Source organism: Chlorocebus sabaeus, chromosome 11, assembly GCF_047675955.1.
Source record: "Chlorocebus sabaeus isolate Y175 chromosome 11, mChlSab1.0.hap1, whole genome shotgun sequence".
Taxonomy (NCBI): Eukaryota; Metazoa; Chordata; class Mammalia; order Primates; family Cercopithecidae; genus Chlorocebus; species Chlorocebus sabaeus.
The window spans coordinates 97,597,933-97,815,202 of NC_132914.1; the positions used below are offsets into that span (position 1 = coordinate 97,597,933).

The 217,270-nt window shown below is 39.8% G+C and overlaps 3 protein-coding genes and 1 non-coding gene across 7 annotated transcripts; 3 read left to right on the forward strand and 1 right to left on the reverse strand.

The window, feature by feature from the left end:
* Nucleotides 1-5,857: 5,857 nt before the first annotated feature.
* On the reverse strand, nucleotides 5,858-18,485 carry DEPDC4 (DEP domain containing 4). The gene is given in 11 exon segments (XM_037986134.2): nucleotides 5,858-6,083; nucleotides 6,174-6,211; nucleotides 6,214-6,315; nucleotides 7,276-7,425; nucleotides 7,428-7,495; nucleotides 10,146-10,326; nucleotides 12,953-12,991; nucleotides 13,484-13,629; nucleotides 14,751-14,858; nucleotides 14,860-15,163; nucleotides 18,329-18,485. Coding segments are annotated over 11 exon segments (1,503 nt in total). The 3' UTR covers nucleotides 5,858-5,873.
* Nucleotides 18,486-18,566: 81 nt separating this feature from the next.
* SCYL2 (SCY1 like pseudokinase 2) lies at nucleotides 18,567-91,770 on the forward strand. Of its 4 annotated transcripts, none has more exons than XM_037996656.2 (18): nucleotides 18,567-19,209; nucleotides 34,240-34,444; nucleotides 43,807-43,964; nucleotides 48,098-48,242; nucleotides 61,332-61,481; nucleotides 62,737-62,958; nucleotides 63,716-63,832; nucleotides 64,802-64,927; nucleotides 65,873-66,049; nucleotides 68,111-68,233; nucleotides 73,473-73,586; nucleotides 76,565-76,697; nucleotides 79,148-79,266; nucleotides 84,093-84,193; nucleotides 85,649-85,715; nucleotides 85,833-85,928; nucleotides 87,410-87,529; nucleotides 88,537-91,770. In XM_037996656.2, exons 2-18 carry the CDS (start codon nucleotides 34,268-34,270, stop codon nucleotides 89,179-89,181), a joined length of 2,790 nt encoding a protein of 929 aa, XP_037852584.2. In that variant the 5' UTR covers nucleotides 18,567-19,209; nucleotides 34,240-34,267; the 3' UTR covers nucleotides 89,182-91,770. The 4 variants fall into 4 exon arrangements, with proteins under 4 accessions (XP_037852584.2, XP_008002559.2, XP_072877130.1 ...); XM_008004368.3 differs by having other exon boundaries at nucleotides 18,567-18,813; XM_073021029.1 differs by lacking the exon at nucleotides 18,567-19,209 and adding an exon at nucleotides 19,229-19,820.
* Nucleotides 91,771-109,439: 17,669 nt separating this feature from the next.
* On the forward strand, nucleotides 109,440-175,591 carry SLC17A8 (solute carrier family 17 member 8). Its single transcript, XM_008004371.3, has 12 exons — nucleotides 109,440-110,050; nucleotides 133,770-134,022; nucleotides 144,204-144,322; nucleotides 146,577-146,691; nucleotides 149,475-149,562; nucleotides 154,958-155,044; nucleotides 155,527-155,666; nucleotides 155,785-155,934; nucleotides 157,218-157,350; nucleotides 165,926-166,036; nucleotides 171,260-171,387; nucleotides 173,352-175,591. The coding sequence occupies exons 1-12, from the start codon at nucleotides 109,950-109,952 to the stop codon at nucleotides 173,694-173,696; spliced, it is 1,770 nt and encodes a 589-aa protein (XP_008002562.3). The 5' UTR covers nucleotides 109,440-109,949; the 3' UTR covers nucleotides 173,697-175,591.
* Nucleotides 155,332-155,437, forward strand: LOC119624084 (small nucleolar RNA U13). Its single transcript, XR_005240172.2, has one exon. It is a non-coding gene; the product is annotated as a small nucleolar RNA U13 (small nucleolar RNA).
* Nucleotides 175,592-217,270: the final 41,679 nt, after the last annotated feature.

Below are 217,270 nucleotides of genomic sequence, written 5' to 3' on the forward strand. Positions count from 1 at the left end.
TATAATCCCCCCGTAGTGTATTCGTTTTTGTTTCTGTTTTTGTTTTTGAGACAGAGTCTTGCTCTGTCGCCTAGGCTGGAGTGCAGTGGCATGATCTTGGCTCACTGCAACCTCCGCCTCCCGGGTTCAAGTGATTCTTCTGCCTCAGCCTCCCAAGAAGTATGGATTACAGGTATGCACCACCACACCTGGCTACTTTTTGTATTTTTAGTAGAGACGGGGTTTTACCATGTTGGCCAGACTGGTCTCGAAGTCCTAACCTCAGGTGATCTGCCCGCCTCAGTCTCGCAAAGTGCTGGGATTACAGGTGGGCGCTGCTGCGCTCAGCCTAGCATATATTGTTGAATAGAAATAAAGAGTAAAATGTTGACAATTCTTCTATTTTCCTCAAAAGTCAAAAGTAATGAAAAGTTGAATGTGAAAAGATAATGCAGTAATGGCAGCCAATTGTTTGTTTTGAAATTAGCCAGAGAAGATTAAATTAATCCAAAAGATTCTAAGTACTAGTTTCAGAATACTTCATTAGTATCGATGTTTACTTACATCAAATAGGATGCATGTGGCAACATACTTGTTGCCATATACTCTGTATTCAAAGAAGGGAATGAGATAAAATGGCATCTATTAGCTAAGAAATTCCAAGTAATTCAAGCAAGTACACTTATACCCTCCTCTGTAAATGTTCTTTCCAACAATTAATAATGCCTTTGAATCATTTTTTCCCCCGCCACAACCCTTGAAACATTTTTTAAAGAAAAAAAGTCACCTATCTTTCTAGTTCACCAAGTTACATAACCTCTCTAAGCTTCAGTTACCTCCCCTATAAAATCAAATAATAGTAATAATATTAATGTCTACATAGTAGATTATTGTGAAGATTAAGTAATTGCATAAGTCTATGTTAATCTTCAACACAGTTTCTGACACATAGTAGGGCTCAGTATATGTGTCAGCTAATGTCATATTAATTCAGATATATTAATCATAATTACAACCAGCATTATATATTAATAAACATTTAATATCCCATTAATAGCATAAATATTAAATATTTAACTGCACAATGAAATAGCTATTATCATTCCCATTTGGTAGTTGAGGAAACTGAGGCAAAAAGGTGCCCAGACAATTTGGTGTGGGCACTCACAGATATATCTATTAAGCTATTTTGTTTCCTGCATGATAATCTTTTTTTTTTTTTTTTTTTTTTTTTTGAGACGGAGTCTCGCTCTGTCCCCCAGGCTGGAGTGCAGTGGCTGGATCTCAGCTCACTGCAAGCTCCGCCTCCCGGGTTTGTGCCATTCTCCTGCCTCAGCCTCCCGAGTAGCTGGGACTACAGGCGCCCGCCACCTCGCCCAGCTAATTTTTTGTATTTTTTAGTAGAGACGGGGTTTCACTGTGTTAGCCAGGATGGTCTCAATCTCCTGACCTCGTGATCTGCCCGTCTCGGCCTCCCAAAGTGCTGGGATTATAGGCTTGAGCCATCGCGCCTGGCCGCATGACAATCTTAATAAACTTGGATTAAAAATATGTTATAGTTTTAAACAGTTATAAGTTAAAGAATCAGACCAATTAGGGCCAGGCGCGGTGGCTCACGCCCATAATCCCAGCACTTTGGGAGGCCGAGGCAGGTGGATCACAAAGTCAGCAGTTCAAGAGCAGCCTGACCAACATGGTGAAACCCCATCTCTACTAAAAATACAAAAAAAGTAGCTGGGCGTGGTGGCAGGAGCCTGTAATCCCAGCTACTTGGGAGGCTGAGGCAGGAGAATCGCTTGAAACCGGAATGCGGAGGTTGCAGTGAGCCGAGATTGCGCCACTGCACTCCAGCCTGGGCAACCAGAGCAAAACTCCGTCTCAAAAAAAAATAATAATAATAAGACCAACAGCCTAAAGACACTGAATGAAATCATGGACTCTATTCAACTGGGAGTCAGGCTACTCCTCTATAAAATTTGATCCTTCTCCTAGAAAAGAAGGGAGCAAGGGAGAGAGGATGAAAAACAAGAAAAAGAATCTGAGAGAGTCAGAAAAAGACACAACAGAGAGCACAGGAGCAAAGAAGCAGGCACGTGGGTGATAATTGAAGGGGAGGTGAGAACTTGGAGCAGCTGTGAGAGACAGAAAGTTCTTGCCTTCTTAGTAGAAAAGGTAAATAAAGGGCTTCAAAAAAGGACTAGAGAAGAACTTGCCCAGGAGATACTAAAAAATAACCTTACTATAACCACTTTTTACAACATTTTACATACATTTATTACATACTCATCTTTGATGCCTTCCCAACTCATTTGGCCACAACAGTCACTTAACGATAAAGGAGGAACAAGCTGGAATCCATACCTGATATGGCATGTGCATCTTCTCCATGTAGAAGCTTCTTAAGTTTCTTACTAACCAGATCCAATAAAAGTAACTGGTGTCTACACAAAACAGGTATTTTCAAATATTTAATATAATTTTTTCTAGCCAGCATTTCAACATAGAAAGAAAAACATCTCCATATTTTTGACCAATGAGTAGAGGGAGAGGATCGTAGATGAGTGGAAAGGGTGGGTGGTAGAAGGCCTCTGAATTATAAATTCTTGAAATTTTTTTAGCACTCTTAAAATCTTATTTTCTGCTTTCATGTATGTATTATATTTAAAATTAGGTTACGCCGGGCGCGGTGGCTCAAGCCTGTAATCCCAGCACTTTGGGAGGCCGAGACGGGCGGATCACGAGGTCAGGAGATCGACACCATCCTGGCTAACACAGTGAAACCCCGTCTCCACTAAAAAATACAAAAAATTAGCCGGGCAAGGTGGCGGGCGCCTGTAGTCCCAGCTACTCGGGAGGCTGAGGCAGGAGAATGGCACAAACCCGGGAGGCGGAGCTTGCAGTGAGCTGAGATCCGGCCACTGCACTCCAGCCTGGGCGACAGCGTGAGACTCCGTCTCAAAAAAAAATAATAATAATAAAAATAAAATAAAATAAAATTAGGTTAACCCATCATTAGTGAAATGTTCTTCTATAACAATAAAAATTATTTGTACTTTAATTACAGCATTTATTTAAATAACATTACACAGTACATATGTAAATAGTAGCTCTAAAATACATTAAAATTTTTATCTTAAAATAGGCAAATAGGCCAGCCATGGTGGCTCACACCTGTAATCCCAGTACTTTGGGAGGCTGAAGTGGGAGGATCACTTGAGTCCAGAAGTTCAAGACTCGTCTGGGCAACACAGCGAGATCCTGTCTCTAATAACAACAAAAAAAATCCCCAAACAAAATAGGTATCTATTTCTTTTCTAATTTGGTTATAGCAAAGGTAATCCCAGACTACTACACATATCTGGAGAAATAATCCATTGACTAATACTGTTACAGAGGGCATGCCCTAGCCCTACAATCCCAAAGCTCAGGTCTAGATAGCTCCTTCATCCTGGCTCACAGGCTACCTTTTCATTAGCTTCCACTCGTCCTGTCACTTTCCAGCCATGAAGCTGTCCCCATTAATTCATTCTGTCATTCAATAAAAATTGAGTGAGTGATTGTTATGTACCAGGTACTGTTACAGGTGATGAATGAATAGATCAAGTTCCCGAATTTATGGGAAGTTACATTCTCATAGGAAAGACAATTTAACAACAACAACAACAACAAAATAGGCAAATACATAATACATATAATTTCAGGTAGTGGTAAGTGCCACTATGAAAACAAAGTAGAGAAAGAGGCTAGAGTGAAAGCAGCGGTCAAAGGTAAACAGAACAGGGAAAGCTCTGTAACAGGAACAAGCGTGGCACGTTCCAGAGCCCCTATCATAAATATCCCCACCTCAGCCTCCCTGAAATACATCAGCCTCTAATCTCTAGAAACCAACCATCAGGGCCCTTCTCCCCACTTCCTGATTCTCATACCCCCACTTCCTCCAGCCCATGTCAAGTTGCTTTTCTCCATTTGTGGCCTGGTACAAAACTTGAACCAGTATGTTTCTGTTTTTTTAGATGGAGTCTCGTGCTGTCGCTCAGGCTGGAGTGTAGCGGCACGATCTTGGCTCTCTGCAGCCTCCGCCTCCCGGGTTCAAGCGATTCTCCTGCCTCTGCCTCCCAAGTAGCTGGGATTACAGGTGCCTGCTGCTACGCCTGGCTAATTTTTTTGTATTTTTAGTAGAGACTGGGTTTCACCATGTTGGCCAGGCTGGTCTCGAACTCCTGACTTCCAGTGATCTACCCACCTTGGCCTCCCAAAATGCTGGGATTACAGGCATGAGCCACTGCACCTGACCTGAACTAGTATGTTTCCTTATGACACTGCTAGTTTGAACATAAAGGGGGAGGTAGAAAGATGAAAAAAATCCTTCCTAATATCTGTACCACATGTAGGAAAGAGGCAGATTCATTTATGCAGAGGAGGGGGTAGAGTGAGAAAGAAGAAAGCAGAGAGAGGCTGAGTAGTACAGAAGAGGAGAGAGGAGAGGAAGTGTTCTTTCTAAATTGCTAGTTGAAATCTGGGACCCATTTTGGCAGGTAAACTACATATGAGAAAAACTACATATGAGAATTTTACTTTAGTGACTGTAGTATTAAACATTTACATAACCTGGGCCCTTACTACCATCTGTTATTTATTTATTTGGATGAAAAACTAGGTGTAGAGTACCTAACAATTGACTTACAAATGACCTTTAAAAATATGTTTCATTCAAAATTCAGGGGAATGAAACATTTTTAAATGTTTAATGTTAATGGAGACTGCCTCTATTGTATATACTTAGTGCCACCTTTTTCTTGTAAATAAGGGGAAAAAAAGTTCAGTTAAGGTCACAGAACTGTTACAAAATTCGGATCAGTATGTTGCATTATGACATGAGACAAAAAATTTTTTAAAAATAAAATGGGGTCTTGCAATGTTGCCCAGGCTAGTTGAAAACTCCTGGGCTCAAGTCATCCCACCCCAGCCTCCAGAGTAGCTGGGGTTAAAGGCATGTATCACTGTGCCCAGTTAAACACATTTTTAAGCAAGGAAACAGAAGAAAGAGAATTCTTTATAGAGGCTTTGGAGAAATAACACCATTAAAGGTATTCATACTATTATCTGGTACTAAAATATAATAGTGAGGCTACAAAAAATATCTTTCAAAAATGCTTCAAAATATATTAAGACCATGTTTTACTAATGCTGCTGCTACTCCTAAGTGTTTTGTTTTGTTTTGAGACAGAGTCTCACTCTGTCACCCACGCTGGAGTGCAATGGCGTGATTACGGATCACTGCAGCGTCAACCTCACGGGCTCAACTGACCCTCCACCTCAGCCTCCCTAGTAGCTGGGACCACAGGTGTGTGCCACCACGACTTGCTTTTTTTTTTTTTTTTTTTTTTTTGAGACAGAGTCTTGTTCTGTTGCCCAGGCTGGAGTGCAGTGACGCAGTCTTGGCTTACTGCAACCTCTGCCTCCCAGGTTCAAGCGATTCTCCTGCTTCAGTCTCCTGAGTAGCTGGGATTACAAGCATGGGCCACCACACCTGGCTAATTTTTGTATTTTTAATAGAGATGGGGTTCTGCCACGTTGCCCAGGGTGGTCTCGAACTCCTGACCTCAGGTGATCCACCCACCTGGGCCTCCCAAAATGCTGGGATTACAGGCATGAGCCACTGTGCTCGGTCTGTTATTTTTCTGTATAGATGGGGTTTTGCTATGTTGCCCAGGCTGGTCTCGAACTCCTAGGCTCTAGTGATCCACCTGCCTTGGCCTCCCAAAGTGCTGAGATTACAAGTAAGAGCCACTGTGCCCAGCCAACAAAATGGTTTTAAGTCTCCTTCCTTCTCTTTTATGGGTGTGGGGAGTCAGCATTTCTTTAAACTTTGCACATTATAGGTACTTAGTAAATTATTTACTAAGTGAATGATTTTCTTTTTTGCTTGACACAAGTAGCTTAGTAATAAAAGTGCCCAGGCAAAATGCCAGAGATACCTTGAAGAGCTCAGAGTGGTACTCCAGTAGAAACCAGACCAGTTGTTCTGCCCACACTTTTAATAATGATTTGGTCTGCAAAACTGATTTGGCAAGAGTTTTCAGGACCACTGTTTTATTATCATACTGTAAACAGAAACATTAACATTAGCATAAATGGTTTTTAAAGGAAAAAAATAGCAAAAAAATGGTAAAACTTATTGCAAAATTTTTCACCTGTTTTTGCAACTTGTAGGCATTGGGCTCTGACGCCACGCCATGAAAGTAAGTAACCATCGTAATTCTTCTCTAATGTTCGGCAACAGCAATCTTAGATATAGTTGTATTGCTTCAAGTGCTTCTGCCCTTTTCTCATTTTCTGTTATATGGGTTACAAAGAAAACAAAGCATAAGATGAAAAATGGAGAGTATAGTATGTATTTATTTAGTAGTCAATTAAAATGCTACAATGTTGTATTGGTTTGCAGGTTCTTTTCTACAATTAAAACTTTTTATTACGGAATATTTCAAACACAGGAAATTATCTATATAATTCTATGTAATATGCGATGTAGCTATATCCAGCATTATCGAACATTATTTTGTTTTTAACATGAAATTTTATGGCCACTTACATAGCTAAAAAATGACATGTCATTCACTTTTTATTTTGCTGAAAGTTTATCAAATTAATAACTCAGAAGTTAGTATTTCTAGGTACCTCAGTTCTTAAATCCTTATACTATATCATATGCTTTTTTCTTTCTTTTTTTTTTTTTTTTTTTTGAGACGGAGTCTCGCTCTGTCACCCAGGCTGGAGTGCAGTGGCACGATCTCGGCTCACGACAAGCTTTGCCTCCCGGGTTCATGCCATTCTCCTGCCTTAGCCTCCAGAGTAGCTGCGACTACAGGCACCCGCCACTACACCTGGCTAATTTTTGGTATTTTTAGTAGAGACGGGGTTTCACCATGTTGGCCAGGCTGATCTCGAACTCCTGACCTCAGGTGACTCACCCTGCCTCGGCCTCCCAAAATGCTGAGATTACAGGTGTGAGTCACCACGCCCGGCTATATCATGTTTCTTAGAATGTCCCTGCGATGCTCTGTGATGTATTCCTTAGATTTATGCACTATACTATATTAGTTACATTTGATAATAGAATTTACAAGGTAGGCAATAGTAGTGAAGTAAAACAAGACTTCCTGAAGTACCTTGACATCAGAGAAGAAAAATATTAAAATGTAATACTCATAGAGTATACACAATTTTCTATTTCAACTTGTATATTTTAAAATATTTTATTACACTAAAAATTAAAGTATAAACATCCTGTCTTACCTAAAAGTTCAATAATTCCTGAATGAATATCAAAATACTCATCAGTTAATAGGCAATCTCTCTCTTGAGCATAGTATTTTGCTATGACATCAAAGAGTATCTTCTGACTGTTCAATCTTGTCTCTTCATTTCTGTTTTGCAGTAACTGCTAACTATAACTACTAACTGGTCAGGGAAATACTCCAAGCATTCAATTGCTGCATTAAGCTAGTTATTGATCCTAGAGGGAAAATGCAAACCAAAATAAAGCAACGGTTAACATTTCCATTTAACTAGAGCACTATTTGATAAAACATGATAAAAACTAGCTTATTAAAGCTAGATAAATCTAAAGAAATTATTTTTTGGGAGAAGCATTTCAATACATTTCGCTGGATGAGTGAAGGACTGTATGAGAGGGAATGGCTGTATTCCTTACTGAATACCACCACACCTTTACGGACCTTTATTTTCAAGAAGTTAAAATAATTTTTAATGAACGCTTTATTATTATTTCTAATTTTGTTAGCAGTTACCCTCCCTTTTCCTGCTCCGATGAGATGCATATGGTTCTATTATTATTTGAAAATAAGATACCAAATATTTCCCCAACCTAGATGTACTGTTTACCCCACCATACATTGTTTCCACAGTAAGATAAGAAATTTAGGGTCCTGTCACCCCTGCCCTCCAGTGACTCCTTTAGAAGGCCTTTATTTCTCCCTTTTCCATATCTGCTGCCCTCCCAATCCCCAGGTTTTGTCAAGATAGGTTAGTATTTATTGTAATTTCCCTTAAGGGTATGTCCCTTTTTTTTGACTTTTTTTTTTTTTTTTTTTTTTTTTTTTGGTGCAGGGTCTTACTCTGTTGCCAAGGCTGGAGTACAGTGGCATGATCTCGGCTCACTGCAACCTCTACCTCCTGGGCTCAAGCAATCCTCTCACTTCAGCCTCCCGAGTAGCTGGGACTATAGGCGTGCACCATCACGCCCGACTAATTTTTGTATTTTTTATAGAGATGGGGTTTTGCTGTGGTTGCTCAGGCTGGTCTCAAACTTCTGGACTCAAGTGATCCATCTGCCTTGGGCTTCCAAAGTGCTAGGATTATAGGTGTGGTCAATTGTGCCTGGCCGGAATTCTTTATAATCCTCAAATATCTTTCTTTCCTTCCTCCCTCCCTCCCTCTCTCCTTTTGTTCCTTTCTTTCTCCCTCCCTCCTTCCCTCTCTTTCTTCTTTTTTAAATATGACACAGGGTCCCGCCATGTCACCCAGCTAGAGTGCAGTGACATAGTCATAGCTCGCTCTAACTTCCAACTCCTGGGCTCATGTGATCCTTTCACCTCAGCTTCTTGGGCAGCTGAGACTACAGACATGTGCTGTCATGCCTAGCTAATTAAAATTTTTTTTTTTTTTTTTTTTTTTTTTTTTTTTTTTTTTTAGAGAGACAGGGTCTCGCTATGTTGTCTTCCTTGAATTCCTGGCTTCAAGCAATCTTCTCACCTTAGCCTCCCAAGTTGCTGGGATTACAGGCCCTTTGGCCCTTCTTTCCTTCTTTCTCTTTTTTTTCTCCTGACAGATGAATAGTACATCTTGCCTAATATGTGTGATTGTCTTCTAGATCCTAGTATTGCAGATGAAAAGACTAATGAAAGTTTGATTGCTTTTCTCTTACAGATAACCTGCCCCTTCTGCCTGGAAGCTTTTTAAGGCAGACTGGCTCCTGTGGGTTCCCTGAAGAGGCACCTGCAGAAATCCTGTTTCTTTTCTGGTGTCCCTATACTACCCCTGACTCAAGGGCAGGAAGACTCAGCCCTTTGTTTGGGTCTTTCTTTTTTTTTTTTTTTTTTTTTTTTGAGACGGAGTCTCGCTCTGTCGCCCGGGCTGGAGTGCAGTGGCCCCATCTCAGCTCACTGCAAGCTCCGCCTCCCGGGTTTACGCCATTCTCCTGCCTCAGCCTCCCGAGTAGCTAGGACTACAGGCGCCCGCCACCTCGCCCAGCTAGTTTTTTGTATTTTTTTTTTAGTAGAGACGGGGTTTCACTGTGTTAGCAAGGATGGTCTCGATCTCCTGACCTCGTGATCTGCCCGTCTCGGCCTCCCAAAGTGCTGGGATTACAGGTTTGAGCCACCGCGCCCGGCCGTTTGGGTCTTTCTTGGCCTATTGCGAATAGGAGAAATCTGCCATGTACAAACAGGACCACAGTTGACTAAGAGGGTCCAGAGGTCTCTGATCACTAATCTCTTCACAAGATACGACGTTTTCTGGTCCTCAGCTTTGGTGTCTAATCTTCTTTTCTTGTTTGGCTCACATAGGAGGAAGCACTATATCAGTTCTCCCTGCTGGAATCCCAATAGTACTCAAGGTCTAATGCCTATAGTTTCCATCAGCTGCTTTATTCAGAAGTGAGAAATAGCTTGGAGTTGGGAGTAAACGGGAAAGGAGGCTCATTCAGGGTTCCTTTAATCTCTTATCTACAAATTAGGCTGATGTTATGATAGGGCTTATCTCATCAGATTATAATTTTTTCTCTCATGTATGTCTCCCCTTCTAGACTATGGATTCTTCTAGGGCAGGGATAAATAAGCTGGTAGAAACTGGGATGGCTATATTATTTAGGATAATAAAATGGAAATGACAGAATTTTGGATGGTGCAGAGAGAAGACGACTGACATATAAATGAATTCATATGAACCAAACCACTCTGATTTCCAGTGATCTTGTAGGTCATGACCGATGGCTTTGTTAGATCAAATGGGGATTCATAATGATAATTTATAAAAGAGAGATGGTATCAGCTTATAACATGAATATTTTCTCACATTTTAAAATAGCAAGGGCAAATATGTGAAAAAAAACTGTTTATAAATTATTTGACAATAAAAACGGTCACTTATTCAGTAGACATAAACTTGGAATAAGTTCTCTGTCTAGGCATGTATTAGCGGTAACAAGATCTTCCTCTTTGTTTAATAGAAGATTTTGTGTTTTAACTGGAGGCTCCAAAATATTGTCCAAGAATGGAAGGTGAATCGATCAAAGAAGACGTAATAATGTTTGTTCTTTCCAAACATCTTGTATAACTTGAAAGGGAAAGTAATGCAATGATCAAGATTGGCAAATAAAACATACACATTCAACCAATATTATAAAATAATTCTATTTCTAAATAATACAAAAGCAAAACTAGTTCAGTAGTAATATAATGGGTTAATTTAATGATTAGATAATTTACACTTGTTATATTACAATTTTTCAAGATTGATCTTAAACATCAGAGTTATGAGACATATTAATTTTTTGTTATGCTGATCATAAAGACATATTCCAAATATAAAAAACTACTAGTCATGCTTATAACTTATATTATACATCTGAAAGAATATAAGATTACTATTTATCTTTCTATTTATAGTAACACAGATAATTGTAGTTCGTTGTTTTTAAACTAAAATACAGTATTAGGCCAATTTTATCTTAGATTTCCAGTCATTCCTATTAAGTTCCTGTTAAGTTTTTCATCACCCTAACCATCATCATAATTAATACTTTGTTTTTCCTTTATTTTTATTTTATTTTTATTTATTTACTTATTTTTTGAGACAGAGTGTCACTCTGCCCAGGTTGGAATGCAGTGGTGCAGTCTCGGCTCACTGCAACCTCTACCTCCCCTGCCGAAGCGATTCTCCTGCCTCAGCCTCCAGAGTAGCTGGGACTACAGGTGTGCACCACCACACCAGACTAATTTTTGTATTTTTAGTAGAGATGGGGTTTCACCATGTTGGCCAGGCTGGTCTCAAACTTCTGACCTCAAGTGATCCACCTGCCTTGGCCTCCCAAAGCGCTGGGATTACAGGTGTGAGCCACCGCACCCGGCCTGTTTTTATTTATTTATTTATTTTTGAGATGGAGTTTTGCTCTTATTGCTCAGGCTGGAGTGCAATGGCACACCACAGCCTCCGCCTCCTGGGTTCAGGTGATTTCTCCTGCCTCAGCCTACTGAGGAGCTGGGATTACAGGCATGCACCACCACGCATGGCTAATTTTATGTTTTTAGTAAAGACAGGGTTTCTCCATGTTGGTCAGGCTGGTCTTAAACTCCCGACCTCAGGTGATCTGCCTGCCTTGGCCTCCCAAAGTGCTGAGATTACAGGCGTGAGCCACTGTGCCCGACCTATCTTTTATTTTTTAAGGCTAGTCAAGTGAAGCAGTGGAAGTGGAGAAGGAACAAAGAAATCTGTAACTGGTTGTAATCAATTAGTTGTAAATACCATTGCACTTGGACCAGCCTGGTTTTCCTTTAATCTAACAAAATTACAAAAGCAATGTTATAGTAAGTTTCCTGCAGAGCTCCCAGGCCAGTGGCCTGTGGACTAAATTTGGCCCACAGCCACGATTTGCTTGGTTATAAAGTACTTTGAAGAAAATTAATGTATAAAAATGGGAGATTTCATGTGAAATTCTAAAATGTATAGATAGATAGATAGATAGATAGATAGATAGATAGATAGATAGATAGGGTCTTGCTCTGTCATCCAGGCTGGAGTGCCATAATATGATCATAGCTCACTGCAGTCTCAAACTCCTGTTCTAAGTGCCAGGGATATAAAGGTAAACAAAACAAGCAACCATAAAACAAAAATAGGATGCCACAAGAAAGGAAATTCTGAGAAGTTAAAAGTGCTTTCAGGAAAAAGTAAAAAAAGAAGAAAAAAATGAAAAGTGCTTTTAGGTATCAGTAAGAAAACTGGAGGATACATTTGAAGATACTTCCTAGTAGGTAAAACAAAAAAATCCCCAAAATATGAACAATAAGAGAGAAAAATATATACAAATTACTGCCTGGGCGAAAGAGTGAAACTGTGTCTCAATGGCCAGCCGAGGTGGCTCACGCCTGTAATACCAGCACTTTGGGAGGCTGAGGCAGGTGGATCACTTGAGGTCAGGAGTTCAAGACCAGCCTGGCCAACATGGTGAAACCCCGTGTCTACTAAAAATACAAAAATTAGCCGGGTGTGGTGGTGGGCACCTATAGTCCCAGCTACTCTGGAGGTTGAGGCAGGAGAATCACTTGGAGGTTGGAGTGAGCCAAGATCACACCACTGCACTCCAGCCTGGGCAATGTTGAGCGAGACTCCGTCTCAAAAAAAAAAAAAAAAAAAGAGAGAGAGAGTTATCTTTTAGTTCCTCTTCTTAATTCCACACCCTTTCTTTGGGCACCCTGTATTTCCTTTATCATGCCAATGTTAACTATTGTTGATAAATCATACTCCTCTAGCATGCAAGTCATGACTAGTCTTGCTTCTGGTCATGGTTTGACCAAATGGAGTAAAGGGCCATTAATGAATTTTGTATATATCTCTCCTAACTGCCCTGGCTACGGTGCTCTTTTTTCTGCCATTAGTGGCATTTTAAGGAGAGAAACACTAGTAGATGAAGTAAATAGTAAAGGGGAGGGGTGCAATAGGTAGTCTAGCTAGTTTGTTCTGAGAAAGGGAAAGAGTAGGAAGATGTTTGGGAGGAATTTATACAATGGACAAAGGATACACTCATAAGAAGATGGTCTTGCAGTACAAATACTAAGGACTGTGGTGAGTCCGTATGTTTTCTCTCATAGTACAGACTATAGCACCTCCAGTTAATCTGGTCATGGTCATTGTAAAAAATGAATTAAGTGTTACTATATGTATATTGCCTCACCTGTCTTACCTGATGTAATTGCTCTGTAGAAGAAAACTCCTACAGGGAAGAGGAGGGAGTCAACACACTAATACACTACTTAAATCACATTTAAAACGTCAGTTCTTGGAAACAGTAAAAGTATTAGCGATCGCCTAAGGTTAGAGAGAAGGGAGGAATGAGTAGATGAAGCACAGAGAATTTTTAGGGCAGTGACACTATTCTGTATGATACTATAATGACAGATATATGTCATCAAAAATTTATACAAACCCATAGAATGTACAATACCAAGACTGAGCCTTAATGTAAACTATGGGCTTTGGGTGATAATGATGTATCAATGTAGATTCATTGATTATAACGAAAGCACCACTTCGGTGCAGGATGTTGATAATGGGGAAGGTTGTGTGTGAGTGGAAGCAAGGGGTATGTGGGAACTGTACTTTCTGCTCTATTTTGCTGTGACCTTGAAACTGCTCATAAGAACCTGTTAAAAAGAAGTTAGTTCTTCCTTACCAAGTTCTGAAAACAATAATGAAAACAAATTACCTTCTTTTGAAAGCCGGAGAAAAGGTTTCTGAACTGTGATATTTGGACATAAAGCTGGATTCCCATTTATTGTATGAATAAGTTCCTCAATTCTTTCCTCACCAATCTCTTGTGCTAGAGGATTTGAAATCATTTCATATTCTGGTCTGTTAAAAAATAATATGTGGCTCTTTTCATTATACACAGAACCAAAATTTCAAATATACATTTAAATTAATGTATTAAAATTTATTCATACATTCTCTATTTCCAAAAAGGATTTCAGGCAGCTTATAATAAAATATGAAAATAATTCATTTAATAGACTATCACCAAAAGAGGACAAATTAGAATTCTAAATCAAGAAGAAAAGCATATATGCTAATTCTAAGGTTAACATAGTTGTTATGATGGAAGAGAAAGTTTTTGATCTGAGTTTCCAGAAAACCTTGGCTTTTAATACATTGGCTAAGTCATTTTTCAAAATTAGAAAGCATATCCATTCCTTAGAAGACATAGTTTTTCCTGGTATAAATTCTGAAAAATGTATGTGATAATGTCTTCAAACAACTAAGCAAAACAGAAAACAAAAATGTATTTGCTCTAAGGAAAACAAAATGTTGTAAAGGAAAAGAAATAACATATATTTTTGGTTACAGCAACAGATGCTGCTATATTGGGAACAGTAAAAACTACCAAGATATAATTTACATACTATACAATTCACTTTTTTTTTGAGACAGATTCTCACTGTGTTGCCCTGGCTGGAGTACAGTGGCACAATCTTGGCTAACTGCAACCTCCACCTCCCTAGCTCAAGCGATTCTTGTGCCTCACTCAGCCACTTGAATAGCTAGCATTACAGGCACCTGCCACCACACCCCGCTAATTTTTGCATTTTTAGTAGAAATTTTCTACTTTGCATTTTTAGTAGAAATTTTTAGTAGAAATTTTCTACTAAAAATGCAAAAATTGGCCAGGCTGGTTTCGAACTCCTGTCCATCTCGCCTCAGCGTGGGCCACCCTGCCTGGCCAAAAGTCACCCTTTTAAAGTGTATAACTCAATGTTTTCCAGTACATTCACAAAGTTGTGCAGCCATCACTATTATCTAATTCTAGTCTATTGCATCATTCCAGTTTTAGAGGAGATGCGTAAGTGTATTAATTTTTACATGAATTTTTTTTTAATTGGCTTCTGAAAAAAAGTACACATTCGAGTTTAGCGCAATAAGGATAGTTCTTCTAGGGTCTAAATAAAATATATTACAGTATCTTAGGTAACACTAACTTCAAGGTTTCTTTTGGTTTTATTTCATCATTGAACTCATTCTCAGCATCCTTTTGTCTTTTGCAACAATTGCAAGATGATTTATTGCCTAGAAACGTGTAGAGACTTGTTGGAATCTTCAAATTCCAATTCCTTTTCTTTTTTGAAAAGCTTCTTCATTCCTACTGGTTCAAATACTTTGTGATTCATTAGAACTTGGCAAAGACGAACTCCTTTAAGACGAGAGATGTCATTGCTACTTAGGCATGTATTTTGCATATGACGACTTAAGACCACATTGACAGCAGCAGAACCAGTAAAACAGTCTTCGTATGTTCGTAAACGATGCCTCCTTCTTTTTATTTTCACTTGGGCCTGAAGAGAGTGAATAATACCATCCCATAGCTGAGTAGCTTGAAAAGGACCAGAGCGTCCTGAAAAAAATTAAATATACATTTCTAACAAATCTAGATTATACAAAAATATGCAAACTTTTCAGTTTTGACAACCTTATGCCTGTTGAAGGCATATCTGCTGCTAACATCCTTCTTATGTGTCATTTCACATCTTACATAAACTATAGTATATTTACTCAGTTGCACCATGTGGGTCTGCCAATAAAAACAGAGCAAACCTAGGAACTTGCTTTACTGATGTGAAATATATTATTACCTGAATTTATATACCCTTATTACATGGCTAACTACTAGCTATACTTAATCTTCAAGAATGTTATTTTAGGGCACATTTAAAAGTAATGCAAATACATTTGAGTATTGATTATTACAGAGTTGTGGCTTCACCAAACTCTGCCTTTTCTTTTTGCCCTTTTGAACAATGGTAAGCTCTTCATTAGGGAGATCAAGGCAATGAACTAAATAATCAATTTTTTTTAATTGTTTAAAGCAGCTGTTTAAAAAGTTTGCTGAGGCCAGGCACAGTGGCTCATACCTGTAATCCCAGCACTTTGGGAAGCCAAGGCAGGCAGATCACCTGAGGTCAGGAGTTCGAGACCAGCCTGGCCAACATGGTGAGACTCCGCCTCTCCTAAAAATACAAAAATTAGCTGAGTGTGGTGGCGTGCGCCTGTAATCCCACTTACTCGGCAGGCTGAGGCAGGAGAATCTCTTGAACCCAGGAGGTGGAGGTTGCGGTGAGCTGAAATTGTGCCACTGCACTCCAGCCTTGGTGACAGAGCAAGACTCTGTCTCCAAAAAAAAAAAAAGTTTGCTGAAAAACGAAACAGAGGGTCACATACCCACTTGAGTTGAATACTTGAATATAACCCGATTATCTAAATTATGAAATGAAACTACCAAACATTGCAGAGATACTGGGCTCTAGAAAGTGCTTCCACTGTTGCTCCCAATTAAGGGGTTTAGATAAAGATGTGCCTTATCTTACATGAACATATTGGGCAATGAAAAAAAAACAGTCCTTATCACATGCTGACCTTAGTCTCCAAATAAAAGAAATCCCACTTCTCTGGGCAAAAATAAAAAAAAAAATTGCTCAGAAATAATGAAAACCTAAAAACAATAAAAATGTCCATTACTGGCCAGGTTCAGTGGTGGCTCATGCCTGTAATCCCACCACTTTGGGAGGCTGAAGCAGAAGGATCGCATGAGCTCAGGATTTCAAGACCAGCTTGGGCAACACAGGGAGATGCTATAAAAAATACAAAAAATTGGTGGGGCATGGTGGCATGCTCCTATAGTCCCAGCTGCTCAGGAGGCTGAGGTGGGAGGATCACTTGAGCCGGGGAGGTCAAGGCTGCAGTGAGCTGTGACCTCCACACTGCACTCCAGTCTGGGCAACAGAAATTTGTTTCTAATTTCTCAATTAGAAACAAAAACAGTTGGCCAGGCTCAGTGGCTCACGCCTGTAATTCCAGCACTTTGGGAGGCTGAGACAGGTGGAGGTCAGGAGTTCAAGACTATGCTGGCCATCATGGTGAAATCCTATCTCTACTAAAAATACAACACAAAAAAATTTAGCTGGGCATGGTGTCGTGCGCCTGTAATCCCAGCTACCTGGGAAGCTGAGGCAGGAGAATTGCTTGAACCCAGGAGGTGGAGGTTGCAGTGAGCCGAGATCACATCATTGCACTTCAGCCTGGGCAACGGAAAAAAAAAAAACAACAACAGTCTATTACCTGAAAAAAATAGTTAAATTATGATATACCCTTACTATAGAATAGTAGCCAGCCATTAGAAAGAATGAAGTAGAGTTATGTTTATAGTGTGCAAGGATCTCATTAGAAGGGAAAAACAAAAACCCAAAACAAAATTTTTTTTAAAATGAGCTGAGCAGAACAACTTGTATATTATCATCCTACTTAGGTAAAAATGAATTCCCAACCTACATAAAAATGTATGTAAATAAATAGAAAGAACCGGAAGAATAAACTTCAAACGAGTAACCTTGGGGAAGAAGGATTGTAATGGTGGCTGATCAAAGAGGATGTTCATTTTTTAATATATGTTTTTCATTTGAGCCCAGTCAAGTTAACATCATTTTTTATTCTATGTTTCTGACTTGTTATAATGGGCACATATAAATTCATTTTTTAATTAACTGGAGACAGTAAAAACTACTGAGATATAGTTCACATGCCATAAAATTCACCCTTTTAAAGTGTACAATTCAGTGTTTTCTAGTACATTTACAAAGTTGTACAGCCATCACTATTGTCTAATTTCAGACCACTGTATCATTCCACAAAGAAACCTATAGTTCGTAGTCATTCTTCATTCTTCCCCACCCCAGTAAAATTTTAATTAAAACATTTAAAGAATGATAAGGGAGTAACTTAGAACATCTAGAATGTTTTTCTAGATTTGCAGGGGGAAGTGGGTAGAATCCAAGAATTTAAGCTCTCTTCTCCGACTACGTATAACCGCAAAAGGTATGCCCAACTACACGTATGTTTACGATAAAATGACAAAAATCCACTACCCTCAAATTCCTTCTGTAACAGAAGTCACCCGTCTAATCACTCCAGAAATCTTATCCCCAGACATTGTGGGCAGAGCGGAGACTGAGGAGGGGAGGCCAGAAAGTGATGGGCGGAGTTGGGCAGGAGGGTACTCGAAGGGGTTGGCGGAAGACAGAGCGGTGGAGCCTAGCTGTTTTCCATGGACAATCTACCTCTCTAACCTTCATTAAACAAGTAGACTAGATTAAAGAAATCACTCCTCTAGCTCAAGGAACTTGCCCTCTAGTACTTTAACTCCTTGTTGCTCTAAGTGTAGCCTAGGGACCAGCAGCATTGGTGCCATCTGGACATGTATTAGAAACGCAGATTATCAGACCCTACTCCTCAATCAGAATCTGCATTTTCACAAGATCCTAGGGATTCGTATGTATATTAAAGTTTGGGAAAAAATGCTTTCCTGCATGCTCCAAGGGCACTTCACCAGAGTAACCCCTAAAAAGCCTCAGTCCTGGGTCCCCCAGTCCAGTGCCTGGGAGACCACGAAGGGGGCGGGCTAGGAAATGGGCGGGGCCCTGGACCGGGAGCAGAGTCCCAGCCGCCCGCTCCCCTCAGCTCCCCACTCCACCTTCACTACACCTTTGGCTAGGACATACAGGGCTGCATGTCCTCCTTTTCCGGCAGAAGCCACCTCTACGGTTCCTGGAACTTGGCCCGTTCAGCCCTGGGCCCGGAAGCTCGTTCTGACTGCCAAGTCTACGGAACCGCGGAGTCAAAAGAACCGCCATAAGCTCGCGTGCTGGTTTCTCCTCCGGCACCATAGCCCCGCCCCCAACTGACACCAGGGGGCGGAGAGAAGTCCTGGCCCCGCCTCTTCCGAACCAGCAGGAAGTGACGTCATGCCCCCGGCCAGCAGGTCTTTTAGTCTTTTCCCCCCTCCCTTACTCTTCGTCCCCAGTCCCTCCCCTCCTCACCCCCTTCCCTCCTCCAGCTCCGACGTTTGCGGCCGCGGGGGCGGCGGAGGATATGGAGTAAAGCCGGAGTCAGCGGCCAGGCACCAAGGCAAAGCAGGAATAGCCAGGCGGCGTTTGTTAGGGGGGCGGGGGGAAAGAGCCCCAGCACCGCCCCTCCTGGAAGGAGAAGGAAGAGGTAAGTGACCGGCCGCCGGCACCGAGCAACCTCCCTCACCGGCCGCGCTCTCGCCTGGGCTCCCGGGGCCGGCGAGGAGGGAATGGAGGACTCGCGCCCGGGGTAGGCCTCCCAGGGCCGCCTGGGCTGGTGAATGTTGCCTGGTGACGGGCCTGCCTGCGGCCGGCCGGGCGATCGGCGGTCGGCGCCCGCGCAAAGCAGGGCTGGGCGAGCAGCGAGCTCCGGGGAGCTGATCCGAGAGGGCCGAGTCCTCGGAAGAGGCCTTGAGGCGACGGGAGACCGGGGATCGGAGTCAGCTGCCGGAGGGAGAGCCCCCCATGCCGGCTGGGGAGCTCGGGTTTCGGTGGTGGAGAACGTGGTACCTTTCGGGGACATCGGACACTACTCTAGGACCGAGTGAGAGAGCTCCCCTCAGTTCTGAGATCTGGAATCCGGTAGCTTGGGTCACCAGCCGGGGCCCTGCCGCCCGCAGTCCTTCTCTGACAGTAGCTTTAGTTCTGGAATGGAAGGTTATTGTGTGTGAGGTGGGTGGGGCAGGTGTTTTGTTAAGACAAAAAACCCCACCGGTTACTCCTGCAGTCTTGTTTTTCTAAGCGGAAGAGAACGGATGGAGGAAGGTTTAGACCGATAAAGCTTGCAAAAACTTCTTGGACTCTGACTGAGCACATACCTGTGATCCGTAATTAAGGAGACCATATTATCAAATCCACCCTCTAAAGCACTCGAGGAGGCTCCAGACAAGCCGCTTAAAAGCGCTGTATGCCTGTAGTGACTTCATTGGAAGGTGTCAACTGTTTTTTAGTACGTCAAACTCAGGAATTACTTGTGATGACACTTTTTAAAAACATTGGATTCTATGAGTGAGTTTTCTAAGTAGCATGTCTCCGTTCTGAAAAATAAATAGTTTAGCAAAAATGCTCCAAATCAGCCTGTCACTGTAAAACCCCATCATGTTCTGGTGATGGCTTGAAAGTCAGATGCTTGAAGATTCCTTTTGGACTTTGCAGGTTTGTTGTTGTTGTTTGGTTTGCTGTCTTATTCTTTAGCACAAATATTTTTAAAATATTTAAAAATGAAATCAGCTGAGTATATAAATTACTTATTGAGGTAACATTAAACTGTAATCTTAAAGAATGCTTTTGGGGGATTGTGTAAAGGAAGGGAACCTAATGGAAGGTGAGGGCCTTCATTCTTTTTAGGTTTACATTACTCACATGCAGAAACCTATTTGGTCTCTAAGATTCATAAATACCCAATAAAATATATACAGGCACATTGTACTTCTGTACTATGGAATACTTCCTGTACAGATCAACCCTGTTACTGGGAATAACTACTCATACTCACATGTTTGAAATTCATGATATACCTCCCTTCCTTCACCCCAAGAAGAAAAATAGCTCCTCTTACTGTGCTTAACTCCGTGGGTAGCATCACTATCCATTCTTTTCTATAGAAGTTGAAGTTTGACAATTCCTCTCTCATGCCTCATACTCAGTCTCTCATGAAGTCCTGTTGATTTTGCCTCTTGAATATCTCTTGACTCTTGTCTACTCTTCGTCTGTAACAGTAGTCCTCCTGTTCCAAGCCACCGCCATCTCTCATCTTGACCACTTCCATAGCTTCCTGATTATGGTCTGCTTGCATCTACTGTGGTCTCCTGTAGTTTTCCACACCAGACTTAGTGACTTTTTCAAAATGTAGACCTAATAACATTGTCTTTGTGTTTAAAATATTTCAGTGGCTTCTCACTATTTTTAAGTAAATCGAACACATTAACATGCCTTACAAGCCCTGCATAGTCGGTCCCCTTTCCAATCTCATCTCCACTGTATTTTCCGACATTCCCTGTCTCCCCTAGTCACTCTGTCTTTTCTGTTCTCCTGCTTCAAGTATGTGGCTTTGGTTATGCTACTTCCTCTGCTTGGAAATGCCCTTCCTTTCTTTTTTTAGCCAATTATGCCTATTCATCATTCAGCTCACTTCAGGGAAGACTTTCCTGATTAGAATAGATTCTCCTGATTATATGTTCTTACCACACCATTGAAGAGTTGCCATGTTTATTAATACTTAATAAATTAATTAGACCTTCCTCATCTCCTGATGTGTAAGTGCTGAATGTTTGTTAAATGAATTCATTTTATGCTTACTGAATGTGCCAGTAATTGTACTAAACATTTACCTCATCATCACCGTTAATCCTTATAACAATCACTTGCGGTATAGCTAGCTTTTCCCCTTTTTATAGATTAGAAATAGTGTTAGGGTGGGTAGTTAGTTAGTCATGGCTCTAGTAAATATTAGAATTGGCATTTGAACTCAGATTTCCTTACCACTGAAGAGTGTGTACTTAACCATTTAACTTAATTTTAGCACTTTGCTGTTCATCAGAATCACTTGGGGAGCTTTCTCAGGATACAGATACACTTCATCTTTATAGGTTCCGATTCCAAAGGTTTGAGATACTAACTACATAGGCATCTATATGGTTTAAGAAGTTATCCAGGTTATTTAGATGTTCATCAGAATTTGAAAACCACTATCTTAGACAGTACTTGTGTTTTATGAGTTTATTTGTATACATCGTATTTGAGATTTTATACTTTTTTTTTTTTTTTTTTTTTTTGAGACAGAGTCTTGCTCTGTCCCCCAGGCTGGAGTGCAGTGGCATGATCTCGGCTCACTGCAACCTCTGCCTCCTGGGTTCACGCCATTCTCCTGCCTCAGCCTCCCAAGTAGCTGGGACTACAGGCGCCCGCCACCATGCCTGGCTAATTTTTTTGTATTTTTAGTAGAGACTGAGTTTCACCGTGTTAGCCAGGATGGTCTTGATCTCCTGACCTCGTGATCCACCCGCCTCGGCCTCCCAAAGTGCTGGGATTACAGGCGTGAGCCACCGCGCCTGGCCGAGATTTTATGCTTTCTTAAATTAAGGAAGAACTGTAGACTTTAAGGAAATAATCATTTAGTCTAATTTCCTACCCAGTTATTCCTTTTCCCTCTTCTCTAGCTGGAAGGCCTGCATAGAGATAAACTGTCATCCCTCTGCTACTGCTTTAAAAAAAATTACAATAATTTCAAGAATCTGATTAACTTTTTGTTGTAAAAACTATAGTTCACTAATTACATGGACTGGAAATAGCTTCAAAAAACTTGGATGTAATTTTTCCTCAGATCTTACTTATTGTTTAAATTACTAATTTGATATTTAAGCATATGTTGCCTAAAATTTCATGTTGCTTTTTTTTTTTTTTTTTTTTTTACATAGAGACAGGGTTTCACTATGTTTGAGACCAGGCTGGTCTCAAACTCCTGAGCTCAAGTGATCCTCCTGCCTTGGCCTCCCAAAGTGCTAGGATTACAGGCGTGAGCCATTGTACTTGGCCTCATGTTGCTTTTTAAATCTTATTGTACAGTGGTCTTAAAATTTGTGACCAACGACAGAAATTGAATGTTTTACTTCTTGTTTCTCCCACTGCTTTCACCCATGGTGAAAAGCATAGTGCTTTTCACCTAGTAGGTACCTAATAATTCGTGTACTAACTTGGCTGTACATTGCTGAGTCTCTTCAGTTTTTTATGTTCGTTTTGAAAATCAGGCTTGTCTTCTGTAATCTGTTCTGGCTCAACTGTGTCTGATAATTAGATACTTTTTATAATTGTAAAGAGAATGATTGTACTCAGCTGCTTTAATCTTTGTTCCGAATAAGATTAAACATGATTTTTGTGTAGAACAAAGAAAAGCATTATCCATTTTTTGAAAACTTTCCTTTTAAAAACTTCTAGTAATCTCTGAGTGCTCCCACAAACAGAAACGTATATTTCAAGAATACATCTTAAGGCCAACTCTGGCCTTAAGGTTAGCCCTGCTCCTTTCAGAGCAGCTAAAAAAAAAAAAGAGAGAGAATGTATCTTAAGATCATCTTTCTTTAGATACAAGCAGGTAAGTACTGCATATGGGAGTATAAGCACACATTTTTTCCCCCAGATTTTGTGAAGCATTTAACCGTATTTCATGTCTTCTGAATGTAATTTTTATTTAGAATTACAAAAATTCATTGAATAACTATAAATGATTATATAAATGGTATTCTCTTATTTTCAGGCATTTACATACAAATCTCAGACCTTTGTGCCCCTTTAAGGGATAAAGCGAACTATTTTGAGTTTCTTTGTTTTATATTGCTGTTCTTTGTAGTCAGTGTCTATTATTCTGTGCTTTTTGAAAGTCTAGTCTCTGCTAGGTGCCATGAGTCTGAAAGTTATTAAATGTAACTTCATTGCCAGATGTAATTACAATAAGCTTTTTATTTGCATTGCAGTGACTTCAACAAAAATGGAAGCTCATTCTGCTTTTTAATATTTTATTCTCGGGATTGTAAGCTTGGGAAGCTGGGGACAAAATTAAAAATATATTCCTGGGGAAGTATAGGACTGTATGTATTCATGTTATTTGAAAATTCAGGAAGTCTTTCTTAAGCATAAATATAATTTTACCTGTTACAGTTCTTGCTGTATCTAGAATTCATGAGCAGGCAGGACTGAAAGAATTGCCAGTTCCTTTCAGCCACCTGCTGTCAAATGCTGTAATACTCATCCGAATTTCTGCCAGGTGCACGCAAAATCTAGTATTACAACAGATTCACATTCTGGTTCTACTGAAAGCCAGGTGATGGCTGAGCTAGATGGTAGAGAGATACAATCTTGGAATCATACTGAAGCTACCCCAAATCCTATTTTGGCTGAGATTTAGGAAGGGAAGATGATTGAATTTCTAGTGAATTATAATAAATGGTATGCAATGAGAAATGCCTTACATGAATAAGAATTTCCATCATTTATAATTTCGTCATTGGAAAATATAGGCTTTTTTCTTCATTAATCAAAGGAAAAATGAAAAGCTATAATTTTAAGAAAAGATATTTGGACTCTAAGTTTCTTACATGTCAAATGGCTATGCTAATAATTCAAAATCTCAAATTTAAGTTCAGGTCTTATTTTACAGGCTCCTTGGAGATTACTCAGTCCTTGACCTTCTGTAATTTTCATGGTATTCTTCTTGGGTCTCCTTGGGTGATATTTTTCAAGGCCATAGTCTACCATACTGGCTCATGGTGCACCAATTTTTATGTTCAGTCTGGATGGTTTTTTCTAAGTTTTTGGACTGCATGTCTAAAAACCTACTAGATACCTCCATCTGAGTGTCATTCAGGCACTCAAATTCTACATGTCCAAAGTTGAGTTCTTCCCCCATAAAACAACTGACTTCTATATGTCCTGTCTTGGTAAATGGCTTCACCTTCCAGCAAGACTCTGAAATTGGAGGTGGGGTAGACTTCTTAGTTTTGTCCTTTTCTTCCCTTGGTTTTAAATTGTTTCTTAATTTTTCCTCTCTTCTTCTTTCTCACTGCTATTTTTGTAATTCAGCAAACCTTCTCCCTTTAAAAATTTGTTTAAAATGTGAAATATAACACATAAAAGTATATAATGTAGTTGAACATGTAAATACAAAATAAATATCTGCATAACTAGCACCTTTGAAATACCTCCTTTACCCACCATCTCTTCTCTATCTTCCTTGTCCATATTTCCTTGCTTTGTATATATTCTGAATTATGAATATCCCTGAATTGCATATTGAAGTTCTCTTCAGTCTTGCCATATTCTCAGCCTCCACTTTTAGTATATCTTCCACTCTGCTTGATAGAGTGATTGATCATCTTACTCATGCCTGAAACCCTTCTGTGGCTTCCATAGCTTGATTTCTTACTACTCAATGTCCTTGGTGATCTGGCTTTTTAGTCTCCTTTGCCATACTTTCTCCTTTTTCTTCAGCTTTTAACTGAACTTGGTTTTTACTTTGTGATTTTGCTCCTACAGTTCTCCTATTCTCTATCCAGTTTACTCCTCTAGCATGACTGTTTTTGGGAAACATTCTATTCCTCTTCTTTTTGTTCCTATAACACTGTGCATGTATATTCTGTAGCATTTTATCACCTGTAGGCTAATGCTGTGGTGGTTTTGTCTGTCTTCCCCTTTGATGTAAGATGTTTCATAGCTTTTCATTTACTTCCTTCCCAGTTTCTCACATGGTATCAGATACATAGTGGATACTCAGTAAATATTAAACCACCAAATGAATTTCCATGCCTATTCTCTGCCATATGTACACCAGTGTTGACTCTGGATGACGGATAGCATCTCAAAATTGAATATCAATTCTGAAAATACGCTTTGTTTTCATATGGAACTCTGTAGTTTTCAGACCACACCATAGTCTTCCTCCCTTACGAATCTTGGCACATGGTATTATAATCCCTTCCGGAATACTTCTTCCGCCTTTTCTTACCTGAAAAATACTTTATAGTTTTGAGCCCATCTTAATATTTCCATAGCATGTACATTCTTACCACAGGTTATTTGCTGTAACTTTTTGCAGGACTGAGTCTGCTGTTGGATAGAGTCCCTAAAAAGCAGAACCTCTGTATTCTCAGTGTATAACAAGGTGCAAGGCATTTAATATGTAGCTTATCAGGCAGCCTTAGAGGAATGGGTATGTATGGTTTTAAATAGAATTTTGTATCCTTTCACCTTCCCATCAAAATCAACAGCAGATGTTCCTAGAGAACAACTTGGCATAGCCAGTAAATGTTTTCATGATGACAGTAGCTACATTTTCTAGCTGCTTACAAAAATGCAGCATTAAATTAGAAAGGGAAAGTGAGTCTCCATTTCCATTTATAGACAGTTCAAATCTTTAATAGAAGAAAGTGGGTTATACTTACGTAAGTAAAATTTTGTTAATAGAGAAAACGGGATACAAACTACCTGAGATCAGTGGTCTTCAAATATTTTTGCTTGTGTAAATAACGTGTGCTCCTTTTGCACATTTTTTAAGTTGATCATATCTGGAGTTTTTTGTTAAGAGTTTAAATAGTTGCACAATATCTAATTTCTAAATTGTTGTATATTGTGATAGTGCTTTACTTCATCAAAACCTTGGATTTTATCAATTGAAATGTGTTCTTATATCTCTGTGACAACCATCTTCTTAATTGTAATTCTGTGATAGATAGCATGTATTCTTGTTGTTATTAACATCTGTCCTGAAAGAAGCAAGGTATAGCCTCCTTCAGTATTTCTTATCAAACTTCCTTGTGCTTTACTCTTAAGTGGCTTTCTCTTAGAATTAAATCTACAAGTTGCATCCCCCTCCTCCCACAACATTTTTTACAGCTAGGAAAATGGCCTACAGTAACACTGGGATGGCTGAGAGAAATACTTTGTTTTAGTCAAGTGGGAAAAAATTGTGAAGAAAGAAGTGGTTAAGGAAAACCTTCAGGACATAGACTTGGTCTCAGGCAAATCAATTTTAGGAAAGAGTACACATGGAAGTTGACAATTTGGAGAGTGATAGGACTTTAAAACTTTGTTTGTGCCATAGACCCTTTTGACAATTTAGTAAAGCCTGTGAATCCCTTCTCACAGTAATATTCTAGAATCAATTTGTCACTTTCTACAGAAAGTCTGCTGGGATTCTGGTTGAATTGCGTTGAGTTTGTAGATTATTGAGGATAATTGACACATTAACCATATTGAATCTTCCAATTCATGATCATAGTATATCATTCCATTTATTTAGGTTTTCTTCGGTTTGTGTTAGCAGTTTTTTGTTTTCATTGTATAGATCTTGCATAGCTTGTTAAATTTATTCATAGATATTTCATACCCTTGAAACAGTATTTTTAATTTTTAAATTTTCTAATAGAAATACCTAGAAATGCAATTTTTTTTTCTAGACAGGGTCTCACCCTGTCACCCAGGCTGGAGTGCATTAGTGTGATCACGCCTCCTTCCGCCTCAGCCAACTGAGTAGCTAGGACTGCAGACATGTGCCACTGCTCCTCACTAATTTTTAAAAACATTTTGGGGTCTTGATATGTTTCCCAGGCTGATCTCGAACTCCTGTACTCAAGCAGTCCTTCCACCTCAGCCTCCCAAAGTTCTGGGATTACAGGCATGAATTACTATGCCCAGCCTAGAAATACAATCTTTTCAAATATGTTGTTCTTGTATTCTACTATCTTGCCAAACTCATGTATTTGTTCTGGTAGCTTTTTTGTAGATTCATTCCTTCTGATGTTCTGTGTATGCAGTTGTGTCATTTGGGAATAAATTGTTTTCTTTCTTCACAGTCTGAATGCCTTTTATTTCATTTTCTTGCTTTATTGCCTTGGCTAGGACCTCTATTGGAATGTTGAATAGAAGTGGTGAAAGTGGGTATACCTACCTTGTTCTGAAACTTAGGGAGAAAAGTGGTCAGTATTTATCTTTAAATATAATATTAGCTGTAAATATTCAAAGATGCTGTTTATCAGGTTGAGGAAGTTCCTTTCTGTTCTTAGTTTCCTGAGAGTTTTTATTATGAATTGGTATTGAATTTTGTCAATTTTTTTCTCTGCTTCTTCTGAGATTATCTTGCTTTTTTTCATTATTCAGTTAATGTGAATTACACGGATTCATTTTTAAATGTTGAATTAACATTGCATTCCTGAAGTGAACCCCATTTGGTTGTGGGGTTGGATGTGATGTTCTAATATCTTAAGGATTTTTACATATTAACGAGGAACATTGGTTTGCAGTTTTATTGCCATGGCATTATTTGGTGTTGATGTCAAGGTAATACTGACTCTATAACATGAAATGGAAAGTATCCTCTCCTCTTCTGTTTTCTGGGAGAGTTTGTGTGGACTTGGTATGATTTTTTCCTTAAACGTTTGATGATATATGCTATTCATGTAGAAGCTTTAAGATTAGAATCTGTGGAATTTCTGTTGTTGGTCATTTGTGTCTTTTAAATTTTTATTTTCTTTTTTTATTTTTATTTTTGAAACAGGATCCCACTCTTTGTCACCCAGGCCAGAGGGGAGTGGCACAATCATGGCTCACTGCAGCCTTGACCTCCCAGGCTTAAGCAATACTTCCACCTCAGCCTCCCAAGTAGGTGGGTGGTAGCACACACCACCATGCCCTGCAAATTTTATTTTTCTTTTTTTGTAGAAACAGGGTTTCCTTATGTTGCTTAGGCTGGTCTTGAACTCCTGGGCTCAAGTGATCCTCCTGCTTTAGCCTCCCAGAGTGTTGGGATTACAAGCATGAGCCACTACACCTTGCTACAATTTTCTTGATGAATGCAGCTAAAGTTTTACTGATTTCATTGATCTTTTCAAAACTTTTTTTTTTACTTCATTGGATTTTTTTCCCTCTTTTTCATTTCTCTATTAAATAAAGTATTAAATTACATTAAATTCAAATTACATTAAACTCTTTCATTGATTCCTCCTCTTCTGTCTACTTATTTTAATTTTCTCTTTTACTAACTTCCTAAGGTGGAAGCTTAGAACATTATTTCAGACTTTTAAACCCCCTAATATAAACATTTACAACTATAGATTTCTTTGTAAGTACTGCTTTAGTTACGACTCACAAATTTTCATTTTCATTCACTTCAAAATATTTTTTAAATTTCTTTGTGATTTCTTTTTTAGCCCTTAGATTATTTAAAAGTGTTGATTGGCCAGGTGCGGTGGCTCACACCTGTAATCCCAGTACTTTGGGAGGCCGAGGCAGGCGGATCACAAGGTCAGGAGATCGAGACCATCCTGGCTAACACAGTGAAACCCCATCTGTACTAAAGAATACAAAAAATTAGCCGGGCGTAGTGGCGGGCGCCTATAGTCCCAGCTACTTGGGAGGCTGAGGCAGGAGAATGGCGTGAACCCAGGAGGCGGAGGTTGTAGTGAGCCGAGGTTGTGCCACTGCACTCCGGCCTGGGCAACAGAGCAAGACTCCGTCTCAAAAAAAAAAAGTGTTGATTAATTTCCATATATTTGCAGTTTTTCTATGTATTTTAATCTATTATTGATTTCTAGTTTAATTTTATTGTAGTCAAAGAAAATAGTTTGTATTATTTCAGTAGTTATAAATATTCCGAGACTTGTTTCATAGCCCAACATATATGCATTTTAGTGAATGTTATATGTCTACATGAAAACAATTTGTCATTTGTAGAGTGACTGTTTTAGTTCAGGTTGTTTGGTAGTGCTGTTGAAGTCTCTGTCCTTACTGATTTTCTCCCTGCTTGCTCTGTGTTACTAAGTGAGAACTCGTGAAGTCTCCAACTATAATTATGAATTTGTCTATTTCTTCTGTCCGTTCTGCCACTTTCTGCTGCATTTATTTTGAAGTTCTCTTATTGGGTGTGTACATATTTAGTATTGTTATGTCTTTTTGGTGAATTGACAACTTTGTCATTTCAAAATGACCTCTTTGTCTTCAAGCTTATTCTGTTATTAATATAGCCACTCCAACTTGGTATATTTTCACATTCTTTCACCTGTGTTTTTATACTTTTAAAGTGGGTTTTTGTAAGCAGCATCTAGATAGGTCTTGCTTTTTTATCCAATTTGACAATCTCTGCCTTGTAATTGAAATTTTAAATTGTTTACACTTAATGTAATTTATTGATATGGTTGGATTTAAGTCAACCATCTTGCTATTTATTTTGTATTTGCTGCATTTGTTTTTTGTTCCTTCCTCTTTTCTGCTTTTTATATTTATTCAGTTTAGGGTTTATTTTTATCTTTACAATTTAGTTATATCACTTTATTATTTTGTAGTTATTTTTATTTTGTTATTATTCGAGGGTTTACAGTATATATTATTTAACTTACCACAACCTGACTTCAAATGATACTGTACTGCCTCACATATAATGTAAGGATCTTTAAAAAATATACTTACATTTCCCCCTCCTGTTCTTTCTTGTGCCAGTTCTTCTACATATGCTATAAGCACAATACATTTTTATTATTTTTGTTTTAAATGATCAGCTATCTTTTAAAGATATTATGACATGAAAAGTATTTTTTATATACCTACATCATTTTTATTTTTATTGTTCTGCTTTAAAAACTTTCTTTTTTTTTTTTTTTTTTCTTTTTCCTTCCTTTTCTTAGAGAGGGTCTTTTTCTGTCACCCAGGCTGGAGTACAGTGGCACAATCACAGCTCACTGCAGCCTCCACCTCCTGGTCTCAATTGATTCTTCTGCCTCAGCCTCTTGAGTAGATGAGACTACAGTCCGGTGACACCATACCTGGGTAACTTTTCTATTTTTTGTAGAGATGGGGTCTTACTATGTTGCCTAGGCTCGTCTCGAACTGCTGGGCTCAAGTGATCCTCCCAGCTCTACTAGTTTTTATAGTGATTATCTGTTGTTTTTCTGAAAATGTCTTTATTTCACATTGAGTTTTGAAAGTTTTTTCCCCAACCTATAGAATTCTAGGTTGACAGTTTCCTTTACCAGTTTTAAAGACCTCATTCAGTTGTTCTCTGGCGTGTGTTGTTTCTGCCAAATCTGGGGAAATTCTTTTTTTTTTTTGAGACAGAGTCTTGCTCCCTCGCCAAGCTGGAGTGCCGTGGTGCGATCTAGGCTTACTGCAGCCTTCACCTCCCGGGTTCAAGCGATTCTTCTGCCTCAGCTTCCTGAGTAGCTGGGACTATAGGCATGCACCACCTTGCCCTGCTAATTTTTGTATTTTTAGTAGAGATGGGGTTTCACCATGTTTGCCAGGATGGTCTCCATCTCTTGACCTCGTGATCTGCCTGCCTCAGCCTCCCAAAGTGCTGGGATTACAGGCATGAGCCACTGCACCTGGCCAGTGTGGGGAAATTCTTATCTTTGTTCTTATGTGTAATTTACTTGTTTTCTGCGGCTGCTTTTAAGATTTTTCTTTTAATCACTGACTTTCAGCGATTTGGTATATCTATGTATGGGTTTCTTTGTGTTTATCCTGCATGTGGTTTATTTAATTTCTTGGAGCTTTGTATAGCAGCAGTCCCCAACCTTTTTGGCACCAGGAACCAGTTTCCTGGAAGACAGTTTTTCCATGGATGGGGTGTGGGGGACTTGGTTTCAGGGTAAAACTCTTCTACTTCAGATCATCAGGCATTAGTTAGATTCTCATAAGGAGCGCACAACCTAAATCCCTCACATGTGCAGTTTGCAGTAGGGTTCACGCTTCTATGAGAATCCATTGCTGCCACCTGTCTGACAGGAGGCAGAGGTTAGGCAGTAATGCTTGCTCGCCTACCGCTCACCTGCTTTGCAGCCCGGTTCCTAATAGGCCATGGACTGGTACTAATCTGCGGCCTGGGGGTTGGGGTCTACTGTTGTGTAAGTCACATGGTCTTACTTCTTGGCATGTCAAATAGTTATTGATTGCCTGCCGAACATTGTGAATGTTACATTGTTTAGTATCTGAATTTTTTGTGCATGTTATGTGTCTTCTTTTCATGACTATTGGGTTTTGTTCCGGTAGGCAGTTTAGTAATTTATTATTACCTCGGTTATTTGAGAATTGATTTTAGAGCAGATTTAGATTAGCTTTTACTCTAAGGGTGGTTTACCCCACTATTAAGGCATGGTTCTTACAAGGTTTCTGCTAAATGTCTTAGTGGTCAGTGAAGACTCACTACTCCAGCTGATGAAATACCGAATGATTTGCAGCCTTGTGTGAACCTCGAAACTATTCAACTCATAGCTCTCTAGTTTGGTTCTTGCCAGACCTGGTGGAGTGTCACATTATGCATAAGCATGTGTGGGACCAGGGAACAGAGCGTGAAGGGGACCTCTATGCATTTTCTTTAGTTTCATTCACTTTGAAATTGTGTCTCAGAACTTTCATCTACCTCCGCATTCTTGAATGCCAGTTTGTCCCTCCAGCTTCTCAATTCAGCTAGATAGCTACCTGGAATTCTGCTTTATGCTCTGTAGTGTGCAATGTGCCTCTGGGGCAATCCTGGTTCTCTTGTTAGTTCTCTTTCTTACTGGGATCAAAGGTTCTTGCTGCCTGTTCAATGTCTGAAAAAATGTGTTTCATATATTTTGTTCAGTTTTCTAGTTGTTAAAAGCAAGAGGGCAGATTCACTCTTTGTTCCTCCCTTATGGCCAGAAGTTAGAGTAACTTATTCATTTATTTACTTACAGTAATATTTTTAAATGTATGAAATAAAAAGTGTAGAATAAAAACATTATTTTGAAATAATTGTAATAACATTTCCATAACTACAAAATGGTTTTATATATGTTTAATGCATTCAATAACAAAGCCTAGTATGGGGTCCTAATAATACCTCTAATTATCTTTGAAGTCTTTACCTGACTCCAGATTAGGAACTGCTACCTTAAAACTGTCTATGCCCATGTATTCCCTGAAAAGTCTTCAGGTAACCCTAGAGATACAGACATTATAGTTTGAAGAAAGCTTTCTTTAGCTTTCTTCAAGTAAAGATGTCAACAGACATCATCACAATTAGAGTCTATTTTAATTTACCAAAGGAGAAAAGTTAAGCCTGGCAATTACTAATTATTAACATAGGTTGAATATCCCTAATCCAAAAATCTGAAGTGCTCCAAAATCTGAAACTTTTTGAGCAGTGACATGGAGCTTAAAGGAAATGCTCATTGGAGCATTTCGGATTTTAGATTTTTGAATTAGGGTTGCTCAATCAGTAAGTATGTAATGCAAGCATTCCAACATCTGAAAAAAATTTAAAAATCCAAAATGCTTCTGGTCCCAAGCATTTAGGATAAATATTCAGCCTGTAACAACTGCTGATCATTATGCTTATTAAAAATTACCAAATAAATAAGTATTCATTAATGACACATCATGCATAACAAAGCTATGTAAAATTTTAAAAATAATCTTCAGACTTTATGCTTATGCTTGTTATGCATGTATTTTATTGCCCCTTTACCATCAGTGCTTTTTTTTTTTGGAGATAGAGTCTGGCTGTCACCCAGGCGGGAGTGCAATGGTGCTATCCTAGCTCACTGCAGCTCCCCATCCCGGGCTCAAACAATCCTTCCACCTCAGCCTTCCAAGTAGCTGGGAGTACCGGCACATGCCGCCATTCCTGGCTAATTTTCGTATTTTTTGTAGAGACAGGGTTTCTCCAGGCTTCCCAGGCTGGTCTCAAACTCGTGAGCTCAAGTGATCCACCTCCATCAGCCTCCCAAAGTGCTGGAATTACAAGCATGAGCCACTGTGCCTGGCCAATGTTTCTTTTTTAGGAGATTTTCTTAAGTGATTTGATAGTTGAATGTAATTATTATTTAATTATGAGTAAAACTTTTTATAAAATACCATCTTGGGCTAGACGTGGTGGCTTATTTATTCCTGTAATCTCAGCACTTTGGGAGACCAAGATGGGAGGATTACATGAGGCTAGGAGTTTGAGACCAGCCTGGGCAACATAGCAAGACCCTGTCTCTACAGAAAAATAATAATAAAGAAAATACAAATTTATTGCTTAGTAAAACGTTAGCATGTTTTAAGTTTTATATTGTTGTTTTTAATGTGAAGTGATCGACACCTGTGAAAACGGGTGGAAAAAGAAAAAATAAGAGTAAATTTTTAAATGTGAAGTGAGAGTCAGACCTTCTATATTTGTTGTTGTTGTTGTTGTTGTTGTTTTTGAGACAGAGTCTCGTGCTGTCACCCAGCCTGGAGTGCAGTAATGCGATCTCAACTCTTGACTCACTGCAACTTCCGTCTCCCGGGTTCAAGCAATTCTTGTACCTCAGACTCCCGAGTAACTGGGATTATAGGCGCGCGCCACCATGCCTGGCTAATTTTTGTATTTTTTGTAGAGATGGTTTTTCGCCATGTTGGCCCGACTGGTCTTGAACTCCTGGCCTCAAATGATCCTCCTGCTTTGGCCTCTCAAACCCCACAAACCCCACTTTAAGTCTTTTTTTTTTTTTTTTTTTTGAGATGCAGTCTCTCTCTGTCACCAAGGCTGGAGTGATCCCGGCTCACTGCAACCTCCACCTCCTGGGTTCAAGTGATTCTTCGGCCTCAGCCTCCCAAGTAGCTAGGACTACAGCCACCCACCACCATGCCTGGCTAATTTTTGTATTTTTAGTAGAGATGGCGTTTCACCATGTTGGCCAGCTGGTCTCAAACTTCTGGCCTCAGGTGATCCGCATGCCTTGGCCTCCCGAAGTGCTGGTATTACAGGCATGAGCCACCATGCCCATCCCCCACTATAAGTCTTACAGGGTCCGTGTTATACAGTTGAGCAATATTCATTCTCTTTCTTAATGTCATTGTCAAGTGTGAATATATCTTTTCCTGGTCAGTGAGAACTGAGGTTGAAACAAACAGTTTGATTTCTGGACTTACATTTGTACTAAAGTATATTGGGTTCTCTGAGGACAAAACCAACATACAACTTTTATCTATATAGGATTATTCTGTTCACTGTTTGGGAGATCTTATGCTTTTCAAATTAAACTATGAATAAATGCTTATACAAATAAGAAATGATCAGTTCTCCACTATCCTTCTGTTTTTCTAGGTGACTGTAACTACCCAATATTGCAGCCATGGAGTCCATGCTTAATAAATTGAAGAGTACTGTTACAAAAGTAACAGCTGATGTCACTAGTGCTGTAATGGGAAATCCTGTCACTAGAGAATTTGATGTTGGTCGACATATTGCCAGTGGTGGCAATGGGCTAGCTTGGAAGATTTTTAATGGCACAAAAAAGTCAACAAAGCAGGTAAGTTTTAATTCAGCATCCAGTTGGAAAAAACACACATGCTAAGAACCATAAAATGCATGTATGCATTTTTATGTTAAGAAATGCCAAAAGTTCTTTAATAGGTTCTTAAATGAGTTTTTTAGTTCTCATTTTATCTTACGCTGTCATACAAAAAACAAATGCTTTTAAATATGCTCTGAATCCTCCTGGTTACAGATACACAGTTTGACATACCATATCATCTTGAAATCTAATTTTGCTTACTTCATAAACATGTCAGTTGAGCAAACTAGTATATTAAATTGTAATATTTAGCAAAGTATATGTTTTAGGATAGAAATTGCCATGTTTGTTAAATTTTCTTTTCATGTTTGTCAGTATGTTACTGGCAAAATACCCAGTTAAATTTTTCAATGTTAAGTGTGTCTTAGTGCAGTCTTAGTGCTGGGATTACAGCGTGAGCCATTGTGCCAGGCCAAAATCACTGTTTTCAAAAGTACTTTTACTTCCCTACAAGTGAAATATATGGGTTGTAAAATGTAAAGGATTTCTTGTATATACCTCCCAATAACTACCACAGTCATACAATTGTGGGTATGCATTATTTGCTACTTTTCCGAAGTTAGCTTATTTTCCAGCTAAGTACATTGAAGACCGAATTGGCTTTGGTTATCCTTTTATGAAATAGGAATCTTAGTCCTGTGATAATTTGCTGGTATGTCATTTGTATCCAACCTGTTAAATCTTGTTTTTATTGCCATTTGGAAGTCTTTATGGAAATTCAGAGTTGATCTGCATCTGAAATGCTGATCGATTTGTTGCTTTTGAACATTGCTTTTTCTTCAATTCACCATAAGCTCATCCAAAAAAGTAAATGGTTTCTTGAGTATTGACTACCTAAAAACTATTAATGAGGTCATGAGTTGTGTAAATGAACAACCTCCTCTGATTCCAGCACACATTGCTTTTACAATCAGTTATATAAGGGGAAAAACAAAATAACATTTACAAAATTAGACATTTTTATTAAGGATGTGATAATATATAATAGCATCTCTGTGCCTAACCAGAAAGGTTCTAGGTAGTTGTGGTAATATCAGTATTTCATATGCTGAAATCTGATGATGTTGGAGCTTCTAGAACATGAGAACCAGGCACAAATGATAGAACCCCATTCTCAACTGCTGACTGTCAGCACTGGATTTTCTTAGGAAACTTTACTGCATTCCACTTTTTTTCTATATTTATTGCTTTGGAATGAAAGGTGGTACACCAGTGAGCTCAGTGGATATAGGTTCAAATTTTCTTTTTTTGCCTCCATGAACTTGCAGGGGTCAGAACTAAGTATCCTGTGTTTACTACTGGTTAATTTTTTAAAGAATAGCTAAGTCCTTAACCACCTTGACATTGAAGCATCATTTAAATTTCCCCTTTAATTGAAAAGTTTTAATTCTTTCTCATTTGTCTCATTTTTACTCAGTGAATCATACCAAATATACAGTCTAGAGCTGTGCTACCCAATATGGTAGCCAAAGTTAAATTAATTTAAATTCCTTAGTTGTACTAGTCACATTTCAAATGTTCCATGGCCGCATGTGGCTCATCTAGGACCACTGTACTGGACAATGTAGATATAGAACTTTCTATCTTTACAGAAAATCTGTTGATAGGACAGTACTGATCTAGATAACCTGGAAGAAAAATAATGAAAAAAGAGAACTGTTCTTGATATCTTTTTTCTCCGTAAAGAGGCATTAAGACTCAGGGCGTCCTTTCTACCCTCTCAGTCTTTCTTGTGCCATATTGCAGTTGTGTTATATGGCAGCATATATGATCTGAAATTTGACATTGAGTTTGAGGTAAACAATGGGTTAGGAGTTTGGGACGGGGGATTTTCACACATAGTTTTAATATTTGAAGATGGCCAGGTGCGGTGGCTCATGCCTGTAATTCCATCACTTTGGGAGGCTGAGGTGGGCAGATCACTTGAGGTCGGGAGTTTTAGACCAGTCTGGGCAACGTGGTGAAACTGCATCTCTACTAAAAATACAAAAATTAGCTGGGTGTGGTGGCACATGCCTATAGTACCAGCTACTCGAGACGTTAAGGCAGGAGAATCTCTTGAACCTGGGAGGTGGAGGTTGCGGTGAGCTGAGATGGCGCCACTGCACTCCAGCCTAGGTGACAGAGCAAGACTCCGTCTCAAAAAAAAGAAAGAATAAGACATTAAGATTTTTCAGTTATTATTTGGATAAATTTACCAAATTATAAGGTTCATAAACATATTGAAATTGATAGCTCTTTACTGATAGCTTATTGGCTTTTTAAGCTACTATTTAAGTTTTATACTAATGGTATATGCTCTTAGTGAACTTGTAGAGCTGTTTAGTTTTTTTTCTTTTCTTTTTTTTTTTTTTTGAGACAGCATCTCGCTCTTTCGCCCAGGCTGGAGTGCAATGGTGCGATCTGGGCTCCCTGCAACCTCTGCCTCCCGGATTGAAGCAATTCTCCCACCTCAGTCTCCTGAGTAGCTAGGACTACAGGCACGCGCCACCATGGCTGGCTAATTTTTGTATTTTTGGTAGAGACGGGGTTTCACCACCTTGGCCAGACTGGTCTAAAACTCCCGATCTCAAGTGATCCACCCGTCTCAGCCTCGCAAAGTGCTGGGATTCAGGCATGAGCCACCACGCCGGCCTAGTTTCTTTTTTGAGTGTTCATTTAGAAGCGGCTCTTAGTTTCTCGTTATTATTTTTTTCTGGAATCTCAGCTGGGATGCTAAAGACATCTCCAGGTGATATTTAGAGAATAAAAATTGTGGTATTGGCCGGGCACTTTGGGAGGCCAACGTAGAAGGACCCCTTCAGCTCAGGAGTTTGAGACCAACATGCGCAATGTAGGGAGACTCTGTCTAAAAAAAATTGTGTAGTCTGCTTAATTTTTAAAATATAAACTTATTTTTAGTAACTTATGTTCAGCATATTATAGAATATTGCACAAATCCTGAGTGTACAGCTTATGTTCACAGTGAGTACACCCATGTAACCAGCATCCAGACCAATTAAAAAAAACTACTAATACTGGTGTCCTTTCCTAGTCATTATTCCTAACCACTACCCTGTCCTTTAACACTAGAATAATTCTGCCTGTTTTTGAACTTTATTTAAATAGAATTGTATATACTCTTGTATTTGACTCCTTTTCCTTAATAGTATATGGATAAGCTAATCTGTGTTGTTGAACAATGCAGTTTTTCTTTTCATTGATAGAGTACAGCTGTAGACATTCTTGTTTGTGCCATTGACACATATGAGGCATTACCTAGGTATGGAATTGCTAGGTTGTAGTATATGTGTTCATTGCCAAATAGTTTTTCCAGTGTGATGCCAGTGTACTAGAAACTTCCACCAGCAGTTACAGTTTCTTCACATCCCTGCCAATGTTGTTATATAGTCTTTTTAATTTTAGACATTCTGGGTGGAGGGTTTATTTAATTTTTGAAAATTCAGTGAAATATTCCCTGCTTCCCTCTCTTCTGAACTTTAAGAATGTCTGATAGGTAATTCAGACATAGAATTTATACCATTATATTTCTGTTATAGCTTTCTAACTGACTTAGTCTTTTTACACAATTTCATGTTTTCAGGCTTAAAATGGTCATTTGAATATAGTTATTATTTTCAAACATTTTGTTATGTTCTTTGTTATAAGTATTTGTTTGAGAGATATTTCTGAGGCAAATGCCCTTGGTTGGATTTCGTTGACTTTGCTAATTTTTAAGTTATACTTTATTTAAACTAGTCATTAAAGATGGACATTTTTATTTTGGCCAAGCTATATATATAATGAGAAATGTTTACCATATATATACGTACATATGTGTATGTCCTTTAAAAATTGGAATACTGTGTTATCTGTTAGGTAGGAATATTATGACTATCAAGGCTGCTAATTTGTTTAAATGATTTCTAATAAAACACCACATACGTCTAATTTCCATCTCAGCTATGTCCCTGATTTTTACCTCCTTTCAAGTAGAAGAATAATTCTACATTTTGAAATTTCTTTCAACTGTCAAATATCAAGCTAAGGGATTTATTTTGGAAGAAGATGTTTAAAAAAATGTGTATGTATGTGTATATGTTTATACATGTAATTTTGCCTGGTCTTGGGATATTTAAGCATTTATTTAGTAAACATTTCTGTTGATCTTGACATAAGATTCTGTGTTGTCAAGGAATTACCCTTCAAAATTGATTAGTTTAACATTTGTGAGTAGTCTTCTAGTATTCTACATTTATTATGACCTTTTATATTTGCTTTTGCAGTAGACCTTTTTTCTTGGGGAAAAAAAAAGAAAGGTAGCTTTGTGTTAGTTTGCTTTAAAAGTTGTATTTGTTGACCTGATATTTTTGCCCTACTTCAGGGGCTTCATAACACCTCCCTGAAATGACTGTTTCTATGAGGATAGTGAAGATTGATTGATTTCTAATAATTATTATATAATAAATACTTAATTGTTGTTCATATCTTACCCACTCTACCAAACGTCAGGTTGGCCATAATCCCTTCCTTACTATAAAATGTACAGCACATAATCCTTCCTTACTACAAAATATACATTGTGTTATCCAGATGCCAGTATTCATGGATGAGGCTTGCTAATATTATATATACAAAAGCATAATTATAATAAATAATTAAATTAGAATAATTAATAGTTTTAAAATAAAGGAAACTTTTGTGCAAAGCCAAATATGCTAGTCATGTCACCTAGACAAAATATGATCATAAACTAGGAATTTTAAGGGGTATGTTTTTACCTTTCATTCTTCTCAACAACTTATTTTTAACTTAATGTAAATAAAAGTTTATATTTTGGTTTATTGTTTTGAAGAAAGAACATCCCAAAATCAGATGAAAAATGGAGTGTGTGATGCTTGATAGTCACCACCAGCCAGTCATGAGGGTCCATAAAATAGAGATCTCAGGGAACCTCTGTGTTCCAGAAACCACCTCTGGTGCCTCTGAGGGTTAGATTAGTGGAGGTCGTGATCACTGTTGGAAAATTATGTAATTTAAATTTTATTACTTAAAACTATCTTGTTATCAACAGAGCTCAACTTTGTAGTAAGCAAACTAGCTTCTTTTTTTTTTTTTTTTTTTTTTTTCCCCCAGAGATGGCAGTTTTAATATGTTGCTCAGGCTGGAGTGCAGTGGCTATTCACAGGCACAACCATAGCTTACTACAGCCTTGACCTCCTGGGCTCAAGCGATCCTCCCACCTCAGCCTCCCAAGTAGCTGGGATTACAGGCATGTGCCACCGTGCGTGACTCACAAGTAGCTCTTAAAAATTATAAATTAGGTCTGTATCAAATGGGACGTATACTGTATTGTGACAGATACTACAGTTTTTTAGAATATTTTCATAGCCTTTTTTGTTTAAAGTTAGGCTATTGAGAAAAAATACCTTTTAGTGAGTGTCTTTCTTTGCCAATGTTTTTAAAGAATAAGCAATGAATAAATAAAGAATAGTATGCCATATATTGCTTATATTTTGCTCTAATAATTTTTGTATTAAAAAACTCTCAAAATTTAACTACAGTTAACAGTTGTTGAATCTTAAGCAGAAGACATACTGGATGATTGTGCTATTTGATCTTTTCTGTATATTTGAAATTTTTGTTAATAAAAAGTTAAATATTTTAATTAAAAATGATAAAAAGCTTTAATTGCTTATCTTTATTTACTATCAGTAGGCAATAGATATCTGAGTATCTTCTAGGCATAATTGCTGGGTTCTGTGGTAGATGCAGAGACACATAAGACATTGTTTCTTTCTTCAAGAAGATTATAATACATATAAGGTGATTGAACTTTTGCATAAGTGATATGTGTTAGCAGAGTGGGTAGTATAGAAAAATAGTAAAAGAAAAATGTAAGTTAGAAATTAGATTATGGTATATTCTGATGAGAGGCTTTGTACAGTGTAATAGTTTTCTTTTAGGAAGTCAGTATGAGGCCTGAGGATTAACAACACAACCTTGTTAACATTGGTTAATTTTAATCAACTGATTGAAACAAAGAGAAAATATTTTTAAGATAGTTGATAACCTATTCTGATTTATTTAGGAATCTATCGTCTTTGACCTAAAACAACGGACTGAGAGAATTCTGTGATTTTTTTTTTTTTCTTTTCTTTTTTTCTTTTAAGAGATGAGGCCTTACCGTGTTGCCCAGGTTGGTCTTGAGTCCCTGGCGTCAAACCATTCTCCTGCCTCATTTTCACAGTGTTGGGATTACAAGCATGAACCACCATGCCCAGCCAGTGTTTTCTTTTTCTTCATGAACTGTAGTGTTCCTCTTTACATGTGGTGAAACTGCAAGAGCTATTTCATGTGGTCCTTTTTTTATATATATATTTAGAACATCTTGAGCTGAGCATGGTGGCTCATACCTGTAATCTCAACACTTTGGGAGGTTGAGTTGGGAGGCTTGCTTGAGTTCAGGAGTTTGAGACCAGCCTGGGCAACATGGTGAGACCTTGTCTCTACAAAAAAATTAAAAAATTTGTCAGGCATAGTGGCACACGGCTGTGGTCCCAGCTACTCGGGAGACTGAGGTGAGGGGATCACTTGAGACCAGGAGGTGGAGGCTACAGTACGCCATGATTGTGCCACTGCACTCCAGCCTGGGTGATAGAGTGAGACCCTGTCTCAAAAAAAAGAAAAAACAAAAAAACAAAAAAAAAACTTGAAAAATAAAACATTTACTTATTTTTATTTATTTATTTTTTTTGAGATGGAATCTCGCTCTGCTGCCCAGGCTCCAAAGTGCTGGGATTACAGGCATGAGCTACCGCACCGGCCACAAAACATTTAAATTGGATGTATTTATAAAATGTGTTATAGCAGAAGACTTACTAAAATAAGATTGTGCACATGAATGGCAAGATGGGAACTTGAAGTTTTAGGTCATTTGTTTTTAGTTCAAATTAGTATTATGTAAAACTCTTACCTCCTGGTTGTCCTGTGCCTCATAATGATCAGGAGTTGAGATGAGGTGTTTATATGAGTGCTATTTAAAGCTGTTACTCAGCGTAAATGACTGATTTCTTTCTTGAAGACATGCATCGTGTTTTACTTTGGTGTTCCGTATTTTCCCTGTGTTATTTCTGGGGCGACAGAATGATGTCTTGGCTAAAAATATAGTCCTGTGGACTGTGTTTGAAACTTGACTTTTTTTATCTTAGAAAACATTTTTCTTCTCCACAACATCCTCATTTGTAAAGTTAATATATTTTTCTCATAGGGTTTCTGTGAGGAATAGAATAATTCCTGAAAAGTACTTAGCACAGTGCTTGGCACATATAAATATGCAAATGGTATCTATTGTTATTTCTATTGTATAAATAGTTGACTTGGGAACCTCTTTATTTGTAAGATTTTCTAGTAGACTAATGCCTGAAACTTTAGCTGTAGAGTGTATTATATTTTCATGTTTTATCTCATTCCGTTTTTGACTCTGGTCTGAAAATAACAATGACCAAGGTTTGAGTTCAGGGTCAACATAATAAATGGCAGGAGTTAAATTCCATTTTGGGTTTGTGTGACTCTGGAAACTGGGCTCTTGATCACTGTTATATTCTTACATGCTGCATGTTTATTTCTGTGTGACATGGGAATGGTACTGGGTTTATATCACATCATTTTGTTTAGCTTAATATATTGATATTCCTTATCAAGTTGACAGGATGTTGAATCTCTATCTTTCAAAGTTGATTCTTGACCATTGGTCTTGAATGTGTGTATCATTGATCATATGTATGTGTCACTGATCAGGTGGGTGTCAGCAGAAAACTCATCAGTAATAGAAAAGTGACAAAATACAGGTCTTGATGTTAGTGGTGTAACGACATTAGCTGACATTAATTGAATATGTCAAGTATTACAGTAAGTTCTTTTTATGTTACTGTGTGACTTATTCTTCAGTGTTCCTTTGAGGTATTCATACTATTCTTTATTCTTTTTTTTTTTTTTTTTTTTTTCTGTTGAGAAAACTTGCCCAAAGGCAGCTGGTCAGTTGAAGGGAAATTGACTCAAAGTCTCCTCTGATCTAGTGCCAACGTCTGGAGTGCTGTATAAATACATTCTCTGTTGTTTTATTGTAGTAAATGCTGCCTTATTCACAAATGCTTGGGGGAATGTTGTGTTTTAATTGAGTTACAGTGCTAAATAATTCCTTTTTGTTGCCACTTTTCAGAGACTTACTCCTCTAGTATCCTTAACATATTTATATACATAAGGAACCCTCATTTTACAAGTTATGTTTGAGAAATTTATCAGATTGGATTTTTTGCGGTGAATCTCTATGAGATGATTGAGTTGCCAGGCTAACTTGTGTAAATAATAATGCTAATGTAGCAAAAATGCAGAACAGAAGAAAATAATTAGAAGAGAAAAAAATGAGAATAGAAAAATAATGTCTTGGATATTGATAGTTGAGTAGCAGTAGGTTTAATTTGAGGCTTTCAAAGACATAGAAATTCTGAAAGAGTTTCTAAATCAAGGAATTTTGGAAGGCTAGCATTCTTTGCTAATTTTGCTTCCAGTTTATTTTGCATTATTACCGAGAACACACATCAGTGATTTAACACATCACCTATCAGTAGAGTTTTTTTTTTGTTGATTTGTTAAGAGGAGGTAACTAGATGAGAACTGTTTTTCCTTGGGTATCTGAGGGATAGTGAAAGGAAGAAGATGATAAGGAGGATGTGTGCTTTTAATAGTATAAAATAAGCTGTGAATGATTTCAAAGAGAGGTGGTGGGAGAGCAAGTCCCTGTACTAGTAACCATTTACATTTACTGCCCCTAACAAGATGGGGGATAGGAAGGTATGAGATAGAATATAGATTATTCATATCTAAAAGATACTGCAAATTTGTTTTTCTTACAAACAAATGCTCCCTGACATACAACCTTTCTTTCAAAAAGCATTTCAAGATTTCATAGTATACTTCAGGATTATCATTGTAAGTTACATTTTAAATTTTTAAACATTTTCTTTGAATTCTGTGTCCATAAGAGTTTACTACACAGGAAACAACAGACTGTACACAGTTAATGTGTATCTGTGATAGCAGAATTCAAAGGTAAGGTTTTTTTCCTGTGTTCTTTAGATGAGGACTCCAGGTTTTACACCTTTCAAAGTGTTTAGATTTACTATCATAAGGAAACCAACTCTTTGATATCAGAAAAGTATTACAATGATGCTAAAATTTTTATGGCGTAGTTATTTCTATTTGTAGATTGTGACATTCATATAATTTTATTACTTTTCTATATTTCTTGACTAAAATTACCCAATTCTTTTATTTAGGAAGTGGCAGTTTTTGTCTTTGATAAAAAACTGATTGACAAGTATCAAAAATTTGAAAAGGATCAAATCATTGATTCTCTAAAACGAGGAGTCCAACAGTTAACTCGGCTTCGACACCCTCGACTTCTTACTGTCCAGCATCCTTTAGAGGAATCCAGGTAAATTTTTATAAAAACTTACATAGTAGACTTCCTGAACAAATAGTTAAAAATAATTTTATATTTGAAATCTGTCCGTTTCAAGTATTGTCAGTGAAAAATTCTTATACTGTCAGTGTTGAGTTCTTATACATTTGTTTTCTCCCTAAAATTTATTTGCACTGTCTATGTATATGTCTCTCTTTGAAATATTAATACTTTCTTTACTTTTGCCATGATTCTGTACTTCAGTGCCTACCCTGTGCTCTTCACTACAGTAGTCAAAATAGAAGATGCAAGGGTATGGAATACAGTTCTTGCCTGAAAGTAGCTGTCCTTGCTAATTTGCTAGAATTTCTTGTCTCCTTTTCATTGGTACAGTATTTGGAAGCCAATTTTGTGTGTGTGCCAACTACTGTTTCAGACATTTAACCTTCTACTATGCCCAGCGTGTCAGTCCATAGCTCTCAGTTACTTTACCATCTATTTTTCTCAAGGGTGCATTTGGGAAGTGTTACTGAGAATGACAAGAAAATGAAATTTATGTAATCTTAACTGGACCCTCAAGCTTGTGGCACTTTTAATACTCCTTTAGATAACCTTTTCGACATTACTTATAACCCCAAATTTATGCCTTTCTTCCTTCTTCCTCAGCAGACTGTATTCCCCTCTCTTAATTCAGAAAATCTTAATCAGATCGTTTGGTATTTGTGTCCTGTGGCCCTGTTGGCCCTTAGGATTTTTAAGTAGAGGGGAAAAATGGGAAGATGGAGGACACAGAGCTGGCAGGGTTCCAGGCTGTGTGGAATGAAGGTCCCATCTCCCTTCAATTGTACAGTTTTGCTTTTATCTTTTATTATATTTTGAGTTTCTGCAACTTGGAATCTTCAGTAACCCACCCTTCAAAGGCACAAGATCTTTTTTTTAAACATAAAAGGAAAAATACAAATATTTACTATGTGAAAAACTATGCTAAATGCTTTACATTGTTTAATTTATCTAATTCTCACAATTAACACAGAACAGAGGATCAAAGAAACAATGGTTTTAAGTACCAGAGCTAGGATTCATTTTGTCATTTTGATTCCTGAGTCCATGTTTTTATTTTTTACTGCACCCTGCTGTATCTACTCAAAAATATGCTTATGTGTCAGTTGATTGATGGAGACAGAGTCTCACTCTGTTGCCCAAGCTGGATTACAGTAGTGCCATCATATCTCACTGTAGCCTCGAACTCCTGGGCTCAAGTGATCCTCCTGCCTCAGCCTCCCAAGTAGACTACTACAAGTGTGTGCTACCATGCCCATCTAATTTTTTGATTTTTAATTTAAAACTTTTTCGTTTTGTAGAGATGAGGTCTTACTATATTACCCAGGCTTATCTTGAACTCTTGGCCTCAAGTGATCCTCCCTGCGATTACAGGTGTGAGTGACTGTGCCTGGCCTCTTTTTCTTTTTTAATTTTTGGGATGAGGTTTCACTATTGTTGCCCAGGCTTGTCTTGAACTCCCGAGCTTAAGTGATCCTCCTGCCTCAGCCTCTTAAGTAGCTGGGACTACAGATGCATGCCACTGTACCTGGCTTGCTCATATGTCTCCTGCCATAAAAATATTTTTCATTGCCTTTCTTTTCATTGATAAACCCAGAACACTATAGTTTCTGTCTCTTTAATACTGTTGTGAATCCTGTATCCCAACATAGACTGTATCCCAGCGTAGAAATCTATGTAATCTTAACTGGACCCTCAAGCTTGTGGCACTTTTAACACTCCTTTAGATAACCTTTTCCACATTACTTATAACCCCAAATGTATGCCTTTCTTCCTTCTTCCTCAGCAGACTGTATTCCCCTCTCTTAATTCAGAAAATCTTAATCAGATCGTTTGGTATTTGTGTCCTGTGGCCTTGTTGGCCCTTAGGAATTTTAAGTATAGGGGAAAAATGGGAAGGTGGAGGACACAGAGCTTATCCCACACATATCCTACACTTTCCTGACTCTGTATTTCTTGGTGCTATTTCCTCTGGAGTGTTTTCTATCAGTATCTCTAATGTCACCTATGAGAATCCTACCTATCCTTGTTATTTTATGTTGTATTTACATGCCTTATATCTTGTAATTACGTTTCAAGTCTCTTGAGGGGAGAAGGACTATGAGTTATACTTTTCTGTGTCCCTGCAGCTTTTTGTATAGCGATTTAAATATTATAGAATTAGGAATTTATTGGCAATCATGAAGAGAGACAATTCAAAGATTACTTTAAGATATCCTAATTGTTAGGTTGTAAAAATTGTAGTAGTATTGATAGAAATAGGGACACTTTAGGGAAGAAAAAGAAAACTTCCAGTTTTTAGTGAATTAATAATACTGAGATGACACTGGAATTACCCAAAGGAAATGCACTACAGAAAGAGTAATTCACATGACAGTCCAGAGTTGGTGATGTATATGGGCATATACATCAGGCAGTAATTAAACCTGCAGGCAGGTTTTAATTACTTACAGGCAGTAATTAAAACCTAAAACAAAGTGAGTTTTTCAAGAGTATGAGTAAAAGGAGCAGAGTACTGAGGAAAGAACCTTGAAATGTAGGGAAAACGAGAGCCAAAGAAAAAATTAGGAGAAATATTGTCGTATGGCAGGAGAATTGGCAGCATGTCATGGAAGCAAAAGGAAGGAAAAAAACCCACTAACACTGGAGAACACAGAATAAAAAAGAAAATAAGAACAGAGAAGAATTCGTTACATTTGACCAGTGAGAGGTTGTTAGTCACATTCAGTAATTTTAGTAGAATGACAGTTTGGAAGCTAAAAAAGTAGATTCAAAGGGACTTAGCAGAGAAGACACTCTGTGAGTCTGTAAGACAGTTTTTTTTTTTTTTTTGACCTTACAGTTCAACAAAAGCATGCCTTATGGTCCATTGTGTTAATGAGCTAAGTGTTGGGAGTACAGAACAAGGCAGCTTCCTTGATGATGGCTGAGCAGGTAGCAGGACAGTGTGACCCTTTCTCTCCTTCAACCTAAGCTCTGTTTTTATTTCTTATATATTAAGCTTCTGCATATGCTCTCATTTGAAAAACAGATTTAAGGCAGGAGAAAAGTTATTCAGGTACTGGAACAGATGAGACATCTGTTAAAGGACATAGCTGCCATTTAACAGTTACTACGCAGGCCCAGAAGCTTGTTATATAGCCACGTTACTGAACTACTCTGTAGTTCTTCATTGCCAGAGCCGAAAGCCCAAGGCCTAAAATGTTAGGACTTGAGTGGCAAATGCTTGGTAATTATAATACCTGTGGTAAGCTTATTGAGCTTACATGCTTTATGTATTTTACATGATTTTCTCATTTGATCTTTATATTAACCCTTTAAGGCGGATCTATTATCACCATTTTACAAATGGGAAGTGAGACTCAGAACAATAGTGTCCATTGTTACCAAAATAGCACATAAGGATGCTGGGACTTTTTGAAGTCAGGTATCTGTCCTCAAAGCCTGAGCTCTTGATCATTACTCTGTAAGGCCATTGAATGTTAATATCTAACATTTTCTGAGTTTATAAATATTCTTGTACATGAAAGACTAGTAATTTTAAAAATTTAATAACTGATACCTTTCAAAATGACATATAAAATAGATAAAAGCAAAACTGCTTTGTGAAGTGGGAACTGGGCTGCTGGAGCTAGCTATGCCTTGTCTCTCTTCCTGACTACTCCTATTCCAGGGTCATCTGTGGGAAATCCGGAAGTTCCTTTGAGCGTATTCTGAAAATTAACAGCTTTATAAATAAAGATAATACCATAGGTATAATGTAACGGTATTTTGAATTAGTTTATTGGTTTTCTGTGAAGAATATCAATCATTTGAACAAGACTGTTGAAGCAGTGTTTTATTTTCTCACTTTTTAAGTTTTAAAAAATATCACAATTATCACAACACTTAGTTTAAAAGACCAAGTGATTTATCTAGTATAATTTGTATGCAGAGGCTCCTAACTTTGTTGGTTTAAGTGGATTATGTCTATGCTGAAATTACCAAATGTAAAATAGTCTACTTTCTTATTGATAGTTTAATAGAAGTACTAGTATTTTATGTATATTTGATTTTGATAATGTGTAATAATATGATAGTAAAAAACTTTTTCTTTTTTAAAACAGGGATTGCTTGGCATTTTGTACAGAACCAGTTTTTGCCAGTTTAGCCAATGTTCTTGGTAACTGGGAAAATCTACCTTCCCCTGTATCTCCAGACATTAAGGATTATAAACTTTATGATGTAGAAACCAAATATGGTTTGCTTCAGGTATGTGTTTTTATTTAACATGTAAAAAAGAGTGTTTCCTTTAAAATTGGTTTTAGCATTTCAAACTTATTAGCCATGTAAAACTACTTTATGTAAACTTTTGGTTCTTGTTAGTAATTTAATCATTATTCATATGTTCTGGAAATTTTTTCTGCAGTTTGTTGTTAGGCTTAAATGATATTTTAAGCATATCAAACTGATAACATTGGTAACCTTTGGGGGGGTCACTTATTGGCTGGTGGATGGAGTCAATTCCTTTTGATTCTTTCGAATTTTAAACTGAACAAATTTTATAAAGCATTCAATTGAAATAAAAAAGTCTTTGATAAAAATAAAAATTTTATCTTTAAGGAATTTACTTAGTAGATATCATGAGGTATTGTTAGCCTTTTCTTTCTTTTCTTTTTTTTTTTTGAGATGGAGTTTCATTCTTGTTGCCCAGGCTAGAGTGCAATGGCGCGATCTCAGCTCACTGCACCCTCTGCCTCCCAGGTTCAAGCGATTCTCCTGCCTCAGCCTCCTGAGTAGCTGGGATTACAGGCATGCGCCACCACGCATGGCTAATTTTTGTATTATTGGTAGAGACGGGGTTTTACCATGTTGGCCAGGCTAGTCTCGAACTCCTGACCTTGTGATCCACCCACCTTGGCCTCCCAAAGAGCTGGGATTACAGGCATGAGCCTCTGCGCCTGGCTAGCCTTTTCATATATGCTCATTTTTTCAGATTTTCCTTTCCCTGCTTACCAAAGTAGTATCTTCAAAGCTGACTTTGGCAGCTTATGCCTGTGGGAAGCACTCTGGGAAGCTGAGGAGGGAGGATCACTTGAGCTCAGGAGTTTGAGACAACCCTGGGCAAGACAACATATAGCAAGACCTTGTTTCTACAAAAAAATTTTTAAATATTAGCTGGGCATGGTGGCGTGCACCTGTAGTCCCAGCTACTCAGGAGGCTGAGGCAGGAGGATCGCTTGAGCTTGGGAGGTTGAGGATGCAGTGAGCTATGATAGTCCTACTGCACTCCAGCCTGGGTGACAGAGTGAGAACCTATCTTAAAATAAAATAAAATAAAATAATATCTTCAGTGCCATAGAATAAATTTATATAGTAGATTCTAAGTTCCTTTTGGGCAGACATTATTTTTATTACGTTTGAACAGCTTTATTAAGATATAATTGGCATACAGTAAACTACACATATTCAAAATATATGGTTTTATAAGTTCGACATATACTTACCTGTGGATCCATCACCACAATCAAGATATTGCATCTATTCGTAACTCCCAAGAGCTTCCTCATATCCCTTGTAATCCCTCCTTCCTGTTCCTTGCAGTTTTTCTGTGCCTTATCTCAGAAAGTTTCCTGCTTTCTATCGCTATGGATAGATTTGCATTTTCTAGAATTTTATAAGTGGAATCATATGGTACCTGTTCTTTTTCGGTCTGGCTTCTTTTCTTGTTTTTTGAGATGGAGTCTCACTCTCTTACCCAGGCTGGAGTGCAGTAGCGCGATCTTGGCTCACTGCAGCCTCCACCTCCTGGGTTCACACCATTCTCCTGCCTTAGTCTCCCGAGTAGCTGGGACTACAGGTGCCTGCCACCACGCCTGGCTAATTTTTTGTATTGTTGGTAGAGATGGGGTTTCACTGTGTTAACCAGGATGGTCTCAATCTCCTGATCTCGTGATCCGCCCGCCTCGGCCTCCCAAAGTGCTGGGATTACAGGCGTGAGCCACCGTGCCCGGGCTGGTCTCGCTTCTTTTAACCAGCGTAATATTTGAGATTCACGTGTTGTGTGTATCAATAGTTGACTTTTTTTCTTTTTTTAATGCCGAGTTGTTAATTTTATGAATCAATTTGCCTGTTAATAATATTTAGGTTGTTTCTAGTTTTTGACTACTGTGCATAAAGCTGCTATGAACATTCATGTACAAGTTTTTGTATGAACATACACATTCATTTCTCTTGATTAACCAAGTACTTGGGAGAGAAATGGTTAGATCGAATGGTATGTGTATGATTCACTTTTTAAGAAAATGATACTGTTTTCCATAGTGGTGGTGCCATTTTACATTTCTGTCAGCAGCATATAAGAATTCCATTTTTTTTCACATCTTTGCCAAAATCTGCTATGTTTGGTCTCTTTGGTATCAGTCATTCTAACAGGTGTGCAGTAGTATCTCATAGTGCTTTTAATTTGTATTTCTTTGATCAATAATGATAGCGAGCATCTTTTCATATGCTTCTTTGCCATCTGGATGTCTTTTTAGGTGAAATACCTCTTCAGATATTTTGCCCATTTTTTTGAGTGGATTGTTTTCTTATTATTGACTTATGTGTGGACACAGTACATAATTTACATAATTTACAAAGGTTTTCTCCCAGTTTGTGGCTTATCTTGTTATTCTCTTCACTGTATATTTTAAATAATTGTGGCAAAATACCATCTTAACTTTTTTAAAATTATTTTTAATTTTTGTGGGTACATAGTAGGTATGTATACTTATACATGAGATACTTTGATACAGGCATGCAATGTGTAATTGCATCATGGGAAATGGGCATCCATCTCCTCAAGCATTTATCCTTTGTATTACAATCCATTATACTCTTTTAGCTATTTTTAAATGTACAATTAAATTATTATTGACTTTAGTCACCCTGTTGTGCTAGCAAATTCTAGGTCTTATTCATTTTTTCTAACTATTGTTTTTGTACCCATTAACCATCCCTACTTTCCCCCACCTCCTGCAACTGCCCTTCCTAGCCTCTGGTAACCATCTTTCTACTCTCCGTCTCCATGAGTTCAATTGTTTTGATTTTTACCTTCCACAAATAAGGGAGAACATTGGAAGTTTGTCTTTTTGTTCCTGAGTTATTTTGCTTAACATAAAGACCCCCGGTTCCCTCTGTGTTTTGTTGCAAGTGACAGGATCTCATCCTTTTTTATGACCAAATAGTACTCCATTGTGTATATGTACCATATATTCTGTATCTGTTCATCTATTGATGGACATTTAGTTTGCCTCTAAATCTTGATTATTGTGAATAATGCTGCAACAAACATGGGAGTGCAGATATCTCTTTGCTATACTGATTTCCTTTCTATTTTTGAGTATGTACCTAGGAGTGGGATTGCTAGATTATATGGTAGCTCAAATTTTGGTTTTTTGAGGAACCTCCAAATTGTTCTTCATAGTTCTTGTACTAATTTACATCCCCCCACAACAGTGTACGAGGGTTCTATTTTCTCCATATCCTCTCCAGCATTTGTTATTGCCTGTCTTTTGTATGAAGGCATTTTAACTAGAGTGAGATAATATCTTGTTGTAGTTTTCATTTTTGTTTCTCTGATGATCATTGATGTCGGGTACCTTTTCTTATGCCTGTTTGCTATTTGTATGTCTTCTTTTGAGAAATGTCTATTCAAATCTTTTGTCCATTTTTGATCAGATTATTAGGTTTTTTTTTTTTTTATTGAGTTTTTTGAGTTCCTTATATATTCTGGTTGTTAATCCCTTGTCAGATGGGTAGTTTGCAAACATTTTCTCCCACTCCATGGATTGTCTCTTCACTTTATTGTTTATTTCATTTGATGTACACAAGCTTTTTAACTTGATGTGATCCCATTTGTCCGTTTTTACTTTGGTTACCTGTGCTCGTAGGGCATTACTCAAGAGTTCTTTGAGTTTTCTGTAGCCATTGGTTGAAATGTTCTGTAACTGTCTATTAGGTCCATTTAGTCTATGGTACAGATTAAGTCTGATGTTTCTTTGTTGATTTTCTGTCTGGAAGATTTGTCCAGAATTGCTGTCAAGAGCCTAGACCTGGATTTGGGCACCTCAAGAACCCACTTGGTGCTCTTCCCTGCTGTGGCCAAGCTGGTACCTAAGGTGCAAGACAAAGTTCCCTTTGCTTTTCCTCTGGTTTCTCAAATAAAAGGAGTCTTTCACCATAGCCACCACAGCTGGGAATGTGCTGGGTCACCGCCCTGAAACCAGCACAGCCCAAGACCCATGGCGTAGTACGTGGGTATCACTATTGGTTATTCAGGGCCCGGTGGCTCTTTAGTTAGCAGATGATGAATCCCGCCAGGACTGGGTCCTTCCCTTCAAGGCAGTGGGTCCCCTTTAGCCTAGGTGTGTCTAGAAATGTCATCCATGAGCTGGGATCTAGATTGGGCCCTTAAGACTGCCTGGTGCTGTATTCTACTGTGGCTGAGCAGTTACCTAAATGCAAGACGAAGTCCTTTTTACACTTCACTCTCCTCTCTTCAGACAGAAGGAAGGAGACCCTTTTGTTGCTGCCAACTGCATTGCCTGGGGTTGGGGGAGGGATGGTGCAAGCACCCCCTTATCTGTCCCAGCTGTTGTCTCCCTAGATCTCCCTAGGACACTTGCCATCCTAGTCAGTTTACTCTAAGCCTAGCCCAGGACTAAGAGTTGCATAGAAATTGCAGTCCTTTACCATTTGGTATGTTTTTGCAGTGGCTGGTACTGGTTTTTCCTTTCCATATTTAGTGCTTTCTTCAGGAGCTCTTGTAAGGCAGGCCTTGTGGTGACAAAATCTCGCATCATTTGCTCGTCTGTGTAGGATTTTATTTCTCCTTCACTTATGAAGGTTAGTTTGGCTGGACATGAAATTCTGGGTTGAAAATTCTTTTCTTTAAGAGTGTTGACTATTAGCCCCCACTCTCTTCTGGCTTGTAGGGTTTCTGCAGAGACATCTGCTGTTAATCTGATGGGCTTCTCTTTATGGGTAACCCGACCTTTCTCTCTGGCTGCCCTTAACATTTTGTCCTTCATTTCAACCTTGATGAATCTGATGATTATGTGTTTTGAGGTTGCTCTTCTCAAGGAGTATCTTTGCGGTGTTCTCTGTATTTTCTGAATTTGAATGTTGGCCTGTCTTGCTAGGTTGGGGAAGTTCTCCTGGATAATATCCTGAAGAGGATTTTCTAACTTGGTTCCATTCTCCCCTTCACTTTCAGGTACACCAGTCAAACGGAGTTTTGGTCTTTTCACATAGTCGCATATTTCTTGGAGGCTTTGTTCATTCCTTTTCATTCTTTTTTCTCTAATCTTGTTTTGATACTTTATTTCATTAAGTTGATCTTCAGTCTCTGATATTCTTTCTTCTGCTTGATTGATTCGGCTATTAATAATTGTGTATGCTTCACAAAGTTCTCATGCTGTGTTTTTCAGCTCCATCAGGTCATTTATGTTATTCTCTAAACTGGTTATTCTAGTTAGCAATTCCTCTTTTTTCAAGGTTCTTAGCCTCCTTGCTTTGGGTTAGAACATGCTTCTTTAGCTCGGAGGAGTTTGTTATAACCCACCTTCTGAAGCCTACTTCTGTCAATTCATCAAACTAATTCTCTGTCCAGTTTTGTTCCCTTGCTGGTGAGGAGTTATGATCCTTTGGAGGAGAAGAGGCGTTCTGGTTTTTGGAATTTTCAGCCTTTTTGTGCTATTTTCTCCTCATCTTCGTGGATTTGTGTACCTTTGGTCTTTGATGTTGGTGACCTTCCAATGGGATTTTTGTGTAGACGTCCTTTTTGTTGATGTTGATGCTTTCTGTCGATTCCTTTCTGTTCGTTAATTTTCCTTCTAACAGTCAGGCCCCTCTGCTGCATGTCTGTTAGAGTTTGCTGGAGGTCCACTCCAGACCCTGTTTGCCCTGTTTGCGGAGGCGGCAGAACAGCCAAAGATTGCTGCCTATTCCATCCTCTGGAAGCTTCATCCCAGAGAGGCACCCACCAGATGCCAGCCGGAGCTGTCCTGTATGAGGTGTCTGTCGACCCCTGCTGGGAGGTGTCTCCCAGTCAGGAGGCACCGGGGTCAGGGACACACTTGATGAGGCAGTCTGTCCTTTAGCAGAGCTTGAGCACTGTGCTGGGAGATCCGCTGCTCTCTTCAGAGCCAGTAGGCAGAAATGTTTAAGTCTTCTGAAGCTGTGCCACAACTGCCTCTCCCTCCAATGCTCTGTCTCAGGGAAATGGGAGTTTTATCTATAAGCCCCTGATTGGGGCTGCTGCCTTTCTTTCAGTGATGCCCTGCCCAGAGAGGAGGAATGTAGAGAGACAGTCTGGTTATAGTGGCTTTGCAGCTACAGTGGGCTCTGCCCAGTGCGAACTTCTAGGTGACTTCGTTTACACTGTGAGGGAAAAACCGCCTACTCAAGCTTCAGTAATGGCAGACACCTCTCCCCCACCAAGCTTGAGTGTCCCAGGTCGATTTCAGACTGCTGTGCTGGCAGCAAGAATTTCAAGCCATTGGATCTTAGCTGGCTGGGCTCCTTAGGCATGGGATCTGATGATGAAGACCACTTGGCCCCCTGGCTTCAGCCTCCTTTCCAGGGGAGTGAACAGTTCTGTCTCGCTGGAGTTCCAGGCACCACTGGGGTTTGAAAAACAAACACCTGCAGCCAGCTTGGTGTCTGCCCAAACGGCACTCAGTTTTGTGCTTCAAACCCAGGGCCCTGGTGGTTTAGGCACCCAAGGGAATCTCCTCATCTGTAGGTTGTGAAGACCATGGGAAAAGCATAGTATTTGGGCCAGAATGCACCATCCCTAATGGGACACACAGTCCTTCAAGGCTTCCCCTGGCTACAGGAGGGAGTTTCCCAACCCCTTGAGCTTCCCAGGTGAGGCCAAGCAGACTCTGCTTCAGCTTACCCTCTGTGGTCTGCACCCACTGTCTACGGGCAAAATAACCAGCTAGCATCATAATGACAGGATCAAATTCACATATAGCAATATTAACCTTAAATGTAAACGGGCTAAATGCCCCAATTACACAGACTGGCAAATTGGATAAAGAGTCAAGACCCATCAGTGTGCTGTATTCAGGAGACTCATCTCACATGCAAAGACACACATAGGCTCAAAATAAAAGGATGGAGGAATATTTACGAAGCAAATGGAAAACAAACGAACAAACAAAGCAGGGGTTGCAGTCCTAGTCTCTGATATAACAGCCTTTAACCAACAAAGATCAAAAAAGACAAAGAAGGGCACTACATAATGGTACAGGGATCAGTGCAACAAGAGGAGCTAACTATCCTAAATATATATGCACCCAATACAGGAGCACCCAGATTTGTAAAACAAGTTCTTAGAGACCTACAAAAAGACTTAGACTCCCACACAATAACAGTGGGAGACTTTACACCCCACTGTCAGTATTAGACAGATCAATGAGACAGAAAATTAACAAAGATATTCAGGACTTGGAACTCATCTCTGGACCAAGTGACCCAAATAGACATCTACAGAACTCTCCCCCCAGATCAACAGAACATACATTCTTCTCAGCACCAAATCACACTTATTCTAAAATTGACCACATAATTGGAAGTAAAACACTCCTCAGCAAATGCAAAAGAACAGAAATCATAACAAACAGTCTCTCAGACCATAGTGCAATCAAATTAGAACTCAGGATTAAGAAACTCACTTAAAACCACACAACTATATGGAAACTGAAGAACCTGCTCCTGAATGACTACTGGGTAAATAATGAAATTAAGGCAGAAATCAATAAGGTATTTGAAACCAATGAGAACAAAGACACAACATACCAGAATCTCTGGGACACAGCTAAAGCAGTGTGTAGAGGGAAATTTATAGCACTAAATGTCCACAGGAGAAAGCAGGAAAGATCTAAAATCAACACTCTAACGTCACAATTAAAAGAAAAGCAAGAGCAAACAAATTCGAAAGCTAGCAGAAGACAAGAAATAACTAAGATTAGAGCAGAACTAAAGGAGATAGAGACATGACAAACCCTTAAAAAAAATCAGGGAATCCAGGTTTTTAAAAAGATTAACAAAATACATAGACTGCTAGCCAGACTAATAAAGAAGAAAGGAGAGAAGAATCAGATAGATGCAATAAAAAGTGATAAAGGGGATATCACCACCGATCCCACAGAAATACAAACTACCATCAGAGAATACTATAAGCCCCTCTATGCAAATAAACTAGAAAGTCTAGAAGAAATGGATAAATTCCTGGACACATACACCCTCCCAAGACTAAACCAGGAAGAAGTCGAGTCCCTGAATAGACCAATAACAAATTCTGAAATTGATGCAGTAATTAATAGCCTGCCAACCAAAAAAAGCCCAGGACCAGACGGGTTCACAGCCAAATTCTACCAGAGGTATAAGAAGCTGGTACCATTCCTTCTGAAACTATTTAAAACAATAGAAAAAGAGGGAATCCTCCCTAACTCATTTTATGAGGCCACCATCATCCTGATACCAAAACCTGGCAGATATGCAACAAAAAAAGAAAATTTCAGGCTGATATCCCTGATGAACATCGATGCAAAAATCCTCAATAAATACTGGCAAACCGAATCCAGCAGCACATCAAAAAGCTTATCCACCATGATCAAGTTGTCTTCATACCTGGGATGCAAGGCTGATTCAATATTGCAAATCATTAAACATAATCCATCACATAAACAGAACCAGTGACAAAAACCATATGATTATGTCAATAGATGCAGAAAAGGCCTTTGATAAAATTCAACAGCCCTTCATGCTAAAAACTCAATAAACTAGGTATTGACGGAACGTATCTCAAAGTAACAAGAGCCATTTATGACAAACTCACAGCCAGTATCATACTGAATGGGTAAAAGCTGGAAGCATTCCCTTTGAAACCCGGCACAAATGCCCTCTCTCAGCACTCCTATTCAACATTGTATTGGAAGTTCTGGCCAGGGCAATCAGGCAAGAGAATGAAATAAAAGGTATTCAGATAGGAAGAGAGGAAGTCAAATTGTCTCTGTTTACAGATGACATGATTGTGTATTTAGAAAACCCCATCGTCTCAGCCCCAAATCTCCTTAGCTGATAAGCAACTTCAGCAAAGTCTCAGGATACGAAATCAATAAAAAATAACAAGCATTGCTATGCAACAATAACGAACAAACAGAGAGCCAAAGAAGTGAACTCCCATTCACAATTGATACAAAGATAATGAAATACCTAGGAATACAACTTACAAGGAATGTGAAGGACCTCTTCAAGGAGAGCTACAAACCACTGCTGAAGGAAATAAGAGAGGACACAAACAAATGGAAAAACATTCCATGCTCATGGATAGGAAGAATTAATATCGTGAAAATGGCCATACTGCCTAAAGTAATTTATAGATTGAATGCTGTCCCCATCAAACTAGCATTGACTTTCTTCACAGAATTAGAAAAAAGTACTTTAAATTTCGTATGGAACCAAAAAAAAGCCTATATAACCAAGGCAAACCTAAGCAAAAAGAACAAAGCTGGAAGCATCGTGCTGCCTGACTTCAACCTATACTATAAGGCTGCAGTAACCAAAACAGCATGGTACTGGTACCAAAACAGATATATAGACCAAAGAAACAGAACAGAGGCCTCAGAAACAATGCCACACATCTACAACCATCTGATCTTTGACAAACCTGACGAAAACAAGCAATGGGGAAAGGATTTCCTATTTGATGAATGATGTTGGGAAAACTGGCTAGCCATATGCAGAAAACCGAAACTGGACCCTTATACAAAAACTAACTCAAGGTGGATTAAAGACTTAAACATAAGACCTAAAACCATAAAACCCTAGGAATAAAGCTAGGCAATACCATTCAGGACTTAGGCATGGGCAAAGACTTCATGACTAAAACACCAAAAGCAATGGCAACAAAAGCCAAAATTGACAAACAGAATCTAATTAAACTAAAGAGCTTCTGCACAGCAAAAGAAACTATCATCAGAGTGAACAGGCAACCTACAGAATGGGAGAAAAATTTTGCAATCTATCCATCTGACAAAGGGCTGATATCCAGAATCTGTAAGGAACTTAAACAAATTTATAAGAAAAAACAACCCCATCAAAAAGTAGGCGAAGGATATGAACAGACACTTCTGAAAAGGACATTTATGCAGCCAACAAACATGAAAAAAAGCTCATCATCACTGGTCATTAGAGAAATGCAAATCAAAACCAGTAAGATACCATCTCATGCCAGTTAGAATGGCGATCATTAAAAAGTCAGGAAACAACAGATGCTGGAGAGGATGTGGAGAAATAGGAATGCTTTTACACTGCTGGTGGGAGTGTAAATTAGTTGAACCATTGTTGAAGACAGTATGGCAATTCTTCAAGGATCTAGAACCAAAAATACCATTTGACCCAGCAATCCCATTACTGGGTGTATACCCAAAGGATTATAAATGATTCTACTATAAAGACACATGCACATATATGTTTATTGCAGCACTATTCACAATAGGAAAGACTTGGAACCAGTCCAAATGCCCATCAGTGATAGACTGGATAAAGAAAATGTGGCACATATACACCATGGAATACTATGCAGCCATGATAAAGGATGAGTTCACGTCCTTTGCAGGGACATGGATGAAGCTGGAAACTATCATTCTCAGCAAACTAACACAGAAACAGAAAACCAAACACCACATGTTCTCACTCGTAAGTGGGAGTTGAACAATGAGAACACATGGACACAGGGAAGGGAGCATCACACACCGGGGCCTGTCGAGGTGGGAAGCTAGGGAAGGGATAGCATTAGGAGAAATACCTAATGTAGGTGACGGGTTGATGGGTGCAGCAAACCACTATGGCACATGTATACCTATGTAAAAAAACTGCATGTTCTGCACATGTATCACAGAACTTAAAGTGTAATAATTAAACAAAAAAGAAAAGAAATTGCAGTCCTTGTGTAGTCCTAGACTGCCTTTCAAGTTTATCTAGGTCCCCAGAACACTTTGGTTCATGGTGGAGAGGCCTGTCAAGAAACTCAAGTTCTGACCTCTGTGATGGGTGATTCCCGTCTGACTAGGTCTGGTTCAAGTGCTCCCTTAGAGCATGTATGCTAATTGAGCCCAGCCTGGCTTTGCTTTCTGCGGTTACAGGTTAGCACTGATATCAGTATAAAGTCGCCTAGTCACTACACTCTCCTCCAAGTGCACAGATTATACAGCCCCCATAAGGGACTGGGGAGAGATGGTGTTGGCAATTGAGGACTGACTGTGTAACCAGCCATGAAAGAGTACTTTTTCAGTTCCTCTTTCAGTGATACAGAGTTAAAACCAGGTACTGTGAGTGCTCACCTGATGTTTGGTTATTTTGATTTTTTATTTTATTTATTTAATTTTTGGTGCATAGCTAGTTTTTAAAATTTGGTGTTCCTGCGCAGGGAGGATATACAGTATAGGATTCTATTTAGCCATCTTATTCTTCCTTCTTCCATCTTAACCATTTTTAAGTGTACATTTGAGTCCATTCATTAAGTACATTCACATTGTCATGGAACCATCACCACCATACATCTCCACAGTTGTTTTCATCTTAGAAATCTGAAACCGTGCCCCTGAAACAATAGCTCCTTATTCCTCCAACTGCCCCTCCCTTCTTTCCCCTGGCAACCACAATTATAGTTTCTGTCTCTATGAATTTGACTACTCTAGGTACTTCATGTAAGTGAAATCATACTACCGTATCATACTACTGTGTCATACTATTGTTTGTCATTTTGTGACTGGTCTGTGTTAGCATAATGTTCTCAAAGTTCATCCATGTTGTAGCATTTATTAGAATTTCCTTCCTTTTAAAGGCTAAATAATATTCCATTGTATGTATATGCATAGCAAATCTAGTGTCCATTGATAAATGATAGTTGCTTATACATGCTATAAGCAGCTTATGTGCCCAGTCATCTATCAATGGACACTTGAATTGCTTCCACATTTTGGCTATTGTGAATAATGCTGCTATGAAAATGGGTATACAAACATCTGTGTAAGACCCTGCTTTCAATTCTTTGGAATATCTACCCAGAAATGGAATTGCTGGATCATACACTGATTCTATTTTTAGTTTGGGGGGGAACAATTATACTGTTTTACATAGCACCTATATTCCCACCAACAGTGCATAAAGATTCTAATTTCTCCTTATCCTCACCAGCAGTTATTATTTTTTTCTCCATATTTTAATTATCCCATGGTATGTAAAGATGTGGATTTTTTTTTCTTTTTTTTTCTTTTTTTGGAAATGGAGTCTCGCTCTGTTGCCCAGGCTGGAGTTCAGTGGCGCGATCTCAGCTCACTACAACCGCCACCTCCCAGGTTCAAGTGATTCTTCTGCCTCAGCCTACCGAGTAGTTGGGTCTAGAGGCACGCGCCACCACACCTGGCTAATTTTTGTATTTTTGGTAGAGATGGGGTTTCACCATGTTGGCTAGGCTGATCTCGAACTCCGACCTCCTGTGATCCACCTGCCTCGACCTCCCAAAGGGTTGGAATTACAGGCGTGAGCCACTGTGCCCAGCCTGAATTTTCTCTTTTTTAAAATAGTAGCCATCCTCATGGGTGTGAGGTGAGAGCTCATTGTGGTTTTGATTTGCATTTCCCTAATGATTAGTGACTTTGAGCATCTTTTCATGTGTTTATTGGCCTTTTGTGTCTTCTTTGGAATGTATGTTCAAGTCCTGGAAATCAGTGTTCATTGGTTTGGCAAAAGCTACTCCTTGGAAACAGAAATCTAACCTTTAGTTTTGGTTGACACATTTGGTGGTGATGTCAGGGACAAATATAAAAATTACCACATATTAATCCAATGTGAGAATAAGTGAACTTCAGTTGAATATTTGAAAACTGAGTACAATACTATTCAGGAAAACTGAATTTTAATCTGAAGTGTAAGTATATAAAAATCTTAATATTCATCATCTGCAGCTCAAAAATCAAAGATTCCCTCACTTTTCAAACTCAGGAACTGAATAAATTTGGACATCAAAGGATTCTTTATCTTTTCTTCTGCTTACATGCATATAAGAAGGAACTTAATAGGTGTACTCTGGTTTTATAACTAGATTTTTCTCACTAATCCTCAGATTGTCCTGGCAATTGACTACATCTATGTATACTTTGGTATTTATGATGAAATTTGATTTTTAGCTGACATGCATAACTTTGATGGTGAGGAGTAGCAGTAATTATGATTTTTATGAGACATTTTACTGTAATTGAAAGGAGTTTTATTTAGTGTAAAATGTGTTTTTTCCATTTACAGGTTTCTGAAGGATTGTCATTCTTGCATAGCAGTGTGAAAATGGTACATGGAAATATTACTCCTGAAAATATAATTTTGAATAAAAGTGGAGCCTGGAAAATAATGGGTTTTGATTTTTGTGTATCATCAACCAATCCTTCTGAACAAGAGGTAATGAAAGTTTTAGTCTTCTAATTTTTGAGGCCAGGGAAATTTTGATTGTATCTGGAATGGACTGGAAATAGGCTATGTGGTACAGTGGTATGTTTAGATGTACAGCTTTATAGAAAATTTCTGGTGTTCATTGCACTTAAGAGTATTCTTCGGCACAATACTACCACAGTAGTTAATGTTACTTGAGAAAAGGATGCAAGAGTTAAATAAATTTAAGAACTATTTGGTTAAATAGGGTTTTTTTTTTTTTTTCCCCTCAGAATGTCAAATACAATAACACATGTGACTCTCTAGCAGTGTTTCCCGTTTATTGGGTCATGGAATATTCTTTATATTCTTTAGGGAGCATAATCATAGCAATAGCAATAGCTAACATTCTTATTGAAGCACTTTTCCACACACTTTTTCTGTACTTATTTAATCCTTACAACTCAATGGGGGGGTATAGGAATAATACAAATAAGTTAAGTAGGCTCAGAGAATAAAAGAACCTGCCTAAATTTAGGTAGATGTAAGTGATAGAGCCAGAATTTGAACACAGCCATTCCGCTTCCAAAGCACCTTTTCTTAATGATTAGGATACGTGCCTATTCATACTTAGAGAAACACTGCATTAAATCAGTTCTGCTTTGTGTTGATTGGGTCTGCATGGCATAGAAGATCCTTGGTGATGTGGCACCTTATGATCCTTGGTGATAGGTTTTTATTATATGTAGTTGTTAGAGGGCCTGTGATTTGACCTAAGATTTGTAAGTTGAGCAGCCATTTTTAAGGTAATCAGAACTAACTAGTATTGGTTGAATATATAGCATGAGTGGGTCAGACACTATGCTAGGTCAAACTTCTACACATTTGTTTAATCCTTACTACAATCTTTTGAACTTTTTGACTAAATCACATAGCTAATTAGTGAAAGAACAAATTTCAAACAACGGTCTCTATCTGAGCTCATACAACTTTTGAAGCCTGTGTATCATAAAACATGAGCCAGACCTTCACATGTTCATATTACATATTACAGTGATAATTTGTCTTCTGGAAGAGACTCCAGTAATCTCAGTTGTAACCATTCTTGTTTCTCAGTTTGTTGCATAAACTTTTTTACATTTGGGGATTTGGGAATTTTGGGATTGAAGATGTGATGGCATTTTTACTTGCATAACCGAGTAGAAATTTAAAGATAGATTGCTACTGCTTGATAGTTGTTTGGTTGAATTTGAAGTAACCCATGTAATTCCTTTTCTTCCTATAGCCTAAATTTCCTTGTAAAGAATGGGACCCAAATTTACCTTCATTGTGTCTTCCAAATCCTGAATATTTGGCTCCTGAATACATACTTTCTGTGAGCTGTGAGACAGCCAGTGATATGTATTCTTTAGGAACTGTTATGTATGCTGTATTTAATAAAGGGAAACCTATATTTGAAGTCAACAAGCAAGATATTTACAAGAGTTTCAGTAGACGGTTGGATCAGGTATTTGCCTATAAATAATTTGCTTGCATTAAAAAATTTATTAAATGTGTCTTTGATTTTTTTCCAAAATGTTTTCAGGAAATTATCTAAATGACATGAGTATCTCATTTTGTTTGTGTAAGATCAGTTTAATAATTTAATATATTTTTATTTTAACAAATTTGTAAGTAACGCAGACTAGGCCAGGTGCGCTTGTTCACGCCTGTAATCCCAGCACTTGGGGAGACCCAAGGTGGGTGGATCACTTGAGTCCGGGAGTTCGAGACCAGCCATAACATGGCTAAACCCCTTCTCTACCAAAAAAACCCAAAAAATTAGCCGGGCTTGGTGGCACATGCCTGTTGTCCCAGCTGCTTGGAAGGCCGAGATGGGAGGATCAGTTGAGCCTGGGAGTTTGAGGCTGCAGTGAGCTGTGATTGTGCCATTGTATGCCAGCCTGGGGTGACATAGTGAGACCCTGTCTCAAAAAATTTTTTGTTTCAAATAAATAAAGAGGACTAGTTGAAGTTTGTTACTAGAACTTTAATCATGGCATTTAAGTAAACATAAATACTGGAACATTTTACTATAGGAATAGAAACAATTTTGGGTATTAAAGATAAGGATTTTGTTTTATAACAATAGAATTCACTATTTGTTTAAACTGTAGTCAGTATATTTGTAGTAAAATATTGAGTAAATTTTTAAATGTTTTCTTAAATGTATATGTCATTTAAAATATTTTATACTCATTTAATGTTATCACTCTTTTGAATAGTTGAGTCGTTTAGGATCTAGTTCACTTACAAATATACCTGAGGAAGTTCGTGAACATGTAAAGCTACTGTTAAATGTAACTCCAACTGTAAGACCAGATGCAGATCAAATGACAAAGGTGAGTACATGTGAATTTCTGCCTAAGACGAAGGGACAAAAAATGAGTTGAAGTAGATTAAGTTTTTGGATTTTCTTTAATTTTTTTTTCCCCCAGAGATCCCTGTTCTGCGATTAAGTTCTTCTAAAGCAACAGTCAGATACAGCCCCAAGTAACCTCTGTATCTTTGAATGTATTAAATATTCAGGTTTGCTTTGAATGTATTAAATATTCAGGTTCAGCTAAGTATGTACACAATTGCTCTGATAGAAAATTAAGATTTCAAATAAGCAGAGTGCTAACAGTCACAATTAAGTAAACAGATATTCTAGACTCCTGGACAATTCGTATTCCTTTATTTCACTCATATAACCATGGATTTTTTTTTTTTTTTTTTAAGACGAAGTTTCACTCTGTCATCCAGGCTGGAGTATAGTGGCACGATCTCGGCTCACTGCAACTTCCACCTCCCAGGTTCAAGTGATTCTCATGCCTCAGCCTCCCAAGTAGTTGAGATTACAGGCACCCACCACCACACCTGGCTAATTTTTGTATTTTTTATAGAGACGGAGTTTCACCATGTTGGCCAGGCTGGTGTCAAACTCCTGACCTCAGGTGATCCACCGCCTCGGCCTCCCAGAGTGCTGGGATTATAGGCGTGAGCCACCGTGCCCAGGCCAACCATGGATTTTAACTAATAACTGGTATTTTTATGCCTTCAAGTTATTTTATTTAATCTTTCAATATTTTAGACTTAGTAAAAAAAGTTTTTACCCAGCCATTTCGCAGGTACAGATTCCAAAGATTTGAATTTTAAAAATAATTTATTTTCCTATTCAGAGTTTTATAATTAGAATATCTAAGGTGATCCTCAGCATTTTGCTAAATGTTTCTGAGTATTTTTTAAACCGTATTGTGACAGTTTCAGATGAGAGAAGTACTTTCAACTTAACATTTATCAAAATACTTTATTTCCTTTTTTTTTTTTAGATTCCCTTCTTTGATGATGTTGGTGCAGTAACACTGCAATATTTTGATACCTTATTCCAAAGAGATAATCTTCAGAAATCACAGTTTTTCAAAGGACTGCCAAAGGTTCTACCAAAACTGCCCAAGGTTTGTTGTTGATAGTTTCTTATTAATAACCAGGATTTTAGAAGTTTAATGTTTATTTTGACTTACTACCATAACTCTTCCAAGGAAATAGTGTAACTTTGCCTGAGGTACCTAAGTGACTATAAAACACTGCCGACTGAAGCCAAAAGTTCAATGGACCTTTTTTTGCATGGTCCAAAAATAAATAGAATAAAAAATTAAGAAGGATACTAACTAGGCAGAGACAGCAGTTGGATATTAAAGGTCAGAAGAAGAGTCCACAAGCTATCATGTGGAGTTCACTGTCTCACCAGCAATTAAAGGGGTACCTCTGTTGATGTAAGCCTTTCCAATTCCTTTACTCCTTTTCTGACTTATTAAATGATGAGTGTAATACAGTTTTTAAAATGTTGGTGAATGCTGAAGAGGAATACTGGTTGGAATACTAATAATTCCTGGTTGTAAAAACATTTCCAGTGTTTAATCTATCAGATATTCGTTGGTTACCTACTGTTTGTCTGACCCTTTACTTACATGCTATGGAGAGTAAAGATGAGGCATAAAATATTGTCCCTGCTTTCAGGCCCTTATAGTAAGTGTAGCTAGGGTTAACATGTGAAACAGTTAACAGTACATGATAGTGTTTATGTTGTGTGATATGAATCATAAGTAATGAAGGAATTAAGAGAGAAACAAACATAGCCATGAAGACTAATTAGGGAAGGTTTCCTACAGGTAGGGTGACTGTGTGTCCCCTTTTACTCATGACCTTTCCAGTATATGCTATTTATCCTTGCATAATTAGCAATAACATCCCATTGTACTCTCAAAATATACCAGTTTCCATCATAAATTGTACGGTCACCTTACCTAAAGAGATTAGAGGTTTCAGACTGTAGTGCTAATTAATACTAAAAACCTGAAATAAATTTTATTTTTTTATAAAAAAACATTTTTGCCTTTCAGCGTGTCATTGTGCAGAGAATTTTGCCTTTTTTGACTTCAGAATTTGTAAACCCTGACATGGTACCTTTTGTTTTGCCCAATGTTCTACTGATTGCTGAGGAATGCACCAAAGAAGAATATGTCAAATTAATTCTACCTGAACTTGGCCCTGTGTTTAAGCAGCAGGAGCCAATCCAGGTATGTTCTAGATATTTTTGTGTATTTATCTACTGTTATTTATGATGGTGACTATCACTGAAAACAAAAGGAATGAATATATGACTTAAAAATAACTGAGGTAAGTGTACGAGACTTTCTTTTCCATTAGTGAGAAAGCCACTTTACATGTTCGAGGCAAACTATTTTTAAAATTATGATTGAGCTTTGCAGTTAAACGTCTATAGCTCTCCGTAAGTTACCATCTTAGAAAATAAACTGCAATGAAATTTTGCATGTGTTACACTGTTCTTTGTGTACTCTATATATACTTTGTAGAAAGTTACAGATTTAGGAAAATAAATACTTATTTTTCTCTTGCACTTTGAAGTATTAGAAGTATTTTTGATTATTTTGTTATTTAAGTCTTTAATATTTAGGTGCTTTTTGCCAGTTGTTTCTCTCCATTTTATTGCTAATAACTACTTCCAGTAGAATAGGAAAATGCTTACAGCACCATGGAAATAATGTATATGTGTATTGTAAGTGAAAAAAGTAATCAGTCTCTCATGTACATGATGTATATTTGCTACATTCAAGGTAATGTTGGATTTAAGAGCAGTAGGGTCACATACCTGGGTTGAACTGTGGCTTCTTTATCTCCTTACTTGAAGTATGACTTCCGTCATTACCATCTTAAAGCTTCTATTTCCTCATTTCTGCAGTGAAAAGGATTGCTGAGATTAAATGAAATTTTCTGGCACATAGCAGATATTGTTACATGTTTGTACCACTGTATAATAATAGCTTATTAGTTATATATCAAGTATCTCATTTAATGGTTTTATGATTCTTTGTAGTCCTTCCCTTGAAAGGAGGGGAACAGAAGCAAGTATGTGGTGGTAAGGCGAGAGTTTCTGTGGATTAGGGAAAGAACAAGTGAGGGAGCGGTAGCCTTTGAAGCAGGATTCCCCTAAATGTTCAAGGTGTCATGAGGGAATGTTGGTGGAGCCACTGTTCCCTAAGCTATGCATCAGTCAAGATAGTACCCTCAGGAACCTATAATCTGAATTCTTATTTGTCTCCATTCCTTTTTCTCTTAGTTGTCCAGTTAAAAATACCTTTTGGGCCAGGTGCTGTGTCCCACGCCTGTAATCCCAGTTCTTTGGCATGCCAAAGCAGGCAGATTGCTTGAGCTCAGGGGTTCAAGACCAGTCTGGGCAACATGGTGAAACCCTGTCTCTACAAACAAATACAGAAATAAGCCGGGTGCCTGCCTGTGGTCCCAGCTACTCAGGAGGCTGAGGTGGGAGGATCACCTGAGCCCTGAGAGGTCAAGGCTGTGGTAAGCTATGATCGCGCCACTGCACTCCAGCCTGGGTGACAGAGTGAGTGAGACCCTGTCTCAAAAAATAAAAAAACATTTTTTTCTTCTGAATATTCTTCCCTGAGTCTTGGCAAAACTAATTTCTGCATAAATAGAAGGGGCAGTATGTTCCTTATAATTTTGGTATGTGGAAGAATGACCAGGGACAACTTAAAAACATTTTTTTCTAAAATTTTTTTGTAAGAGATAGGGTCTTGCTATGTTGCCTTGGCTGGACTCAACTTCTGGGCTCAATCAATTCCCCTGTCTCAACCTCCCAAATAGCTGGGACTGCAGGTATGTGCCACTGTACCTGGTATCTGGAATTTTTTCTTACACTCCTTCTCAGTTCTGTACTTTCTCTTTTTCTCTTGAGCTTCATAGAAGCCAAGTGATGGAATTTACTTCTTTGGGATATCTCACTTTACTGGCTTTTTTCACCCTGTAGCTTTCCAGATAGTTGGTACATGTGGGCAAGTGATGGATTACTGTAGACATGTGAGAGGAGATTAGTCTTTATTTAATTAACATTTAAACTCAGAGCAGATGTTAAATATTGTGCCTCCAGAAATGTAAGAGACTTGATTTGTATGTTTTTGTCTTCCACGCCTTCAGGCTAGCAACATGGTGAGTGTCAAAATATATGAGTTATTCTTTTGAAGAAGCTTTACATTTGGCATATATTGAATCTCTTAAAGATTCCAGGTTTTAATACGTTGTTTCCATTTTCCAAACAGATTTTGTTAATTTTCCTACAAAAAATGGATTTGCTACTAACCAAAACCCCTCCTGATGAGATAAAGAACAGTGTTCTACCTATGGTTTACAGAGCACTAGAAGCTCCTTCCATTCAGATCCAGGTACAGTATTTGATTTGTTTTTCTTTAATGATGATTTTGCTTCTTAAAGCAGAAAAAGAGGCATAAAGTACATTTTGGATTTAAATCATAAAATATGTAACTCAATAGTAAATATATTTATCTTTTGAATCACATTATTGATATACTGTAACTAAAATATATTCACTCCTAACTAATTTAAAGAATCAGTGTATTGTAAGTGAAAAAAGTAATCAGTCTGTCTATGTAATACCTATATTATGAGGTCGATTTGTTGCTTTTATTTATCAGAAATGTACTATTATGGAAGAAGATGTGATATATTGTAGTTTGTATTATTGTATACCTTCTTCTTTCTGCTTCTTTGTAAACTGATAATTATGAACAAAAATTCCAAAGATACATGTACCTTTTTCTTTTCTTTTTTTTTTTTTTTTTTTTTTGAGGCAGAGTCTTGCTCTGTCACCCAGGCTGGAGTGCAGTGGCGCAATCTCGGCTCACTGCATCCTCCACCTCCTGGGTCCAAGCGATTGTCCTGCCTCAGCCTCCCTAGTAGCTGGAACTACAGACACCTGTCACCACACCTGGCTAATTTTTGTATTTTTAGTAGAGACGGGGTTTCGCCATTTTGGCCAGGCTGGTCTCGAACTCCTGACTTCAGGCGATCCTCCTGCCTCAGCCTCCCAAAGTACTGGGATTATAAGCCTGAGCCACCATGCCTGGCCACATGTGCCTTTTTCTCATGAAAACATTGAGTAGGTATTTTCCCATACTCATAATTTTCCTTCATGCTTGGTAACTTAGTTTTCTATGTAGAGATGCTGTTTCTTCTGCAGTGAAGTTAATTTGTACAGCAGGTAGATGGAAAAGCAAACAGTAATTTAGTGTGACCGTTCTTAATGCATGTATAGTCATACTTTTGTTCCACAAAGGCAATCTTAAAACACCATATACTTTGCCAAACTGTTAGTTTTGCAGTCTTTGCGATTAAAATTTTGGTTCTATGAATTCTTTGTCTGAAAGAAATTCCAGATCACTATTAAAAGTGTAATTTAGTTTTTTCACTTTGAAAATACATACTTATGTTAAGAACATCTCACTGCACGATGGTTTCATAGTAAAAGCTTATAGTCTCTGCTAGCATAGACATTTTAATAAAATAGGATTTTTTTAAAAGTTATTTACTCTAAAGCTTTTTTTTCTTAATATGAACCTAATACTGCATATTTAAGGTCACTTTTTGGACTTAATTCAGTCTTTCTCTGCTAAGTTATTTCGTTTGTTCAAGGCTGTAAGGTTGATGTTAACATTTTTTTCCTTATAATTAGATTTGCCTTCTTAAAGGTGAGGGTATGTATGCTGCCTTTGTCCAAATGACATGGATGAGTGGGGAAGGTGTGTCTACCCCTGTTTCTTAGTTCTTTCTAAGGAAATTGTGAATTATAGCCTCACAAAACCTTACCACAGGCTCTTTGCAGCCAAGCTTGTTTTGTATTTAGTGATATTAAAGAAGAGGGAGGGGAAGATTAAGTGATATGAAATTCATTTTTCATTATAGTTAGTTTGGCCAGTAAGTGTCAGCAAGTATTTTATTGAAGTAGTATATAATTCGGATTGACTTTTGTAACTTTGCTAAGTTTTGGAAACCAGCATTTCTTTCTTTTTTTGTTTTTCAGGCTGGAGTGCAGTGGCGCAATCTTGGCTCACTGCAACCTCCGCCTCCTGGGTTCAAGCAATTCTCGTGCTTCAGCTTCCCAGGTACCTGGGATTGCATGCATGGGTGACCATGCCTGGCTAATTTTTTTTGTATTTTTAGTAGAGACAGGGTTCACCATGTTGGCCAGGTTGGGGAAACCAGCATTTCTGGTACCATTCAGTGTAAGTCTTTAGTCACGAAATTAGCACTGCTTAGTTGATAAAGCATATCTAAACAATTAGGAGAGTCCTAGAGAAAGCAAGAAATAAGAAATCTTTTCCTCAAGGTTCTTACAAATAGTAGGCTAGAAAGTAACATCTGCAATTCATTTTTAAATGGAAGTCTTTAAAGTTAAGTTTGATTAGAAATATTTAAGAGGCTAGAGATGGTTCTGAAAACATTTGTACAGGCAGAAGATGGTTTGCAAAAGGTAGAGTTCTTAAAAAGAGGCATTATAAACGTATATCAGACACAATTTTTGAAAATTGATTTACCTTTTAAATGGATATTGAAGTTATCTTCATCACCTCCACCCACCCATTATAAAGTGTAAAATAAGCAGAAGTTTCTGAGAATTTGCTAATTAGACTCCTTTGAGGTTTGATTTTGTGTTTTTCAATGTCCTGTTATTAAATTCCTCATCCTGGGCTGGGTGCCGTGGCTCATGCCTGTAATCCCAGTGCTTTAGGAGGCCAAGGCAGGGGGATCACCTGAGGTCAGGAGTTCGAGGCCAGCCTGGCCAACATGGCAAAACCCCGTCTCTACTAAAAAAAAATACAAAAACTAGCTGGGTGTGGTGGCAGGCACCTATAATCCCAGCTACTTAGGAGGTTGAGGCAGGGAGAATTGCTTAAATGTGAGAGGCAGAGGTTGCAGTGAGCTGAGATCGTGCCACTGCACTCCAGCCTGGGCGACAGAGTGAGACTCCATCTCATAAATAAATAAATAAAAGTTCCTCATCCTGTCTCCTCTTTGGGAGAGAGCTCTCTCCTACATTAGCTAAGTGATTTAGACAGAATTTAAGATTTGCCTCTTTGTAACGTCCTGCTCTGAGTTTGATTGGATAGCATGGCACTTTCCAGTCGCTTTTTAATAATACAGGTGTTAGGGGGTCCTTTCCTATAAGTCTGCCTGTCTCTGTCTCTCTGTCTTAAAGTCTGATCTTCTATAAGGAAGCTCCTTATGGGAATATAGGAACGTAGTGTCCCACTGACTCCTTACCCTTGCCTATTCTTTTCTCCCAAATGTGGTCCTTAATTAATTAATTAATTAATTTATTTTTGAGACAGGCTTTCACTGTGTTGCCCAGGCTTGAGTGCTGTGGCCCAGACTTGAGTGCAGTGGCACAATCTTAGCTCACTGTGGCCTTGACCTCCCATGCTGTCTCAGGCTCAAGTGATCCTCCCTCAGCCTCCCTAGTAGCAGGGACCACAGGAACACACACCACCATGCCTGGCTCTTTTTTAAATGTTATCAGTCACTTAATTATTAATAGTTCTGAGTGGATGCAAACAATTAACTCTCTTACATTTGCCTTTTGGAAGCCTAAGAATAAGTTAAAGCAAATAAAATATATCCAGTGTTCTAATAACAGATTCTTAGTAGTTAATTTATTTCTACCATCTAACTATAAATGGATGTCTTGAAGTTTGCCTGGTATTTTCAGTAGTATCCTTCCTAATTCACATTTGTGCTTCCATTTTCCTCAGTGATCCCTTCTCCTATGCTTTGCTACAAGGATCATCTCTCATAACGTGCCTGAGATGTGTGCACTTCAGCCAGTTAGTTCTCAAGCCATTTCTTCTTCTTTTCATTTTCTCATTTGGTTCGCTAGCCCCCAATCTTCCCTCCGTTTTCCTGTTACTCCCAGAATTACCAGTTATCATTTCTACTATGGTACCACATTAGTTAACAAGAATCTTTAAATCTTTTTTTCCCCATTTCTGAGTTATGCTTGCTTTAAGTTTCAGAATTTGGAAGTACTTACAAGTACAAAAAAAAATATTAAAATTCACTTTCACAGATGACTATGGTTAACATTTTCAGATATATCTTTCTAGTCTTTTTTCCTAAGCCTGTAGATAGACACAGGTGCCTACACATTTTAGAACTTGGGATTAGGTACAGTAGCTCACACCTGTAATTTCGGCACTTTGGAAGACTGAAGTGGGAGGATCCCTTGAAGCCAGGAGTTTGAGACCTGCCTGGGCAACATAGTGAGACCCTGTCTGTACCAAAAATAAAAGATGATAAAATTAACCAGGCATGGCGGTGCGTGCCTGTAGTGCCAGCTACTTGGGAGGCTGAGTTGGGGAGGAGGATCACTTGAGCCCAGGAGGCTACAGTGAGCTATGAATTTGCCTCTGCACTCCACCCTAGGTGACAGAGCAAGACTCCCCCCCTCAAAAAAAAAAAAAAAACAAGAAATTTTTTTTTAAATTGGGATTATATAATACTCTGTCCTCAATTTTCTTCTCAAAATTATTAAACACTCTTAAGGCCAGACTCTGGTTCATGCCTGTAATCTTAGCACTTTGGGAGGCCAAGATGAGAGGATCGCTTGAGCTCAGGAATTCGAGACCAGCCTGGGAAACAGGCTTTGTGAGACCTTGTCTTTACAAAGAATTGAAAAATTATCTGGACGTGGACCAAGGCAGGTGGATCACCTGAGGTCAGGAGTTCAAGACCAGCCTGGCCAAATGGTGAAACCCCATCTCTACTAAAAATACAAAATGTTAGCTGGGTGTGGTGGCATGTGCCTGTAATCCCAGCTACTCGAAAGGCTGAGGCAGGAGAATCGCTTGAACCCAGGAGGCGGAGAATTCAGTGAGCCAAGGTTATGTCACTACACTCTAGCCTGGGCAACAAGAGCAAAACTCTGTCTCAAAAAAAAATAATTATTATAATAATAATAATAATTAGCTGAGCGTGGTGGCATGTACTTGCAGTCCCAGCTACTCAGGAGACTGAGGCCAGAGGATCGCACAATCCTGGGAGGCTGATGCTGCAGTGAGCTATGATTGTGTCACTGCACTCCAGCCTAGGTGACAGAGCAAGGTCCTGTCTCAAGAAAAAAAAAAATTTAAACACTCTTTTCAATGTATTTTTTAAAAAAGTGTTTGTATTTTACCATATGGATATATGTAACAGCTAAGAGAATTACTTGAGAGGAGTATTTTTACATGATTTCATACTTGATTTTCTCTTGTTATGAAAGATAGCAAAACTTATGTGTTCTTGTTATTTAAACATAAATGAGGACTTGTGTTATCAAAGAAAGAGATTAAGAATGAGATCAGGGAGTTTGGGTATTATGCACTAGTTATTATGACCTAGTATGACTTTGAGTAATGCCTTCTGAGCTTTTTTTCTCAGCTGTAAAACTGAAAAGTGATTATAACTATACATCCATTTTTCAAAGAGTTATTGAAAGGACCAAATAATACATATGAAAATTTATTTCAAACTATATGACAGTTTAGCCATGCAAATGCAAAACTTTATAATATCTGAGAGAAAAGATGAGTCTTTCCCTAATATTGATTCAGTTTATTTTCTTGATAGGAACTCTGTCTAAACATCATTCCAACCTTTGCAAATCTTATAGACTACCCATCCATGAAAAATGCTTTGATACCAAGAATTAAAAATGCCTGTCTACAAACGTCTTCCCTTGCTGTAAGTAATTGCATATTGATTTTTGTTTTTTTTTTTTCACTTGTTAGTGCTTTAAATCATTTTCTTATTGCTTAATAACCCTTTTATAGAATTCTGATGTATTTCATCTTGGCTGTAGATAACCTGTATATAGTACTATAAAAATGAGCTGTTTTCTTTGATACATAATTTATAATATTGCATTCCTAACCTTACTTGCTGTCTCTTTACTTTGCGTGCTTCAGTAAAAAAGTTGGGTGATTATTTTTTTCTTAATCCTTTTCTGCTTTAACTCAATTTATTTTGTTGTTAGTTTAAAAATATGAGAGTTTAACTTGGTATCTAAGCCTAAAAACTTGTTGAATAGTTTCCTTTTATAAATAGCCTTTATTTTTAGTTATTGGTCTCTAAATTTCTTATTTCTCACTGACTTGCTTACTTTTTAAAAAAGTAGAGTACAATAAAGCAATAAGTTAATATGAATACAAGTAAGAGAAACAGTTGTACTAAAAAATGTAGACCAAGGGAATAGTTGCCTTCTTTGAATACAAAATTTTAACATTCAGTTACTTGTTAGTCAAGGAAGGTAGAAGTGATAACGAAGTTTTCATTATCTCATATTGAAAGCAATAAATGTCCCCAACCTTTTCTCTAACACTAAATATAATAGTTTATCACATGGATATTTCTTTATAGAAGTAATTTTGAATGCTGTCTTCAAAATAGCAGCTTTAAAGAGGGAGAAATGTTCTCTTTTGCCTAACCAGTTCTTTATATTGATTTTTGATAATGGGCATATTATTAAATTTGCATTTTGTAAAGCTAGTTCTCTGGAGATCCCATCTTTATCTGATGGAATGTGAATTTAAATAAAAATAAACAGCTTAATAAAATTATAGGCAAAAGCAATTTGAATGATATGATTTTATCTTATAGCCATTGAATCTATTTTAGTTCATGTTTCTTGGTCGAAAGGCTTTGAAATGGAAAATGTAACATCAAAGTAGAAAAACAAATCATTACTGAAACAAACAAGCGTGAAATGAAATAAAGTCAAGAAGCTTTAGTTCTCATTCTCACTTTGTTACTAACAACCCCTGTGACCTTGAAAAGTCACTGTGCCCCTCTGAGTCTTTTCAAAACATCATTAAAAATAGCTGTTTTTGTTGAAATTCTCAATTTTATGATTGAATTTTCAAAATAGATGGTAGTAATATAAAGCTTAACATTTAGTTTTCAAAATGCCCTTTAGAAGATGTTATAATCATGCTATATGCCTTATTTTATGGCAGCATAAATTTATTTTAACATACATTTTCTCAAAGTACATGTTGTAGGCCGGACATGGTGGCTCATGCCTTTAATCCCAACGCTTTGGGAGGCTGAGGCGGGTGAATCCCGAGCTCAGGAGTTCAAGACCAGCCTGAGCAACACAGCGAGACCTCATCTCTACTAAAAATAAAAAAATTTAGCTGGGTATGGTGGCATGGCGGGAGGATCACTTGAGACCAAGAGGTTGAGGCTGCAGTGAGCTGTGATTGTGCACCTAGCCTTCCAGTCTAGGTGTCAGAGCAAGCACCCCTACCCCCCAAAAAACAACAACAAAAAAATCCAAAACCAAAGCAAAACAAGAGTACCTGTTCTAGTTCAGTTCTGAGCATATGCAGGGGTATGTGGAAATGGGAAGCATGGATACTTAAATGATGTGAATTGCTGCCCAGTGATATTTATGTTTCTTTTAAAGATGCCAACTGGTCCTTAAGGCATGTTGTTTACAAGAAGTTGTAATGAATGTAATTATATTTAGAACAGTAACTAGGAGTGGATTTATATTTTATATGTCACCTTTTAAGTGGATTTTGGATAGCACTTTTAGTGCTTCTGCCTACCTTCAGAGTGGCAAATAGGAATTCCTAAATTGTATTCATAGTCCTATATCTCTAAAAGTTTAAAATTCTAATTAGGAAATTCCTGAATCATGAGTTAGAATTGTATCTTAACACTCTTCCCTGAAAATAAAATTTTTAAAAATTCTACAGAGTTAGGTAAAATGCTCCAAGAGCTATATTTATTCATTACTTACACGACTAATATTTTATATATCATAAAAGTAAATAAGTATTTTCAGTTTTGCTTAATATATATATATCTCAGTAGAATGCAGCTGTTCCTTTTATAAAACTGATTATAAGTAGAGCATTCAGATACCTTTTTGAATTTATAATATCTCTTGTGTTTGAATTTCAGAAAACAATTGTATGCTATTTTTTAGAAATGGAAAATTTTCCCCATTTTTCCTGTAGAACTATGGTGCTTTTTTAGCTAACAAAATTATTTTCTGCCTTTCTTGTTTAACTTTTTTTTGAAAACTGGAGTTTTATTAATACTGTGGTCCTGACTTAAAGATATTCTATCTTAAGAAATTCCAAATAGAAGTAGGGTATGATGTATTTATCAAATAGTCAAGTGAATATGGAATTTTGATAAAAGCTTCTAAATAAGAGGTCTTAATAACTGTGTATTTATAAATAGAAAACAAATATATGGATACCTTCACATGTTAAAATATTTAGTTTAAGAATGAACGAACCTAACTTAGAGTAAAATACTGGAATGTGGGTGAACTTGATCACTTGGTGCAAAGAATGTAGTCCTTTTTATTATTCAAATGTCCCCAAAGGAGTGTTCTTATGATAGTAACACATATGTAGTAAAAGTTTCTCAAATCCTAATCACTTTAAAATGTTACAAAATTGTAGTCATTCCTTGTCTTTATCTCACTGGTGACCTGGTAAAGCAGTCATAAATTCTTTTTGAGACAAACCAGGAAAATTAGTAAATAAGTGAATTTCCTATGTTCATAAAGAATGAGAGCCTCTAAATCTACTTTTATTCTTGAGACTTTAACATATTTATATGAAGATTAAGTTTGCACTTAAATATTTTGTTCTAGATTTTGAAAACTTTAAATGACTAATGCAATTTACCTTTTTTAATAGGTTCGTGTAAATTCATTAGTGTGCTTAGGAAAGATTTTGGAATACTTGGATAAGTGGTTTGTACTTGATGATATCCTACCCTTCTTACAACAAATTCCATCCAAGGAACCTGCGGTCCTCATGGGAATTTTAGGTAGCTGAAAATTTAATGTCATTTGATGCTGTTTTATCATGCAAATAAATTTTCCAATCTATAAAACCATTATACTCTCCTTTCGTGTATACAGCATTTCATAATTGAAGAATGATGAGATAAATATCATAATACAACTTTTCTCTTTAAGTTTAGCAAAAGCAGTAGAATCTTGATATTTATAAAGAAATAAGATGTTTAAGAATTCTAGCTTTACAAATATCGTGATAGTGTGTAGTTTTCCCCGTAAAGTGGTGCAAAGTGAGAGAGGCAAACAAAGCTACTAGAAATGCTGATACTGGTTTTAGTAGTAATACCTGAGGTTTATTTGATACTCAGTTTATAAGAGGCAAAGTATTTTCTCTGCATTACCTTATTTTGTTCTTCCCCAAATTCAATGAAATAGGCACTATTGTTTCTATTTTACAAGGAAACTGAGGCTCAGAGGTGTGAAATAAGTGATTCAAGATCATGCAAGTGATAAGTGGTAGGAGCTGGTTTACTAATATATTTTGTGGCTGACATGCTGATGAAGTATGTTAACCTTATAGGACATTCTGTACTATCAGCATAATTACAAATTACTAAGAAACTCTGAAATCATTTATATATAGTTAAAGTTATGAAAGTCCAATCTGGAAATGCCAGGGGTCTGCTGCACTATAACAGGCATAGGTAAAAAGTCACTAAAACATTAACAAGTTCATTTTTATTTAATTAAAGGTTGTTAATTTTTTTTTTTTATTTTTATTTTTTGAGATGGAGTCTCGCTCTATCGCCCAGGCTGGAGTGCATTGGTGCCATCTCGGCTCACTGCAACCTCCACCTCCTGAGTTCAAGCAATTCTCTGCCTCAGCCTCCTGAGTAGCTGCGATTACAGACACCTGCCACCACACCTGGCTAATTTTTTTGTATTTTTTGTAAAGACAGGGTTTCGTCATCTTGGCCAGGCTGGTCTTGAACTGCTGACCTTGTGATCTGCCTGCCTCGACCTCCCAAAGTGTTGGGATTACAGGCATGAGCCACCATGCCCGGCCTGGTTCTTTGTTAATATTTAAGAAAAACTATATTATTCATCCATGTATTCTTAACACCTAATGTAGTGCTTGGCCTGTAGAAACTGCTCAGTATTTGTGGGAATGGTTAGGAAGTATTTATTGTGGACCTCTGTAGACATAGAAGGTACTCTAGGGATATTGCATGAATCTTTTGTGCAGAAAGAAGTTTGTCTTCTTGGCTGGGTGCAGTGGCTGACACCTGTATTCCCAGCACTTTGGGAGACTGAGGTGGGCAGATCACTTGAGCCCAAGAGTTCAAGACCAGCCTGAGCAACATGGCAAAACCACGTTTCTACTGGAAATACAATAATTAGCTGGGTGTGGTAGCATGTGCCTGTAGTCCCATCTACTTGGGAGGCTGAGGTGGGAGAATCACATGAGCCAGGGAGGTTGAGGCTGCAGGGACCCATTATCGTGTCCCTGCATTCCAGCATGAGCAACAGGGCAAGACCCTGTCTCAAAAAAAAAAAAAAAAAAAAAATGTCTTTTTGAGCATGAGTTTGGCATAGTAGAAATTCAAGCCCTGGCTCTAATCCTGGCTCTGTCAGTTCCTGAGGTGACTTTGAAAAGTTTATCCAATGAGGATGAGACTAACGTCATTTTAGGATTCTTGTGAGACTTCACTGAAACAAAGGGAAAGTAACAAACACAGTGCTCAGCAAATATGCATTTAGTCAGTGCCCAATAAAGTTACCCTTTGGATATGTAAGTCATGTGCACATTAACAGAATAATGGCGGATGGTATTTCACAAAGCTTTGGATTATGTACAAAACACTTAGAACTCAAAGGCATTCAGAGAATGAGGAGGAAGTGTACTCAGTTTACCAAATGAAGACTTTGTGGATAGATGTAACAAGTGGAGTATTGAAGATTGAGTAAATAGGTGAGACAATAGGGAAGGATTTTGTGGAGTTGAATTCAGTCATTAAATTTCAGACATGTTGAGTTTGATTTGCTAAAGAAGTGGATAAAGGTGTAGGACTTATATTTTGACTGTACCTATACTTACACCCTTTAAAATAGATACCTTGAGTATGATTTCTGAAGTATATATTTAGATGTTTCAGAATAAAAGGCCATTCTGTAACTTTACTGCTGCACAATAAGAATTGAACGTGGTTCTGATAAGCTTCTAATGTTATGCTGTCATTAAATGTGCTCCTAAACCAGAAGAACACAGGGTAAATATGTCGTGGTATTTAAATCTGGCCTGATGATAAAGGCTGAAATCATTCTGATTCATATGTAAGAACATCATTATTCTAGGCATTGATTGGGAAAAATTTGTACTACACAGATTATCAAGGGATTTTATATACATATATTATTTTCATGATTTCTATGAATTGATGGTGTTAACTTAGGAATTTGTCACATTCTTTTCTATCAGGTATTTACAAATGTACTTTTACTCATAAGAAGTTGGGAATCACCAAAGAGCAGCTGGCTGGAAAAGTATTGCCTCATCTTATTCCCCTGAGTATTGAAAACAATCTTAATCTTAATCAGGTAGGAGTATTTTTGTGCTTTATTCATTTTATTGAGCTTACTGTTTTCTTGGCATTAGATATATAAATATATTATAAAGATTGGTTAAAAAAAAAAAAAAAGAAAAGAAAAGGTAGGGGTAAAATATGCCACAGAACTAAATGAAGAAAGTTTGTGGGGTGACTTCATTGGTAAGTAGTAAATGAGCAGGATGTTGAAAAATATGTAGGATTTGGGACTACTTTAAATCTAGGGCTGGGAAATTGACATGAATGAAGAACAAAGTTATAGAATGTGTTTGGGGAGTATATTCATTATTGATTGATTGCTACAGAACAAACACCACAAACTTAGGAGTTTAAAGCAACACACATTTATTATCTCACAGCTTCTGTGGGTCAGGCCAGGACATGGCATAGTTGGATTCCCTGCTCAGGGTTTCTCACAGTGCTGTCTATAGTCAAGAACTTGGGGCTCATTCAAGGCCCAGCTACAGAGTGATCTGCTTCTCAGTGCACTTACATGGTTTTTGGCAAGCTTCGGTTCCTCTTGGGCTGTTGTGCTTAGGGCCTCCATTCTTAGCTATTAGCTGGATGCCACTGTCAGTTCCTAGCCACGTGGGCCTTTCCAACATGGCAACTTGTTTCATCAAAGCCTGCAAGAGAGAGTCTGCTAGCAAGACTGAAACTACAGTCTCTTGTAATCAAGGAAGTGATTTCCCATCACCTGTGCCATAGTCTGTTGCTTTAGAAGCAAGTCACAGGTTCAGCCCACACTCAAAGATAGGGGATTCCACAAGGGCATGAATGACAGGAGGAAGAGATAATTGGGGACCATTTTAAGAGTCTATATACCACTTGGAAGGAATAATTCAATTTGATTGGGAGATATATATAATACAGTAGGAGAATAATGGGAGAAAGGTACATTGAGACTAGAATAGGTAGACTTAAAATGTCTGTCTCGTTTAGGTATTTGAACTTTCAAGGTGTGGTAAATGTTTGAGCTAAGGAATAATGTGTCCAAAGAATACTGTGGAATTGTCTCTCTGCATACCTCTATCGCTGTTTGTCACAGCTGTGTTCTTATGTGACTGATTCTTCCTAAAGATTAGAAATTCCTCAAAGGTTATTAGAGCTTATTCTTCATTATAGCCCCAGCACTTAGTGCAATGACAGAACCAAAAATATTTATTGAATTGAGAGAAAATTGAGGTATAGAGTAGATGGGTCATTTTTATTCACAGCAGAACTAGTATTTAATGAAATATAATGGAAAAGCCTGAGTTGGGTTACTGTTTAACTGAGAGCATCAGAGATGGATAGGCAGGGAGGATTTAGAACCGAAAGTGAATTACAGCAATGAGGGAAGCAGAAAGCTGGAAGTTGAGAGCTTTTGGCATTGGGGAGAGTGCTGAGCGAGCAGAGTTTTGGGAGGCAGAGAAATTTATAAAACTAATCAGAACAAACATTTCATTTGAAGTAATAGGGTAAGTCTCTGTAAATTAGTTCCTTGGTTTTATTGTATTTATTTATTTTTTTTTTTGAGATAGAGTCTCGTCCTGTCACTCAGGCTGGAGTGCAGTGGTGCAGTCTCACCTCACTGCAACCTCCGCCTCCTGGGTTCAAGCAATTCTCATGCCTTACCCTCCCTAATAGCTGGGATTACAGGCGTGAGGCACCATGCCTGGCTAATTTTTGTGTTTTTAGCAGAGATGGGGTTTCACCGTGTTAGCCAGGCTGGTCTCAAACTCCGAATCTCAAGTGATCTGCCTGCCTTGGCCTCCCAAAGTGCTAGGATTACAGGCGTGAGCCACCACGCTCGTCCCCTAGATTTTAATTTTTGGTTTGGTAATTTCTTCGTATCTTGGATAGCAGAGTTGAGGTTAGGGTGGGCAAAGAAGGGAGATGGTGAATATTGGGGAGGAATAGGATAATATGCCTAAAACAGTCTTCAACTTTTTGTCATTTCTGTTCTTAGTTCTCATATTTCTGATTTAGTGTGTTTTTAAATATTCCCAAATGCTTATTTTAGGATATGTAGGCTCACTCCTGTCATCCCAACACTTTGGGAGGGGAGGGTTAGGTGGATCACTTGAGCTTAGGAGTTTGAGACCAGCCTGGGCAACATGGTGAAACCCCATCTCTACAAAAATACAAAAATGAGCCAGGTGTAGTGGTGTGCGCCTGTAGTCCCAGCTACTAGAGGGAGCTGAGAGAGGAGGATTGCTTGAGCCTGGGAGGCGGAGGTTGCAGTGATTTGAGATTGCACCACTGCACTCCAGCCTGGATGACAAAGCAAGACCCTGTCTCTAATTCCATTTGAAATGTTGTGTTGACTTACTTCAGCTTAGTGTTTGTTTTTGTTTTGTTTGGGGGGTGGCTGTTTTCATCAACAAATACATTGATTCATATCTTCTTGTATTTTACAGTAGTTTAGCATGGATGTGGTCTGCCTTCCCATTTGTTTCATGTCAGGGTTTCTAATTTAAGACTGCCTTCTTAGTTCCTTTCTGATTTAAGATGATTTAAGTATATTATACATGAAGTGACAAAGTAAGTAACTTAGGAAAATACATTTTCAACATTTGAATAAAAAACAGCAAATGCCCTGCAGCAGTCCACTGAATAATCAATAACTTGTGTTTGAGGGGGGTTCCTAAGACCACTCCCAGAATGGATGATTCAGTAGAAGGACTCACAGGACTCAGCATAGAGTTATGCTCAGGCTGTGCTCTATTATGGTGAAAAAATATAAAGCAAAATCAGGCAAGGAAAAAGGTTCATAGGACAAAGTCTAGGGAAACCAGGCACAAGCTTCTAGAGTCTTTTCCCAGTGAAATCACGTAGGATTCCCCTTGTAATGACTTGTGATAATCTGTGTGAAATGTTGCCAACCAGGGAAACTCATTAGAGATTCAGTGTCCAGAGTTTTCAATGAGGGCTGATGAAGTAACACCCTCTGCCTGGCATGTACTCAAATTCCAAACTCCCAGAAGGAAAACAAGTGTTCAGCATAGAACATATTCTTTGTACAAACAGTTTAGGCAAGTAAGCCACTGTTACCGTTAATAATAGAACCTTTCTGAAATCTGAGTTCCCAGACACCAGCTAAAGGCCAATTTTGGAAGCAGGATTTTTCAAGGATAGCAGTTTATGCCTACAATGTTAACTCTTTCCTGCACAAACTACATTTAACAATATGGATGAATCTCACAAACATGTTGAGTGAATGAAGCCAGGCATAGACGAGGATCTGCTGAATGATCCATTTATGTAAAGTACAACAGTCTAAGCTATGCTGCTAGAAGTCAGAATAAAGTTTACTCAAAGGGTGTGAGGGTGAAAAATGACTGGAAGCGGATATAAGGAAGCCTCTGGGATGTTGACAACGATTTTGCTTTGTTTTTGTTTTTGTTTTTTGAGACGGGGTCTCAGTCTGTCTCCCAGGCTGGAGTGCAGTGGTACAATCTCAGCTCACTGCATCCTTGACCTCCTGGGCTCAAGTGATCCTCCCACCTCAGTCTCCCAAATAGCTAGGACTACAGGCATGTACCACCACTCTTGGCTAATTGTTGTATTTTTTGTAGAGACGTGGTCTTTCCATGTTGCCCAGGCTGGTCTCAAACTCCTGGGCTCAAGTGATCTTCCTGCCTTGGCTTCCCAAAGTGCTGGGACTACAAGTGTGAGCCATGTGCCTGGACCAATGTTGTTTCTTTATCTGGCTACTAGTTACATTGGATGTGTTCAGTTTGTGTGAATTGTGATTTTTTTTTTTGTCTGGGCACTTTAACATGTATACTTTTCTGTTAGTATATTATACTTCAATAAAAAGTTTTAGAAACCCTAATCAGTGGAAAGTCAGTCATAGTAAACTGCTTTGGAAACATGCCTTTTGACTTTCTCATAAGATGAAGAAGCTGCTGCCGATACAGCATGGTGAAAGGCAGTGTAATGTAGTAGAAAAGGGTGCAGACTTTGGAACCAGGCTTAGGATGAATTCTAACTCTGCCATATGAGCTCTCTAGCATCTCTGAGTTGCTTTACCTCTCATTGAGCCTGAGTTTCCTCATTTGTAGATTAGAAATATTAGTGAACCTACTTTGAAGAGTTGTGAGGATTAATAAAATAGTGTATGTATAAACACTCAACACAAAGATGTAATTATAAGATTTGGGGAAAGGAGGAGAGCCATTTCTAGATTCTTCCTGTAACATATGGTGTTATTCAAATAAGTTGTTTATGATGATCCTGAAGTACCATAGGGATGAATGATCAGCAGTTGACCAAAGTTAGCCAAAGCTTAAACTATATTAAGACATAGTGCTAGGTATGCTTTATGAAATTTAATTATTTGAAAGTTGGATTATGTACATTTAATATTTCGACTATCAGAAAACAAGGTTTATTTTAGCCAGATATGTCATTGCAATCTGAATAAGCAGGAATTTTCTATGCATATTAAATGGATTATTTCTAGTTCGGCACAAATTCAGATGTTTAATTTTGAAGATCAATATATAACTGCCACGGGTGAATTTATACAAGGCCCCTGAATAATAGCAATTAAACAACTCAGGATATAAAACTCATTATTGAGACATGTTTTCTGGAACTTAAAAGCCTCATCAACTATCATATCATCACTATACAAAGATATTATAAAAGCTTGCTATGATATCCCAAATTTAAATGCATCATTCTTAGTGAATATCAGTGCTGTGACTGGATCCTATTCTACTGGTAAAAATAGAGAATATTATGATTAACTTAATGAAATTATCTTAATTGATTACATTTGCTGCTAACTTGAAACACTGTAACCATATCAATTTCTCATTATACCAGTTCAATTCTTTCATTTCCGTCATAAAAGAGATGCTTAATAGATTGGAGTCTGAACATAAGACTAAACTGGAGCAACTTCATATAATGCAAGAACAGCAGAAGTAAGTAGGTTGCACATGAATTATATGTGGTCCAGGAGTGAGATTATAGTTGTCTTATGATTGATTTTCTGGAATATGGAATAGAAAAATTGTTGGATTTAAATTTGAACATATGTAAAACATTTCAAAATTTACCATCGTATTAATAAGTTGAACTGAATTAACATACAATGTGGTTGAAAAATCTAGTGTCACTTCTGAGTACAGAAGTTTAATATGATATAATTTTAGCATTTTGTCTACATAAAGAAAATTCTGTTTCTGAGAAATCCCTTGTCAGCAATAGCCACTAGCATTGTAAACTCAGGTTGATGAAAACTAAAAGCACCACTTATGAAAATTTGTTAAATTTATGAACTTCTAGTGTTTTGATTTTTTTTCATTCTCTTTTCTCTAGCCCCAGAAACATTTATAGGACATTCGTTTCATATTTAACATCACAACATTCACCTCTTTTTATTTTTAGGGAGGATTTAAAAAATTATTTGCAGAAAACTAGTATTCAAATAAGAAGGCAAAGATGGAAATCGTTGACTGTTGAATCCAGTTTATTAAAATCAAAGCCCCACTGTATTCTTTGCTCCAGAGTAAAACACATGAATTTAGGATACCTATTAAAGTTTAATCCTGAACCAAAAAACATCTAAAAATCAGTAAAATTAATACAAATCATGTACAGGGTCCCCAAGTAGAAACTCTTTAGCTTCTGCCCACAAGATGAAGACTTAAAGTAAATACACATGGTATAGAAGTAGGTGAAATAGCCCTTTGTATGCTTGAAGTATTCTATAGTGTATATGTATGTGGTCTTTGATGGATTGACTATGTTAACATAAAAATCTGGAGAAATAATTTTTAAAATGCATTATAGGTAGAGATCAATTTTTAATACCAAGTATTTATATTTGAGTTGGGAAATGAACCCTTCCTTTTTCTTCCTTCTATCTAAATCTTACCTGTTTCTTAGGACATAGATCTGGCTCACATAACAGTGATTATAGCATTCATTGTTAGTGTGATTATAGCATTTCTCAGGACATAGATCTGGCTCACATAGCAGTGATTATAGCATTCATTGTTAGTGATTATATCATTCATGTTAGTACAGACTCAGAACTTAATCACATTAAATTCCCCATATCATATCTTGTCTTGCAGTGAGATGTTAAGCTCTTTGATAAGAGCCATGCTTGAGTGGTTTTATGACACCTTGAATAAATTCTCCAGTAAATCCCAAATGTTGAGTTTAAGAAATGGACTTACATACAAATGTTATTTTGGGGGCAAGCAAACATTAACAGTAGAAAATAATGGAAAAGATGACTCCTCTTAAAGAATGAAACCACAGTTTAATTGGGGTCTAATAAATTCCGTGTGGATAAATAATTTTTAGCATGAGTATTTAAAAATATACATTTCTTTTTATTGTTTTGTTATAATTCAACTCTCCTACAGATCTTTGGACATAGGAAATCAAATAAATGTTTCTGAGGAGGCAAAAGTTACAAATACTGGGAATCAGGTAAGAAGATACTTAATTTTTGTAGAAAGTGCTTCATTTGGAGGGCTTTTAATCTTTAAGCAACAAAATCACATTTTTATTGAACTTATTTAAATTACTGACATTTTTCTATTTCAGCAAATTGACAAGGTTTTTAACAACATTGGAGCAGACCTTCTGACTGGCAGTGAGTCCGAAAATAAAGAGGACGGGTTACAGAATAAACATAAAAGAGTGAGTTTCCTTATTGTTCTTTCAGCCCTCTTATTTATACTACAGGACTTCCTGTAAACCACAGATTTTTGTTGGGAAATGCTGTTCAGCAGCTTAACAAGAAACATTTGTAATTATCTTTCTGAAATTTCTTTATCAGTTAAACATGACCCTAACCCATTTTGAAAATAAATGTACTTAAGATTTTTAGCTTCCATTATTACTTGACTTGCTACAAGGTAATATTTATAGACTCCTTGTCTCCTTTGTCCTTTCTCTTGTACTTTGGCAGTCACACTCCTTGGTGAATCTCACCGTCTGTCTTCTCTGCTTCTCCTCCTGTGTTGATGGCTTCTACTATAGATTTGTGCTGCCCAGCTACCTTAGGCTATCTCTGATTGTTGCTCGTCAGTATTTTAATTTCTGTCCCACTCACTACATTCCCAACAGTTTGAGTTCCAAACTCTTTCCATTCTTTTTGAGCCTAGCAACCTCATCTTCTGTCATTTCATGGTGTCAAATTTTACAGTCCATCAGATTTTCACTTTGACACTTTCACAGAGTACTGGTCAGCTATTTGGTAGCATGGCCATCAATTTGAGTTTGTCTTGTGTTTTCTCATAATTGGATTAAAGTTGGACATTTTTGACAGGCATACTACAGAAGTGATGATGTACCCTTCTTGGTTTATTCCAGCAGGGGTACATGATGTATACATTACTTATTAATGGCAGACCAACAATATTTTAAAGAGGATTTTCAAAATAGATCTTATTCCATCTCATAAGTAGATAAAAAATCTGAGCACATTTTTTTCTTCTCTATTTCTTGCTAAAATTTTGCTCCCCCTCTGATTTTGAATATTAAACTATAATAGGATACTTTCTTCTTGGTTAGCATCCAATAAAAAAAACTGTAAGTCAGTTTGTGACTTCTGCTGAGGGCATTCTTCTATTCATTCATAAATGTGAATACCTGTATGTGTAAAGCCAAAGGACTACTGGACATAGTAGTTTACAAAATTATAAGAGAACATTGTGAGCTTTTAGTTTAGCAAAGTTGATAAAAGACAAGACATCGAATTTGCTGTAGACATCAGCAGTGAAAGAACCGCGTGTTGTTTCATTCTTTCTTTGCTTTTTATGAGTTCCTAAAATATTCTTGGGGTGAGATAGATTAGAGTTTAAAAAGATTTCCCAATTCTTGAGAATGAAATCACTAAATCATATTGTCATTGTCTGGAAAAGGATGATTCTAGTGAATGGTTTAAAAATAATTATTATTTTCATACTGGAAGTATTTTTGCACAGATCCTGTGAGTTTTTATTTAAAGTTAGATTGTATAGTGATTTGAAATACGACTTACTGTGACAATCACCAAGACAAGAGTAGTTTGCTTTTCAGTGAAGTAGTAAGATGTCCTTTACCTGAAGAGGTAACTTTTGTTTTACAAATGGACTTAAGAAATTGCCAGTTGATTTTTTGCTTTATTTTCTTTTAAGGCATCACTTACACTTGAAGAAAAACAAAAATTAGCAAAAGAACAAGAGCAGGCACAGAAGTTGAAAAGCCAGCAGCCTCTTAAACCCCAAGTGCACACACCTGTTGCTACTGTTAAACAGGTCAGAGTTCATTTCTTTTGCATAATTTCAAGAATACTACTGTTAAGGAGTAAGGTGGTATAGAACTTAGTCTACTAGTATTTGTATAAAAATGTATCTCAAATAATACCTTAATGTGTGGTTTCTAAGAAGTATGGGCATAAACGATTCTCCAACTCTGCTATAACCTGCCTAATGTACCGTGTTTTGTGACAATGCTTGTTACCAACAAAGAAGAAGCTAGAGGAATAGGATTAGGACTCATAGTGCTCACTCAACTCTGTTCACCCTGAAGTGATCAGAATATTATATTCATGCTCTTAACGTATTTTTGAGCTAAAGTTATTTTCTATGTTTGTCTTTTCAATTGTAGTTAGATGTGTAACTTGGTTTAAGATGTACCTACATGACCTGGCTAATATTTGTTTTCTCCTGTGTTCCAGGCAGTGTTCCAGGTATTGGTGCTATGGCAGTGAATAAGGGCCCTTCTTGTAGAGAGTTTACACTGTTACTGGTTTCAGAGATAGCTTTATCTTAAAAGCTTTCTTTAAATTATTTTTTTGTTACCTCTTAATCACTAACATTTTGTCTGAGAAAAACATCTTTGCAGGCCAAGAGGCAAAATTGAGAATATTTTGTAGGTACTTTTTTTAAGAATAGTGGAAACAAATTCCTATGAAATTTTGATGAAATTCAAACTATACAAATAATAGTAAAAAATTACCATGTTTTTTGTAATATAGAATAAGAAGAATGTGATTCTGTTTTTGATGAGATAACGTTTTGCTTAATTGGAGTTTAAAGTTAGTATTCCCCATCATCAAATCGATTGCAAATATTCCTCTGTAAAAACCATACAAAAACAGGTGGCAGGCCGTATTTGACCTGCAGGATATAGTTTGCTAATTTGGTATAGACCGTTGAGCTTAATTCTAACTTGTCCTTTATGATTTAATCTGTCAAATGTTTACTAATTATAAAGTATTTTATATTTCTTAGAGATAAAGTAATTCTCTCATATTTTTCAGACTAAGGACTTGACAGACACATTGATGGATAATATGTCATCTTTGACCAGCCTTTCTGTTAGTACCCCTAAATCTTCTGCGTCAAGTACTTTCACTTCCATTCCTTCCATGGGCATTGGCATGATGTTTTCTACACCAACTGATAATACAAAGAGAAATTTGACAAATGGCCTAAATGCCAATATGGGCTTTCAGACTTCAGGATTCAACATGCCCGTTAATACAAACCAGAACTTCTACAGTAGTCCAAGCACAGTTGGAGTGACCAAGATGACTCTGGGAACACCTCCCACTTTGCCAAACTTCAATGCTTTGAGTGTTCCTCCTGCTGGTGCGAAGCAGAGCCAACAAAGACCCACAGATATGTCTGCCCTTAATAATCTCTTTGGCCCTCAGAAACCCAAAGTTAGCATGAACCAATTATCACAACAGAAACCAAATCAGTGGCTTAATCAGTTTGTACCTCCTCAAGGTTCTGCAGCTATGGGCAGTTCAGTAATGGGAACACAGATGAACGTGATAGGACAATCTGCCTTTGGTATGCAGGGTAATCCTTTCTTTAATCCACAGAACTTTGCACAGCCACCAACTACTATGACCAGTAGTAGTTCAGCTAGTAATGATTTAAAAGATCTTTTTGGGTGAGGTGTCTTACTTCTATTTTGAAGGATCATTTCAGTTTCAATCATGGGTGAGCTGATTTACATCTTTATATAGTTGGCTTGGAGGAAGTACTTCTATGGGAAAGTGAACATTTCTGTGACAGGAAACATCTATGTCCATGCCAGCATAGTAGTTGTATGGACTTCTAACCAGTTGAGTTTTTTTAAAGCATTGAGAATTTTTTTCCTCTTACCAACTCCTCTTCAGGTTTTTAAAGACCCAGCCCTTCCCAATCTCAAAGAGAAAAAGGACAACTGAGTTATCTTGAATAGCAGAACTTTTTAATCAAATGTTTATTTTGGCTTGTGGATCTTGTTGTTATTTTAAAAATTGAGTTGATGGTCATTGCAAGCTCATCTATTAAGTACTACATGGTACACAGTCTACCTTTACAAGTCATTAGTCTTCATTTTAATATGTAAAAATCTTGATCCTGTATTGATTTGTTTGCATTTAAGATGACAGTGAGAAAATGATAAGCATAAAGGGAAGTATCAGGTTATTTGCTTTTTTCCAAACTTACTTTTCAGATGAACTAATGTTTAGTACAGAGACCGAGCAAATACTACAAAATTTAACTTAACCTTCATTTCATTGGTTTAAATGTGTTATTAACCTTCTTAAGTGCAAACTAATCATTGTAAATTATATTTTAGCATGGTCTGCCTCAAATAGTAATGTATTTTTCTGCATTCACTTGGATATATTTAGAATCACTTTTTTCCTCTTGTATCATAGAAGAGGTATGTGCTGATTTGTTTGGATATTTGACAAAGCACTCTGATGTGACTTCCCTGACTACTACCTTCATATTTAATTTCAAATTCAAACTTCTGAGGTTGCAGCATATATGAACTGTGTTTTCAAAAGAAGATTTGTAAGAATTAAACTATATTTAATGAGTAAACTTTTGAGATTTCTGCTGTATTGTTTCAAATGTAATAAACTTTACTTCTCTAAAAATTGAGCAGTTGAATCTTCTGACCACCAACAGATTAATATTCAGCTTGCCATGATAGTCTGACCTCATTAATTACTGCTACTGAAGTTTAATTTTTTTCTAGGAATTTTAGGAACCTTTTGTTTAAACATTTTAACTTCTATTAGACATTTTTAGGAAGGAAAGAATCAAATCTCTTAACAGGAAATGCGCTTTATTTTTCAAAACCTTTCTCTGATATTTTTCTTTAATTTGCTGATTATTCAACCGCAGAGCCTTTTGCTATAAATGTCAGTTGTATTTTAAAAAATAATATCCCACTCTTATAACTTTAAAACCATCTTTCAAAGAACTATATATGTATTATAGTTGCTGCCATAGAGTTGATGGTTTTTAATTATCTGGAACCAGCAATCATTTAAAATAAATCATATTAAATTTAGTATGCTGGTACTAAGTTTATTCATTTTATATGGATATTCATTGAAAATATATACACATACTATATATATGTAATACACAGCACTTGATTACAAAATGTAATTTGATTACATTATTGCTGGCAGCATTCAGTTAAGAGGGTACTTTAAAAAATAGAAGTCAGCATTCACATCTGATTTCTGTATGGGCTGTATTTGGTTAACTTGATTTTAGAAAAAGAACTAATAGAATTGCTAAAGAAATTTATCCAAGAAATGAAAAACAGTAGGAAGATCAAATGTTTTTGTCAAATATATTCACAGCTTGACCAGATTAGCTGTCTTGTTTGTAATGCAATATTAATATATCTTTTGGGAAAAAGCTTATATATGGAATAAAATAAGTATTGGAGAATTTTTCTTTGTAACAATTTAGTAGTCACTGTTTATTGAGAAATTGTTTTTTATTTTGTAAAAAACATGGTGTTAGCATTGAACTCTTAAACAGAAAGAAAGCTTAATATAACAGCTTATGGAACTTGAACTACTAAATATGAAAATAGGTTATTTGAAAAAAATACAGTATGTAAAATTTGCTCATTCGTTGAGGTAATGGTGCTATGTTTTTACAGAATTGTTCCTACACCTTTTTTCTACTTTCTCAAAGGTGTTTTATTTCAACCATTTCCATCAATTGAACTGTTACCATTGCCTTTTTCTGTTGAGAAATTGCCTCTGAAAAATAGTGCTATTTTTAAGCTTAAGTGTTCTTAAGTGAATGAAATTTTCAAAGTACTAGATCACCTTAAAATTATTTCACATACTGAAAACAGTTAAGTCCCTTATGCTTAGAGCAGAAAATGTTTAGGTTAAAGAGCATCTGTCAACAGAATCTACAAAAAAGATTCCCTTGCGTTTGAATTGGTTCTCTATTCTCCTATTTCTAAAATGTGTGATATATATAGAGGATGTATAAAAGGAAATGGAAATAGACTACGTACTTGTCTGGTTTTTGTTTGTTTTTGTTTTGGAATGCTTGTAAGCCTCCTTTACACTGAATAAGGAAGTAGTTTGTTTTTTTTTTTTTTTTTAACCTGTAAAATACCTCACATGGTTGTTTTTACACATGAAAGAAAAAGGTATATGCGAACATACCTGGTATCAATAGGAGTATGCACCAAATAAATTTTAGCTTTGATAAAACTTTCCATATTAAGTTGTGATTTCATACTTTGTGATTACTGGTCTTAAAATAATTTTGGAACAAATGAATCTATAAGAATTCAAACTATATAGGATTTTAAGTATCTACATCATTTAATATGATTTATTTTAAACCGTAACTGTGACACTCAATAAGAAAGACATTTTACCCTGCAACTTCTATATAAAATATATACCTGAAACAAAAGTTTCAGAAAATGTCTTTAATAGGTGTAGTGTACTCTTTTTATTCTATTAATTTTTTTAAAAGTTGATTACAATTGCTAAAGGATTTCATGACTTAGCGTGAATATAACTAAAGTAGGCTGGGCACGGTGGCTCACGCCTGTTATCCCAGCACTTTGGGAGGCTGAGGCGGGTGGATCACAAGGTCAAGAGATAGAGAGCATCCTGGCCAACATGGTGAAACTTCGTCTCTACTAAAAATACAAAAATTAGCCGGGCGTGGTGGCATGCGCCTGCAATCTCAGCTACTCAGGAGGCTGAGGCAGGAGAATCGCTTGAACCCAGGAGGCAGAGGTTGCAGTGAGCCGAGATCACACCACTGCACTACAGCCTGGGCAACAGAGCAAGAGTCCGTTTCAAAAAAAAAAAAAAAAAGTAATTCAGCCCTCTCTCTCCCAGCAGAGGTAGAAACAGAGGGCCTGAGGCTTGCATGGCTTAACGTGAAAAAATCAGAACCCGTAATAGAAGCTAGATTTTTTCCTAATCTGCTGTCTACCACTTTGCATCTGTTATTGTATGAATTCCTGTGGAAGTGCTTTTGTTAAGACGGACATATGTAGCAAGTAGGTGTTCAGTACTTATTGGGTATCGTAAATATGTTTATATTGAGAAAAAATGGTTATAAAGAGGGGAGAGTTGAGATGACAGAAATGTACATAGTCAAAATGAGCCTCTGGGCTGCTGGTTTGAAATATGAGTGAGGAGAGTTGGGAGACCTGGGTTAGCAGTGTTTGTAGTACCCAGACATATAGCGGAATTAAAGCTTTTAGACTTGAGAAGGGAGTGTAGTTGAAAAAGCCATTTCACCAAGATGGAACTTGTTGAAGGTTAGAAACTTTTTCTATCCAAAGAAGCAAAGTTGCTCCAGCCACTCAGGATATAACTACCGGGGGTAAAAACCACATATGTAACTTAAAATTTTCTAGTAATCCCATTAAAAATAGGTGAAATTGATTTTTTTTTTTTTCCTTTGAGACGAGTCTCCTGTCGCCCAGGCTGAAGTGCAGTGCTGTGGTCTCGGTTCACTGCAGCAATCTCAGCTCACTGCAGCCTCTACCTCCCAGGTTCAAGAGATTCTTCTGCTTCCGCCTCCTAACTGGGACTATAGGCACCCGCCACCACTCCCAGCTAACTTTGGTATTTTTAGTGCAGACGGGGTTTCACCATGTTGGCCAGGCTGGTCTCGAACTCATGACCTCAAATGCTCTGCCCACCTCAGTCTCCCAAAGTTTGTGCTGAGATTACAGGCATGAGCCACAGCGCCTGGCCCTGAAATTGATTTTTTAATATTTTAATATTGGCAGGTATGGTGGTTCATGCCTGTAATCCCAGCACCTTGGGAGGCCAAGGTGCGTGGATAGCTTGAGTTCAGGAGTTCAAGACCAGCCTGGGCAACATGGTAAAACCCCATCTCTACAAAAAGTACACAAAAATTAGCTGAGTATGGTGGCTTATGCCAGTAGTTCCAGCCACTTGGGAGGCTGAGGTGGGAAGGTCACTTGAGTCCAGGAGCCAGAGGTTGCAGTGAGCTGATAACACATCACTGCATTCCAGCCTGGGTGACAGAGTGAGACCCTGTCTCAGAAAACAAACAAACAAAAAAAACTATTTCTACATGGAATTGATATAAAAAACTCATATTTTACATCTTTTTTGGTACTTAGTCTTTGAGATGCAGTGTGTATTTTACACTTAGCACATTTAACTTCAGACTAGTCATATTTCAGGTACTTGGGAGCCATGTGGCTAGTAGCTGTTGTATTAGATAATATGGATATAGGCTGGGTGCAGTGGCTCACACCTGTAATCCCAGCACTTTGGGAGGCCGAGGCGGGTGGATCGCCTGAGGTCAGTAATTCGAGACCAGCCTGGCCAACATGGGGAAACTCTGTCTCTACTAAAAATACCAAAAATTAGTCAGGTGTGGGGCGCCTATAATCCCAGCTACTTGGGAGGCTGGGGCGGGAGAATCATTTGAACCCAGGAGGTGGAGGTTGCAGTGAGACGAGATTGCACCACTGCACTCCAGCCTGAGTGACAGAGTGAGACTCTGTCAAATAAATAAATAAATAAATAAGATAATGTAGATGTATATGGAAGCTCAATGACCAAAGAAGTGAATGATGGCTATTATCAAGCTATGGTCTCAGTTCCAAACCCATCCTTTGTCTTGCCTTGTACTGTCTTTTTCCTTTGCCAGCTGGGAAGATGAGGGCCCACGAGTGGAACTGCAAAGCAAGAGCTGTAAGAAGATACTTTACTTACGGTTGTGAGTCTCCCATTTTTATACACCATAGAAGCCCAGCAGTCCCAACAGAGGAGCTCCAGCTGCACCTCAGGTTACCTTCTCCCAACCCTGAGCCACTGTGGAGCAGCTCCCATGGGCTGCTTCCGTGCCAGCTCTGCCACTCCATCAAGCAACTGTCTCTCTGTGGCCCATTCCCTGGGACAATTTTCTTCACCATGGCAGGCTGAATGTTCCTGTAGAAACCACAGCCTCTCCAGGGAAGTCTGATCTCAGCTTGGGAGTGAGGCAGGGGAAGAGAGCCTCTCCTGGTCTTTAGTTCATTTTTTTCACTTTTCTTCACCCTAGGGACAGTATTTACCTTTTACCTGCTACTTCTGTGCACTTTAGAGTCCTCTTTTGCCCCTACAAATAATTAACCAGCTTCTACTAGTTAGCAAATATTATATTAAAACTTCCCTGTTCAAGTAGCTGGTGTGGGGTTTCTGTTTCCTTACTTTACCCTCACTGATACAGCCTGAATCCAATAATAAGTCATTTTAAAATGGGGCCATATATATACTGCTATCAAAAGCCATATGGAATTGTGTATACCTATCTTGTATGAAAACTTCATGAACATTCTTTTGAAAGTGCCCACAGTAGAAATGCAGTTTGGCTACTTTAATTATACCTACTGGATGCAGTTCCAATTTTGTCTTTTTTGCTCCTATGTTTTCGATATATTCCTTTGTGTGGGTGACCTTGGTTGCTAGTAAAGGCAGTGTTTGACTTTTATATAAAGGTAAATGAGATAGAGACTTTAATGTCTATAGTTTGAGTGTAGGAATAAACATAGGTTTGCCCCAAGTCTATGTCCCTAAGCCTACCCATCTTTTTGAACACAATGATCAGAAAAAACTCAAATATGAGGCATATCCATGGAAACACGAGAAGCATATGGTGTATGAAGTTTGGAGCCAGATAAAGGTGCTTTTTTTTTTTTTTTAAATTTCAGGCTAAAATTGTAGTATTCACACTTCATAGATGTGGGGCAGGGTACTTTACACATTTGTGTGTTGTAACAGATCCTGGTTTTTTTTGTTTTGTTTTTTTGTTTTTTTTTGTTCTAAGACAGGGTCTGGCTCTGTCACCCAGGCTGAAGTGCAGTGGCATGATCTTGGCTCACTGCAACCTCCACCTCCCAGGCTCAAGCAATCCTTCCACCCCAAGTCTCCTGAGTAGCTGGGGCTACAGGCATGCACCACCACACCCGGCTAATTTCTGTTTTTTGTTTGTTTGTTTGTTTGTTTTGGTGGAGACAAGGTTTCACCATGTTACCCAGGCTGGTCTTGAGCTCCTGAGCTCAAGCGATCCACCCACTTTGACCTCACAAAGTGCTGGGATTATAGGAGTGAGATGCCGCGCCTGGCCCCAAAATTGTTTTTCAGAAAATCTTGTCTCTAACAATTGGCACTCTTAAGATCATTTCTGTAAAGAGATGGAAAGGCTTTTCACTTAGGTGGGTGTCCTCATTAGACTGCTCATGTTTCATAAGAGGTTGTCACGTCTGTCTCCAGCTACAGTGATTATGTGAATCCGCCCTTAAACAGCAATAGTACCTGTGCTCCAGCCACTTGCCAGAGAGCAACCTTTAACTCTCTATTGCCCAATTGGCAAAATCTTGTTTTTGAAAGATGTTTATGGAGGAAGCCAAAAATTGAGTAATCCATTCATTTCTCTAAAAATTCTGAATTAAACCCACTGTTGAGACCTTTGTGCCTGGGTTGCCGTGTTTTGGCCATGCATCAGGTTTCTTTTATCACTGGTAGCTTTTGACTATGCTTTAAACTGTATTTATGCCAGGGATGACATTGGTTCACTCCCACATAAATAGCTTCTTTGAGAACCCACTGGAGAGATTTCAGATTTCAGTTCAGGAGTAAATGTGCTTCTAAGCAAATGGTTTGCCCTTACTTTTTTTTTTTGAGACTGAGTCTCACTCTGTTGTCCAGGCTGAAGTGCAGTGGCACGATCTCGGCTCATTGCAAGCACCGCCTCCCGGGATCAAGCGATTCTTCTACCTCAGCCTCCGGAGTAACTGGGTTTACAGGTACCAGCCACCATGCCTGGCTGATTTTTATTTATTTTTATTTTACTTTTTATTTTAAGTAGAGACAGGGTTTCACCATGTTGGCCAAGCTGGCCTCAAACTCCTGACCTCAGGTGATCCACTCGCCTCGGCCTCCCAAAGTGCTGGGTGGCATGAGCCACCACGCCTGGCCTGCTCCTACCTTTTAAAGTCTGAATAAAGTAGCAGATTAGGTAATGACAGCTGAGATTCAGCCAAATTTGCCGTTTACCTGTAGCAAATGTATAGGACAATAATAGTATGCAATATTTAATGCTTACCTTCTGGCTTTATCTGATTTTTTAAAAATCCTTATTTCTCCTTTGCTCTGATTTCCTTCTAAAAAATCTTTTTTATCTATGTTCATGGAAATTCTCTTTTGGAATCAGATAGAGTATAAACAGTTACATGGACTGAATGAGAGTAAATCTTGTCTCTTTCACTTAACTGACCAGAATAAGTTTTCTCAACCATGAAATAAGATCACACCTTACAGGCTTATTAGGATTAGATGAGGTAAAAGTGTGCAAAGCATCTAGCACAGCTCCTGGCACATAGTAGGTGCTCAACAGATTTTTCCACTCACTTTGTGATGGATATAGATCTCTAAAGTAAACTCTACTTTAATGAAAAACAAATACTTCACCTGGCTGGGCGCTATGGCTTATGCCTGTAATCCCAGCAGTTTAGGAGGCCAAGGTGGACGGATCACTGAAGGTCAGGAGATTGATACCAGCCTGGCCAACATGGTGAAACCCCATCTCTACTAAAAATACAAAAATTAGCTGGGCGTGGTGGTGCACTTCTGTAACCCCAGCTGCTTGGGAGGCTGAGGCATGAGAATCGCTTGAACACGAGAGGCGGAGGTTGCAGTGAGCTGAGATCGCACCACTGCACTCCCTCCAGCCTGGGCAACACAATGAGACTGTCGCAAAAAAAAAACAAAAATCTTCACCTGGCACCATTTGAATGCACTTATGTTTCAATAAATATATAAATAAAACTAAGCCATAAAATACTATAGTCTTGGCACTGTGAGATTCTTGGGACACAAATAGGAATGGAGATATAGGCCTTGCCCTCAGGGGGTTTGCACTGTAGTTATAAAGGTAGTCGAGTAAGCAGACAGTTGCAGAACAGTGTGATACATACTGTGAGCAAAATCCATGTAGGAGGGACACGCAATCTAGATAGTCAGGAAGGCTTAAAGGAGACAGAGCCTGAGCTCAGCCGCACAGAGCTTCTGTAATGTTTTTTTTAACTGTTTTTTGTTTGTTTGTTTGTTTGTTTTTTGATGCTACCAAATGATTACTTAGGTCACATTTTCCCAAATTAAGTTTGAACTGCTGGGGAGTGGATTAGAGCAGATAACTCCCAAAGTCCTTTTGAATTCTTAGATGTTATGAAAACTTCTCAAATTAAGGGAAATCTGGTCAATTTTTGATGACCAAGAAAAGCAAAATTAGTGCTAGCTGCCTAAATTAGAACATGTGGAGAAACACCAAAAAGAGAAAAATGTTAGCTGCTTAAAACATTTTCTATTAGAGCCAGAGATGACAGCAAGACAAGGAGCAGAATAAGTGAGCTGTAATGTTATTTTTAGCTGGTTTATATTTTATTGAATATTTCATAAATTTAAGAATCCACACTTGGGGCTTAATGTATATAGAATAAATCTTTTAAAACCGTGGCTGGATTTTGGGGTTGTGGGGGAAATGTCTGCCATAAATATATTTAGTCTGTAAACTACCAGAAGATGTCACTATCTTCCAAGTAATCATCCATTACAGTAGCCCTTTTACAGGTGCTTTTTTTGAACATGAATAGGCTAGGGAAGGTATTGGTAAGAATATACTGCCTTTTGCTGTAGCATCTACAAAAGTATGGGATCATGAGAAATACTTGTGAACGGTGTGTGGGTTTGTTCTGCCTTGACCCTTAACCCCACCCCAAGATATCATCCTTTTTCACTGCTCTATATGTTAAAATTATCTGGACACTCAGGGTTCTATCTGCACCTTCAAGAAAAATGAGGGTGATAAAAAAAAATCCTTCCAAATATTTTCTCTGGTTTTGATCTTTCAACATTTCAGTTTGCATTTTTACAATACACTGTATTTAACAGATTATCAGATTTTCTAGGATATTTTGGTCTTGGACACAACCTAAATATCCCTGAGTATTTTTTTCAAGTCACCATGTATAGTGCATATAGCAAATCTAGTGTTTCCACACTGCAGTAATACCAAATGAAAGAAATCCATCTTTCCTCATTTCCTCACAAGGGGGGATTTTGGAGCAAACAGGTAGTATAACACATGTTTAAAAAAATAAGCCTGTAATTCCAGCACTTTGGGAGGCTGAGGCAGGCAGATCACTTAAGGTTAGGAGTTTGAGACCAGCCTGGCCAACATGCTGAAACCTCATCTCCACTAAAAATAAAAAAATTAGCTGGGCCTGGTGGCACACACCTGTAATCCCAGCTACCTGGGAAGCTGGGACAGGAGAATTGCTTGAACCCAGGAGGTAGAGATTGCAGTGAACTGAGATCACGCTCACTCCAGCCTGGGTGACAAAGCAAGACTGTTTTAAATAACAATGATAATAATAGTTTTATTGTCTTTACAGCCAGAAAACAGACTAAAAAATCGATAATTGAGTGTCTTATGTGGGGATACCCCAACATTAGATACCTAACCTTGGGGAGAGATTCCCTCCAAGATGAAATGAGAAATAATTTGTTATAGGTAACCAATGGCAGCAAGCAAATGAGCACATGAGTATGACTTCTTGTCGCATCTCTGCCTGATACCTCAAAGCATTACTGACCTTCTCCATGCCCTGGGCTTCAACAATAAAGTGGAGTAGACGGCTCAACATAGTTCTTTCTATATGTAGTGATAAGACTCAAAGGAGCAGTGAAAATGAAGTTGAAAGTTCTTCATAAATATAAGGAATTCATGTGCAAAGCAAATTCTTGACGTTTATCATGCGTGAAATACTTAATGAATGATTCCATGCTGTGTAAAAACACTCTAAAGTTCTGTATTTTGGTTATCTGACCATTTCTTTTCAAATTTCGTTTAATATTTAGACAGTTACAGTGACAGATTAAAAATGAAAATTGATATGCTTCCAGGATCTCCATATATGCATCTTTATATTTGCAAACTATTATAGAGATGTCTTTTATATATAGTGTAAAAATCCTGTAATTTAGGAAATTAGAGTCAAATTAATTGAACTCCAAATTGACTGAGTGGCTGACTTACAGTGAGCTGAAATTAATGGGACTAACAGTGTTTTATTATGGACTGGAAGCAGCATATAAGAATAAAGTGACATTTATAATCAAGTGGGATTAAATCTCAGCTCCACCAATAACTATGTAATTTTGGACAAGTTATTGAGTGAGCCTCAGTTTACTCACATGTAAAATGGGGATAATATCAATTGGGCCATTCTACTTTGTCATATACACTTTTTTATTCTACTCCGTGAGAATAAAATGTGATAATGAAACTCAAGTCAGAAAGACGATACGGAAGCGTTTACAATAGAATGGGATAAAGGTTCCCATTAGCCTTCCCTTAGAAGGGGAGTCTTACCCAGAATGGGGTGGGTGGTGGCAGTCTTAATCCAGAGGCCAGTATATCAGTGTTTGATGTTAATTTCTCTTCACTCTGCTGTCAATTTGCCCTAATTTCCAGTGGAACATTTTAAAGAAAGATAGAAAATATGTAACCCTAGAAACCAGCACCCTATTTCATTATTTTGGAGATGAGGTCTTGCTATGTTGCCCAGACTGTGCTTGAACTCCTGGGCTCAAGTGATCTTCCCCGCTCAGCCTCCTGAGTAGTAGCTGGGACTACAGGTACACACCAGTGTGTCCCATTCATACTTTATTCTAAAAATGTCCATGGTAGCTAGGACAAGTGTACCTATAGTTAGGTGCTCAGTAATGTTTCTAAAAGCACAAAGATTCTGAGTATATCTTTCCTCAGTTACACTAAAGACACTCTGCTACTCAGAGTAAGATTATATGATCATGATGTACCATGTACCATGGTGGTACAAGTTCAGGAAATGATCTTTAGGACCTAGTCCCAGCTCTCTGAATTCTGCTGGCCAGGTTACCTTGGGCAAAATTTGCATCTTTATTGCTTATCTGCTTATTTGTTTCATAAGGTTATAGTGAGAATCAAATGAGATATTTGAAAATGCTTTGTATATAAGCTTGACTATCAGTAGAAGAATTAATGTTGGCCGGGCGCGGTGGTTCAATCCTGTAATCCCAGCACTTTGGGAGGCCGAGACGGGCGGATCACGAGGCCAGGAGATCGAAATCATCCTGGCTAACACGGTGAAACCCCGTCTCTACTAAAAAATACAAAAAACTAGCCAGGCGAGGTGGTGGGCGCCTGTAGTCACAGCTACTAGGGAGGCTGAGGCAGGAGAATGGCGTAAACCCGGGAGGTGGAGCTTGCAGTGAGCTGAGATCTGGCCACTGCATTCTAGCCTGGGTGACAGAGCAAGACTCTGTCTCAAAAAAAAAAAGAGAAAAAAAAAGAATTAATGTCAAACATGGGAGTTCAATAAAAGAAATTGAGTTTATATATATATTGGTTAACACTAATGATAGTCAACAATATACAAATTTTAAAGGATTGAGAGAAGTCCTGCATAAAAGAAATTTTTATGTTTGTCTCAGGATGTTATGGGGGTGAGAAGAAGGAGTATGGAGTTGGGATAAGGAATAGGGTTGGCTGGAGAAGCTGCCACAGAATTTAGGAGAGAAGGAACCCCAAGATGACCAGTTCTCCTCATTACTTTTGTTTCCTTATGAAATCTCTTACGGAAAGGGTGAATCATTTGGTCACTACCTCTGATCCTTGTTGAAATGTTCCATCTAACACTTTGGTTGAATTTGATGAAATACTTTTCTCGAGTAACTATTTGTGTTGTTTGGGATTTGCTGGTTTCCTTTTTTTTTTTTTTTTTTTTGGGTCTAGGTGGCAGATTAGAGCAACCTGGCTCACGACCAGCCTGTGCACTCTCCTTGTCTTGCTGTTGCAGACTGGAGCCCTGCATGTCACCAAACTGGGTAGTCAGGCTCACCAATCTGGTGTTAGGTAAAGAAACACTTGGTATTACAGGTTTGGGTTTTAAATAATTGCAATAGTCAAGACTATTTGTAAAGAGCAGAAACTATCTTGAGCAATTTGTTATAAGAATGTGAGTATTTTGTGAAACCCAAGGGTAAAAGGACAAGTGAGTCTAGGCAGATGAGGCCTGGAAGGCCATGAGAAACATCCTCACCCCATACCCTCGCCCTGTTATAGTTTCATTGTTTTATTTCTCACTCTTTTCCAGGACCAGTGTTCTCTGCATCTCTACACCACAAAGTTAATGTAACCACCTTACAGTTATAATTTCAGAGTCCTGCAAGATTAACTAGCAGTCTTGTAATTCCAAATTTAAGTTACTAGGAAGGTCAGGTGTGGTGGCTCACACCTGCAATCCTAACACTTCAGGAGGCTGAGCTGGGCAGATCACTTGAGGTCAGGAGCTCAAGACCAGCCTGGCCAACATGGCGAAATCCTGTGTCTACTGAAAAAAAAAAAAAATTAGCTGGGCGTGGGGGCACACACCTGTAATCCTAGCTAGCCAGGAGGCTGAGATGAGATGAGAGAATTGCTTGAACTCAGGAGGCAGAGGTTGCAGTGAGCCGAGATTGTGCCACTGTACTTCAGCCTTTGGTGACAGAGCGAGACTCTGTCTCAAATAAATAGATAAATAAATAAATAAATAAAATAATGCAAGTGCCTACCCTGGTCCATTCAACAGTGCTCAGGGGGATGAGAAACATTATAGTTAGCTACAGAACTTTTGGAGACCTGTCACTATGAGAGGGAGGGGGCAGGGGAGACTGGAAGTTCCCTGAGAATGAAGAATTGCTATGATCTGGGAAAGCACCCCTAAAGATGCCTTAGTTACTATTATTTTCCCTAAGGGAAGAGGCATTTTTAGTACAGGATGATGGGAAGTCATTAAATATATATCAATGGCTGGGTTTTATTTTTCTACTGTATCTACAGTCTATGTATCCCCAGCACAGACCCAGGCTTTTGTTTCACACCCCCACAGAGAATTTCAAACTGCATGTAATTTCCTATCTTTGCTATATTTGATATTTTGAGATGGGGAGCACATGGTGTTTTTTTCTTTTTTAAAAGTTTTGTCTTTATTAAGATCCTTATTTGTTGAATTATTGTCATTGCTTTTTTCCTTTAATTTTTTTAACTTTTAATTTCAGGGGTACACGGGCAGGTGTGTTACTGTGCCATGGGGGTTGGTTGTACAGATTATTTCATCACCCAGGCATTAAGTCTAGTATCCATTAGTTATTTTTCCTGATCCTCTCCCTCCTCCTACCCTCCAGCCTCTTATAGGCCCCAGTGTGTGTTGTTCTTCTCTTTGTCTCCGTGTGTTCTCATGGTTTAGCTCCCACTTGTGAGTGAGAACATGCAGTATTTGGTTTTCTGTTCCTGTGTTAGTTTGCTAAAGATAATGGCCTCCTTCTCCATCCAGTCCCTGCAAAGAACATGATGTTTTTCTTTTTATGGCTGCATAGTATTCCATAATATATATGTACCACATTTTCTTTATCCAGTCTATCATTGATGGGCATGCGGGTTGATTCCATGTCTTTGCTGTTGTGACCAGGGAAGCACATGTTTCAGTGCTCTTCTGCAACAACTGAATTGCATAGTGTTCAAGATCATCATTCCAGTCGTGTTTTCTACCGCATGGGCATTCCTACCTGACTCTGTAACACTATGCAGGGTTCCCCAAATGCCATGCTGTCTCATGCATGTCTTTGTTCCCCCATTTTTTCCTTTTGTTTGCCTCAGTCTTTCTCCTTCCTGAAGGTTTATAGTATCCTCCCCTCATCTAGGAAGCCCTCTCCCACGCCCATCTGCAGGCTCAGGTAGGTGTCCTTGTTTGTGCTCCCCCAGCCCTCTCTTGTGGGACTCACTGCACTGTAATGGACTCATTCATTTTCTGGTTGATTTCTTTCTTCAAGGGGAATATCACAGTTCAACCTATATCACCAGTGCCTAAGAAGGGCCTGCTACCAGGTAGGTCCTCAAGAAAAGGAAACAATGAATAAATGAATGAGATGAGGCTCATTTCTGTATAGTCTTGGTTTATATTTTCCAGTCCCTATTATCAACAGTTCTACTGTAGAAGGTAAGAGCACAACTCTGATGTCAGACTTTCTGGGTCCATATCCTCTCTCTGCTCAGTTTCCTAGCTGTGTGAACTTGAACAAGTTTACTTCACCTCTTTCAGTCTCCTCATCTGTGGATGGTATAATGACACTTCCTACCTCAGGGTCATTGTGGGGAATTAAATGAATTAGTGCATGTTAAGTGCTTAAAGTCGGGCATCTAGAAAATTCTCTATAAATCTTAGTTATTATTATTATCAAACATCTAAATCACCACAAGAAACTGCAGATTAGGTATGCTTCCTGAGCAATACATTCTGCAGGAATGGTTAGTGCTCTCAGAAGTCATTGACCTTCAGGAGAGATGGATGTGGTCTTTGCCTAGTATTGCTTCCATTATGTGCTCTAAAAGATAAGGAACATAAGGGTATGTTGGGCTGGAGGAATGGGTTAGAAGCTCCACCAGCGGATGCTTTCGGTAAGAGAGTGTGTCTATCATGGTTTATTGTTACTGTATTTGCTTTTAATGAATGAGTGAGCTTTTTGAGGACAGGCAAATACTTGGTGGAATGATTAGACATGAGGATTCCTGGGGCCTTCCTATTCTCAGTCTTGAGGGGTTATGATGGGAAAGTTGGTGACCAGAAACTATGTTTTTAAAAGCCAGGGCTAGACAGAATTTTGTTGTTGAAACTGAAGTGTTTAGGAACAAGCTGAGGGCCGGGCATGGTGGCTCACGCCTGTAATCCCAGCACTTTGGGAGGACAAGGCAGGAAGATCGCTTAGGCCCAGGAGTTCAAGACTAGCATAGGCAACATAGTGAGACCCTGTCTCTACAAAAAAAAAAAAAAAAAAAAAAAAAAATTTAATTAGCTGGGTGTGGTGGTCCACACCTGTAGTCCCAGCTACTTATGAGGCTGAGGTGGGAGCATCGCTTGAGCCTGGGAGGTTGAGGCTGCAGTGAGCCATGATCGAGTCACTCACTGCTCTCCAGCCAGGGCAACAGAGTGAGACCCCATCTCTAAAAAGAAATAACATAATCCTGAGGCAGGAACAAGGTGTTCCTAAAATTTATAGGAAATGCAAAAGATCTAGAATAGCCAAAACAATTTTTAAAAAAGAGCAAAAGTGGAAAACTTTCATTTTTCAATTTAAAAACTTACTATAAAGCTACAGTCAAGGCAATGTGGTACTGGCATAAAAATACACACAATGGACTGGGTACAGTGGCTCACTGTTGTAATCTTAGCACTTTGGGAGGCCAAGGCAGGTGGATCGCTTGAGGCCAGGAGTTCATTTAAGACCAGCCTGGCAATATCTCTACAGAAAATACAAAAATTGGTCAGGCATAGTGGTGCATACTTGTAGTCCCAGCTACTTGGAGGCTGAGGTGGGAAGATGGTCTGAGCCTGGGAGGTGGAGGTTGCAGTGAATTGAGATAGCACTACTGTGCTCCAGCCTGGGAGACAGAGTCAGATCTTGTCTGAAAAAAAAAAAAAAAAAGAATAGATGTATAGATCAATAGAACAGAACCGATAGTCTGGAAATAAATCCTTATATTCAGTAGATTTTTGACAAAGTTGCCAAGGTAATTTATTAAAGAAAGGATAATACTTTTAACAAATAATGCTGGGACAAGTGAATATCTGCATGATGAAGTTAGACATTTATTTCACATTATATATAAAAACAAACTATTTTTTATTTTTGTATTTTTTTGAGACAAGGTCTTGTTCTGTTGCCGAGGCTGGAGTATAGTGGTACAGTCACAGTTCACTGCAGCCTCGACCTCCTGGGCTCAAGGGATCCTCCTGCCTCAGCCTCCTGAGAAGCTAGGACTACAGGCTCATGCCACTACACCTGGCTAATAATTTGTATTTTTTGTAGAGACAGGGTCTCACTATGTTGCCCAGGCTGGTCTCAAACTCCTGGGCTCAAGTGATCCTCCCACCTGAGCCTCCCAAAGTGCTGGGATTACAAGTGTGAGCCACTGCGCCCAGCCTAAAAATAAACAAAAAATAGATCATAGACTTAAGTGTAAGAGCTAAAACAATAAAACTTATAGAAGAAAACATTGGAAAACATCTTTGAGACTTCAGGTTATGCAAATATTTCTTAGATAGAACAACAAAGGCACAGTCTATAAAAGAAGAAAAAATGAATACTTTGGACCTAATCAAAATTCAAAATTTTTGCAGTCCAAAATGAAGAACAAATAAAATGAAAAGACAAACAGGAGACTGGGAGAGAATATTTCTAAAACATGTATCTAATAAAGAAGTTGTATCCAGAATATATACTCATATACCTCAGTAATAAACAGATAAAAACCCACTTACAAAAATGGGCAAAAGGTTGGGTGTGGTGGTGCCTCACGCCTATAATCCGAACACTTTGGGAGGCCGAGATGGGCAGATCACCTGAGGTCAGGAGTTTGAGACCAGCCTGGCCAACATGGTGAAACCCTGTCTCTACTAAAAATACAAAATTAGCTGGGCATGGTGGCACACACCTGTAATCTCAGCTATTTGGGAGGCTGAGGCAGGAGAATCACTTGAACCTGGGAGGCGGAGGTTGCAGTGAGCTGAGATGGCGCCATTGCACTCCAGACTGGGTGAAAAGAGTGCAACTCTGTCTCAAAAAAAAGAAAAAAAGGCAACAAGAGTGAATAAAAATTTTACCAAAAAGAATATGAATGACTACAAAGCACATGGAAAGATGGTCACTAGTCACCATGGAAACACAAATTAAAACCACAACAAGATACCATGTTACACCTTTTAGAATGGTTACACCAAAAAGACAGAAAGCAAATATGGCAAGGATGTGGAGAAATGAGAACCCGCCTGCTTGCTCCGGGGAATGTAAATTATCCACTTTGGAAAATAATTTGGTCATTTCCTAAAAAGTTAAACCTACACTTACTTTATCATCCAGCAATTCTACTCCTAGGTATTTATCCAAGAGAAATGAAAACATATATTCACACAGACTTATATGCAAATATTCATAAGTCTTATTCATCATATCCAGAAATTGGATATTATGAATACTCAATATTTAAGACATGTAAATACTTAGTGGAATGATTAGACTGTGAATTCCTGGGGCCTCATGTTCTCAGTCTTGAGGGGTTATGATGGGAAGGTTGGTGACCAGAAATTTTCCTTTTAGAAGCAACTGTCTTTTTATAAACCATTCTAAATGTCCATCAACAGGTCAATGGAGATACAAAAAATGTGTTATATCCTTACAATGAAGCATTACTCAACAAAAAAGAGAAAAGGAACAAACTATTGATACATGCTGTGACATGAACAGACCTCAGAATCATTATAGTGAGTGGAAGAAACCAGACACAAGCAACCATAAACTGTATGATTCTATTTACATGAAATGTCAGAAAAGGCAAATCTATAGAGATAGAAGGTAGATTAGTGGTTGCAGGATATGGGATGGGAGATGAGGATTAACAGTGAAAATGAAGGATCTAATTGGGGTGGAAATACTCTAAAACTGCTTTCTGGTGATGGTTACACAACTCAGTAAATTTATAACAATCTGAATTGTCCACTTGAAATGGGTGAATTATTTGAAATGCAAAATATGTCTCAGTAAAGTGTGTGGGGGGAGAAGGAGGGAGGGAGGGAGGTGGAGACAGACGGGGGGAGAGAGAGAGAGAGAGAAAGAGAAGGAAAGAGAAAGAAGGAAGGAAGGAAAGAAAGAAGAGAGAAAAGGAAAGAAGAAAGGAAAGAAAGAAAAGAAAGAAAGAAAGAAAGAAGGAAAGAAAGAAAGAAAAAGGAAAGAAAGAAAAAAAGAAGGAAGGAAGGAAGAAAAAGAAAGGGAGGAAGGAAGGAAGGAAGGAAAGAAGGAAGGAAGGAAAGAAGGAAGGAAGGAAGGAAAGAAAGAAAAGAAGGAAGGAAGGAAGGAAGGAAAGAAAGAAAAGAAAAGGTTGGAGCCAGGCTGTTTGGATCTGAAACCTGGCTCTGCTACTTACTAGCTGTATGATCTCAAGTAAGTTTAACCTCTTTTTATCTCAGTTTCTTGCCAATAAAATTGGGGAAAATAAGAAGTTATTTAGCACAAAGCCGTGCTGGGAAGATTGTGGTGATACTTCAAGAGTGCTGGGCTGGGCGCAGTGGCTCACACCTGTAATCCCAGCACTTTGGGAGGCTGAGGCAGGCGGATCACAAGGTCAAGAGATCGAGACCATCCTGGCTAACACGGTGAAACCCCATCTCTACTAAAAATACAAAAAATTCGCCGGGCATGGTGGCGGGCGCCTGTAGTCCCAGCTACTCGGGATGCTGAGGCAGGAGAATGGTGTGAACCGGGGAGACAGAGCTTGCAGTTAATCGAGATCGCGCCACTGCACTCCAGCCTGGGCGACAGAGTGAGACTCGGTCTCAAAAAAAAAAAGTGCTTAACACAGAGCCAGGACCCTAGAAAGAGCTCAAAAGATATTAGCAATATTTAGCCTACCAAGGATTCAGCACGGACTTAGTTGAACTTAAGTCAAATCTTGGAGAATTTGGACAGTGGCTTGCAGAGGATATTGACTGGTCTTGTGAAAATGACTCCTGGGGAGCCTGAGAACCTACAGCCTATGATTTGTCAGTCGCATGTAGACTGGGGGATTGGAACACAGGAGCCTCAAAGATGAAGAGTTTTTTTCCACCACAGTAGCAGTTACAGAGGCGTCATCCTGCTGCCCATAAATGTGGCCACAACGTGCAACGTTTCAGCCGCAGTTCAACAAGTATTTAGGTAACACCCACTCCCTGCCAGGTCCTGCTGGGGCAGAGGACAGGTGATTTGGAGGCACACAGGAGGGACATCTCACCTTGCCTATGCAGTTTTCTAGAGGATTGATACATTAGCATGACCTGAGAACCCCTAGAAGTTACCCAGATGAAGGGTTGCAGAGAGTTACCCAGGCAGAGGGCATAGCTTGAATAAAGCCCAGAGGCGATAGGGAGCTTGCTGAGTTCAGTGAAATGAGGATGTGGAAAGCAGAGTGACAAGAAGAAAAACTTGGGGTCCCAGGGAAAGGTCTTGGGTGCCATGATAAAGAATTTTATTGTAAATAGTGCTGCAATAAACATACGTGTAGATGTCTTTATAGTAGAATGATTAGAATACATGGACACAGGGAGGGGAACATCACACACCGGAGCCAGACGAAGGTTGGGGGGCAAGGAGAGGGAGAGCATTAGGACAAATACCTAATGCAACTGGGGCTTAAAACCTAGATGATGGGTTTATAGGTGCAGCAAACCACCATGGCACATGTATGCCTATGTAACAAACCTGCACATGACATTCTGCCCATGTGTCCCTGAACTTAAGGTAAAAAAAAAAAAAAAAAAAAAAAAAGGCCATCTAGAGGGAGAAAAGGGGAAAAAACAAAAATAATTTTATTTATCCTGAGGAGTCAGTGGAGAGTTCTAAGCAGGTTCTTGATATCTTTCGGCTCAGAAATCTTCAAGTAGATGGTTCCAAATGGCATCTACTATCATACTTTAAGAGAGCCTGCTCTGTTGATTAGGAGCAAATAAATGTCCTCCTGGATGTATGTGGCCTGGGTTTTGCATTTGGGCTACTCAAATGCAAGTTGCTCCTGGGACCACATCCATGCTAGTGGCTGGCTGAAAAATGGCTTCATGGCTCTCATGAGGGGAATAAAAGACATGGAGTGGTGGCTGTGAGCCTGTCTGCAGGGCCAGACCTCAGAAAAGCAGAGGGTTGTAAATGTTTCATAAACTTCTCTCTGGGTGCTTGCTCTGGCTGAGAGCCCATTCATAAGCCGAGGCGGCTGAGGGGCAGGTATTGTGCCGGTTACTATAGCATCACCTTGGAAAGGCTCACTTGGTGAGAGCCGCAGGCGAGCTGGGGTGGGGCAGGAGGGGGACGCGGCTGGCTGCAGGGGCTGGAGCTAGGCCACGGATGCTGCTGCTGGTCTCAGGACTTCTGGTGGTCTGGAGTTCATGTTAGCGTCCCCAGCTGCAGCCCAGGGACAGAGAGAGGCTGCGCTCAGTCTGAGAGTGGCTGCCTGAGACAGCGGCCACAGGCTGCTGCAGAGCGTGTAGCTTTTGCAAGGGGCTGAATTCCCAGCCAGACATCCCTTGGCCTCTTTTTTGGAGGGGTGGGGAGCAGAGACAGGAGGGAGTTGTCTTGTCTTGGAAGACCCGGGCTGGGTTTCATCTCCTTTTTGATTTTGAGTAATTCCCTCCATGAGAACTGACTTCCAGGTGTTCACCAAGGGAAACAAGGTGGTCCTCACACTGGAAATGAGAAAGGATGACAGTTTCTGAGACTGACTGTTAACGGCTCAGAGGTACCCTTCATTCAAAATGCCTTTTAAAGCATTTGATACCTTCAAAGAAAAAATTCTGAAACCTGGGAAGGAGGGAGTGAAGAACGCCGTGGGAGATTCTTTGGGAATTTTACAAAGGTAAAGTTTGAATGTGAACTTTAGTTCCTTTCTGAGTAGCTTCGTATTGCCAATATGTGAGAGATTTGGTATCACGTTTTTAAAACCACACTTTAATGTGGAGAGGATGGGTCAGATTAGATCCTTCTGGAGCCCCTTCTAGCTCCAGTAGTCTATGCCTGAAGGAAAAACAGATGCATTAAAAGTATTGGGTTGTATTAGAAAAATATCAAGACAAGTATTCTGTTTATATAGCTGGATTAGCACTTTCTGGAGATGATGATATTGCATATGGTATGTTTGGCATTGAATTAGAAAATATTTAGGGAGATAATATTTTATGTTAATTCATTAGTAATGACAAATATAGTTATGCCTTGAACTGAAATAATTTTTATGAGTTTTTCACTGAATCTTTCCACTATAAATGAAAATTAAATATTTGTAATTTTTAGCTTATTTAATAAAATATGTAAAGTGGTTCCTGATTGTATAGTTTGCAAAGAGAAGGATAGTTACACATTAGTCTGAAGGAGGTAACTTAAAAAATTTCTTTAAAGCAGAAAATCTCACATAATTGCAGTGGGAAAATGTTAAGTACTATCATTGAATTGAATGAGATTTTAGTCCAAACCAAAAAGTAAATATTTTTTAAAGTAAAATATATTAGTGGAAGGAGAGTTTGCCATAAATGAATGAATTAATGTGACATTTTAATTTATGAATTTGTATAGACATAGTAAATGCCTTCTCAAATTATATAAATGATTTCATAAGTGGTCCTTATGTGCAAGGTAAAATGACTGCTTTATCTCTCTGATATAAATAAATGTGAAAAATACCTTTGATAAGCTTTTCATTTGCTTGGATGATTATTTCTAATCCTGGTGAGTGAAAATGTCATCTGGTGTGTCCTTTAACTTTTCTGTTATCTCTTAAATTTAAAAACTTTTTCATTTAAAGGACTATTTCCAGGCAATCTGAGATTTATCCCATTTCTTGTGTTTTAAGACACATATGCTCTTATCAGTGTTAAATTTTCCATTGTATCACTGCTAATAAGCTTTCCTAATAAAAAAAAGGGTTGGACACCTTATTATTTTAGTAATTAAAGACAAAAAGGCTTCAATGAGACCTACACTGAATTAGCATGTCTAGATGAAAACCTAGCTCAATGACAGCAGCAGAAACCAGCCAAATATAGAAAAAATTACAATAACATTTTTTTCAGAGTGTTTTATCCTTCTGTTGAGCACTCCCCAGGTAACATCTTATTGTGATGGCGTTCATTTGATTAGAAATGCAAAAATAATTTTTGCATAATAAACACAATAGCTTAATTGGCTTATTCAAGTGATGACAAAGGAATCTGGCAAAGCCAAGAATGAAAACCATAGGCCAGGCGCAGTGGCTCACGCCTGTAATCCCAGCACTTTGGGAGGCGGAGGTGGGAGGATTGCTTGAGGCCAGAAGTTCGAGACTAGCTTGGGGAACATAGAGAGACCATGCCTCTAGCTTGGGGAACATAGAGAGACCATGCCTCTACAGAAATATAAAAAATTAGCCAGCATGATGGCGCATGCCTGTCATCTTAGCTTCCCAAAAAGTGGGAGTATTGCTTGAGCCCAGACATTTAAGGTTGCAGTGAGCCAAGATCGTGCCTCTGTACTCCAGCCAGGGTGGCAGACACAAAACAAAACAAAACAAAAAAACAAAATAAAATTAAAAAACCCATGATGTTGGGCCATACTCACCATTATAAACAGCAAACTCTGCCTTAGTTTATAAAATACTTGATATAAAATAATACTTAGGAATTTTCTTTTCAAACTTAAGTTTAATCGATTTTTTTGAAATTTAATTGCTTTTTTCAATAGGAATTATTGATCTAAGAGCCGGTTTTGCTATGTTGGATTGGAGGAGCCACATGGAGATCTTTTTATTTACCAAATTGGTTTGCTTAGGGATATAACAAAATTGGTGATTTTCCAAATTGTGTGACCTCAACCAGAAATTGGGCTATGTGTCTAGGACTGTTTGAACAGTTTCCTCAGAACAATAGAAAAACAGCTAGCACAGTGCTAGGGACAGAGAATGCACTAAACAAATACTAGATATTGTCATAGTTGTCCTAATTGTAGAATGGCTTTAGAAAAAATAAAGCCAAGGTCAAATGCCTGTTTTCAGTGATCTATAGAGAGATTATTGGCAGAAGAAGTGAAAACAGACATTGCTTGAGCGGTGATTCGAGTTGATCCTCAGTTCTAGTGAGGCATTATCAAGACCAGCTCTGCCGCATGTTTGGCATTAACCGCAGGTGTATAAGGTAATTGTATGTAAATGACCCTGCCCAGAGCCTGGCATATACTGGGCATTTCCCTCTCATTTCATTGCTTTTCACATAAAACCAGTTGACAGAATCCGATGTAAAAAAATCACAAAGAACTGTTTTCTGTTTTGTAGGAGAATTTGGAAGCTAGAAGCCCCTACATTCTAACTTACAAGGCAATGTAAATCACGGCTGTCTAATAATGTTTGAGGCTGAGGTCATCATCTAAATGGAATTCTTGAGATGCTTTTTAATCACAGTATTCCTCACGGTCAGGGGAGTGGCAATTGCACAGGGAAGCATTTGAGAGTTCGCACACAGGGTTGATTACAGTCAGGCATGATTAACCTTCCTGGAAAACAGTCATTGATAAGAAGCAGCTGAGCAATTAATCAGCTAAAGGTAAAATAATATATTAGAAGTGTATGAAGAAAGAAGATGCACTCATTTATAGTTTAGTATTGAATTATATAGATGACATAGAAAGCATTGAACTTGGAAATTAATGTCTAGAAATTGACATGCAGATTTGTTCAATTTAAATTATAATTTATGTATCCTTTAATTGTTCATGTCTAAAAAACATAATAGTGACAAACAAAACAGTATCTTTCAGATGAGTAAACTCATTTAACTCTATTAAAAACCCCATAGAGAGGGGATTACTATAATTACAACTTTTTTTTTAAGATAGGGTCTCGCTCTGTTGCCTAGGCTGGAGTACAATGATGTGATCATAGCTCACTGCAGCCTCAAACTCCTGGCCTCAAGCCATCCTGCCTCCTTGGCCTCCCAAAGTGCTAGGATTACAGGCATGAGCCACAGCATCTAGCAACAATTTTACAGATGAGAAAACTGAGGCACAGAGAGGTTAAGTAGCTTGTCCAAGGTCACACAGCTTGTAAATGTCAGAGCTGGGTTTCAAACCAGATATTCTGTGCCCATCATTCTTAATCACTACATTATGTTACCTTTCTAATCAAGTGTCTTTCCTCTTCCTACTGACTGTCTTGATATTGGGCCGCTTATTTAGGGAGGTATACTTGGACTGCAATGTAGCCAGCAACTTCTGGACCTGCTGGCAAGTATGGGCTATTCTCCTAACTGGTTGTACCTTTATTGAAGGCTTTCTCCAAGGGAGGCTTAAGGAGAGTCTGGTCTCTTTACAAGTATGTCTCTCTTCCCTTTAAATGAAACTAGTCCCTGCATTGTGTCTGTCCTTAGCATTCAGGAGTGTGCCAGATATGCACTTCCTGCTCCATCAACAAAGGCGAGTGTGTTAAAGCTTGCTCTGAGATCAGGCGATCCTGGGTTCCAATTGGTGCAACATCCCTTACTTCCCTGCCTGCATGACCTCTGGTAACTTGGCTGCAATGGGGTGACTCTAGGAAACCAAGTCAGATTACATCTCACCCCTGCTCAAAGCTACCTCACTCAGAGTTAAAGCCAGTGTCCTTTCAATGGCCTTCAAGGTCCTCTGTGATCTAGGACTTTTGGACGGCTCTCTGAGTTCATCTGTGACATTTACCTACCTCACTCTACTCTGGATTCACGGGCCTCCTGGCTCTTATTAGAACTCCCCAGATCCACTCCTGTCCCAGCTTTCGCCCTATCTGTTTCTTTTGCTTAAATGCTTTCCTCCCAGATAGCCTAATGGCTCATTCCCTCACTTTCTTCAAGTCTCTGCTCAAAGATCCCCACTTTCCTGGCCATTCTATTGAAACATGAAGCTCACCTGCCCTCCTCCTCCTGCCCTCTTCTCCGTCCCTCTTTCCTGCTTTACTTCACCTCTGTCTTAGGTAGGTTCCCTAAAAAGCATAGCCTGAGACAGGGATTTGGGTGAGCCTATAATGTGAATTAATGAGCTTTTCCTGAAAAAACTGGGAGGGAGTAAAACAACAAAGGAAAGGAGAGGCTGGATGAGGTGGCTCATGCCTATAATCCTAGCATTTTGGGAGTCCAAGGCGGGTAGATTGCCTGAGTTCAGGAGTTTGAGACCAGCCTGGGCAATACGGTGAAGCCCCGTCTCTACTAAAAGACAAAAAATTAGCCAGGTATGGTGGCATAGGCCTATAGTCCTAGCTACTCAGGAGGCTGAGGCAGGAGAATTGCTCGAATCCGGGAGGCAGAGGTTGCAGTGAGCCGAGATCACACCACTGCACTGCAGCCTGGATGACAACGGGAGACTCCGTCTTCAAAAAACAAAAAAAAAAAAAAAAAAGAAAGGAGAAAGAGCCAAGCAAGGATGCACACTCACAATGCCCGGGGGCCAGATCCACAGGGGAAGGCTCTGGAGCATAAGCCATGTGCTGGTCCTTCCTTTGGGGCAAGTGGGGCAGCCTTTTATATCTCTGCCTCAGTCAGTCATCAGCTCTGGGTTGATGGGGGTGGGTGAGGGGTTTCTTTGGAGGCCACTGAGCAGTGGGAAGTTTTCCAGGGTTCCTCATGCCAAGACTAGAAGCCCCGGCAAGGAGTCACCATGGTTGCAAGGGTCATGGGGTCCTGATCCTCAGGAGGAACCAGAACTGTCACCTCATCGTGGGAGCAGGAAGAAATGTGTTTGGCACCTGGGTGGCCCACTCGGACATCTCCTGATACTGCCTGGGCTAGTTTTATTATTTTTTTAATTTTAATTTTTAAAATAATAGAGATGGGGGTCTCACCATGTTGATTAGGCTGGTCTTAAACTCCTGGGCTCAGGAGATCTTCCTGCCTTGGCCTCCCAAAGTGCTAGAATTACAGACACGAGCCACCGCACCCCACCTAGTTTTAACTGTAAATGGGAAAATACAGCAACCGTGACCTGCTAGCAGCTCTGGAAGTAGAATTGTGCTTGCCCATCAAGGGGATCTGAGGAGTGCGCGATGGTGTCTATGACAGCCCACCCACTGCACCGCTCAGATCAACTTGCTTCTCACATGAAGTTCATGCCATCCAGGTACAGCTTCTCCAAGACTCTATGGTTGTAATTCCCGAGGAGCCTTCCAAAGAAGAGTTATTAAGACAGAGTCCAGGTCCCACTGTGATGACTGGTCCCTCCTCTCTACCGCTTTTGATTCCCCTCACTTCTGTTGTTTTGCGTGATGGGTTGCCCCAGCTCTTCATCCCTGAGAAGTCTAAATCCTTGGTTAACATAAACTCACCAGGTCATGGTTACTGTATTTGCCCACTGAGAGTTAAAAACTAGCCAAGGGAGTATCAGAGGATGTCTCAGTGGATCATGTGGGTGCCAGACATATTTCTTCCTGCTCCCATGATGAAGTGACAGTTCTGGTTCCTCCTGAAGATCAGGATCCATGACCCTTACCACTGTAGTGACTTCTTGCCATGTCTTCCGGTCTTGGCACAAGGACCCCAAAGTGGCTGAGCAGCTGTCATAACCATATGTTGACTGAGATTTCCATTGTGTTCCTAAATGGAAGAATTCTTCCTTGTGAATCAGGATTTCTAGACTCTCAGAGCCTAAGTTGAAGAGATGAGACATTCCTCAGGTGGGTTACTGGGAATGATGGCGAGTGGGGCCACTCCTTCTCTCATGCCTTGTTTCTTTGACCTGTGTGTTCTGCCCATTGGGCACACAGCACCATATCATAACTGTTGGGTTTTTTGTTTGTTTGTTTGAGATGGAGTCCCACTCTGTCACCCAGACTGGATGCAGCAGCCTGATCTCGGCTCACTGCAACCTCTGCCTACTGGGTTCAAACAATTCTCCTGCCTCAGCCTCCCGAGTAGCTGGGATTACAGGCACCCACCACTGTGCCCAGCTAATTTTGTATTTTTAGTAGAGATGGGGTTTCAGCATGTTGGTCAGGCTGGTCTCAAACACCTGACCTCAAGTGATCCACCTGCCTCAGCCTCCCAAAATGCTGGGATTACAGGTGCATAACTGTTGGTTCATGGAATATACTGCATCCTGGAGTATAGCACCTTACCCTCCCAGGGCTTCATCTCCAAGCTGATGTCGCAGCTGCATCTTTGAGAAGCTTCTTCAGAGGCCGGGTGCTGTGGCTCACACCGGTAATCCCAGCACTTTGGGAGGCCAACGCAGGTGGATCATTTGAGGTCAGGAGTTGTAGACCAGCCTGTCTAACATGGTGAAACATGTATGTGTGTGTATGTGTGTGTGTGTGTGTATATGTGTGTGTGTGTGTGTGTGTGTATGTGATGGAGTCTCGCTCTGTTGCCCAGGCTGGAGTGCAGTGGCTTGATCTCTGCTCACTGCAAGCTCCGTCTCCCATTCACACCATTCTCCTGCCTCAACCTGCTGAGTAGCTGGGACTACAGGCACCCATCACCACCCCCTGGCTAATTTTTTGTATTTTTAGTAGAGACAGGGTTTCACCGCGTTAGCCAGGATGGTCTCCATCTCCTGACCTCATGATCTGCCCTCCTCGGCCTCCGAAAGTGCTGGGATTACAGGCGTGAGCCACCGCGCCCGGCCAAAACATGTATTTTCTACTAAAAATACAAAAATGAGCCAGCGTGGTGGTGGGTACCTGCAATCCCAGCTACTCAGGAGGCTGAGGCAGGAGAATTGCTTGCTTGAACCTGGGAGGCAGAGGTTGCAGCGAGCTGAGATAGAGCCACTGCACTCCAGCCTGGGTGACAGAGCAACACTCCATCTCAAAAAAAAAAAAAAAAAAAAAAAAAAAAAAAAAGCAAAAAAAGCTGCTTCAGCTCAGCTCTGGCAGGCTGTCAGCTTCTGGATGGTGTGGTATATGGCCAGGCTTAGGGATCCCATTGTCATGCGCCCACTGCTATGCCATCTTCGCCATAAATTGGGTGTCTTGGTCTGAGAAGATGTGATGTGAGATCCCATGTTGAGAAATCAGACACTGAATCCTCAGATAGTGATGCTGGCTGAGACTTGTAGTCTGAATAGGCAAACTCATACATGGAGTATTTTAACCCCAGTCAGGATGAATTGCTACACTTTCCAGGATGGAAGGGGTCTGTTATAAACAACTTGTGACCAAGAAACTTGTTTGTCCCCTCAGGAATTGTGCCATCTCAGGGGCTCAGCATTGGTCTTGCTGCTGACAGCAGCAGGAGCTAGCTCAGTCCTGGTGAGTGGAAGCCCCGACACAGCCTCCATCCCTACTGCCATGGTTACTCAGTTCACAAGTGCACTGCTCTAGCACTGGGTGGCTGAGGATGGAAGCTGGCTGACATCAACTGGCCAAGTCAGCCTGCCTATCGTCTGTTTTGTGCCTCTTCCAAGGGGCATGTGATAATGTGCAATCAGGAGAGCTCATACTAGGCATCCACTCTTATAGACTGATCCACATCCCTTCCCCAGATCTTCTTCCCAGTCCTCCAATATTGCTTTTTCTGGCCCCTGACCTCCAGTGAATTCATTCACCACTGTCTGTGAGTCCGTGCATATCCCTACCTTTGAATGTTGCTCTTTATATACAAAATATGTGGCCAGGAGACTGCTCAAAACTCTGCCTGTTGGGAGGCTTTCCCCCTCACTGTCCTTCAGGGCCATCCCTGGGTGGGCTGGCGTATGCAGCAGTCCATTTGCAACACACTGTAACACACCAAATTGACCAGCTCTGGACCAAACTCAGTTTTTTTCCTCCTGTAATTTGTTCATGGGTGTGAGCTCATGGAGAGGCATTGGTACAGCAGATATGGGTCATGTGGAAACCTGGCCCCTCTCACATGGGCTTACTTGTGCCCTGTGGCCCTGCTGGTGTTAGATTCCAGATGGATCACTTCCATCTCATGATGAACAGTTGGACGTCGCAGGTCTGATAGTACCTAGCTCATGATAGGTCGTTTTGGCTGCATGGCCTCTTCATGCTGCATGGCCTCTTCATATTCCATGGTCAGATGCTGTATCTCCACCAGGACTCAGTAACATGCCATGACTTGTTTTTTGTCTGTTGTATATTTCTCTACTATAGATGATATGGCCTTGTCCCAAAATCCTAAGGCTTTGTGCTGTATTTCTCCTATTGAGTTTTGACAGAAACCTCATATAGTGTCTTTTCCTATTCAGATGACTTTAGTGCCAAGGGTATGCTGGAGAATACAGCCCTAGTGGCAAGATCACTCTTATTGCAGCCTGGACTTGCTACAGAACATTTTCTTGTTTTTGGATTTCATTAAAAACCAGCAGTTTTTTATGTCATGGAATAAGTGGGTTAGAACAATATTCCCAAGTGTTGAATACACTGCCTCAAAAACCCAAAGAGGTCTGCCAACTATTGTGCTTCTTCCTTAGTGGCAGGAAGTTCAAAGCACAATAACTTTGCCTTCACTTTGAAGGGAATATTCTGGAATGTCTCGAACACTAGACCCCTGTGAACTTCGCCCATGTGATGGACCTGTGATCTTTGTAGCAATTTTTTCCCACCCTTTGAAGCACACATGTCATACTGAGGCATCCAGAGTACTTGTCAGTTCTTGCTCCTGAGGTCTAAACAACATAATGTCGTCTATTGGTCATAATAGATCAATGTGATGTTCTGCAGCTGGTCCAGAAGGTCTCTCTGACTATATTATGAGAGAGAACAATCCACGGATATATACGGTGGTTCATCTCATGTCATTGTGAACTTCTTAGCCTCCTTTCTAATGGATATGGAAAGAATGCACCAGATCAAGACAGGCAAGCTATGTACGAGTTAAGAGTGTGGTAGTTCCCTGTCATCCACCATGATCCCTTCTTTTTTTTTTTTTTTTTTTTTTTTTTTTCAGGGGCCTAGGCTGGTGAATTACATTGGGATCTAATGGGGGCTACCACCTCTGCATCCTTTAAATCTCTGAAGGTGCAATAATCTCTGTCATTCTGCATAATATAATACTGTTTTTGATTTATCTTCTTACCCAGGGATGACAGTTTTAAGGATTTCCATTTGACTTTTTTTTCTATTACAATAGCTTTTATTCTACAAGTCGAGGAACCACTGAAAGGGTTTTCCAAATGCTAGGTGTCTGTCTTCCAATTATACATGTGGGAATCATACATGGGGAAATGACCACTGGGTGGGTCCAGGGACATGAACTCACTATGAGACGAACCTGTGCCAGGACTCCACTTATTACTTGACCCTCATAAGCCTCACTCTAACGGAGGCAGGATAGTGCTATAAATCCCTGAGTATCAACATCAGCTTGCCGCTTTACCCAAAAGTCTGCAAAAGATCGAGGTATTTCTCTTTCTTCAGTGTATGTTTACCCAAATTAATGGTGGTAGACTCCTTCGGGGAAGGACTGTGGGCATCACAACTGCATTTTCTTCTACGGTGTTGCAGGTTCCTTAGTCATGGAACCTTCAGTCTTCTTCAGTCTTCAGCAAGAGAGTGTGACTTTCCACTGGGGTGGCCAGCCTCAGCCTACTGCTCATTCATCAGCTCTTGATCTTTTCTGGTTTTATGTATATGAAACAATACCCTTTTTGGCTGCCCATTTTTTTTGCTCCTTAGAGCACCATGTTCTGTGAGTCATCCCTGAGATTCCTATGAGCTGGTTCCCTAACTGTCATTCTGAATTTCCTGCCCTTGCCTATGATGGTTAAGTGCTGCCAATCATCCCAATTGCCACTGGTTCTGGAGCAGCACCTCCTACGGTAAGCCTCAGCCAGCAGAGGGCAGCAGCTTCTGAGCATCTCAGTGTGCTGGTGGCCCCATCACCACTGCATTCCTTATTGTCTTAGGAGCAGGAGTATTCCTCAGGCCTCCCGAGGAATATAGTTCGTTTGTGGGTTTTCTGGTCTTACATAGAAAATCCATTCCTGCATAGTCATTTATTTGAGCCTTTCGATCTTTCTTTATAATCTGCTATAACAGTTCCCAACATTTCTCATTAAAAAAAAAATAAGTTAAAGAGAGACCTTTTAATTGATCAAGAGTGTGCTCAACATTAAAGATAGAACAGTTACAGAATTCTTATATTCCAAATAACAGAGATCAAAACTTTACTTAAAGGAATAGAAGATAGCCAGTTTAATTATCAGCAATTCGTCACTATGATTGGTTCAAATTCAGCAATTTTTCTACCAGGCATTAAAAAATGAAATAGGCTTGTAAATTAGGTTTATATAACAATGAAGGAAAAGAGAGGATATAGACCTGGACTAACCCAAGTCAGGACACTCTTGTGGCCTTGGGCGTTCTCTCCTGGAATGGATAATTTTTTATTCTTTTATTTATTTATTTATTTGAGACAGGGTCTCACTCTGTCACCTAGGCTGGAGTGCAGTGGCACAATCATACCTCACTGCAGCCTCAACCTCCCAGGCTCAAGCAATCCTCCCACCTCAGCCTCCTGAGTAGCTGAGACTACAGTTGCGAGCCACCATACTTGGCTAATTTTAAAAATATTTTGTAGAGATGAAGGTCTCGCTATGTTGCCTAGAATAGTCTTGAACTCCTGGGCTCAAGCCATCCTCCCAACCTCAGCCTGCCAAATTGCTGGGATTACAGGCGTGAACCACTGTGCCCAGCTTTCAATTTTTTTTTTTTTTTAAAGTCATGGTGGTCATATCCTATATCTCTGTGTACTGTGTAATAATGACTAGAAATTAGTACAGAATTACATTTTAAAATCACCAGGCTCCTCTGGACATCTCTATTTTGTTTAAGTTTCCAAGAACTGTATTAGCAGTTTATCAGGACCATTTCTCTTAAGGCCTTTGAAGGGATGTTAGACCCTGTGTCATGGAACCATGCCCCCTTTATTAGTTTCCTAGGGCTGCTGTAACAAAGTACCACAAACCGGGTGGCTTAAAACAACAGAAACTTATTCTCTCACAATTCTGGAGTCCAGAAGTCCAAACACAAGGTGTTGGTAGGGTCAAGTTCCCCCTGAAGGCTCTGAAGGAGGCCTCATGCTTGCCTCTTTCTGGCTGCTGGTAGCTGCTGGGAATCCCAGGCATGTCTTGGCTTGTGGATGCATCACTCCAATTCCTGCATTTGTTGTCACATGGCCTTCTCCCCTGGTGTCGGGGTCTATGTGTTCAAATTCCCCTCTTCTTATAAGGACACCAGTCATGAAATTAATCTAGGATGACATCATGTTAACTTGATTACATCTGTGAAGACCCCATTTCCAAATAAGGAATTGGGGGTTAGAACATCAACATATCTTTTTTGGAGGACACAATTCAATCACCTACCATATTGACAAACTCTCCCTTATCCAACTTTACTACCCTACTCCCTCGAAATCTAGAACATTCAGGATCCATTCGCGGGCATACTTACCTGCCTCTTGATGTAAATGTTCATCAGATTCTACGACTCCTGCTCCCGGTATCTTTTCTTAGCTCAAAAGTATATTTTCTCATCTAAAGTTTATATTCTCTCTTTTTCCAACTTCTCCCAAATACTTTTACAACAATCAGATTTTCTAAGTGCTTCTTAAAGGTTGGTAGGGTCTATAGATTCAATACCTACAGAGTAAAGCAACCATATTATATATCTTGACATAGACATACTACATATTAACACATAGAAATAGTCTCCACTTCTGCAAGGAAATACGTTGTATCATTCAAAGTTCTTAGTTGCAATCGACAGAATCCACTCTAGCTAAAGGGGAATGAAATTTAGTAAAGAATGTTAGGAATTAGGCCAGGTGGAGTGACTCACCCCTGTAATTCCAGCACTTTGGGAGGCCAAGGCGGGTGGCGGATCACCTGAGGTCAGGAGTTTGAGACCAGCCTGGCCAACATGGTGAAATCCCATCTCTATTAAAAATACAAAAATTAGCTGGGCATGGTGGTGCGTGCCTGTAATCCCAGCTACTCAGGAGCTGAGGCAGGAGACTTGTTTGAACCCAGGAGGCAGAGGTTGCAGTGAACCGAAATCACACCATTGCACTCCAGCCTAGGCGACAGAGCAAGACCCCATCTCGAAAACATAAATAAACAAAAAATAAAAGAATGTTAGGAATTGTTCAGACTTCCTGGAAGGATCAGGTCTGGATGCTCTATCTCTAGGAAAAAAGCGGCAGAGAACACATACCACTAGACTGTTCTGGATAAAACACAGCTGCTACCACTGGCTGCCTCTAAGTGCTGATTATATTCATGACTTGTTCCAGAAATTCTGCCACAGCAGTCACAGAGGAGCCAGTTGCCTCTGTTGCATTCGAAACCATCTGCACTACCATTCCCCTGCATGCTGTATCCTCTTCTTGTTCTGTCCCGTATCTAAATCTTATTCAAGTGCTTCAAATTTAACAGAGTTCACCTCTCATGACTTCATTGTAGCTGCAAGAGAGTCTAGGAAAAGTAGGTTTTTTGGTTTTGTTTTGTTTTTGATTTTTTTTTTTTTTTTTTTTTGCTGCTCCAGCAAGATTCAAAATATCAAGAAGTCATTAAGATATTCGACAGTGGTAAATGATGGTTGTCTGCTCCATATGTGTGCTACTAGTCTAATTTTTATTTTTCAACTTTTGATACAGACATGAGTACAAAACATATTTTTCTTATGTCTTGATTTTAACTACTAGAAAAGTAACAGTGCAAGTATAATGTTAAGTGGCAACTGAGCTCACTGTGGAAGTGACAATAGGGAGTGGTGGGAACTGTGGTAAATTGAGAGCCAATTGTAACCATGACAGAGTGAGAGCTTGATAATTTCAGGTCTTCAGATTTTTCAGAATAAACAAGAAATCTAAGGTTTTATATGTTTGCTTGTTTCTGCTTTTTTGAGCTATCTTCTGATATTTATTTATTTATTTATTTATTTAATACAATTTTAAAAAGTAGAGATGGGGGTCTCACTGTGTTGCCCAGGCTGGCCTCAAACTCCTACCCTCAAGCAATCCTCTCACCTTGGTCTCCCAAAGTTCCAGGATTACAGGTGTGAGCCACTGAGCTGGGCCTTGGTTTTTAAACTCTGTCAATTAATCTAAATTCTTTTTTTTTTTTTTTTTTTTGAGATGGAGTTTTGCTCTTGTCACCCAGGCTGGAGTGCAAAGGCATGATCTCAGCTCACTACAACCTCTGCCTCCTGGGTTCAGGTGATTCTCCTGCCTCAGCCCCCTGAGTAGCTGGGATTCTAGGTGTGCACCACCATGTCTAGCTAATTTTGTATTTATAGTAGAGATGGAGTTTTGCCATGTTGGCCAGGCTGATCTTGAACTTCTGACCTCAGGTGATCTGCACGCCTTGGCCTGCCAAAGTGCTGGGGTTACAGGCATGAGCCACCGTGCCCGGCCAATTAATCTAAATTCTAAGGAGAAAAAAAAAAAAAAAAAAAAAAGCAAAAACCCATACACACATTACACCAGATAAACAAAACATGGTTATGGGTCACATATGGCCATTGGGCTGTCAGCTTGTCATCTGTGACGTAGGCTTTTTAAAGCCATAGAGACTATCTTTTTTTCCTCTTGTTCATCTAATGATCCCTGCTGAGGTAAGAAGCAGTGACTCTCTGCTTAAATGGGGGGATAGGAAAGGGTCAGATTACCAGGAGAAAACAAAAACAGCCTAGGTTAATACCTCAAAATCTATGAAGCTGGGCTGAGTGCTAGGGATTTTTGGTTGTTGACTTTCTGAACTTACAATCTACCAGAAGAGGCAAATACCAATTTTAAAAATGAGAGACAGATACTGTGAGAGCATTGACTGGGCTGGAGTTGACCAGGTGCACTTTATTGAGCTCCTTTTGAATGTGATGTGCTGAAATCCATGCTGATAAGATCCTATTTCAAATCTCAAACTAGCTCTGGGGATCGTATTTTAAATCCTCCTTCCCTTCTTTAAAATTTACCATTTATTGATTATTTGTCAAGTGCTAGGGATTAGGCTAAGTGTTTTGTAACTCAGTCTTATTTAACGTTCACGGTAGTCCTATCTTCCTCTCATAAATGAGGGAACTGAGGTTGAGGGAAGTTAGGTAATTTGCTCAAGGTCACGTACCTAATAAATACCACAGTCAGCATTGAACCCAGGACTGTCTGTCTCCAGGGCAAGTTCTCTTAATCCCACTGCAATACTGCTTCTCCAGAACCTTTAAAAAAAAGTCTGTGTAGGTAAAGCACTCGCTATTTGTCAGGCGCTTTCTGATTAGTTCCTGTGGCACACTGGTAGCAATAGGCTGGATAGCAAATCTCAGTTGTGTTCTCCCTTCACCAACCGCAGCTGGATGATCCTTGGGCAATTTGTTGTGTTTTGTTTTGTTTTTAAGATAGAGTTCTCATTCTGTCACCCAGGCTGGAGTGCAGTTCACTACAACCTCCACCTCCCAGGTTCAGGTGATTCTCCTGCTTCAGCCTCCTGAGTAGCTGGGATTACAGGCACTTGCCAGCACATCCAGCTAACTTTTTTGTATTTTTAGTAGAGATGGGTTTTCAGTACGTTGGCCAGGCTGGCCTTGAACGCTGACCTCAGGTGATCCACCTGCCTTGGCCTCCCAAAGTGTTGGGATTACAGGCGTGAGCCACTGCGTCCAGCTAGGCAAGGTTTTAAAAATTCTGAGTCTCAGTCTTCTGAGCTGTAAGATGGAGGTAAGTCCTATTTGTCAAGACTATTTTGAGGATTAAGGGAGATAATACATATTTTATAGAAACCTCGCGGAGTGTCTAGAGTGTAGCAAGTAGTCAATGTCCTTCAGTTAATTTTCTTTTTCTAGTAGAAGAGCAACTCAAGGATTATGTAAAAGACAACATAAGCTAAATGGGACTTTTTCGGAGGGCAAATTTGAATGCTATATTTGTTTGCTAGGGCTGCCACAACCAAATACTACAGACTGGGTGGCTTAACCAATAGAAATTTATTTTCTCTCTGTTCTGGAAGCTAGAAGTCCAAGATCAAGGTTTGATTTCTCCTGAGGCCTTTGTCCTTGACTTGCAGATATTGCTTTCTTGCTGTGTCCTCAGATGGCCTTCCTCTATGCATATGCATCCCTGGTGTCTCTGTGTGTCCAAGTCTCTTTTTATTTATGTATTTTTTTGAAACAGGGTCTCCCTCTGTCACCCAGCCTGGAGTGCATAGTTCACTGCAATGTCCAACTCCTGGGCTTAAGTGATCCTCTCCCCTCAGCCTCCCAAGTAACTGGGACCACAGGCATCCATGCCACCATACCTGACTCAAATGTCCTCTTCTTATAAGGACATCATTCATATTAGATTAGGGCCCGCCCTAAGGGCCTCATTTAACCATAATTACTTCCTTAAGCACCTTGTCCTAAATATAGCCACCTTTGGTGGTACTGGGGGTTAAGAGTTCAACACATGAATTTTGGGGCACACATTTCAGTTCATACCAAATACGGTGAGCAAGCAAATTGATTTAAAAATATTGTTATATATATATTTAGCTTTAGACAGGGTCTGTCTATATTGCCCATGCTGGTCTCGAACTCCTGGGCTCAAGGGATCCTCCTGCCTCAGCTTCCCAAACTGCTAGGATTGCAGGCGTGAGCCACCACGCCCAGCCAGTAAATGGATTTTTAAAATTATCTGCAAGTTCTCTCACTTTGTGCTCCAAGTGTTGATCTTATTACCTATGAAACAAAACAAAACAAAACCTTTTCCGCAATTAGTGGGAACATTTGAATTGCAAAGAAATAGTTCTTTAAGTGCCTAAGGGTTAGTTAGCATATCTTAGGCAATTAGACTCCTGGGGCTTGGATGTTTGCTGGACAACTGTGTCTGAGAACAGAGAGCAGGCACCTCCCTAGTGTGCAAAGGGCCAGCAGTCCGCAGACCGCAGTTGTCTATATTTGGAGAAACAAGAATGAGAATGTCACTCTAGAAAGAATGAAGATTCTCTGATCTAAAAGATCAACTGCAGTCAAGCAGGGAAGGAAAACTGAATGGGATAAATAGCTGTTAGGGATAATTAAAGTCCTCCAACTCCTAAGAAATGAGTTCGTTTTTCTTCTCTTATTCTTAAATAACTTTCTCCTCTCCTCCCCTTTTTATAAAGCTTTTTTTTTTTTTTTTTTTTTTTTTTTTTTCTGGACAGGGATGAATAGATCCTTAACCCTGTCTATAAGTGCTTCAAGCCAGGAATGATGTCTGGAATTGATCCACCAATTCCATTCAGTTGGACAAGGATTCATTGTTTCCAGGCACGATGCTGAACATGGAGAATAAAGATGAGTTGGAAATGGTCCTGGGATCAGGGAGACCTTCATTCATATATGGACATGACACAAATCAGTGACTTTTTTTCCCCCCGCCGAGACAGAGTCTCGCTCTGTCACCCAGGCTGGAGTGCAATGATGCCATCTCGGCTCACTGCAACCTCCGCCTCCCAGGTTCAAGAGATTCTCCTGCCTCAGCCTCCCGAGTAGCTGGGATTACAGGTGCCTGCCACTGTGCCCAGCTGATTTTTGTATTTTTAGTAGAGACAGGGTTTCATTTACCATGTTGGTGAAGCCTGTCTCAAACCCCTAACTTCAGGTGATCCACCCGCCTCAGCCTCCCAAAGTGCTGGGATTACAGGCATGAGCCACCGTGCCTAGCTCAAATCAGTGGCTATATACTTAGCACCTATGCTGCTGAATGAAAATGACTCTAACTCCATGTGAGAAGTGCTCTAACAGAGGAATGTGTAAAATGCTAAGGAGACACCAGGGATGGCAGAGACCCTAACGTTCAGGCAATGTCTATTCATTTATTGGCGGTAATGTGTTAGTCTTTGTAGGGTAGGCTCATGTATCTCTGTGAGATAAATGTTTATTGTACAAAAGAGGATATGTGAGATTCAGAGAGGCCAGGTTATTTGCCCCCAAGTCACACAGCTCGAGTATCAGTGGCAGAGTTGGAAATCAAATCCAGATTATCTGACTGCCCAGAGCCTGGTGTGTTCCATGATACAGGGTGAAGGTGAGGGGGTGCTTAGTATTCCTCTGTGAGCTAGGCTATACAAGAAATGGCCTGCTATTTGAATGCTTTTAAAACAAATCAAATCTGGCCGGGCACAGTGGCTCACACCTATTAATCCCAGCACTCTAGGAGAGTGAGGTGGGTGGATTACTTGAAGCCAGAAGTTCGAGACCAGCCTGGCCAATATGCTGAAACCCTGTCTCTACTAAAAATACAAAAATTAGCCGGGCGTGGTGGCCTATGTCTGTAATCCCAGCTACTCAGGAGGCTGAGGCACGAGAATGGCTTGAACCTGGGAGGTGGAGGTTGCAGTGAGCCAAGATTGCGCCACTGCACTCCTACCTAGGTGACAGAGCAAGACTCTGTCTCAAAAAAATAAATAAAATGAAACAAATGAAATCTGACTCTGAGCCCCCTGCCTGGGGGAAGTTAGATTTCTGTTCATTTTGGTGCTCCCCCTTTGCCACAGCAAGGTTGTGCAAAGGACTCACAAACAACTCAGGAGGTCCTGCTAGTTGGTGATCCTCATTTGCTCCTGAGCCCATGATCCCTTGAAGTGGTGGCTCAGCTGCCACTTTGGGCAAAGGAAAGTGAGATCCTCTGCTCAGACCCCTCCCCACAGCTCCCGATATCTCGTCTCCAACTGGAGAGCTGCTGTAAGGGACTGGCTTCAGATCAGCCAGCTATAGGTCCTGCTTCCTGGGGAGCCCACAGCTGCTTCTTTCAGGGCCTACCCTTTGATCATTACTTTCCCCTTCTTTCTCTCCATCTCCCATACTGTATGTCTTCCCTCCAGAAAGTCTCAGGATATCTAAGATGGCACTGTGCACACAGAGCATGCTTGTGTTGGTTCAAGTCTTCCGAGAAAGCAGATACCAAGACAGGATTTGGCACATATGAGACATGGTCTCGCTCTGTCTCCCAGGCTGGAGTGCAGTGGCACAATCACAGCTCACAGCAGCCTCAAACTCTTGAACTCAAGTGATCTTCCTGCCTCAGCCTCCCAAAGTATTTGGGTTACATGCATGAGTCACTACACCTGGCCAAGAGATTTATTGAGGGAAAATGGGGAAGGAGCTGGAGGAGGCTGGGAGAGTGTTCAAACTGCTACCTGTGTAGGAGAGAAGGAAAGAAGAAAAGTTAGGTGAGAAGACTTTCAGACTATACTACAATACTGGGAAGTTTTGGCATGGCCAGTGGGGAGCCCTGGAGCCAGTCACTGTCAGGGGAGTCCTGCCTTTGGCAGGAAAGAACGGCCTCACATCCCTGAGGTGCTCAGTTCTTGGCAGAATAGCAGCCTGTGAGAAAGAAGCGCTGTCCCCACGCCAAATGGGTGGTTGATTCAGAGCACAGCAGCTGGGGCTGTCTGCAATTAAGCACTGCAAAACCCCACAGCGCTTTCGGTTTTCATTAGCCTTCATCTAAAGCATCTGCATGCATATAGAGAGCGCTAAGCTTATGACAGGTGACACTTTATTAATAGCAATAGTGATAGTACTTACCACCTATTAATATAAAGCACTTTTTACATACCAGGCACTGCCATGAATCATTTACATGCATCAATCATTGAACAACCCTATGAGATACCCATTACGATTAGCCTAGTTTACAGATAGGGATTCTTACAGGCTGAATTGTGTCTTCATATGAATCTGCCCAAATTCATTACGGTGAAATTCTAACCCTCAGTACCTCAGAATATGACTACATTTGGAGATAGGGTCTTTAAAAAGGTAATTAAGGTTAAATGAGGTCCTTAGGGTAGGCCCTAATAGAATATGACTGATGTCCTTATAGGAAGAAAAAATTGGGACACACAGATCCATGGAAGGAAGACTATGTGAAGGCACAGGGATAAGAGCCATCTGCAAGCCAAAAAGAAAGGCCTCAGAAGAAACCAAGGCCTGCTGAAACCTGGATCTCAGATTTCTGGCTCTAGAAATGTAGGAAAATACGTTTCTGTTGTTTAAGGCACCTAGTTTGTGGTACGTTGTTACAACATCCCTGGAAGACTAGTAGCAGGTCAAGTAACTTAGCCAAAGTCACAGAGCTAGCACGTGGGAGACAGCACTGGGCGTCTCTCAGTCCGGAGCCCATTCTCTTACTGTGCTCGTGCTCTTCTGAATCATGGTGGCTGGGCAAGGACTACAAAGTAACAGGTGCAGATGACAAAGTGACTCAGGAAGATCATTGAGAAGGAACACGGCCTGGTGTGCTGGGAACACACAGGAAAGGGGCCCAAGGGACCTAGACAGGAAAGGAGAAGGGTTTCATATCTTGCCTCTACCCACTAAGGGCTGTGTGACCTTGGCCGGTTTGTTCTTGCCTTCTGAACTACGGTTGTATTTTGTGTCAAATGGGAGTATTAGATTTCCCATGTCTCACTGAGCTGAATTAATGATCAAATAAGAGAATTACATGAAGGCATCTGTAGAGGAGGGCAGAGGGAAAGAAATGAATTTGCCTCATACAAGTATTGCTGTGGTTGTTACATATTATCCTCGTTTTAGCTGCTAGGAATATACTATTATAGTAATGTGTCAACATTAGAGCATCAGTTTTCTCCTCCTCCTCCTCCTCCTCCTCCTCCTCCTCCTCCTCCTCCTCCTCCTCCTCCTCCTCCTCCTCCTCCTCCTCCTCCTCCTCCTCCTCCTCCTCCTCCTCCTCCTCCTTCTTCTTCTTCTTCTTCTTCTTCTTCTTCTTCTTCTTCTTCTTCTTCTTCTTCTTCTTCTTCTTCTTTTTTATTTTTGAGATGGAGTCTCACTCTGCTGCCCAGGCTGGAGTGCAGTGGTGTGATCTCAGCTCACAGTAACCTCTGCCTCCTGGGTTCAAGTGATTCTCATGCCTCAGCCTCCAGAGTAGCTGGGACTACAGGTGCACACCACCATTGGGCCTGGCTAATTTTTGCATTTTTAGTAGAGACGGGGTTTTGCCATGTTGGTCAGGCTGGTCTCAAACTCCTGACCTCAGGTGATCTGCCCACCTCAGCCTCTCAAAGTGCTGGAATTACAGGCGTGAGCCACCAAGCCAAGCCTAGAGCATCAGTTTTCCATCCTATTTAAGTTATACATATTTGGTTGCCAGAAATTCATGGAGACTACTAGGGCGGCCCATTATAAAGTCCTATCATCTAACTGCCTCTCAGAGCTAATGGCATCAATGCTTAGTCTAGCACCTCACTGATTAAGTGATGGTGAGAATTAATGTAATAAAAATAGCTGGCATATGTCACTTTTTAATATGTGGAAAGTTCTGTTCTAAATTACCTAAGTTTAATAACTCATTTATGACAATCCTAAGAACAACGCTATGAAGAAGAAACTATTATAATTCCTAGCTTACAGATGAAGAAACTGAAGTCCAGGGAGGTTAAGTAATTAGGCTGAAGTCACACAGCTGAGTAGGTGGGAGACTTAACATTTAAAGTAAAGTACATGAGCTCCTCAGTTGGACATAAACTGGAGAAGTGAGGCATCCAAGATGGCGTCAAGATTTTTTTTTTTTTTTTTTTGAGATGGAGTCTCACTGTCACGAAGACTGGAGTGTAATGGTGCAATGTCAGCTCACTGCAACCTCTGCCTCCCAGGTACAAGTGATTCTCCTGCCTCAGTCTCCTGAGTAGCTGGGACTACAGGTGCATGCCACCACACCTGGCTAATTTTTATGTTTTTAGTAGAGACAGGGTGTGCCATGTTGGCCAGGCTGCTCTCGAACTCCTGACCTCAGCTGATCCACCTCCCTCGGCCTCTCAAAGTGCTGGGATTACAGGCATGAGTCACCGCACCCAGCCTGATGGCTTCAAGATTTTTGCTGGAGCAACCAAAGTTGCAAAATTGTCATTACTTATGATGAGAATGACTTCAGGAATTATATATTTTTTTTAGGGGAAGTCAGTTTGGACATGTCAAGTTTAAGCTGCCTTTTAGGTGTCCAAGAAGAGGTCAGATAAGGCTAGTTATAAAGATTGGGAGCTGTTAGCATATACATGGTATCCAAAGCCCAGAGCCAGCTTAGATGACCTAGAGGGCATAGATAGAAAGCAAGAGACCGAGAACGGAGTCCTAGGCATTCTAGTGTATATAGGTGGAGGAAAGAAGGAATCAGCTATAAGAGACAAAAGAGAAGAATTAGGAGGATGACCAAGTGTTTTCCTGGAAGAACATAAAATGGCCAAGGCAGAGAAAGTGGTCAATTGTGTCAAATGCTGCTGCTAGGCTGATTAAATCAGATGAAGACTAAAAATGACCTTTGGACTGAACCATGAGGAGGGCATCGAAAACCTTAAGAAGAGCAGTTTTGCAGGCTCAGGTTGGGAATACCTGGCTGGAGTGGGTCCAGGAGAGAACAAGAGGAGAGGAATTGAAGTCATTTCTTTTTTAAAAAGGAAAATGAAAAATAGGATAACTGAAAGAGAAAATGTATTTTATTTTAGATTGTCATATGGGAGGAATAAAAGTTTATTTATAGGCAACAGGAATGATCTATTATACTAGGGAAAAGAACATAATGGATGAAGTGTGGGGGTGGGGATTTCTGGAGCAATATTCGTGAGGGGATAAAAGGGGACGAGATCTAGTGTCCAGGGAGAGGGGCTGGCCTTAGCTAGAAGCATGGACAACTGCGGATGAACACATAGACCCCATCAGTATAAATGCAGGCTGGTAGGTAGATACATCGGTAGGGAAATGATTAGAGTTCTTTTCCAATTGCTTTAATGTTCTGGCACATTTACTAAGCTTCTACTCTGGGCTCACAGGTTGAAACTGAAAGCTCCTTCCCGTGTTTTACCATCGCTTTTCACTTTGATTTCAACAAAACCCACATCATCCAGTAATTATAGATGCTTGTGTATGTGTCTTCCTTCCCCACCAGCCTAAGAGCCGGAAGAAGGCAGAGAACATGTCATATTCTCTATTGCTCCCCAACACTTAGCACAGTACCTCAGACACAGTAGGCACTTAATATATAGCTGATGAACTGAATTGAATCCAGTATATTTCTCTATACTTATGCTGGAAATTTGGTTTTCCTTGAGTCATAAGAACTTGCCAAGGTGCCGGGGCGGTGACTCACACCTGTAATCCCAGCACTTTGGGAGGCCAAGGCAGGCAGATCATGAGGTCAGGAGATCAGAACTATCCTGGCCAACATGTTGAAACCCCGTCTCTACTAAAAATAAAAAAATTAGCTGGGTGTGGTGGCGCGTGGCTGTAATCCGAGCTATTCGGGAAGCTGAGGCAGGAGAGTCACTTGAGCCAGGGAGTTGGAGATTGCAGTGAGCTGAGAATCACGTCACTACACTCCAGCCTGGTGACAGACCGAGACTCCATCTCAAAAAAAAAAAAAAAAAAAAAAAAGAGCCTGCCAAGGTTGTCTTTCATATGAACGGGTGGGCAAATGACTTGTGTTTCATCCAAACTATTGGGTTAACCATTATATTAGCTATTTGTCACTGAATTTAATATTTATGAAAACTTGCAAGTTTTGATTATCTTTAAAAACACTTGGACCTTAAGTGGGCCATGACAGCATCCTCAGAAAGATGACAATAAGTAAGAGGATACAACTTCCTTTATAATTGACAGATAGGGTTCAGTTTGCCCAATTACTGTTTTTAAAAGAAGAGATAAATTCACTATAACGAATGTGCCATAATTGGAATCTATGAGGTCAGTGAAAAATTCTACATTTGAATAAAAGGTGCTAGAGGACCACCTCCTTAGAGGAACCATCTAAGGAGAAAACCATATACAACCAAATGGGTGTACATTGTGATAGAAAATGTCCCTCTTCACCTCCACTTAATATTTTATTAAGACTTAGAAAAATTAGGCCAGGCACAGTGGCTCACACCTATAATCCCAGCACTTCGGGAGGCCGAGGCGGGCGGATCATCTGAGGTCAGGAGTTTGAGACCAGCCTGACCAACATGGAGAAACCTCATCTCTACTAACAATACAAAAATTAGCCTGGCGTGGTGGTGCAGACCTGTAATCCCAGCTACTTGGGAGGCTGATGTGAAAGAATCGCTTGAACCCAGGAGGCAGAGATTGCGGTGAGCCGAGATCATGCCATTGCACTCCAGCCCGGGCAACAAAAGCAAAACTCTGTCTCAAAAAAAAAAAAAAAAAAAAACAAAGGACTTAGAAAGATTAAGGTCAACTATAACAGCTGGGTCGAGCAATGTGAACAAAGTCTGTCAATGCTCTTTCAGCAGGAAACTCAGTATAGCATAGTGTTTTAGACACAGGCTCTGGACTTCGGCTTCTATCCTATCTCAAGTGACTTAGTTTCCTCATCTATAAAATGGCATGATGACACTATCTACCTCATGGGGTTGTTATAAGATTTAAATGATTGATTGAATGCTTATAAAAGTCCCACACAATACCCAGAACATCAGTAGTTTTAGCCACTATAACTTACTTTAATAGTAATAATATTTAATAATAAGACTTACTTTAATAATAATAATACACCCATAGTATTCTACTATGGGTCTTCCTTTTTGTTTTTCATCTGCTGATACCTTTTTTCTTTTTGCTTAGTATCCTTTCTTTTTCCTTTAATCCTGGCTTTTATTTTCTGCCTATCCTTCTTCCCATGTAGAAAAATCGATGGGAGCACTGAGGAAGAAGATAACATTGAGCTGAATGAAGAAGGAAGGCCAGTGCAGATGTCCAGGCCAAGCCCCCCACTCTGCGACTGCCGCTGCTGTGGCCTCCCCAAGCGTTACATCATTGCTATCATGAGTGGGCTGGGATTCTGCATTTCTTTTGGGATCCGATGCAATCTTGGAGTTGCCATTGTGGAAATGGTCAACAACAGCACTATATATGTCGATGGAAAACCGGAAATTCAGGTTGGTATCAATCCATGGTGGAAGCCTTTTCTTTTTGAGACAGGGTCTCACTCGGTCTCCCAGGCTAGAGTACGTGGTGCAATCTTGGCTCACTGCAGTCCCGACCTGCCAGGCTGCAATGACCCTCCCATCTCAGCATCCTCCCATTTCAGCATCTCAAATAAGTAGCTCCTCCCATCTCAGCATTTCAGCATCTCAGATCAGTAGCTGAGACTACAATCATGAGGAAACTTTTTTTGACTGCAGCTGTGTCAATACTTTGCTCCTTGAGAGAAAGCCCTGCAATTCCTTCAGTGATATGACAAAAATGGAGAGTGGCTACTTGTGCTGAGCACTGTGCAAAGTGATGGGGATAGAAAGGTGAACGACCTAGACTGGGCCCTGTCCTCATGGAGACTAGTAAGTGATGACAGTTTTGGGGGTTAGGTGCCATGTTGGAGGTACACAGGATGCTCAGGCTTATAGGAGAGGGCCCAGCCCAGACTTCACTATTGTGAACAAATTCCCAAAGTGATGGCTGGACCAGGCAAAGAGGGTGTGGTGGGGTGGGAAAAAGAATGTTTGAAGAAAAAGGTATTGTGAACAACTGTAAGAAAGAGACAGAGACCGAGAGAGAGAGAGAGAGAGAGTTAGAGAGTGTGTGTGTGTGTGTGTGAGAGAGAGAGAGAGAGAGAGAGAATGCACACATACTATGTAGGTATATTTTAGGAACTGAAACAGGAGCTCATCATCTTTTCTGTGTCATGGACTCCTGGTGACGACTGATGAATATTTGCCAAAGTAATGTTTTAAGTTCTTAAAATAAAACACAAAGGATGACAAAAGAAGCCAATTATATTAAAATATAAATACCAAAACATTTAAAAATCACATTTGTGACATAGAAACATATGGGCTTCTTTAGTAGTACATCGGTGACTAAATCTGGCATTGGGTCTAACATTTACTGTGATTTTAAGTTGGAATGTAAGCTACTGTTGGAAATAGTGGCCATGACTGTAATACGATTTGAACATATTTATGATTTACACGTGGGACAGAGTCATAGGTACTCGTCATACGACTGTGGCTTGTTGCCTACATTCATAATGGCAGAAAATGCTAAATTTTGGTTAAGAGTGAAAATAAAGATGCATGTTTTCTTCCCATCCAACTTCTCAGATCCGTAGGATTCCATCTACAGACTCCAGGTTGAGAACTCCCAGTGATTGGGTAGAGCACCTTGAGGTGGAGGCAACAAAGTATATAGGGGGCTAATCATCCGCAGCCTGGTGGGCGTGTAGCAAGGGGCTGCAAACATGGAGTGATCACATCTGTGCTCCAGACTGGTCACTGCCCCATCACAGGGGGCCAGATTGAGGCGAGATAGGAATGGAGGCCACAGGGCCAGTTCAGAGGCCATCATAGTTACAAGCAAGGATACTTTGAAGTGACTTAAATAGTATTGTTTTAGGAATCACTGGAAACATAAAATCTGGTTTGCTGCTTAACTGATAGACCTAGAGAAGTACTGAGGTTATGGGGGAAAAGAAACAAAAATGTCTGCCCAGTAGACACCCCATAAATGCATGTTTCATCGTACTAAACTCACACACCGCAGTGACTCATGCAGAAATCCGTTCATTTGCAGAGAGGCATTTAACAGTTCTCTGGTCCCTCCCTCTGTTTGAAGACACATTTAGATCACAGTTTTTTGAACTAGTGTCTGGGAAATCACTGCGCTGCAGGCTGTACTGTGAAGAAGGCAGCGTGAGACCTAGAGCCCATACTGTGCTGTGTCCTATGAGACTTTCCAAGAGGGAGACGTGGTGGGCAGTAGTTCCTGGACTGACTTGATCATAGAATGCTCTCTTTCGTGCCACATCTATTAGCATCATCTGGAACAGTCTCCTGCCAGGCACTGGTTTGAGAAAATTTGATTTCAATCTGTCAAAAAGAAGTCTTCAGTTGGTCTGCAAGCTATTTGTTTTTGCTTTTTTCAAACCAAGAGATTATTCTGCCAGAGGAAAACAGCACCATGGAGATCCTCCTAACTAGTCTCTATTTGATGCCACAGCCAAATCTGTCCTAAAAGGATATCCTGTCTTTTGTAGGGGTGTGGGGGATAGAGGTAGAAGGGCATATCATGCATTTTTAAAATAACGAATGATGTATATTAGCGAGGTTTCAGATGTGTATCACGTGCATTCTTTCAGCCTTTTGTGAGCAAGGCCAGCTAATTAAAACTTGTCTGCTGAGGCCCAGATCAAAATGAGATGCTGTTTTGCATTTGTTTGTTGCCTGAAAAGATAGACCTCGGTCAATAGAGTCTGCTCTGAGGCATATGGAAAAGACATTTTGATAAACCCGAGGAACAATGCTAATGTGCGCTCTCTAGTTTCTCTGACTGTGCCCTCTGGAGTCTGAAGAAACTGATTAAAATCTGAAATATGGTTTAAATTTTTTTTTCCTCTGGACTTAGGAGTAGGGATTTAGTATCAGAAACTCTAGCACAACTCTAATTTGTAGCAGATTATTTCTCTCTTGTCCGCTTAGAACAAAGCTTAGATACTAACTGAGCATGTTTAGCCAAATGACAAATACTTCACTAATTGTATTAAGAAAAGCTCTGAAAAGCTGGTATGTTTGTTTGGTTTTTCTGTTTTAAGGGGAAGAACTAGATATTTGGCACTGAGATATCTTTAAATCTTTATTTCAAAAGAAGGAGAGAAATAAGCAGGATGAATAGGTAGATATTTAAAATATGTGGCATATGTTCTACAAGTGGTATGAAGAGTGATTTTAACTAATGCGTGATCAATCTTTTTTTTTTTTTTTTTGAAATGGGATCTCTGTTGCCCAGGCTTCAGTGAAGTGGTGTGATCATAGTTCACTGCAGCCTTGACCTCCTGGGCTTAAGTGATCCTCCCACTTCAGTTTCCGAGTAGCTGGGTCCACAGGCTAACGCCACCATTCCTAGCTAATTTTTTAAAAAAAAAATGTTTTTTAGAGATGGGATCATGCCATGTTGCCCAGGCTGATCTCAAACTCCTGGCCTCAAGGGATCCTCCTGTCTTGGCCTCCCAAAGTGCTGGGATTACAAGCATGCAGCACTGTGCCTGGCCCATATTTTACATTTAATAGTTTTGAGTTAAAACATGTGAACTCTTAGAAAAGTGTTTGACATATAGTAAGAAAAAAAAATGACCGAAGTTTGAGAAACTTGTGATTTTATTTTCTCATTACTCTCAGGAAAAGTCCAAAGTTCTTCCTATGGATCATGGGCCCTTTAGGATTCAGAGGATGGGCTTTGGAACTGGCCAGACCTGGTTTTAATGAGCTCTGGGACCTTGAATAAGTTGCCCTTGTGTCCTGGTCAGGGATTGCTAGTTGCAAAGAAGAGAAGTGCAGTGAAACTGGCTCAAGTTAAAAGAGCATTATTGGGGCCCGGCACGGTGGCTCGCACCTGTAATCCCAGCAATTTGGGAGGCCAAGGTGGGTGGATCACCTGAGGTCAGGAGTTCTAGACTAGCCTGGCCAACATGGTGAAACCCCGTATCTACTAAAAGATACAAAAAGAAATTAGCCAGACATAGTGACACACACCTGTAGTCCCAGCTACTTGGGAGGCTGAGGCAGGAGAATCCTGGGAGCTGGAGGTTGTAGTGAGCCGAGATAAGTGAGACTCCGTCTAAACAAACAAAAAATGATAGCAGGGATTATTGTAGGTCTGTAAGGGGATCTCATGAAAGCCAAGGGCAGAAAGTAGGTCTGTGGTATATGTTTGTGCAATCTGCACCCCAGGACACAGAAGCCAGCCTGAGGTGGGACTGAAACCCAGGCTGTCCTCTGCCCTGAGGAGGGAAGGGAGTCTTTATGTAATTCTTTCTGAGGCCCCAGGACAGGCCCTGCCAGAACTGCTGAAAGGAGCTTTCCCTCATAGGAACTAGAGAAGCCTTTGCTAAGGTCTCCGAATTGCTTGCCCCACAGAGTCTTTCATCTGCTTTTCTTGGAGTCAGCTCTGTTTTCCCCAGTCCTTCATGGACTGCTTTCTTTCCTCTTCCCTGGCTTCTCACCGCCTTCCACAGTGGAAGTGCCTTGAGCCTTTGTCTTGCCAGGAAGCTGATTTACTTGGCCCTGACTCTGTGACTCTATGGGGCTTAGTTGGGTTCAAGAGTGCTCTATTGTCTAACTAGAATCTCTGGGGGTTTGGGTTGCTCTGTGTGTGTGTGTGTGTGTGTGTGTGTGTGTGTGTGTGTGTGTGAGAGAGAGAGAGAGAGAGAGAGAGAGAGAGACAGAGACAGACAGAGACAGAGACAGAGAGATGGGGAGAGGCTGACTGGCCTAGCCTATAGCTTGGTTGTCTTGAACTTTTTTTTTTTTTTTTTGAGACAAAATCTTCGTCTGTTGCACAGGCTGTAGTGCAGTGGCGCAATCTCTGTTGCACAGGCTGTAGTGCAGTGGTGCAATCTTGGCTTGCTGCAACCTCCACCTCCCCAGTTAAGGCGATTCTACTCCTTAGGCTATCAAGTAGGTGGGATTAGAGGTGCATGCCACCATGCCTGGCTAATTTTTGTATTTTAAAAATAGAGATGAGGTTTCACCATGTTGGCCAGGCTGGTCTTGAACTCCTGACCTCAAGTGATCTGTCCACCCCAGCCTCCCAAAGTGCTAGGATTACAGGCGTGAACCACCACACCTGACTGGCTTGGCTCTCTCTACTCAGGTGTCCAGTCAGCTGTGGTGGTCAGTGGGAGAGAATCCCATGTTGCTGGGGAAGGTGGAATCCTCTCAGAAGTGTGAGCAGACAGGAACTGACATTTCTAGAAGTTCTTTGCTAACCCTCATTGCCCTTATTGTGAAATGGGAATAAAAGGACTACTCTGAAGATCAAATAAGCTAACCTATATTAAATGCCTATATTAGTTCCCTGAGGCTGCCATAACATATTACCAAAAATTTGATGGCTTAAAACAATAGAAATTTATTCTCTCAGAGCTGTGGAGACAAGAAGTCTAAATCAAGGTGTTGGCAGCACCTCACACCCTCTGAAGACTTTAGCAGAGAATCTTTCCTTGACTCTTCCAACCTCTAGTGGATGCAGCAGATCCTCGGTCTGGGACAATGTCACTCTCATTTCTGCCTCCATCTTCATGTGGACATCTCTCTGCGTGTCTCCTCTTTTGTCTCAAATCTCCATCTGTCTTTCTCCTATAAGGACACTTGTCATTGGATTTAGGGCACAGTTGGATAGTCCAGATATCTCATTTTAAGATTCTTGACATTTTCACATCAGCAAAGACCTGTTTTCAGATAAGGTAGCATTTATAGGTCCCAGGGATTTGATGTGGATATCTTTTGGGGGCCATTTTTTTGGCCTTTCACAATATCTGACACAGTGTTTGGTTTACTATAGTAATGGTCCATATACAGGGCCATTATTTTTTAAATTATAAATTAAATTAAATTATTTAATTATATAATTTATAATTTAAAAAATTTATTGTGATAAGAATGCTTAACATGGAGCTACTGTTTTAATAAAGTTTTTAGTGTACAATACATTATGGTTGACTGTAAGTACCATGTTGAATAGATATCTCTAGAGCTTGTTCATTTTGCTTGACTGAAACTTCTTGCCCATTGATTAGTAACTCCTCATTTCTCCCTCCCCCAGCCCCTGGCAACCATCATTCTACTCTTTGAGTCTATGAATTTGACTATTTTGGATACGTCGTGTAAGTGGAATCATGCAGTATTTGTCTTTCTGTGAGTGGCTCATTTCACTGAGCATAATGTCCTCCAGGTTCATGCAAGTTGTTATATCTTGCAGAATTTTATTCTTTGCAAAAGATGAATAGTATTCCATTGTTTGTTTTGTTTTGTTTTGTTTTTGACATGGAGTCTCTGTCATCCAGGTTGGAGTGCAGTGGCACAATCTTGGCTCACTGCAACTTCTGCCTCCCAGGTTCAAGTGATTCTCCTACCTCTGCCTCCTGAGTAGTTGGGATTACAGGCACGCACCACCATGCCGGGCCCATTTTTATATTTTTAGTAAAGACGGGGATTCACCATATTGGCCAGGCTGGTCTCGAACTCCTGACCTCAAGTGATCTACTTGCCTTGGCCTCCCAAAGTTACAGGCATGAGCCACTGCGCCCGGCCACATTTTCTTTATTCATCTGTCAGTGGGCATTCAGGTTTTTTCCATGTCTTGGCTATTGTGAATAATGCTTTAGTGAACATGGGGGTACTAATATCTCTTTGAGATCATGATTTCAACTCTTTTGGATAAATACCCAGAAGTGGGGTTGCTAAATCATACAATAGTTCTGTTTTTAAATTTTGGAGGAACTTCTGTACTGTTTTCCACAGTGGCTGCAGTCATTCCTACCAGCAGTGCAAAAGGGCTTTATTTTCTCTTCATTCTCACCAACACTTCTTGTCTTGTTTTGTTTTTGATAATGGTCATCCTAACAGGTATAAAGCGATGTCTTATTGTGGTTTTGATTTGCATTTCCCTGATGGTTAGTGACATTGACCACCTCTTCATGTATCTATTGGCCATTTATTGGTCTTCCTTGGAGCAATGTCTATTCAAGTCTTTAGTCCACTATTACGATTTTAATGGGACTCGAATGACAATAAAAGTCAGTTCTCAGTAGCCTAGGGGCTCTTCTTCGTGTATTATTTTTCAGAGATTGACAGACGCACTATTTCTCCAGAGAGAAAGGCATGAGAAAGGGATGTTGTGATTGACAATTAGCAACTGGTTGAAGTGGGAGTTAAAAGGGTCTAGTTCCCCCTCTGTCTTGGATCCTCGGATAATTCTGTGGATCTTGGCAAAGAAGTCTGGTCTCTCTTTAGTCAGAAAATAAGTCTCTCCAAGCAATAGAAAGAATATCGTGTTTTGGGGTTAGGCAGATGAGAGGTTTTGCATCCCCTTTTCCTTGCAAATAGTTGTATGACCTTGGACAAGTAAATTAATCTCTCTAAGCCTTAATTTCCTCATTTGCAATTACCTCTAGGTGTTTTACAGATTAAAGGAGGAAATCTGTAGAAAGCGCCTCAGTGAAATCATATTCCACCTCTGCTCAAATTTTCCAATGGTTTTCATCTCTCTTTGTCTAAAAGCCAGAGTTCCTATGATGTCTTAAAGAACCCTTCATCATCATAACCTCTCTTGCACTAACACCTGTTCTCTTCCTCCTCGTTCATTACCCTCCAGCCGTACTGACATACTGCTTTTCCTCTAACACACAAGACACAACCCTACCTCGGGTCCCTTGCACTTGCTGTCTCTCTGCCTGGAAAGCTCACATCTCAGATGACCATATGATTTGCTCCCTTCCTTTCTTTAGGTCTTTACTTAAAACTCATCTTCTCAGTGAAGCCTTTCCTGGCCATTCTGTCTAAAATTTACCCCACCTCACTGCCATCCAATACTTCCTATTCCCTTCCCTGCTTTACTTTTTCATCTTATCGCTGATTACTATCTAACTCTGCCTGTAATTGTTTATTGCCGGCTATCTCCACTGGCATCTTCAAAAAGGCAGGAGTCACTACGGCTGTTCACTGCTGTACCCCAGTGCGTAGAACTATGTGTGTTACATGATAAACACAAAATACAAATTTGGTGAGCTGATTTGAATTAATGATAATTAGCTAGTTCCTTTTTACCATTGAGCTTCAACTTTCTAATTCGTAAAATGAGAGAGTATAGGCCAAAGTGACTTGGACTGTGAGCTCCTAGAAGGCAAAGACAATGCTGATTTGAGTCTGTATTTACACTGTCCAGCACCTAACGTTGCATTCAGGAGGCACAGGATGAACGTTGAACAGATGGGCAGATAAATATGTAACAACTTGTGACAGGAAAATAAGCTGTGATGAAAATTTATAAAACATAGTATGATGATAATTAGGAACCCTCTTACTCCATATTTGCATTTTGATATCAAAAAGCTTTACAAAGCCATTCATTTATTCATTCATTTGGCGAATACACACTTGGACCTTCTATGTTCCCAGGCATTTGATTTAGGTACTGAGACTATAAGTCAAATAGGACATGGCTGCTATCTTAGAGTTTCTTGGTGCCCCGTGTGGGAAATTCACATGTGGATGTCCATTCACTGAAGACAAGCCCAGGAAAAAGGGACCATTTCAATTTTGGGGATTCAGGAAGCTTCCTCCGAGGAAGGACCATTTACAATGAGTCTAAAAAGAATGTTACTTTACCTGGGAAAGAACATGAGGAAAGGGATTCCAGTCCTAGAGAATCACATTTTCATTTTCAATGGCCTAAGAGTTGTGGAAGGTTGTGTTGTTGCCATTGCCATCAGCATTGTAACAGTAATAACTGTTAACATTTATTGAGTCTACACTGTGTGCCGGTCACTATCCTAATCTGCTACATGCAAAATCTCTAAGCCGAGAGATAACCCACTGGAAATATTCACGCCATTTATCCCCACACATCCTATGGGCAGGTAGAATGGGCTTTATTGTCCTCATTAAGAAATGAGAGACTTAAGACTCTAATTCTCTTTGTGCTGTCACTAAACTGGCATCTGAATAATGTAGCAAATAACTTAGTAGCCCCCACAAAACCCCATTTTTTGCTTTCTTCACAAACTATTTTATTTTCTCCTTAGCATTCATTGCTATTTTGTGTTTTCTCTGTGTATGTGTGTGTATATGTATATACATACATATACATATATACATATATCTGTATATGTATATGTATGTGTATATATATGTATATGTATGTATATATAGTGTATATATACACATATATACACACATTATGTATATTATATATACACACACGTTAGATATATGTATTTTTAGAGACAGGGTCTTGCTCTGTCAATCACACTGGAGTACAATTGTGTGTTTATAGCTTACCTTAACCTTGACCAACTCCTGGGTTCCAGGGATCCTCCTACCTCAGCCTCCTGAGTAGTTAGGACTACAGGCACGCACTACCATACCTGGCTAGATTTGTGTGTGTATATATATATATTTATTTATTTTTTGAGATGGAGTCTCTCTGTCTCACCCAGGCTGGAGTGTAGTGGTGTGATCTTGGCTCACTATAACTTCCGCCTCTTGGGTTCAAGCGATTCTCCTGCCTCAGCCTCCCAAGTAGCTGGGATTACAGGCACCTGCCACCACACCCAGTTGATTTTTGTATTTTCAGTAGAGATGGGATTTCACCATGTTGGCTAGGCTGGTCTCGAACTCCTGACCTCAGGTGATCTGCTCGCCTCTATCTCCCAGAGTTCGGGATTACAAGTGTGAGCCATTGCACCTGGCCTAGCTGGCTAGATTTTTAATTTTTTGTAGAGATGGCGTCTCGCTGCATTGCCCAGGCTGGTCTTGAGCTCCTGACCTCAAGTAATCCTCCTGCCTAGGCCTTCCAAAGCATTGGGATTACAGGTGTGAGTCACCATGACCATTACTATAAATACATATATGTTTAAATTTGTACATATTCTCTTATCAGAAGGTGAAATTATGAGGGAAGGGACTTTGTTGTTTTTGTTTGTTTGTTTGTTTGTTTTTGAGATGGAGTCTCGCTCTGTCGCCCAAGCTGGAGTGCAGTGGTGCGATCTCGGCTCACTGCAAGTTCCGTCTCCCATATTCACACCATTCATCCTTAGCCTCCTGAGTAGCTGGGACTACAGGCACCCGCCACCATGCCCGGCTAATTTCTTTCTTTCTTTTTTTTTTGTATTTTTAGTAGAGATGGGGTTTCACCATGTTAGCCAGGATGGTCTCGATCTCCTGACCTCATGATCCGCCTGCCTCAGCCTCCCAAAGTGCTGGGATTACAGGCATGAGCCACCACACCCAGCCGGTTTTGTTTTTTAAGACAGGGTTTCACTCTGTTGCCCAGTCTGGAGTGCATTGGCACTATCTTGGCTCACTGCAGCCTCGACCTCCTGGGCTCAAGCCATCCTCCCACCTCAGCCTCCTAAATAACTGGGACTACAGGCACGCATCACTATGCCTGGCCTAGAACTTTTGCTTGCTGCTATACCCCAAGTATGTAAGATGCCCTCCATAAACATGTGTTGAATAAATGAAAAAAGAAAGACCTCATGAGGTTATTATTGTGTAGGCTCATTGGTGAAAAATGGTTGTCAGCCTTTTTCTAAGAAACACAACTATATCTGATTTCTCATTTCCAGACGGCACAGTTTAACTGGGATCCAGAAACAGTGGGCCTTATCCATGGATCTTTTTTCTGGGGCTATATTATGACACAAATTCCAGGTGGTTTCATTTCAAACAAGTTTGCTGCTAACAGGTAAGATAAATTGATATAACATGATACAAACCAATGAAATGTGGCTTTGTACCTATGAATTCTGCATAGCTAGCTCTCAATTTGGGGGTGCAGAATGAAAAATAGGAGCCATCTGGATAGATGTAACTCACAGATACTGATCCCAAATGACCCTTCTCTTAATTTATTTTTATTTTTGAGACGGTGTCTCACTCTGTCACCCAGGCTGGAGTGCAGTGGTGTGATCTTGGCTCACTGCAACCTCTGCCCCACCCCCTCCCCCACCCCACTCGGCATTCAAGCAATTCTGGTTCTTTAGCCTCCTGAACAGTTGGGATTACAAGTGTGCACCACTGCACCCATCTAATTTTTGTATTTTTGGTAGAGACGAGGTTTCACCGTGTTGGCCAGGCTGGTCTCAAACTCCTGACCTCAAGTGATCCACCCGCCTTAGCCTCCCAAAGTACTGGGATTACAGGCGTGAGCCACCAGCACCCAGTCAAGAGTCTCTTTTTATTTCATTTTTCATCCAATTAAATTTACCTTGCAATTCTTCAAGTGATTATGTGGTAAAAAGAGCAATCAACTCTGAGTCAGGAGAGGTTTCTGGCCCTTAACTGGATCACTGGGTGACCTCTATTGAGTCACTTTCCTTCCCTCACTGGGCCTCAGTTTCTTCATCTGTGAAATGAAACATTGGACTAAATTGTATTTCAGTTCTCCTTGACCAGTGACATTCTGTAATCTTATGTTAATATCACCCAGAAAAGGTTTTCTCAGATGAGTGGTGGGGGCTTGCCTCTAGACTGCAAGATGGGTCTCTGATGTTCTTGAGACTCTGTAGTGGGTGTTTGAGCAATTAAAAGTATCCAAGAACAGAGTGAGCTGTCTCAAGAAGCAGTGAGTTCTCTGTCACTGGAGGTATTCAAGCAGAGGAGGATGGCCACTTGGGGGAGATGTTGTAGAGTGTATCATGTATTAGAAAAGGAGTGAACTAAATCTCTCCAGGTCCCTTCCAATTTTATTTCCCATATGACTTTCCATAAATGGATTTCATGAAGTGCATTACATTTTTTAAAAATGTTTTTTTCAAATTCTAAAGCACAACTCATTAGATAGTTGTGAAAACAATATGATGATTTACCAACGAGCATTTTTTAAAAAGAAAGAGAGAAATAGAAGAAAAGATAATCAAATAGAATAAAACAGAATAGAAAATATCTGAATACATTGCACAAAAGGGTAAATATTGGTTTTTGAAACTTGTTTCAGTTACATTTGTATGTATGAGTGTGAACTGGGTTGCAATATAAAATATATTTTGTTTACGGGTTAAGGTAAAAAAATTGGAAGCCACTACCATAAGATCTCAATATGAATAAGCATGTATTTATTTAGGTTCTTGTCTAATTTATGTCTTTTATTTATTGCTACTTACCTATTGTATTCTTTTTAAAAAGTGATAAAATATTGGTTGCTATGGTTTCCTGGGTTACTGCTTACACCTCTGCTTTGAAAAAAAATCACACATAATCTAATTTCCCAGCACATAAAAAATGTGGAAACATCATTAACATATGTGAGAGGGGAAGAAAATGCTGCTTGCTCTCTTTTCCCAGGGTACACTGGGCTGGTCAGGGAATGGGAGCTAAGACAGGTACACAACCTGTTTTGTGCTTCTGGTCCCAGGACATACAATGCTTCTTGGATAGACAGTGTTTCCTTCTGGTAAACTGAGAGCAGCTCTGGGAAGCAGGAAACAACCTCAAACATACAGTAACAGTCAGAAAAGGTCGGTCAGGGGGAACCAGGCAGGATGGTAGGTCTCTAGCAAGCTTACCTGAACCTGGCCAATCTCCAACTTTTCAGGACGTCATCCAGGCAGGACATCCCTGTACTGCCAAAAATTTGTTCATAGTTGGTCCAGGGGCCAGAGCTTGGGAATCAAAGAAGCCCAAGAATCTAGCTTGGGGCACACTAGACCCTAACACATCTATTTCCCCAAATTACAGGTGCCAGCCACCACACCCGGCTAATTTTTTGTGTTTTTAGTAGAGATGGGGTTTCCCCATGTTGGCCAGGCTGGTCTCAAACTCCTGACCTCAGGTGATCCACCCACCTCAGCCTCCCAAAGTGCCGGGATTACAGGCATGATCTTTCCACAGGGATTTCCACAGGGATCTTTCATGAACTGTTAGGTTTGTTTCTGGTGCTTAGCTGAAGTACCACATCCATCAGCCGGCCTGCCGAATAACACGGTGCTTTGGTCCCTCAGGGTCTTTGGAGCTGCCATCTTCTTAACATCGACTCTGAACATGTTCATTCCCTCTGCAGCCAGAGTGCATTACGGATGCGTCATGTGTGTCAGAATTCTGCAAGGTCTAGTGGAGGTAGGAGATACTTTCCTTACAGTTTTTGATGTTGCTAGAGACAGCCTAGTCCTTTAGAAAATTCAGCTTCTGAAGAAAACTCCCTTTACTCAGTGTTTTTCTATATTTTCTTCCTTTTCCTACTATTTCCATTCTCTGGTAATGGCTAAAATTTCAAGAATTGTAATTCAAATGACTTGCATGGTTTTACATTTAGGAATAATAAAGGACCCTTCCATAATGATCTTAGGGATAATCTAACCCGACCCTCTTCATTTTAATGGATAGTGAAACTGAAGCCCAAACCTACAGTTCACATAGCAAAGGCTCATTCCACTAAAGCAATTTAAGTGGATTCATTAATAAATCTGTACATTTTCAAGGGTGTAGTCTGATGCAGAGATTTAATTCAATGAGGGAGGCACCATGATATGGAGCCAGAAGGTAAATATTTTGAACTTTGCAGGCCATACGGTGTCTGTTGCACCTACTCAACACTGTTGCTGTAGTGCAAAAGCAGGCAGAAACAAGCTAGAAACAAATGGGCATGGTTATGTTCCAATAAGCATTTTACAAACTGAAATTTGAATTTCATATGATTGTTGTGTGCCATTAAATATTATTCTTCTTTTGATTTTTTTCTCACCATTTAAAAATGTAAAAAATATTCTTAGCTTGTGGGCTACACAAAAACAGATGGTGAACCAATTGGCCCATAGTTTGCCAACCCCCGATATACAACAGTGTTTCCCAAACACAGTCATTCACCTCTGACCTTCATCACTTTGTTATGCCCATGTACAGCTTGTACTATTATTTGCCTATTGTTTTCCCCTAGATCGACTCATTTAAAACAAAAAACAAAAAACCAAAGATACCTATTATTCTAAGCAACAACATCTTTGAAATCATGGGTTTGATGTGCTAGTTACATCTTTTCCTTTTTTTTTTTCCTTTGAGATAGAGTCCCGCTCTGTCATCCAGGCTGGAGTGCAGTGGCGTGACGTTGGCTCACTGCAACATCCGCCTCCCGGATTCAAGCGATTCTCCTACCTCAGTCTCTCGAGTAGCTGGGACTACAGGTGCCAGCCACCACACCAACCAATTTTTTTGTATTTTTAGTAGAGATGGGGTTTCACCATGTCGGCCAGGCTGGTCTCGAACTCCTGACCTCAGGTGGTCTACCCACCTCTGCCTCCCAAAGTGCTGGGATTATAGGCGTGAGCCACCACACCCAGCCACTAGTTACATCTTTTTCAAAGCATATATATACACACACATATATATAGTATAATTATATAAAAATTTAATTATATATAGATTAATTGTAATATACATACTAGCATATATGTGTTATAATTAAGAATGTAAGTTGTTTTATCATTTCAAATCCAACTCTAGTCCCACTAGAGGGACATATATTACACTTTGGGATGTACCCGTGTGGTGGAAAGAACGCGATATTAGCGTCCATGAAGACTAAATTTTAGTCACTTAATAGCCCTGAGCCTCAGGTTCTGTATCTTGAAATGAGAGGATGGACCAGCTGACTGTGGAAGGCTCTTCCTACACTGATAGTCTATGATAATATGAAATATAAATATAAAGACCTTTCCCCCATCTTCTACCATGCTTACATGTGAACTGTATTTGAATTTCAGCATCTGTACTGTAGTCAAAAATAGCTGAATCATGCTGTTTAGTGTCTGTCTTAGTCCATTTGGGCTTCTATGGGATACCGTAAACTAGGTAGGTTATAAACAAAATAATTTTCTTTTATTTTTATTTTTTAGTTATTTTTTTGAGACAGAGTCTCACTGTGTCACCAAGGCTGGAATGCAGTGGTGCAATCTCAGCTCACTGCAACCTCTGCCTCCCAGGTTCAAGCGATTCTTCTGCTTCAGCCTCCTGCATAGCTGGGATTACGGGCACATGCCACTATACCCGGCTAATTTTTGTATTTTTGGTAGAGACAGGATTTCGCCATGTTGGCCAGGCTGGTCTCGAACCCCTGACCTCAAGTGATCCACCCACCTCAGCCTCCCAAACTGCTGGGATTACAAGCATAAGCCACTGTGCCTGTGCCTGGCTTTTTTTATTTTTATTTTTTTATTTTTATTTTTTTGACAGTCTCACTCTGTTGCCCAGGCTGAAGTGCAATGCTGCAATCTCAGCTCGCTGCAACCTCTGCCTCCTGGGTTCAAGCGATTCTTGTGCCTCAGCCTCCCAAGGAGTTGCAACAAGCATGCACCATTATGCCCAACTAGTTTTTGTATTTTTAGTAAAGATGGAGTTTCATCATGTTGGCTATGCTGGTCTTGAACTCCTGGCCTCAAGTGATCCACCCAGCTCGGCCTCTCAAAGTGCTGGGATTATAGGCATGAGCCACTGCTCCTGGCCTAGAAATGTATTTCTTACAGTTCTGGAGGCTGGGGAGTCAAAGATCAAGGTGCTGGCAGATCAGTGACTTGGGAAGGCCAGTTTCCTGGTTCATAAACAACTACCTTCTCTTTGTCTACTCAAGGCAGAAGCAATGAGGGAGCTCTCTGGAGTTTCTTTTATAAGGCACTAATCTCATTCATTTTTTACCTAGTCACTTCCCAAAGGTCCATCTCCAAATACCATCACATTGGGAATTAGGTTTTAACACAGGAATTTGGTGGGGACACAAATATTCAACCTACAACAGTGTCTATAAATTGGGCTTTTAGATTGTAGCCTGTGTGAAGAAGCAGCATCCATATTTTAAACACAAGCAGAAACTAGAGTCAAATCAACTAATCTATTTTCAACTCTTCTGCCAGGGTGTGACCTACCCAGCCTGCCATGGGATGTGGAGTAAGTGGGCACCACCTTTGGAGAGAAGCCGACTAGCCACAACCTCTTTTTGTGGTGGGTATATTAGAATAATAACAAAGTTTATTTACGAATGCATTTTTTCGGTTCATGCGGTGGCTCACACCTGTAATCTCAGCACTTTAGGGAGGCCGAGGCAGGAAGATCACTGGAGCCCAGGAGTTCGAGACCAGCCTGGGCAATATAGTGAGACTTTGTCTTTAAAAAAAAAAAAAAAATTAGCCGAGCGTGGGAGTGTGTACCTGGGATCCTAGCTACTAGGGAGGCTGAGGCAGGAGGACTGCTTGAGCCTGGGAGGTTGAGGCTGTAGTAAGCTATGATGGCCACAGCACTCCAGCCTGAGTGACAGAGTGAGACCTTGTCTCTAAAAAGAAAAAAGAAATGGAATGCTTTTTTGACTTCAAGTAACTGAAAACCCTACTAAGGGCCTTAAAATGAGTCTATTTATTTTACATAACAGTATTCTAAAGGTGAGTGGTTGTTAGTGTTGGTTCTGCCGTTCAAAAATCCATCCAGGGCCTAGGCATGTTCTGACTTTCTACTCTGCTATCCTCAGAGATAGCTTTTTATTTACTCCTGTGCTTATTCCATCTGTCCCTTTCATCAGGAAAACAAAAGCTTTCCCAAAGCCCCTTACCAACCTTCCACTTTAATTTATTTGGCCCTAACTGTGTCATATGCTTTACTAACTGCAGAGGAGTCTAGGCAAGCAGATACCTAGCTTCACCAGCCTCTTCAGGAGTGAAGGGGAAGGGAGAAAGGGTTGGAAGTGGTTGTTGGATTAGCCAGCAAATGACATTTGCTAAGGACAAAAGTGGAAAGATGGGATCATCAAGCATCCCACGCCTCTTCTTTTTATATGAAACTAAAGTTCAGTGACTTGCCCAAGATCATGGAGCTAGTACGACACCTGACTTTTGATCTGGAGCTTTCCTTATTTCACACTCCTACCACGCACACATTGTCATATAGACATTTAAATTAATTTTTGTCATCATATCTCAGATAATAAGAAGTAGAGACCATCCATCTCATCTGAAAGTAAATGAGTAGTCCCCAGCTAGTATGTGACTTCAATTCCTGCTTCTCCAAACTTCACCTTGCTGAGGTTGCCCATCTCCAAGCTACCCCAGTGGGACTGGCCTCTCTAGGTGTGGCTGGGTCCCTAGGTACCAATCAACAACAGAACAACAACAGCACATGCTGCTGCCATCAACACAGTGGTAAATGTGTTGAGGGAAGGGGCCCATGAAGGTAAAAGTACCTTAGACCAGCCAGGCAAGGTGTCTCGCACCTGCAATCCCAGCACTTTGGGAGGCTGAGGTGGCAGATTGCTTGAGCCTAGGAGTTTGAGACCAACCTGGACAACATGATGAAACCCCATCTCTACCAAAAATACAAAAAATTAACTGGGTGCAGTGGCCCATGCCTGTGGTCCCAGCTACTCAGGAGGCCAAGGCTTGAGTCCGGAAGCGGAGGTTGCAGTGAGCCGAGATCACACCATTGTACTCCAGCCTAGGTGACAGAGTAAGACCCTGTCTCAAAAAAACAAAACAAAACAAACAAACAAACAAAAAACAAAACAAAAAAACCCCACAACAACAAAAACCTTAGACCACGGAAGTCACCATGTAGCCTAAGCAGTGTGAATTACAGCTTAGGTCTGTCTGCTTTTGAAGCTAGCACACCTTTCCTAAGATGATATTCTTTGCTAAAGGGAGAAATATCGCTTTCTATTTATTTCTGCATATGTTTTAATTTTCCTCTTCCTGCTGGCCTTTTACCTCCTTGAAATAATAATAAAGTAATCTTGAAAATGTGGTGTGAGGTATTCACCGATATGCCTACTTTGTGCCTAGTTGGGAATTGCATGCTCAGCCTTGATGTCTTTACATCTTTAGTGTCTCTTGTCCTTAGAAACCATCTTCATCTGCTCATTTGCAGTTTAAGAGCATCTCCATCCCACTACTGTGCTTACACCAACTCTAGAAGAGGATAAGACTCCACCCTAGCTGGCCTTGTGACTTGTTAGATCCTTGACCTTACTTTCTTTGGATGGCTTATTTGTAAGACCTTTCGTTTTGATTTGCCAGCAAAATGAGAATGACTAGCAGCCACTCCCCATTCTTAGTGTGTTTTTATAGCCCTAATAGGGTTGATTTAAGAAATGGTTTGACTCTCAAGGAAAGTTACCTGATCAAGGACACAAGCTTCATTACATGTCCCAGCTAAGGTGTGGCCTTGGTTTCAAAGAACAACCTAAGGAAAATGTTAAAGAAGGAAACCCAGTCTTGGAGCGAATCAATTCTTAATCTCAAAAGATATTGGAGTTAGAAGGGATTCTAGAAAACATCCACTGATATGGTTTGGCTGTGTCCCCACCCAGATCTCGTCTTGTAGCTCCCATAATTCCCATGTGTTATGAGAGGAACCTGGTGGGAGGTGATTGAATCATGGTGGTAGGCCTTTTCCGTGCTTTTCTTGTGATAGTCAGTGGGTCTCATGAGATCTGATGGTTTTAAAAACGGAAGTTTCTCTGCACAAGCTCTCTCACTGCCTGTCGCCATCCACGTAAGATGTGACTTGCTCTTCTTTGCCTTCTGCCATGATTGTGAGGCCTCCCCCACCATGTGGAACTGTAAGTCCAGTTAAACCTCTTTCTTTTGTAAATTGCTCAGACTTGGGTTTGTCTTTATCAGCTGCATGAAATCAGACTAATACACCCAGTTACAACCCATTGTTTTATAGTGGAGCAAACTAAGGCTGAGCGAGGGAAAAAAGATTTAAATTCTTGCAGCTAGTGAGGGCAGAACCGGGACCTCTTTCTCACCCCCAGTTCCGTTCTTCCCTTCTCCACATATCATTCAACAATCATCTGAGGCCCAGGGGACTGAGCTGCAGTCTGCTCCCCAGGGTAGTCTGGGAGCAGCAAGGGGCAGCTGCACTAAGGGCTGAGTGCCCTGTTGTCTGCTCAAGGGGCTGTGTCTAATAGGAACTGACATTGGAGGGTGTCTAAAAGGATGAGGAAGATTTTTTTCTGATAGAAAAGAAGGGTAGTTTAGGTCACATTGTGTATTAGTCTGTTTTCACACAGCTATAAAGAACCACCTGAGACTGGGTAATTTATAAAAGAAAGGTTTAATCAACTCATGGTTCTGCGTGGCTGGGGAGGCGTCAGGAAACTTACAATCATGGCAGGAGGCAAAAGGGGAGGCAAGGCACGTCTTACATGGTGGCAGGAGAGAAAGAGAGAGAAGGGGAAGTGCCACACTTTTAAACCATCAGATCTCATAAGATCTCACTCACTGTCATAAGAACAGCATGGGGGAAATCTGTCCCCATGACCCAGTCACCTCCCACCAGGTTCTTCCCTCAACACATGGGGATTACAATTTGAGATGTGATTTGGGTAGGGACACAGAGCCAGGCCATATCACATTGTAAAGTTTCCCCAATGAAAGAACGCTTCTTACTATGTAAGGGGAATTATCAGGTGATTTTGAGTGAAGGAGGCATAACTGAAAGATTAAATAAGAGTAAGGGCTTTGGGGTTCCACAGACCTGGGCCCCTATCCAGTGACTTGTCATCTCCTCTACCTGTGTGACCTCAGGCAATCCACCTCCCCTCCCCCAGCCTTTCTCCTTATAAAATGGAGGTCATCTTGGTACCTACCTTGTCAAGTTGAAGGAGAGTTAAACAAAGTCATAGGTACAGAATACTTAGCATGATACTAGGCGCCCAGAAAGCACTCAGTGCATCTTAGTTGGTAGGGGTTATTCTCTACCTGCTCCTGCCACAGGTATTCTTTTGCATTACCTAAACCAGACTCACCCACCCCACCTCCCAGGGTATTTGGCCTGGGGACAAAGGCCACCCTATCTCCATGCACAGCAGAGTCAAACCTGCAGCCCATTCTCAACACATGCCTGGAGTGCTCACCTTATTGGTTTGAGGAACCCTGAGATTGTTTGTTTTTTGAGTGTGTTGTCATTCTGTACATGATAATAGCGGTAATAGCTGGCATTTGTGTAACCCTTTATAGCTTACAAAGCATCTTCACATACATAGTTTATTTGAACCTTAAAACAGCCCCTTGAGATGGATATTTCATTCCCATCTTACCTCTGAGAAAAATGAGTCTCTTGACTTCCTCAGGTGTCAAGATGTTCAGATTCCAAATCTCAGACTGGGCCTTTCACTGAGGGTCAGGCCCACCTTGGAAAGATCGGATTTAATCTACTTCTCTGGAAGATCCCCAACCTCCCATTTCCTAAAGATCTTCCTTAGCATTGAATTCTGGGATACAGAATTTCCTTTCACCACTCACTTCTTCTGAAGCAAGAGTTTTTTCATTTACAGCCCAGGGGGAGTTTCAGAGAGTAACTTTTCCTTTCAGCTAATAACTCCCAATAATGGGAGGTCACAGGGCTCAAGTTTCCCTACCAGATGTCCAGAGGATAGCAGAGGTCAGGTCACTGCCTCTAGTCACAATTTTCTTGTCTAGACAAGATAAACATTCACACACAGGTAAGCATTTGCAAGCTTAAGTTTTACAAAGTAATAAATACATGTAAAAATGTACTCATTCAGGAGCTGAATGGAGACAACAGCCCTCTTGCCATCTGGAATTTAATTGTTCACCCCTCACCTTTTTTTTTTTTCTTGAGACACTGTCTTGCTCTGTCACCCAGGCTGGAGTGCAGTGGTGAGATCTTGGCTCACTGCAACCTCCGCCTCCCGGGTTCAAGTGATTCCCGTGCCTCAGCCTTCCAAGTAGCTGGGATTACAGGCATGTGCCACCATGCCAGGCTAATTTTTTGTATTTTTAGTAGAGATGGGGTTTTGCTATGTTGACCAGGCTGGTCTTGAACTCCTGGCCTCAAGTGATCTGCCCGCCTCAGCCTCCCAAAGTGTTAGGATTACAGGCATGAGCCACCGTGCCTGGCAACCCTCTCCTTTTTGTTTTTTTAATCAAGACTTTAAAAATCATGATCTTTTAAATAATTTAATGTCCGTCATTTAAAGATCTGGATGAGAATCCTCCCAGTCTTCCTAAGCAAATTTTGTATGTTCCTTTGCTTGTTCTTTTTAGCATCCAATATTGTGCCTGGTTGAATTTTCAAAATTTCTCTTAGATTTTTTTCATCTTCTGATTCCATTCTCTCATGTAATTCCAAACTGTGGTGCTGGATCAACCTTTGTCTAAATCCTGTGTGGTCCCTGGATGGAGTTAAAGGGCATGTTGGTGACCTTCCTCTCTTGGAAGCCCCATTCTAAGGCACACTGGGAGTTTGCCTGTCTCTCTGCGCGGAGACAGTCTGACTCCTGCTCAGTTGGATTCATTCCTGACTTTACCACATGAATTCTAAATGAGCTGAAAAGGCTTGTGTGATGATTGGTCAGATTGCCTCAATCTTTTCTTTGTTCCAGGTTCCTATGCAGGGGCAGTGGTTGCCATGCCCCTGGCTGGGGTGTTGGTGCAGTACATTGGATGGTCCTCTGTCTTTTATATTTATGGTGAGTGATTTGACTTCACAAGTTCACATGTGACTCATAAAGATGATATTTTACTGCATATGGGTTTGGCTCAGAGTTCATTACATCAAAATAGAGATTACTAAAACAAGTTTATTGTATAAATGGAATACTTTATCTATGATTCGATTAATGTTTAAAGTTGACCTAAAAAAATAAGCAGAACATTGTCTTTCTTTAAATACCAGTTAACAACAAGTTGTTGTTGTTAACAACAACAAAATACTTTCCCCTAGCTGAACATACTGCCATTTGGAAATATTGTAAAGATCCTTTTGTAGTTCATAAACGTGATAGTTGAGTGTTCACATGCATGTGTGAGATGTTTGAGTCCCTCAAACCTTGTTACAACATTGGCACATTACCCATTTTACATGCAAAAAATATATATGGTAAAAATTGAAAAATTTAGAAATGGAAGAAAATGAGACCATATAACCCAGCCTTTTCTTTTTTAACTGCAGGTATGTTTGGGATTATTTGGTACATGTTTTGGCTGTTGCAGGCCTATGAGTGCCCAGCAGCTCATCCAACAATATCCAATGAGGAGAAGACCTACATAGAGACAAGCATAGGAGAGGGGGCCAGCGTGGTTAGTCTCAGTGTAAGTATAAAAAGTCAGATGAAGACTTACCTCTTTTCATGAGTGATTGTGTTGCCTATTTACAGAAAAAATGTCAATATCTTTACTAAAAAATCTCACGGTATTTTTTACTCCCTAGAAATTTAGTACCCCATGGAAAAGATTTTTCACATCTTTGCCGGTTTATGCAATCATTGTGGCAAATTTTTGCAGAAGCTGGACCTTTTATTTGCTCCTTATAAGTCAGCCTGCTTATTTTGAAGAGGTCTTTGGATTTGCAATAAGTAAGGTAAACATACAGATGCTCCAAATATTCTTGAACTTTAAATCTTTTGATTCTACAGAGAATAACTTTGTATGATAAAATAATTAAATTGCTGATCATAATTCATAACAGTTCTGTGACACCTAATAGCCCGGCTGTCAGACAAGTTATACATTCTATGCATAGTATGCATAGCTGTTTAATTTCTTCTTAGCAAGGATCAGAGTCGTATTAAGCTGCTTTAAAGATTTACGTTTTACCCAATCTTAAAGTGTTTTTGAAGCTAGCTCAAGGATGGCATATTAGGTGAGGATAAAAAGTTTTGAGGGTGTGGGTTTCTTTTTTTTCCTATAAACTACTCAGTGAGTAACAGTAAGAACCTTAACACTCATTTTGCAGAACACCCCGTCTCCATAATGGTGGCTATAGCAGTAACAATCATTGCTTGCAATGGGTTAGAAAGAACCTCTTTCTGCCAGGCATGGTGGCTCACGCCTGTAATCCCAGCATTTTAGGAGGCCAAGGCAGGAGGATCACCTGAGGTCAGGACCAGCCTGACCAACATGGCGAAACCCTGCCTCTACTAAAAATACAAAAATTAGCTGGGCGTGGTGACACATGCCTGTGATCCTAGTTACTCGAGAGGCTGAGACAGGAGAATCACTTGAACCCAGGAGGCGGAGGTTGCAGTGAGGCGAGATTGCACCACTGCACTCCAGCCTGGGCAACAGAGCAAGACTCTGTCTAAAAAGAAAAAAGAAAAAGAAAAAAAAAGAAAGGACCTCTTTCAGTGCTCCCAGACATTATCATCAAGCCAATTGTGTTTTAGGGAGGAAGGGTGTGGATAGTGAATCATAAACTGTCATCATAAGATAATTAAACCTCTTTCTACAAGGGAAAGAACAGCAGCCGCGCAGGCACAAATGTCTGCCTAGCTACAGATACTGTCAGAAGTGACCATGGAAGAGCTGGCATAGTCGTGAAATGGTGGCTGTCATCAGTCATCAGTGCTCACTGGGTGCCAAGTTCTTTATCTCCCATGTGCCATGTCCTCTGTGATGAAGAAAAGTCATCTCTGCCTTCAAGGAGCTTCCAATCTGGTAGAGGACACAGATAGGTCTAAAATTATTCACTCATTCATCATTTATTTATTATGAAATTCAGGCCTTCCCAGATCCCACATAATTAGATGCTTAAATTTGGTGGTGGTAGGTAGGGGGGCTGTGGAGTGGAGGTGGGCAAGGGAATTAGGGAGGCCCCTCTCTCAGAAGTAATGACAAATTGCTTATTGTTTCTTTCCCTTCCAGGTGGGTCTCTTGTCAGCAGTCCCACACATGGTTATGACAATCGTTGTACCTATTGGAGGACAATTGGCTGATTATTTAAGAAGCAGACAAATTTTGACCACAACTGCTGTCAGAAAAATCATGAACTGTGGAGGTACTGTGGATTTCATAGATGGCTTAGGCAGCTTTTGTAGAATTAGGGTAAGCGGAACTGCAGAGCACATATTAAGAAGTGACTTTTAGGCCAGGCACGGTGGCTCACGCCTGTAATCCCAGCACTATGGGAGGCCGAGGTGGGTGGAGCACGAGGTCAGGAGATCGAGACCATCTTGGCTAACACAGTGAAACCCCGTCTCTACTAAAAATATAAAAAATTAGCCGGGCTTGGTGGTGGGCGCCTGTAGTCCCAGCTACTTGGGAGGCTGAGGCAGGAGAATGGCGTGAACCCAGGCGGCGAAGCTTGCAGTGAACCGACATAGTGCCACTGCACCCCAGCCTGGGCGATAGTGAGACTTCGTCTCAAAAAAAAAAAAAAAGTGACATTTAATCATTGGAGTGGATCTTAAAGACCTCTAAGTCTGTCCCTCAGCAGATACTTGAGTGTTGTACATCACAGTCCTGTCAAGAGGTCATCCAGCCGGGACTCTTCCATACATCCTTCCACATTTATTGTTTGCTTATGTAGTTTATTCCCTTCTCTCCTTACCTTTCTACCTATCCATATGTTTTGGTAAGAAACAGAAGAAAAGTAATCTTTCCTCCTAACCTATGCTTGTGCATGGAGTATACACACACACACACCCCATTCTCTTTCCTGGTTTATTTAGCTTCTGCTTTATGTTTTAATTTTGTAAAGACAAAGTGAATATTAGGTGATTTCCCAAAAGAGGTAGGCGAAAGTAATTGTGAACCCCTACAATGTTCATAAGTGCTTTTCAAAAAACTCATCTTTTTTGTTTAGCTTTTAAAATGAACATTTATTGAATGCTTTCTGTGCCAGACATTAAGCTAAATCTTCTACATACATTATTTTAAAAATCTTTATAACCACCATGTGGAGCAGGTACTATTACTATATGCAATTTGCAATGAGGAAACAGAAGTAAAATAAAGGGACTTGCTCAAGTAGCAGATCCCTGAAAGGTATCAGGTCTGCTGGAGCCCACCGCCAAAGCTTAGTTTGCTGCTACCTCTTTGGGGAGGACTAGAATCAGGATGAGCGAGCAGGAGGTAGAGGATAGCGCACCTATGGGCAAGAGCTCACAACTGTGATATTAAGTTGAAAGGGACGGATTGCGCATGCTCTGACAGATTAGCTAGGTCTGGAACGTTTAAAAGTGAAGACTACCGAGGCACACAGCAGCAGGCATGATCTGATCCCAGAGCATTTCGGGAAGAAAGCCTAAGAGTCTGTTGGCACCTATTCTCCCAGTTGCTTGACTGCTGGTCCCAGGCAGGGATGTGTGGGCCTGACCTTAGCTTGAACTTTCCTGTAGGGGACTGAGGGTTAGTGGATGTAGGCTTGCTGTCTGGTAGGCAGGAGGTGAAGCTCTGGGATATTGTATTCAAGTCCTCTCCAAGAGAGCTGTAGCAGCCAGAATAATGTCCATGTCCTGATCTTCAGAAGCTGTGAATATGTTTCCTCACATGTCAAAAGGGACTTTGCAGGTGGGATTAAATTGAGTTTCTTGAGATGGGAGTTTATCCTGCATTATCTAGGTGGGCCCAATCTAATCACAATCATCCTTATGAAAGGAGGAAGGAGGGTCAGAGTCAGAAAAGAAGATGTGATGGTGGAGGCAGGAGTCAGAGTGATGCAGCCACAAGCCAAGGAATGCAAGCAGACCCTAGAAGCTGGAGAAGACAAGAAGAGATTCTGCCATAGCACCTCTAGAAGGAATGCAACTTCGTAGGCTGCTGCCTTGACTTTAGTCCTGTACCATTTTGGATTCTCGGCCTCCAGAACTGTACAATAGTGCAGAGAATATTTTAGAGGTGACATCTAATCATTGGAATAGATCTTAAAGACCCCTAAGTCTATCCCTCAGTTAATACTTGATATTTGTATTGTTTTGAGCCACTGAGTTTGTGGTAATTTATTCCAGCAGCAAATGAAAACTAATACAGTGGTAGGCCGGGTGCAGTGGCTCACGCCTGCAATCCTAGCACTTTGGGAGGTCGGGGCAGGCAGATCACTTGAGCTCAGGAGTTCGAAATCAGTCAGGACAATATAGTGAGAACTTGTCTCTATTAAAAAATCAAAAATTAAAAAAATGAAAACTAAATACAGTAGCCAAAGCCTCACCCTTCTAATAATAAAATTCTGCTCCAGCTGGACAGCCCTCACCCAAGCCCTGAACATATCTTTCTGTCTCTGACTTTGCCCACTCCTTTTCTCTTTCCCTGTGAGTTCTCACCTTCATCTCTTACCCCAGTCCTCTCTATACATCCAGCTCAGTTCTCCTCTTGTGTTTCCTTAAAGTCATGCCATTCTCCAGTGATCCCTCTGAATATGTCCACATGGCTATATTGGCAACTCATCATGTGGTGCCTTCTTACAGCTCTCTCAGGAAAAGATTTTAGGCAGAGAGAATAGTATGTGCAATGACCCTGGGGCAGGCAGGAATGTGGCCTGTGTGAGAATAGAAGGAAGGGGAGTCGGAATGGTTGAGTGACAGGAGATGGGATTGGGATGTTTTTCTAGGGTGAGATCATGTCAGGCCTTGTCGGCGAATGCAGAGCTTGGGTTTTATTTGAAGTACATTGAGATACAGATGATTTAAAACACAGAATGGATATGGTCTGATTTTTTTTTTTCTTTTTTCTTTTCTTTTCTTTTTTTTTTGAGACAGAGTCTCGCTCTGTTGCCCACGCTGGAGTGCAGTGGCGCAATCTCAGCTCACTGCAACCTCCGCCTCTTGGGTTCAAGTGATTCTCCTGCCTCAGCTTCCTGAGTAGCTGGGATTACAGGCATGGGCCTGGCTAATCTTTCGTATTTTTGTAGAGACACGGTTTCACTATGTTGGCCAGGCTGGTCTTGAACTCCTGACCTCAAGTAATCCGCCCGCCTCGGCCTCCCAAAGTGCTGGGATTACAGGCGTGAGCCACCTTGCCCGGCCTCATTTATTTATTTTTAATCTGGGGAATTATGCAGGTAGAAGAATAAAAGAAGGGAGACCAGGTAGGAGGCAATTTCAGTTGTCCTGTCTAGAGAAGGTGGTGGCTTGGACAAATGAGGTGACAATGGAGATGGAGAGAGAGGGGTTGATTTCTAAATTCTCGGGGCCAACATTTCTCATCTTTAAAATCTACATAATAATATTTACTTCAGAGGATAGTTATGATAATTAAATGATACAATGTATAAATACAATGTATAAATACACTTAGTGTGGTGTTCAACCTATAAAAAATTCTCAACAAATGTTAATGCTGCTTTTCTTCTCCTGTGTTCAAGACGCAAAAAACACAGAAATGTTTCAAAGAGTTCTTTAACAAATATCTGCGATTCAGTTGTATTTCCCTTGGCCAAAAACATGTACTTCTAAACCAACAACTTTAAAGAAGCTTCTGGATTTAAACACTATTTGCACAACCTCTTCTAAACTCAGATGCATTGGAGATTCTTGAGCATATTTTGTGGGAATGTCTTATTCCTATTTAATTCTGCCCCAATACCTCTGCTGTTTCTCCTTAATTGGTGGTGATGATGTTATGTTGTGGTGATGAGAACTCTCAAAGATGTTTAATTGCTAACAAAGTGCCTGTTGAGAGGAAATACTTTTTTTCTGAAGAAACTAGAAGGCATATGTGGAATCTTTCTGCCTCATCTCCCATCTTTAAAAAATACTTCTTCACATGGCTTTTCATGTTGTTTTATATTTTGACATAGTAGGACAAGTGAGTTATATATAGAACAGAAAATTTTTAAAAAGACCATAATGGTCCCACTTTTTTCTGCTGAAATACAGAGATGCTAGAGCAGAGATAACTACATGAAAATAAAGTTTTGTGCCATCAGTGAAGAATGCAGGTTGGTTTGGAAATGATGAAGCACTGGTATGATCTTCCAGAGAATTTTGGTCGGCTTTTTGGTTTCCTAATAAGCGATATAGAAGGCATTTCTCATCTGAAAAGGATCACACATATCTTGGAGCCTGTCATCTTTTCTTTCTATAGATTTTAATGTGCCATAAATCATTTAAAGCAAAACAGATCACCTTAAGACATGATGTTCAATTCATTCTGAATCAGGGTCCACGTCTATGATACTTAAAGACAGATGCCAAATTCTTGTCCTGCCCCCTCTATAGAACATGTAAAGTGTAACTGAGGTCAAAAATTCTATTGTGGCTGAATCAGTTGCATGTGTGAACTTCAGATTTTTTAATATGAAATAAAATATTTCTTAGGCCTTTAAGTCCTAGTTTTGTTTTTCTTGGTAACTCTAAATAGGTTCAGTTTTAAGGAGTTCCTCATTACCCCTAAAGTTCAAATTTTATCCTTAAGCTCCTGAAATATGCAGCCTTGTCTCTAGTATTTTAACTGTCCGTAGAAACCATTTAGGCTTTTAAATACTTTTTTTCTGTTGGCAATCTGCTATTTGGCAAAAAAATTTTTTTCTTACAGATGAACTGATGTATCATTTGTAAGTTTTATTCTTTACATAATATCATCATTCTGATTCTTTGGGGAAATTAACTTTCTGCACGCTTCTGTTGAGAGTGTTAAAATGAAAGAAGTTTCAGCCAGATGTCTTATTATTTAGGATAGGCCACTTCTAAGACACATATAGTTAGTATATGAAACACTAGCAATTTTTCCCTATGTGTAATCTTAAATGTTGAAACAAAATTAAGAAAAAGTAGCAATGATATAAAGCCTATAGTTTTAAAAGTAAGACTTCCCTAATTACATTTCATCCTCTTTAGAAGTCATTTAAAACAATTATTAGTTCTTGCCCTTCTTTATAGTAGTGTTGAGGAAATGGTTCAAAAAGGTAAATATTAATAACCATCATTTACGGTAAGTACTTTAGCTTGTAAATCTTATTTTCTTGATTCTGGGTCCCATTTCCTTTCCTTTGCATTAATTCATTAAACATTATGTATGTATGTATGTATGTATGTATGTATGTATGTATGTATGTATTTAGAGACAGAGTCTCACTCTGTTGCCCAGGCTGGAGTGCAGTGGTGCAATCTCGGCTCACTGCAACCTCCACTTCCCAGGTTCAAGTGATTCTCCTGCCTCAGCCTCCCGAGTAGCTGGGATTACAGGCACATGCAACCGTGCCTGGCTAACTTTCATATTTTTGTAGAGAAGGGGTTTTGCCATGTTGCCCAGGCTGGTCTTGAACTCCTGACCTCAGGTGATCCACCTGGCTCGGCCTCCCAAAGAGCTGGAATTATAGGTGTGCACCACCATGTCTGGCCAAACATTATTTATTGAGTGCATACTACATGCTAGCCATACTCTGTGTTAAATATACAGTTTTGTGGGAGAGGCAGAAACACAAATGAAAAGTTACAAAGCAATATTGAAAAGTTCTGTAAAATGATGAGAAGGTGATGTCAGCTTCATTGGTTGAGGGCAGGGAGAGGGTTGTTAGGGAAGCTTTCTAGAGGAGGCACTATTTAATCTGGGCTTTAAAAATAGTAAGATTTATTCAGAAAAAGAGAAAGTGATGAGAGAAGAGTATTCCAGGCGAAGAAACAATGTGTGAAAATATGTATGGGCAAGAGACAGTATTGTGTGGTTAGAAAACAGCTAATAGAGGCGTATGTCTATAGAACAGAGGGCTGTCTACAGAAAGAGGGCAGTAAGCAAAGAGATGAGGGCTGGAAAAGATGAAACTGGAACGGCAGGAGGGATTCATTATAGAACACAATACTCATGATGTGGAGCCCATGACAAATACATTAAGCACAGGAACGAATAATGAGGTGTGTGGCTTAGAAAGACAGTGGTATTGAGAATGCATCAGAAGAGGACGAGCTGGGAAGACTACCAAAGTGGCTTATTATGGCTGAGCAAGGTGGCTCAAGCCTGTAATCCCAGCACTTTGGGAGGCCAAGGCAGGTGGATCGCTTGAGGTCAGGAGTTTGAGACCAGCCTGGCCAACAAGGGGAAACCCAGCCTCTACTAAAAATATAAAAATTAGACTGGCATGGTGGCTCACGCCTGTAATCCCAGCACTTTGGGAGGCTGAGGCGGGTGGATCACGAGGTCAGGAGACTGAGACCATCCTGGCTAACATGGTGAAACTGCATCTCTACTAAAAATACAAAAAATTAGCTGGGTGTGGTGGTGGGTGCCTGCAGTCCCAGCTACTCAGGAGGCTGAGGCGGGAGAATGGTGTGAACCTGGGAGGCAAAGCTTGCAGTGAGCAGAGATCGCGCCACTGTACTCCAGCCTGGGCAACAGAGCGAGACTGCGTCTCAAAAAAAAAAAAAAACAAAAAAATTAGCTGGGCATGGTGGTGGGTTATAATCCCAGCTACTGGTGAGGCTGAGTCAGGAGAACCACTTGAACCGGGAGGCAGAGGTTGCAATGAGCTGAGATTGCACCACTGCACTCCAGTCTGGGCAACAGAGCACGACTCCATCTCAAACAAAAGGAGAAAAAAAGGTGGCTTATTGCAGTTGTCCTGGTAAGAGGTCACAGGTGCTGGAACTAAAGCAGTGACAGGGGAGGAGAAAGTGGCAGTTGCACTGAACAGATATTTCTGAGGCCAAACCTGCAGATTTGTATGTGAAAGCTGAGGCAGGAGGAGAAGTCCAAGGCAGTTCTGAAGTTTCTGCATCGGACTTCTGGCTACCATCTGTTGAACTGTGCCCATGTGCCACACTCAGTACCTCATATACCAATTTCATTCGTTCTTCCAATACCTCACAAGGCTGTGGTATTATCTCCATTTTTTGGATGAGGAATCTAAGAGGTGTAGTAACTTGTTCAAGGTCACACAATTAGTGATTTTGAAGTGGAAAGTGAACCCATACCAGTTTGACTCTAAAGACTGGGTTCTAAACACAGAATATAGAAGATTAATTTAGAGAAGGAGAAGAAAGCACGTGGTGGTGACGGTTTGCATTGTTTGTTTAGGAGTAAAAAAATAGGGGAAGAGGCCGGGGCGGTGGCTCACACCTGTAATCCCAGCACTTTGGGAGGCTGAAGTAGGTGGACCACCTGAGGTCAGGAGTGGCCAGCCTGGCCAACATGGCGAAACCAGCCTGACCAACATGGAAACACCCTGACTCTACTAAAAATACAAAATTAGCTGGGCATGGTGGGGCATGCCCATAATCCCAGCTACTTGGGAGGCTGAGGCAGGAGAATCATTTGAACCTGGGAGGCAGAAGTTGCAGTGAGCCAAGATCACACAATTGCACTCCAGCCTGGGTGATAAGAGCAAGACTCTGTCTTAATAATAATAATAATAATAATAATAATAATAATAATAAAATAGGGGACGAGAGAATTGATTTGGGCATCTTGCCTTTGAGGTACTGTAGTACAATTGTGTGGAGATGTCTGGAATCAGCAGTCTCCAAATGAAGCACCACTAATTGTTTCTTCCCCCTCCTAAGGCATTCTATATACTTGGAAATGATATTTATATCATTTTTCTGTCTGTTGTTAGCTGAACTTTTTTCGGGTGAGAAGAAACTTCATAATTTCCTCATTCTTTTTTTTTTTTATTTTGCTAGATTCACTTATTCTGAATGAAAGGAACAGAAAGTACTTTTGTTCTGCAATATTTTCTGTGCAAAAATCTCATGTATTGTTTGTCTTTTTTTTTTTTTTTTTTTTTTTTTTTAAGAGGCCTGAGAGCTTGGTGAACTTCTGAAATAGAAAAATTTTGACTTTTGCTTTACAAGTGGTGAAGTGCTGTGTTTATTTTTTCTTGTTTGTTTCAGATATTTGCTACAACTTTCTAGTTGCTTTTGGCAATAAATATTAGAGTGTTGTCATTTTACTTTTACGGGAAAGACCATAACTAGTCAAAGGGGAATCATTACCACAGTTATATAGTAAAGTTTTAGTATTTAACAATGGCAAGGGCAACTACCCATGAAGCAACTAATAATTAACATCCCTCATCTCAGGAGCATCACTGGAACCTATTGGGACTGTGTGGTGGTCAAGGTGCACCGGGATAATGTTAGAAAGTTTGTGAACACCCAGGGAATATTAGCAGAGTCATGTAGTCATGAAATACCTGGGTGGCATTGTAATCTCTGTACCAGAATGTAGGTCTGTGGGGGAACAGAAAACCAAACACCGCATGTCCCTACTCATAAGTGGGAGATGAACAATGAGAACACATGGATACAGGGAAGGGAACATCACACACTGGGGCCTGCTAGGGGGAAAGGGGAGGGAGAGCATTAGGGCAAATACCTAATGCATGTGGGGCCTAAAACCTATATGATGGGTTGATAGGTGCAGCAAACCACCATGGCACATGTATACCTACATAACAAACCTGCACATTCTGCACATGTATCCCTGAACTTAAATCCCAGAACTTCAAGTAAAAAAAAAAAAAAAAAAAAAAAATTAAATTCCAGAACTTACATACACACACACACACACACACACACACACACACACAATAAATTTAGGTCTGTGGAATTATAGGTTAGTTCTTATTTGATAAATAAATGAACTTGGGTTCACTGATATGAAAATGACATTTTGTTTTCCCTTGCTGTTTCCACTTGCAGGTTTTGGCATGGAGGCAACCTTACTCCTGGTGGTTGGCTTTTCCCATACCAAAGGGGTGGCTATCTCCTTTCTGGTGCTTGCTGTAGGATTTAGTGGCTTTGCTATTTCAGGTAATGTGTCCTTTGGGTTTCCAGGTCTTGACTATAGATTCAATGAGTCCCAGGAAGAAGGAAGGACAAGGATATTGTAGCACCTTCTTTCAGGAACCAGTCCATTCTCAGATAGCAGGACCACTGCCCAGAGAATGTCATCTAGTAGGGGTGATTTTGTAAGATCACTGAGAACTGGGCTTGGGAGCTCAGTTAAGGTGGAATTTTTCCTACTTACCTTGTTATGGGAAAAGACACAAAGCGCAGATGACCCTTCTGAGATATGAGCAAAGGCCCAAGCGTATGTCCTGGGTGAAGTGGACTTACATACTTTAGCACCATGTCACCCTACCTGATAGAGGCTCCTGTGACTTTTTAAAGCCTCGCCTCTTGCTAGAGAACTGTGAGTATCATTACAGTCATAGAATCAGAAGCTTTTTTAAGAGTGAAAACCTTCTTTAGATTTTTGTCTACTCCATTACTTTCATTTTCCAAACAAGAAAATGTGGGTCCAGAGAGAGGAAGTGACTTTCTGAACCGGGTAAAGCTGTTGAGAATAATGACAGTGATGATGTGAGCTAGCGATGACCAAGCACAGATTCTGTGCCAGGGACTGTTCCATGCGATCTGCGTGTATTAAGGCCTGTCTCTCTCACAACTACTCTGCTGGGTATCAGTGCTGTTACGATCCCCATTTTACAGGAGCAGAAACCGGTCTACTGTATGTGAGAGAGAGGCCAGAGGGCAATCATATCAGGAGCTTCCTATGCAAAACTGGGTCAAAGGGTGAAATTTAGTTGTTTGTCTATCTTTAAAACATTGTAATAAGAAATATGGTGACTGGCCAGGTGCGCTGGCTTATGCATGTAATTGTAGCACTTTGGGAGACCGAGATGAATCCATCACTTGAGCCCAGGAGTTCGAGACCAGCCTGGGCAACATGGCAAAAACCCATCTCTACAAAAAATACAAAAAGTTAGCTAAGTGTAATGGCGCACACCTGCGGTCCCAGTTCCTCAGGAGATTGAGGTGAGAGGATGGCTTGAGTCTGGGAGTTGGAGGTTGCAGTGAGCTGAGTTCGTGCCACTATACTCCAGCCTGGATGACAAAGTGAGACCCTGTCTCGAGAAAAATAAATAAATAAATAAATAAAATAAAAATAAAAAATGGTTACTTAAAGAAAATTTTACATATATTGCATATATCTCACAACATTGTGAAGCGAGTAGTAGTATATCACTACGTTACTGATTTTTCACTATTTTACTAAAGCTCAGAAAAATTTAATACTTTCCTGATGTCACACAGTTAGTGGCAAAGGAAGGATGCCAGAACACTTCTGTGTGGCCCAAAGGCTATGCTCCTTCCATTATTCCAACTTGCCTTAGATATCAAATAGTGTTAGTGTCCAAGAATAGAAACATATGGAACCTCTGGTCTAAACTGCCCTAAGACAGGGGCTTGTATCTGTCAAAATAAATAGAGCTGATGAATAGTTAAATTAGAAAATAAAGTAAAAGTCTAAATTAAAAGTAACTTGCAGCTAAGTAATTTGGTTTAGAGATGCATAGATCTGGGGTGGGGTTTGAGGCCCTCTTTACTACTTACTATTTATAAAAGAAAAAAATTGCTAAATTATGAAAACTCTCAAGCTTCAGTTTTCTCATCTAGAGATTGGAGAGATGAAACAGCAACCCATAGGGTTGTTGGGAGGATAAACTTAGATAATTCATGCATTTCCTCGCACTTCTTGTGTGCTGGGCATTATTCTTAGCACTGGGGATATTGCAGTGAACAAATGAAAGAGTCCATCCCCATAAAGTTTGCATTCTAGTGGAAATATTTATTCAAATAAAAACTTTAGCTTTATTTATTTGAAGCCCTTAGCACAGTGCCAGATGCATAACAAAATTAATGAGTGTTCACCATTATTGTTCTATTAGTACACACACCAGTCCAGTGCTTCTCAGAGTTATGTGAAATCACCATAGGATATTTCAGAATGCAGATTCTGACTTGGAAGCTCTAGAGTGGAGCCTGAGATTCTGCAGTTTTAGTAAGCTCCCCAGCGCTGCTGCTGCTGCAGGGCAATCCACACTTTGAGCGGCAAGGGCACAGCAATCACGACTTGCTTCCAGAAGGATGCTAAGGAACGACTTCCCTTGATAACTTTGTGAGCAAAAGAGATCCATATCCTGTTCCCAGAGATACTGAAATGTTCAAGTTCATATTGCTTCCTTTCCCCCAATTGCCAATTAAGTCACAGTCTGAAGGAGAGAAACCCAATACTCCAAATCACAGACGCTGCTTTTTTTTTTTTCCTTTTTTTTTTTAGACAGGGTTTGTTGCCTTGTGCAGTGGTTCATGCCTGTAATCCCAGCACTTTGGGAGGCCGAGGCAGATGGATCACCTGAGATCAGGAGTTCAAGACCAGCCTGGCCAACATGGTGAAACCCCATGTCTACTAAAAATACAAAAATTAGTTGGTTGTGGTGGTATGTGCCTGTAGTCCCAGCTACTGGGGAGGCTGAGGTTGCAGTGAGCCAAGATTGCACCACTGCACTCTAGCCTGGGTGACAAAGAGAGATTCTGTCTCAAAAGAAAAAAAAAATTAGACAGGGTCTCGCTCTGTCACGCAGGCTGGAGTGCAGCGACATGATCGCAGATCATTGCAGCCTCTACCTCCCATGCTCAACTGATTCTCCTGCCTCAGCCTCCTGAGTAGCTGGGGCTACAGGCATGTGCCACCATGCCTATATATATGTGTGTGTGTGTGTGTGTGTGTGTGTGTGTGTGTATAAATTTATTTATTTATTTATTTTCGAGACAGGGTCTCACAATGTTGCCTAGGCTGGTCTCGAACTCCTGGCCTCAAGTGATTCTCCTGCCTCGGCCTCTCAAAGTATTGAGATTACGGGCATGAACCACCACATCTGGACTTCTTGCCACTTTTTAAACATGATTTCATTTAATCCTCATCACAACCTTGATGAGAAGGGTATTGCTATATTCACTTTATTGGTGGGGAAACCAAAGTGTGGTTTAACTCTCCCAGCGAAGTGACTGGGAGTGTGGAATAAAGGTCTGTTGGTCCCAGCAATGACACTGTGGGAGAGATTGTGGCCACGGGGCAATAATTCCTCAGGATCTACTGTCTGCCAACTTTTAAAGGAATAAACATGGATGCCAGGGAAGACTGACTGGCACAATTTAGGAGCTGATTATAGACAAGACTGCTGAGATAGATGAGGTTAAAAATAGGCAAGGAATGAGTGATGCCTGTTTTGGGAAATGTCCTATACAGAGAAGACAGATTCTCTCAGTTTGTGTGTATTTTTTTTCATCTGCTATAAAAATCTATCAATATCTCAATTTCTCAGTGATTTCCCCTCCTCCCCAAATGTCAGGATTGTGCAGCTAGAAACCTAAATGGCTTTTCCCACATTATCTGTAGCTGAATGCAGTTGCCCAGGCTTTGTATCAGAGCATAATACTCAACAATCATATTAATTGCTTCTTATCTCTGGATTCTTTTCTAATAAAGTGTTTATTACATTCAAATCAGTGATAAGATTAATGAACTTGCAGCTATTTTATATTCTGATCATTTGGCACATTGACCTGAAAGAGAAGGTATGTTTATTATTACCAAAAAGTTTTCTCAAAATTTCTCCCCGAAGGGAGGTAGAAAAGACAACCAACCAATGTGCCAGATTAGAACAAAAAATATTTTAAGTCCTATTTTCAGTTTTTTTTTTTTTTTGCACAGAATAGAGAAGTAAAAAGCAAAGCAAAGGAAAACAAAAAGATGAATAAAGCCTACAACTCCTTGCTATAATTTCAGTAGGTGAAGGTGGTAATTAATTTAGCAACTATTTATTGAGTGACCACAATGTGCCAGGCACTTTGCTAGTTCAGGGGAGATGGTGCTAAACAAGACGGATGGCTAACCACCTGTAAAGAGCATGCATATTGGTTTACATGTCTATACACCGTGTAGTTAACATACATTATTTAACTTAATTCCTACGTCAATATTATAAGAATCGTTATGCCATTATATAGATAAAGAAACTGAGGTTCAGGAAGTTTAAATCCTTGGTCTAGGCTTGCATCTCAGTTAAGCTACCAGAATTGAAGTCTGTCTAATTCGAACATGCAACCCTGCAATATATTGACAACGTCGGATCTGTTTGCTGCAACTTCCGCCTCCTGGGTTCAAGCGATTCTCCTGTCTCAGCCTCTCAAGTAGCTGGGATTACAGGCATGTGCCACCAGGCCTGGCTAATTTTTGTATTTTTAGTAGAGGTGAGATTTTGCCATGTTGTCCAGGCTGGTCTCGAACTTCTGACCTCAGGTGATCCGCCCGCCTCAGCCTCCCAAAGTGCTGAGATTATAGGCGTGAGCCACCATGCCCGGCCAGCAGCATTATCTTTTGATAGAAAACCTCAAAGAGAGGGAGTTACCTGGCAGTGGCAGCAGAAGGTAGTAGTAGTAGTGGTGGTAGTATAGCTTCGATATTTGCTTCACATACCTATTTCCCCTGAGTCTCTATCACTCTATCACTTTATGAAGTGAGTAGTAATATTATCCTCATATCGGAGATGAAGAAACAGAGGCCCCCAAATTACTTGTTTACATAGAAGAAATAAGATTCAAGTCCAGATTTACAAACTCCAAATCCAGTAGGTGTGTGAAAGTGTTTTGTAAATTGCAGAGGTTCTCCTAAGGTTTGTGCAAATGTTTCATTAAAAAGCACCATTTTCATTGTGTGAAAATGTGGCCATGTGGCCAATAAGGTAGGCTGACTCTTGGCTGCCTTTTAAGAGTAAGTCGAGGGTAGGAGCGGGAATATTATAAAGCAAGGTTTGGTTTCGTCATACTGTATATGATTGCATGATTATTTACTCTGAATAAATGTGATTCAGTCTTTAGGCTTTTCAGTATTGTGCCAAACACCGTATTTTGGAATTCAGAACCTACAAGGTAGAGATGCCATAATTCTCCTTGTAGAGAAAGCCCATAATAGATATCCATAATCAGTTCGAGCATTGTCTACCAGTACTGCTTTGTGTAGACACAGCCTCTTGAACCCAGTCCTCTTGGTCTGGAAACTAATATGCATCAGTCATATACTAGAGGAAACCAAACAGATTGGCAAAGGTTGGGACAACTGAGTATTTTCCAAAGTGTATTTGGAATTCTGTTCTTGACTCTGATTTTGAGGTTTTGGCTTCACTGTAGGTTTTAATGTCAACCACCTGGATATTGCCCCCCGCTATGCCAGCATTCTCATGGGGATCTCAAATGGAGTGGGAACCCTCTCTGGAATGGTCTGTCCCCTCATTGTCGGTGCAATGACCAGGCACAAGGTAAAGGTCTCCTTTGTGGCTGTGGGTTACAGTGTCAGAGGACTGGAGCACTAACACAAACTTGAGATTTCAAGGCTCTATCGCAGTCTGTAAATGTGTATGTCCTTGACCTTGACTGAGTCAGCTGAACTTCTTTTATTTTATTTTCTTCTTCTGATTTTCAAATCATTGCTTATCAATGGCACCAAGGCTAATTGTTGTTTTGTTCTATGTTTTTTCAATTGAGCAATAAAAGTCTGGGGAGAGGGGTATGGGCCTTAGAAACTGTTTAGAGACACAAAGAAGAAACTGAGGCAGTCAACTCAGGATAAATGAGTTACTGAAGATTGTTTTCTCATTCTCAGTGATTAAACTTTATAACCTAATTCCATCCATTGCTTAGCATGTTTCAGCATGAAAAGATGAGTGTTATTCTACTTCCTTGTTAAGAATAAAATAAACAGGACATTAATAACCTACCCAGTTGTTACTGAGCCTTTGTGAATTTGGACTAGGGTGAGTGGTAGAGGCAGATCCATCCAGAATTCAACCACAGCCCATGTGATTTCTTTATCTTTGTCACTGAAACGTCTCAAGATGCTGCTTTCTGCAAATAAAAATTCTCTGATACCATGGGATTTTTTTTCCCTCAACTATTTTCTTAGTTGGATTGCCTATTACAAATATAACTTCAGAAGTTTTTTCAGCTTCCTGCAGAAGAAAGTGTGAGAGGGCCGGGCGCGGTGGCTCACGCCTGTAATCCCAGCACTTTGGGAGGCCGAGGCGGGCGGATCACGAGGTCAGGAGATCCAGACCATCCTGGCTAACACGGTGAAACCCTGTCTCTACTAAAAATACAAAAAAATTAGCCAGGCGTGGTGGCGGGCGCCTGTAGTCCCAGCTACTCAGGAGGCTGAGGCAGGAGAATTGCGTGAACCTGGGAGGTGGAGCTTGCAGTGAGTCCAGATCGCGCCACTGCACTCCAGCCTGGGCGACAGAGTGAGACTCTGTCTCAAAAAAAAAAAGGTGTGAGACAAATTTTCTTCCTTTTTGACAGAAAAGGAAGGTAGGATTTTATAGGCAGGAATTCATGTTTTCCCTCTCTGTTCATGGAATTATAGGATTGATAACCTGACTGTTAAATCCAAGATATCTTCCCCCAACCTTAGACACAAATTCCCATTATTTTTTGACATACTTTTTTTTACACTGAAAATATGATTATAAATAAAGTTCTTGCCAGTCAAGGGTGAGAACTTTAATGGCTCAAATATTGTTATGTATCCAACAACAAGCAAGAAGGAGACTTCTGATATTTAAAACAGCGGGTTCCTAAAACAAGTTTAATTTAGCTGACTATGTGAAGGGAAACCCCATTTGAGTATTCAAAAAGCTATGCAATGGTGCTGCATGTATTAATATTTTTATGTGCTGTTTATTTTAAAATGTATTTTCATGTAATCCCAGCACTTTGGGAGGCCGAGGAGGGCGGATCACGAGGTCAGGAAATCGAGACCATCCTGGCTAACATGGTGAAGCCCCGTCTCTACTAAAAATACAAAAGATTAGCCGGATGTGGTGGCGGGCACCCAGCCACTCGGGAGGCCGAGGCAGGAGAATGGTGTGAACCTGGGAGGCGGAGCTTGCAGTGAGCCAAGATGGCATCACTGCACTCCAGCCTGGGCGACAGAGTGAGACTGCGTCTCAAAAAAAAAAAAAAAGTATTTTCTAAATTAAAAAAATTCATATTTATTGTCATGTCTAACTTTTATATTCATTGTAGTCTTCACTTTCATTTTTTAAGTTTTTCTTTTAAATTAGGTTTGAATCCTGGATGGTGCTTCTGACACACATCCTCCCTCCCAAGGAACAGAGCATTGCCTTCCAAATGGGCAGGTGCTTTTTCCCAGTAGAGGCCTCCAGGACATACTGGTAATCTCTGGTTTTAGTTAAAACATTAATTGGCACTTTATTTCCTTATTTAGACCCGTGAAGAATGGCAGAATGTGTTCCTCATAGCTGCCCTGGTGCATTACAGTGGTGTGATCTTCTATGGGGTCTTTGCTTCTGGGGAGAAACAGGAGTGGGCTGACCCAGAGAATCTCTCTGAGGAGAAATGTGGAATCATTGACCAGGATGAGTTAGCTGAGGAGACAGAACTCAACCATGAGAGTTTTGTGAGTCCCAAAAAGATGATGTCTTATGGAGCCACCATCCAGAATTGTGAAGTCCAGAAGAAGGAATGGAAAGGACAGAGAGGAGTGACCCTTGATGAGGAAGAGCCGACATCCTACCAGAATGAAGAGAGAAACTTCTCAGCTACATCCTAATGTCTGAGGTGCACTTCTGTCTTCTCCTTACTTTAGAACCAGAAACTATCCATACCTATTGCCTTTCTTTTAGCCCAGCTTGTCAGAAGTCCAAATATGGGGAGGGGAGAAGATCTACCCAGCAACAAGGAAAAGAGAAATACTATCTTTCAATGACACGTATAGGTAAGGAGCTGTGCTCAGCTGGTAACATAGTTGATAATACATATTTTTTTAATTGACAGTTGACCCTTCTCTCAAAGAGCTGAACTTACTCAGAAAGGAATGACTAGACGAAAAAGGAGACAATACCATGTTGTTCAAAGAAACATTGAAGGAAATGGGGATGTTTGGCCAGAAGGAATGTAAACAGTAGCAGTAGCTGCCACCACATCTCTAGGGTAGCTATGCAGAGGAGGGCTTCATATTCCCAATAAACCCCACGTTGTGGCAGGTGCTTTATAAACACTCTTATTTAATCTCCGCACCTTTATGACACACATTTCTTATCCCCATTTTATAACCAAGAAATCTAAAGCAACAAGAAATGAACTTGCTCAAGGTCATCTGCCAGGGTCAGTGCTGAGATTGTTGAAGCTCCCAATAGGTGGCAGTTTTTGGGAAGAAGATTTCCATTCAGTGTAGGGAAGACATTTGTAATAATGAAAACTGACAATGGAGTAATTGTGAGTAATTCACCATTTTAACAGGTGTCAGGGAAGGGAAACATTTGGGTTGATGAGGCAGAGGGGATTCAAATGTGTGAGAGGCTAGATTCAAAGACCCTCAGTGTTCTATGTTATCTGAGGAGTCAAATGGTTCTGTGACTTCATAGTTTTTAAACTAATAAGGGTCACAGACTACATCAGAGATTCAAATAGTTTTTTTAAAGAAAAGCTAAGCAAGAGAGCCAAATTTTTAGGAATCTGATGGTCAAAATGGCTGAAAGCAGTAAGCAAGAGTTTGGTTATTAAATTTCAACTTTCCGTAATATTAAGAATGTAGCTAAATGATGTCCCAAATTACTTGTAAACTTTTAAGACATTTAATAATTTAAGAAGTAGGTTCATGTGTTTTCTTAGGTACAATTCTCCTGAAATAATTTTCTATCTAAAAAAATGTATATCTTTAGCCTTCTCTGCTGGAGATTATAATAGGAAGTTTCATCAGATTATACAAAATTATGATTTTGTATCAAAAGTATTCATGATGACTCTATTTGAAATGATATTCAGGGAAATCACAATAATATAGCAGTAGTTACACAGGGAAATCCTACAATGAAAACATTTGGGACAATTAGACCTACAGTTACTGTTGAAAAATTCACCTTTGATTGCATAAGGCAATTACATGGATACTTTTAGATATATTTAAATTTTTAACGTTGATATCTAGAGGGTTATTTGAAAATAAAATTATTTTCCTGTTCATTGGTTTTGAAAATTTTATTTCTACTTTCGGAAGAAAGATATAATATGGAAAAATTATAGATTTATTTGTAATTTATTATTGTAGGGTGGTTTTTTTTCTAATTTCTCCCACATGTATTTCTGGTCCCCAGTAATACTAGCTGAGTTGTAGTGTATTTTATAAACGGAATAATCTTGGGGAAAAATTGCGACTCTTCATTAAATAATATTCTTTATGTCATTAGCATACAATTTATGTTAGTAGACATCTTTAAATCTCTTTAATGAGTGAATCCATGCAAGCCCCATAGAACAGTTCCTAGCATGCAGAAAATGCCCAAGTAAATAGCTGTCATCATCATTATCATCTTTTAACATTTTGGGGGACTTTCCAGTTGAAAAGAAAACATGCTATGTCATTTTTATCCATTATCCCTGAAACTTATTGTGAAAGTTGTGCTGTTTGCTAAGTAAAATAAAAAATAAAAAATTAGCAATTTATGATAGCCAGTGTTTTATTTTGTGTGTGTGTTAATAAAGTCAAATAATTGTATTTTAAAAACTCATGATAATCCTTAGGGTAGTATTATATATTGTGACACAAAGTTGTATTTATCGCATCATTTGAAGTTGGTGTCATGTGCAGAAAATCCACATTTTTCCTGTAACTTGCTCTTATAATATATATTTTTTAAAAATGAAATCATGGATCAATGTGTTAAAAACTAGAAAATACATTATTTTGTTGTGATGGGTTTTTCTCTGTGTAGGTTGCAATTGATAAATAATTACATTTTAACACCAGACAGATGCCATTTGCAAGTCATTGTACATTTTGCTGCAAATGTCCATTTGTAGGTCAACTCATGGATGCAAACCGTGGATTCTAGCAGGAAGGGAAGGAGGCCTATAGGTGCAGGGTTCTTGAGACAAGAAAGATCTGATGATCCTTTCCAAAAAATCAAAGTTTTGGAAATTCCTTAATATGCCAAGAAAAGTAAGTATTAAAGAAATAATGGCCCATTTGTATCCCTGTCTGGATGTTAAATTCAAGAGGTAAAAATTGGAATCTACTATGTGTATTTCTATTTCACTCTGCCTCCTCCTAACCCCAATAAATCTTTTTCTTTCTCTATTTCTTATCTCAGTTAGTCACATTATCCTTTTGCTCAAGCTAGAATTCTTAGAGTCATCCTTGACTTAAAATTTTTTCCCCTTCTCTTTTTTCTCTGCTAAGTTCATGTAATTTAATTTTCAATCTGTAGATCCATGTCTTACATCAGCTTGGGAAAACTCTCTCCATTACCTCTTAATATACTGCTTTTGCTCCATTCTCTCTCTCCTGTTTTTCTAGGCATTCAGTTAAATGTATTCTAGACTGTATGTAGGTGTCTGACCACCTGTTTTGTATTTTCCAATGCTTTGCCTCTTTATATGTCACGCTGGATATCTTCTCCTGACTTATTTTTCAGTTCTTTATCTCTCTCTTCAGTGAGGTCTAACCTGTAAAAATCCATCCATTGTGTTCTTAATCTTAGTGACTGTATTTCCAGTTCTAGAATTTTTATTGGCTCTTTTTCGTTTCTGCTATGTCTTTTAAAAAACATTTCCAGCTCCTTGCTGAAATTTTCAATACCGTATTTTATTTTCTGGGACATAGTAAGCTAATGGTTTTAAAGTCTGCTCAGTGCCAATATTTGGAGACCATATTAGTCTGTTTTGTTGTTGTTGTTGGTTTTGCTGGTCCTTATTCATACTATCTTAACTGCATCTATGCCTGGTTTTCCTTGATTTTATCAGCCATTGCATTTGAAAAATTATTTGTAGAAATAATTTTTAGCAATTTTAGCCATGAAATAGTGCTTCTTCTTCTTTTTCTTTTTTTTTCCTTCTAGGAGATCTTTGTTTGCTTCTTTCATGAGCCTAAGGGCATTAACTGTCTGGGATCATCTTAGTCCAGTTGTAGGGCCTTAGGTATTTTGTGCCATCCAGATGATTTGAAGCTGGACAACAGGATGTGTGAAGGCTCTTTTACTTCCTATTCACCCTTACTGCTAGAATATAGCACTTAAGGGTCCCAACCTGCCCTACAATGGTTTAACCAGAGTCCAACTCTTGTCCCCAAACCAGGCTATCGAAGACACTGCTCAGCTTTGTTAGAATTAACAAACACTGGCTTTGTTAGAATTAACAAATTCTCCCAGGAGAAAAGTGGCCTCAAATGTCAGAGTCACTTCTCTGGATTTTCATCTTCTGTCAGATGTCAGATGGTAGCCTGGAAATTTTTCACTACCATGTTGGCTTTCCAACGCTTTTGAGAGAATTAATTTTTTCTTTTTTTTAGTTTAACTTTCCTAGTAGGAAGATTGGTCTGAATTACCTAGTCTGCCCTTAATAAACGCTGAAATATCTTTTAATTTTAACTTCACAAGTTCTCTCAAACTAATCTACCTCCTTAGGGGTAGTGTGGTAATAAATTAAACTTAGATCTCAGTAGTTTAATATAGCAAATGTTTAGTTCTCTCTTGAGAAGAACTAGTTGAAAGTGGGTTGGTTGGGGTGGAGTGGAGTGGAGGCTTGTTCCAGACAGTCACTCAGGCATCCAGGATGTATTTTCTCCATTCAGCATCTTGTAGTCAATTATTGGGAACATATAAATTCTGATATCACCATGAAAGGGAAAAGGAGAAGGAGGCACACTGGGTTTTACTGCTTCACTTGGAAACAACACAGTCACTTTTGGTTGTGGTCCATTGACCTATGCTAGCCACATAGCCCCAACCTAACTTCAAGGGTGGCTAGGAAACAAAGGGGAACACGTAGATTGCTGAGCAAGCATGAATTACACTTCCATTCAGCTCTAGCCTTGGTTCAGGGTCTTACGAATTCTCACTTAGCATATTGAAATAGTTTTCTAACCCCAACTGTCATAAATGATGTAAACTTGCTATGTGTCATTCTGAGAGATCTGAACTAGGTTGTAAGGAGCAAATCTTTATAGTGAAAGGGGCCATGAGCTTCCTCCAGGGAAGACCGGAGACCTCAAAGATATCAATTCCCTGGAATAAAATAGATTCTGGATGATTCTAACTTGAATTAATAACTACATGGGCCAAACTAAAGGGGCAGGGAAGTTGACTTTTCCTTTAGATTACATGTAGTACTATATCCCAGGCCTTATACTAAGTCCTTTTCATACATAATCTCATTTAATTCTCATGGCAACCCAATGAGAAAGGGTTAATGATTTCTTCCCAAATATTTATTAATAAGTAAATGGTATTTCAGAGAAGAATTTAAAGTCAGGTCCCTAAAGGCCATATTTTAATCTTAATTCTTAATTAAGACTAATAATCTATTCTTAATTTTTAAATTCTTTAACCATAAGTCTAATTAAGATCAAACTCATATTTTAATCTAATCTTAATTAAATCATACTCTTAATTCTTAACTTTTAATCTGTTCTCTATGGCTTCTACTGGCTAGCAGTAATTCCAGACAGTGGTGTTCTCAAAGTCAAGAGTGTTCCAGTTATTTCAGTGAAGTATGATCAAAGTGATGGAATGAGCTCTGGCAGCTTACTCTAGACCCAAGGAGATAGGGACAGGTGAAAAACCAGATGAATGTGTGAGATCTTTCTTCTCATCAACTGCTGGACTGCAGCAGGACGTGAGAACCAGGGGCCCCTGTATTTCCCCTATTTCCATAGCTACACAGATAGGTAAGATAGGAAAAAGTTGAACCCAATGCTTACTGGGTGTGTTTGTGTTGAGTGAGGGTTCGTTTGCAAGGGGCTGATTTTTTCCCCAGGAATCCCAAGTTTAGACACAACAAACATCCAGCCACACAGTACATGCCTTGCATAGATGGGGTGCTCAACCAATATGGTCTTCAAAATCTGATGTGGTATTTAAGGAGATTATGCTGGTGATGGCACTCAGGTTGTCTTGTTAAACATGGCAGAACAAATGCAGTCATTTCTAGCCGATTTCTAAAACTAAAATAAAAAAACACATAAACTTGCCAGGGCAAAGTGAAAGTGGGAGAAAAATCACATTTAGAAAGCTGAATGGGGATGCATGAGTCTTAACTGACTTCAGCAGAACTGAGTAAGAAAGAAGAAAGCTCTTTCATGTTACTGCACCCAAGAAAGGTTTAAAATGGAAGGTACCAGCACCAGGTACCTCTGGAGGACAGAGTGAAGAGAGTGGAGTGGGGTTGAGGAGGACTGAGAACATAAGGACTGGCTGAAAGTTAACATTACCAGATTTAGCAATGCTGTTGAAAGTGCATGTAAGAAGCAGTTATCACCCCAGATCTCTCTTCCACCAGCTCAACCAAGAAACTGTCCCTCCCCATACCTACTGGAAAACAGGAGGTTCATTTTCTGGATGTGGGCACTATGGATTCAAGAACACCCATAATAGCTGAGTATCAGCTCCAAAGGCTAGAGCATTTTGGTTACTGATATATCTCAAGTATCTAGAGATGCCTGGCATTTAATAGCCACCTGGAAATTATTTTTCAAATGCATACATGAATGAATGAATCTTGTTAAACACAGGGAAATTAATCAAAAGTTTGCATGCTGAACACTGAAAACTTCCAGCTGCCTTGTTGGGCTGAGCTTCCAAAATGCTGCCAGTCAGAATCATATCCCTTAGGCAGGAGATTATAGGATTCATGGGATGAGTGGTGGGAACTCACATATAAGTAAAAGGGCTTATAACTATTGACATTTGGGGGTTTCCCCATCAAAATAAAATGATCTTTGCCTAGTCACTTCCTGTAGGACCTACCCACCAAGCCCTGCCCAAGGGAATTATTCATTCATTAATTCACTTATTCATTCCACAATATTTTTTTTTTTTTTTTTTTTTTTTTTTTGAGACAGGATTTCACTCGGTCATACAGGCTGGAGTGCAGTGGCACCATAATGGCTTACTGCAGCCTTGACCTCCTGGGCTCAAGCGATCCTCCCACTTCAGCCTCCTGAGTAGCTGGGAGTACAGGCATGTGCCACCACGCCTAGCTAAGTTCAACAACTATTCAGCACCTGTAATGAGCACCTCTAATGTTCTAGGCACTAGGGCTAGAAAATAAATAAACAAAATAGGTCTCTGCTCTTATGGAGCTTATATTCTGAGGGAAGACACAAAAAATAAGGCTGTTAATGAGTAAAACCAGGACACAGTATGCCAGTGCTAAGTGCTGAGAACAAACATAAAACCAGGTAAGGGCGGTGGGGAACATGAGGGATGATGTGTTAGGTCAAGTGTCCAGGGATAATGTGATCTTTGAGTGGAGAACTGAAGGCTGTAAGGAAGCAAGTCAAGTGCATTTTGGGGGACACGGTTCCAGGCAAAGGAAGAAACAAGGACAAAGGCCCTGAAGGGGGGACATGATGGGCATATTTAAAGAACACTAAGTCCCTTAAGGTACTCGGGTTCTGGACATGTTTCGAAGGAAGAGGAACATTTTCTGAGAGGCAGAAGACTGGGGAGGAGCAGGACAATACTGGGGGAAGGAACTGGGAATTTTGACTTGTTTGATTTTAGAGCTTTCGTTGCCTATTGATATCTCAGTGGCAGTATCAGGTAGGCAGTGGAAATACAGTCTAGGATTCAGGCCAGAAGTCAGAGCTGGCACTGTACATTGGTAAGTCACTATCACATCACACAGCTGGTCTGTAAAGCCAGAAGACCAGATGAGATTGTCAAGATTCCAATACAGAGAAGAACACGAATGAGCCCTGGGGACACTCTAACATGGAGAAATCAGGAAGATGAGTAGGAGCAAGTAGAAGAGATAGAAAAAGGGAGATAGGGGGTGGGGGTGATGGAACCCCAAGAGAGTGGTGTCCTGTGGCCAAGTGAAGCAAGTATGATGTGGAGGAGTGCATGGTCCCTGTGTCAAAGCCTCTGTGACATCAAGGAAGATGAAGACTGAGGATGGGCCATTGGATTTAGCAACATGGAGATCACTGGTGCCTTGACAGCGGCAGTTTTAATATAGTGGTGATGACAAAAACCCTGAATGGTATGTATTTAATCAAGATGATCATTTTATTTTCTTCCTCTTACTTATGAACAGACAGCCAAGGATTGCCAGATAGTTCAGGGAAGTTTCCAATAGGAAAGACAGAGATGAAAAAAAAAAAAAACAAAAAAAACAAAAACAAAAACAGAAATAAAGGTAGTTGGAGGAAACCAGATATCATAGGGAATAGAATGAACCTGAACTTCAAAGAGAAGAAAAGATACTGCATGCTTGAGACAAAAATAGAATTATAGTTTCAAAAAAGGAAGATACATTCAGAGGAGAAGAGATTGGGCTAGAGAGAATCTTGAGTCTAGGAGGTCAGTTAGGAGTCTATTACAACAACTTAGAAACGAGGGCCTAGACTAGGGGATTCAGGGAATGGAAATGGGAAAAGAGGCTTGTTATAGAAAACCTAAAAAAAAAAAATTTTTTTCTAATTGGGTTTGGTGGTGCACACCTGTAGCTCCACCTTAGGAGGCCTAGGCAGGTGGATTTCCTTGAGCCTGGGAGTTTGAGACCAGCCTGGGCATCATAGTGAGAACTCATTTCTACCAAAAAATTAAAAAAATTAGCTGGGCATGGTGGCATGTGATTGTATTCTCAGCTACTCGGGAGGCTGAGGAGGGACGATTGCTTGTGCCTAGGAGTTTGAGGCTGCAATGAGCTATGATCATGCCACTGCACTCTAGCCTGGGCAACAAAGTAAGACCGTGATGAGGTCTTACTTTGACTCCTTTGACCTCTTCAAAAAAAGAATGAGGGGGAAACCTCCCCCCTTTTTTCTAAAAAGTATAATATATGCTTCTTGTAGAAAAGCTTCAATATATAGAACATGTATTGAAGAGAATAAAAATGACCCTAGTATTACAGTCAATTTAATAACTCTTGAATTCCTCTAGCAATCCTCTTGCCTCAGCCTTCCAAAGTGCTGAAATTACAGGCATGAGCCACCAAGCCCAGCCTCATATTTAATAACTCTTAACATTCAGGCATGTATGCCACCAGTCTTTTCTCTAAGCCAGGGGTGTCCAATCTTTTGGCTTCCCTGGGCCACACTGGAAGAACTGTCTTAGGCCACACATAACATACACGAACGCTAAATGATAGCTGATGAGCTAAAAAAAAAAAAAAGGATCGCAGAAAAACTCATGTTTTAATAAATTTGTGTTGGGCCACATTCAAATCTGTCCTGGGCCACATGCAGCCCATAGGCCATGGGTTGGACAAGCTTGCTCTACACACATATTTTTGAACAAAATTGGGATCATACTATAGCTACCGTTTTCTATCCTACTTTTTGCACTTAACCATATATAATAAGTCCTCATGTATTTAAATATTCTTTGATAACACGATTTTTAAAAATTCACATATAATAAAATGCACAAATCAGGTTTACTGTTTGGTTGATTTTTACCTTTGTATACATATACCTGTGTAAACAGTCCTCAGTGGTAACCACTGTTCTGATTTCTATTATTGTAGATAAATTTTGCCTGAACTTAAACTTCATATAAATGGAATTTATACAGCATCAGCTCTTTTGAATCCTACTCCTTTCCTTCAGTTAATATTTTAAAAATTGATCCACATTTTGTGTTTATCAGTAGTTCATTTTTTAATAGATGCGTCATACTGCATTGTATGGGTATATTAAATTTGTTTACTTATTCTTCTATTGATAGCCATTTGAGTTATTTCCAATATTTTTTGGGGGATGGGTATTATAAATAAAGCTTATATAAGTATTCTTGTATTTTTGCGAACATGTTATTTCTTTAGGAGCAGAATTGCTGGACCCTAGGGCAGGCATATGTTTAGCTTTATAAGACACTGCCAAACAATTTTCCATCATGCTTGTACCATTTTACCTTTCTACCATTTATGAATTACAATTCCAATTACTCCACATTCTCATCAGTGAGAACACGATTTTAATGACCAAATGTCTAACAACTAGACCAGTTGTTAGATGTTTAGATGTCAGTGTCAGATGCATCTTTAAAGAGTTTCTACATTTTCACCATTATAAAGAGTAATAATGAAGTTCTTGACTATAAATCCTTGACTTCATTTGTAAGAGACATTTTCAAGGGAAAATTAAACCGACTTTTTATTTCTATATGGTGTATCATTCAGTAAGTAACTGGTTAAATTTACTAGCAACAATAATAGAACAGATAATGTAAAAGTGCGGCTGACTGAAAAACAATTTCAAGGTGGCTTTGATGTGCATTTCTTCCACTAATACATTTGAAGTGAACAGATGACTGAAATTCCAGGGTTCGAAAGCACTTCAAACACAAGGATAACCCAAGATAATAGTATCTCTCTATTCCTCCACGCCCCTTTCCCTTCCCTTCTTTCCCTTCCTATTCCCTTCCCTCCCTTTCTTGTCCTGCTCTCTCCTCTTCTTCTCTACTTTTCTTTTCTCCTCTCTCTTCCTCTCTCTCTTCTTACTTCTCTCCCTCCCCACCTCTACCCCCGACCCCATACTTACATCCACTCATCGTATCTGGATTCTGAAATGAAGTTTGAGTTAAACCATATCACAGAAACACACTACTGACTTGGGAGAACTTTGACCCTTTCAGCCAGCTGTGTGGTAGCATTTACAGAAACATGGCAGCCAGGCTTCAGAGGAACTGCCAGGTACATCCATTTCCGTTCCCTCCTCAGCTTTCCCCAGTGGGGCTGGATGGCACAACCCTTTCAACCAGGGCTCATGGCAGAGCAGGACTAACCTCCCTTATCAAAACTCGGGGAGGAGGCAGAGCTTTTCTAGTAAACCTCCCACTTTGCCACACGTTTCCTATGGAAAGACTGTCACAGGGAAGGAGGAGCTATTATAGTGAGATCATGAAGCCAGAGAAGCCATGGTTGTTCTGGACAGTGTTGTTGTGGGAGTAGCTATCTCAGTGCCTTGAGGTGAAACCTTCAGAATTCTCAATTTGGGGTTCATGGGAGGGCTATCCAGAAAACCCTCAGAAAATATGAACTAAACCTAACTGTATATGTGCACATTTTTCTGAGAAGAGGGTCTGTCTATACGGTAGACCCTTGAATAACATGGGTCTGAACTGCATGGATCCACTTATACACATATATATTTCCACAAAAGTTATATTGGCCGGGTGCAGTGGCTCATGCCTGTAATCCCAGCACTTTGGGAGGCCAAGGCAGGTGGATCACGAGGTCAGGAGTTCGAGACCAACCTGGCCAAGATGGCGAAACCCCATCTCTACTAAAAAATACAAAAATTACCTGGGTGTGGTGGTGGGCGCCTATAATCCCAGCTACTCGGGATGCTGAGGCAGGAGAATTGCTTGAACATGGGAAGCAGAGGTTGCAGTGAGTCGAGATTGCACCACTGCCCTCTAGCCTGGGCGACAGAGCAAGACTCTGTCTCAAAAAAAAAAAAAAAAAGTTATATGAAGTATGCCTACCTCTCCTGCCTCCCCTTTCACTCTTCTATCTCTTTTACCTATTCCGCCTCTGCCACCACTAAGACAGCAAGACTAACCCCTCCTGTTCCTCCTCCTTCTCAACTTACTCAACATGAAGATGATGAGATAAGACTTTTATGATGATCCACTTCCACTTAATAAATAGTAAATAGTAAACAAATTGTCTCTGTCTTATAACTTTCTTAATAACATTTCTTTTTTCTAGCTACTTTACAGTAGCTTTCTTCTCCTGCTATCTCCTCTTGTTCTCTACTTTTCTTTTCTCTTCTACATATAATATATACATATACAGTATATAATACATGTAATGTACAAAATATGCATTAATAGACTGTTTATGTTATTGGTAAGGATTTGAGACAGCAATAGGCTATTTGTAGTTAAGTTCTTGGGGAATCAAAAGTTATATGCAGATTTTTGACTGTGTGAGTGTCAGTGCTCCTGACCACTACATTGTTCAAGGGTCAACTGTATTCTATAACTGTCACCATATTCTCAAAGTTGTCCCAGGGCCAAAAGAGGCTAAGATTTGCCCAGAATGAACTACAGATAATGTGCTAAGCTGAAGGAAACCTAATAATTATGTAGTGGCTTTGTGACCACTGCCCTAGATGCCCTTTGTGAAAAAGCCTAATTCTTTGGTTTAAGCATCTGACTTTCTCTTCTCACTTCATTTTTCCTCGTCTAACTTCCTTGGTTTATTCTCTATCATATTTTACCTGTGTCCTTCCTTCATTTGGAGTTGTCTTCTCTTTCTTGTCCTTCTCCATATCTCTCTTCTTCTTTCTTTAATGCAATAGATAACCAGAGGAGGTTGACTTATAGTGGTGAGGTGCTCAGGTAGATGAGAACATCTCCAATTATTCCTCTTTCATCTTTTCCCACCATTCTAAATAGTGAATATAAGACATTAGAATTAAATAGGCAAAGTCATTTTGAAAGAGTCTGCATAGTTTCCTCTCAAGTCATGTAACATCTGGCTATAATATATTATAAAGCATAGTGTTGAACATCCCAGGAGGATATGCTAACATCTTTCAGAAATTAGTGGGAAATAGTATGAATACTGTGAAAAAAATAGCCATAAAGGCTGGTTAAATCTTGTTACTTAAAGAACTATTTCAAAAATAATGCTACTTATTTAACCGAAGTGAATCTCCTTTTTCTGAAAATCAAATAATTATGCACAGCAAGGGCAAACATCTTGGCTTTGCTAACTACAGAATTTTTTGACAAAATAGCTTTTTATGTTTTCAGAGTGCTGGTTGTTTTAAAGTTGTTTCCAAGATTGCATGCCCAAAGATCATCATCTTTCTTTCTTTTTTTTTTTTTTTTAGTAGTTTCAACTGAAAAATCAGTTTTCAATCTTTCACATTTAAAAAAATGATGTAATGCTTCCTTGATTGTTTCAGCAGAACATAGAATCAAGATAACACAGTTTAGAGTTCTCAGATACTTCCTTTTCAATCTTCTTTAGGAACATATTTCATAATGAGTTCAAGCCTAAAATGTGATCCTGGTTTTCATCAGATTTCAAAAGTTGTATTCTCAGCTAAAATGAGGTAGGGGTCAAATGACTTTTGGCTTTTTAATTTAGTGTTCATGGTTTCACACAGTTTTAATATGTTTGAGGACAAGATATCATTTTGAGGAGAAGGGTTTAAAGCCCTAGTAATCCAACATAGCCCTGTGAGTTGCACTTTCTCCAATGGAGGCTATAATATTTTTATATCTTTTAGAAAGATTCATGGGTCTTATGGATAAATCCATCAATGTATTTGGGACAAAATTGGTCGTTAAAACATATACATGTTATTTTTCTCCCTATTTAAAACTCCTAAGATGCCTGTATCACTTGTCTATCACTGCACAACACACCACCACTGTTTTTATGTTTTTAGAACACAAAACTATTTTCTCACAATACTGTGGGTCGGGCTCAGCTAAGTGGTTGGTCTGCTTGTCTCCCCGGGTCACTCTTGTGACTATAGTCATTTCAAGTTTGACTGAGGTTGGGTGGACTAGACAGCCTCCCAGGGAGCTGATGCTATTTGTTGATCATGGTGCTCTGGTTCTCCTCCAAATGGCACTAATCTCCTAGTTGGCTAGACTAATTTTTTTTTTTTTTTTTTTTTTTACATGGTGGACTCAGAGCAGCATTGTAAAGAGAGATGAAAGCTGCAAGGCCTCAATATCACTTCTTCCACATTCTCTTGGTTACAGGGCCAGACCCAGTTCAAGGAGAAGAAAAGCGGACTTTACCTCTTGATGAGAGGAGCCTCAAAGTCACATTGCAAAGGAGCATCCATACAGAGATACACAGATTGTTTGGTCACCTTTGCAAACCATCTACCATAGCTCTTCCTCACAAGTAGAATAGAAAACAAATATTTACTATGGCCTACAAGTCTGCACATCACCTGAAGCCTGCCTCCCTTTTCAATCTTGTATTGTTCTTCTCATCCTTTTTTTTTTTTTTTCCACAGGCCTTGTTTCTGTTATTCAAACTTCTCCACCTTGCCGTTCCCTCTGTCTAAAGTGCTCCTTCCTTAAATTTTGGCTCCTTCACACCATTCAGTTCTCAGTTCAATGTCATTTCCTCAGAATGTTTAAAGTTGCCTCTTCAACTTTCTTAGCTTTTTTTTATTTTATTCCTGTATGTACTTTTATCTATTTTATTTATCACTCTCTGAAATTACCTTATTATTTATTTACTTATTTATCTTTAAATTTCGATAGGTTTTTGAGGGAACAGGTGGTGTTCGGTTACATGGATGAGTTCTTTAGTGGTGACTTCTGAGATTTCGGTGCACCCATCACCCAAGCAGTGTACACTGTACCCAACGTGTAGTTTTGTCTTTTTTGTTTTTTTTTTTGAGATGACGTCTGGCTCTGTCCCTCAGGCTTGAGTGCAGTGGCGCGATCTTGGCTCACTGCAAGCTGCGCCTCCCGGGTTCATGCCATTCTCACGCCACAGCCTCCCAAGTAGCTGGGACTACAGGCGCCCGCCACCACGTCTGGCTGATTTCTTTTTTTTTTTGTATTTTTTTGTAGAGACGGGGTTTCACTGAGTTGGCCAAGATGGTCTCAATCTCCTGATCTCGTGATCTGCCTGCCTTGGCCTCCCAAAGTGCTGGGATTACAGGTGTGAGACACCGCACCCGGCCCCCAACGTGTAGTCTTTTATCACTCACCCACCTCCCACCTTTTCCCCTCAGTCCCTAAAGTCCATTGTATCATTTTTTATTATTATTATATTATTGTTATCATTATTGTTATTTGAGATGGAGTCTCGCTCTGTCACCAGGCTAGAGTGCAGTGGCATGATCTTGGCTCACTGTAACGCCTGCCTCCTGGGTTCAAGCAATTCTCCTGCCTCAGCCTCCCAAGTAGCTGGGACTACAAGCACGCATCACCATGCCCGGCTAATTTTTGTATATATTTTTTAATTTTTATTTTATTTATTTTTTATTATATTTTAAGTTCTAGGGTACATGTGCATAACGTGCAGGTTTGTTACATATGTATACTTGTGCCATGTTGGTGTGCTGCACCCATCAACTCGTCAGCACCCATCAACTCGTCATTTACATCAGGTATAACTCCCAGTGCAATCCCTCCCCCCTCCCCCTCCCCGTGATAGGCCCTGGTGTGTGATGTTCCCCTTCCCAAGTCCAAGTGATCTCACTGTTCAGTTCCCACCTATGAGTGAGAACATGCGGTGTTTGGTTTTGTTCTTGCAATAGTTTGCTGAGAATGAGCAAACTATCCAGCTGCATCCATGTCCCTACAAAGGACACAAACTCATCCTTTTTTATGGCTGCATAGTATTCCATGGTGTATATGTGCCACATTTTCTTAATCCAGTCTGTCACTGATGGACATTGGGTTGATTCCAAGTCTTTGCTATTGTGAATAGTGCTGCAATAAACATACGTGTACATGTGTCTTTATAGCAGCATCATTTATAATCCTTTGGGTATATACCCAGTAATGGGATGGCTGGGTCATATGGTACTTCTAGTTCTAGATCCTTGAGGAATCGCCATACTGTTTTCCATAATGGTTGAACTAGTTTACAATCCCACCAACAGTGTAAAAGTGTTCCTATTTCTCCACATCCTCTCCAGCACCTGTTGTTTCCTGACTTTTTAATGATTGCCATTCTAACTGGTGTGAGATGGTATCTCATTGTGGTTTTGATTTGCATATCTCTGATGGCCAGTGATGATGAGCATTTTTTCATGTGTCTGTTGGCTGTATGAATGTCCTCTTTTGAGAAATGTCTATTCATATCCTTTGCCCACTTTTTGATGGGGTTGTTTGTTTTTTTCTTGTAAATTTATTTGAGTTCTTTATAGGTTCTGGATATTAGCCCTTTGTCTGATGAGTAGATTGCAAAAATTTTATCCCATTCTGTAGGTTGCCTGTTCACTCTGATGGTAGTTTCTTTTGCTGTGCAGAAGCTCTTTAGTTTAATTAGATCCCACTTGTCAATTTTGGCTTTTGTTGCTGTTGCTTTTGGTGTTTTAGACATGAAGTCCTTGCCCATGCCTATGTCCTGAATGGTATTACCTAGGTTTTCTTCTAGGGTTTTTATGGTATTAGGTCTAACATTTAAGTCTCTAATCCATCTTGAATTAATTTTCATATAAGGAGTAAGGAAAGGATCCAGTTTCAGCTTTCTACTTATGGCTAGCCAATTATCCCAGCACCATTTATTAAATAGGGCATCCTTTCCCCATTTCTTGTTTTTCTCAGATTTATCAAAGATCAGATGGCTGTAGATGTGTGGTATTATTTCTGAGGACTCTGTTCTGTTCCATTGGTCTATATCTCTGTTTTGGTACCAGTACCATGCTGTTTTGGTTACTGTAGCCTTGTAGTATAGTTTGAAGTCAGGTAGCATAATGCCTCCAGCTTTGTTCTTTTGACTTAGGATTGTCTTGGAGATGTGGGCTCTTTTTTGGTTCCATATGAACTTTAAAGCAGTTTTTTCCAATTCTGTGAAGAAACTCATTGGTAGCTTGATGGGGATGGCATTGAATCTATAAATTACCTTGGGCAGTATGGCCATTTTCATGATATTGATTCTTCCTATCCGTGAGCATGGTATGTTCTTACATTTGTTTATGTCCTCTTTTATTTCACTGAGCAGTGGTTTGTAGTTCTCCTTGAAGAGGTCCTTTACATCCCTTGTAAGATGGATTCCTAGGTATTGTTTTCTCTTTGAAGCAATTGTGAATGGAAGTTCATTCATGATTTGGCTCTCTGTTTGTCTGTTACTGGTGTATAAGAATGCTTGTGATTTTTGCACATTAATTTTGTATCCTGAGACTTTGCTGAAGTTTCTTATCAGCCTAAGGAGATTTTGGGCTGAGACAGTGGGGTTTTCTAAATATACAATCATGTCATCTGCAAACAGGGACAATTTGACTTCTTCTTTTCCTAACTGAATACCTTTTATTTCTTTCTCTTGCCTGATTGCCCTAGCCAGAACTTCCAACACTATGTTGAATAGGAGTGGTGAGAGAGGGCATCCCTGTCTTGTGCCAGTTTTCAAAGGGAATTTTTCCAGTTTTTGCCCATTCAGTATGATATTGGCTGTGGGTTTGTCATAAATAGCTTTTATGATTTTGAGATACGTTCCATCAATACCGAATTTATTGAGAGTTTTTAGCATGAAGGGCTGTTGAATTTTGTCAAAGGCCTTTTCTGCATCTATTGAGATAATCATGTGGTTTTTGTCTTTGGTTCTGTTTATATGCTGGATTACGTTTATTGATTTGCATATGTTGAACCAGCCTTGCATCCCAGGGATGAAGCCAACTTGATCATGGTGGATAAGCTTTTTGATGTGCTGCTGGATCCGGTTTGCCAGTATTTTGTTGAGGATTTTTGCATCGATGTTCATCAGGGATATTGTCTAAAATTCTCTTTTTTTGTTGTGTCTCTGCCAGGCTTTGGTATCAGGATGATGTTGGCCTCATAAAATGAGTTAGGGAGGATTCCCTCTTTTTCTATTGATTGGAATAGTTTCAGAAGGAATGGTACCAGCTCCTCCTTGTACCTCTGGTAGAATTCAGCTGTGAATCCATCTGGTCCTGGACTTTTTTTCATTGGTAGGCTATTAATTATTACCTCAATTTCAGAGCCTGCTATTGGTCTATTCAGGTTTAGTCTTGGGAGAGTGTAAGTGTCCAGGAAATTATCCATTTCTTCTAGATTTTCTAGTTTATTTGCATAGAGGTGTTTATAGTATTCTCTGATGGTAGTTTGTATTTCTGTGGGGTCAGTGGTGATATCCCCTTTGTCATTTTTTATTGCGTCTATTTGATTCTTCTCTCTTTTCTTCTTTATTAGTGTTGCTAGCGGTCTATCAATTTTGTTGATCTTTTCAAAAAACCAACTCCTGGATTCATTGATTTTTTGGAGGGTTTTTTGTGTCTCTATCTCCTTCAGTTCTGCTCTGATCTTAGTTATTTCTTGCCTTCTGCTAGCTTTTGAATGTGTTTGCTCTTGCTTCTCTAGTTCTTTTAATTGTGATGTTACAGTGTCAATTTTAGATCTTTCCAGCTTTCTCTTGTGGGCATTTAGTGCTATAAATTTCCCTCTACACACTGCTTTAAATGTGTCCCAGAGATTCTGGTACGTTGTGTCTTTGTTCTCGTTGGTTTCAAAGAACATCTTCATTTCCGCCTTCATTTCCTTGTGTACCCAGTAGTCATTCAGGAGCAGGTTATTCAGTTTCCATGTAGTTGAGCAGTTTTGATTGAGTTTCTTAGTCCTGAGTTCTAGTTTGATTGCACTGTGGTCTGAGAGACAGTTTGTTATAATTTCTGTTCTTGTACGTTTGCTGAGGAGTGCTTTACTTCCAATTATGTGGTCAATTTTGGAATAAATGTGATGTGGTGTTGAGAAGAATGTCTATTCTGTTGATTTGGAGTGGAGAGTTCTGTAGATGTCTATTAGGTCTGCTTGCTGCAGAGATGAGTTCAATTACTGGATATCCTTATTAACTTTCTGTCTCGTTGATCTGTCTAATGTTGACAGTGGGGTGTTGAAGTCTCCCATTATTATTGTATGGGAGTCTAAGTCTCTTTGTAAGTCTCTAAGGACTTGCTTTATGAATCTGGGTGCTCCTGTATTGGGTGCATATATATTTAGGATAGTTAGCTCTTCCTGTTGAATTGATCCCTTTACCATTATGTAATGGCCTTCTTTGTCTCTTTTGATCTTTGATGGTTTAAAGTCTGTTTTATCAGAGACTAGTATTGCAACCCCTGCTTTTTTTTGTTCTCCATTTGCTTGGTAGATCTTCCTCCATCCCTTTATTTTGAGCCTATGTATGTCTCTGCATGTGAGATGGATCTCCTGAATATAGCAGACTGATGGGTCTTGACTCTTTATCCAGTTTGCCAGTCTGTGTCTTTTAATTGGAGCATTTAGTCCATTTACATTTAAGGTTAATATTGTTATGTGTGAACTTGATCCTGCCATTATGATATTAACTGGTTATTTTGCTCGTTAGTTGATGCAGTTTCTTCCTAGCCTGAATGGTCTTTACATTTTGGCATGTTTTTGCAATGGCTGGTACTGGTTTTTCCTTTCCATGTTTAGTGCTTCCTTCAGGGTCTCTTGTAAGGCAGGCCTGGTGGTGACAAAATCTCTAAGCATTTGCTTATCTGTAAAGGATTTTATTTCTGCTTCACTTATGAAACTTAGTTTGGCTGGATATGAAATTCTGGGTTTAAAATTCTTTTCTTTAAGAATGTTGAATATTGGCCCCCACTCTCTTCTGGCTTGTAGAGTTTCTGCCGAGAGATCTGCTGTTAATCTGATCGGCTTCCCTTTGTGAGTAACCCAACCTTTCTCTCCGGCTGCCCTTAAGATTTTTTCCTTCATTTCAACTTTGGTGAATCTGGCAATTATGTGTCTTGGAGTTGCTCTTCTCGAGGAGTATCTTTGTGGCGTTCTCTGTATTTCCTGAATTTGAATGTTGGCCTGCCCTACTAGGTTGGGGAAGTTCTCCTGGATGATATCCTGAAGAGTGTTTTCCAACTTGGTTCCATTTTCCCCCTCACTTTCAGGCACCCCAATCAGACGTAGATTTGGTCTTTTTACATAATCCCATACTTCTTGCAGGCTTTGTTCATTTCTTTTTCTTCTTTTTTCTTTAGATTTCTCTTCTAGCTTCATTTCATTCATTTGATCCTCAATCGCTGATACTCTTTCTTCCAGTTGATCGAGTCAGTTACTGAAGCTTGTGCATTTGTCACTTATTTCTCGTGTCATGGTTTTCATCTCTGTCCGTTCATTTATGGCCTTCTCTGCATTAATTATTCTGGTTATCAATTCTTCCACTCTTTTTTCAAGATTTTTAGTTTCTTTGCGCTGGGTACGTAATTCCTCCTTTAGCTCTGAGAAGTTTGATGGACTGAAGCCTTCTTCTCTCATCTCGTCAAAGTCATTCTCCGTCCAGCTTTGATCCATTGCTGGCGACGAGCTGCATTCCTTTGGAGGGGGAGATGCGCTCTTATTTTTTGAATTTCCAGCTTTTCTGCCCTGCTTTTCCCCCATCTTTGTGGTTTTATCTGCCTCTGGTCTTTGATGATGGTGACGTACTGATGGGGTTTTGGTGTGGGTGTCCTTCCTGTTTGTTAGTTTTCCTTCTAACAGTCAGGACTCTCAGCTGTAGGTCTGTTGGAGATTGCTTGAGGTCCACTCCAGACCCTGTTTGCCTGGGTGTCAGCAGCAGAGGCTGCAGAAGATAGAATACTGCTGAACAGTGAGTGTACCTGTCTGATTCTTGCTTTGGAAGCTTCCTCTCAAGGGTGTACTCCACTGTGTGAGGTGTGGGGTGTCGGTCTGCCCCTAGTGGAGGATGTCTCCCAGTTAGGCTACTCAGGGGTCAGGGACTCATTTGAGCAGGCAGTCTGTCCGTTCTCAGATCTCAACCTCCATGTTGGGAGATCCACTGCTCTCTTCAAAGCTGTCAGACAGAGTTGCTTGTGTCTGCAGAGGTTTCTGCTGCTTTATTTTGTTGTTGCTTTTGTTGTTGTTGTTTAGCTGTGCCCTGTCCCCAGAGATGGAGTCTACAGAGACTGGCAGGCCTCCTTGAGATGCTGTGAGCTCCACCCAGTTCCATCTTCCCAGGGCTTTGTTTACCCACTTAAGCCTCAGCAATGGCGGGCACCCCTCCCCCAGCCTCACTGCTGCCTTGAGGTTAGATTGCAGACTGCTGTGCTAGCAATGAGGGAGGCTCCGTGGGCGTGGGACCCTCCTGGCCAGGTGTGGGATATAATCTCCTGGTGTGCCAGTTTGCTTAAAGCGCAGTATTGGGGTGGGAGTTACCCAATTTTCCAGGTGTTGTGTGTCTCCGTTCCCCTGGCTAGGAAAAGGGATTCCTTTCCCCCTTGGGCTTCCCAGGTGAGGCGATGCCTTGCCCTGCTTCAGCTCTGGCTGGTCGGGCTGCAACAGCTGACCAGCACCAATTGTCCGGCACTCCCCAGTGAGATGAACCCAGTACCTCAGTTGATAATGCAGAAATCACCGGTCTTCTGTGTCACTCGCGCTGGGAGCTGGAGACTGGAGCTGTTCCTATTCGGCCATTTTTGTATTTTTAGTAGAGACGGGGTTTCACCATGGTGGCCAGGATGGTCTTGATCTCTTGACTTCGTGATCCACCCGCCTGGGCCTCCCAAAGTGCTGGGATTACAGGCGTGAGCCACCGTACCCGGCCATTGTATCATTCTTATGCCTTTGCGTCCTCACAGCTTAGCTCCCACTAATAAGTGAGAACATACGATGTTTGGTTTTCCATTCCTGAGTTACATCGCTTAGAATAATGGTCTCCAGTTCCATCCAGGTTGCTGTGAATGCCATTATTTATTTCATTCCTTTTTATGGCTGAGTAGTAATTCCATGGGGGGGGGGGGTGTGGGTGTCTATATATATATCTCTCACACATTTTCTTTATCTACACATTGATTGATGGGCATTTGGGCTGGTTCCATATTTTTGTGATTGCAAATTTTGCTGCTCTAAACTTGCATGTGCAAGTGTCTTTGAAATTGCCTTATTAAAAATATGCTTATTGCTTATTTTCCTACTAGGATATGAGCTCTATGAAAGCTAGGGCTTTGTCTGTTTTGTTTATTTTTTCTATGTACAGGGACTAAAATAGGCCTATAATAATGGTTCTCAACATTAACTATACTTTGGAACCACTCAGAGGGTGCACCCCAGCTGCACTCCAGACAACTGGTGGTGCCAAGTGATCTCAAGGTGCAGCTAAGGTTCAGAACCACTGACCTTGCCTGAAAAACTTTATAGAAGAGATAGAAATAGGACTAAGTCTTAGAGAGAATGTAAGATTTCAACAGGTGGAGGAAAGGCAGCCTTCCTGTCAGGGTGGGCATAGGAGAAACAAAGAGGATAGGAAACGGAAGCTGCACAATGAGCAATGCCAAGAAACGGCCTGTACACTTGATTTAATAAGCAGTTGCTACCTTGATTATTCTTCCTGAATTTTCCAAACAAGCTCTGATTTGAAATATTTTATTCCATTTTCCACTTAAAACAAGAAAACATCTTTTAACATTTCAGCATCCAAACCTCATTTCTTTCTTTCTTTTTGTTTTTTTTTTTTTTTTTTTTTTTTTTTGAGATAGGGTCTGCTCTGTTGCTTAGGCTGGAGTGCAGTGGCACAATCATGGCTCCTGCAACCGCCACCTCACAGGGCTCAAGCAATCCTCCCAACTCAGCCTCCCAAGTAGCAGGGACTATAGTCACACACCACCACGCCTGACTAAATTGTTGTAGAGATGGGGTCTCTCTTCGTTGCCTGGGTTCAAGTGATTCTCCCACCCCAGCCTCCCAAATTTCTGGGACTATAGGCATAAGCCACAGGACCTGACCCCCAAACTCCATTTTAAATGCCTGGAGGAGGCCACGCTACATTCTGTTACATTGATCAATGGTGGTGTTTACCCAGAACAGTTTAACTCCAAAGAGTGGCCTTTTCTTATAGCCGCGACACTACTGAGCCATCATCAGGGGTTGTGACTTGCTTCTTTCTTCCAAATCCTCTCAGATCTACCTATGACTTTCTGTCCCCAATACCATGAGCCATTTCCGCTTTACTGGATAAATGTACCAGCCTGGCTGAGGTTTCTAGCTCTTTCCTTTTCCTGTCTCCAATCTCCAATCTGTTCTAACAGACCAATTATAAGATATCACTGTCATCGTTTCTATGAATCTAGAGTGGCTTCCTCCAGGCATTTCCCATATCAGGGAACATATTTTCTGAAAAAAAAAAAAAAATACAGGAATGATCACCTGATGCATGCAGTTTATTAGGTAGGAAAAAACTTTGAAAACTTGGGATTTATGTGTAGGAGGTATGGGAGCAAAAAGGGGAGTACCTAGTGGTGAGAAATTTGGGGACAAACTAATCTAAACAGCTGCCTAAGAGGGTCTTGATTAGAGCAATTGGTTAATTACTGAGAAATTCCAGGAAAAAAAAAAAGCTGCATTCTAAATAAACGTTTATCAGCACATAACATTTGACTAGTCTGTTCAAAGGTTCCTGTTGCAACTCATTTTGGCAGCACTTGTGTAAAACCAAGGTAGAGCAGTAAGTGACAAAGGTTTTATTTATCTCCTGTTATTATCTGTTGACTTTTAAAGGGCTCAGTAATGAACAGCTGCAGATTAGCTAACCCATGGGAAAGGGTGAAGCAATGTCTTGTGAGGCCCCAGGTTCCCGTCAGCCCCTTTGGAGCCCTCCAAGCCAGTCAAGGTCATGGGCTTATACGGGGAGAGAACACCTCAATGAACCCTTTTATTGTAGAGCTGTGTGAATGAGGCCCAAAGAGTGGGAGGAATGTATTCAAGGCCACACCATTAAATAAGAATCTGGCCGATGTAAAATGAAACTACTAATTTGAGAGAGTTCACATTAATTGTGCTCTGATCAAACGAGGCACTTTCTGTGTATTATATCCTCTCTTCAGTACTGTAATCTTGTGATATAGGAATTATTTTTCCCATTTTATATTCAAGAGACCTGAGACTCACAGAGGCCAAGTAATAATATCTCACCTAAGGTTCCAAATAAATGACAGACCTGGGATTCCAATCTAATATCTTTGACTATGAAAACCTTTGATCACATTTTCTGAATTATAGTGTCTCCAAATGGAAAAAACATTTCTTTCTCTATAAGCCTCATAGTTCCTGTTCTTTGGAATTCACAAACAATGATGATGATCATAGTAATAATAATAATAACTTATATTTGCTGAGTATCTACCAGTAATAGCAGGCATTATCGTAGCTTCTGGGAATACCTAAGTGAATAGAAGAAAGAAAAATTCCTGAACATAATATATAAGCAATTTCTGTAGTTTTTTTTTTTAAAGGGTGGTAAGTGTGATGAGGAAAATAAATAGGGCAAGATAAGGGGGAATGAAAGTATTTGAGAGTGTGGCAAATTCAAAAGGGAGAATCAGGGAAGGCTTTGCTAAGAAGGTCATACTGGAGCAAAGACCTGAAGGACGTAAAGATGCAGATATTTGGAGTGAAATATTTGAGGCAGACAGAAGAGGATATGCAAAGGCCCTGAGGTAGAAACATGCCCTGTGGATTTGAGGACATCGAGATGATTACTATGACTAGAATGATTACAGTAAAAGGGAGAATGGTGGGACATGAGGTCAGGTGAAATGGAAGCCAGATTGTGTGGGGCCTTGTAAGCCATGGTAAAGATGTTGGCTCTTAATTCTTTGTGAAAGGAGGGAATCCTTTGCAGTGTTTAGCAGGGTGGAGACAAGATCTGGCTTCCAAATTAAAAGTATTCCTCTGGCTGTTGTGTTGAGGAAAGTCAAAGATGAGAAGGACAGTGAGACCACATAGAAATCTACTTCAAATATCTAGATAAGGCCAGGTATGGTGGCTCACGTCTGTAATCCCAGCACTTTGGGAGGCTGAGGTGGGCGAATCACCTGAGGTCAAGAGTTCAAAACCAGCCTGGCCAACATGGTGAAACCCGGTCTCTATCAAAAATACAAAATTATCCAGGTGTGGTGGCACATGCCTGTAGTCCCAGCTACTCGGGAGGTTGAGACAGGAGAATCGCTTGAACCTGGAAGCAGAAGCTGCAGTGAGCTGAGATCACGCCATTGCACTTCAGCCTGGGTGAGACAGAGTGAGATTCCATCAAAAAAAAAAGAAAAGAAAAGAAAAGGAAAAAAATCTAGATGAGAGATGATGATGGCTTAGATTAGGGTGATAGCAATGCAGGTGGAGGAAAGTGACTGGGTTCTGGGTAAGATTTGCTGTGGGATTTAAGAGAAAGAGATGAATCAAGGATACCCACAACTTTCCTGCTGGCTATCTACCTCTCTCCTTGCACTGAATCCTCTAAATAACAATGCCACAGAGGATTTGTGTGTTCAAGAGCCTTCATGATGTGTATGTGACATATGGCAAAGCATTTTACAGTAAACTATTTCATGAAAACAATCTATTCATGTCATAGTGTTGTGAACTCTAAGTACTAAGAATCAGAATACAGGGCCATTATCTCTCTGCTTGATCCGTGATCCGAGTCACTTAACCTCTCTGAGCCTCCATTTATTTTTCTGTAAAATGGGGATCGCTCTTCTGCTGCCTCAATTGTGAGGGAATGTGAACTCTATGAGAGTAGTGACTGTTGGAATATTGCTGTACCCAGGCATTTCCAAATGTGCCCAACCCATAGTAGGTTCTCAATAAATAGTTGCTGAGTGACAGAATGAATGCGAAAGACCTTTGGGGAAAATACATAATTCTATGTTAGGTCAATTCTTAGTGAACTAAGGCAACTGCTGAGACAAGGAGATTTTGTGGAGGCCTGAATTAACAGGATAATTACTTTGCTTTGACTCTGCCCGTCATTTCTAGTTGTTCATATAATGGAATAATGAGGACATCCCCTCAGAGTTTCTAGCCTCTGGTGCTCATAAGCATTTTCAGAAGCCAACAGCACCTGGACAACTTATATAAGAACAGCTTTGATGAACACCCTTTTTGAAATTAAGAACATCTGCTCCTTTTTTAGTCTCATTAGAGTTTCTTTGCACCATGAATCTGTTCGCTAGCGAAGTTGACAATACAAATGTACAAGGTACACAAAGCCAGGGGGAATTGAATTCTAATCTCAATTCAATGAGGGAATGTGAACCCTGTAACAGTGACTGTATTGGATTACCGCTGTACCACGATACTTAAAAAGGTAACTGACACATAGTAGGTTCTCAATAAATAGTTGTTGAATGGCTAAATTAATGAGAATGTACTTGAATACTTTTGGGGAAAATACATAAATCTATGTTAGGTTTAGGTATGTTAATACATGAAAGCACTTAGAATGCCTATACATGAAAGCACTTAGAAAGCATGTTAATACATGAAAGCACTTAGAATGGCTATAGAAAATACTTAAGAAGCACTAGTTATTCTTATTACCTGTAAATTCTCTCCTTCCTTCCTTCTTCCCTCCTTCCCTCCCGCCGTCCCTCTCTTCCTTCTTCTCCTTTCTTCCTTCCTTCCTTCCTTCCTTCCCTCCCTCCTTCCTTCCTTCCTTCCCTCCTTCCTTCCTTCCTTCCTTCCTTCTTCATTAATCCATTTGTTTTACAAATGTTTTCTGACACTTATTTTGTGGCAGGTGTAGGGGAAATGAAGGTGAATGAGACATTGCCTCTGCTCATGAGATATTCGCATGAAGCCAATTAGAAAACAATTTGGAAGTGACATTTGACCAACCCATCTCTTTCTGACATACTAATGTAACATAAATGCTTGAGTGGGTATCCTTATGTTCCCCAGACTTTTGAGGTCCCTTCTCTCATCATAGTGAAATAAAATGACTCAAGCCTCCATTGTATGCACTGTGGGGAACCCAGGACCCTGCCCTAAGCTTTCTGAGTGGTTACGTCTTACTCCAGTTTCTCTCCTGCTCTGTTTGTCATTTTGCCTTCTACTTTCTCTGTGCTCTCTCTGAATGGATTTACCACAAGCAAACCCAAATCACACCAACTCAAGGTGACAATGGCTAAGAGATTTTTTTCATGTGTGTTTTGTGTGGCTAATGGGAGGTGAGGTATGTGATTTAAACACAGAATCGGAAAACAACTGCAATGTCAGATTTTGGTATTCCTTGAAATGTTCTAGCCATTTTCCTCAATTTCCCCATTAGAAATGTTCCTCTTTAGACTTTGGCTTCTTGCTCTCTAAATGGGACTCTCTTTTACTCCTGATAATGTTCTTTTATGACCCCTCCTGCTCTTTCTAGAAATTGGGGTGTGGGTGGGGGTGCAAGTGTTGAAACAGGAAGACCAGAAATAAGGCTGTGGCAGAAATCTAGGCTACCGATGATGGTGATTTGGAACTTCGTGAGTGGAAGTGGTGAGAAATGGGCAGGTAGATTTGGAATTGCTTTAAAGGTAGAGTTGACAGGTTTGCTGATAGATTAGATATAGGGTTTCAGAGAAATAAAGTCAAGGACGGCTCCAAGATTCTTGGCCTGAGCAACAGGAAGAAGAGAATTAGTAACAGTAATTCATGTTTATCGCAGAGTAATGGAAAATATCTAAAATATATGTAAGGAAACAGGAATTGCTCACAATTGCTATAATCTAATGATCATCCTTGTTAACATTTTGGTGTGTTTCTATCTGGTCATTATTTTCTTCTTTGTTAGTTGTTCCAGAATGTGTGTGTGTGGGGAGGGTATGTGCATGGGTGTACAATATGCATATTTTATACATATACATACTCAAACTTATATATTTATCTTGCATTAAGAAAAAATTTAACATAATGAAAATACTTCTGAGCTATTGATACCCAACATTTTTCTGTTAGCAAGCAGGATATGGAGACATACTTCTCTATAACATTATTTTCTAACATTCTGTCATTCTGTCATTAAAACATTCTAGAGGCCGGGCATGGTGGCTCACGCCTGTAATCCCAGCACTTTGGGAGGCTGAGGCAGGCAGATCACTTGAGGTCAGGAGTTTGAGATCAGCCTGGCCAACATGGTGAAACCCCGTCTCTACTAAAAATACAAAAATTAGCCAGGCATGGTGGCGCATACCTGTAGTCCCAGCTACTTGGGAGGCTGAGGCAGGAGAATTGCTTGAACCCGGGAGGTGGAGGTTGCAGTGAGCCGAGATAGCACCATTGCATTCCAGGCGACAGAGCAAGACTCCATCTCAAAAAAAAAGAAAAGTTTTAGAAAAAAATAATTTTTAGCAATGCATAATATACCATAGTATAGCTGTGACATAACGCCTTTAACTATTTCTCTATTTTTGGACATCTGGGTACTTTCCATTTTTGTACTATTAAAGATAATGCTGCAATCTTTGTATGTAAATATTTGTGTATATCTCTGATGACTTCCTCATGAGAGGAAATGTTGAATGGAAAATCACCGGGTCAACATTTTTTAAACAATTCTGATCATTCCTCAGAATTATACCTAACACATGGTGGTGATAAGCTAAGAGTTTAAAGTCCCCGGCAGTGAACATTTAAACACTCACTTATTCAGTTTCTCACCACGCTTTTAAAACCGGTGCCTACTTCTCTTCCAACTTTGATTAAAGTATTGATTAAAAGGCTAACTATTATTAATCTGTTAACAAGCATGAAGAGCATTTGAAAGTTATGTAGAAACTGATGATTATGAAATATCCAACACAGTGCTCTTTATTTCATAACAGAAGAATTTTCTTTTTGATCAACACTATGTCGATTTCTTTCAGTTGTAGACCTCTGTTTGACAGGGCATGGTGCTGGGCCCTATATTAGATATTCCTTCCTCCCTCCCTCCCTCTTTCTTTCTTTCTCTCTCCCTTCCCTTCCCTTCCCTTCTTCCTTCCTTCTCTCTTTCTTTCCCTCCCTCCTTCCCTCCCTCCCTCCCTTCTTCCTTCCTTCCTTCCTTCCTTCCTTGCTTCCTTCCTTCCTTCCTTCCTTCCTTCCTTCCTTCCTTCCCTCCTTCCCTCCTTTTTTTTTTTTTTTTTATTTTGACAAGGTCTTGCTCTGTTGCCCAGGCTGGAGTGCAGTGCTGTGATCACAGCTCACTGCTGCCTCCACCTCTCGGGCTCAAGCGATCTTCCCACCTCAGCCTCCTGAGTAGCTGGGACCACAGGTGTGCACCACCACACCTGGCTATTTTTTTTTTTTTTAAATTTTTTGTAGAGACAGGATCTTTCTCTTTCCCAGGGTGGACTCAAACTCCTGGAGTCAAGTGACCCTCCCACCTTGGCCTCCCAAAGTGCTGGGATTACAGGTGTAAGCGACTGCAACTGGCCAATTTTTCTAAAACTACAAACCAAATCTAAAAATAATGAGTGTTTTTCTAAACTGATGGCTTCTCCAGCTGCTAACTAAGGATATCATTTAGGATGATGATAAACAACTGAGACCTAGTAAAACAATTGGGGAATTTCAGATGTGCAGGCAAGAGAAAACATGAGAACAAAGTTAGATCTCTGGCTCTGAGGCAGACTTAGGCTTCCACAGTCCTCGCTGTATTGTTGGGTTTCTGATTTGGTTTGGCAGAGGTGCAGCAAGTGTGGTTATATTATTCACATTTAATATCGTTAGGTTCATTTGTTACTGTCTGTATTTCATTTTCTGTTCCCCTTCCTCTCTGCCTCCATGGACACACTCATCTTAGTTGTTGTTAATTGACTTTATTTTTTGACATGTGAAACATTACATTGATTCTAGAGTCAAGGCTATCCAAAAGGTATATTCAGAGAAGTGTCCCTGCACCAGCCCCACCCCCATCCCTACCACCCAGTTCCTCTTTCTCCACCTTCTCTACTTCATTCCCACTTACTCCTTGCAGGCAATAATCTCATTAGTTTCTGGATTATCCTTCCTGCATTTCTTTTGTGCTAAGGAGCAGAAAGAGGTATATTTTCTTACAGAACCTTTTTTTTTTTTCTCTCTCCTTTTTTTGAGACAGTCTTACTCTGTTGCCCAGGCTATAGTGCAATGGCACAATCTAGGCTAACTGCAGCCTCCACCTCCCAGGTTCAAATGATTCTCTTGCTTCGGTCCCCCGAGTAGCTGGGACTACAGGCGCCCACCACCACACCTGGCTAATCTTTGTATTTTTTAGTAGAGATGGGGTTTCACCATGTTGGCCAGGCTGGTCTCGAACTCCTGATCTCAAGTGATCCACCCACCTCAGCCTCCCAAAGTGCTGGGATTACAGGCCAGCCTGGCTCAGAACCTTCTTTCTTACTTGAAGGGTAGCAAATTGTATATACTCTTTTTCATTCTGCCTTGTTTCATTTGGCAATATAGCCTGGAGATTACACCCTTCCAGCTCATGGAAATGCTCCCCATTCTCTTTTCTTTTCTTTCTTTCTTTTTTTGTCAGAGTCTTGCTCTGTCACCAGACTGGAGTACAGTGGCACGATCTTGGCTCACTCCACAGGTGTGGGTTCAAGTGATTCTCCTGCCTCAGCTGCCCAAGTAGCTGGGACTACAGGCACGTGCCACCATGCCCAGCTAATTTTTGTATTTTTAGTAGAGAAATGATTTCACCATGTTGGCCAGGAAGGTCTCCTCTTGACCTCGTGATCCACCTGCCTTGGCTTCCCAAAGTGCTGGGATTACAGGCGTGAGCCACCAAGCCCAGCCTCCCATTCTTTTTTTACAGCAGCATAACACTCCCTTGTGTAGATATATCATAGTTTATCCAATCAGGGTCCTAAATATGGGAGTTTAGGTTGTTCAATATTTTTCAGTTAAAACAGTAATGCAATAAATATTGCAATAAAAATGCAATATGTATATATATATACACACACACACATACACACACATGTTGGACATGTATCTTCAGTGGGATTGCTGGTTCAAAAGGTAAGTGCAAATGTAGTTTTGTAATGCACTGCCAAATTTCCTTCCAGGATTATTTTACCAGTGTGTATTCCCATCAGCAATGTATAAGGGTGCCTGTTTCCCCATAGTCTTGCCAACAGAAAGTGTGGTCATACTCTTTCATTTTTGTCAGCTGAGAAATGGTACCTCTTCAAACTCTGACTTCTGTCCCCTCAATTTGGCAAGATTGCCAAGTGAGTTCTGTTTGGATAACCCTTCACACACTGGGGTCTGGAAACTGCCTCCAGGAAGAAAGATGGGGCAATTGTAAGGCTTACCTCATTTGTTTCACTTTTCTCAGGGATGATAGCCCTAAGTCCTATTACCCAATGTCTAAAAACCATCATTTCACATATTTTGTCTAGTTTTCTGGTTGTTTAAGGAAAGAGCATAAAGCCTTTCCCTGTTACTCAGTTATGGTTAGAAGTTGAAGCTGGTTCAACATTCACCTAAGATTTCCAGACAGAGAGAGGAAATAATCAAAGATCAGCAAAGCAATAGAAAAACATTCTAGAGCGGAACAGAGATATGTTCTTAGATTGAAAGGACCCAGAAAATTCCAAGCAGAATGAATGCAGCAAAAACCCACGTGGTTAAAATTTCTGAACTCTAAAATGAAAAAAGAAAACAAAATAGAGAATGTCTACAGAGGAAAAGAAAAGAGAAAGGGAAACTTTCTCTACAAAAGGAAGAGAAGTTGAGTAGTAACAGACTTCTTGTTGGTGGAACACTAAAATACAGTGGGCCAAATTTTCAAAAGCCTGAGGGAAACTGATTTGGAACCTAAAATTCTGTATCTAGGCAAATTAGAATACGACTGGTAGTAGGATTTTAAGAGAATATTGTGAACAGCTTAACAGCAACAAATTTGAAAATAAAGTTGAGGCTGGGCGTGGTGGCTCACGCCTGTAATCCCAGAACTTTGGGAGGCCCGAGGTGGGCTGATCACGAGGTCAGGAGATGGAGACAATCCTGGCTAACATGGTGAAACCCCGTCTCTACTAAAAATACAAAAAATTAGATGGGCGTGATGGTGGGCACCTGTAATACCAGCTACTCGGGAGGCTGAGGCAGGAGAATGGCGTGAACCCAGGAGGCAGAGCCTGCAGTGAGCCAAGATTGTGCCACTGTACTCCAGCCTGGGCAACAGAGTGAGACTCTATCTCAAAAAAAGAAAAAAAGAGTTGAACTGGATAATTTTCATGGAAAATACAAATTACCAAAATTGACTCAAGAAGATATAGAAAAATTGAATACACCTACATTCATAGAGGAAATTGAAAATTAATTTCAAAACACACCTACTAAAGAGGCACTAGGTTCAGAAGTATCTATAGGAGAGTTTTACTGAATTTCCAGGAACAGATGAGAAACTATGGAAAGCTTTGTAACTCATTCAAAGAGGCTACCATGGCCGGGTGCAGTGGCTCACACGTGTAATTCCAGCACTTTGGGAGGCTGAGGTAGGCGGATCTTTTGAGGTCAGGAGTTCAAAACCATCCTGGCCAACATGGTGAAACCCTATCTCTACTAAAAATACAAAAATTAGCTGGGCATTGTGATGGGTGTCTGTAGTCTCAGCTACTTGGGAGGCTGAGGCAGGAGAATCACTTGAACCCAGGAGGTGGAGGTTGCAGTGAGCCGAGATGGCACCATTGCACTTCAGCCTAGGCAACAAGAGTGAAACTCTGTCAAAAAAAAAAAAAAAAAGCTACCAGACTCTGTTACCAAAGTCAGACAAAGATAATGGACTGTGAAGGTCTAGTTTGGAAAGTCAAAGCTTGCCAGTTATCGAAAAATGGTAAAATATAGGAAAAAAATAGAAAACTAGATATGCAACACTGTTACTCAGGTAACTGAAAGGACAGAAAGAGAACTCTCAGTTACCACAATTTTAGCAGCTGCAGAAAGCAGTTTCTACTTCAGGGGGTGAAGGAATAAAGGGAATAAGTTGGATTTATTAGTATATAGAAGTTCGGAGGAGGAGCCACATGAACTGAAACTCAGATCTCTGAGCAAGGGCTGCTGCCCTGCCTGTACTGGTGTCTCTGAGGGGAGGGGCATGATGAGGCTGGTTCTGCAAGTGTTGGAAAACCCCGAACTGGATTCCATTGTTGCTATGGGAAAAGCCACTGTATGGATAAAGAAACATTGCTGGCCTACCACACTCAGGAAAAGGAAGCAGACAGAAGAGCATAGCAAGCTGTCACGCAGGAGCAAATCCTTTCTTCCTCTTCTAGCCCTGCAGTCTCCTTTGTTAGTCTAACAAGAAGCCAGCTGGCAAGGCAGAAATACAGTTTTCAGAGTTCCAGCTGCAGCATCTCAAATCAAAGCATGGAAGGGCAGGCTTGGAGCTGAGAGAAATCATGGAACAAGTGACACAGCGAGCACACTCAGAAGGAAATTTATGTCCATCCCACTTATAAATGGATGAAAAATCTTAAGCAAATAATTTGTATAAAAATGGGACTTTTTTTTTGCCCAAAGAAATACACTATAGACAAAGCTAAGAAATGTGTGACTGGCTGGGTGCGGTAGTTCATGTCTGTAATCTCAACATCTTGGGAAGCCAAGCTGGGAGGATCACTTGAGTCCAGGAGTTTGAGACCAGCCTAGGCAACATGGTGAAACCCTGTCTTTATAAAAATAATACAAAAATTAGCCAAGCATGGTGGCACATGCCTGTAGTCCCAGCAACTTGGGAGGCTGAGGTGGGAAGATCACTTGAGCCCTGAAGGTCAAGGCTGCAGTGAGCCATGGTCCGCCCACCTGGGTGACAGTGACAAAGTGAGAGACTCTGTCTCAAGAGAAAGAAAAGAAAGGAAACGTGTGACTGATTGGGAAGAATGTTTTTGCAACATAGTTAACAAATACTTAGCCCCAATGACCTTTTCCAATATTAAATCTATAAATGTATGAATTTAGGACTTTTAGTTATTTATTAACAATGTACTATGAGCGAGGCACTATGCTAGCTCTTTGCAGACATGATTTAGTTCTCAGAACTACCCTATGGAGTTGATATTATTATCTCCATCTGGCAGATGAAAAACGGACACTCAGGAAGTATAAGAAACTTGCTTAATTTCTCACAGTTTCTAAGCGGTGAGGCCAACATTCAATACCAACTCTGACTAACTTCAGAGCTCTTTCCCATGCCCTTTCTTCTTCCTTGTGCTAAATTAGTTTACCTTGAACATTTCTAAAATTGCACTATTATCTTACATAAAGTATTCTCTGACCTCATCTTTTATGCTATGATACAACACAGTATTATGCCCTTAAATTATCACTAGCACAAGGAAAGAATAAATGCATTATAAGGATAGTGTAATGTCACTGAGCCTACAAATATTTATTCTAAGTGCAGGGAGAGGGATAACTTATCACATCCATTCACAATTAAACACTTGGCAAAAACAGTAGCTAGTAGAGAAATGTGAAGTTAGCCAGTTCACTAATTTGGTGCATGATGCTGTCAGAATTATTCATCAGCTTGGCTTCATGCTGACAAGCAATTATTTCTCCAAGGCCAAGTGAATTTCATGACCCAAACCCATAGGAAACTCTTAAGCATGGAATTTAAAGATGTTCACTTTATCAACAAATGACTCCAAACTAATTCTTGATTTGGAATAATGGGGTGAAACAAAGAATGAAGGTCCCATAAATTAAAAAATCTTTATTTAGATTTTAAAAACCTATGGTTTCTGTTTTTCATTTAATCTTTGGCTAAATATTTGAACAGATTTGGAATTACACAGCCAAATGGATCGTTTTGAGTTACATTCTTTTTAAAAAAAATACTTTATTTTTTAGAGGAATTTTAGGTCCACAGCAAAATCAAAGAGAAAATAGAGTTTCCATATACCCCTGCCCCACAAATGCACATCTTCTCCTACTAGCAACACCCAGCACCACAGTGCTACATTTTTTACAATCAGTGAACCTACACTGACACATCTTTATCATTCAAAGACCACGGTTTGCATTGGGGTTCACTCTTGGTGTTGTACATTCTATGAGTTTGTACAAATGCATAATGATTTGTATCCACTATTGTAGAATCAGAGTATTTTCAGAGTTACATTTAAAAACATTTATTTCCTCGTGGTACTGCTATATTATAACTACTGTTAGCTTTGTGATACAGGATGGTTAATATCTCTTGGGCTAGTTCTTCTCATACCGCTTGGCAGGTTCCTCTATGTCCTTTTAACATTGGCATTTTTCTGAGTTCTATCCAAGACCTTCTCTGCCAGCCTCATCTACTTCTATGACTCCATTTCTCAAGGGTAAGTAGATGATGTCTGTATGACGTTGGGAAACTCGCTACAAATGTCAGCGTCCCCAATAACGGCTTAACAATGATGATATTTAAGTATCTCAGAGAACAATAAGTCTGGAGATAGTCTGTTCCAGGGTTGGCTCAGGGGCTCAGAGGTGTCATCAGAAACCTGGGCTGTTTCTGCCTTTCAGTGCCGCCATTCACAGACCTGTCTCATGGCTTCAAGATGGAGGCTGGAACTCCAAGCTTTAGATTCTATCGTAACATGTTTAAAGTGAGAAGGCAGGAAGTTTTGAAGGCGGAAGTGAGATTTCTTCTCATGCTGTTTTATCAGGGAGGAAAATCTTTCTTAGAAGTTCCCCAGTAGACTTCCCTTGCCTTCGAAATGGATTATATATGCACCCTCAACCAATCAGTGACAAAGAGAAATGGGGTTACCATGATTGGCTTAATTTTTATTCATCCCGTAAACTGAGTACATCACTGCCTGAACAAAACTGGGGTTCTGTTAGCAAGGCAGATGAGAGAAGAGGTTGTTCGTCGATTAGCAGTGTTCATCATAGCACTAAAAAATCAATGACTCCAACTCAGAACTACATGAAGTTTAGACCCATTTGTGCAAATGCCTACAAAATATCTCAGACCCCTCAGATTCCATGAACTCATCATCTTCCATGACAGTCTTCAGCCCAAATCCAGTCTTCGGCCCTCCCTGACAGTCTTCAGCCTTAACACACACACAAATCCCCTCCTTCTGCTTTAACGAAGTGAATGGGCTTGCCATTCATTCAGGTGCCCAAAACAGAAACCTAGGGGTATTCTTAATATCATCCATCCCCTAACCTTCACACTGAGTTCATAACAAATTCCTATTGGATGTATCTTCTAAACAGTACTCAGATTGCTGGACTTCTCTTTGTCTTCCCTTCTACAGAAGCAAGCCAATTCTCCAAATGATTGACTTGCCAATGAACCAACTCATTTATACAGTATTTACAACATTTATTGATCATAGTTTTAACATCTTTAATAGAACTTTTTACCAGCTTTAATAAACATTTTGAATTTTGTTTACTGATAAATAACATTTTTAAAAAAAATTTAAGCCAATTCTGTTAGTCTGGAGTCCCTAGAAGGAGAGTATGAAACAAAACATACATGCTATTGCTTTTTGAAGAGAGGGACACAATCCTACAGAAGACAAAGAGAGGGAAAAGGGCAGATAAGGAGGGAAAGCAATACAAGCTGGTATGCTGCCAAGTTTAGGCACGGCTTCTTAGGAAAACATCGCTGACTAATGTGGGATTTCTCCAGAGTGGTCACATGGAGTCACTGATTCTCAGAACAATATGCTGTGGAAGAAGAATAAGGGCAAGAAATTTATTTGCAAGTTTGTTTTCATCTTCTGTCTCATTGGTGAAAGTCAGCTCTTCAGGCCATTGAGTCTCCCTCATTTGCCAGTCCCTCTGGGTAATTGTGAGCTAGGAAAACTAGAGACTCCATGGGGTTAAGTCTGGTTGAACCTGCACAAAGGACGTGCTGAGGTTCCATGCCTAAGCCCAGTCCTCATTCCCGAGGAGGCTAAGAAAATTGGAGACGTTAGGATATAAGGTGATGGTGGCAGCAGCTGAGATGTGAGTCTTCTCTGGGATTCCTCCAGCCTGGGAAGAAAGGCAAGTGGCCAAGGCTGGAGAGTGTGTGAGGATGAGCAGACCTGGAGTGGTGCACCCACCGAGCTCAGTACATAAACCAAGGATCACACGCTGCATGAGAAATTAATGAGAAGATCCTAAAAGTACTTAAAATTTGACCCCTCCCCCAACATATGACAGAATTCTTTCAGCTATTTATGATATTTTTCTGGATACTTTTGAATGCTATTTATACTTTTTCAAAATCGGGTTCCTTTTGTTTTTTTTCACCAATCCCTCAAATGCCATAAGACCCGTAATTTGTTATTCCTAGAATTAAAACATTTGAATTCAAATGATATTTACTTCTCCATGGATTAAAGATCTGTATTTGAAAAACAAAACTTTAAAATTATTAGCTTAAAATATACAGGGATGTTTTTATGATTTCAGGTAGGAGAGGATTCTTCATCAGAAGACAAAAGCACAATTCATAGACAAAGAAGTAACATTAAAATGTTTAAATTATGTACATCAAAATTAAAAGACAGCTTATAGCCTGGGAGATGATAATATTTGCAATGCTTATAACTAAAAAAGGTTAAGATTCTCAAAATATGAAGAATAGCTATCAATGAACGGAACAGCCAAATAACCCAATAGTAAAATAAATCACAGTAAGAAAACTAAGTGGTGAGTAAACCTAGCCAGTAATCAAAGAAATGCCAATTAAATGATAATGAGATACCATTGAATACCCATTGTATTGGCAAAAAGTAAAAAAATCTGACAATATCATATACTAGTAAAGATATAAAGGAATGAGAGTATAAATTGGTAGAGCAAGTTTGGAGAGCAGTTTAGCAAAGTTTATTAAAATTTAAAATATGCATACACTATAACACTACCATTTCATTTTTAGGCACACATTCTAGAAAATGAGCCTTTGCATCTGGAGTTAGAAAGTTCATTGAAGCATTGGTTGAAATAGTGAAAAAGTAAAAACAACCTTAATGTTCATTAATGGAAGAATGAATACTTTGCAGAATAATTATAAAATAGAATTAAAATTAATGAACAAGAATCTAATGTTGAATAAGAAAGCAAGTTGCAGAATGATATTCTTATAATTTATTTGTTTAAAATTTGAAAACACACCGATACTTATGATTAGGTAGATAGTAAAAGTGTAAATATATATGTAGGAATGATAACACACAACACACAACACTCATGAGAGTGTCTACCTTAAGGGAAGAAGGATGGAGAATGGGATCCGGGAGAGTCCACAGGACTTCCAACTATATGTAAGATTTTATTTCTTTAAAATAAAAACCTGAAACAAATCTGAAAAAAATCTTAAGGTTTCTTGAATTTGATTGCTAGTGATTTTCCAACTGTATGTAGGGTTTTATTTCTTTCAAATAAAGAATTGAAAGAAATTTGACAAAATCCTAAGATTTCTTGAATTTGATTGCAGTGGTTTCTTGGGGTTAAAAAATTCTGTTTTTTTCTGAACATTTGAAGACTATACTTTTTTCAAAAAAATCTGAAAGAAATAAAAGTTATAAACTTAATAAAATCTACATAGAAATTTTAAATTGAATGTAAATGTAAACTAAAGTTAAATTCAGCAACATGCAAGATTAATTGGAATTGGTTGAGAAAAATCCCATCCCATTGCATATAAAATGCTAACGTTTTAAATTTATAACCCAAAACAATAGAAGTCTGTTAACTTGATAAGAGTCTGCTGAATGATTCTACATGAAAGAAGAAAACAATAACGCAAGAGAAATGAGCAGGGCTCACTCTAATGGATAATCTGATTAGAATGCCTGTCACATAACTGTTGATGCTGCTGATATTTGCCAATATCTGGGTAAAGAGGTATATTTGGCAGGATACAGTATTAGTGGCAGTCACCAAGAACCAAAACAAAAGTAGCTTAAACAAGGGAAAAGTCTATTTCTCTCTCACGTAATAGTCAGAGTATAAATAGTCCAGGACAGGAACAGCAGCTCTGTAGTGCTAGCGACCCAAGCTCCTTCTATCTTTTTGCTCTGTCATTTTCAATACATACCATTCATTTATGGTCCAAGATGGCTGCTCCAGCCTTCACCATCAGGTCCACATTTCATCCAATAGGAAGGAGGTAAAAAGAAAGTAGAGGACATACTCCATGACTAGTAAGTTGCTCACATGAGGTCTGCTCATATTCCATGGCTACTTCTAGCTGCAAGAGAGGCTGAAAAAGGCAGCCTTTATTCTGGGTGTCCATATTTTCAGCTAAAATTCAAGGGTTCTGAGTGAATATAGCAAGAATGGATATTGACAAACCATTAGGAATCTCTGTTGAGGTGGCAAAAATAATTCTTTAATAGCTGGTATAAGATTCATCTTAGGGAAGGAAGTGCCTTTGTTTAGGAATATATCTTTAAGAGTCATTTGAGTGTGAAAATATAAGCATTGGCAGAGAGAAGGTAGAATAAAAGGAGTCTGGATGTTTCCCTGTATGAAGATATATATATGTTTTTCCTACGAAGAGGAGAGAGGAAGGGGTACCAAGTTACTTGACAGAAATCTTGTCCCCCCAAAGTTTTTTGTCTGTCACACAAAGAAAGGTCTTGTGACGTTGTGTTTTATGTATGGGTATGTGTGTGTGTGAAAACCCAGGAAAGGAACTGAGGTTCATGTGTGTGCCAGGATCATGAGTGACAGGGAGAGCACTTGAGTAAGTAATGAGTGCACAATTGGAAAGACGTAGAACCACCCCTCAGCTTTACACTGGCTTGTTACCCTTGAATCCAATTTTGGAAGAGTTATTTCCCTAGGGTCTCCTGGGTTTCTGTACTAAATGAACTCCTGGCCGGCTTCCTTTAACACTCTTCCGACTGTGCCAAGTCCTAGGAAGAACACAGCCTAGGCTCCAGCTGTGGGCCCTGCTAAACTCAGTCTCCATCTTGGGGACTTGGGGGTCCATTTACCCCTCTCTGCTCTCTGCCCAAGCTTCTCCTGTCACTAAGGAGAAAGTACACCACCAAGATTCCACTCCAAAATGTTATGTGAACTTGATAATTTTGTATTAGTAGTAATGTTTGAGAATTTGGTGCAAATAGTAATGAAGAAAATAGTCAATCTCTTAAACACTGGGCGTGGCTTTGAAAGTTCTCTAAAAATTGACTCTGAGATTTTAAAACGTTCTTGTTTTCTGGCTGAAGGTAAAAAATCATGTTTAAATTGTTCTTATTTTAAAAGTTATTTGTATCTCAAGTGGACTCGGTTAAATGATATTCATTTGTTCATTCATTCATTCACTATGATGAGTGCCCCAGAAGACAACACACTACATTAGATATGGTCCTTGTCTTCATGTAGTTTTCATTAATTGATTGGTTCATTCAATGATTCAACAAATATTTATTGAGCACCTACTATATGCTTGCTACTGGGCTAGGAACAGAGGATGAATGGGGAATGAGATGGGCTGCCAGACTTCAAGAAGTTTTTGGATGAGGCAGCCATGGAAATAAACAATTATAAGACAGTATTATGTATGTTATAGAAGAGACAGGCTTAATGTGCTGTGCTTGTTGATAGCAAATACACAACTTTTAAAGTCAGAGTCATTTGTGGTTCTTTAAGACAAAAAAAAAAAAAACACTGCAGACTGGGAGAGCCCTCCTGGTTTTCAAGGCATCTGTGATTTCTCTGGTATTGTTTATAGAACAGAGCCTGAGAAAAATCTTTCTTGCTAACAAGCCAGAATTTAGTTTATAATTAGACAAGAGGACTCAACAACAAGGGGTGATGGAACATGGCCGAGAATCTTGGAGAAGACTAAAAGAAAATAGTTTAAAGTTAATTTAAAATGTGAAGCTTTAAAAATATCCATTTATTTTTCATGGAAAGCAAGCTCAACCCACCTCAGAGACAAGGTATTTACGCATGGAATTATTTGCCGTATGTTTACCTGCTTTAACACAAGTAGTGACTATTAAACATTTACCATCTGCCAGGCCATGCTAGGTGCTTTTTATACATTATCTTATTTAATCTTCATAAACATCTCATGTGGGAATTCTTAGCCCCATTTTACAGGTGGGCAAACTGAGTTTCAGAAAGCATAGTTTGTCTCAGTTTATACTGCTAGTGGAGCAGAACTGAGATTTGACTCTAGAGGCTATGGGATTCCAAGCCCTGTGTACTTAGCTCCTATGCAATTGTATGTCCCAGGACTTACCATATTTACGATAAAACTATTTTAGTTATTTATTACTTACATTTATTATTTCCTGGCTACTTCCAAAAGATGCATGTAATAAAAATACGTTGTACTAAACATATAATAGAAAAGTACTTACAATAATGATAAAAAGGAAATCAAAGCTCTATGAGGCAGGGACAAGATAATGAAACTAAAGTAATCATTTTCCATAAATGTTCACTGAATGAATAAATAAATGAATTAAACTACAAATAGAGGGTCCAAACTTGGAAGTTTCTAGAAGCTAGACCAAAAAGTAGAAACATGATGAGTTACATACATAACATAAGAAAGCATATAAGCTTAGCGAAATAATTTTTTGCATGGACTTTAATAATGAGGGTAACATAAATGACCATGTCTTCATGGTCATTTCAACTGTTATATTTCAGAAGAAACAAAAATGATTTGCAAATAAAAGTTGTTTATCCAATGGTCTCTAAAAAACAGATGGCAAATCCTTACAAAACATTTCTCTGAGGAACTAGCGAATATGCTCTAGGTATGTCTCCTTCAGTTATGCCAACATGATGCAGTACTTGAGCTTAGAGATTGTAGAATTATAAGACTGTGTTTGATGGAAAATAGAAACCCTGGAACACCTGACAAACTGTGATGGAACCAGCTGTGAGAAACTCAGTGAGACTAGATGACCAAGGGCCAGACCCACTCCCACTTCCATTTGCCTTTGCTTTTTTCTTCACCCTCTGATCTTACATTTATTGAGCACCTGGGCTATGTGCAAAACCTGATGGTCAACCCAAGGATAGAAACCAAGATCAATAATAGTGGCCTTTGCACTTAAGGAGCTTATATTCTTTTCTGCTACCTAATACAGAAAGAAATATTCTCGCCTTCTTACGACGCAGCTAACACTAAGGGTTTCCTTCCAGGAATCTACTAACTGCACACCTGAGTGGATCCCATCTCATTCTCCCTACTCACATTCCTGGAAGGAAACCCTTAGTGGTAGCTGCATTGTGAGAATGCAGTAATATTTCTTCTCTGTTCTTTGTATTAGTTGTGGTTTTTGGTGCCTAAACTGCCAGAAGAATAGCTATGTTTTCATGTCCAGCAAGCACTCCCAGATCCCTCGGATTCTTAATGAAGGAAAAGTCCTCTGCCCAGAGATTTCCCTGTATAGGGAAAGAGTGTAAGTGTTGGAAGACTGATGGGCCTTGGTTCACACCCCACTATTTGGACTTTCTAGCCTTGGCTTTAGGCAAGCTCCGTAACCAGCTTCAGCTTCCTTGGCTGTACAGAAGGAAACAGGATCTACTTTGGAAAGTTTGAGTAAGTATCAATTACATAAAAAATGGCAGGTCAATACATGACAAGTATGATGATTATCTAATTTTCTTTGATTCTTCTATTTGCAGCTATAGAGTTTTATATTAAGATTTGTCTCAATTATGTTCAGTTGCTTTTTACTTTTATGCATTTTTTCATTTTAAAAAATGTGAAGTAGGTTTAGAGTTTGCTAGATAATATGCGTCATGAAGATAGAAAATGCATCAGCCTTGTGTTGTATGACAAGCAGCTGGCCTAGCACCATGACTCAATAAATATGTATTGAATGAGTGAATTAATGAATGAATTAGGGCAAAGTAGGGAGTGCTGTGCCATAACTACAGTCATCCTCATTACACTATGCATCAAGGTTTCTGATGTGGAAAATATAGTCCTTCTCATATTAAATTGTACCAGAAGATAACTTCTGTTTTTGAAGGGGCTGAGGGATCTAAACACCCCCCACCCCTCACAGGCCTGATTGATAGTCACATATTCCTTTTCCTGCTATTGCTAAAGATCGGTTTGATTTTTGTAATCCTCTTCATCTTACGTCTTTTTACACCTTAGGAGGGAAACAATGAAGTCCAGGTCTGATAATAACTTTAGACTTTGTATGTGGTTGCTATAGACACGTTTGCTCATTTTACCATGTAGATAATATCTTTGCTTTCAATATTGTGCATTCAGCAATCAAGTCCAGGGAACTCACATTTGCTGATAGGTGATTTAATGTTATGCTATAAGAGCAATACTTTAACAAATTAGCCATTAATGAAAAATCCCACAGTTAGTTGTATTTGTCTTTGGCCATGGACTCACAGAGCAGATATTACCAAAGTGATTCATAGAGATTGGTGTTTGGAACTGAATTCTAAAAATCAATTAAGGAAAAGTGTTAATAAACCAGGAATGTGTACTCACAGATATATAATAATAACATCAGAAGGGATTTTACTGAGGAAGAAACATACGAGAGTTTTCTTCAGAAGAAGAAAATTTAAGTAGGCATCAACAAAATTAAACCCAGTAATTAAAACCCAATGAGTAATGATCTAGCTTTCTTTATAAAATAATGCTGGGCCTTGTTCTGATGATAATCTGATTCTCTTTGATAAATATAGTAGCAGGGAGGGATAACCTTTGAAAACAAACTTTGATGAAATAACAAAGCATTCACTCTTCTCAGCTTCATGCACAATATCTGATCCTCAAGCCTGATACAGACACACTCACTTCCTTCGCCTAGAGACCGGAAAGAGAAGGCTGGGATGACAGTGTCTTATGTCTGGAATAATTCATCATCCCACAGTGAGATGTGTCTCCCCACAGTATTACCTTGTCTTATATCTTCCCAATATGATAGATGATGATGAATCGTTGTAGTAGGAGGATGAGTTTATTTCTGAAACATAAAATCCCAGAGATTGGTGTAGATCTTTTGCCTGTTGTCCCAGTCCTGCTTGTAAGATACCAACCTGGGAGCATATACCCCAGGGGTAGAGTCTGATTGGCTGGGCTGGACCAGGGGAGAAATTTCTCTGATGTGGCAGAAGCAGCGCTCTCAAAGGCCACAGTCTGCATGGTCCAGGAAGGAAGATTTCAGCCAGAGCTGCAGAAGTACCACCAAGGTCCAGCAGTGAGCAGGTTTAAAACTCAGACTAGAAACTCAAGTCTAGGAAAAAAATAAACCAGTTTGCTGTTTTGTTAAGCTGGCTAGAAAATAAATCTTGATCATCATTTAAGACTCTGCTCCAGAGTTGTGTCAAGATCTTACCTGTAGTCAAACTTTGCCCACCACAGAACACCATCTGTGGTGTTCGCAATTAGACTATCCATTGTCCCAGTCTGCATGAGACCTTGCACTTCAGTGGTTTCTGCACCACACTTGGCGTGCCCAAATACTTAGCAGGACTTGGAATCCCTGGGAGTAGAGCCCAGTCTTTCTAGAAGCCCCAAGTAGCTATTCCTTGGAGGTCCTTCCCACTACCCAAGGTAAAGTGGAGTACGCATTCTCACTAACCTATTTCCACTTCCCAGTCTTAGGAATATCTTTCCTTTCCAACACTAAGTGGTAGATAAGTTCAAAGGCAGAATAAACAGGGCACTTGCCAGGCAGGGGTGCACACACGTATATAAACACATACAGAAGCTTTTAAAATAAACGTTTAAGAGTAAATAAAATAAAATCATAATATTCATCAAAAGGAAAACTTTGAATGTAATTGCACTTCTTTTACTGAT

Coding starts and splice junctions, on each gene's coding strand:
- SCYL2 (XM_037996656.2), top strand. CDS start 34,268: ATGGAGTCCATGCTTAATAAATTGAAGAGTACTGTTACAAAAGTAACA. Junction 68,234..73,472: donor CTCCTTCCATTCAGATCCAG/GTACAGTATTTG, acceptor TTTTCTTGATAG/GAACTCTGTCTAAACATCAT. Junction 76,698..79,147: donor GGTCCTCATGGGAATTTTAG/GTAGCTGAAAAT, acceptor CTTTTCTATCAG/GTATTTACAAATGTACTTTT.
- SLC17A8 (XM_008004371.3), top strand. CDS start 109,950: ATGCCTTTTAAAGCATTTGATACCTTCAAAGAAAAAATTCTGAAACCT. Junction 110,051..133,769: donor TCTTTGGGAATTTTACAAAG/GTAAAGTTTGAA, acceptor CTTCCCATGTAG/AAAAATCGATGGGAGCACTG. Junction 149,563..154,957: donor AGCCACAACCTCTTTTTGTG/GTGGGTATATTA, acceptor TCTTTGTTCCAG/GTTCCTATGCAGGGGCAGTG.